This window comes from Fringilla coelebs (genome assembly GCF_963513975.1).
Source record: "Fringilla coelebs genome assembly, chromosome: 1".
In the NCBI taxonomy this organism is placed as follows: Eukaryota; Metazoa; Chordata; class Aves; order Passeriformes; family Fringillidae; genus Fringilla; species Fringilla coelebs.
This window is the reverse complement of record NC_140028.1, coordinates 72,414,034-72,702,391: the sequence shown is the minus strand read 5'-3', so window position 1 is coordinate 72,702,391 and position 288,358 is coordinate 72,414,034. Positions and strand designations below refer to the sequence as shown.

Below are 288,358 nucleotides of genomic sequence, written 5' to 3'. Positions count from 1 at the left end.
TGGGATCTAATGAATTTGATATACTTGCAGAGGTTATATATGACCTTGAGTCTCTGCTAATTTTTGTACCTTTATAGCCACAGTATTTCTAGTGAGAGCAAGGAATTCTAATTAATCTCTAAATTTGTAAAATTGGGATATATCCTTTAAAAGCCAGCACTGTTTGCCACACCGTTTGCCAAAACTGATGGCTTAACACAGAAACCTGAAATGATCCTCTTGTTTGATAATTTGATGCTGCACCTGTGTGTCTGCCTTTGAGTATGTGTGGATGATGACCCACCAGGGTGAACAGCAACACTGGACTTTGGTGTAGTGTTTTCAGCATTGCTTTCAGCTTGTCTAGGGGCATTTACCACAGCTGTGTGGTGGGTTGACCATGACTGGCTGCCAGCTGCCCATCCAGCTGCTCCTGTGGTCTGTAGAAACAGAGAAGAACAGGAGCAGAAATGGGCTAGTTTTCTGTTTAGTACCTGGTCTCCCTGATTTCATGGCTTTGTCAGTGATGGTGCCTGCCCTGCCCTGGCTGGTGGTAGCTCAGGACCAGAGGGTTCCTGCCAGTTTCAAGGGCTTCTTTTGGCAAGTCTTGCCCAGGGCAGAAGGTGGCTCATCTCCCAGAGGCACTGGGCCCTCCATCTAAGGTGTCCCTTCTCCAGTTAGAACATTTTACATCTCAAGGACCTCAGTGGATAAGTTTTGCATTTTGTTCTACTTGCTTTGCTTGATTTTTGTACAGTGTTTATCTTGCATGGTGGTACTGGCCAGCTTCTAAAGGTGATGCATGCAAAAGTAGAATGTTTCCCCACTAAATCCTGATTTTGAATTTCTAAGTACGCATTCTGGAAGACAGAAGAATTCACAAATGTTAAAAGAGTTCAAAGAGATGATCCTGTTTTTCTTGCAGAGATAATTCTGGGTTAGGACTTCAAAGAATGCTTGTCACTATCAGGTTGTTCTTGGGTAGATACCATCTTTTGTTTGCGTGTGTTTGGCCTGAAAGTGTATCCCAGAGTCCGCTTTCACTACGGTGTGTTACTCTGTTACAACCACATAATTATTTTAGAACTAAGTACAAAGTTCTCATTGCATTTTAGTCAAAGGGATCTGCGAGTATTTGCTCATGGCTGCAGTGTGAAATATTCTCAGCACCCAGCTTTTCTTCTTTCTACATCCATGCATCCAGATTGCCAGTAACATGAACAGAAGCTCAGCTGAGATCTGCTTTGGAGTGGGCTCACTTTTGGAAGGAGAGCACAAAGTTGCAGTGCTTTTCTTTCTTTTCCCACTGGCCAGGTTGTTCTTATCTTTCCTCACTGGATCATGGTGTCAGGGACATAAAAATTGCCTGGAGTAAGAGTTACTGTTCTTATTTCATATAAAATGGGATACAGGTATTGAAATTGTGGAGTGGTAGTTCTGGCAATACAGACCTCTGAAAATGATTTGGTTTTAATGTATTCAAAGAATGCTGTATGTTTAAATGGTTAGACTCTAGTTTAAGAAAAATAACAGGAAAAAAAATAGTACTTACTTTTTAAAAAACAGTATTTGCAGTCTGATGGTGTTTTTTTATGTCAACACTTTTGAGACCAAGATTGTGATTTGTTTGAAGTTTATTGGTCAGTGTGAAAATTTACTGTGAAAACTGTCTGTGTTTGTCAAGTTAATTTTTCAGGGGTATGAAATTCAAACTTTGCAAGTTTAAATATTTAGCCTAGAGACTGGAAGCTATGCACTTCCTATCAAAAATGTTGTAACTCAAATTGTAAGCATAGTGAATTATCCCTGCATTCATATGGATAATTTTTATTCTGTTTATGTGATTAATTAATGCTTGTTATTATCCAGTGAACTGCAGGATGCTAAAATAAAGAAAAAATATAATATGTATTGATTTAAGCTGATTATTTAAATGTATTCCATTAATTGAATTAAGAAATTACTTGGATGTCTTGAAAGCAATACAGTTTAGTCCACCACATTTTTTATCTATTAGCTTTCAGAATATGTTTGCATGTTTGTTAAATTGTTGATGACTTGTTCAGATGTTCCCATGCTTTGACATTCTTTGGAATACTGAAATTGCTGCATGTTAAAATGGGATAACAAAGCTCTCCAGAGCTTGTCAAACATGAAAGAAGAGTTGTAAATTGGAACTGCTTAATGATTTATGCGCACACAACTCACCAAAAGTTTTGTGAAAAATTTTAAAATTTATGGACTCTTGTGAATGATTACTTAAAAGTTAATTTGAAAATACTTCTGCAGCTGAGAAATCTGACTCTGACTGGAACTGCAAGGTGCTACAGTCACAGGAAGTGGTAATATGGTAACTTGGCTTCATTTCTCTAATTTGTGGTCAACAAGATCCTGGTACTGTAAAAGTGGAAAAATCAGTTTCAGAGTGCCTGTTGATTCGTGTAAAGTTTTTTATTTGTTTGTTATACTATCTTTGTTATACATATCTTTGTGTTTTGGTTAGCTTTTGTATTCAAATAGCTCTTTTGAAATTAAATATGTTCTTTGTTCCCTTAGGCAGCCTGTCTTTTCATAGGTGAAATAATTTTCATTAAATAGTTTATAGTTGTAGTTCAGGGTATCAGTTTTGCTTCTGGGAGTATCTGGATGAATATATAGATCAGTATAATTGTGAGGACAAAAATCATAATGCAACTAAGATGGCTTAGAGTTAATTGATCTGGGGGTGGGTTGACAGAACTCTAAGCACAGCCAGCTGTGTGCCCTGACAATGTTCTTGGTTACATCAATGGGAGTAGAGCCAGTAGGTGAAGTGATTATTCCCCGTTATTTGACACCTATTAGACCGTGTGTGGAGTCCTGTGTCAGGTTTTGGCTCTCCTGGTACAGGAATGCTGATAAGCTTGGGTGAATCCATAGACAGGCAGTGAGGCTATCAGAGGACTGGAGCATGGAATGGGGGGAAGAGACTGGGTCAGTTCTGCTTGAGCTGTGCAGACTGCAGAGGAGGTGGTGTGAGGAGACCTAGTACATGCAGACATATGTGCAGAAAAAGTGAGAGCTAAGTCCTAAACTGAAGCATGGAGCTTCCAGTCCTGAGTGGAGAGCAAAATCACTGCGGAGATATTTAAGGACTGGAACCTGTTGCTGAGAGACAGTGTGAGCTCTCCACTCTTGGATGCTGTCAGGACCATGCTGGATGAAGCCCTGAGCAGCCTGGACTAAACTCACTGTTGTCCCTGCTTTGAGCAGAACACTGAACTAGGTCATCCTGCATTTCCAAGCTGGAAGGTATTGTGATTTTATGGGATGCAAAGTGATGAGTGCAGGGCAGGACACGCTGTAGCTACTGTGCAAGTGCTGTAAACTGCTGAGAAGAGTTTGCTGCAGAGCTGCAAAAACTTGTTAGAGCAAATCTGCAGGCAGAATTCCTGTTGAGAGGCTTCACAGTATACAACTGTAGGAATCTGAAGGAAAAGTTCATATTCTTGAGAATAGATTTTGCATCTAAGAGATAAAGCTATGTGATTACTGAAAGGTTTTATAGAAATTACCTGCAAATTCTACTCCATACTAAAGAGTTTCCTGCCTTCTTTTCTCTATGGCAAGGAATGAATTTTTCTTTAAATATCATACACATGCACATTTGAATGGTTTTGGTTTATTTGCATTTGTGTCCTTTCTAGGTTTCTATTCCACTTCTGGTTCTTAACCATCTTCTATCTCGAAAGAAAGTAGCTCCCTGGATGCCTGACTGCTTCTGATTTTGGGATACTTCACTTTTTTCGCTCCTGCCTGGCTTGAGATAGATGGTATTTTTTTGTTTCTCACTCACCATTTTTTTCCACTTAAGTATTTGTGTTTGTCTTGATAGATTGGTTGTTAAAACTCCTTGCTGTCACACCAGTGACTTCACAGGCCAATTCTGTCAAAATTCTGGGGTGCAAGCTACCATATTTCTTCAGCTAAAACTAATTTTGTTGTTAAAGGTTTGTTTCCTGCATGGACAGTTACTGCTTCCTTGAAGTAATTTTCTTTTTTTCTGATAATAAGAAAAAGAAACATCTCCAAATCACTTCCAGATTAATCAGTGTTACTACAAGTAATCATTTTTTTTTATTATATATTTCATGTTTCCCTTCTATTGATGGCTAAAGGAGAGAAGGAAGAAAACCCTGTTTGTCTGTTCCACTTATGACATGTAATAGGATCCCTGCAGAATAGGAAGTATTGGGTGGTGAGGAGAAACAGGAGAAAAACAGGAATGGGAAGGGAGGTATTTTGGATGTGGCAAAGGGGAAAACCTGCTGGTTGACACGTGGTGTTGGTGGCTTTAAAGCTTCAATATTTGTTCACAGGAGGTATGCACACTTAGTTTGGGCATCACTGAGAAACAGGACAGAATGAATCATCATCACTTAGCAGAACAGATGCAGAAGATCAATTCTGGAATCAGCATTACACTGACTTCATCATGAGAGTTGAAGAGAACAATTTTACAAGCCGAAGGTGTGTCCTAAAACACCTGTGTACTTTGGTGGCTTGAAAGGCTATACAAGTGTCACCATGGAGCTATTTATTCAGCTCTTTGCTTTTTGTATTTTGCTTTTTGTCTTAGTTCAAGCTTTTGTCTTCTGTTGTGGTCCTGGGTTTTGTATGGGAGCCATATAACATGCTTTCTAGATGCCTGAACACTAAGTAACAATAGGAATATTATTTCTGTGACCTGTTAAATGTTTGCTACATTTCAGGCCTCTGCTGACATGTCAGGGTTGTGGAATTGCAGGTGTGTTGTGCTCCTGCTCTGGGTTTACTGATATGAATCTGTTCATTTTTTTCATACTCCTTGCTCAGAACTCACACTTACACTCTCTATCTATTCTGAAATCCTTATTAGAGAAATTTTGAGTGCAGAATATGTATGGGTCTCTTGTTCTGAGATGCAGTTTCAAAAAGTACCAAGCCCTTCTTTTATACATTTGAGATTTGAAGCATTCCCTGCCTCTTCTTGCACAGGGGATTAATTAAAAAACCCAAAAAGCCAACCAAAACTCACAACTGTTAGTTGTGTGAAGTAATACCAAATTTTTGACTGTGGGCTGATTGAATAGTAATGAGAAAAGCAGATTAATTTTAAATAGGATTACAATTTTTAAAAAAATGAGATGTTCATTAATTTGGGGATGCATTTCATTTCCTAAAGCTGTTTCCCTCTGCATATAGAAGTAAATGTCTAGAAGTTTGGATGCTTTCAGTTGCAGAGACCACAAAGTCCCCTGTTCATGCTAGTTGCTCAGATGTTTCCCCTCAGAAAACTGGGATCTGTGGGTAGCTGATTAGATATGGATGTGATGTAAGCATTCTTTATTGAAAGTGCTGATTTAGAAGGCAACATTGTTGAAATACTTAATGTTTACTTAAAAAGAACAAAAAAATCTGGCCTAAACCTGTTAAGGCCCCAAAATGCTAGAGAAATGAGATACTGACAGTTTAAATTAACTTAATGCCCCATCTCTTGAACCAGAATTAGGAATCTTACTGGATTAAAATAACACAAAATAGTTTTGTGGTCTAATTTTAGTTTACTCTGAAAAAAAATGTGGGAAAACAATGTAGATATCTTCTGTGCTTTTTGTTGTGGGTGTCTTCTTTCTTTTAGTTTACTCTTGTTTTTCAGGTCTATATAAAAGATCTACATTGAGTTAGCATTCATTGATTTCTCTCAAAAGAAAGTTTGACACATCTTAGTCTGCTTAATGAAATGGTAAAATTTTCTTTTGAAAATAATCATTATAAAGATTGGTTTTCAACTTGGGAAGCATTATGTCTGGGATGACTAATATTAAAAGTAAATAAACATCACCTGTATTTTTGTATGAAATCCCAGTTTAAATGTCAGAAGACAATTATAAGAACACAACTTCACTAAGAGTTGTGGAAGTGATGGCCATCTTTTATATTTTTCTTTCATCCATTTGCTAAAGCCACTTTAGTTATCAGATAGAAACAGATTGTTAGATTTGTAATGGCTGATTTTGGTTTTTTGTCTGAAAAAGGTGAGCCAATCTGAATCTCAAGATATATCTGATATTATATCTGGAAGATATATAATTGAGCATTTGGCTTGTAACTCCAGTTAAGCGTGCACTCTGGAGAATTTGGCTTGGTGAAAAAGAGATCCAAAACAGGAATTTTGAATTGGACAGTATTTTAAGGAATTTAGAATTTATAGTAGAAAATTAAGAGTTTATATGGACTGTGAAAAATGCACTGATTCCCTGTAGAAACACCAAAACTGAAGCATTCAAAACACTGAACCCCCTGGCCCTTGCCTTTAGACTGCCAGGGTGGTAATGGTTTGTCACAGTGAGGTTTCTGAATAAAATAAAGCTGTTAATAAATGACATGCATGGTAATTCAGTGTAGTGTTCTAGTTAAACATTTGCATCTTTCTGCCACTCTCATAGATTAGAGGGGACTGTTGAACATTAGTGGTAACAAGATGCACCTCATATGCATGCTAATGGATTATAACTTTTTATAGGTGCAATTTGTACCTGTCTCTCTGTGGACTGGGAAAGTGGTGCATGAGGAACAGATCGTTAAGCATCAGTAGCCAAGCTTTGCTAATTAGCACATCTTCCAGTGCCAACTCTCTTTGTCCACAGAGAATGTGAATTATTCTTATTTTCTCCCTCAGTCTTTTGGGCTTCTTAGGCAATGTGTCTCTTCGACTGGGAGATAGAGACTGCAGATTTGTAGTTTTCAATTCTCATGATTAATTGAAGAACGTGCATGATTTATTCAAAAGCAGGGATGCTGCCAAAAATGATCTAATTGGTTAAATAAATAACCCTAAGCTTTTATTACTCAATGTGTTTTTTATTGAATTATTAATGCTATATCACCCTCCAAATCAGTAAGAGTTAATGACTGATTTGCCTGAGGCTATTAATATTTTTCCAATCAGTGGTAAACTGCCATGATGACTTCTTTTGCTGACTTGTATCTCACTGTATTTGTTCATTTGGTAAAATGGTGTTGATCATAAGCAGGAGGACTGAAAAACAACATCCAAATTTCAGCTTGTTTTAGTTGTTTTTTTTTTGTGCCTGATGAAATACGTAAGTAATTCTGTTCATAAAATAGATTGTGAAGTATGTTTTGGGATAGGGGAAACAAAAACGAGGAAATATTTTTTGAGAATCATTTGTTGTGAGTGGGATTCAAAGAAAGAGAAGCATAATGCATTTATTTAGCACCTTTGCTGTGAAAAAGAAGGAGGAGTTTGAGCATGATATGATTTTGTAGTAGTAAATAATATTCCCATATATGAACAGAGGTGTGCACAAAGAGGTGCTTCAATGTAGTATGGAATGGTCCTGTGCAAGTGCCCAGAAAAAAAAGATGAAATAGATGAAATAGGCTCTGACCTTAGCAAGGCACTAAAGATCTTGAAAATTAAGCTTGAATCCTGTTTCTTTGTATCTGTTTAGTTCTGAAACAGAAAACCATCACTAACTGTTTCTAACTACAGAAATAAGATAGGTAATCATCTAGTTAACTGTATCAGATGGCCATTATGAATGTGTATGAAAATGTGCGTGTATCTCTGAAAACTAATTAAATAAAAATTATTTTAAAACCAGAAAAATGTTTCATGTTATTGACTGCTAGTGGATGTGTATCCAAGCTAGTGTTGCTTAGACTTTTTTGTTTCAAATGTTAGCTCATGTCCAACACGTTAGGTGTAATTCAAGTGGCTGAGAAATGCACTTTTTTCATATCAGATGTTCGAATGTTTTTTCCTTTTGAAACTTTTCCAAGTGGGTTACATTGCAGCAAATGACTGAGCCTTTTCCCTTTTCTCAAACCTTTATTTGAGAGTGGGGATGGATGAGTAGTCACTAGGAGACGGATAAATAGAGTATGAGGAAGGAATAAAGCCATGAAGTCTTCATGATGGAGGGGAACAGACTGTGTGTGGGGAAGACAGCTGAGTTTTGGGAAATCACAATATGGCATTTGGGAACTGTCATTTGTTAATTCCTGCAATACAAGAAGAGAGAGAAACTTGAAACACAATGATGTCCAGGCAGCAGCGAGCTCCTGGCACTTGCTGAGGCATGAGGTAGTGAAGGCTAATGGTGACAGATCAGATCAGAATGGGAGTCTGTCTAATTCACAGGCAACAGCTGAGTAAGGAGGCATCAGAAATATTGCCATCCAGCATCTCTGGTTCAAGAGCTACAGAAATTGGCAAACCTGTGGTATTCCTGAGATTCATCTCTAACTGCTCTTGGAGATGCAGCACTGCACTAGACACACCTTGCCAGCTACTTAGGGACAGTAGCATTGATGTGTGGAACCCATTCATGCAAAGAGAATTTGGAATTCCCTCAGCTGCTGGCCATTTAAATTTTGGATGCCACTATAGCTTCTAACCTGAATTTGGGATTGTCTTTGAGAGGAAGGAGTGTAATAGTGCTTCAGCACTCTGGTAGTCTGTTAGCTTCCAATGCAGCTTCTTGGGGTCATTGAAAAAGTGAATATACCAAAGAGTAACTTTGAGGATGCAGACTCAGAAAATACTGGAAGGCTGGGAGGGGGAAAATCACTTGGTCACATTTGTCCTTTTCCATTCTTGTCTTTTATATGTTTATAGGAAAATACTGTTGCCATGAGAGGGTATTGGAGTCTGAATAAATACTTAGAGACTAAAGTAGAAACAGTGAATTAGATTGGAGTTCCTGTGGCAGATTTGTGCATTTGCATTTTTCATGCAGTCCCTATAAACTATTATTTTTTTTTTATATTTCTTGTTGCTAAGTGAACAAGCCAGGGGGAAGAAAAAGATGGTGCCTGCCCTCTCAAATTGTTATGCTCAAGAAACAGTAGTTTGGTGTGTGAAGGGAAAATTGGGACAGGTCTAATATTTTTTTTTAACCAATGGCCTGGGTTTATTTATAATAATAACAACAAAGTAGTATTTTTAGAAATAAATAAATAAATTACTTGCCATATTAAACTGTTTCAGTAATAAGCTGGTATAAGTCTATTGTTTACATTAAGAATCAGGCTTGGTTTTGTCCTGGATATCTAGTCAGGTTAAAAAATAAACAGTATTTTATTCAGTGCAATAAAGGGAGTTGTTTTCTTGGCTTTTATGAGGATAGTTAGCTTTTGCACAGACTTTTATGAAGTTCTCATGCATAAGCCAATCTAATCAGAAATGTTCCACATTAGAAAAATATTGCAGTGGCTCTCAGAGAATCCAGAGGTGAGGTTTAATGACTTGATACATCTTTTGCATTTTCAGTTTAATATTTATGGTTTTGTGAGGTAGTTTGGCTACTGGAAGAAATTGAAAAGTGTGTGTACAGAGAAAGAGACAAAGGTAGGGCATGCTGTATTCTTTTTAAAATACTAGTAGTTCTTTGCTAAATGCATTCTTTCGCTTGCTACCTGGCCTTTGGGGTTTTTTTTTTGATAGTGCAAAGGTAAGTGGTTTTTTGCATCTTTAGTTTCTTGTATAATGGGGTCTTAAAGCCTTTTCATCTTATAAAGAAACTTTGTGAATGAAACTTATGTTTCTTTAAAATAAAGGGTTGGATTTTGAGTTAGAAGACCACTGTCATCATAGCAGTTGATTTACTGGGCGATCTGCCTGTGCCTTTGGGATGGAGCCACTTAGAATGCAGCATTCTACAAGTGTTTTAAACTCTTGCAATGGATATTATTGCAATGGTTTTAATTTTAAGATTTTGGCTATTACAAGAATACATCTACCTGAAAAAGTAATTTCTAGATTGTCATAATCAGGAATTTGAGTTTTTCGCAGTTCTGCTCAAAGATGTTCTAATCTGAAAAGGTAAGAAGAAAACTTCAAACAAAAATGCACTGATATGGTCATGTCTGTGAAGTTTTTTTTTTCAAGTCACATCCTGGTTGTCCATGTGTAGAAACTCTTTCGAACTCCCCATGGAACAGGCTTTATCATCGTGAGGAATTGGATTGTGGATCAAACCTGTAGAGAGAGAGGAATGTGTACTAATATTTACCTTGCTGTGCTTTTACATCAAGGTTATTGTCTGAAGGGACATACTTCTCCTGAGGAACAACAAAATATTCAGTGTCTGGGCTGAGCTGGCACCTAGAATAGAAAAAAAAACCCCAAGAATAAAACAAAACAAAAAAAACCCCAAACAAACAAACAAACAAAAAAGAAAAGCAAAAAACAAAATCCATCAACCAAAAAAAGCAAGCCCCAAATTTTGTTGCAACTTGCTTCTATTAAAGAAGATAGTGGGAACTTTCTTGAAAAAAATAATGACAATGAACTAGTTGATGACACAATGGATTAGTCATAGCAGCAATACCACTGAGACTTCTGAATCTGAAAGCCTTGAATTCAAACAATGGAAAATGGCATGCTGCTTGTCCGTATTTGCCCTGTAAACATCATGATCTGTCATCTTTGTATAGGGCTTTGCAGCTGATAAGGATTTAGATTTCCATTTTTGTTCTGTTTGGCTTTACATTTTGGGGAATAATCCTAATAAACATATTTATTATCAGACAAAAATTTGACTAGGTATTTTATTATATTATCTGTATTTTTATTTCATGGTGTTTATTTGCCCACCATAAACACATAGTATAATTTTTTTTTCCCCGTATAATAATACAACCAGAAGGTTCTTATGTTTTTAGCCATGTTTGTGCAGAAAGAGAAGGTTCATAAAGCCAATAAGTTATTTTGCACTGAATTTTGTTCAGTACTTTAAAATGAGTTTTTTATAGCTATATCAAAATTCTAGTAATAGCTGGTCTGGCCACTTCCCCTATTTCTTTGTAGCCCTTTGACAAGTCAGAGTCAGAACTTTAAGTGAGGATTTCCTTTCTGTGACCAGTGACTTGCCACAGAACCATTGGTCCATCACACAGCTGATTTTTCAACTGTTCTTGATCAGCTGGCGCTTGGCTATGCGCTCCTGGCTGCTCCTGTGAGACAGTCCAAGTGGAACACCTTAGTGTATGTTTTGCTATGGGATTTTTTTTTTTTTCCTGACAAAATGGGGAAAAAGGCTTTTCTATCCCTTGCTCACCTCCCTCCTCTCATTATCTGACAAATCACATTAATGCTATTGACCGACACTTTAAAGAGTAGTTTTCCAGTGCTTGGAGGCTGATTGTTTTCATGCATATGAAATGGAGGTAATGCAAAAATCTGCCTCATGTGCCTCGTTTGAATGAGTTCATGTGAGTGTAGGCACTTTTCCACTCACTGTTTTACTGACTATAACAAAGGCTATGCCACAGAAAGCTTTAAATATTTCCTTCTCAGTTAGTAAGAAATAATGAAGGAAATTTGTGCCAGGCTGTAGTTGCTGTCTAAATCAATGGCCTCTCTGCTTACCCGGAAGGTTTTCTTTTCTTCCTTTTCTCCCCAGGAGTCCTCGTAGCTTGTGCTGCTGAGGACCCCACAAGAGAGAGATGTATCTGGTTTATACAGACATGACAGTGTCACTGAAATGGACTTGTTTTTTTCTCTTGCATTTTAACAAAAGCAAGCCATATCTCACTTTTGATCTTTCCCTCTGATTTCTTCTTGTTAGTTTTGGACTTCTTTGTTTTTTCTGTGCATGTATGTGCCCCCTTCTGATTAGAGTACTGCTGACTAAGGGTACTGAATGCAAAACAAATCTATTAACTTAGTTCAGTGATGTGCAAATGCTTTTGCTCTTATGCTGCTGGACACAAGCTATCTGTAAGTATAACTATTTGGAGTGTATTTTCTAGTGCTCTGGACTTTGGAGAAATTGATTGGATCAACTCCGATGCCAAGCCAGCATAGGTGGTTTTTTTTTTTTTTTTGCAAGGGTTTGGATTTTTGCTGGAAATATCAAAACCTCTAAAATCTTTTGTTTTTAAGAACACTGAGAAATGTGAAAATAGAAACCTGGAGATCAGAGATACCTGCCAGTTAAGAGCCAAAATCTGATTTGAAACTTCAAATACTAACTTGGATTAAGTGATTTTAAAATACTACTTTTTGTTTGGGGTTTTTTTTGGGTTTTTTTTGTTTTTTTAAAGCAAGTGATGATGTTTGCTTCAACTTCCAAAACCAGTGTGGTTGCTGAGTTCTACTCTGGTCAAAACTGGATGAGGTATTTAGTCAGAACTTCTATTTCAGTATACTGGCAGTAGTTCAGGAGTTGGCATGTGTTCTACTATCCCTGCTTGAACTGTGACCCTACCAGGAACTGCATCTCAGCATCGACTGCATCAAACTTCGTGCCTTCCTGTGAGTTACTGGTCTGGCTATTCTAAATATAAAAGTGAAACCTGTATTTGTACCTTTCCTAATTAATTTTAGGTAGGTGAAAGCTGTTTTGAGTAAATGCATTTTGTGGTATTTTTTTCTCTTTGTAAATTTTTTTCCCTATAAAACCACCTATGATACATTTGCATATGTGGTTTTTTTTTTTTAATGAGTAACTGCTTCCTAAATGCAAAAAGTGAAAAGATGAACATCTATATTTATTAATTGGCTGATTAACTTATTTTTTTAGATTCTCATCAGGGTTTTAAGTATTGACACATAGTAACTATTACATAATTTTTTTTTAAAGTACAAAAATGAGCTTGGGAATGGTGACTTTTAAGCTTGTTATTTTACAAAGAAACAACTCGTTCCATTGTTAGAGATGTATTTTGGATACTCTGACACCAGCTTTAATCAGGAGCAAATATGCAGCCGAATGTGTTTAGGCCTAATACAGGGTATGTCAGTACATCCTGAATGCTTTGGCACTTTCCCAAATTTTTCAGCTGGAAATCATGAGACAAACGAAAGTGGTTCATTACTACTCTGTGGTAATTTCTTCGTCCATCCCTCCTTCTTGATTTCCAGCTTCAATAGAATGCAGTTGATGGTCTGTACATGCATTTTTTGGGTTGCACTTGCTTCTTCATCAATCACATGCATTGGTTATATAGCTTATATCTATGTTTTACTGAAATATCTGCATGAAAGAGAGATGTTTGCTCTGATGTAGAGAGGATAAGATAGTAGAGTCCAATTACAGGGACTTGTGGCTTGTACATTTTAGGCTAATTACGCAGTGGTTTCATGGCAGTAAACCGGTTGACTCAAGAGGAATAATGCTGTAAAGCTGATTATCATAAAAAGATGGAGTTTAATACAGAAGTTTGGAAGATAAGAAAAAAAGGAACCTGTGTAATCTCTTGTCCTTTGATTTTTATCCTTGCTTTTCAATGCAAAGTCAGAAAGGGTAAGTGTTATGTTTACAGTGAATTTTTGAACAGCTTGAACTGACTGGATTTTATTTTGTTCTGTGTGAGAGCTTGCTCCCATCTAGACCAAAAGGAGGCAGAAAGCACTGTGTGTGTCCTCAGAAGGGCATCAGCCTGTCCTTTGTGTGCATGTGTGTGTAGGCTTGGTATGTAAAATGGTTGCACTGCAGGATGTCAGGAGATGTGAATACAAGGTGAACCACCTTTGTCTAGAGTCTGCTGTGATGTTTTAGGAGATCAAGATGTTGGAGGTGCAGGGGAGGCAAGATGACAGAAATCTTATGACTGAGGAATTAGAACTCAGCAAAAAGGTGAGGCCTTTTTGATTCCTAAAGTATCTGTGATCTGTTCAATATATGAAACTGGAGAAAAATTAAGCAAGGAATGGTTTTATGAGCTTCAGTCTCAATAAAAATAATTAAAAAAAAAAAGAAAATTAAAAAAGAAAAAAAGGGAAACAGGATGCGGGAAAAAGCTATGAGATAACCAAGGTAGTCAAGTTGGAATAATTTGTGTGTGAGTCTAGAATAAGTCTAGATAATATTGGTGCAGAACCCCATAAGATCATTGCACATGCATCACAGATAAATTTAAATTGTAAATAAATGTTAGTTTCCAAGGCACTCTTGAGAAGTTTTAGTCTGAAGCTAAATTTGTGTTGTCCGAGATGAAATTCCTGTGGTCATAATAAATGCCAAATCCTTCGTGATTTGTTAATGTAAAGAATCAGAACACACACCTTCCTGCCGCCCCCCTTCCCCCCAACCCCTAAAAAGGCAAATGTACTTAGGTTGTTATTATTTGGGAAGTGAAGATATAAATGTCAGTGAGCTGCTATATCAATATTGCTGGAAATGGAAATGATAGGGTGTGATTTGCTATATGAGGAATAACTGATCTTGTCTTTCCCACAAACAGATTGTGGGCTTTGGAAGTTGCCTTTTTGCAGGGCTAGTTCTTTCCCTGGTTTTACTCATACCACAGGAGCACATTTTTCTAGAATCTGGTGTTGTGTTGATGTGGTGTGGTATTGCAGATTTAAATGTGTTTTCTGAAGATGGTTGTATTATTTCACAGCTCTTTGCATTTCTCAAGTCTCCTCTCACTATTAGAAGAACTGGAATTGCTGTTTGTTTTGACTGGCAGGTAGTTGTATTAACAGGCTGATACTGTTACAGATATTTAATAAGGAATATATTAATGGTTGATAACACTAAAGTCAATGCTTTGAATTTTATAAGCATTAAGTAAATATTCACTGTTCAGTGCTAAATGTTAAGGGGGAAATAGTGAAGCCTTGTGTTTTAAAAGAACTTCTCAATGAGGAGAAAACTTCTGTAGGTACTCTTTGGATTGCATGGTGATAATAAATGCTAAACAACATTTGCTTCTTTTTACTCCCAGTATCAGTTGCTTTATGCATATTTAAAAAAAAAAACAAACCTGCATATAGATAATGAAGAGTACATTGTACTTGCCCTGAGTTAGCCATGGAATGCTCTATTAAAAACTATTAGATGCTGAGCTAGTTTCATAAAATCAAATACTGTAGGTATGTAGTTACTTATGGTGAGACAGATTTTTAAAAATGGAAATAGAAGTAAGTTTAGTTTTCATATTACATGCATCTCAGCAAATTTGTGTTTTCTGTAATTATATAAATTGTAGGTATTACTCATTTTTGGCTGTATGCCTCATAGAAGCGTGCCTGTTCCTGTTTTTCATACTGCAAGCCAAGATGGGCAGTTTAACAGGCAATCTCTAAGCTGACAGAATGCCAGCTTTATAAAGAAAAACACTTCAAATGCATAAGTGATGAGCAGAACACTTTTTTATTGAAGCTGGGTGAGTTCAATGCATAGAAAATGCAAGTTAGAGATAACTGAGTAATATCTTCTTTGTAACCTTTAAAGCAGCCATCGCACTGAAAACTCTGTTACTGTGCAGAGAAGCAGCCCTGATGTGGCATTTGTTTTCACCTGCTGTACACTTAAGAGCAGCAAGCCATCTGTGGCTTTTCATGGTAGGTGATTGCACTGTCTTAGAAGGTACAGAGGAAATATGTGCAGCTCTATCTCAGCTTAAAAGCACAAACATGGTAAGACATGAGGTTGCTGTCTTTTTAAATAGAAAAATCCCATTGAAACTGGAAATGTTGTGAGCTGTCTTCTCCTACATGCACTTCTAATAAATAGGTAACATTTATATTTCTCCGAGTTGCCTAATGGCAGAGAAGAACATTTATTTTGATAAATTAAAATGGTTTATTTTAATGGTTTTAGTTGGGGTTTTCTTTGTGTAGCTGTCAATGTTTTGTATATACATGTTTTTAATATATAACACATATACAGTAAGTGAGTAGACATTTTTTAGGTAGGAAAAAAGTACTACAGAAACAGAGTTATAAGATAAATTCTAGTGAAGATAAGTGGTGAGCTGGTTAGACTTTTGCATTGCTTACTTGGTTCTTGAGGAGAAAGATAAAGAGGAAGGAAATATGCAAGTCCTTTGTTTCTGCTTTAGCCAAATAAAAAAAAAAGAATTATAGTGTTTTACAGAGATATCAGATCATATTTTTATGTAAAAATTATTTCCTGGAGACAGTCTTATAAATCTCAAAGCCTTGTAGTATTGTTTTGTTTCTTTGCTCTAAGGTACACGAGAAGTTGTGTTGTGTTTCCTGTGGCTTTCCTGGCGTGTCCTTTTGGATGTGCCTGGCCTGGCGGCATTGGGAGCAGCTGCCATCCATCCAATCTTGCTTGATGCCTTTCCTTCCACAGCAGCCAGGTCTCAGCCTCTCTGTCTTTTCTTTTTAACTTCTCTTGGGAGTGATCCTCTGTGACCCACCCAGACACATAATTTATTAGTTTATGAACTGTAAAAGTTAAATATCTGTGGTTTATAGGAGGTCATCCTCTCTGAAGTATTGCTCATCTCTGAATTACAGCTGGTCATTTCTAATTGCACAGGCCTGTTGTACTGATCAGTGTGACTCCAGTTTCACAGGATGACCATGTCTTTTCCTAATATAAATCAGCTACATTAAATAGAATATTTTACTGAGCTTCTTGAAATCAGTAAAATGACTGAAATGCTTAGCGCTGAATACAGAGTTGCTTTTCTTTCTGATGTTCTTGTGATGTTGTAGAATGCTTTTTGTTGAGATAGGGATGAAGTTGTCTCTCTCTAATGAGTACTTAATTAATATGAAGCCACTTCATCTTCATTGTTGTTGAGACTTTCTTTAATCATTGTGGTATAACAGTAGAATAAATAGGAAATAATAAGTCTCATTTCTTGCTTAAAGGGATTTTGGATTTAAATTGAAAAAAGAATTATAGTCTTTATATGAAGAATCTTTTGCTTGTTGCTGTTTTTCCTCTTTTAAGGATTTGGACTTATTTACTAGGAATTTTAATGTAGGAAGGCAGGGTCTGGCAAGTGTGTAAAGCATGATACTTCTTTTTATTCTGATGATTTTATTGTTGTGTTTTCTTGCTATGTGCAGCTTAAGTTTTATTTACATGATGCATCTTTTCATCCACAATCCAACCATGTATGGCTTTCATAAAAAGTGAACCTTTTCATCTTATACAACTGTATCTCTTTAAAGATCTTATCTTTTAACATAAACAAATAAAATAGATTGCCAGTATTTCCTGGGTTCCACACTTCTGATGGTAACTGAAGTCAGTCTGCTGTTTTCCTGTGATTTCCCTTCTGACATACATTACATTGGGTTACTTGCACTTACTGGATTTCTCACCTCACACCCAATTGCATTGACATATAGCCATGGAAATGATTTATTTTCTCCATGGGCATGCTCACTATAAATATTTTATGCAGATTTTTATGAAGAATATTTTATTATTTAATATTTTATTTTGTGGTAATTATCATAAGAATTGGTCTCTGTCACGTTTGTGCCCTCAAGCAGGGGAAGAAAGGGAGATGTTTAATAATGAAGAGCTGTGAAGAGAACTGCTCTGTTAACCATAGAGGAAGCCTGGAACAAGGCAAAATGTTTCTACCTTAAAACAGAATGATGGATGGTGAATTGAAGGGAGTACCCAGGAACAGTGAAACGAGTCTGTCTTCTGTTGTAAACAACTGTGCTCTTGCAAATTTGTTTTAAGGCATCAGCAAATTAGGGTAGGAAGGGACAGGAGAATGGGAAATGGATGTGCAGATGTTGATGTGCAGCTTCTCTGACGAGAGATGGAGTGGGAGGAAGGCCTGGTGATAAATTAGCAGCAGGGACTGGATGAAAAGGCAGGTTGGAGGTAAAACTGGCAGTAGGTTTGGGAAAAAGATGTGCTAGGAAAATGCTTGTTTACAGTCATGTACCTGAATATGTAAGAACAGGCCACAACAGCATTTCCCAGCTGTGAAAGATGTTGCAATAATTTCACTTTGCATTTCACCTCCCAAGCCTATTTGGCATGGCTATCAAGGATCAGGCTTTAGAAGATGTGTGTACATTAGATAAAAGGCCTTCAATGCTTTGAGTATTTCAGCATGAGAGAATTGCCTGCATGCAGTGTTGCTGACCCTGATGTCTGTCATGATTGTACTCTGCAAAAGTCTCCAGCACATCAAAATATCAAGTGGCTTTGGCAACTGCCCTATTTGTGAAAAGCACATGTTGCACTTTTTGCTCACCTGCTGTGTAAAGGCAGTGGAGATGAGAGGGGAGAGGGCGCTTTAGAAAAGGGCTGCTGAGGTAAGAAGTTACTCACAGCTGCATTCTGTAAGAGGAATATCTTTGCCCCTTGGAAAAACCCCCAAACTTACAAAATATTTTGAAAGTTTAAAGAATTCTAGTGCGTTTAGACAATTATGCCTTCAGCACTTACAGTCCTCTGGGAAATTTTTTTATTTCTTTGGGAATTTTCCTACAAGGTAATAAGGTAATTGTTTCACAAAACATGCTTAGATAAACTTTTCAATATTTTCAGTGTGGATTCAGCATAGGCTTTTGTGATTTAAGAGTATTCACATTTATGCACCTTTTTCACTATGTTTTTAAAAGCCTTTTTTACTGTTGTATGCAAGAAACAAACATAAAAATGTGTAAGCCAGAAATTCTGTATATATAATCTGTATGAAGAAAATGATAAAGCTTTTTAAACCAGTAGGTTTTTTTTAGAGTAAAAAATTATTGAGTTGTAAGCCTCAAGTGTGCTTTTGTTATTACAGCTGGGTTAGTTTAAGCTTGTTTTTGACCTTAGGTTCTCTTGTTCCCTCTAACCTTTTTGAGGCCTCAGAGCTCTCTCAGTTCATGGGAAGTCTGGCAGAGAGGAGGAGGACACTGGCAGTGTTTGGACAAGCACTCTGAATATTTCTAGATACCCAACTGTCACAAATTGTTCTTCTTCATATACTAAGGAGGAGAAAAGTTCCAGTAATTTTTGCTAAATGTTTTATTTCCCCTCCCTTTTTTTCACTTTTTACCTTTTTAACAGGAACTAAGTTGTGAAGTTGTGCTTTGCTTCAAGTACCCTTCTGCTGGTCCTGCTTCATCTGGTGAAGTGCTGGACTATTGATGAATGTGACCAGTGCTTAGAAAACGTTTTAAACCATTAAGCAGTTGCTCTTTCCAGCCATTTTGCTGGAGAGTTTAACTTTTTCAAAATCCATCTTGAAAAGCTTGTGTTCATGTCAGGAAAAGAGCAGCTTCTTCTACAGCCTCTGTATAGTATGCCAAGAGCTGCAACTGATTTAAAGCAAAGGTTCATAAAGACCAACAAGGTCTATTAGAAATAGGCTCTGAGTGTGAGAAAAGCATTTCAGGCACATGAGAGGTGAAGATTCTGTCCCACCATCATGTATCTAGAAGTTGAGGGAGTGATCAGACCTTCTGCAAAAGAGAGTGCAAGGCAGTCGTTGCTGGTGTTTTTCCTTATGTTCAGGATGGCATTTTTGCATTGAATTTACAGTCTGAGGACTGCTAGCTGGGAAAATAACAGATCAAACACAGAGCATGCAGTGGTCCTTGTCCTTAGGTCATTGTTTTTTCATGGGTTTGGTGGCACCAGTGTTTTTGTACTCAGACCTCTGTCAATTGTGATTTGTGACTGCTACTTTGCAAGTGAAGTATTTTAAACATCTTGATGATGATGTGATTAATTGTTTATCATTCTTACAGGCTTAATTTTGCGGGTTTTTTTTGGAGGAGGGTTTTTTGTTTGTTTTGGGGTTTTTTTTTTTAGTCTTTGCACAGAGATTGTGGTCCCTTCTGTGGCCTCTTTTTTGCAGTATTTGCCTCTTGCAATTAAAAGAAACTGTTCTCTGTTCTGGTCAACACCTTGAACACGGTCCCATTTTGTTTGCTATTGTTGTTTCTGTTCTCCCTCCATTCTTATCTTCAGTTTCCAGATTGTTCTGGATCATGGCTGTGACTTTCATATTTTTCCAATTTCCCCGAACGTGTGCTCTTTATTGACAGCAGTTTTAATTGTAGTGTCCATAGTGTTCAGTTCTTCACAAGGAAGGGACTTTAATTTGCCCAGTACGGGAACAGAAGGCAATTGTCCTGTGGAGTGACTTTGTTCCTTGACTCCAAATCCATCTCAGATTCTGAACTTCAGTATCCTGGTAGCATCCTAGACAAGGATGAAGTAGTGTCTCTGGAGATGCCTTCTATTTTAGAAGCCAAAAAGGAACTACAGTGTGTGTATGCCTGGATATTAGAAAAAGGAGGCTCTCTAAAATATTGCCTTGGGACTTCTGCTGTTGCCGTTCTTTTATGTGTATGCTGCAGCATTTTATTTTTAAATGAAAAATGTTTCTTGGTGAGAGTTCTCAACTAAACTGTATGTGATGCTCATGACTAGGGATAAAAGTTAAGGCAATTTTCTAGCAGTTGATTTCCCCCCCCTGCTTTATAATAAAATATTTAAAGATTTGTAATGGTTTGGATGACCATGATAAGTGATTCTGTTATTGCTCTGTATTTTATATATGTTCATGTGTGTGTTATGAATACTTTAAGGGTGATGGGAGATGAAGTTGGAAATAGTACCTACAAATTTCTTCTTTTGTTTAAGTGTAGATAACCTGTTCAAGCATGCACAAGAAAGTGCAATTAAATGGTTGTCTGTTGTGTTTAGGATTGCTGGTGATGGTTTTACTTGTGCTTTCTTTTACTTATCTACTCCTTAGTATTAATGTTGATGTTCTAGGAAAGGAACATGCTTCATTGTAACAAAAAGAGAATCTGGCATCCACAGAAAAAATTGTAAATATTGTCTCCTTTTGTAGCTGGACATGACCAGGTTTTCTTAGGACTTAAGTGAGAGTTTATTAGAAATAAATGGTTTAATTAAAATAAATGCTGGATTGGATTAAGGGATGGTTTTTATCAAGTTTCATATTTATGTTGTATTTTAAACATATTTCTCCTTTTGGTTCAATTTAATAATCCATGATGTAGAATTTCTTAGAGCTGTTTTGCAGGACTAAGTTATGGGGTTTCTTTTAATGAAAAACCATGAGGGCACTCAAAGCTTGTCATCTGCAGAGTGAGGTGCTAGCATTTTAAATTATGTTTTAATTTGAGTGTGTGCTGGAGAAAACTCTTTCAAAATATGGCCGATGATGTATTTAAAAAGAATTTCAGAGGAGTTGCAGTGCTGTTTGAAGTCTAATTTGACCAGCCTTGCTATTCAGAAAAGTGTTTGAGAATTCCATGAGACTACTTTGTTTTTGTTGCTCTTTGAAATGAGAAGCTAACGGGATAACAAGATAAGTAATGAAGAATTACATTGTAAAATTAGATAATTAAAAGAAGGCAAAAAACTTTGAAGTGTGGGCCATTTGCTACTTTTTCCATATGTCTGAAATTCTAGACCAAGGCCTACAGTTAATATCAAAACAGAGTCAATGCTGCAGTGTGTCTTTCAGCAGAAGTATTAGTGCTGTGGAGATGGAAGGACATCCTGAATTTAGTAAATATAAAGAATTTTGCGTATTGGTCAGTTTTCTTGAGAATCAGTTATAGCTATTGCCTTGCAAACAAGAGTTTAACCATATCTTCATATAAGTCTGTCTTGTGTAAGTCTGGAAGGTGTTCTGAGCGGTGGAGAAGCAATTGAAATGATGTAACTTGTCTGAACTGAGCAAGCTGTCAAATCCATCCAGAGGTGTCGTGTGATTGTTCTCCCTTCTTCATGTCTCAAGTCAAACTTGTTTCAGAGGAGCTTATTGCATTTTGTAATATATATGTGTATATAAATAGAACCATTCTGTGATGCAGTTGATTTAAAATAGGACTGTCCAGGAAGAAAGGCAGAGCAGATGAATGCTCTTCTGCTGTAGGATGAAATTATTGGAAATGTTGGACCCATTAAAAATTTAGTTCCCTTGCTAGCTCTCTCAGTATTTTAAGGGTGAGCTTCATCCTGCACTGTCAGTATTTCTTATGAGATGGACTACTCCTCATTAGTCCCTTGGGAATATTTATAGGTATTCAAAGGCTGAAATTGGGATTGAATCACTTCCAGTCCTGTTTATTTGGTGTTTTGTGGATATCAGAGGGAATGCTTACAGTAATCTGAATGAAATTTTTACCATGGTTGCTACTCTCCAACTCTCCATGTTCATTTGCCATCAAGGAGACATCTCTGGCATCCTTATGGAATCTTTTTTCCTTAAAGAAGAGGATCACACATCACAAGTAATATGTCTGTAAAAACAAATTGAAAGAAAGTAAAAGCTGCTCCCCTTGGTTATGCTGTTGCAAATGAAGGTGATTCTTCTGAGGCAATTTTTTTAGAGTACATCCTAAAGAAGGGGTGATAAAGTTACATTATTTTTCTGAATTTTTCCTTTTTTTTTTTCCTTTGACTCTTTTACACAGAGGCAAGTAAGAGAGCAAAATATGCTTGACAGTAAACTAATACAGAAGGGGAGAAAATACCTGAAGAAATTGTGTTCCTGTGCAGTATATAGCACGCCCAGTTAGCAGGACTAGGTGGGCAACTAACGGGGTTTTAGACAGGTCTCCTCACAAGATTTCCACTCTGCAGTTTGGGAAGTGAGAGCTTAAGTGCTCTTGAGCAGCTTTTATTGACATTGCATCCCATTGTACTGATGAGATGCCTTGAAAATGAGCTTTGCTAATTTTGCCACATTGCTGTCAAAAGACTTTGACATTTCTAAAGGTGTCACTGAATGGTATATTGGGAAGTTATTATGATAATTGTAATTTTCTGCTTGAGCTTCTCCTTATTAATTTTAGCTTTTATTTAGAAAACTGATTTTAACTTGCAAACCGCAAGCCAAGTTTGGAACCTGAAAAAAACGCAACAGAAATCTTCAATTCTGGTGATATATCTTCTGTAAAAATTGAAGGAAATTATACTGTATCTAAAAAATAAAATAAAATTAAAAAAAAAAGGAAACCATACTAAACATAGGCTATCTATCTAGTACTACTTTCTGTAGTGACTTTTCTGACTTGGAGATATTTCAAGACATGCAGAAATGGGGCATGAATTGGGACATTGTAAGGAAACGTCACATAGCACTGCCTCCTGTCGTGGCTTTAAGCATGTAAGAATGTCTGAACAAGAATGAGATTCTTGGTGCTGAGTTTATTAACCTCCCAGTTGATGACTTGTCTTGTCCTTTCCATTTCAGTATTAGTTTTGATTTCCTTCAGTTACTGAATCCTGATTTCCCCCTCTTCTCTCCCTTAATTCTTGCCTCTCAAGTGGGCTCTGCTTTTGTGTTTACAGACTATGCATTTCTTTCCTACTAATGCTCTATAAATGAAAATGAGGTGTTTTCTTGACTACCTGATGAAAAAGTAGGTGATCTTAAAACTTTGTGAAATAGGAAGGCAGCCTGTAACCTAAAACCAGTTTATCAAGAAATGTTTATTGGAGTCTTCCATTCTTAGTATTTTCTGTGCTGCCCTAGGAGGACGAGGAATTACTGAGCTGCAGGAAGGTACTGGTGTGTGATTGGTGCCTATCAGCTGCATTCTAACAGCTGCATATCACCAGCCTGCCACAGCAAGATGTGTAAAATAAAGTAAAAGCAGGGTGCTCATCTTTTATTTTTCCCCTGATGTTTGGTCTCTGCCTTGAGAGCTGCCCTGTGCTGCATCCCCAGCCACTTTGACTGTCTGATTTGCTTTACAAACTTTGAGACTTTAGCCATGAAGTACAAGGCCGATAGATATTCTGGGGAACAGCATGTTCCAACAAGGAAATAGAAAATCCTTTCCCATTTTTTCCCCAGTATTTCCCAGTAGTAGCACACAAAGCATTGTGAAAGATCTGTTTCTGGGTAGAGAAAATTTTCTTCAAATGCTGCATCTGAACTGTGACCTTAAGAGGATTTTTTGGGTAATGAGAAGGGACTGTAATGTAGGTTAAAACTGTATAAAGAATAATGTTTTTCTGAATTTGGAGCCTAATTTTGGGCAGCTGGGGAGGTGTATTTGATCTCTCAAAGACCAAGTTCTCCAGGTGTAACACAGTTAAGACTATGACTTGAATCTTAATAGTGGAAATATCTGAAGAAAACTCTTTGCATAGAAATGTGTGAACACAAACAAAAGCAAAATGCATCTTTTAGCTTTATTTTTGACTGGCAGTGGAGGGTAACAATAAACTGGTTTTTAGTTTCTTTTCCACCACCAAGAAAGGAGAAGGGATATGAGAAATTAACAGAACTGAAGGTAGGGTTATTGCTTTTTTTTTTTTTTTCCTAACAGATTGATTTTGGTGAAGAAAAGATTCTTCTATTAACAGTAAAATGTAGTCCTCAGACCAGTTCAAACAGTTGCATAATTTTAAGTTGATTAAGACAGAGCAGAGCAAAGAAGCTTCTATCAGGGTTTCTGCTGAGTACCCTGCTAGGATGTTCATGTTTTCAGTAAGTCAAGGTTGCATATTTGAAAAGAAATCTTCCATTTGCATTAAGTCCTTTTTCCTGTGGCTAAAAGGAAGAAGTTTAAGTTAGAATTAAGTTGAACTGGGGCCTTTGCTATTGCTCAGAGTTTCTGAGTGAGAGAACCAGAGGGGGCTCCTGATTTGTAAAATGATGTGCATTACTGGGCCAGCACTGACTGTGTGGTGTAATGATGGCAGAATGTCTCCACCATGCTTACACATTTTTGTTCAATTTTGTCTCATCCGTGGTGATGGTAAGATAATACTTTTTTTTCAAAATGTTATGTGTTTTAAAATCCTATTACTTTAATGTTATGCTGTTTAAATCCCATTTTAACATTGTGTTTATATGGGAAAATGTTATATACCCTTCTGTGTGGTCTAATTTTCATTTGTGATCTTTGTGTATCAATACTGCCTCCAGCGCAGTGTAATGTGAGAGCCAAATTAATTTGTTTTGGAGAAATTCAGACCTTGGGGTATAAAGTGAGAAAATAAGTTGTGGGTAAAAGCCCTGACAATTGCAGCCTGGGCACCAGCTATATGTATTTAGTCTGTGGTAGAGTTTGAAGGTTATCTTAGACAAAGTGTGATTATCTCACAAATTTATCTGTGGTGCAGCTTCTCTTTGCTTTGTTGCATTGTTTCAAGTTATCTTACCTTTGAAAGGTGATGAGAACTTTGGAATATGGCAGCTTTTCCAGCAGTATTGTTTGCATTTCTGGAGGGAGTACCAGTCTTAAAATCAGGATTTCCATATGAAGTTTGGGTGTGTCTTTGATGTTTCTTCTGCTTGCTTGTACTATTTATTTCCTGCAGTCGTTCTAGGAAAATTTTAGCGGCTTGCTCTGATGCAGGTGTTCTAAACCAAATATCTCTTTCTTCATATATAATGACAAGAGAACAGAAACAACAGAATCATGCAAATCCTTGCAGATAAATTTAAACAGGACATGCATCCTACTATTCTGTACTAGTAAGCAAAATCTTTGTTTCACAATTCAAATTCTTGGACATTCCTAATGGTGTTTCTAATAGGAGTTAATTGGTGAGTTAACTGCAGTTAGTTGTGTGTGTATTACTGATTCATACAATTATGTTGTGAATTAACATCAGAATTGTAAGTGTTGCTTGGTGAATTGTCAAAGATAATGGCAGCCAATACCTGATGCTGAAGTTAACACTGCATTTTAATAAATGCACCTCAGGACAATGTGCCTGTGCCTCTGTTTACTTCCTGCATAAGTTCTCCCAAAGCTTGAGTACCAAAACTCCAGATGAACCCCAGCTCCAGCTACCAAAATCTCCTGCTGTCTTTTGTGCTATGTTTTTGTATGAAAATGGAATCTCAAACAAACTTGAAATGCAGTAACCAAAATCAGATCCAGGTGTTCTTTCTCAGCTGCCTAAGGTGAAAGCAGAATTCTGTGAATCACTTCATGCTCTACTTAGTGTGGATGTAATAAGTTAATTGAAAATAGGTATAGATTCTGTGGATTGGATATACAGGAGGAAGGAGAGCTATGAAAGGAAGTTTGCTGTGGGCACAGTGCTGGTCACTTCTAGGATCTGTTGCCTGCTATTTTAATCCTAGAGCACAGCAAAGCATGGAAGGTGTTTGTTTCCAGCAATGGCTTATGACGAACTAGGCATTGTAATCAAAGTCTTGACAGGGATCCTACTTGTATATTAAAACTCTTCTTAATCTTGTTAGTACCAAACACAAGAAAAAAATCTGCTGAGGAGCTTGGAAATTATTGTGTGTGTCCTCCCTGGGATGGTGCCCAGGACTGAAGTGTTTACCTCTTTCTATTTGCTTAGCCTGAGGCATTTGTGATTGCTTCAGCCCGGTGAGCAGCCAGGAAGATGGGAGCTTGCATGCATGTTGTGTGGCAAAGGGAGGGATAGGCTGCTACAAGAATGCCAAAGCATTGCATGCTTTCATTGTTGATGGGGAAAACATTTGGCCCTGGGTAAGAGTATTTCAGACAAGGCTTGGAATATGTCCGCATCACAACAACCATACTTTTGCTATCTCTACAGTCACCTAAAAAAATGAACCTTAAACTCCACAGCATTCAACTTCATGAAGAGAGAGAGGAAGAGCTGAGAATCTTGCTGTGGGAAGCAGGGAGCATCTCTCACTTTGGGATTTATGGTACCAGATGGAGTGTGCTGTGTGTTCTGGCTCCAGTGATGGATATGTTAAGTTTTGTCTTTCTCTCATGCATGCTGAGATGGAAGAAGGGAACACATCCATCACTGAAGGAGAACAATCAAAGCCAGAAAAAAAAAAATTGCACAGAATATGAAAGTACTGTAGACAAAGAAACTGTTGTTACTTCTCTCTCTCGTATCATAAATTATTTCTGTACATTTGGGTTGGGAACCTAAATGGTATAAACCTTGTTGAGTTGTACCAACCAATGTACACACACAGTCCCCTCCCCAGCCCCCTTCCCATAAGGTTTAAGAAGTCTCCCCCCATTTGGAAAAGCAGATTACAAGTAAATTTTTTCCCTGATACATAACTAATAAAATTTATAGACTTACCTAGGATTTAATATGATCTACTGTACTTAAAATGGAATGGATATGATTTCTTTAAATAATTTTGGAACACTTAGACTGACAAAGTGGATAAGCCAGCTTTTGGAATAAACTGGATGTAAAAACTGGCAGAGTTTTTAAACACTGTACATTGTAATTGCATTTTGTTGGGATATTATTACTTCAGCTGCGCAATTAAGGGAGTCTGCTGCATATTAGCAGACACTTTTTCCAATAACCTCAGGCTATATGCGCTGAGTTGGATTTTCCTCTTCAGACTATCATCTTGGATTCTCCCAGACTACATACCACTGCTTTCTTTTTTCTTTTTGTGTAGCAATGCCTGCTGTAAGCAATGGTGAGTGTAATACTTTCTGCATTGTTAGGCAGTGAACATTATCAGCAGCTGCAATATTCAGGATTAGCCTTTTTGTTATCATTTGGCATCTGCAGTACCTACATGAATCTGTTCAGTCCTGTTTCTCCAGAAGGCAGCTGGGCTCTCTGACTGAGAGAACACAACCATAAAGGTTTCCTGTAATTGTCACTATCCTCAGGAGTTCAGTCTTAATTGGAACTGCGGTGTTTCCAGTGCAGTTCACTGAGATGTATAAAAACTTGCATTTTGTTTAAAGAACATGGGTTATATAAAAAGATATCTTCACATTTTATAATGGTGAAATGGGGTCAGATCAAGGTTCTCAAAGATACACCACAAATCAGTTCCTGAGTGAGAACTCATAACCCCAACTTCATCCTTGGTCTGCTACCAAGCAGATGTCTCTGAATTAATTATGCCACAGAAAACATATCAGCTGGTATCCTGCAGTACAGCAAATGTATTTCAGAGTAGTAAATAAAATCTAGGACTTCCCTGGGGCTTGTGAACTTTTTTTTTTCTCTAGGAGGTGTCTGTCATCTAAGCTTCATTTGAATTTTTTAAAACAAATGAGAAGCCTCACTGGCTTTAGCCAAAGGTCAGAGAAAACATTATTTCTATGGTTATGTATTTAAAGATGCATTTGCTAAGGACTGATCTTTCATGATACCCACAGTTTTGGTTTTACCTTTCTTAGCTTACTTGCTGTCTTTGGAAAATAAAGGAGCCATGTACTGGTTGATGAAAGAAAGAAGCAGCTGTTTCATGCAGACTAAATTACATGGAATTCAGATTTGATTTTTTTTCACAAATTTTCATAGGTTTTGGAAAACATGATCAATGAAATTTAAGATTTACATGCCAGCATCAGCTACCAGCATGTCACTTAAATCAGAGAATCGGTTAAGGCATGAAATTACTTGGAAGAATTCCAGAAAAGGAATGACATTTTATTTCAAGAGTAGTTGTGCTCCTGTCAGGGTGGGTGGAGTGATGCTGAGACTATTTATCTTACAGGTGAAAATGGTAGAAGAGGTAGAAGCCGTACAGTGTTGCATACTGGGGAAGAAAGGAGATTTCTTAAGAAGACCATTGCATGGTCTCCTTCTGCAATTTTAAAATGCATATGCATGCAAACACACAAAACCAAACCATAATGAACAAAAAAACCTCCAAACCAAGCACAATACATCTATTGAGTTTCATCTTAAGGGTACCCAAAAATGCTAGAAACATTTACTTTTATCTAAGTCTGTAGAGATACACAAAGAAACAAATTTTGTATACATATACTACAGTGTTCAGTAATTTTTTTTTTTTTGACTTGCATTATGGAGTTGATTTCTCTGATCATGACACTCTTGGCCTCTGTTGAGGCAGAGTAGAAATTTTCCAGGGTAGAAATCTATTTTGATTTAGGTGAAATGTACATCTTTGAGTTAAGTCTGTAGCTTGCTGTTTAGTCTGACTGCCTGTTCTCTTGAAGGGCCTGTGCTTGGAGAGACTGCTTCAGCCGAAGGACAGGAGATAAGGGGGGAAGAGAGAGGCAGACAGGGCAAGACAACCTGACCCGAGAGTTCCTTCTGAAGAATTAGTGGCAAGTGTCACATGAAATCAGTGGAATGAATATGCATGAGCCTATTGTGAAATTGTATGCATGTGTATTTGAGAGAGAGATAAAAAGAGACCTGAAGTTCCCAGAAGTAGGCATGTCATTTTAGGAGAACGATTCCCACATGTGTCCAGTGCTGTAAAAACATACTGGCTTTACAACTTTCACAAAAGTTGTAGAGTTTTGATTTTCTCCGCAAAACAGTGTTCTCAGTACTAAGACTGTTTGGCTCAAAGATACTAAAAAGCATTATTCTTGTCAGTATCCTGGAACTGGCAAAGCCTGCCTGGATCATCAAACCAGCGAAATTCAGGTTCAGAAAAATCATGTAAAAGTTTGGAGACATGTAGGCAACAAATACCAGTGGCAAGAGAGCACTATAGACTTCAGTAAAAGACCAGAGAAGCACAAGGATGAATGACATCACACTCAAGAATAAAGATTTTCAGAAGTTTTACTGTCAAACTCAAGGAGATCAGAGTTGTATCAGAAGTGATTTATTTTAAATAAAATTACTCAGTTGTGTAACTTGCAGAAAGTTGGATAAAGGCCATGTTTTCCCTGCTCTTTGAAGTCTTCATGAAAAACATTGCTTCAGTGGGAGCAAGACCACAATAATTTCTCTTTTATTACTGTTTTTCTCCATCTCTACCATTTTAAACAAGGTAATACTGTTTGTTCTGTCAGAACTCTTAATAATGCATTATACTTTTCAAATGACTATTTTGGGATCATGGTGGGGTTTTTGGAAGAACTAAGTGCTGCTGCTCTTGGATGCTACATCTGTGGTGGTTAGTTAAAAGGCTAAATGAACATTAACAAGCCCAGTCACTTTGACCTCAATGGAGTTAAAACAAGTATCAGGGCAAGTTCAGTGGCATTAAATGAGTTATTATTAGTCAAATCCCTGCTAAACCAGATAAATGTTATGTCATTCTGTTTTGTAATTTTCATCCAGAGAACTCTGGCTGACTGGTGACTTCACGTATTCTGGTCTGTGCTTTCCTGCTAGCAATATATTTCCTGTCCTGGCACTCCAGTCTCTGCATTTCTTCTATTTTGGCCTAAAGGAGTCTGTTCTGGTTATTTTTACTTTACCATGCCTATGGAGTCAGCCTGACAAAGTCAGGGTTAGTCGCATATACTGCTCATGTGGTTTGCATGCGCCCATGTGTGTGTGCACATGTCCACAGTTGTTCATGCCTGGGAGCTTGTGCTCAGCAATGTGGGAACAAAGCTGGAATTTAAGAGAGTCCAGGTACTGCTCCTGTTTTGACTGGATGTAATTTCTGAGTTGAACCAGAAGACACGTGTCAGGACCTGGAAGTTTCCCAGCCCTGCATGTGAAGCAGGAGCAGGCATAGCACTCTGTACGCGGAGCTTCTGCTCTGCAGTCTTTGTTTGCAGGTGTCTGTCTGCTTGGGATACATTTGTATGGGCTGGTTCTGTGGTCTCAAGCAGTGGTGACTAGGACATGTTCAAGGATGTTTTTGACTTTTCATTTGTTCTGCTTTTCCCCCCTAAAAATCCCTACGTTTATTTTAGTTTGGTTTTATTTTGCCCAGTATTGTGATTTGGAAAGTATATAAACAAAATGCAGATTTATAAGAAGGCTATTCCTATTTCTTTCATGTTTCTAGATTCTGCTCAATAATTCCATCTTTCTATGTGCATTCTTTAGTCAAGCAAATAAGCTGGATTTAATGAGATCTTTTTTCCTTATGCAAGGACCTCTTCAGCATGAAGAGAGAAAGATAAGTAGTAATATTTGCTAGCATATATCATAAGGACAAGTGTTATTATTTGTAGAAGGAACACACGGTAGTGGATTGCAACCATTCATCCTTCACTGATTCCTGAAAGTAAGATATATTTGCATAATGCAGGCATGTTTTGAAGGAGGGGAAGAGGAAGGAGGATATTTTTATCTTTTTATTCTTACTCTTGTTTTCCTTTCCCTTTCTCAGCTTTGATACTTTTTCAGTTTTGACAAGATTTTCTTCCTTGCCAAATATCAACAAAAGCAAAGAATGTATTCAGTAGCATTTTAATTAGTAAGTGAAGTTTACTTATATTTGTTTAGTTCTCCTGTGCATAGGTGGTGAGAACACTGAAGTCTGGAAAAGCCCCATCTACCTGATGTCCCTGACACTTCTACTTTAGCTTCACTGACATCATCCACAGTCACTTGGAGCAGCTTCCTTAACTCAGGTTGTCAACTTAGTGGAGTAAAATCCAAGGCTGGCTGGTGAAATGATGTGGAGCTGGCATGTTCTTATCCCACTTGGTGTCCTTTTTTGTCTTGTGAGGTGAGCAGGGGTTGTCATTAGGCATTGTGTGAAGATCCTGAGTGCCTGGGCGAACTCCCAGGTGTCTGGGTGAGGCGAGGTTCTGCTGTGGCACCCTGCCTGAGCAGTGCCGTGCAGCTGCAGCAGAGGTGGGAAGCCTTGGCGTGCAGATGAGCCACGTTGTCTAGACATGCTGTGATTGTTTCTTTGCTCGGTTCCTTGTGGAGCCAAATATCTTTCCAGGTGTAGCAGACACTGGTGAGGTGAGCACAGTGCTTGCGCCCGTGTAGCAGCAAAGGCGGTAACTGCGTGTGTGCTCTCCGTGGTGCCCCTGCCAGATTTGATCACACTGCTGCTCATAACACTGACTTTTGTACAGTATCCTATCAGCAGCTGGAGCCAGCACTCCCACGTGTTTTGCTTTAAATCTTGTCATGGTGTCTTGAAACCTTCCACTGGCATACACCTATGTCTATTTTTATCTGTTTGCAGAAGTCCCCTCGCTGCCCCATTCTTTTACATTGGTGGGCTTCTGGGAAATAAAATGTGCCATAGCTGAATTCCCCTCTTGTGTACCTGTCATTGAGAGTAGGTGCAACAGCTTTTTGGGAAGTGAGTTTGTCTGTTGCTTTTCCTGACCATTTTCATAGAAGTTTTTGTGTTAGACTGAAATTGATCATCCGTTCCAGATGTCATTTTGAAAGGAAAGAGTGGGAGACAGAGGCATGAAGCAAAGCCACTCTAGCCTTTTTACTTTAGCAACTGATGCTAAACCAAAGCAAAAGTAAACTAAAACATGACTGCATACCTTCCAGTGAAGTAATTGATGGGGTTTTTTTTGCAGTTAGACTTCTAATTTTGGTGGCTTTGTTTACAGTTTCTGTAAGACTGGTTTGGTGTGGGCTGTGTAGTCTGCGTTAGCGTAATTTTAGCTCAAATAAGTGAATACTCATGGTGGTTTCTGGTGTTATCCTACCTACAGCACTCACTATATTGTGCTTAATGAGAGTGCTTGCCCAGTAACAGGAGCAGCAGAGTTGCCATATGAAGAAGTCTAAGGGAAGCAAGACATGAATCTGTAGAAATCTAGCTTTTACGTATTTGTTTTTGTGTGTGCGCATGTTTTCCCTTAATCAATCAGATTAATTCATACCCCGCTTTCCAGTTTTGTTTAGGTAATTAAGATTAGAATAAAAGTAACCTTGTTCAAATTTTTAATTTGATCAAATAAAATCTGATACGTTTATGTAGAAATAAGAATCATGAAGTGAGCAGGTTCAGGTGCTTATAGAACGCACTTTTAGTGTTAGGCTTGTTTAGAAAAATTGAAGTATGCAGCCTTCTTTGTAATGTTTCAAAGTCTAATAATTCAGCTGCTCATTCTGGTGTAGTGAGTGGATGCATAAATCACTAGCACACTGCATCTTGGAGACGGGTTGCTTGTAGTTGTCTGTAGAACTTACTGCACAGTAACAGTTATAATTAATTACTTGACAGACTGAATGTCTCAGAGTAGTTTGTCATCAACATGCACTGGTGACGGGTAGTTTGAGTGCTGAGGTGTTTGAGTATTCTCTGGTACATAGTCGTATAAAAAGCAGAATTTGGTCCTCTTCCAAGTTTTAAATTTGTCCTTGCCTTTCTGAAAAGTGGGAGGCAAAGAAAAGGTGATGCAATGTCTTGTTGAAAATATAAGCTTCTCCTACCACCTTGGACTATGAAATTGAAAGTGACTTTCTGTACTTCAGCTTTGCTTGATCCCTGTGCCTTGGAGAACGCCATCTAAATCTGCTTTTGGCAACTTCTACAGCAGAGTTTGACATTGCTGAAGGGGTTCCCATTTCACAGAGGGGTGTGTATATGTGCACATATGATATAAACAATATGATATCAATTCATAATTTAGGATAAAATATGTAAATTGAAATCTGAAGTACTTGAGGATAGGGAGAATGGGATTCTTGGGAAATTTTGATGTGGTAAACATAAATCTGTATCTTTGTTGGCCAGTCTGGAGAGTTCTTCTTGTTCATATGATGTTTCCAAACATTTCTATGGCTATGCATTTGGCAGACTTCCTGAGACTTTCATAGGTCAGGAAAGCATTGGCAAAAAATCACAAACACTTCCAGTCATCTAGTACAGTCATTTCATATAAGTGAGTAAACAGAGTGGAACAATGACTCCTTTTTTGCCTCACGTCTCTGTTTAGGTTCAAGGGTGAGCTGTTGATTGCTGGTGTATTTGTTCTGTTCCGCAGACGTTCTCAATCTAGGAAATGAATGCTTTAATTGGACAGAGTACTACTGTGTTTTCTTGTGAAATGCCTTTTTCTTGAAGTGCTGAGAGCAGGAAACTGCTATGTGATTCCTGTCTTGCTGTTTCAAGTAGAGATAGCACTTGATTGATTAGCAGTACTTTCTTTGGTTCAATAAATAAAAAAAGCAAGATAATTTTTTGAATATTTATCTTGTATTTGTCATTCCTACAAGATGGGTTAATGTCTTGAAATGTTCTTAAGGATGTGTCACTCTCTCGAAAATGCCTTTTATATTGTTTTGAGATATTAGAGAGTAAATATGTTTTTCTTTTGAACTTTATGTTTTATGGAAAGGTGGAAGAATACTGAAGTTATACCCATCTGAATTTTATTGTGGATTTTACTCAGGGACAAATTTAAGTCCGTGTATTAGACATGGTTGGTTTTAGTGGTATTAAGGCAAAACTTTATAGTAAGGATTTTTCTAAAATTCATGTCTCATGTATTTTGAGAATTCTGCAGCAAGTATTCCCTTCTGATTCTCGTCCCAAGCTGCCAGGTATTTTAAAAAATGATTTTTTTTCCTTTCCATTTGGTTCTTGTTCACACTGTGTAGTTAAGGTGCCTTACATTTCTAATTTATTGTCTTGAGAGACATGTTTTATGTCTGCAGTAAATGTCTGAGAATTGCTGAAGAGCTGCCTCCTCAATACCTATTATCTCTCTTCTGTGTTTCCTTAACATCTAGGAGCCTCCAAGATAGACCCAGGACCCCACTTTGACTCTGCACAAACGCTGAACAGAGGCAGTACATGATTACAGAGGGATGGTGACTAAAAGGTGGGTAAGAGACTGGATTTTGTTCACTCAGTAGATGATAATGTCATGGAGAGATGATGTCTGGAAAAAGACTTGTGATGTGACTTTATAACCATAGCAGTTCTGCCTTTGTCTTTTCCCTAAGCTAAGGAAATCCATTAAATGGAAATGGGAGGAATGAAAGAAAAAGAACCTGCAATTCTCCTTTCTTCTTACCTCTCTTGAATTATGCTCAACCTCAAAAAGGGAAACTCTGTAAAAATGGGGATGTTTGTTTACAGTGACACTGGAAGAGTAATGTGTTTGAAGGTCACTATTTCAAGATGCTGTTTTGGAGGCTCCACACAAACACTTACCATCAGTCTAAAAATGTCTTAGGAAAAGGAAGCCTGTATAGCTAAATGACCAGGTAGAAGAGACTATTAAAAGCAAGGGAACATCTTAAAAAAAGCCGTGTCTGTGTTCAAAGAAGGAAATAAAACCAAAACATTCCCCTATCAGGCTAAACAGAAAGTTAATGAATGCTTTTTTCAACCACACCAAGAGCAGGAGGCCAGCTGGAGAGTCTGTGTGGCCTGTGTGTAATGACTCTATGACAGGAACAACCCAAGATAAAGCCATGGCAGAAAACTGAGTAATTCTTGTGTGTATGTGCTCACCACTGAAAAGTGTGGGGTGGTTCCTGTTTTGGAAACCTTCTTAGGTTAGAAGAAACCTTCTTAGATTTAGGAGATTGTCTTTCTGGAACTAATTTAATGTTCTCAATTTAGCAGGTCCAGATGTAGTTTACCCTGTTTTTTTAGGAATGGTAGAGTGAAATAGACCAGCTACTTACTGTGGCATGCAGCCCATTGCTTTTTAGTGTCACCAGTTGAATACTTGAAGATGTCTAATTTCATACCACATTGCAGAAAGCATTCATGTGGACTCAGGGAGTCTAAAAACCAGTGGGTCACCTGTTTAAACTGAGTGGATTAATTAAAAAGTTAGATTAGTATCTCTGTTTTAGAAAGAACATTGAGTACTACAGTGGAGATACTGAGAAAGGATTGATTTCTGTGAATAAAAGCCCGATTAAGAGGATGTTTAAGATCTGGTGAACTAGTTAATATTAGCCTTCAACTACTTGAAGGATGTTTACAAGGCTGATGGAGCCAGTGTTCCCAGTTGTGGCAAACCAATAGCTGGAGGTTAACGTACACAGATTGCAAATTGAAATATTCGGGTTGGACATTGTAGGTGAACCTTTTTCCGTAGGAGTGGAGTGCAGCCCTGAATAGAACATGGGTTTGTGGTGGGGGTGGCTGACCTGATCTTCTGTGGCTCTTAGTGGCTAGCCAGACTGTCTGACTGGAGAAGTCCCAGAGATCTTCTGTAGCTGGTGTTTTTGTGATGTCAAATCACAGAAATGGCCTGTGGTCTTTGGAGAAGACAACTGGCATGCAGGTGAAAGACAGCATTGCACGTATTGTTCTACTTAAATTATGAAAATTTATTTCACATTGAAAGGTCTCTTGAAATTTTTTTTTTAAGGAACTAAACAGGCACAAGTTAAGGAGTTAACTTATTACCTGTTTTAATAATTATTTAAATAGTAAGGGAAAAAGCGTGTTGGAAATCACCAGTGGATTCCCATAGATAGCTCTGTGGGTGCCCAGGGGTATTTTCATTATTACAAGTGACTTGGGACAAAAGTGTGGTGACAAAGTTTACTTCTGAAACTAAGTTTTACAGGATAAAAGAGGTAAAGAAAAAGGGAGCAGACTGAAACAAACACAAAAGAACCCAATAAAAACCAAATGGCCATTAAAATGGTGGAAGAAATTCAGGATCAGTAAAGTATTTTGAGTTAGCTCAGGTCTTGGGACTATAAGCAATTTATTGAAAAAAATCAGCTCTATATTTTAGTAGCAATCAGGAAGCAAATTTATATCAGGAATTGCTCTGAAAGGAGAGAAACTGAAATATTAGACCACTTTCTAAATCTTTGAAGTGTTTGTGTCTTAAAGATGGTGTGGTGTCCTGATGTCCTCATCTCAGAACAAGAGGAGTAGAACAGGAAAAGTTTCAGAGAAAGGCAACAAAAATGAAGAAAGGCAGCAGAATGCAGAAGACATCCATGGAGCAGCATCCATACAAGAACAACTAATTAGATAAGAGTTTTCAGACTGGAAAAGAGAGAATGGCCAGGTGCTAGTGCTAGGTGTTTATAAAATTATAGGAGCTGTGATGTGTGTGGATGGGAAATGAATACTCAGTGCCACCTAATTTTGTATTAGAAGAGAGATGAGGTGAAACAGGCAGGGAACAGTTTTAAAGCTAAGAAAAGAAGTGTTTTGTTTTGGGATTTTTTTTTCATAGTGTGTAAGTTCAGAAATTCCTTGCCGCAACATGTTCTGTGTGCTGCGTGTGTATAAAGAGCTTCTGGACAAATATGGAAAAAGAGGTGGAAGAAAGCAAAGGTACTATCCCTAGGTAAGAAAGTTACTGAGCTGCAAATTATGGAAAGTACGAAGTGTTTTGGGGAGAGTGGAAGAGAATTTTTGTATGTGGCTGCTCTAAACATCTGCTCTTAGCTGGTTCTTAAGACAGAGTAGAAGGTCAGGCTGGATGTTTTGTCTGAGTTGGTTTTGTCATTTCTGTTGGGCTAAGCAGCCATCCTGACCCACTGTGGTGGTTCTTCAATGCTGTTTTATAAACAATAAGGTTGCAGGGTGCAGTCCCAGAAGAGAACTCTGTTACTAACACTATTTTAAAAATGCTAAGCTGTTATGTAATTTGAGGTCTCCCACAGCGTTTGGAGCCTTTTCCCTCATTTTAAGATAAATGCTTTTAATCTTGTTTTGACACGTGAAAAATTACAATTAAATTAGTTTTAATGTTTTAATATGTTCAAGCTGTTTCTTTGAGAGTTCAGTTCTTAGTCCAAAAATCTAGGTTTTCTGTTTACCCCATTCTCTGTACAGTCTGTAGTGCCTGTCAGGGAGCGAGGAATTACCAGAAGACCTTTTCTCAATCTGTGAGTTCTAGTGACGCCCATTTTGGTGTAGAGACAGTAAACTCCAAGGGGAGAGATAAGCAAGATGAAATGGCAAAGCCTGAAGGAAGTACAAAGAGAATGAGAAAACACTGATAAATTTGGAGATAGTTTTGTGTTTGTGAGTTAGCTTGAGAAGCAAAGTGTTGGAGTTATATTATCATGTTCAAAGGGGAAAGGCTAAAAGTGGCAGCATTTCATAATGATAGCAGTTTAAATGGCTGGAACTGATAAGGTTACTGGAAGGAAGGTGGTCATGGGAGAAAATTAGAGGAAAGTAGGTAAATTGATCTTAAGGAATTGAATGAAAAGATGTAAACAAAGTTGAGGAACTACTGAATAAAGTTCTAAAGAGTTAACAGAATTTTAGAAGCTTAGAGTGGAGAAGATACTGGGAATGAAAGCAACAGTGTGCTTGGTTTTTCCATCAGTGGTTTATGCATGTGAGATGGATGGATCTATGCAAATATTGAAGAGTATTCCAACTTCCTTTACCAGTATGTGTACTTCCTCTGGGAAGTTTTCCAAGGGGACTTGAAATCAAAAAAATTCTAAAGGGGAAGATATTTTTTTTTCATTAGGTCAGAGAGGTTAGTTGCTCTTGGCAAAAATGAATTTTGTTAAAACAGTAGCAAAAATGAATATAAAGAAGCTGAAATGGTGACTGAAAATTTCTGAGTAACATGGCCAAGACTTGCAAGGACAGAAATGATACAAAAATTTCAAATAGTAATGTACAGTTCTGAGGAAAGAGTATTTTTCTTGCAGGAAGAGGGGATACAAAGGTGTGGGTTTAGATATGGATGGATGAGAATTGCAGAATAAGAGCGGTTAAAAGGGAAAGAAGAAGAATTATATAACATAAGTCATTACCAATTTAAAGTAAGGATTAGGTCAGCCATTTCTCCACCCACCTAATTCTTTGACCTCATCCATTTATGAAGAAAAGTTCTTCTTGGGCTTCTGGCTCTTCTGGTGTCTTCCTTGTGGCACTGTGTGTGTAGTGATGGGGGTTTCCCTTTGTGCAGGACCTGTGGAATTTTAACAAATGAAGCATTAACAATGAAAGGTTCATTAGTAGTAGTTGTTCTTTGTTACAAGAAACCTGCATTGCTTCAAAGCAGCAATAGCAATTTCAGAGTCGAAGGAGCTTCATTCTATTTCAGAAACTTTGTGCCTGGTGTGTAACATAACTGCAGATCACTGAGCTGCAAACAGCTTTGTACTGAAGTGATGAATTGTGCTGTGCTTGAATTTGCATATGAGGTGGAGAAGGATCAGGGAGGGATGGATGAGGTCATTGTGCCTAATGGAAAACTCTTTGTTTCTGCTGCAGAGGATGAGACTCTTCCCATTAAAGCCAGTTAAATCTCTGAGATTAATGGCATCTAGAAGCAGGGTTTTAACACCTGGTGTGAAACTAAATGGTCTTTGATTTATAATTTTAATCTCTTTTCTTATGCTTAAAATTCTAGTTAGGGGTAAGGTTCAGCTTCCCCCCCACTGGCACAACTGCCCTCCTTCAGGTCACACTCCTTGCAATAGAGATGCTACCTTTAATAATTCCAGATATCTCTCATTTGTCTAAAGTCTCATGGGATGCTTTCTCTTGTGATGATTGAAAATGTCATAAGAATTTGTAGAAAAGGGCACTGTTTTGAGACCTTTTGAGCTCTGTTGATCCAAGTTTGGTGAATTTTTTTTTTTTCACATGACAGATTTTTATACTCACAGTGTGTGCATTAAAATATGTATAATCTGTTTGCTCTGGAAGCCCTTTTGGCAACACTGCTGAAGCAGTTTGAATTATTTTTCACTCGGATTCAGATTGTATCTTTATAAAATGTGGTGAAATCCAGTGCTGGAAAACATGCAAGATTGACAGCCCTGGAAATTGAAATCCCTGTTAATCCATGTACTAGCTAGCATAGCCTAGCTGGAGCAGACTCTCTATCTTGGCAGCACAGCTCATGGTTAACCTGATGAGATGACCTCTGTTGCAGTTATTTATTGTTTACAGAGCACTGAAGGTTTGCAAAGATTTTTCACAGTAAAAGCAATGTGTTTCAATTTCTGTTTTCAACATCATTCTACATGATGTGTTTATTACAGTATAAATACAGGTTTGTGTCTTTTAAAAAAGCAGAGTTATATGAACTCTGCCCCGAATTCCTTCTGTAAAAGAGGTGTTTGTGTATGGCTGTATTATTGGTTGTAGAAATTGGTAGGGCTGTAGTGAAAGAAACAGAATGCATCATGGTGACATTAGCAATTTAGGATTTCTGCGAGATCGCTCTGCAACTGTCTCATCAGCATCATGGAGAAAGTGGCATGTAACAGGAGAAAGAGCTGGCCACATATGAAAGGATGGGCAGAACTTGTTCCTGTATCCAAAGTGTGCACCTCAGAGAGAGTCCCATTCTCTCACTGAGGGGAAGCATGCAGGGGTAGAGCATAGCAACCACATCGTGCTAGGAAGTTTGGTATTACTCTCTGGTGAGTTGAGTATCATTCTCATTTAAATGTCTGTCTTCTCAAGTTACACATTACAGTTACACATTCAAGTCACACATTAGCACTGCCAGAAATTGCCATTTTTTACTTGGCCAGATGTATGCAATATATGCAAGTTTCCTTGTTTGGTGTGGTGGGGTTTTTTGTGTGTCCAGTTCCTTTTCTTTCTGAAGCTCTCTAGATCAAATCCTGCATTTTATTATTGCATGAAGTACCCAGTGGAAAGACATTGCGTCCTCAGCATTTTCCCTCTGGGCTCTTTATTTTGAATTCCAACAACAGATTCCGTAGACCATTCTCATACCTGTGATACTTGTAGCTATTTGCACCACTGCTGCATAAAATGACACTTTTCTGCTCTGACTTTTCAACACCACATCCGCAGACAAAGGGAAGATTTTACTTGTAAAATATTTTATTGTACTTGTGTTTTGCCTTGTGTCATTAGTAGGCACCATTTCCAAGGATTCCTTTTCATTTGTTTGTTTAGTTTTTTTTTTTGTTTTGGTATTCCTTCTAAGGCTTTGATTTTGGACTGCTGTCCTGGAAGTAGAGTTAACAAGGTGTCTTTCTGTAGCAATATGCAATTGACATCAATGCAGAGACTTAGTAAATAAAGGAGAAAGACTGTAACTGCAAAAGGCTTACAGTAGAAGAGAAGAGATGGAGACGGTGAGATTTTAATATTGTGAGAGTATTTTTAGTACCACTGTCAGGTGAAGAAAAGAAATAAAAGCAAATGCAGGAAAGGAAAGGTAGTGTTTTAGCATTTTATTGGTGTTTACACGAATACCCTCTTCTGCTGATGACAGCATGTTTTTGTTACCTTAAAAAGGAGAGGAACTGAGGTCTACAGAGACTAGGAGGATGAGGGTGGATGAACGTAGGGGAGCACAAAAATGGGTACAGGACCTTCTGTATATGTTTTGGGGGTGGGTATATATAATATATATTTTTGGTAGTCTTGGGCAGCACTAAGGATCTTGGAGAGTGCGCATCATCCAGCTTTGGCATAACATGAAGGAATGGTCAGGAAATTTCCTTGAAGCAGCTGTGGGGGTTCTAGAAAAATTAGACACAAAGTAACCAGCCCAAGAAAGCTGAATCTGTGCCTTTACTGTGAGTAAAATCTAAGCAAAGATGCAATCATCCTATGTGTTTCTGTTTAGGGGCTGAAGGTGACCTCAACACATTTGGTCTCTGAAGTGTAGATTCCTCAAAAGGAGCAGTCAGAGCTATGTTTCAGTGTATGCAATCTGTGCATACGTGCTGTGTGCTTATAAGATTCCAAAGTGATAAATGAAAAATGATGTCTACAAAGCTACCAAAGTGATTTTGTATATGATGGAGACATCAGTGACACTTCATGTAATTTAGTCTTTGACTGATGAAAGCTGTCAGCCACTGAGAAACCTTTGGGATAGATGTCACTAAAGAAATTGAATTTTCACAACATTGTTAGTTTTTGGGGTTTTTTTTGGGTTTTTTTGGTTTTTTTTTTATGGAATAGATTTTATTTCCTGAAGGTTTGTAAATGGAAATCATTAAAAAGAGCATCATTATTAAGAATTAGATAAATCATGGAAATCAAAGTAATCTAAGTAAAATAAGAGGATTTTTCAGGCTGGGAAAAAATAGAGTGTATTTATTTTATTATTTTTGAGACAAAAATACACAGAGCAGGACAGTGCTCTGAAGAAAACCCACATGAGGATTTCCTTTATTGAAACAAGTAAGTCAAGAGCCATTCATTCCTCATTTAACTTTAGGCTATTTGACATTTCCTTATTTATTCTTTCACATTGAGAGCATTGCATCAGATAGTATATGATTTCTGTTGTGTTAGTTTTACTACTTTTAAACAGACTTAAAAATAGAACTTAAATTTTTAACCATTGTGTTGGAGGAAGAAAATAAAGTTATGATTTATTCTCTTTAGATCTTTTTCTTTCTCTCCCTGTTTTTTTAATTCTTTTTTTTTTTTTTTTTTTTTTTTTTTTGTGTTGTGATATATTTTAGGATCTAGTAAAAAATAAGCAAGTTTTTTAACAAGGTTCAGGTGTGTGCAGGGATGTTCATCATCTGTGTAAAACCTCTGGATGTGACTACATGGGGTCTTGAGTATAAGCATTGTAGTAATAAAGAATTTGCCCTTTTGTATTTGCAAACTCTGATGGTTTGGATATTTTAGCTTTAGAATGGTCTTTGAAAATCTTTGTGCCTTCCATTGCTCTTAATTTTATGTGGTTTATTTCAGGGAAAGGTTTATTGATATTTCACAGAAACTTTAAAACACCTGTATCTCACTTCAGGATTTAGTGACTAACTAAAAATGTGGATGAACTTTCAGAAAGATTTAACAGAAACAATTTTTTTTTCCTTCTGGCTTCTTATTCCAGGATTCTGATAGTTTTGTCAGGGCTCCCTGTGTTTCTAATTAGCATCTTCAGAAGTCAGAACTGATGCAGAGGGGAGCTGGATGATTTTTCTGTGGCAGTTCTAACTGAATCAGAGATCTATATACAAGATCTGATATGGAAGAGTGTCATTTGGATTGGTGGAATGCCCTTTGCTTATAGTCATGGGAGTTACTCATGGGATTAGAGGAAACATTAAACAGTGCTTTCATATGTGTGTTAAATCTTTGTAAGTGTGTGGTAAAAATCTTGTTGGTGTATAAATTATATAAATCATCATCTTTGCATGATAGTGATGAAGGGTAACAAAATGAAGTAGCAGCCTACTTGTCCCTTGTGCAATCTGCTTTGGTGGGAGGTGTCTCTGCCTATGGGATGCCATGACCAGGGTTGGACCTAGATGGTCTTTAAGGTCACTTTTAACCAAAACCATTCTGTCTGATACTAATTGTATATTATCTGTATTAATTTGCGTAATCAGGGCAGACTGAACCCTTGGACGGTTCAGGCCACCTTTCCCATTGGATACTCTGTTGCTTATCCAAGAACTGGTGAAAGAATCCAGAAGCTTGGTGAGATACCTGTGTGCCTTGAATGCTTACCTTGGTAGAAAAGCTACACACAAATGAATAGGTGGGGAACAGGAGTGTTCTGTAGCAGAGATGTGGGATGGGAGCTCCGAGCTGCCTTACCTCTCCTTGTCTTTCTATCAGTTTGTTAACCTTGCTGTCACTTAGGCTGTGGCTGTGAAGGCAGAATATATTGGTTATTGATGGAAAGAAAGAAATGAAAAGCTGGTAATTAGATGGGAGTTGAGAGGAGTTGGGAGTCTGGAGTGCATTTGCGGATGGGGCCATGGGGCTGAGTGGATTTGCCATAAAAGTTGCGCTCTCCTCCACTGAATTTTGGTTGTCTTAGTTATGAGCACCCTGCATTTGCTGAGAAGTGTTTATTTAAAACCCAGTGCCCTTTAAATCTGTACCAAAGAACTTCAGGACTGAACCCACTGCAAGAAGATGAAGTTGCCTTTATTGTCTAACTGAAGCAGGCTGCCACAATAGTAATTTTGTGACACTTTGGAGCTCATCCAGCAGTTCTTTAAGGTAGTAACTGCTTTAATATAATCTTTATTTTGGAAGTTTGCCTAGTATTAATGTGCAGAATACCCACTAATAGTTTTGTTTTAACAGTAAAATTTTGTCCTTTAGATTGCTGATTCACATTTAAAATGTATTATATTAAGTTTCTATGAAAGTTAAATACCAGGTACTGTCAAGTACTTTTATACAGTGATACACTAAATGACAGAGAACTGTTTAAGTTGAATTCAATTTTTTAAAAAAACCCAGCCATTTAAAATTGCTATATCACTGTCTTCCTTCTGGTTTCTCTTTACATCCATGTACAAATTTTGGCATGATTTTTAGTAGAGTTTACAAATATAAAAAAGTATGTCCAGATGGCTCCAGCAATAATCTGTGATGTGATGATCTTCTTTTTTAATTATTCAACACACGTGACTCCAATCTCTGTGTTGCCTTTTCCCAATTTATATGGAATGCAACAGCAAAGCTTGCATTACTTTCTTATTGCCTCTTTTTTACCTGCTTCAATTAACTTTGCCTTTGCTTGAAACTACTTCTGTACATCTTCCAGATTTGACCTTCTCCCAGTCCTGAACTTGTGCTTTTAGTTCAATCAAGCCATGTTTCTAAGCAGGTTTTTTTAGTGTTTTTTAATTTTTTTTGACAGCTTTCAGAAGACAAGCTTTTGTAATTTAGGAGTATTTTATATATAATGAAGTTTCAGCCCATTGTTTATGAAAATTAAGTCACAGCTTTACTTGTAGTTGTGACCCTGGTCCCACATCGATTCTTAATTCTCATTGGTGAAATTTCAAAATTCACTTTCTCTGTGACTGAAAAGCTTGCAGCATGAGACTCAGACCTTAGGATAAAATGGAAACATCACTGTTCTTGGTCAGAAGGGCATCCAGCCCAGCATCTGGTCTTAGTCAGGAGCAGACAGCACATGGCTCAGGGAAGAGGGTAAAACCACAGCAAGCAGCTAGTGGGATTTTTCCAGAACATTGTTTCAGTTTCAGCCTCTGTAAGTCCCTGAATTTCACAGTGCAAAGTGGCAGTTTCTAGATATTTTATAGCTAGCAATGGGTCCATTTGCTGAAGGTCTTCCTGACCCCATTTTGAAACACTGTACTTTTTAAAAATGAACAGACCCTCTTGTATGGACTCTGTTCTGAACTCCTATTACTCTCAGCACTTGAACTGTATTTCTCCTACAGAACAGCTTGTGTTCTATGTCGCTGATGGTGTTGACAGTCTGTTGGGCCCTAAGAAAATGTGTTTGGTTTGCCAATAATAGTACCAACTGGAAAAGGAGCAGGCAAGTGTTGTGTAGAGAAAAAAGAGAAAACTAAATGCAAGGCTATATGCATTGATCCCTAATTTGCTAGACTTTTTCCTTCTCCATTTCCTTTTCCTGCCCTAGCTGACACTTCTGTCCTTTCCTGGATCATTTTCTTTCCATTTTCTTCATGCCTTTCCCCTGTTAAACCTCTCCTGTTTCTTCTTTCGCTTTTCAGACTCATTTACAAACTGTCATTACCATTTCCTTTTTCCATTAAAGTAATTTTGTAAAAGAAAAACTTTGTTGTCTTAGTAGTCTGAGGTGGAGAATCTTTCCTTTTATTGCCTCATTTCTGATGGCCAGTCTAAGGATCAGAGTTCAGTGGATGTTCCAAGCATGGCATGGGGAAAGGCTCTCTCAATGACTGGAACAGGGCACTAGATAGGAGTGGAAGGAAACTTTAAGTAGGAATCTGTGTCTTGGGAGGATATAAAAAAGGCTGAGGAGCTAATGGTTAGCTAAATTAAAAAAGGGATTTCAAAAGAAGTGCTGAGATTTTGTTGGAACTTGGGTGTAGTCTGTGCTGATTTGACTTTATTCCTACCCCTAAATTGCCTGTGGTTCTCGCCTGGGTTGACCTGTGCTTGCTCAGGGAGCTGAGGTTCACTGGCTCTACACCCACTGATGAGGCAGAGAAGCCCACAATGTGATAACTGAGTTTCAAGGTGCTGTTACAAACTCCTAGCTTCATTCAGGCCAGTGCTCTTGAAGCAGCGCTTCCTTTGCTGAAATCACAGCTATCAGCTCTGTGAAAGTGCTGGAGAAATAGCTTTGATGACAGATTCTTGTTTTATGACTTGTCACCCCTAGCTACAGATATTAGCTGTCTTTTGGCAGAATGTCGCTATGAATTCAAGGACTGATTTTTGACTCTGCTAGTCAATGACAGCTGATGGCTGTCTGCCTCTTGCAGAACTTAAAATTCATGCCACTGTAGAAGAGAATGACACTATTAAAAAAACGTTGAAGGAACTCAGTAATCATTTTTTTAATTGAAGCTGACTCTCACTTTATGCAAATACAAATTAGAATATGGTACTCTGCTGCATAGTAAACAGTCTGCACTGCTGGGTCCAGTGATGACACTTGATAGTGTATGGCTGGGTTATTTCGCTGAAGAAGATCTGTAGCTTCCAGTCTCATCTCAGTGTTTAGTGAGGTGATCTATTGCTCCAATCTCATTGTGTATCTGACTGATATGCAAACTGTTTTTCTAAAGGTGTACTGAGTAAGGAATGTATTTCAAAGTAATTATACTATAAAGAGGTATAGGTTTGGGGTTTTTGTGCATTTGACAGGAAATAGTATGTGCTACAGTAAAAACAACTGCTTGAGGGATTTTTTTGGCTTTTTGTTTCTTTTTTTTTTTGAAAGAGCCCTCTTGGTGCCTGCTTCTGGCCTCCCTTCCTTTTTTCTTCTGAGCTCCAGGGCTTGTCACTACTGGTGAATTGAAAGCATACACATTGCCTTAGAATTTAGCTAAATTTTTTGGTAGGTGTGGTGACAGAGTCTTTTTTATGTATTCTTTTCTCTAACAGTCCTCCTCTCAAATGTTTTGCATTAGTTTGAGGAGTTTGGCTTTAACAAATCAAGAAGAATTACAGAGAGAGGCACTGAGCTAAATTGCAGGGGTATTCATGATGCCTTCTTTCCTGATTTGTCTGCATGCTTACGAGTGATACACAACAGTGTGGCCTTTTTTCTTTTTTTGGTGAAGAGGAAACAACATTCTCCCCATTTTCTTGTCACTTGCAGCAGCAGGCAAGCATTCTCTTCTTTTATAAATGGGAAAAAAGGTACTGCTAGCAATACAGTAGACAAGCTGGGTATTTTTCATAAAATTGTGATGACCAAAGATGAAATAATTGCTACTATTTTAAAGTGTGTGCAGTAGCAATATAGAACATCTTTCTTTGTATTCATAATTCTGTCCTAATGAACCCATAGAATGTGCAGTTTGTTTCATTAGTTAAATACTTTTTCCCCCAGGCTTGTGCTAGTGCAAAAAGGTCATTTGGAGTCATTACTTCACATGAGCAATTTTTTTTCCAAATCTTCCCTGTTTTGCAAAGATGTGGAGCAAAGTGCCCAGGGAAAGTGCAACAAATTACATGAGCAGCATCTGCAAGAGGAAACCCTCAAAGAAACCCCAGACTGGCTCGTGAATGGCTGAACCCAGAACTAGTCCTGAAACTGGCATCTTTTAAACATGCCAAACCCTGCTGTTTGTACACTTATATAGACGTAGGCTCACTTCATCTTTTACTAAAAGTGTAGTTTAAAGCTGCCACTTACAGAATCAGCAAAGATAATGATTTGAAAGCATCTTTGCTCTGGAACAGCTGCAGCTAGTGTGGCAGCTTTTGCATACAGTGGCTTATTTTGATTGAACAAAGGAAAATGTAGTTTATAATTCAGAGGTAAATTGTACTTTCAACACAGTGTACTTTAAGTGATCTAGAAATATTGACATCCTGATTATCAGACTTTATATATATGACTTCAGCGCCTGGAGGGAATAGTCTCTAAATGAATCTGCTTGGACTGAGCAGTAGCAGTTACCTACCTTGCATCCTTAGCTGTACATGCTTTTTGTCTTTAGCAAGAGGTGTCTTTTTTTGATTCAGCTGAAACAGAAAATCTTGAATTGCTGGGTTTTTTCTTCATCAATTCCTGTTGTTGGAGAAACCAAAGGCTGCATTTGTAAAATATAATACCTTTGCCTAATGAGCCTCATTCATCTTTATATTTCTTCTAGGCAAGCTGGATCAAAAGAAAGGGAATTAGGGATAGAGTAAGTGCACAGGACCCTTTACATACAGGAATAAAATAATATATTGAAATAAATTGCATCGTATAGCACTGCTTATTCTGCTTTCTTTTTCATTTTGCATCTTCAGATTGTTTTACAAACTTGTAAAATGCAATTTGTTGAAAGTCTGAATAAAGGTATCTGATAGAAAAGTTATGCAAATAACAGGTCAATGTGCAAATATTTGGCAATGGTTAAAAAGCTGGTCACTGTCACTATTTGGATATATGTTTTGAAGAGTTTTGACCTGACCATTATTGTCATTCTTGAGAGAGATTTACATATGGAAATTATACAGGAATCAAGGAAACCAGCCGAATCTTTTCATGTTTAGGGTTTTCTTGGCTTTGTCTTGTCTTGTCATATTGCTTCAGGCTAGCTATCCCTTCTTGGCATGAAAGCTGCACTTTCAGTAAGGAGAGGGGGTGGTTTCAGGGAAGATTACTTTGTCTGCTTCAAGCCTCCTGACTTGTTGCAGTGTCTCAGGTCTGAGCAGGATGCTTCCACAGGCTCACTCCTACAGCTGCTGTCTTGGGCAGCGATGCAGCTGCTGCAGTGGTCCTTGCTCAAGGATGTACAGAAGGGAGCAGTCTAGCCTGTACAAGTTTGTGGATTAAATTTTGAAGTCTTTTCTAAGGTGTCCATCACTTTATGCTGTGGGTATATGTTGAAGGTGTATTTCTTTGGAGGAGGTTTATTTGTATTTTTTGTGGGGGTTGGGGTTGTATGGGTTTTTTGCTTCTTGGAGGAAGAGTTTTGTTTGATTGGTTTTCCTTGCTTTGTTTGTGGATCTTTAAAAAAATAAAATTTTTATTTTTTACTCAAGCAGTGTATTAGGTACAGTCTCCAGACTCCTTTCTCCTTCCCTGTATACACTAGTGCAGTGAAATGGATAGAAACTTAAAGGACTTGTGATAAGGTTTCTATCTTCTGCCTTGATTTGCTGTTCTTCTGTCAGTTAGGGCCTCTGAAGATTTTCCTCTGAGTTGTTGCAAGTAAGCTTCTCCTCACAGTTCCCTACAATAATATGTTTAAATTAATATATCCAAAATCATTCATAGACTTTAATAAAATAGTGAAATACACATAAATAGCTAGAGGCTGAGGTAGAGAGTAGGTTAGGCTGTTACTCTTTTTTTCTGAGATGTATGGTCAGAAGTATATTCACACCTTTCTTTTTTCCTCCTCCTTTCTTCTTGTTTTTGGATATTCTAAATGAGCGCGTGTTTCCTGTCTCAGTTTTTGCCGTGTGAGATACATGCACTGAAGATACATATTCAGTTCAGCCAGTAAGGAAAAAACTCCTTGGCCTCAAAATTCTTCCACAGCATGACTATAACATGTGTCAGAGATCACCTGTGGCATGTGAGTAGTCTGTTGTGAAAGTGAATGCTGCTTGGATTAAGAGGCCAAGGAAAGGTGGTGTTGTGAAGGAATCTTTGCTTCTGCTACTGAGTTTTGTTCACAGGGGACAGGTGGGAGGAGTCCTCTTGATACCTGCAGGGTGCAAGATATCAGACCTGCAGGGTGCAAGATATCAGACCAGTTAACATTTACATCTCAGTCCTTACTAATACCACTATTAGTCCTATGGAATGAATTATCCTTCTTGTAATGGAAACCAAGCCATCCATACCGATGTGTGCATTTAATATTTGGGTGCTCCTTTTCTTTCTTTCTGGAGAAACAACAGGATTATCTTTTTGCTGTGTTTGCTGAGTAGAGCTGGTTTTTTTTGAAATTTGGCTGGGATATGGAAGCTTGGTTACATAAAGACCATGAGCTTCATTTACAGCCACAGAGACAAAGAAGGCTGTGATTTCAGTACAAATGTTTCATTTCATTCTTGTTTAATTATTTTCCATTATATTCATGCATCTATGAGTATTTATGAGACTTTTAAAATGGAAAGATATAAAGTTTTGGGTTTTTTTGTTTGTTTGTTTGTTTTTTAACATGGAATTACCATATTCCTAGGTCTTGGGATACTTGCTGATGTACTGTGTGCAAGAAAAACATTTTTTGAGACCTTATGAAGGTATCAGGCCTTCATTTTTCTTCCTAAATGCACAAACACAATCTTACAGAAAAATGAATTAGAAGTAGCTGTTAGTAGTGTATTTGTATGACCTTTAAGTTAGGAATAGGAACACTACAATCACATAAACTACTTGAATTTGTGTAAGAATAGTGCATCATACATATAAATATCAGTCTTACAGAAAACGGACTATAAAACATTGGAACAAGTGTTTTATGTGCTACATACATTAGTATCCGGAAGTTCTATGACCAGATACTGCCTCTTGTGAGCCACAAGCAATTTGTAGGGCCAGATTCTTGTTGGTAAATGACATCATAAGACACTGCTTAGGAAGGTGAGGATGTGAATCTAACTGCCTCAAAGCTTCTCCTTTTTTTTTGCAGTAACTTAAGAAAATATAGCAAAGAAGCTAAAATTGACTATTAAATTTACTGCTCAGATGTATTATGCCTTTGATCTATTTATTTTAGTTTAAATGAATGAGGATTAGAAGTGTCCACATCTAGTCTGGGAGACTGCCAAAGGCAGCAAATAAGGTGGTAAGAGAAGAGCAGTTAGTCTTATGAAATCTGGAGCTAGTAATGTTAGGGAGCAGAGTTTACTATCCATTCTGCCTTCTGAATGTAGCTTTTGGAACACACTGCTGTTATTGTGGAGTGTCTTTTCATTAACAGCCCTTTGTTTTGTGCATTTAGGATGTTTATTTTACGCAAATAGAAAGTTTCCACCTTATTAAACAGCACACTAGAATTCAGTGAGATCAAGCATATTAGAACTCAAAATTGCTGATTTTCTTTTCCTGAATGTCTCCATTAATTAGCAGAGTGACATTTCTGCCTTTATGGAGCTGTCTTAAGTCTCTGGTCTTCCCCCATGAAAGGCAGTAATGTCTCATTTCTGCATGTCATCAGCACGCAAGCATGTGAGTCACTAAAGCTGCTAGTGGCGAAGGTTTCTTTTGGGTTGTATGGTTAGGTTGTTACTGCTTGGCACATTTTTAGCGAGGAAACTAAAGGAACTCTGTTGGATCTAAAATTATAATGACACTGTACATATTCTATTACTTATATAAGGGTCTGGTTATTGGATGTTTCAAAAAATCAGGGAGTTGAACTTCAACTTTTTTCTGATTCAGAATGAAAACCATTGCAATGTTCATTGGTATCTAAATTTTACTAGAAAGGGGTCTTCATCATTTGAGTCTGCAATTCACAGCCTTGTCATCAGTCAGGAAATGGATGGGGACTAAGCCAGTGTCAGAGCCAGTGACCCTCACTGCTGTTAAGCAAAAGTGTGTGTCAGAGCATTGAGGTGAATTTTGTCCTACCCCTTTCTGTGCTGTTCCATACAAACTTTTGCAAAAAATACATGCCCTAGGGCTGCTTTTCTCTCAAGGTAGTCATTCACACGAGGGAGCAACTCCTCTTCTACCTTGTACTTGCAAGAAGTCAAAGCACTCCTTCGTTTCTGAGGAAAGCAAGGCAGTGGATCAAAGTGAACAGGGAAGATAGACTTAAATGTTTGCTCTATTTAAGAGGATAAAATAAAAAATGTTGGAGAACATTCTTTTCTCCTCATGGTACAAAATAAAATAGAGGGGGTGATGAATATCAGTTTTTAATCCTGCTGGGTGATCAATTTTCCTAAATTGGGTAACTGATGATAGGTTTGTGAAGTAATTAGAGGAGCAGCTGACAGCATAATTTTGAGTAGTCAGATGCTAAACAAAAAGGAAGCAATGTTGTTCTGTTTTAAACTTCAAGAATTGTCAATTTTTTTCTATGGTTTGCTGTCATTCTTAAATAAATTTCCTTGAATTCTCCAGGTGCTTTTCCCACATGAGTGCAAGAAGAGTAGACAGTTAAAAGAAGTGACTGCTGTGGAGGACAGCATGACCACCATGAAAGGAAGCTGCTTCCTCACGCTGCTCTTGGCAGGACTTGGAGTGTTAGGAATGCTGGACTCAACAACCACAGAAGATACCCACTGCCACAGAGCTGAGCACCCAATTATTGCATACAAAGGTAGGATGTAAATGCCAAAAGTATTTTCCAGTAGTAGGCTAAGTATTGTGTAATCACTTCATGGAAACCTCTGCTTTTAATGTAGAATGACATGGGGGAAAAAGGTGCATTCAGTGCTGTTATATAAAATCTGGGCTGTATTCTATACAAATTAGATACAATTAGGCTTTTAAATTTTGTTCAGCATTTGTAACTGAATGTATCACTTAAAGGTAGGTGACTCATTTTCCTGTGTGATTAAGACCAGCCTGTACTGTTGCATGAAGTTATTCCTTTCCAAGTGCACAATTTTCTGTGTTTGCACTTAATTTCCTAAAGTTGCTCTTGTCCCCTTCCTTTGCTCCAAGCAGGTGTCTCTGGGTGGCAGCCCTGCCCTCAAGCTTATCAGCTGGTTGTCTGGATTTGGTGTTATCTACAAACTTCACAGTCTGTGTTCTATTGCCTCCCTTTCTTTATTAAGGCGTTAAACAGGATGGGTCCCAGGATCAACCCTTGTGTTATTCCACTTGTTGGTGGCTCAGATGGAGTAAGGGGTGTTAAACATTTACTCTCCAAATGATAGTTCTTGAATACCTTCTGCTAAACAGCAGATGCCTTCTTTGATGCCTTAGTGGTGGTATTGAATCCCTCAGTGTCATTCATTTCTGCTGCCAGTAGGTCAGATCTGCCCAAGCTGGATGCTTTCCCTGTTCAACCTTTCATCCCTGTTCAAACTTCCATTACTATTGGAGTAGTAGAAGCTGTTCCTGGACATTCCATGCAAAGAGTAACTCCCACTGAACTTTGTTTAACCTGACGTGATCCCTGCATGCCCATATGGTCTTTCTAAATTCCTCCTTGTCCCTGCTTGTGCCTGATACAGCCGTTTTTGGGTTGGAGCTGCACGAGTTCCTTCTTTCACCAGGACAGTCTCTTCATACATGTGGTTGTCATCTTGAGTACAGGGGTGGAATGCTGAGGAACAGTTGGAACAAAGCAAAGAATACTTGGAGGATGTTTTCTGTAAAAACCTGAGGCAGTTAATAACTTATCTGCCTTTTTTTTTTGTTTTTGAATTGAGAATTTTCCATTACTGTCACAACTTAGAGGGAGTTCCAAATAGTTTCTAGTTATGAGGATGTAGGGATTAAGATGTATTATATTACACACTGCATTCCTCCTGTTTTTCTAAGAAAGCACATGTGTAAGTTTTTTATTTCAATGAATTAGAATTTATTGAATTTTAATTGGAAAAAGATTTGTTTCCATTCTTTTCATAAACTTTGAGAAAATAATGTTGTGTTTTTTCCAGAAACTATTTTGTTCTGGCACTTTAATGGTCTAATAATAGTAATGGTACCAGCTGTCCTGTTCTTCAGTACACTGGAGAATGAGCTGTGTGCCTCAGAACAGCAAACCACCAGTGCATTGTGAAGGAGGGACCTTTATCACTCCCTTATTGATGGGCTAAATAGTGTGAGTTATTCTGATGAAATACCTGGTTTCCTTAGTGTTCGTATTGTGGTTTAATTTAGTGTAAAATGCTATTTTATCAGAACACGCATACACAATACTCTAAATTAAAGTAATTAAAGTAGAACGGTTAAAATTCTGGTACTTAGCTTCTTAATTTCACAAATCAAGAGATCACTGCATGTACTTTTTGGTTTTGTATATGCAACTGTAAAAGAAAATAATTGAGACTCATTAGCAGTGTTATGTTCTAGGAGTTGATTAAAAATGTGTTGTTTTCTGAATCTAATTCAGCCAATATTTAGGAGGGTTTCGTGAATTTAGACTGATCCTGCCTTCTAGACCTCTCTTGTTCTGTGTCATATTTAATTTCTTGTGATGTCCTTCCAGTTCTGAGTCACTATGCTAAGGTTTTTTGGGAATCGAGGCCATATTGCTCCAGTTGCATTTTTTGATATAGGCAAAGATAGTGTCACAGTTCAAGTTCACTGAAAAAACCCAATTTATTTTTTACTGTAAATATATTTGGGAAACATAGTTATATAGAAACATTAATGCTGAGATCTTTAGTATGAGATCTAGTAAGATTTTGAATACCAGAGTCCCTCTTGACCTTTATGGTAAAAATAGCATTAATTAGTACATATCCATGACATATCTTAGACTTTATGAACCGACATCTCTTGAAAAATATTCTGACGAGCTGTAGTTCATACTTCACACAATGATCCTTCATAGTCCTTAATAGCTCCTGAAAAGTACAGGTAGAAACACATTTGCAGTGCAGTATACAGCATGTGATAGCTGGGTAACCTACTTGGTGTGGGCAAGCAGCATTTAACTTGTAGCTGCAGGACTGCCAGTTAATGGAAAACAGAAGTTTTGATATCCCAGGATAAAGTGCCTGAGAGGTTTATCTTTGAATCTGTAGGTTAGGAACGGACTCATTGGGGTATCAGAATAGAAGAAGAGAGATGTGTGTGAGAAGCCACTCTCTGAATGAGTCATGCAATAGGAGTTGGCAGGTTTCAGCCAGCCACTTTATTGATACCTGTATTCTTCCTGAGACATTTGCTGATTTCATGAATGCCTATAGGAAAATGCTCTCTGTATCTATTGATGCCTTTAGTACTGCTAGAACAGTGTTGAGTTGAGAAATCAATTTGTAAAGTTAAAATCCCTTTGAGTGCTACATTAATGCCCTGGTCTGTAAAGTCATCTTGTAGCAATGTTACATCCACCAGAGCTAAATACTCTGCTAAACATCAACCAAGGCTGAGTGCTATTGAGTGGTAGGTGCTTTAGAGCTTGTAAACTCAGTACTAACTTTACAGAGATATCAACACTTTTATTTTACTTATAACTGATCAAAGCCCCTTTTTTTGTAGTTTCTGGTATGCCAAAGTAGCAATGTACTTATTTGATTTGTCTTCCTTTGAGAGGTAAGGTAGATGAAGTATAAACTATTAAATAAAACTAATGGAGTGAGAGTCTGGTGTAGTGTATGGGTGAACAGCTGCAAAAAAAAAAAAACTAATAAAAAGACAAAATAGTCCCCAGGAGTTGTCACAGTGAAATATGAAATGGGAGTATATCTCCTGAAAGAGCTTGCTTTCTTTCCCACTGCTCATCAAAAATTGCTCACTTAGGTGATGATTCTGTCAGGGTACCTTGTGTAGAGATGCATATACTATTTCTAGCACTGATTTTTCCAGCTAAATAGTTTTAGTTGAAGACTGTGATTTATTTTCTGATAGGAAATGCCAAGAATTTCACCCACAAGTTGAGAACTTTTGCTCAAATACTTTGTTAGCTGGTGGAAGAGGAAAAAGAAGATGCAGTAGTAGGAAATGCACACACTTTGAAAGGATATTTGACATGATCTCAAAGATTTCATTTAATGTCTCTCATACACAGTGCTAATAACCATGTTGTAACAACCATGTTGTTTATCTGCATAATTAATATTAGGACTGCAAAATGCACCTTTTTGCTCTCCTAGAATCTGTGATTAAGAAAATCTGCTATAGATCAGAAAAAGTTGGCAGCTTTAAAATTTCTCATCATAGAGCTTCCTTAAACTAGAATAAGGGGCTTTGTGTCTTCCTTGGAAGCTGAAAATTTCCTTTTCTCATTATTTAAAGTTGTTAGGAATTATCACAGAAAACAGATTTATATAAAATAGACCTGTAAGTATTGGAGTGACAGGATGAGCCCAGGAGTGAGCAGTTCAGTGTTTCATGTGGTGAAACTGAGCGATGGTGCATGGTCCCTCTTTGAAATTCCTTTCTCTCTCTCCCTCTCTCTAAGGAGGAGTCTGCATGTAGAAGTGCAAAAAATGTGCTAATCTGTTGAAATGCAGGCTTAAAGAAAAAGTAAATTAAAAAAAAAGTTTAAAAATCTGTCATCATATGCTAGGAATTCATCAGCTGTACAAACTAATTCCAATAGTTGGAGTCAAGAGCTTATAAATCAAAGGTAACTTAGAACTGGGTGAAAGGAAAGAGGGTGCAGATCATGGAATGGATACACAGAGACTCACTGTGAAAATCCTTTATCTTTACACACCTTTCCAAATGCTTATAATGTAATAAAAAGGAAATTATGAGGTAGCTTAAGAGTTAGGACAGAAAAAAGGCTTAAATAAGCTACCCGTTAAAGATTTTATTTCTACAAATTTTATTTTTATTAAATTTTACATTAAAAAATTAAAATTTTATTTTTATTACATTTTACAATTATTTTATTTTATTTTATTTGGATATATTTTTCATTTGCATGCAGATATGAAATAGCTCTGTAAGTGTATTAGGGTTTACTGATGGTCAGCTACTTGGGAAAAACCATTCTCCTAGTACAGCGAAGGAATTATAGTATGGTGTTTAACTTGTACAGTTAGAAAAGGCTGTAAAAACCACATTTGCTCTATGGGAAACAATGACACTTTATAAAGGTTGAACTATTCTTAAGCAAAAAAACCCAAAGCAAAGCAGTTTAATGGTGTTCTGTTTGTCTAAATATTTCCAGCATTTCATAGTCCACCTGCTCTACAGAACCTTTGTGGTAGCTCTCTGTGGACCTGACCTTTTATTAGATCATAAAAAAACCCAACCAAACAAAACCAAAAATGAAAACAATCAACAAAAAGGATAGAAATAGTTGCAGTAGCAGCTTGTTTCCCCAGACAGACACTTTTGCTGAACTTTGAAACACCAGACTTTTCAAAACTCAGCTGAAGACTTGTTCTATAGGTATCCATGAGGTAGAAGGGAAGGGGCCATCACAACTGCTTAGCAGCATGTGAGTGAGCTGGAAAAAAAATTGACACAAATACAGTTTCAGGTGTGAAATTTTAGGTCTGTCCTGCAGTTTACCTGCATAAAGTTAATTTCTTAGGCTTTTCTATAAGAAATAAAGTGCAGTTGTGAACTTGACTTAATTGATACTGGGAAAACAGCAGAGCTCATTTGCCTCGGGGCAAGTATCATTCTTCTAGGCTCCCATGAAATAATCAGAATTTAAAGTTGTGCTGTCTCAACAAAAAAGCATCAATTTACATAATTTTAGAAGCTATATTTAGGAATAATTTAAATACATACTCTGCTGTAACAAAGTTATCTGTTGAATAAACATGCTCAAAAATAGCATGTCTCAATCCATAGAAGAAATGAACTTAAACCCTTCATTTCAACTTGAGGTTAACCAGAAAAGAAAAATAGCATAGTTATTTTTAATTTCTTGGTTAGAGAATCCTAAGAAATATATTTTCTTAACCTTATTGTCTGACCACCACAGAACTCCCTTAGTTGATGTTTGTCTAAGTAATATAGACTCAGTACATTGCTCTGCTCATTTTGTCCTGTGGTTTGTGTGTGGAGTGCATGCACTTAACATGTGCCAAGAGGAAATGATATGAGGGCTGAATGAGGGAGGATAAATGGCATATGAACTTGGTTTTGTTTGTACTCTTCTCTTTCTCCTAATCTTGTTGGAAGTTTTCTTTTAAACTAATAGTAGTCTCCTAAGCTGCTTAGTTTTTTTTTTTTTTTTTCCCCAATTTTTCATAAATACATTTCAGACATGATCTGCCAGAATCTGCAATGCGATTAAGGTGTGTTTCTTTCCATTCTGTATCGTCTTTTGGGTTTTTCTTTAAATGAAGATGATTCATCAGTGAAGAAACATTGATTGCTAGATGTTGCAGCTTTGGTTTGTTTAGATGATAGGACTACAAGATTATTTGCACTACTTTGCCAAGAACCAGCCCATCTTAAGGAGGAAAATAATTCCTTTACCAGTTCTATACTTTTTTTGTATTGAATCAGGTTTGCTTTTACTTTTGTATAGGTGATTAAACTTCTGGTAGGGAACAGCAACCTTCAACTCTTTACTGTTAATTTTAAAAATACCTTTGGAGACTGAAGGTTGCTATCCTCCTATAATTCCCTGAATCACCATGTCATTGGTGCCCATTCCCATACAAATGAAGGAATGTCAGGGGATGAATTCTCTAAGCAAAGGACTTGCATACAGGTACTTTTTATTCCCCTCTGAAAGTGATAATTTTTTAAAGCAAGCATCAATTCACAATTATTTTGGCATCCCAGTCAAGTGTTGGACCTCCATGGAATGCTAATAATTTTCATAAATTTTGGTAATACAAAATTATCAGTGGCTGCAATGGCTAGTGAGCTATGCAGACATGTCCTATGAGCCTTTCCACAGCTGATTTGTTCCTTATTGCCCTAATGTGGCTCTTTAGGGCATGTGCAGTTCTCTGGTTGTTAACAAAGAGCAAAATGAGTGAGAGGCTCCTGCTGCATTCTGCTATCTGTACAAAGTGGTCAGATGGACTTAAAATCTGGAATTTTTGTACTTTTTCTTTTTTTCTTCTTCTTCAAAAGAGCTGTGTTTTTGCTAAAATGTTGTAAATCATCCAGACTGGGATATGTTAAATAAACAGATCAGCAATCAAGAAATAGAGCTCATATGCAGATGAAGTTCTGTCAATTTTTTTGTATGTGTGCTTAGAGGCAGAGGGAGCACAATATTGCTCTGATTTTTTTTTTTTTTCTGTTTCATGTTTTTCCCCACCAGATAGAATTTCAATTCTCTTCATAAGAAAAGACTGGAGAAAAGGGGGCTCAGGGGTGACCTTATCATGCTCTGCAATTGCCTGACAGGAGGCTGTATCAAGGTGATGAGCTGGTCTCTTCTCCAAAGACACAAGTGGTGGGACAGGAGGAAGCAGCCTCAAGTTGTGTCAGGGAAAACTTATATTGGATATTAGGAAAAGCTTTTTCATTGAAAGCATTGTTGTGCATTGAGGGAGGCTGCCCAAGGAGGTGGTGGAGTCACCATATCTGGATGTATTCAGTGCAGAAGTGGTGCCTGGGGAATTGGTTTAGGGGTGAACTTGGCAGTGCTGGGTTAACAGTTGGACTTGATGAGCTTAGTGATATTTTCCAACCCAAACTATTCTATAATTCTAAGTAACTCAGACTGCTAGGTCAGAAAAGATGTCAACAATGGCAGTCACTGGCCATCTGATCCTGGGCAGCTTTGTTTTCATACTTTGAAATGGCACAGTTACTGGAAAGACTCATTCCAGTGGTCTTCCCTTCCAGATCCTGTGCAGTGTTTATGGGGCCTATATTGCTGTCACTTGATGGCACCTGCTGCCCTTACTGCCTGTCACTAAATGTCACCTTCTGCTGCCTATCACTTTGCATGAGGGACTGGGAAAACCCTGGCCCATCCTTTGACCTTGCTTCAAGCTCTAAAATTTGAAGAATTTTAAGAGGTTGGGAGGAAAAACATTACTTTAAGTTTTGGTTTTCTTCCTAATTTCTTAAATAACCAGAGCCTTACCAATAACCTTACCAAGACACATTCTGTTTATTAGATAGCTTTGGTGGAAAGAGAGAACCACAGTCAGTGTTTCTTCAAAGTGTTGTTTGTTTTTTTTTCACATGCTTTCTTCCCTGTCTTCCTTCTGTGGCAGTGCTTGTCTGCTTTTGACAAGACTTCAGAACACTGGGTAGCTGCTGATTTTGTGTGGCTGAATGTGGTAGATACTCGTTACGTGACAATTTGTCATTTTCAGGTTGGACCAAACTTTGACTTGTCATTAGCTTGTCTTTCCATTTCCAGTGCTCACTTCAGATTTTGTTTTGATGGATTTATAGCTATTTTCTACCATTTCTGAGAATTAGGACCTGACTGTTTTACAGCCAGCCCTACAAGACATCTACAAAATTAGTTGTTAATAGTGACAAACCCCTGGAGTTTAGCAGTGTCTTTTAGAACAAAAGTAAGTTCTATAAAGAGAAGTGTTGTGGTTCATTCTTTTTTTACTTGCATGTTGCTTTTTTTTTTTTGGCTTTGGGGCATCCTTTTATTTTTGTGGTGGGGGAGTGGAGGAGGTGGGGAGTATATTCCTCTTTGAAGTCCTGGCTCCAAACTCTTAAAAAGATCAGTGTCAGGCTTTGTTCTCTATACCCTTTTTCTTTACAATATGTCTTATTTTGTTGGGTTTTGTATTTCTTCATGAAATATTATCTGACCTTTATATTGTGAGCTACAGTCTTGGGCAGAATTGATAGATCAAGAAATTTTATTTTGCTGAAACAATGTAAATAAAAAGGTTTATTATGTTCAAATACCAACATAAGTGAGAATGCATCATTGCAGGATGGTCAGTTCTAGCAAAAAAAGCAAAAACTGAAGCATAGATATTTCCAACAAAAGTAGCAGTGCATAACTGTCTATGGACAGTCTGTATTCTCTTTCTACTCCCAACAGTACATGTATTAAAATTGAGCAGATTTCTTTAGAAAACTCTGTCTTGAGACTAAATAATGATTTCCCATAACTATACAACATGATTTCCTTCGAAATGAATTCTTTGGCTGGCTGCCAAAGTCAGCATGTAAGTGTTAAAATGCAAAAGATTTTTATAAAATATTTTAGCTAAACCCATCTGAAGAGAGTGCATGATCGAGGATGGCAAATGTTTTTCATGGTCAGTCTGTCCCTCCATCGCATTCAGGAAGATTGGCAGCAGCAGCACAGGCACCAGAGGTGGTAACTGCAAGGAGTAGCTTCTCTCCCTGGGAAGAGCATTAGTGCTCTGTGCTGGATGAGGTGTGAACTTAGTGTTTTCTGACTGTGCTGGAAGCACTGAAACCACTTTCATCTAGGTGGGGGTTCGGTCTTTTTTGCCTTATGCTTTCTTGTATTTGTATGCAATATGTGTGTTTGAGCAATGAAGCATAAACAATTCCAAACCCTTGTTCAGAAAAATAAGAAATAAGTAGGCATTGCAGCAGATGTTCCTGTCTCTTCCCTCAGGGCACAGACAGTCAGAACCCAAATTCCCTTTAATTATCCCAGTAATAGACATATGCACACACATAAGAATGCAGCAATATGTACTTCTAGCTGGAGAGCTCTGGCAGGGCAGAGAAAACAGGAACGCAGGCTAGATTTTAGATCTTGAAGGTTAGAGTGCATTGTTCAAGCAGGTGAGGGAGCTGGGGCAGGGCAACTCCTGTGACTGCATCTGCCCTGCCTGGAGAGCAGCAGACAGGCGGCCAGGGCAGCCAGTTTGCGCCTTCTGAAAGAATCAATGAAAGATGAGAGTAGTTGGGTAAAAAAGGAAGCAAGTTCACCCTACGCTTAAGAAAGAAGTTCAAGTTTTCATGCATTCAAAGTCAAGAAACATACTGTATCAAGTATGTTAATTTTCTCTTTTCCCCATTAATAATAAATAAATTACAGCCCTGCCTCATTACCTCCAAAATTGTTCTGAAGCTGTAATAGCTGTTCATAAAATGAATGCGCAATAAACAGGTGGTGAACTTTCTGGAGAATATCAAGAGGTTTATGGTCTTGGGATTTGTTTTATTACAAATGATTTAAAGTGGAGAGGAGCATGAGAAGCTAGCAGAGCTTCTAGATAAGGCTAGATATAGATATTTATTTCTCGGCTTCTGCGGTTCTCTTTGTACGGAAAAGCAAGCTTCAGGACTGTATTAGGTTTTATTGCTTAGTAGAAGGAAGGCAGCTGGTTTGTTTATGGGATCTAGAGACCTCCAGAATACTGCATCTTGAAAGGGAGCTGTAGTTTTGAGGTTGCTTTGTCTTTTTGTTGGTTCTTTTTTTTCTTTCATTTTTTTCTTCCCCCCCTCCTTATAAGCAAAGATGAGCTCTGAACTTCAGATGAAGATCTGACATGTTTTCATGTTTCCAAAGGAGAACCAAATGTAGTGTGGTTAGACTTAAAAGAGGAATCGTTTAGTTTGTGGTTGCTGATTTAATCATTTTGGGCAACTTTGTAACTTCATCTTTTCCTTTATAGGGGACTGGATTGCATTAAATTACCCTGCCTAGACAATATTTTTATTTTTTTTACTTGGAAGGAAGGAGTGATGTTATGTTTTGTTTACTTATATCTTCCTGGACACCATTTTTGGAAACTGTAGAGTTCCTACTGTCTAATTGCTAATTACCAGAATGCCTATGTTTTTCAATGTATTACTCAGATTAAAACATATTCATCATTTCTATAGGAAACATTTAGAATTTTCAATTTTGTTGAAAATAAGGGCTTGACTAAACATATAAACATATATTCTCTCATGTCCCAGTTATGACGTCCATCCACGTACTCTTAATTCTGTACACAGCCCTGGTATAAATAAGTTCTGTATTGCAAATGAAATGTCTTTTTCATTAAAATGCAATACTGAGTACGGTAACAGATCCATCTGTCCTAATCCTTCCATTTTACAGAGAAGCATTAAATGGTGTTGGACAATGCTGTCGTTTTGTCGTTGAACTGCTGCTCTTCTCCTCATATGTTGTGTCCAGCCTGCTTCTGGTGTACTCCATTTAGAATGTTAGAGCCTTCTTAGCACAGACTATTAGATTTACTTACATCTGTGGCTCTCCTTGGTCCTGACATAGGAATATTTGTACCTTATCTATGAAAAAGTGGGCATGCCAACTACATTCTAGTAACAGGTGGACCAGGAATTTTGCTGGAGCAAAATTGAGATGGGATTGTCTTTTCAATTTGTATTTTTTCTTCCAGAAAACATTTGTCTCTTTCTGTGAGATTTAAATGTTAGAGACTTGCTTACTCCTTGTTATTTATTTGACTAAGGTCCTCAATGCAGTAGTTTTTCCTTCTTGTGTATGAAAAATTACAGAAAAAGCACCTTTTTGATGCCTTCTAATTCATCCTGGTGGTGTACATAAGTTCCTAGTACTTAATGTTGTGTTACTTGGGCATTTTCTTTCTCCTACTTAACTTCAACTCTGGAACCAAAAATGAAGTGTTGGTCCTACCTTTAAGCTCTGCTATTGTAGGATGCATTAATGGTTATTTTGTCTGCCCCTGCAATGCATGCTAAAGGAGGAGCATGTAGGAAGGGTTGATGGATGCTCAGACTGTTGAGCCAGGGCTGTAATTGTATTTGCTTTGCATCCCATAGCACCTCTGGATGTACAACCTAGGCAAGGGGCACTCTGCAGTCTCCCTGTGGGATTTTCTCCAGACCTGTGGAATAAGACTCCATAGCATGGGCAAGGCACTCACCTTGGGGTACAATTCTGTGTATGGTCCTGGAAGCAGGTCTACCAACATAACACTGCATATAGAAAGCAAATGTCTGGAATGAAAGGAAAAGCAGCCTGTAATGGGCAGGCCTTCTCTGCTTTGCAGTGAGCTGCTGTCTTCCAAGGGCTTGGCTTCTACCATGGGCTTTATGGAAGAAGAGCAGGGCAGATGTTTGTGCTTAGATTTTGTAATGAATATAGTTGAGCATATTGTCTTTGCTGGAGTACTGTAACCCATAGAATGAATCTTTTCTGTAAGAGAAATCAAAAAACATTTGCTGTGTTAATTATAGTTGTTTGATGAGGGTTTGTTTTTGGTTTATGATTATTTTATCATACTTTTGATTTTCTTTCTCAAAAGAAATGGCACTTTTAATGATTTCATGCATCCAGCAGAAATTAGCTAATTGGGAAAAGTCTGTTCTGGCCTGTTTTGCAACAGAGCTAAGCTAAGGTTAGAGTAGGAATTTGCTTCAAAGTAAAAATAAAGCATGACTTTACAAGTATATAAAAAGTAAGTTCCATTTGTATGGGTTTAAGCACTTTGTACCAGAAATAGAACCACCACAGTTATGGTGGAGCTTCCTGGTCCTGCAGCCTGAGGAGTGCACAAAGTAGTTTGTTCAGGTGCAGCAATGGGTTTCTTTCCTTTGCAATGACAACCAGACAAGCCCTGATGCCTAATCCAGAAGTTTGTTTGCAGCTGTATTTTCAGAAGGTCACCTGAGAAAAAAACACCTGCATGTGATATCTTATATTGTCAGTTGCATGTTTGTAACTAAAGCTGCTTTCTACCCAGTATTTACTTTCTTTTTTAAACTTATTGATGAAAATTATTGGAAACATTGGAGTCATTGCACGCAAATGCTGAGAAACACATGCCTTGAACAAGTTCTAAAAAATGAGTTATATTTTTGACAAACTAGGCCTCAGCTCCTTTCTGGTAAGCAGGGGTGTGAATTGTGATTGGTTTCAGAAATAATAAGTTCTTTTGCTGAACTTTCTTGATGGAGTCCCCTTTTTAGTTCAAACCTGTGGAATAGTGTTGGCATGCATTTCCTTTCTTCACTTGAGCGGTGGTGCCTTTTTTCCTTTCATCTGCAGTGAGTCAATGACTCAAGCAAGGGTGCGTTTAATACATCTCTGTGAGGAGAGAATACAGTGTGAAAGAGGTAGGAAAACTGGTCATTGAAAGTATAAGAAAAAATACAGGCAAAAGTGAATTGTAAAATATTCTGCAACAGTCTCCATCTATGCCATTCTTCTTGCCTGTTTTCCCAACACGGAGCAATGCTTGTTAACCTGAAGTAGTTCTGACTGAATTTTTTATTCACAGATATATTTATAATCTAACATTATTTTAAGATGAGAACTTAACAGTCACACTGAATTGATACCAACGGTGCACAGAATTTGCTGAAGAAAATCTTGTTTTTCTCAGTTCTAGTTTCAAGACAGAGACTGTGGGGTCCCGAAGCGCCACAGCAGAGTGTTTACAAGTGCTCCTAGCTGTGTCCTTCAAGCACCACTGTTGTAAAGAAACCCCCAGGCAGGACATGCTGAATGAATGAACAGGTGCATTTCCTCTTGCCAGCCCTGACACCTTGCCTAATAGATTCTCCTGGGGTTAATGGGGCTGTCACCAGGGCACCGGGGGTGATGCGATGGAGTCAGCGTGGCACATCCCTGGGGAGACTTCTGACATGTCCCGCTGCCTTTGAAGGGGATCGTGGTGTAACTTGAGTGTCACAGGAGGAGATCTAAGGCTAAAATTATTACACAGCTTCAGGAACATGGAGTTATTGTATCATCCTTAGATTAGATACATTTAATTGTAAAAGAGCTTTAGCATGCAGAAGCATATTTTAATTTTCTTCTGATAAGATTAGTGAGTTTGTTGTACTGATGCCACCCAGAGACTTCTGTTAATATTGCAAATCTGCTAGTTTTCAACTATGGTGTTATTGTTGCTGCTGTTATTGTGGTGGTATTATTATTATTGTTGTTATTTTGCTAACACAGTTTCCTCAAGAAGGTGCTGCTGTGCATATGTTTAACTTTGTGCTCACTATTTTCAAAAAAGACACCGTGGCTCAAGGTGTCACATACACCATAAACACTACTGAAACTTTTAATCTCTATGTTAATTTTTAAATGAAATCAGAGGTCCTTATTGTCTTTTGACTTTGTTATTTGCCAAGTTGAATTGGGTTCTAAACATACCATTCTATTCCTTGTAAGTAATATCTCAATTTATTTTCCTGTTTACTGTAGCTCTACTTTGAAGTACTGAAGAATGAAACTTAGGTTAGAGGGAACTTTACAATTTCATTTGCAAAGAACTGTAGAGCTCAACCCTTGGGGAGTCCTTGGAACAATGTAAATCAGACAAGTCATGGCCTGTTGGGCGGATACTAAATTTAAAGTAAAACAAAGACAGGTTCCTGGTCTTGCATTTTTTATAATATGAGTATCTAATGTCCTTCTGCACAGCTTTGATTGTTAACCTCCTTTGTCTTTAAACCTCTTTAAGAGAATTCCTTGACCTTTCCTTTGAGCTGGGTGGAATCTGGTGTGTTTGCTTTGCTGTTGATTTATGGACCATGACAAACTTTGTTTTATATTAAATTGAAGCTATTTACCCTCCCTCCTAAAACCTGAACCCCCCAGGAAAACCCATAACATCCGATTCCCAGTGCTTCCCAGCTGTAGCCTTCTCAAAAAGAGTTTTTTTCAACATTTACCTTTTAGTTCCATGAGGAAGTATTTTTCTTGGGAATATTTTTGAGTTATAAGGCCTGCAGATTTCAGCCCTTTAACAGCAATGATTTTTTTTTTTTTATTGTGGTTGCTAAGGGTAAGTATGTCTTGAATGTACCAAAAGGACACAGTGAGTATGGGCAATCACCTGCTACCATGACTGTGTGTGTACCATGATAGTTTTCCCTGGACAGCTTTGAGTCCTAGACAGATGTCTGCAGAATGGCAAACATGCCTACTTAGTTTTAAAGGAAAAACAAATCCAGGCTGAAGGTGTGTTTCAGTAAGTGTCCTCAGTATCAGGAGTAAGAAGAGAGAAGTCAGTAAAGGGCTTGGTGTTTCACTGTAATTCACAAGAAATGAGGGCAGAGGAGAGGGAGGGGAATGTCAGGAAGGGGAGGGCTGGGATTGGAAAGTGTAGGGATGTTGCTCTTTGTCACCTGTGACCAGCAAGCAGTACTATTAGGTTATGTGTTGGCAGGGCAGCTTAATTGCCTCACACATTGATTTGTGCTACTGTTGTAGTACACAAAATGTACTGCTATGTTATTGCGTAAAGCTTGTCATGTTGCATCTGCATGAAAATTATTAATAAATTTAAATTATTACTTTTTACTACTTTACTATTATAGTTTTAATTGGAAGAAAAGTAATTTATAGGCCTTTAGTAGCTAATGATGAATTTTTGACTCTACGGAGAGAATTCAAAGCAAAACGAAAACGTTTTGTTTCATCTATGGGTTTTCAGCTAGATTTCACTGTTTTGGTGAAAAGAAACTTAATTATTCTGTTAATTAGTTATATAAGCTTTTATTTTTGCAGTGTGCATGGGGTTGTGTTGTCTTTTAAAATTTTTTTTTGCAGGCACTGTTTTGTTCATTTTGCCTTACAAAAGTGTCAGGAAGTTGTGGCTTTATCTCATAAATACTCATTTCTGTGTGACACATGCTGCCACAGTGCCACACAAGAGATACAGTTTCAGAGTGTTTTCTGAAAAAGAAGAGCTCTGGCAGCCATTTGCTCTTCCTGACCTTATTCCCTCAAGCAAGAACGCTGCTGAATGCAACAAAGACAGGATAAAATAACTTGTATTTTGAAGGGGATTCAGATTTCAGAGAGATTTCTTAGCAAGTCCTCATTCTTGTTCTCTAGCCTGGGCTTGCCTTGCCCTGCCTGGCCCCTGCTCCCTCGCTCCAAATCGGGAAGTGGTCACAATCACCTGCCTGCTGTACCTGGAAGCTCTATTGTGTCTTGCTGAGACAGCAGGACAAGTGGGAGAGAATTGAGTCTTTGAATTTCAGTCTTCCCTGTAGCCTCCTGGCCCTGCAGTACTTCTGTGCACTGAGCTGTCCCTGGCCTCTCATGCTGTGGGGAGCCACTCCTCTCCTCTTCTTTCAGAAGACCAAGGGTCTCACTTGTCCTGCCAATACAGAGCTGGGATAATTCCATTCTCAGCTGCTTATCTTGTCGCTCTTTCAGAGACTGATGTTTCCACAGTGGGTCTGGCTGGTTTTTTTTGTTTTGTTCTCTTTTTGGTTTTTTTTTTTCCCTTCTTTTGCCAGTAAGTGAGATTCTTTGTGATTTACTTCTGGATTTCCTCATCTTCATGTCCCACCTAATTTTTTAATGTATTAGGACTTTGTAATTGATTGTTTCATATGAAATGCATGATTGAAAAGTTAAGGCTCCAAAATCAACTGCAAAATATTTAGAAAACACCTCTTTTATGCTTGCCTGCTTAGCCATATAAATACATATTTAAATGAAAATAGATAAGTAAGTATGTATAAGGCTATATATACAGGCCTGTAATGTATATGAGTGTTTTTCCTCCCTCAGAAGCCTGCTGGTTCTCTGCACAGCATCTGAAGTAATGGCTGATGGCAGCTGTAATCACAGTTATCTAATATGTGGCCATATCTCCTTTCCACCCCAGTGTTTGAATCCGGGTTTGAGCACCCACCCAGTGCAGATGGAAATCAACAGTGAATTTAGTACAAGTACTGCAGAACATGAACAAACTGGCATTGTGAGCCTGAAATTGCCCAGATGCATACGGGCTGACATTAAAAATGCAGAAGTTACTTTTCTGACACCCAAGTGATTCTATTTCACAGTTCCATCTGTTTTTCCAAAGTATATGATGATACAGCTCCTGCACACTGCATTTAATGGTTGTCTGCAATGGCTGAACACGTTTTGACACAGAATAACATTTTTCTCCTGGGCCCATTCCTTAGGAATGGATAGCCCACTTGTGCTAAAACTTTAAATTAGGAACAAATCATCCTGAAACAGGCACCAGACATGGATTATTTCAACTGAGACATCTGCAAAAGCAAAAATATGCTTGTGAGTAAAGAAGAGAGTTTAGAATGAGTGTTTTTAACCTGAGCTGCAACTAATGATACCATTGTCAAAAATTGCACTTCTGCAGCACCCTCAGGGGGTTGGGTTGGTTTCGAATCTATGTTCTAAATGGTCATGACCATGGGCTTGGCTTTGGTCTCTCAAGTGGCTGTTTCACACCTGTAATCTTCAAACCAGCCCACGGCCCGTTGTGCCGTACATACTCAGCCCTCTTCACCTCTCCTGGAAGTTCCAGCCCACTGCTTTACATTAAAAAAAACCAAAAAACAACCAAACAAAAAAGCTTCAATCGATGTCCTGACAGTTGCAGAATTCTAGACAATGAGGTTTTTGTACAACTGGATTTTTTTTTTTGGCGAGCCATTTCTACCATTTCTATTTTTACAGAAATTTTATATATTCTATATGTCTATTTTAAAAAAGTAAAAATAAAAGATAATTATGCTGTGTTCCCGCAATATTTGTGGGTTTGTTCAGCCAAACTGTTTAGCGTTCAGTTAATGATATGAATGAAAAAATTATCTACTAGTAATGAAAATGTTTAAGGATTTGATTTGCAACTATTTATGTGTGCTTAAGTTTGAAAGTAGGAACAAGTTTGTATTCTGAATACAAGTAATGCCCCTTGCTGATTTTCAGTAATTCACATGCTTGTCTGCCCTGCTTAATGTAGCACTAAATTGGTCTGAGAAAGTGAAAAAAAAATTCAAGGAATGTCAAATGTTTTCCCTTTTTCATCCCTCATTTCTCAACCTTTTTATTGTGAAAAATGATGAAAAGTCAAACCTGCTAGTTTTCCTCATTGCTTTTCACTTAATCAGATCCTTTTGTAAAGAAAATAAATAACTAAATAGCAAACTAAAAAAAAACAAACCTCTAGTCCTCATGTTTTTGATGCATGGAAATTTAATCTAACTTTACTTGAGTATGTCCCAGTGAATTGCAGCTGTACTGTGGTGTTTTTTGCTTTTCCCAAGGAGGAAAAAAATTCAGAAAAAAAAATGGAAACTTGATTCAAGTGTGTATCAGGTGGCTGCCCTATATATTTTACAGGTCTGTATTATAAATTAAATGGCATGGTGGTGAAAATCTCCTATGTTTCCTTAGAGGACCATAAGGAGAAAACTTGCAGACCCACACAAAATATCTGCAGATTTAATGGTGGCTACCTGATGTACTGCACCTATAACATTTGTAGTAAAAGTTGTATTTCTTGATTGTTTTTAGAAATTGCCCCTTGGCTACACGTGTTCAAAGCAGAAGATGCTGTGGACTTCTCACAGTTAACATTTGACCCAGGACAAAAAGAGCTTATTGCTGGAGCAAGGTGAGAAATCTATTTTCTTTTTTATGTTGCACCAGTCTGGATTTTGTTCTTTATTGATGAGCAATATTTAGCCAAATTCCAATATCAGTGTGCTCTTGTGTGGCTCCCCTGCTTTCTAGACCCGCTAAAGTGAATGTTATGTATGTTTATTACTCTAGTCCCTGAGAACCAGAGTTACAAGATGGGCTGCCTGCCTGGTGTCAAGGTTTATAATACGCTGTCCTAATTTTTAGGAGGACTGTCCTGGAGTACACAATCTTTGTGTGCATATGGTAGAACAAACAGGTGCTGTATGGCAATGTGACAAAAGTTGCCATTGCATGAGGCTTAGAATGATACCAAATTTGGCTACACAATGTGGCTTTTTGTGCTGGGATGTTTCTAATAATTATTCACTACATGCCAGGAGTGATCTGTTAAAGACTGCAGAATTAGTGGTAAAGTTGGTGATAGTCACTGTTTGCACAGTAGGAGAGCACTCTGCAAGCTGTGATCAACAGGGACACTGTCTTAGATGTCAACACTGAAGCAGTGACAGTCCTTGAAAACTATTTTTTTCCCTCTTAGCATATGAGGTGTAGTAAAACATTTTGGTTGGCCAAAAAAATGTAACCATCTAAGCTTATTATTCACACCCACCTTCTGAATATATTTTTTTTTTTAACTAACAAAGTTCTAGTTACTTCACTTATCTGTTAGGTTTAGTATTGGAATATATTTCTGTTTCCCAGTTTGCTTCTTAGATGAAAATGAAGTTCAAAATGCAGAGTCATAAAAGGCACTGCAAAAAACCTTTTTCCATAGACCAGTGGAAGTTGCTTATCTACAGGGGAAAACTTTCTGAGTGTGGAAATAGGCGTGTGTGTGTGTATATATATTCATATATCTTTGGTCCACATGAAGTGGGGTCTTCTGTGCCTTGATGATGTTTTTTCAATTCTGTAAGCTACCCAAGGAAACAAGGTGTGAGGTTGTCAACTGCTGCTACTCTCTAAGTTGTCTGAGCCTCTCCCCAGGCCCCAGACCCATGGAAATGTGTGTTGGATTAGTGCACTCTGTACAGATATTCCAATAACTGTTTAAAAAAAAAGAAAAAAGAAAAAAAGAATACTTTTCCCTCCTTCCTCTCTTATTTTATTCTCTATACTGTTTATCTGGAGTCCAAATCTGAGCAAAAAATAAGCTCATTTGAACCAGTGCTTTTGATGAAGCTTTTTAAATCACTAATGGATAAACAAGGGATGATTTTGTTGAATAAGCAGTGACTACAAAAAAATCAGCTGTTAATTCTTTTTGCTAAAGATCCCATATATCAAAAGATGTATTTTTCCTAAAAGTTAATGATGCTCCAGACCTTTATATCTCTTGTTCTGACTAAAATTTAAAAAAAAATAAATGCAAGGTTAATAAAACTATGACAGCAAAAATTTTGTTTCATGCTGTTCAGTATAGTTAAAGTTCCCATATATCAAAAGATGTATTTTTCCTAAAAGTTAATGATGCTTCAGAGCTTTATATCTCTTGTTCTGACTAAAATTTAAAAAAAAATAAATGCAAGGTTATTAAAATTATAACAGCAAAAATTTTCTTTCATGCTGTTCAGTATAGTTGGCTGTTAGTTGTTGCTACAAGGCATTGATTTTCCCTTTCCTTATTCTGCATTTCCATTCTAAATTTTAACCTTTCTGGTGTTAACCTTTGTTGTGTTTGGCCATGGAGATCTTCCTTTAGAATACCTAAACTTGCCTGCAGTTTTCTCTAATTACATGTATTATTGATACCAGTACATCTTTTTCTCTACACACCTTTTTGTTCTTTAGGCATTGTGCCCCACGTGTCATTATACATCCTGGGGTCTGAGATTCAGAGACTAGCAGCCAATTGTCAGGGTTCTGTAGTCCCAACACTGCAAGTGTTGCTCACACTGATAATCTTACTGATTACACATCTTCTGCATGTAGTCTCCACTGCAGGTAGACCAAATCCATTCATTGTGAATCACAGAATTCACAGAACATCTAGGTTGGAGGAGACCTTCAAGATCATGAAGTCCAACCTAGCCCTAACACCTTAACGAGTGCCAGTCTTTTGTTAAACACATCCAGGGATGGTGACTCCATGACCTCCCCAGGCAGACAGTTGTAGTACTTTATCACCCTTTCTGTGAAAAAACTTTTTCCTAATACCCAACCTATATTTCCCTTGGGGCAGCTTGAGACTGTGCCCTCTGGTTCTATCAACTGCTGCCTGGAGAAGAGACCACCCCCACCTGACTACAATCACCTTTCAGGGAGTTGTAGAGTGATAAGGTCACCTCTGAGTCTCCTTTTCTCCAGGCTGAACACCCCCTGCTCCCTCAGCCGTTCCTCACAGGGTTTGTGTTCCCAGCCCCTCACCAGCCTCGTTGCCTCCTCTGGATGTGCTCAAGTGTCTCAATGTCCTTCCCAAACTGAGGGGCCAGAACTGGACACAGCACTCAAGGTGCAGCACCACCAGTGCCGAGTACAGGGGAGGGATGACCTCCCTGCTCCTGCTGGCCACACTATTCCTGACACAGGGCAGGATGCCCTTGGCCTTCTTGGCTTCCAGGGCACACTGCTGGCTCACTTTCAGCCAGCTGTCACCAGTGCCCTGAAGTCCCTTTCTGCCTGGGCACTGTCCAGCCACACTGCCCCCAGCCTATAATCAGATCTACTCTGGTCTTGATTGGTAATAATTTAGTTAACTTCTTTAAGTTGTTTCTATTTGCCCATGAAGATAACCAGTGAGTTATGTCTCCCTGTCCTTATCTCAACTCATGCACCTTTTGTTTTATTTTCTTTTCCTGCTCAGTTGAGGAGGGGAGGGATAGAGCAGTTTTTGATGAGAACCTGATCTTCAGCCAGAGTCAGCCCACTCCATCCTTGCACCTTCACAATTCTGCTTTAGTAATTTGGTGGTATTTTAAACTAGAAGAATGATTTTTCACAGCCAGAAGCTGTGTTTTGGCTCATCATATGTTCATAATTAACTTTTTCCACCTTAACGGATTTAACAATCGCAAATTCCTCTGCCTTAGAAATCAAAAGAAATACTATTGTGAAAGTTTGATACTATTGGAAATTTTTAAATCCTTTTTCCATTATTGATATTTATGGCAGGTGACTCTTTTGTTTATGAAGTTCTACAGGCTTTATTTATGATATAGATATTTATGATTTGTCTTCTTGAGAATGGTAGCAAAGATCCCAACTGGGATCCAGACTGCATTCCTGTTGGGAGTTGCCAGTGTCATGCAGCTGTGTGGAAAGACAGATATGATCCTATGATACCCCAAAAGGTGTCTCCCAGAGTGATTGAGAACTTTTGATCTCTTTGCACAAGGTTCTTTGGAGACTTTAAATTGTCCATGTGCGTACTATTCTTTTTATATATGCTTGAACAAGGTTTAATGAAATGAGTTACAAATGTAAGGAAGGACTGCTAAAAGGCAGATGAGAAGAGGGTTGGCAACGTGGTGCAGGATAACAAGGGCTGAGCGTGTGCCCAGCACCTGCCCATAAATCCATCAGCAGGTGAAAAGGATGTAGTAGCATAAATGGAACAGCAGTGTTGACAGAAAACCAGATTGTTTAAGTTGGCCATGAGTAATTTAGTCAAGAAGCAATGAGTTTTGTCACATTTTGCTGAGGCAAACAGAATTAGAACAGAAATAATTTTGATGTAGACGTCTTCAAAAATATAGAAGGGACTTTATTCTATAGCATTCACCATAGCAGGCTGTAAGTGGGAACTTCATCCTGTGTTTCTGAGATTAGTCTTGCTCGTCCTCTTTGGGAGATGAAGGTGGTCTTCTGATAACTGTGAGCATTCTGTTGCTGTGCAAAATAGATGGTTTGCAGTTGCATCTTTCTGCCTATCCCCACCCTGAGCTTTTGCAGGTTGTCTTCCACTCCTTGTAAGAACGTTATAACTGGTTGATAATTTTTTTTTTGTTCTGCAAAACATCCAGTTCTCCTATAGATATTGAGTTGATTAGGCTGGAATCTTGCAGCCTTGTTTCAGTTTCCTTACACCGTCAGCAGCAATCAGTGAATGGTACCACTGCAATGCCAGTATGTGCCTTCACATTAATCATGCAATCCATGCTCCCATGAAACTGTATCTTTAAAATGTGCCCCAGGCATTGTTCTTAATATTGTATGTGACCTGGCAGATAAAAATAAATGAGTTCTATTGCAATCTGAAACCTTCTTGGGAGTTCATTTGTTTTCTTAGAAAAAAGCCAACCCATATGGCAGGGCAGAATTTACTTTTATAATTAAGTGGCACCAGCAAAGGATTACTCTCAGGGCATTAGCTCCTCAGTAAGCTCAAGGAAATGAGAAACTACTTGTTTATCTTATTCTGATAAATTCCAATAAAATGTTCAGATGAAGTATTTCTCTGTGTGTTACTTGGTGGACTGATTTAGCATGTAATAAAATATTATTGTGATTTCTGTATTTTGAAATAGCAGTAGGCTTAAAGATTCATGGATTTCTCCAAGAACACCCTTGTCTTCTTTGCTGTGTGAAAGTGCTTTGCCATATGTTTCTTTGGGAAGGTCAGTTGAAGGGGGAGAAGACCAGATTAGGGGAAGGATACAACAATCTGTGAATTGCCCAGGCAAATTGTGCGTAGCGTTTTTTTCCTCCTCATCTCCTGGCAATGCTCATAGCACATAGCAGCTCTAGTTTTGATAAACCAAAAAATTGCTAAAAGTGTTTAATCCATTTGGCTAAATGAGAGTCGACAAAAAGCATGTCTAAAATCCAGTAGTTAAGGGCATTTTTTTTTTTCTTCTTTTTTGGTGACTTTTTATTTTGTTTTCTCATATGGTTTTATTCAAACCATATGAGAAGAATCATGTCTATTTTTAAAGAGAAAATGTAGTTATCGTCTTTTCCCAAGCCTCCTATGCTTGAAATTTTGAACTGGTAGCAGCATGGGTTGAGTTCATTCCTAAAATGTGGATTTTTTTTTTTTTTAATTCAAGTTGGGCTAGCTCAGCTATACTTTTAAATGATATAGTTAATATCAGAAATAGGCCTCAAAGCTATCCAACTTTATTTTTAATTGGCTAATGCATACTTAGATATACCTTACTTTTTTTTTTTTACATAGAGTATCCTAATAGTGGTGGCTTTCTCCTGTATGTTCTCCTTCAAGTTAATTAAACTTAGTTTTTAGGATTATGTCTTGCTTTGAGGTGGCTTATTGCCTCAGTCACTCCTTATCTCACTGATGAAGGACTGCAGCAGTATGGCATCTCCCTTAATTAGATGTGTGTTTGGGAACATTAATTTGAACCATTACCACTACTTGCCATAATAACAGAAAGCCAAATTAAAGGATTCATTAACAGTGGCTTAAGGATCTCTAATAAAGGAATAAATAACTTCACAGGTTTACTTTTTACTGTTGTCTGCTCCCAGCTGGAGAATCTGAGACCTTCTTGTTACTAAGGTGCTCTGAGAGCTACATGTACAGGGAGAATATACAGGCAGAGGGAATTGGTGCTCTATTCTTTCAACATCCATCTGGGTATCACTGCTCATTTAACACTTGGCTCAGGGTAATCAGTGTCTGTCCTTCCACTGACTGAACTGGGCTAATCCAACCCCATCTAATCTGATGTATGGTTTAATGCTAAATCTGTGAGAAATTATCATCTAACTGCTGCAAAAAGAAGGAGGTCTTTTCCTCCCTACTGCTTTTCTTTCCTACCTTGCTAACAGGGTCCTGACTGCAGAGTGACACTAGGCAATCTACCAACTCCACAAAAGTCCTTCCTGTTCTTTTTCTGATTTAATATCTTGGCATTTTTACTAGAATAGCTGAAATGACCCCTTTATTAGGGGTCATTTCAAAAGAGAAATGACCCCTTTATTTGGGGTAAATGGAAATTTTGTCATTGTCATTTCAGTTTATTAAAAAAAAAATGAAGGAAATATCAAAACTTGTTGCATCCCACCTCCAACAACTCAAGCAAACTTTATATGCCCAAGTTGATTACTGTAGTAGGAGACCACAGAAAGTTCAAACTGTCTAAAATTTCTGGTTTTAAGCCCATTGCCATTGTTGGGGGTCATTTGGATGAGATGTAACAGCAACATTTAAATATAATTTAAAATTAATCTTGAAAAGGAACAGAAGATTAATATATTAACAATGAAATGGTAACAAGACCACATAGCATTTGCATGGCTCTTAATGTGAGTGAATGCTGTATACTATATGTAATATCTGCCAAAATATGAAAACTGGGGGCATGTACTTTGACATACCTTTTGCAGCAATAAAAAAAGTATTAAATATTTGGCTACCCACAGTTATGAAATACAGGATTAATATTTTGGTTGAGCTGGTATTTCAGGATAAATTTGCATCCAACAACAGCTTACTAAATAAATAGCTCAATAACCTCACAAACTCACCTGGACTAAGACATAATGCTCAGAAACACCCTTGACCTGCATGCATTGGAGGCAGACAGGTCTCAAATGTTGTGAGGCCATTGCCAGCTGGGGGGAACTTGAGTGCTGTGTGTGAGAAGTCAAGGCCAACAGAGACAGATGTTAATGGAAGTTCGAGATGACATGGCATGACTTCAGGAGGAGGGTGACCTGCAGAGCTGCAAGGGCACCTAGTACTTTTCTGCTTTTTCTGGAGAAGCCCAGGGCAAGAAATATGTGGAAGTGACATCTGGCTGTTGTTGAACATCTGTGCAGGAGTGCTGTGTTCTAGGATCTCCAGCATTGCTGGGACTCTATGAGGAACCACAGGGATCCAAAGTAAGATTTACTAATCCAGAGGAGAAAGCATCAGAGAAGAAAATCATGTTTCACAGGACTTTTGAGTGGATTAATTCAATTTTTATTAGGACTCTATAATAATTGACTCCCATAGTGATTTTCCTATTCTGTTTGACAAGCTCATTGTTTCACTGGTCAGCTTATTATTGTGTGAGTCTTCCTTTTGCCACTTTGAATATTAATAAAATGTGGTTCTTCTTAATTCCTCAAGAAAACCTGTAGTTTTAGAAGTTATTTAAAAAGAGCAATAAGAGCAACAAAAATCACTTCTCCATAATTTTAGAATGGCTCAAAAAGACCTACAAGTCAGAAGATATTTATCTCTGTGCATATGCTGTTTTCATATCTTTAGCATTTATCAGTAAGCCTCTCATTTCATTATTCTCATTTGCTGTGGCTTCCATTTCATGCAAAATGAAGATAATATGTAACTTTTTGGCCATTCTGCTTTTTGTTATTGTAACTTGACCATTTTCATAAATGGTTCAACTAGAACACTTGTATTAGGTTTCTTTTATCGTCCTTGGCTTTTTGAGATATTTTTCCTGTAGACTTAAATAATTTACCAAATACCTTTTGTACATTATAGTTTTATTTATATTATCTCCTTTTGCCCTTAACAGCTTTTTTTTTTTTTTTTTTTTTTTAAATTTTCTTTCCACTTGCTGACTTTACTGCACTGCAAAACTAGAATTGCCTTTCACCCAGAACTTTACCATCTCAATTGTGGAATTGTGAAATTTTGCTTAATAGTTGACTCCTGCGGAGTTTACATTTTCAGTCTTACTATTTTTTTTCTCCCAGTGAATTGAATAAAATTTTCTTCTTTCATGTGAGTTACTTTCTTGAAAGAAGTGAAGAGGAAGTAATCTTTTGTTAGTTTATTTGCAGGAGATTTGGCAGCATGTCTGGTCATACCTCAAGTGTCTGACTTTGCTGAAACCCCTATTTCTTGATTCAGGCTTTCAGTTGCAAATGTATGTGGGCACTTAGGATGGGTTATGGAGATTTTTTGCAGTATTATTCTATTTTGCCATCTTTTTTTAAAAAGCCTAATCCTGAATCCGTGTCTCCCTGAACTGTGTGTGCCATCTTAATGTTCTTCCAATTCATGTCTGTGTCTATTGCAAAAGTACTGATTGTTGTCCCATTCAGCTTTTATAGCTTGCAGTTTCACAAAGAAAAGGGTAAAATGCTGGATTTAGCAACCATTAATAACATGATATACTTTTGAATCTTTATGAATTTTTAATTGTTTTTCACTTGGATTGTTCAGGAACATACAGAAAATTAGTTTTATACTTTTAGCTGTAGTCATACTGAATGTATTCACAGCAATAGATTGAAATCTATTGTTGTGAAGGAGGTGACTGGAGCATGCTTTTTGTGTGCTTTCATTCAGTTCCTACTGATACCAGTGGAAATGTTTACCCTTGGGTTTGAGCAGGCTCTTGACTAATGGGTTTTAATTATAACAGCTGAGCTAGAAGAGTTGTTCAGTGCTGTGAATATAAAGCAAAATGCTTACTGCCTGCTGGATCTCCAAAGGAGTAAAGGATGTTGCTTTATCTCAGTGTTAGTTGTGTTTTCTTCTCATTAAGTGTCCTTCTGTTTGCAGATTTATGTAACATATTTGCTTTCCTCATTCATTAAGCACCAAATGGAAACAAATTTGCCAATTACCGCCAGTGTCAAATCAGTTTAGTTCCAGCGTGCAAAATTCGTCTTGCTTGTTGCCACCATATTTGGAAAAGAAGCAGGGCTGTGTGCTAAGAGGTAGTATCTGTACTTCAGAAATGTAATCTCGTTTTTCCTTCTCATTCTTTGTTGCCTTCAAAGCATAAATGCACTGGAATAAAGCTGAACCGAGGTTGAAAAATGGCAGTCTAGGGCATAATCTCAATAACAATTTGAAAAATTGTTGTTACCTGTCTCATGAGGAGCATAATGGCTCTGCACATGTCATGAAAATTGGCAATGACTTTTTCTTTGGACTGCCAGATTTATTAGTACTACATTTCCTATGTGTTTTTTTGACTGTCATGCTCATTTCTTTAATTTTATCCTAGCTATTTTCTCGTATACGTGCTTTCTGAACGAGTTCTCGCATGCTAGTGATGCAGGTTTAAAATGTTAAACTGTTGGATTTGTAAAGCTAAATGTAATCCTGCAAGTTTTACTGAAATGGGCACATCTAGGTAGGAATAGCTCTGATTGCTCTCTGAGTGCTAGTTTGACGCTCAGCCCAGAATTATTTATGTAGTCACAGTCAATCTGTGCTGTCCATTTGCCCAGTTTATGTTGCTAAGGTGTTTTTGCTGTCTTTTGCACATTGTTTTTCATGTTCAGTTTTCCTTCTGCTGGCTTTATAAAGCTAAAAATATTTTAATTGGTTATTGGCAGCCACAGGAAATTGAAAAATGTACACTTATTAGATCTGCCTCTTGATCATTCACATGAATGTAGAGATTTTAGTCTCCCTAACACTTCTAGGGTCAATTTTTCTAATTTCACACTGAATATATTATGTGTAGAAGTGTTGTGCTCTACTCAATAAGATAAAAATCTCATTTTCTAGGAAAAAAAAACCAAGAAAAATGTTGAGTGTCTGTTTTTCTTCAGGCTGGCACTGTGTTTGTGCATGTATTTCTTTAGAATCTTTAAGTTTGGGACAATAGCTTACTTTTTAACAGGCTGAAATGATGTCAGAATAGAAGATGATAAAAAGACATTATTAATTTGATCATCTGTCCTAAAAAGGCCTCATCAGGCATAAATTTTCAGCAGATATCTGAAGATGAAGGACACGTAGCAATTGTAATCTATATGCTGTATGGTCCCGAAAACTAAACCCGTGAGACCAGACTGCTCACATATTCTGCAACAGAGCCTGCATTTGTTTGTAGAGTGAGATGGGACATTTATGTGCCATTCCTGTGAGCCTGATACTACTGAGTTAAGACAGCAATTTATACCTGCTGAGGATTCAGTTCAGTTTCATTGGAAGAAAGAAAAAGTTGTTTTGCACCAGCAGTGAAGTTGGTTCCTTTGATATTGGATTGAAAAAAAGTACAGCGATGGGTGATGGAATGCACCAAGATGAGGAGCAGGCCAGGTATTTGTGCTTCCTGCTGAATACTTCTGGGGAAGATATTCTGCGAAAGTGAAGGTATTTTTTGTCCTTACAGAGGGAGTGTAGAAGTGTTAGACTATAATGCATTAGTTCCTGGTGTTTTGGTGAAAGTCTCTCAAGTCCACTTGCATGTAACTTGTTGGTGAAGCTTTGTGTGTACACATTGTTCTGCAAAGTACTATCCCCTTCAGGTCTCTTCATAATGCAAACTCAATTATTATAGCTATTTCTTTGTGCTGATTTAACAGTATAATAATAAATATTCTCTTTATTTTACTTTCACATGGATGGTTGCTCTTAATAACCCGCCTCCTGCATTTTGAATAATTCTCTTTAGCAATACTCGTAGGAAAGACTAGTGACATGGTTCCTGTACAGCCACAATTTAAGTAGACCATACATGTACCAGAGTCAATAAATAAATACTCATAGCTGTTTCTGAGAGTCCATAAATAAAGATAGCCATGATGGCCACGGTGGTTGTCTTTCTGAATTAGACGCAATTTGGTTTTTCTCCTCTTCCCTACCCTGCTGTCTCATTAAAAAAAAATAAAAAAATTAAGATGTAAACTACAGGTTCTGACCATCTGTGCCTGTTAACAATACCTCATACCTCTTTGGAAAGAATTAGAATTATTATCTTAAAAAATTTGGCCTAATTTTAATTTTGATTACATGCCTATAAATTACATGGATTTAATATTGCAGATAATTCATGAGTTTTGCAAATATTTAAAGTTCAAGTTTTAATTCACTCATCTCTGTATGATCTGGGGTTTTGTTTTAAGGGAATTTTTAAAAATCCTATCAATTGGTGTTACATATTTTGTTATGAATAAATTAGGATGGAAGTAATTTATATTATTATTTAAAAATACTTTTTATTTTCATCTCTAAAACATTATCACTCTGTAGTAGCATTGGAAAATTATAATTATTTTAAATAAGGTAACAGGCAAAAGAGGGGTATCACTTCTGTGAAGATGCAATGGAAAAAATGAATAATGAAAAGAAGAAGAAGAAGAGGTGTGATAAGAACTAAGAAAGAAAGAAAATAATGTCAGAGGAGGAATAGTTCTTGCTTGTGGTTTGCCTGGACCCCTCCCAAGGTCTGTAGGTGCAGTGATGCTGCTGTAGAGAAAAGGCAGAGTGAGAAATATTTTTGCAATAGATGTGCAGGCTTTTGAAATCTGTGCTTGGTTGGTTTGTGTGCAGCTCCTGCTGTCTGTGGGAAAGCATTCCAAGGCTTTGGAGAAATTAGGCCACATAGGGCAAGACTTTGCTCCAAATTGTGAAAACTCAGGGACATATACAGATTTGCCATCATACAGGGACACTGTGCTTCAAACTTTATATACATGTGGCTGAGCTAATTGCATGAGGTTCCCATCTTTGTGAGCTTTAATCTGCCTGTCCATGCATTCTGATGGAGCCATCCAGCAGTGGTGACATGGATCTGCCAAACCTCTGAGTATTTCTTCCCATTGATTCTAAAGGAAGCAATGAATCAGATGTACATGCATGCAGTATAAATATCTACATCATTCATGTTCAGCCAGACCTTCAGACTAAAAATCTGTTTTAGAAATTAACTTAGTCCTTATCCCAAAGGGCTGCATATTAAGATAGCCTCTGAAAGAACCTAAAGCCCTGAATACCTGTAACTTCTAAATTTTTTCTGCCTTTATAGTAATTAATTATGTTTTTTATTTAAACAGTGGGAATATTTGGGTTTTTTGCTGAAACGTTAGTAACAATTCATTTTTATCTGCTATTTTTTTTAACCCCAGAAACTACCTCTTCAGATTGAAGCTTGAGGATCTCTCTCTAATACAGGTATGTTTTGTTTCTGTTTCCTTAATTCCTCTGCAAGATGAAGGTAACCAGATGTTTTAAAGCAGATAATCAAGATATTCATAAGCTTCATAGCTACACATAAATATGCATCTGTTTTTGTCCTTTTTCTGGCCCCTTATTATATAAGTCCTATTATCCCTTTTAATTCCAGATTAGCCTTTGTCCCAGGCCATACAGATCTGATGTTGCCTTACTCTGATGTGGTTTTGTTAGAATGGATTTTCATAGTATTAATTAATGCAATTTAAAATTAACTACCTTTAGGTTCAGTACTGTCCCTATTAATTCATGAAGTAATACTATACAGCTGAGTACAGAAAAGTAAAATGCTTTCAGGGAAGGCTGTCCTTGTGATTTGTAAAACAACTTGTGTATGTTTTAATTAGATTTTCCTATTTTATTTGCCTTTATAGAAACAAGATCTGATGTTAGCTTATATTTAATCAAAATTGCAATATTAATAAATATTCAGTTTTGTTGTTGGTGTTTAAAGCTGTGACACACCAAGCACTTATAATATTCAGAATCTGGGCTGTCTACTTTCATCTTCTGTGCCATGTTCAATATCCTGACAAATAATTTAAGTCCTAAAGATTCTTGTTGAGAGGCTGCACTAAGAGGTGCTGTTGTAGTTTATGCTGCAAATTCATAGATTGAAGTTCATGGCTTTCCCTTGTTAGGACATATATCAGTAGGCTGAATTCATTAATGAGGGAGAAATCTGTAAATTACAGAGATTTAAAATTGTGCTGATTCAACCAGACCCCTTCTCACTCCAATCAGAAAAAATTACAAACTGAGCATGGAAATCATACTGCTGATGTTATGGCAGGTTGCTGGGTTTCAGTCTTATGCCTTTAAACAGGCTTCTCAAGTTGACTTTTGGTAAAGTTTCTTATTTTATCTTCAATATTGTAGCACCACTTGTTTGCCTCACTGTCTTCTGACATTCTTCAACAAATCTTTAGAAAACTTGTGTTTCTAAATCAAAAGGGTTCTCTTTTTTTTTTAATCTTTCACCAGCATATCTTTACTATCTCTACCCTACACCTAGTATTCAATTTCTCCCCCTTATTTTCAGGCCTACCGTTATTACTCCATATTTTTTCTTCCCAGATCTTAACTTCCTTTTCTTTCCTTCTACTTCACTTCTAATTCTGTTAGAGTGCCTCAGGACAGCCATTATCCAAATCAGCTGTGAGGTGACTGAAGCCTTTGTTTTAATTTGCAGGGTGAATTATTTAGGATTTCGATTTCCAAACTAGCTAAACAACAGGTCCTGTCTTTTAATCTGGTATTATGGTTAAAATAGACAGGAACAAAAGTGGGAAGCAATGCAAAAGCTGTATGAAATCCTAGCAGAACAGAATGATGGAATTTCAGGGGAAAAATACATCTTGTTGTGGTTTAACTTGTTGATACTTTATGTGCTAGTTAGCATTTGTTTGGCAAGGCACTGAGCACTTTGACATTTCATGTATGAACATAAGAAATTTTCTTTTAATATTTATTTTTCTTCACGCAGTTTTTGTCATAGTAATAATCTAAAAGAGTCTCATTTAATCCTACTTATGTTGCTTGCTTTGATTTTTTTTTTTTTTTTTTTTTTAATCATGAGCCAGCTCATTTAAAAACATGCAGACATTTCACAAGCTAATAAGCCATGTTTCCACATCTGGAAAAAGGGCACACAGTGTACTGCTAGCTATGAGAGGCTTTCAGCATAGCTCAATAACAAGACAAAAAAAAGCTAGAAATAAGGCAATCCATATACCTGTTTAATTATCTTAGAAAGTTGCTCAAGCTGTAGTTTTGCTATTGTGTTTGGGAATCAGGAGAAAAATTACTGACTTTTTCTCTTGCACAGCAAGTACTTCCAACATGGAAGCAAATTGGAACAATTTGCATCCTACTTATCTGCAGTTTTCAATTAGACCTTTATAACTTTATTTCCTTACCATTGTCACTTTGCTTTGGTTTTTTTTTTTTTTTTTTATAATAGCTATATCATCAGTTGAATCTTTCTTATTGTACTTTTCTCTCTGGAAAACAAAGGGAATGCCTCAAACTAAATTTTGATTATTGACGCACATCAGTTATTTTTGTCCAAGTTCATTTCCTCATCTGTCATGCCTAGCTGTCTGTTGGAATGTATTAGTTTGTGCACACGCCGCCACTGGGAAGACAATAGGCTTTATGTTACATGTAATAAACTGCAACAGTAATAATTTCATATTTATAGCAAAAGCATATTTGAAATTTTTTTTTTACAAATTTCTCTGCGTTTTTTGAAAGATAGACATTTTATAAACAAAGTGTTCTTTTGGAGCATCTTCAGACTTTGCAAGATTACCAGATATTGTTTTCTAATAGTAAAGCTTTCTAAAAGGGAATACATTAAATAATAACTTTGCAAACTTTTTCAAAAATTTCTTTGGGCCAAAAGATGTGTATGTCCTGTCTTTACAAGTGTATTCCTGGGAAATAGTTTGTAAACACAAGATAATCTTCCTTGGAAAAAACAAAAACCCAAACCCAAAACCAGACATCCATTTGAAATTCAAGTTGTCACTAAAAAAAGGCAGAACATCTATTAAAAGGGTCCTGTTTCCACCAGTTTAGTGGAAGTTAATCCCTTGTAAAAGTGGGGTTAGTGTGCATCCAGAGTACATCAGACAGGATGTGCATTTAAACATGAGCTGGCACTGTGCGCTGAGACATCGCCGCCCATTGTGGGTGCATCAAAGTTGTCATCCCACATGTCATGGTTCTCTGCTCTGTGCTTTATAGGAAGAGCATGTTGTTTGAATAAGCAAGTTTCATATGATAATATCTTTAGCAAACCAGTATTTGATGTATCTCAGCAATTTTCTTTGTGCAGAAGAATAAAGAAAAATAGAGCAAGTGAAAGCCTTTTAAGCTCTTGACGGAGAAGCCTAAGAGTCAAATTGTTCAAAGCTGCCTGTTGGAACAATGCATGTATAATGATTATGGATTAGGGAAGAAGCACTCTGTGGGGTTGTAGAAGGGCAAATATTTTATCTCTCTGCAGCAACAGCAGGCTCACAGAGAGAGAAGGCCTGACTCTGCATGGATTTGTTTTGTGAGCTTTGCTTTGTTATTGCTCACCTCAAGTAACAGTGGAATGATCCATAAAAACATTGGCCAAGATGAAAGCTAGATTCCTGAAAACTCTGTTATATTTATTAAAATATAAAAGCAGAAATCTAAGTAGTAGTTTTTAAATGGGTAAATTTGTTTCGAAAATGTACTTTAAAAACCATGACATCTAGGAAAGGTCAGCATTAATAGTGGGGCTTTGACATTATGTGGTGGGTGGCTGTCTCAAGTGTCTGTTCTCAGCTTTTCTTTTTTTTTCAATTTTTTGAAAATGAGAGCTTCAAAATTCAAACCTTTATTTGTGTCTACCTACATGACAATTTTTTTGATGTGTCTGTAAAGAATAAAAAGCTAATACATGCTGGTTTAAAAAAGTCTTTATGCTATAGTTGCCATAAACAATATAAGCCAGCCAGCATAATCTTTTCACAAACATACAAAGTGTGCATCTTTTCTTCTACCATAAGGTGAACTTCTTTAGAAACTCAGGTCATTAAGGCATTTATAGGGCACATGCTTGAGTTTGCCTTTCTCATTTAAATGTTCCATCTATGAAGTCTGTTTGCTATTTGAGATGCCCAGAAGGTTGAATATGAGCCTGTTCCACCTGCTTCTGTATTTACATAGCTCACCACAGGTCTTATTCTCATTCAAAACCTTCACAACTTTCAGTTAGAGCAAAACACACCTCAGACTCCACTTTTAAACGCAATTTTAGCCCATTTTGGCTGCAAGATTTAAATTAAATCTTTATACAGGCTAAGAAGATCATAGTTTTGTTTTTATGTGTGTTATGCAAGTTTACATTCTGGAATCTTGAGGATTTTGGTTTATAGATGAGTTGTATATATGTATTTATACATGCACATGTATTAGCAAGGCATTCAAGGAATTAAAGGCAAGATTGGAACTATAAATTTTATGGAAAAGGAGCTACTTTGGAGAAAAAATTTTACCTAAGGGAATTCTTGCTCTAGTTTGCATGTGTAAAGAGTGTCTGAAATACATGTTACATGTGATAGTTCACTTTGATGAGAGACATTAATGGTCAGATGGTAGGCTAAATAATGAGTTAAGTAAATTATACTATTTTTTGAGTATATATTTTGTGTGTACCTCTGAAAAATAAAGAGGGAATTTGATTCTATGATTGAGGTTTTTTAAAAATTCATATGTATAACCTGAAAAGCTTTTTCAGACTTTCCCTGAATTTTAATACAGAGTATCATTTTTAAAAAAAATTAATTCAAAATATTTTTTAAATAAATCAAATCCTCAGCAGGGTTGTAATTTCATTTTGAAAATAACAATTGTTTGCTATTGTTATAAACAGGGGTTACTATAGCTTTTGTGAGAAGCCTTCATAACCATAGTTTGTCTTTGGTTAAGGTGGTGCTAGCCAAGTCTATAAAAAAATGGAGGCACAAATCACTCAAACTCTCCCTACAGTTAATTTTTGGGTCAGTGCTCTTGAGTTCCCTTTGCTATGAACAAAATGAAAAGTTGTAAGTAGTTATGTAGGATCAAATCTTTACTTTATGCTCATGATAAACACTCGTAGTGATAATCAACAATGTCAGAGATAAAGGGAATGAAGCTTTAATATTTTAACCTCAAGTTTTTCAGGTCAGTAAACAAACAGAATCCTTAAAACGCTGCTTAATTATTTTTCTAAAAATTTTGTTTAATGTTTTTCAATCCATGTATTGTATGTTGTATTTTGCTTACAGTCACTATTTGTGTAACAGATGCCTGATTTGTGAAATACATAAAGGAAACCTGATGAATCATAATTTTATTTTGGGGTGAAGCAACTGTGCTGAAAGGGAAATGCGAAATATTTTCTCTGATATCACACTTTAAGGCATAAGGGACCTCAAGTAAGGATGTTCTAAACTGATGACAGTCATAGTTTGGCAATATTGAAATGCCAAGAAGACTGAGATTTAACATTCTGTTTGAGTGTCTAACCAGGAGAAAAACAGACAAAACAAATGAAAAAGACTCTCTTGGGTTCTTCTGTGCCTGGTATCTATTTAGGGGTGAGAGGAATAGAGAGCATTCCTCCCTATTACAGGTACAATTTCTCTCTTTTTTATGTGAAGGTAGCATCAGTCACCAAAATACTGTTTCTTCTTAGGCCCTTTACATTTGTGTTTGGACACACAATGGATAAGCAGAGTGTATAAGTTAGTGTTATTTGGCTGCTGTTCCATGTTCCTCAAAAGGCTGGAAGTGAATGGAGCAACTTGTGCTTATAAACGTTTCCAAAGAAGACTGAAGTGATCAAATCACAGAGAGTGACCAAAAAATAATAGAGCTGGTGCAAATGTCTTTTTTGGTGCTAGGGATGAGCAGTATGTGCAGAGCTATTTGGACTGTTGCCTTTTGTCTAAATTGGCACTGAGAGCAGAGTTTATAAAAGAAAAAATTTGAGAAAAGGCAAAGGGTGGTACATCTACATATCACAATGCCACTGCTGTCAAGTACCTTTTCCTCTTGTTGGTACCTTTCTGGTGGCAGAGTGTTGGATTTGATTGTACAATAAGTGCACAGATAATTAAATTAGAGTATTGGAAATTAAAAGAAGCTTTATAAGTTTTTGTGAAGCCAGAGCTAGTCCTTTGTAGCAGCTATAGATGGACTTGGTGGCTAGTGTATTCCAGTTCTTTTTCTGTGATCCCAATAGCATTGTCATTATCTTGTTTTCTGCTTGCATAACAATAGTTACTGACCAAATGTAAAACTTCATCGAAACCAGAAAAGGATGAATTCAGCTAGCAGTGGGTAATTTCACATATCTAATCTTTACCCAAATGACCTCTTTTATATGCAGCTGAAAGCTAGATAAAGCATGTTAGATCCTAAACCTAGATAAAACCTGTTAGATCACACAAATCCTGATATTCCCTTTACAACATATTTCTGCAGAAATCAGTTACCAGCAGGCAGTGCTTAATTTCTGATAAAAATTTTTTTCTGGAAACAGTTATTGAAACAGCTGGTGCTCTTAGCTTCACCTCTATATTAGTCAGAGGATGGCTACTGTTCCAAAAGCATTTCGGTTGTATTTGGCCAAGTACTGATTCACTCTGCATTCTGAATTTTCTATCCATGTGTGGGATTTTTCATCTGCAGAGGTGTGGTTACGTATATGAGCTAATTGTTTAAGGCTTTTTTCCTCTGTGTGATGTTTTAAGTTCATATGCAGACCCACACTAAAAAACTATAGAGAGGGCATGCAGGGCAGCCAACTGGATGTGTTACTCTTCTGCTCATTTCTGCTTGTTATTCATTTACACTTGGCTTCTACAAAATTGGAGGGGTTTACTCTCCAGAATTTGTGATTTCCTACCCTTCAGTAGAGTAGAAATTTGTCATGTAAATTTAAAAAGCGTCGAACTGAAGAAAAAGAGTGCTGGCAAATTGGCAGGGCTTTGCTGCTGCTTTGGCTTATCTGCATGTGTTAGTATTTTCAGAGATGGAAGAAAAGAGTAGGGAAAGAAAACCAGGCAGAGATGTAATTCTTCTTTTATTGCTATATCTGTCATTGTTTTGTGCCAGTACTAAAATACGTGTGCAAGTGTATTCCTAGACAAATGAGTCCATTTAGCCAAGACGCTCAGGTTTTTTTATTCTTTTTTTTTTTCCTTACCTCTGGTTGTTAGGCTGCATTTCTTGTATGTTTACAGTAATCTTCTGTTCTGGTTTTGTGGTAAAGAAGCAAAATAGGTACTAAAGATTTTTCCCTTGCACTGGAGTTGAGCTCCTGTTTTCTTTAGGTATTAAAAAATTGTGGGTTTGTTTTTGCGTATTTTTTCTTTCCTTTGTTTGGTTTTTTAAAAGAGAAAGGGGAAGCCTGGATCTCCTGATGATATAATATGAGGACATTTGTGCTCTTGACAAACAGAGGTGATATCAAAAAGTATGTGTGTACATTTTAAAGCTTATACTCCTGAAACAGCTGATTTGGATTTTATAGAGGAATAATTTCATCCTTCCTGATACTTTTCCCTGATATTATCTATGGTGGTCAGCCACACTGCATTACATGCACGAAAGGTAATTGTGGAAATGTCTTTTTCTCAGAAGGTGACACTTGTTCATGTTTTCACTTAAACTATAAATCATTACAATCACACAAGAGTAATCACCAAGTAGAATCTGTTTGAAAATAAATCAGGCTGCTGCTTTCCAAATCTTTGGACTGTATACAACCCTGGCATGCTTCAGCTAATTCTGGGCTCAAACAGCATCCTGTGTCAACAGGGTGATATTTATGGAGGGACACAAGCTCTCTTTGACTATCAGCCTCTTTCAGTGTCACCTCTATACTGAGAAAGTTCAGAAATTTTAGGAAACTGTATAAAATGAGAGCAGAAAAACAAATATAGAGACTAAAGGCAGATTGCCTCAATTCTTATGTTGTCTGGTCAGGTGGAGAATTTGCCACAAGCAGTTGCTGATGGAGACTTCCAGGTCTTTGGCAACTGGATGCTGCAGTGCTGAGCAATTTAGAAAAGAAATGGCATATGCAATATGCTCTGAAAGACAGGATATCTGTAACAGAGTGTCTGCAAACATGTTTATTGATTTTTGCTTACAGACCATGATAGCTCCTGATTCGGAGCTTCATTGTGTGTTCTGGCCTGTAACAATTAATCAGAGTTCCAACCACAGTTTGTATGCCGCGCATATTCAAAGAGCAGGCTTAAAGACACAATTTTTCAGCCACAGGGGGAATTGTCTTTTGCAGTACTGCAGAGATCCACTCAACAGTTCTGCAAGGTTAGGTGGGATAGGGCATAGATGCTTTTGGGTAATGCTACAGAGAGGAGATGAGTTCATCTTACCCCTGCGTGTTAGTGGTCATCAGTACTTGGCATAAAGGCATTGTTTGGTCTCTAGTGTCTCCTGCAATTGGTTGTTGAAATAAAAAAGAAAAAGATAAAATTTAGAAGACTAACATTTAAACCTTGAGTAATAGAAAAATGGTGGAGCAGCCTCATGTTCCCTTGCCACAGGGCAGAAAAATTTCATATACACATCTTGATCCTCATCTCTAAGGAGCCTTTGACTTTAAAGGATGCATCCAACTGCTGAACTATGGGAAGAACTGGCAGTTTCCATAAGGGAAAAGCTTCTGTTCCCTTCATTCCTCATGAAGAGGTGCAAATATTTGCAAAGTTAGGAGACAAGTTTTTTGCTGCTACAGTTAAGGAGAACTCAGGATTTTTAAACTTTTAAGGAAAGAAAGCAGCCCTACCGAGGCTGAGAGACATGGACACTTGTTGCTATAGCTTAGGTAGAAGGACGGATTTGAGGAGCTTGCAACCAGAATGTTGGCTGGTGAGGATTCCATGCAGGAATGTGTGGGAGGGAGGGGTCTACTCTCCTGGATGGTTCAGGGCACAAAGAGAAAGTTGCTTCCAGTGTGTTGCTAGCCTGGTCAACACTACTCAGCCCAATTTATGAGGTGGGTTGTTGCTCCTAAATGTTTGAGAGACACTGCTTAGTTGTAGCATAGGAAGCTAGACCTGTTCTGAATTGAGATCGAAAGTTGTTTTACTCTGATAGGCTTATCCAATATTTTGAGGCATCTTTTGCCCTCATTTTCCTTATCCTTATTCTTCTGCTGGCTTTTCCTTACCCCTATTTTAGTTCTCTTCTGCTTTGATGTGTATTGTTTTACCCATCCCAGATGGTACCTCACTATGATGCTTCTGCTGTCCAGTCTGGGAGTGATAGATCATGTCAAACTATGGAAATCAATCAATTGATTAAAATTGAAAGCTAAATGTCCTTTAAATATCTGGGTTTAGACACATATATGAGATTTTTGTATTAAATTTTTTTGTTTAGTTGTAATTTTGAATTTATTTGAAGGCAGGCAAATCTAGACCCCCACAGACCACAAGCAATTCCCAAATGCTCAGTGGAACAAATTGCCCTCTAAAGGTGATAATCTTACCCATAAAGCTATTAAGAGAAATAATGTCATTGTTTATGATGTCAGTATTTTACTTAAAGTTTGCCTGCCTTCAAATCATGGTGCTTTTAGGTGTTTGTCCTCAAATGGAGCTAGGAATCTGAGCTTAGATGTTTAGACTCTCTGTCTGGTGGATGGGGATAGCTCTACACCCAAGCACAGGATCCACTGATATCTGAGTTCTGAACTTTCTGGTGCTCTTGAGGAAGAATGTTGAGTGCACAGGGAAGAGTAAATGAATAAATGCCACCTTTTTGAATAAATGCCACCTTTTTTTTTTTTTTGGTTAAGCATATCTATTGAATTTGACAATAAGACATTTTTTCTATATCACACATATGCAACAGGCTTCCATTGTGAGTAAATAGTATGCAAAAAATGTGTGTCAAGCTCTTTCTGTCATGGTTTCTGAACTCTGCAAACAATGTGAACTTGAAGACTGTGTGACCACTATTGTACATTCTTAAGCAAGGGTGAATCGAATATGGGCTGATCTATTGCAGAGTTAAGTTAGTTGTAGGTTTATGTCCTGTATATTTGGGTTTTTTCTCTTTTTTATTTTTCCTCCCTGATTTTCATACTATCTTCTTCAGTCAGTACTTCTGAATTTTGTATGTTTGCTCTAGTGCCTGGGAAAACTTTATTTGCTTCTCCAAATCAGGCATGTAATGGTGGTTGGTATACTGCTTTTCCAAACAAATAATCAAAATACTGAAAGAAAAGAACAGACCATTACAAAGTTATGGAAAATTGAGAAATTACAGGGCTTGTACTTCAGCCTTTTCATATATATTTAGATATTTACAACAATTCAGATTTATAGAAGTAATGAAAACTAAATAGGTCAAAGGAAAAAAATAAAAATTGAGTTTTACTAGAGGTTAATATTTATACCTTCAGTTATGTCTATATTCAATTTTGAAAATTACCTCCTTGATGAAAACCTAGGGTTTTTTTCCCAGGGTATAGCTACCATTTTAGAAGTCAGAAATAGTCAGCCACAAAACTGTTCATGTTTTGGTTTAGGTTTTAAACTGTCTGATTCAGTTAGGTTTATTAAAAATCAAATGAAAGACCTGAGAAAATCTCAGAATTTCATATATATGTGGGTACCCAGGAAAAAGTAACCTTATGGAAATCACTTCTAGGAGAAACCAGTGACTGCCTCAGAAGCAAAACAAATTTCTGTTAATTATTAGTTAAAGAACAGCTTCATTGTGGCATTGGCCATTTTTATGTGCTATGTGATTCAGTTTCTTAATACTTTAGTTTCTCAATGAAAACTAAGGTGGGCATGAGTTTTCAGAATTTTGAAATCACCTTGGAGACAATTTGATTAATTAATAAATATTTCTAGAGGTAGGATGGAGATTAAGTTAAACGTTTTGCATTGTTTTGGAAAGAAAACCCACCAGATTTATACGTTTATATTTTTATTACTTTCTGAGCCTTTGAATTGAGCATTTTAAATTAAATATAGTGTCTGGTACATCTGTGTCACATTGGTTTCTGTTAATTGCATTTAAATATGAATGACAGAATGAATTGTTCTGAAGCCACATTGAGTGGAAAATGCAGTAGCTGCCCAGTATTTGTACACAGCATTGCTTCTAGGGTATGTGTCTGTGGGAGTCCTGCTCGTAAGGGTAATAGCTCAAAAGCTCCAAGCTTTGCCTAGCTATTTGGGCAATTCTGAGAGTGATTCTGTGCCTCCTCCCACTTATCTCAGGGACCTGAAATGATGAGAGATCAAACTCTTCTTACTTTTCCCCCACTTTGTTACTACGAGAACTATGAAATCAAGAGGAGAAACTTTGAGGGATGTGGAACTGTGCAAGCTCATCTGCTTGAATGCTCAGGCTTTTGCACACATTTTCCTTTCCATTGTTGAGATGAAACCTTTCTCAGGGAAACTCTGCGGCAGCAGCTCTCTGCCCACAGAGAGCAGGCAAAGACTTTCCCAGAAAAATCCTGGGAAGCTGTATAGAAGCTGTGGGAAACTTAGAGGAAAAGAATTCAAACAATTATTATCTCTCTTTCAGTAGCCATTTTTTATAGATATGGTTCTCTGGAGTGTGCTATTGATAGCCACCGATAGTGTGGGAGAGGTTTTCACTTTGAGACCAATCAGGTCCACCATTGTTTCTAAAAGAACTGTAGATTTCTAATAATAAAGTGTCTTTCATCCCTTCTGGATCATGGAGTCAATGCTAATTATTACCTGGCTGGGGGCCTCCTACCACAAAACTCTTGCTGACTCCTAGGTGCACGGTTATTTTTGTTACTCGGTAGAATTATGCATACTCTTTTTTTCCGAATACCTCGGCAATAAAAATGTCGGAATTAAAGTTTTATACTGTCAAATTCACACAAAACCTTTCACAGTGGCATTTTTTCTTACTTTAATTAGGCTAGGATTTATTAATGAAGCGTTTACAATATGTCAGGACAGGTCTGAAGAAAGAACAATTCTGTGTGTTCGTAGAAGATCAAAAATATGCCATCATATATTTATGAAGACTGCTCTAGGCATGATTCCATGGTCTTTTCTCACACATCTGACAGTGGTGTTACGTATAGAATATTGTGCTATTCAGCATGAGAAAATAAAGCTGAATGAGTTGTACTCGACAAAACTCTGCATATGCATTGACAAATTAAAGCTGAGTGGAGAATTTCACATGCTAATATATATGTAGACAAAATCCTTTGTAAACTGATGTGTTGTTTTGGTTTTTTTTGGCATAATATGGTCCATACTGAAAACAGCTAGGGTGTCAGGAGACCAGCATGGATGCACAATGAGTTTCCGACTAAGCTTAAGCAAAATAAAGAAATATTCTAGTGGTGGAAGGGACAGGTGACTAGGGAGGAATACAGAAATCCCAGTCCAAGCAGCCTTGGGTGGGATGAGGAAATCCAAAGCACATGTGCAGTTGAATCCCATGAGGGACGGGAAAAGCAACAAGAACTTTATTTTAAAAGAAATAAATCAGATAAGAGTCAGCTGCTTTTGTGTTTCCTCTTGGAGTTGTATTTAGATTATTATACTCTAGCTATCCCATAAAGAAGGCTGAGGAATAAATCTGAAACTTGGGAACTGATGCATGGAAAATCGTGTGCAAAAAAAATCTACAAAAGCAGGCTTACTGTGTAAACCAAGTATATTTTTCCACTAAAATTTGTAGTTTCATTGATTTTTCTGCTATATGCCCAGCCACAACACACAAAAGGAAGAATTGCTTTCTTTTTCAATTGTAGAGGAAAAAAAAAAATTCAGTCATTTTTATTTCTATAAAATTACATAGAAAATGTAAGAAGGCATTATTCATTGTACAATTGCTCTTTAATTAGTTGACCTTAAAGAATGATAAACCTCCCCAGGCGAATGTTGAAGAAATAATTTTATTTCCCTCACCAAAATTGCTGAAATTTCTGTGATGAAATAACTGGTAGCATGATGAAATGCTGGTTTGTAGTAGTTACATTCTCACTGGGACTTGCAAGTTCCAGAGAAGAGTAGCTGACAGGCTGGAACACAGGTAAAAATACATTCATTGGAAATTAATCCAATCAGACTAAAGCTCTATACATGCATTTTAGAGTTGGTGTAACATAGAAAGCTTACTCATAATGCTATGGAAGACCTGTCTCTGCTAATCACCTGCATGAACTGGGAAAGAAAATATATCCTGTAGCCTGAGAAATCATGCTAGGACAAACACATCTTGCAGATGGAGTTAGGGAGTTTCCAAGAGGGAAAGTTCAATGTTTACTGCAAGAAGTAAGCAAAAATGTGTTATGTTTTTATCTGTGAAGAATAAATAATATTTGCCAGACTTTTTTCAGAGCAGCAGGTATATGGGTGATGCAGAACATAACAGAAAGGATCATGATGTCCTTGCTGGGAGAACCAGCCATGCATAAACTCCCTGCTGATTCTAAACAGCCAGTTGAAGAAAAAGTGCCAGGAAACTGGAGATTACCTCTTCAGAAGAAAGAAAAAAACAAAACAAAAAACCCCCCAAAAAACTACAGCACAGATTGAATCTGGTTTGTGTAGAAAATCAGAGCCAAACAGATGAAAGAGCTTTAGTCAGTGTAGCACAGAAAATGGAGTCCTGAAAGATAAAATCTGAGGAGAAAAGAGGATTAAAACTAGTAATTTCTTCAAGAAGAACATCTGGTCTGGCTAAATACACTGCACGAAAAGCAGCCCTTTAAAATGGCCACAAAATGGTCACAAATCTAGAGTATCTCTGGAAGCCAGCCAACAAGAGAAAATCTTCCGCAAAAAACACGCGTGATCACCATGGCAGAAAAGACTCACTGAGCTCTGGAGCAAGGTGGAGGCAGTGCAAATGTGTGATTAACAGATTGGAGGAGGAAGGCCAATGCTGTTTACCAGGCTGTTACATGTAGTTTTCAGCCAGCATTTTTACAGAACAGGTGATTGAGCCTCTCCAGATGCACATCTCTGTGAAGATGTGCAAATGGCTTTGTGGATCCTGGGTGTAGTCATTCAAGTTTCTTGGCTGAAATGTAATCTGTGAAGACTTGAATAAGGCTCAGGGAGTATCTGAAGTCGTTCAAGCTCCTTAATCTTCAGTCAGGGCAGCGTGTTGGTGCTGTGCCTCTGGGATCACACAGCCCAGCACAGCCCCTCTGCTGCCTGTATCTGGCCTCTGAAATGATACTGATGCAGGCAATGAAATGGAGTGGCTAAATAAAAATATTTTTTGTCTCAAAAGTAGGAAAGGGAAAAATGAAACAAAGAGCATCTAAATCAAGTGGTTCTCAAATTGCTCCTCCTGTAGGGAAAACCTAATTTTCTTATGTATAATGGACTTAGTACAACTGATAAGCTGGTGTGCTCCTCTTATGCAGGGCAGGGTAGAGCATGTAAATATCAAACTCCATTTTTAGAAGTGTTAGATCTATCTAAATTGAAACCTATTTTGTGGCCACCGCAGCCCCAAACCATAATGTAACTAGAATAAAATTAAGATAATTTAATTGGAAAACTGAATTTATCAGTCAACCCCATTCCCAAAAATTCCCTCGATTTTGAGATAAAACACGGTGGAGGTCTTCCAGGGAGATAATAAAAACTGGCTTGGATGTGATCCTACACACCCTGCTTTAGGAGAATCTGCTTTAACTGGGGAGGTGGACTAGATGACCTCCGGAGTCTCTTTCAGCCATTCTTAAGAGATGGACACTGTAAACATATAATTGATTGGAATAGTAGAAGAGATGGACTACTTTTCTGTCTCGTTCAGAATAGAGCTTTTCATATTCCTAATAAATATTTTGTATTTTCTGTGTGAAGTAGGAAATCTCAGGCAGTGAGAGCTGGAAAGTGAAATAGAATTAACAGTCCAACAGCTAGCGTACTGCTTTTGAGTGTAAGACTTGTCTTTATTTCTCATCTGATTCACAGCATGGATTTGGATCTGTCTCTTTTGTAGCTTGAGTTTCCTAAACAGTAGGACTCAGAAGGCTCTTTGTTTTTTCTCATTTTGCAGATTTTTAAATCAAGCTCTGATAAGATTTATTTGTAAATTTGTAATGGAACTTGGAAAAGCTTTTGGGAGTGATTCAACACTTTCCATAGTCATCATTGTTACTACTGTTGGAAAAGCCCTGTCCAGATTTGATGCCTTTGTGTAATACAGGTTTATAGTTTTGAGAGAAAGGAAGCCCACAGGACTTCTCAAATGTGACTGTGGCATGGGTCTGGGGTGACAGGGCGATGTGCTGTTAGAGCCAGCTAGTGTTGCTTTTGCTGACATTCATGTGGTGTAGCTGAATTTTTGAAACTCTTCAGGTCTGTCATTTTGAATCACTGCTATATGAATGAGTGTGTGGGTTTGGATAGTGCTGCTCTGCTACCCTGGCAGCCAATGTAGATCTTGCTGGAAGTGCTGTAGTGGCTGTGCATATGTGTGGTGTACCAGAGGTGCATTAATCTCCCTAGCATGAGGATTTATGGCAACCTCAGCTGTAGGAGCATGGACTTCTATGCAGACTGCACCAGACTTCTTAATATCATGGCACTGGAGCAGCAGATGTTTGTGTTAATTGGAGAGTGTTGAGATATCCTTTACTTGTCTGTGGTATAGACAGTGCTTTAAAATGCCTGTTGAACAGACAGTGTACTTGCTGTGGGGAAGTTTATAAATACTGGTGTTACTGATTCTGATGTTAATGCACTATTTTAACAGCCACAGGAATATTGGTTGAGGCTCTTTTCCTACTGGAGTTTTTATTTTTTTTCCTCCTATTTTGTTTTCAGAAGAGGGATACAAAAGCAAATTCTGCAAGTCTTCAGACCAGTCAGAGCATATTTGGTATAAGTCACATCTAAAAAGGGTTATCTGAATCTATGGGTTTTTGTCTTGAAATCTTGAAAATAAATTGGCTATAATGAGTACCTACAGCAATTTTAAGAGAAGTGGAATAACTTTTGTATTTGCCACCTGCTTGATTAGTAAAGACGTCCATAACGTGCTTGAGATCATGAAGTGTTTAATTCTTCTGGACAGTGGAAAGCAAAGTTCTCACAGGGTGAATGTTTTGTTTCTTATATAAGATCTGCTGTTGTTGCTGTCATGAATGCTAGGATAGCTGGACTGCTAAAGTAGGCTTCTTCTTGAAGAAATGACTCAGAGAGCAGAAATGTGTCCCTTTTGTCATCTGAGTATGCATTATGCAGTGCAACCTCTCTGCAAAGCTCTTGTAAAGGAAAGCAAACAAAAATGCCACCCTTACAGACTTTATCTGGCATATATTCTTCCCTTCTCATGCCTTATTGCTATACCAACAATCTATCAGATTGAATTATGTCCTTGGTAATACTCAGAGAATCCTGAAAATAGCCTATAAAAATGAGCTGACTGATTGGAAATCTGATGAATAATCCTGTTGGTAGACACAGCATATCTGAGGTTGCTCTTTCATTGAAGAACAGATGGGGATCTTATTACACAGAAGTAATTGATTTATAAACTGATTAATGCTCAGAGTAGGTTTCTGCTATTAATAGGCATAGCTATTTATGTCTTGATATGTATCAGTATCTACCTAATGAGAGAAAATTTTCAGCACTTTTTCTTTCAAGAAGCTCTTAGCATTATTTCGTAGGAGTTGAGGATCAATACTTCTTTGAACAGAAGCTTTTCAGCAGTCTCAAGGGATAGAGATTACATTTTAGGAAAAAAGTCATATAGCATTGCATGTTCATATGGATGCATCCTCCTCACATAAATCAGTGGCAAGCCTAAATGCTTACTGTCTCTAGAAATTTTGTCCATTGTAAGTTCTTATTTTTCCAGGTGTAAAGTCCGAATCCTCTAATGCCATTTCTGGAATGCTTGTCACTCTTGCCAGCACAGGCCTTTTTGATATCACAGTCAATTTTAGTATAGTCTTATACAAGGAATGTTAACAATATTGCTTTCTCAGCTTTGTAAACTTGATAAATATAACGATAGTGATGATGATGATAATAATTACTGTTGCTTAAAGGTTAAAATATGCAACAACCTTTTTATTTTTAATTTCTCTGCAGAATGATTCTTGGCTTCCATGTGTTCTTGTGTTATAAGACTGAACTATTCATCTAGGTCTACTTTTGCCATTTTAAATTCTAAAACCATAGTCAGGGCTTAGTCAAGCACAGAGGACATTTTTTTCTGGGTTTAGGAAACAAACAGAGGTCTCAGAAGCTTAACTCTTAAATAGATGAAGGAAAATGTAATACTGAGAAGATGATAATGTTCCTTGCTGTACTGGTTCTAGATGAGACTCTGTAATAAGATTTATTTTTTGATAAACTGAGAGCCATGTCATTGTGAACAGATGCCATAAAATGGAGCAAAGAGCAGCAAGTGTATTTTAAACAGAAAAGAGACAAGTTTTAAAAATATTAAAGAAGAGGAGAGCAGACAGTTTGCACTAAAAGTAGGTGGCCAGAAGCTACTATGAAAGTACAGTGTCTAGACTCTAGTTTTTACCAAATTAGTTATGTTAAAAACAAGTTCTGAAAATAAAATGTTGCTTTGCCTACAGAGCTTCCTGACATGCACATTTAGAAACCTTTATTGGCATTATTTAATGAGAAGCTGTGTAGTGTCCTTAAGATTTGTGTTTGTGTGGAGGGAAGTGCAAGCACAATGAGCAGGAGAAGAGAGCTGATCAGAGTAATGATTGCACCAACAAGGTGATAATGTCAGAAGTCAATTCAGCACAGACCAGAAACTGCATTAAAGCTGTGACCCTTTGCTACTTTTGCTTGTAGGGGAAACAGAGAATTAGAGGGGAAATATACAACATTTTCTATACAATACGTATGCCTCGATTTAGATTCAAATTTATTAATTCAAAATGCAAACTTGACATTTAAAACCTGTTTTTTAAAAAAAAAAGTGACATCAGATGCTGAAAGTAATCTTGCAGGGTTTCTTAATGCAGATTTACATGTAAACTTAATAATGAAGCAACATAGGTGATATTTATCTATTTCTAACATTCTTCTTTGTATGTTTCAAGGCTTATTATTTCTGTTCAAATAGCAGACATTTCTAATGTCTAAAATTAGAAAAGAAAATTTCATTAGAGAAACCCTCTTTCACTGATTTAATGATGTCTAGTGTCTACCTGTGCCTGGGCTGAGTGTTTCTCCTCTTACACTGCAGTAACAACTTTCCAGTGTTTGAAAGTGTGACAAGGTTGAAACCATTAATGAGAAGGAGATTTTACAGATCACTGAGTCCAAACCTTAAGAAAAATTGTGAAATTAGTGTGAGTGCCCTGCAGTGTATACTAATAGGAGCAAGCTTTCCATAGAAATCTGTAGATTTATTTGTTAGTGTTTTTGCTGTAGATCTGTCTTTCTCACTTTTTCAACTTCCCTTGTGTGCAAGAAGGCTGTAGAGGGGCACCCATTATTGCTTCAAGGTTGCTAATGAAATCTCCCTGCTCGGGTTCTAGCCATTTATTTAATGGAATGATGGCATACAGGTACATCAAGCTGAATTATCAGCTGCACCTCTTTCAACAAGGTCTTTATGATACAGTGTTCAGGCAGCTTGGTTTCAAGTTTAAATTCTGAAGGTTTGAATCAAAAAATGTGATGTCCCATATACCTTTTTAACTTCAATAAATGGGGAATTTATTGCTCCCTAGATATTGTAGCCCAGAGACAATTTCTCTGTTCTCCTATCTGAAAACTATAATACCCTGACAGTGTGCATGGCAAAGATTAGAGGAATGGTGATGATAGTGCTCAAATGTTAGACTTTTTATTCAACAGCTGGATAGCCTTTCAGGAGCTGCCACATGCCACTGCCTTCTCTCCTTTCCACTGTTCACTCAAAAATCTTGCAACATATGAAAGGTTAACTTGAGGATAAAAGAGTCTACTGATCTTTTTCACAAACTTCAGTCTTTCATGATATCCTGAAGGTTTGAGCATGTAATCCTGACTTGGGCAAAATTCACATTTGTATCAAAAGAGGCTTTATAGCTGCAGGATCAAGAAGTCTGGATATTCTGCTGCCAGAGTGGCATACAAAGAACAGCCTTATGTTGGATTCCTTTGACTTATCATTTGGCATTTTTAGATTCATAGACAAAATCCTAAATCTGTTGTTAGATAGTGAACAAGTAGTACTCCAAATGCTGAGTCCTTTTCTGTTTTGTTGAGGCTGCATCCATCCAAACATGATTTTCCTAATTTTGAGTGCCTGAGCCTCATATTTTCCTCAGGCCAAGGAACCTTCTTTAAAAGATCACCAAATATTTTCCAATTAATTAGGAAATAAAACTCCTCATGGGATTGAGGGTGATGGTAATGTTACTCTGACAGATCCCCAATGGGCCAAGATGTTCATATTGGCGACATGATCTGGTTTAATTGTCAGCATTCCTACATATATTCACGTTCCATTTGTGGCTGAACATTGCCTTCCTCTCCCACTCCCAGCTCTTACCTTTCTGGTCTATAAGGAAAAAGTGAATGTTTTTAGGCCATTTTAAGTGGTGTAAGCAGGTACCATGCAGGTGTGATGGCATAGAGAAGGAGCTAGGAATTTGTGGGTAAAGCAAGAATATTTGGGGCTTAAGGGGAGCACTGAAAATAGAGAGGGGAATCCACCTTTCAACTTACACCTTATTGCTAGACATAAGCTCAGCCTCATAAGCCAGAACAAATAAAACCTCCTGTTTTGACTAATCTTCCTAAAAGGTAAAAAAGTAAAGGTGAAAAAGGTAAAGAAAGTAAAGGTAAAAAAGAAAAGTCTGTTTGTTTCTATTTATTGAAAAAAGAAAGGGGAAAGATTTATGTGATTTATTTATGAGTAGTAGGTAAAATGCACATGCTGGTAAAGAAAACAAATCAAACAAAAACCTCAGAAGAATCTAAAGCCTCTCAAGAACACTTACCCTTTGAAAATTAAATCTAGGAAGAAAATCTGAATTTCTGAGCTGCAACTAGTAGCCATGGGGCCATCTTGGAAAGTAGTAGTTCTGTAGAACTCCCGTGCCTTTCAGCTGCTCTTTACAGTGCTGTTGCTGGAGATCACAGCACAGCCTGAAAGCCCAAAGGCTTTGACAGTTTAGAGCTCTGGGAGAATAAGCAGCATTGTTTTTTCCTATACTGTAAGACTCCAAACTCATACTATCACTTTTCCTCTTGAATCTCCTTGAAGGCATTTTTGCCTCTGCCATTTTGTCTAGTCTATGTCACTGACGCAGCTGGAGTGAAAAATGTTATTAAAATAGCTAGTTTCTTTTCAAATAGAGTTACTTCAGTTGAAAATCTATGCTCCCAGTTTATAAATCTGTTTTCTCTACATCTTTGTTCAAAGTGAAGTTGGTAAACTACCCTTGGAAATTTCAGCATTAAAACTTAGAAATTTACATTCTCAAGAATGTAGAAGAGGGGTAAGGAAATATAAAAAAATAATTAAAAATTAAACCCAATTCCAAATAAAGCTTCTGGGCCAAACAGAGGAAAAGATTCTCTGAACAGAGAGATTTACAATCCTGGGTAGTTTTGCAGTGGAGTGCTGATATTGACACAGGGCTGTTATTCGACTTTCCCAAATCTCACTGTTAAATTAAGAAATGTTCTATGCAGGACACTTTTCATCATGTGAGTTTTATTCTATGGAGTTGTGTGAACTTGGAGATTCTCAAAATACCATGTACCTATTATGCTAATGAACTATTATGCTATTGATAGTGAGAGGTTTTAGAAATACACAGCTGTGGGAAGATCAAATCATGGTTTTGAATGTGATAAAGAAAAATAAATGAGGAAAGTCACTTCATTTACACTTATTTACATTTATTTTACACTGTATCACACTTATTTTCAAAATAGGCCTGTAATTTCCAGCAATTTTGGATTGATTCCCATCTGCTCCCCATGCTGCAATATTTAAGCAGTGTCCTTCAGGCTGTTCAAATTGTATTTTCATACATTAGCCATCAGATAAGGTGCTGTTTTATGTCTGAAGTTACACCATGCCTCAATATTTTATGTTGAATACCTAGCAGAGAGGCTGGATAGACCCCCAGGAAAATAGTTTTATACTTAAAAAGAATAGTTGCAGCTGGTACTCTCTTATTTTTATTGGCAGAACTTGAAACTGTGTTTGTCCTCTTCCTGTGCCTAGAAGTTTGAGTGGAGCTCTGACTGCCACTAGCCTCATTTAAGCCCTGCTACTTTCATTTCAAAGATCTATCTGGCAGATTTTTGTCCAATAATAAATTAGTCTGGAGTGATCTTGTGCGAAGCACTAGCTTGATCATAGCAGCATATTTCTCTCTTTAAATCTGCATCCTGGCTTTCAGAATTACAAGATCTCAATTGGAAAGCAAGTAGTAACTTGGCTGATACCAAAAGCCAGCATTAAAAAAAAAAATTAAAATTATAAATAAATAAAAATTCAAAACTGAAATGCCATGTTACATAGTTTGTGACTAAATTTTAATACCCTGGCTATATTTCAGAATTGCCAGTGCTTCTTGAGCATCTCAGCTGGAAGCTTGAAACTATTGCAGTATAAAACAGTACTCATATGAGACTCAGAGCATTTCAATAATGCATCACGGTATCAGATGTGCAGAGATACTGATGAGCAGATAAGAAAGATAGGATTTTTTTATTTGCATATGTTTATTCATATGGGAAAAACTCATTAAGTGTAGTTTTTCCAGCTGAGATATTTAGCCATGCAGTGGGGTTTTTTGATATTTACTTCAGCAAGTAGTTATTTGTCCAATTTTAGATATATTTTGTTGTCCTGTTTTGCACGGACATTATTAACAACGCCACACAATGTGATTTGGGGTAATGTTGTTAAAGGAAGAAAAGGGGAAAGACCTGCTTGAGTAAGCTTGTTCCAACCAGTCTAATAAGCTGAGGAAAAAATTGTGATCAAAATCTTTTAGTCTCCTTCAGAGTCTCTCTCCCTCAGCTTTCCCTCAGTGACAGTTGCAGCATTTCTTCCTGGCATCCTGGTGACCAAACACTGCTGTTTGCTCTTTGGGCCAGTGAGAAATCTTACCTCTGTCTGGTATTATGTAATCTTTATTTATTGTAACAAGATGGGTGAATCTATTCAGAAACAGCAAAATGAAATGCTTATTTAACCCTATTCCTAAACAAGGCAGAGTAAAGGCTTCAAACAGTCAAAAGGGATTTATTCATTAGTCAATTCTAATTGTAACCTCAGTTTTTCTAGGTAATTATTTGTTTGTTTCTTTTTCTCCAGCTAATTTCCAGTTGTGAATTATCTGGATTCCTATGGGATCTCTTAATCTATATGTCTCCTCTCTTGCCTGATAGTACTTGCTGACTCTGAGCTCTCTGCAGTTTCCCAATTGTCTGTCTGCCTTTAGAGTAGCAGATCTTCAATATTTTCAGAAGGGTTTCCGTTCTGGGGCTTAGCCATGAAAAGGATAAATCATTCCCTGCTTTACTGGAGATTGATAAGGGACACTTTCCAGTAATCATCCCCTTTATTTTTAGTCTGGAATAGGTCTATGACTTCTCTTACTTGCTTTTTAGTTTTTCACTTCTTTTGTCATGGGCAAACACTTGGGCATACTTTCTGTATTGATAAAAAGAAACCTTTGAAAATTGTGGAGTTCATCTTAAACATGATGGTCACAGGACCTTCAGGGTAGGGAGGAGACTATTAGAAGACTGGGAGGAATTGTTGAAAGACAATTATAGAAGGTTTAAAACTAGCTGGAGACTGCAGCCTGATAATTGTTTAGGCTAGATGAGAATTTTGATGATGAAAAAAAGGTGATTTCTACATCAAAGTAAGCTGTAGTAAGCAATGTAAGGGAATCTGGGATTATTTCATAAAATCTCAGCATATTTTAAAATTTCTTGACTAAAGTATTGATTTTTTCCCTCTAGAATAACTTGCATTTTGGTTTTCAAAGTGTACCTCAGAAACAAATCCTTTTCTTTTTTATTTGGAGGGTGCTTCAAAATATAGGATGTTAATTTCATTATTCCTTGTGATAAATTGAAAGTTCTGACTTTGGGATCAATTTTATACAAATAAAGTCCCTGCTACAGGTAGAATGATGTTTCAGTTTGACAGGTCCATAGCTAGTTCCCTGAGTCAGTGAACCTGTTTGTTGCCTGGGATGAGGACAAGGCACAGCAAAGGCTTAAACAGAACCAACAGAGCAATGTGATTCCTGGACTGGTGCTGTGGAAGTGGAGGCAGGTGGATGGCACTTCAGTGCAATCATTGGAGTGCTAAGGTACTTGAGCACCAGAAAGTGAATACTGAAACCCAAAGCCCTCAGTACTAATTTGAAATAGCTTTTTTATTCTTCCCTGCCGATGTCATGGTTTAGGAATGGTACTTCCCAATTCAGTGCCCTCACTGAGACTCCCCAAACCATGTGCCGCTCTTGCTTCCTGGTTTTCTCCTCCCCTTCCCATTGTGGCAGGATGAAGTTGAGAATTGGAGGTACAAAAGCAAAGATCACAGGTTGAAATAACATTTTACTGGAAACAGCAATGAGATAAGAAACCAAACTGTAACAGCAACAATAGTAATTACAGAGGGTGTAAGAATAGAACTGACTCACACAAATAAACCCCCCAAAACTGGACAATACCAGATGGCTTCCTTCACCACATTTTCTTGACCATGAGGATTCCCTTCTCCATGGAAGAGAGTCTCTGTCCCCTGTCCCTGATTATGACTGTTGTGGTATAAAATAACCTCCATGTCCCTTCCCAGCTATAGTGAAAATTATCCCTCTCCTGGTTTAATCCCCAAGGGTAGTTTGCCTGGATTATTACAATAAATAAACTGAAAATGGCAAGTAAAAATGCATGTACATGGAAGACCAGAAAGAAGCAAGCTGCTCCTAACTGAACTCAAAAGACATAAAAATGAATTCTAAAAAAGATGAAAGATGGAGCCGGTGACCCAGAAGTGTGGAGTAGTTGGCTGGTCTTTCAGGGATCGCCTTAGGAGAGCCAAAATTGACCTTGAATTACATCTGGGAAGGGATGTTAAGAGCAATAAAGGATTCTACAAGCACCTCAACAGCAAAATGGAGACAGGGGCAAATGTGGTAAAAATGACATGGAAATGACATTGTGGTAAAAATGACTGGTAAAAAATGACATGGAAAAGGCCAAAGCATTCAGTGTTGCCTTTACCTAGGGTTTTGCTAGTAAGACCAAACTTCATGAATCTCTGGCCCCAAGACCCATGGGAAAGTCTAATCTCTTCTTTCACTCCTATCTTTTCTCTTGTCCTTAGGGGCAGCATCCAGCATATCTCTCCCTTGGCCTTTCTTCCTCCCTGGGTTGCAAACAGAAGTCTGTTCCAACCAGATCTAAATGTCAGCAGTGGATGTGTATTACATTTCCCTGACTTTTCCTAGCAGGAGTGGCAAACTAAAAAAGGCCAATGTTGATAGCAAGAATGTGTTTGTTGCACTGGCACCATCGTGGACGCAGAGCGTAGCCAGGCAACAGGAAAACAGGGCTTTCATTTATCAGGCAGGACACAGAACAATCTCTAGATGTTCTTCCCTCTGCTTTGAATCAGGAAAAGCAATTTGCAAAAGAATATGTGCAGAATGTGCAAAATCTTGCACAAGGGAAATTTCTGTAGCAAGAAATATTCAGAAGTGGGGGTAATGTAGGTAGAAACACATACTCAGATTCAGGTAACAAGATTATGAATGCTGACTTGCAACCTGCCCAGAACAGAACAGATCATAAGTCACTGGAAAAGTGCTTTCAGTGTAAAATAAATAGCATATGGGTGAAGAAAAGGCAGTGTGTGCTGCTTGAACCTGGATGTTATCATAAAAACAGAGTGCATTTTGGGTGGAGTCTAGGCTTAAGACAGGATTTTGATTCTTGATTTTATTATTTTGCTTTGAAAAAAACCCAAAACCTAGTCCATATTTTATAATCATTTAATATAATTTCCCTTGCTATGAAGAATAACTTTAATGCTATTAATTATAAACGATGCTAGATTTTCTTTCATTTTTGCATAAATTCTTTTTAAAGAGCATAAAAATATATAATTTTGATGAAAGTTTATTGCTAATTTTTTTAGAAGGCTGTATCAGTACTGGGTTAGACCATACCTGCTGTACTGTCTTGTCTCCAGCCTGCAGCAGGTGCCTGTGGAAAGCCTAAACTTGTAATGATAATTCCTTCAAAAATTTTCTCAGCCATTGGAATCCAGGAGCTTCCTGAGGTGAAGGTAGGGTCCTAGGTAGGTTTTTATCCAGTCAGCTCTTAAAGCTGTCACAGAGGATTTGCAAAGTGGGTTAACCACCGGAACAAAATCACACCATTCAGTGACAGAAATTTTAATAATAATTAAACAATTTCCTCTGTTTGAATAGGTTTTATAGCACAAAATAGAATAATGTGTTGCCAGCAGGGCAGATTTAATCAAGACCTCACTTCCCTGAGGGATATTTTCATATCAATTTCACCCTGTGACATTTAACTAATTTTTTGTGTCTTTGTTGTTTTATGGAAGAGAGTTCTGCAGCTCATCATGGGAATGAAGAACTTCTGGGGCTTAAATCCTTAAATATTCTTTATAATTCAAAGAAAAGTGAATATACTTTAAATTCACTGTTCAAAATCAGTGAACAGTATTCGCTGTGCACCTTTTATAATTGTATAACTGTCTATTATCTCTCTCCTCAGATGCCTTTTTTCCTAGCCTAAGGAATCAGTCTATTTAATCCTACTATGTAAAGAAAACACAAAAAGCTGGAAGTCTTTTGTCCCCTTTCTATGCATCTTTCCTAGTTTCACTTTCAAATTTGAAATTACAGGTTGGGACTAAAATTCAAAAAAATGGTCAAAACAAGGGGGTAAATGGATTTTGGTTCATGATACAAGGATGTTTTCTAGTGTTCTGTACTTCTTATAATTTATTCTTTTTTTTTTTTAATTATTGTAAGTCAAGATCTTATTTTTGAATAGCAATGTTCAGTTCAGAGCTCATCAATGAATATACATGAAAATAAATAATGTATCTATTTAAGATTTTGTTCCTGGTGTTTTATTAAAACTGCAAATCAAATTCAATATAGAAAACTAGCCATTCAGATTTATAACGGTTTCCTAGAACTCTGTGCAGTCAGTTCTTTGCTAATCTCAATAATTTGGTGACTTTAGCCAGTATTGTCACATAACTGTTCATTCCCTTTTCTGCATCACCTAAGGATATATTCAGCATTTATGAGTTCTTCTGTAGATTACTGTGTATCTCAACTACTCACATCCTCCCACCTGAAAATCAACATATACCTACCCACTTACTTTTTAACCTCTTTATTCACTGAAGAACCTTCCCTTGTGCCCTGATTTTCTTGAAGAAGTTCTTAAAGGTCCTTTGGTAAGAGAACTTTTCCAATACATATTGCAAATCCAAACAGAATGTATCTTCTGGATATCCTTTGGTAACACTTTGTCCATATCCATATCTGTTTTTCTAGTAATTTTCTTAGGATTTTATTTAATTCCAGCTGGAAGACTTGGCCTTTATTGTTCTTAATGTGGCTCTTGTCAGCATATTTCCCTGGTCTGTTGAGGTGCCTCTGAAAAAAACAGAGCATTTTGGGCTCGCCAGCATTTTGCTCTCTCATTTTCTCTGACTATTCTGTAATTTATGTAGTTGCTGAAAGTGCACTGTGTCCCATTGCCTGGGTTATTAATAAAGCCATTAAATGGTATTGGCCCAAATATCAGTCTTCAGCTGACTGATCACTGGTGACCAGTTGGACTCTGTGTCACTGAATGCAACCCTTTAAGTCTTGTGATTCAGACAGCTTTGCATTTTTATTATCAACTGTTAATCCAGTCAGTATCTCAATGGCTGGGCTCTGAGGATGCTACAGGAAACACTGGCAAAGGTATTGCTAATGGTGAGGTAAAACAGTGAGCACTGTTCTTGTCAAAAAAGGGAATCATGTTGGTACGAGGTGATTTTTCCTTGTCTGATCCACGCTGGTTATTCCCTTGCAAATTTGCTAGAGAATGGTTTTGCAGTGTCTTCACTTCACTTCTTCAGTGCACTAAGGTGCTGCTCTGGTCCCATGGACTTGTGCAGTTAGTTTAGTTATACTCAGTTTAGGTGTCTCCTAACTCTGATCTTCCTCTACATTTAGTAATGCTTTGCTTACCCAGGCTTTGCTCTGTATTTTGCCAGTATTTTGCCAGTATTGCTCTGGACAGTTTACACCCAGCAGTCAGGGTGGTTGAATTCACACACCAGACCTTACATCTTTGTTCCCTCTTTATTATTTATGATACAATTTTTGATAATTTACTTGATAGAGACATCAGCACTGGTGGCTTCTTGGATCTTCCTGGAGCCCATATTAGAAACAATTTTAATAATTTTAGTATTAATTTGCTGTTCTCCAGACCTCAAGTACCAAAGCATTTGTAAGTGGAAGGTCATACACTGTTTAATACTTCAGCACTTTCCTCTCTGAATTAGTTTTAATATTCTTGAACAACTAATCATGCTGAAAATGTGTTGCTTTTCATTTTGTCTGTATTCTATAAACTCTTGTAACAACACTACAGTTTAAGATGAGAGTTTTTCATCAGCAGCCTGCATATTCTGGGATGAGAACTTCCTTGAGCTCTGCCATGCTGAACTTGGGCAGGGGGAGAAATATGGGGGTTTTTTTGGTGTGGCTTTATCTTAATCACTTCTTTGATCTTTCATTGCTTCTTTGAACTGTCAAGATTCCTGCTTTTAATGTGTTTGAAGGACCTACTCGTAATATTTATAACTTTTTAAAATTATTCTTCAGTGCTTTGTTTTCTTTGTTTTGACACTGCTTTAGTTTTTAGAAAGATGCTTACTTCCTTTTGTTAACTACTTCTGTCCTGTTGTTAATCTGTCCCAAGTTGCCCTTTGCCTCAGGTTTGTTTTTTTGTGCTTGCCTTTTTTTTTTTTTTTTAATTTTTGCAAGGTAGTGTTTATGTGTCTCCAGCTAGGTCCCTTAAATGCTGCCAGCAAAAAAATTTAACTCTCAGCTGCCTGACCTAACTCTTTCTTATCATACTGCTTCCTCCTGAAGTTCCCTTTCATGAAGCAAACATGCTGTAGTACCCAGCATGTCACAGTACTATTCCTGCATGCTACTCAGAACAAAGTTAAGAGCAGCTTTTTCACTCTCCAGCCTTGTGTTAAGTTGCTTCATAAAAACCTTGATTTGTGTTTAAAAATTTACTCTTGTTGCCAGGCTATAGTGTTAGGGCTGTCCAGATTTATGAGGGTAGCTGAAGTCTGCCATTCCTACTGTTCTCTCTGGCCTCACAGCATTCCTTACAATATGTCTTTGGGGAAACTACCTTTTGCTCTGGAGAGGATGCCCCTCTATGTACCCAAGTCTCTTCCTAGCAGACCATTGGAGAAGAGAGGTTTTCCATTTTATCTTTCTGCTTCTATCTTCATTTTCTTTCAATAATTAACTTTGAAGATGATGTATAGCATGGATCCCTCTAAACGTGTCTCAGCTTCTTTTGTGAAACACATGACGATCAAATTTCTACCTGACTTTATTTTGTTGCCATATTTGCTCCCATACACATTAGTGTAAGTAGAGAGAACCCAGCATTAGATAATTTTCCTCTCCTTCTGCTCACTCACCTGCTGTGATATCACTGGATGATCTTTCTTGGGCATAGCGCTGTACTGGACTGTTCCTGGAGGTCATCTCAACACATTCCTATATAACTTTATTTAATTCTTAACAGTTTAGTGCTCTCCCTGTCCCTCTGTAGGTGTTTAGAGTGAACCCAAGTGCCGCATGTAATTTTCTCAGGAAAGACCAAAGGATGCACATTCTGTCTGCTCTCTAGGGCACATACTCATGTGTGGTAATGAGATACTTTGCCCAAATATAGCATATTTACTCTGAGTTCCACTAATATTACCTAGTGCCCTCTCTTCATCCACTCTTCTTCCACTTGTGGTGTTTGGATTGAGGACCCTGCATGAAACCTGAAATGTGAGAAAAGAAATTTAAAATTGTGTTAACTTCTTTTGCTAAGATGCAAAAGAAATTCCCTCTGTGCTCCCTGTGCAGCAAAATACATTTGCCCTTTGTGTGCAGAAAGAAGTCAACTGGTTGAGATTTTGGTTTGTTCTGTGTTGTTTTGATTTATACAAGTGCATGTTGCAGTCTGGAATTGAATCAGATTAGCTTTTGTGGAGAACTGACCTCCTAAAATAGACAAAACTTTGATAAAAGATGGTATTGTGGTGGCAACAGTGGGAGGGATTTCCAAGCATGCATTTTAAGTATGTTCAGGCTGTTACCAAATCAGAATTGTTATCTGTTCTCTGCCTTGCATCACATCTGCATTAACCACCCTCCCCCCCACCCAGGATTCTTAAATACCAATCTCTCTTCATTAAACCAAGAACAAGAGCCAAATGATTGAGATTCCTGCTTGCCTTATCACATTTGGAAAATTGGCATCCTTTTGACAGTAAGACATGACAAGCTATATCTATACTAGAAAAATGATGTGTGTTAGAAAATAACTTTCAGCTAGCATAACAACAAGCATTATTTTGTGTTTGGACTGAGATTAAAAACATTTACTGCAAGTGCATCACTCCATTTATTGAGACAAGTTTGTGGCTTTTTATGCTAGGATTACTGTATACTAGAAGTTGCTCCTGTGAATATTAGGAAGCCTTTGTGGAGTTATGGAATGGCTAGGTAAAATGTGCTAATTTAATAAAAAATTTGTGAGTTAGTTCCACTATAGCGAACTTCACGGGTGTGTGTAGAAGGCAGGAATTTAGTGTATGAGTAAAACATTAATTCCCAACTGCCATTAATCCAAGGCAGCACTTTGTTGCCAGTGGGTTTGTGACAGTGGAGTAAGAGAAGATGAAAACAAGCAAAGGAATCCATTTGTCTTCCTCTTGCTCTTCCTTTTTTTCCATACTGGTATGATAGCTTTTATTTTGCATTACTTTTAATTTAGCTGCTTCCATATTCTGTAATGGAGCTGTGTTTAGTTTCAACTATGAGGGGAGCAGTTGCTGCTCTACAATGAGGCATACAGCCATCTCATTTTGTGGTACACTTTTTCTCTTGTATCATTGACTCCTGTGCTTCAATATTGCTATTACTGGTTTTACTGTTTCTGCTGTTACTAGTTCTAGCAGTTTATCTTTTAGGGAATGCTTAATATTCTTGCCAAAGGCATTTTTTTTTTAATGTGCAGAAGGATTTATTTTGAACAATTGAGTTTTCTTGCCTGAGGACATCAGCCATCCCTACAAAATTATTGAGATGTCATTTAATTATCCCAGAAAAATGAGCAAAAAAAAATACAAGATCCAGCTCAGGTACATTCAAAATTTTTATCCTGTTGTACTACTCTATCTAATAACTTTGTAAAATCAGAAGTTTTTAACAGTTGCTGCCGACTATGTTATCTTATTTTCACCCCAATCACTTTATCATTGTATGTGTGGAATTTAGGAAGAGAAATTTTTTGCAAATAAAACAATTGAAAAATTTTATTTTTCAGTACTCTCATTTCTACAAAAAAAAAATTGCTCGTATTTCCCTCTCTAGCAGAGGAAGATTTCAGTCTGAATGGAGGAGGTTTCAGAAAGTTGTAGAGTATCAAGAAGAGTAAAAAGCAGATTATTTTACTGAAGATGCATTGATTAGTTATAAAAATATGAAGTGTTTTAATGGATATTCTCCATTTTCACTCTGCTTCAGTCTGTTGTGTAAGAATAGGAACAGGTATAGTTTTTGGAAAAGTGATTAAAACCGAAAGAAGGGATAAAGTGTCCATCAGAATCAATACTTTTAGGAGCTAAATTGTCTGTGAGAACATTTTTTCCCCTCAAACTGATTTCTGACAAATGGAGACATTGTGAATGAAGATATTCACAGTGGGTTTTTGGTGATTTGAAGACAGCAAGAAAATTATTACCAAAAAAGTGCAAAATGGAAGAAAAAATGGGAAAACATATATATAATATTTACATTGTAAAATTATATAATTTTTATATATGCATGTATGTAAGGTATTTCTGTAATGTACACAGCCATATAATAATTTCAGTTTGGAATGATATGACATTCAAATTTTTAGGGTGTTTTGTTTCTTCTGTTTCTCAGTGAAGTGGCTGGTCCTTGCTGGCACGTAACTCACATTGAAATTTATTTGCCACACCTCACTGTAGCATAGATTTTGTGGGATTATTGGGAAGTGTTTTCTAACAGAACTGCAACTTTTGAAACCATTTTGGCGTAAAAGAAAAATAGTCTTTAGTCATGAATATCATATGGAGTAGGAAAAATTATGGGGAGGGCAGAGTTATGGCTCCCCATTCCCTAAATCCCTGTACTGCTGGTGTGGAGGAGGCAGAGTCCAGATTGAAGGGATGAATTTGTTCCTGTGAAAACCTGGTCATGGTTGTGGTGGGAAAGTGTTTTAGCTGCGTCTGTGTCTGACCATCAGACTCTATTCTTAATTGTCAATAAAATGAATTCATGAGAAAGAAGCTGGGTGGGCATCTGGCAGCCAGCCAGGCTGCCTACATTCTGGCCTGCTTGCTAAATGTACACACATTCCAGTTTCTGTCCTGTCTTCCCTCTGCTTTTTCCAGAAACTGACAGATTAATACTGAACATATCCACATTCAAAGCAGCACATTTAACACAGAATACTGGTAGTCTGGATTAATGTAGCCAAAAATTGTGCTATTTCTAGGAACATGGGTAGGAAGGAATGCATTGTTTTTTATCCAGTCTTAATCTTAGTCTTATGTTGCTGATGTGAAGTTTCTATTGCACTTGGGGAAAGGGCTGTGTAGGTTCTCAAGTCACAGTTAACATGCAGGTCAAAAGGGTGTCTCTGCTCAGGCTTTACTTGCCTTACAGAGTAAGCAAAGTTTTTGTTGTTTTGGTGTTGTTTGGATTTTTTGTAGGTTTTTGTTGTGTTGGGGCTTTTTTTGTTGTTGTTTGGGAGGGGCATTTGTTTGTTTGGTTTTTTTTAATAATTTTTGTTTTATTTTTACTTTCATTATTTTTTGGTTTTGCTTGGCTTTTTTAGCAGAAATAAAAATTGTCTTTTATTCCCCCCCCCCCCCCCCCCCAAGAATACTGAGATATATTCATTTTTATATACCTTGAACTTAAAATAGAAAATTAGTTTTGGTTATTTGAATTTTTTTGACTTTGCAGTTTTTTAGAGGTGCTCTCAGAACAGCCTGGTCTGAGTTTCAAACTCATTTCACAATTCACAGTAAAAGCTAAAATGAGTGGACTAATTCTTAAGTTCTTCAGTGTTTCAGACATATGCTAAGGGGATTTCCTATTCTAAACTACTGAGTGGCTGCCCCTTTTCTGTAGTGGATATTAAGAATGTTTACAATTTCTTGCCTTTCTTCTGTTCTTCTTAGACAAAACTTGCTTTGATTTTGGAGTGCTTTGCTCTAGTAAAAGCTCTGGGATTTGTTGCTCTGACTTCAAAAGATTTTCAGCAGAAAAAACACAGGAGAATTTTTAAGAAATAATTCCTAGTAATAGATTTTGTAACTTTCTGTTTATAATTATAAACTAGCTTCCAATATAAACCACTGTTAAAGAGATAAGAGCTATAACATACCCATCAGGGGACCAGTTGTTAATAAGGTGTAATTTGAAAGGGGAAAGCTGATGATATCTGCAAAAGGAAATAAGAGCCCCAAGGCTACACAGAAGTGCCTCATTACCAGTTGCACTGGGCATTCTGTTGAATGAGTTTTATTTATCATGTTTTTATAGTTACTTGTGCTGAGCTTTAAGCGACATAGGAAGAAAAATACCAAAGTACAAAATTGTTCTTCTAATGCAGCAATCAAAGAGTTTCTAAATCAAGAAATATGGAAAAGAGGCTACAGGAATAGAAGAATATTACACAGCTGTTTCAGAAATAAATTTTTCAGTCGGCCTCCCTGTGTGAGATATTACTAAAATTTCTGTGTGTCACTGAAATTTAGGAGATACTTTTCTCAGCACTTGAAAGGATCTGAATCTAAAAGTTGTGTAGTTTCCTACAAGCCTACAAAATCAGCAGGGATGGAAATAGAAGGGGAAAGTTGCAGATGAATTATTAATAAATGATTGTTTTAGTGACTGCTTTCCTAAGATTCCTGGTCAATGCTGAATGAGATAAACACCTTTATATGTAACAGGGGTATGTTTTCCCTTTAAGCAGCTGTTCCACTGTCCCTGCAAAAGTGGCCAATTTGGATCTGAATATTTGTCTTTTAAAAATTTGATAGAAATCAGCCATCCATTTAATGTTACTGCTACGAGGTTGCTAGATGTCACTGACCTCCGCTAATTAGTAACTTGAATGGTGTTCAACACATAACCTGGAGGTGCAAAGTTCTGTGTGCTACTGACATTGCTCCAGACCCTTCACTTGTCCCAAAACAAGAGAGAAGGACCCTTAGATTCAGGCTTTTTCATAGCCTCACTGTTGTCTTGCATCTTCATGATGAAGCTGTGATTTAGAGTTGGATTCCGTGCCACCTTGGTTCCCACTGCTCCTTCCATTGCAGTTGGAGTACACGATGTTCCCGTAAAGACATTTTCATATTCTGAGCAGATATCCTCCTTAGTCCTGAGGCTACTGTTTGTCTCTCTCACCCTTGATTTCTGTATAATTTAGCAGTGCAGTTACCCTCCAATGATTTTCCTATTAGCTATATGTTCAAGATTTCTTATTTTAATAAGCATCTTTTGCATTTTATGTCTAATGAGAATTTTTCTCAGCTGGCTGGGGTTCTTTTGTCCAACTCCACAGTTCATGATATTATCTATGTCTTGCTGACACTCACTTATGTGCCTCTACTTTTTATTCTTTTCCATATTCTTGCTATTTTCTTTCTCATGTTATTTTAGCATTTTTCAAATTAAAGCAAATTATTTTAAAGTAAGCATAACAAAAATTGAAATTTCCTTATTCCATCTTTCCCTTGGTGAACTATCAAGTGTGCTATCATCAACTGTGTTGCCAAATCTTTGGAAATTGTTATTATTTTTTTCCTTACTGTGTTCAATTATGCTCAGTCCACTTTCTAGATGTCTTATATATTTATGTGTTATCCTTGAATGGGAAAAATAAAACTTAATCTTCATTTTCACAATCACATTTCTGGGAAATTAACTTAACCAGAAGGATGTAGAATTTGTGTCTCTTTGGTGTTGAAACATGTGTCTTTTTTTCACTGGCTTTTCACTGGACAAGCTGCAGGACTTGGTGGCTCTTACATTTCTTCTGTCGATAGAATTCTACTTTCTCTGTACTTTTATCTATCTAAAATCTTATCTTTTTCTTTGCATATTTAATGGAAAAAATGTGTATTTTGCAGTTCCTTCAACAGATTTTGTCTCTTTGCTGTTTTGTGAGATACCATTTTTAAGTTAACTTTAAAAAATATTTTTATTATTGCAGATAACAGTTGTAGTACAGCATAGTATTTTCTCTAGAACTGTCCATGGGTATTACTGTTGACAGAATCAAGCCTGTCATCTGTAGAGCCTAATGACAAGGCTATTTAAATAAACTAGTGAAAACAACAAGTGGAAATTGTGATGAAGTTGTTCTTCTCTTCCTTATGTACATTTATGTACAAAATTACATGCAAACATGCAGAAATACATTTTTTTTTGTAGTCTCATTTATTCAGTATCACTTAAAAGGTGTTAATAAATTTCATCCTCTAGTGTATCTCTCAGGTTCATCTGAGATTTTTTCAGCTCATGCCTGGAAGCCGTAATGCAGCTATCTCTGACATCCCAGGGGAAAGATACAGTGTGTTGGCCATGTCTTTCAGAAATTATTTCAGGAGGGTTTTTCATCTGCAGGAAGCACTCTGAAATGCTATGGCTTCCTTGGCTGCCTGTGACTGAAAGTTGAGGGGTGGTGATTGCTGGGCACCCTGCATCAGCATTGCTGTCTTGATCAGCAAGTGAGCATCGGGCAGGATTGCCCACATTCCAATGCTGTCTCTTCCTTTAAATTTCCACGCCACTTATTAGCAATGAGCATGTGTACAGGAAAACAAACAAACAAACAAACAAACTTCTGCTTGCCTGTGCTCAAGGTCCAAACCAACATTTTATGGCAGTCCTGTACCAGAGGATTCTTCTCACCACTTACTTTGCTAACCTTAGGGGCTTGAGAAGTATGAAATTATATTGAAATTCCTTTCATTTCATTGGAATAAAGAGAATCCTGACATATCAAAACCTAAAAGTTTAAAACACTATCAGTGAAAAAATTAACATAACTAAAAATGTGGCTTTCAAAAGGTCTTGGAGCCTACTAAAATCAATCTTATTTGGAAAAAAAAACAAACCAGGAAGCACGTCAAAACTCAGTGTGGTAACACAGATGTTACTTCTTAAAGGATTCATATGTAATTTATTCAAAACATTAAATTTACTATATGTAGTATAATTTCAGAATGTGCATTAAAGATGTGTTGTGAAATCTCATTCCTACCTGCTGAATGGCTGCCAAGTTTGGTAGTGCAAGAACATTTTGTTGTTTTACCCCTTCAGCACAATCCTGCATTCAATTTTTAAATGTCCATAAAAACTGTAAAAGCCTCAAAATGCCAGATTGGAACAATAAAACTTTGAAAGTCACAGTGCAACAGTTTTGGGTTTTTTAATAACTCTCTGGGAGCAGGATTGAAAATCCTAGTTCCAAACATACTCAAGTTTTGAGTTTCTAGCTTCTAGGTTTGGAATTTCATTTTCCTCTCTAAAACTGTGTCTGTTAAGTGTAAAGCAAGTGGATATTTTGTGACATTTAGAAATCCTTGTGGAAGACTAAGAGGGTGGGTAGGTAGCTGGTGTTTGTGATAGCTCAGTCTTGGGCAGAGTCCTGTGACATTCTAATCAATGGAGTGGCCCAACACTGAGGGTTTGTGGAAGTCTTTGTACGTCTGAATTCTTCTCTAGTATGGTTAAATTTTCTTTTATCATTTTAGCTCTGAAATTTTTCAACCACTGTTTATTTGCATAATCAGTAAATCAGATGATTAAAATTTTGGCTGCTTCATGAATTGGCAGGGTATGTACTTCTCATTTTTTTAATATACTTCAGGCTAGTATATTTGGAATGAAATTAAGTTGACATCAGCCCCTTGAAGCCATATAAAGCTTTAGATATTACTTGGTTTAAGTACAGAATTATATATCTATCAGGGGATCTCAGTTCCAACTGAATTCCTAAGCCTGGAAAATTCAAACATGATTTTATGTTTATTTCCATACATTTCACAGTGCTTACTTTATAAGAAACTGTAATTTTTTTAACTGTGGATGAACAGTAAAAGCTGATTCTGAACAAATGAAAACACACATGATGTTATTCCCAGGAAAATTGGCTGTTACATGTGGCAAAAAAAAACTTGGAGGCAAAATAATGCAGTGACTGTAGCCAATTAGTAAAGTTGTCCATATGGTGCTGGACTTCTTGTATGAGCTGCTGGCCTATCACTTGATAAGCCTAACCAGGATTCCTTAAATCCTCAGAAACCAGCTTTTCCTCTTTTCTTGTGAGCCAGAAGGGGAAGCTATATTAAAAGGAAGCCCCTTTTTAATAATTTGCTCTTGTTTTTAATTTAGAGAATGATATTTTCAAAGATATTTGTCAGAAGCCTGTTGGCAAGATAGGCGGCTCCAGCAGTAATGGCTGCAAGGATGAGGGGTCGTGACTCTGTGGAAAGCAAGGAAAATGGTTCCTGTGTAGTAGAGACAGGTATAAATCTTCCCTAAATGGCTTTGCATATTTGCTGGAAGCAAGGATGTCATTATACCAAAGCATGCCTTTAAACTTCTGGTAACCATCAAAACCACCACTAACTCTGCAGCTGCTAATTTGCTGCTAATGTCTTGCTGGTGTACTGCTCCGTGGCTGCATTCTTTCTTTGGCTTTATGATCCTGACACTTTCTTTATGGCCTCTTTAAATTCAGCTTTTGGAATCTAGCATCCAGAGCTAATAAGGCAGGCTGTAAGACACCCTCGCCAAACAAGTCAAAACATTTTGAAGCCATTCCATGGCTGGACTTGATGTGAACAGTAAGGAGATATTGCTCACGTTTGTTGACATATATTATTATGGTTATTGCCATTATACCCCATGTCCCCAGAGTATTGTTTAAATACATGATACAAGAGATGAAAGCAAGCAGATAGTGAAAAAAGAAAAAAAAAAGGAAATATCATGTACTTGTTAGTTTTTGGCATTGTGTAATTAAACCATCTCCTTTAATGTTATTTTTGCCAGTATCTAATTAGCAGAGCCATCTGCCTAAGAAGTGCTGGACCATCTGTCTGGAATACTATTCTGTTCATTTCTTGGTTCTCAACTAATTAACTTCTTTCTCTATGAAATGTAATAGTACATTCTGTTTCTACATTTCCAAATTCCTGCATAAAGATATATATGAATGCATACTTTCTACCTGTATATGTTTTGAGTGTCTGTGTAGCTACAAGAGCACAATTCTCCCAGGGGGTCTGATTGTACTCAGTTATGTGTGCAGATTTCACTGTAGGTAAAAGCCACACTTTTTTTGTTGCCCTGCTGGTAAAACTAATACATCTCTCACTTAAATAATTCTAATTGGCCAGTCCTTTATTCACTATGTTCAAAACTCAAATTTCCTGTCTATGTTTATTAATTAAAGTTAGAATTATAGAAAGGGGCCATGATACAGTTTAGTATGTAGGGCTCTGATTTTTTTTTTTCCTGTTAAATTTTGTATTTTTCTGTAAAATTATGTGATAATTTGGATCGGCAGGGACCTCCAGATGTCTTGCCTGGGAACTTCCTTTGTTGCTGCATGTTGGGCAACAGAGAATCCCTTGTAAGAGAATCCCTTGACAGTTACCTCTGTGAACTCTATTTACTGTTTCTACACTTTCCATATTCCTCTTTTAATATTCTTCAAAGGTATTTGGATAAATCAGTTTAAATTAAAGATTATCTTTCAGTTTTTGTTGGAGTTAATGTCTTTGCAATTATTTAGTTTAATTTGCTGAAGATAAAATAGTTTAACTTCTAAGAGAGACTCTTACTGTTCATCCAGAGAGGTTACTAAAATATATCTGTTATTCCAAAGAATATTATTAATTTCAAGAATGTAACTTTTAACTTAAGATATATATGGCTGTGGAATGCACATTTTTCTTTGTTTTGTAGATAATAATTTCATTACATATTCTCAGGTTGGAATTTTCTTTCTTCACTGGCTGGAATTTCTCTCCTCCTACTACCCCTTGAAAATGCCGGGAGAGATTTAATGTGAAGTTTTGAAGTTCTTTACAAACATCAATGTTTAAAACACTTATACAGTTATTTACAACTGATTTTTTTTTAGAAAGCTGCTTGCCATCAGTTTAAAACCTGAGTTCAAGCTTGCAGTGTGCACCAAAGCCTTGGTTTTGTTCAGTCTGATTTTATGTCAAATTTGTATGGACCTTTGTGGTTCATGCATTCTTTTTTAACCTGAGAAAACAATATGTGTTCAAAAGTGAGCTGTGACAACCTCATCAGAGTACACTGGGTTAAGTTCAAGTTGTATCTTTCAAGTGCAATCTTTAGAATTTCTCACTTTGACTTTCACAGCGTTACAAATTTCACTACATTACATAATTAAGGTTTATTTATGTATAAGAGAATGCATTTATGAAGAAGACTGGGAAATTAGGAGCACGCTAAGTAAGGACATTACTTTTATAGAGGTGCTTGAAAGACCACATTGATCATAGGATTTAGAAAAGCCATGAAATTGTAAATATTGTCAGCTTGCTATCAGAAACAGACTGGTTTGCCACCTTAACCCTCCTCCTTAACCTGTGCAACTGTCTTCTTTGTAGAGATGTGCAGTAGTAGCTGTGTATGACCTGTCCTTATTTTCTCTGACTGACTTTCAAATCCCTGTTCACTCTTTCCCCAGAGAGAGCAAACCTGAGTGTCTTTAATTTGGTTGAATGAACTTTGTTGCCAGCTTAAGTAGAATTATAACATTAATTAAAACCAGCACACTGAATGCTGCAGGTTGTAATTTGAATGTAAAAATTGAAGGTTCTCGTTAACAAAAGTAGAAAAAAAAAGTATGCTAATAGGATAAACCTTAGCTGTATAGATCTTCATAGTGAATCAGATATCCAGCATGGTTTGCATGTCGTATTGGCATGCCTCCTCTGAACTTCATGGAAATGTCATCAATCAGCATCAAGCAGGAGAGTATGTCAATTTAAGGGAAGCAGTGGATACCAGTAATATCTTTAAACAGAGTTTTGCACTTGCTTTCTAGAATAATGCAATCCTTATGTGTCCATCTTCAAGTCATAATCTTCTAATGGCAAAACCCACATTGTTATTATTCTTTTGGGATGTTTTGTTTTGTCTTTGTGTGCTGAAGATTCACACATTTTTCCTGGGTTATTTTCCCACACTGAAATGACATTTATCTTAAAGAGTTTTCTACCTGTCTTCCTCCTGTATAGAAGCATTTCTCTGTGTTGAATATCTAAATTTCCATTTTGTGGGAAACTCCCCAGAATTTCCTAAAGATTAGAAGGTAAAAAGAAAGCAAGGTCTATGAATAAATGTTTGCCTGCATTACTGAACTACGTGGGAGCCTTAGGGACCAAAGTACAACAGATTGAACTACTCAGTTCTCTCTAGATGCCTATTGCAAATATTTTATGTGCAGACTCCTCTGTTATTATCTCTTCTAGCAGTGGAACCAAGGGCTATAGGATTATGAGTACACTTGGTTTCAAAGAGGGGACTTTGCTTTGTCACCAGCGTGTCTGCATTTATTTTTTTGTGCACATGGTATTACTCCTTTTAAGCAGATGTTTTCATGAATAGGGCTTTCCCAGAGAGTTGGCCATTTGGTTAACTTGCAAGCAAATATATTTATATCTAATTGTAGCAGTTTCTTCTGTTTGGCTTCTTGTACGTGCTGTTAACTATGATATCCAGAAATGTTATATAATGTTTTAATATTTCACATCCTTCTCCTTCAAATTACTTTTACTGTGGACTTAGAGCCAATTGAAAGCTGGGTATTTTGTCACTGAAAATTGATTTGTGATAAACATGTATTTAATGCAATCTTTTTCCTTCTGTTCATGCCTGACATGTTTTTCTCAGTTCGGTTTTGGCAAGAATTTTCCTTCAAACCTTCCTTTTAAGTACCCATATTTCACTCTCTTTCTACTCTGACCTCCTCCTGGTAACTAACTCTTGTTTTTCTCCAGGCATTTGAAATTTTTTGTGTTGTTCAGAGATAACATATTCAGCACTTGTGCCTTATAACATGGAGGTTCAGCGTGTCCTAATGGATTGATTAGGAATTCAGTTGGTCATCCTACGATCTCTGTTACAGCTGTGAATTGCTTTTTGCATTACCGAGTCAAAGAAGTTAGGTCATTGCTGCTTCTTTATCTAACTCAGTATGAGATTTCTTTCATGCTGCTAGATATGGTTTATGGTTATAAATTCTAGGGTCATTCACAAGTGGATTCTTCCAGAAGTTTTCAATATATTCCCCTGTACACCATACTCATTTAGCATTGCAAAAGCAAATACTGTAGGAAGGTTTATGATGGAGGAAGAGAAATAATTACATTAGTTTTCCCAAGTGGGGTTGTTTTGCCATGAAGTGAAAAACACTCATTCTTGGACTTTTTGAAACACAACTACTCTGAAGGCATTTTCCCCCTTAATTTAAACAGGCTTTCACCCTATTATTAAATAGAGAGTCTGCTTGTTATTAATACAGTCTCCATCAAAAGACAGGTAAAAAATATTTTCTATATTAAATCTGGATAAATGGTCTTTCATTATTTCCTTGTAAATAAAAATGAAAAGGCTGTGGTTTCAGTAATTAGGCAGCAGTGGTTGCTTCAGAAATCTCAATTCTTCCTGATAAAATGTGCTTTGTGGCATTTTTATCTGAGGAACATATGGATGTGCACCATTGAGGTGAAAGAATGCAGCCTGATTTAAAATGCACTTTGACTACACAGGCACATACAGGCATTCAAATATGTACATGTATTGGCACATTAACACCAAGCATGCAACCTGCTCCACTGAACAGCAAGTTTGTAAGTCACAGCTGCTGAATGTTAGATATGGAAATAACTGGAATTAACTCATACAGTGAAACTGTAGTAATGCAGACTAGGCTTTACAGTCCTGGCATAAATCTGTTGAAGCAGTGAGACAGCTCAAAAAAATGAGGATAAATCGCTTCTGCTCTGCAGTGCACTGTTTCACTGTTGTCTTGTATGTCTCTGCCCATGGCTTATTTCCTGAATGGATTTTTTAGTGCTTCTGATTAGTGCTGCAGTCATACCTTTAGAGACTAAAATCTCCATTTGATGCTTGAGATAAATACTTCAAAAAGTGCAGTAGGGCACACTTTCCCATCGAGCAAGGTTTCTCAGCCGAGCTGACCTCAGATGCTGCGGTGATGCAGCCCAACCCTGTTGGAGAAAGAGCTTCAGCCTTTCTGTGTGTTTCTCTGTCTACTTACCCTCATAAAACCCACAATAACAATGGAAAAAGGCTAAATAGGTAACTATGATTGTTTCTGCTGTTGTGATTAGTACAGTGAATCATGATGTTGGCCAGCTTCCTTTTGGATTAAAATAATGAAAAAGCTTCAACAGCAAAGCTACATTTCTAGGGAGAAAACTCTTAAGAGGCATTTATGGATAGGATCATCCACAGCTAATCATCAGTATCTCTGAAGCACATAACACAAACATGGGCTTAGAGAGTTCAGAGGCTTACATTTCTGGGTTTCCTGCATTTCTAACAAATTCTTTTTGGTTGCAGGCAGTGGAGTGGCAATGTGATGAAGCTACTAAAAGAGCCTGTTACAGTAAAGGCAAATCAAAGGTAAGCACGAGACAGGTGTTCTGCTTTCATAAAAATACTGTGTTAATAGCAGATGTAATTCAGTGTGTAAATCCCTACCTTATGCATTTTTGCTGTCTCCCTTTCTGAAGAGAGATGTAGGAGAAGAGTCTGCCACTGATGTGTAAGCAAAGAAATAAAGAAGAATATAGGGAGCATGGGGTGAGAGATAGTCACGTGATTCCTGTCTGAAATGGCCATGAACTTTAGCTTCCAACAATTTACTGTTTTGACGCCAAGGTTAAACATATGCATGTCATATGTAGTGAACTCTATTCTCACTTAATTTTCTGTGCTGTAAATCCTGAATAACTGTGTAATTACTTTGTAAAGTTCTCAGTTTATATCCCTGTTTTTAAGATGCAATTTTATTAACTTTTTTATTTCCTATCTACTGGTACTATGAAGAAAATAATATTAAATGCACTAACTTCTCAGACATTGAACTTGATATATTTTTGTACTTAAAACCAATTCTTTATCTGGCCAACCACAATTTCTATTATTCAGTACAGGAAAATATAGTGCTAAGATGGAACCTTTGGCTGGGCCAACCTGAAGCTGGAATTAATTGTAAAAGCAATTAGAATTGCATGCAATCTATGTTTTAAATTTTTATACTGTTTAGTGATTAAAGTTAAATCAACTATAACATAAAGGAGAACACACCAAAAGTGATAAGTGCAAAAGAGCACACTTTTACTCAGTAGAATGTGTTGCATACGTTATTGTTTTGCAAAACTCAAAAAATCCGAAGCTTTAAAAACATATTCCAACAGCTCTGTCATCTAGTAGAGGAGGAATCTCTTCTGCATAGTTAACTAATCACTGACTTTTACATTTCTCTCATTCAACAATGAATTTCCAGCTCCTTTTTTGCTGGAAAATAAAATTGCAGTATATGATTGTACTTCTGAGATAAACTTCTGAGGAAGAATGGCCTCACTGCTGAAGCAGGGCCATGTTACACTGTGAGGTATAGAAAAGAAAGGACTTTTGGAACTTTGCATTTTAAGGAAATGTTTAATTTTCTAGGTTGTTATTTTTCCCTTGAAATTTATGCTTCAATATATCCCTCAAGCATTTATCCTTAGCTTTCATATGACAACACTTGAAAGTAAGGGAATATGGTCAAGTGTCCACAGAGAATGTCACAGTGCATTGATCAAGGGGCATATACAGTAGAAACTATTCTGGTAGGAATGCTATGTGTAACTAAGCATTTATATATGGCTTCATTTCACAGTGATTTTCCAAGTTTAAGGCTGTGAGCATAGCATTCAGCTTGTCTGAGAGTCATAGTGCAGTGACTGTGATCTAACATGATGGATGGAACTAATTATAAATGTGAGGCTATAGCAGTGTACTTTGGAATAATATGTTGACAACACTGTTACCACACATTTGATTCAACAGTGTAAAGCATCTGTTGCTACTAAATAATTTTGTTAGGAGAAATGCACGGCACTGGTGTTAGTGTAGTTTTTCATTCATGCAGAGTTTCATTTATGCTCATCATACCCTTTTGAAGAGATGATGATTGGAAGTTAAGCTGTTGCTGTAAAATGATATATGTGAGATTCAAATAACCTCTGCTGTTGTTTCTTGGTATTGTTATTATTTGTCTAAAGATTTCATTTGTACCCATAGCCATGTTTCTCATTCACAATCTAGAAGAGGGGTTTAGTCCTAATGCTTCATTACATTCAAAAGATATCCTGGAAGTAAATACTTCTTATTGTTACCATTTAGGTCGGGTCTTTTTTGTGGTTGTGTTGTTTTGTTTTGTTTTGTTTTTGGTGTGCAAACTTTGTGGCCTGAAAGCTTCATAGCTTCATATGGGAGTTGCTGGAGAATGCAGAGATACTGCCTGAGAAAACCTACCCAGCTGGAGCTACAACGGTCTTTTTGAACTTTTCATGCCTCTTCTGATTTCACTGATGTGGTCAAGGTTAAAATCAAAGATAAATTTATGACCAGAGAAAGAATAGCAAAATTATGTTTGTCTTTTATTGCCTTATTTCCAAGACTAAAGCAAGGTCACTCTGCAGAAGGAGATGCATACAGAGCCTTCCCTTGGAAAAACTGGGAATTATCAGATCAGGAGGAATTCATTCCAGTCCTGCATTGTGCCTCTTTATAGGAAATCTCTGCAAACACAATTCCAGTTACTGTTATCAGAAAAACTTGATTGCTTACCTGTTGTATAGATAAGTGCAGCCCAAATTGATGAGTTGCTGGGGGTTGCATTTCTGTAACATTTTTGAGGTGAATTCAGATTTCAGGGCAGACACTTCCTGTAAGAAGACACAGGAAAGACTGGAGTCAAAATGTTAAGGCCAGCCTAGACTGTGTCAAAGGAGAGATGAGGATTGCAGGGATAGCTGTGGGTAGGTTATTCATTCAGATCCCAAATTCTGTAAGAGCTCTGCTGACCACAGAGCAGCATGAGGGCAATAAGTTCAGGTGGCAAAACCTGAACTCATTGCTTGAAAGTCACTTTAACTGATGGAGTGAATGCCCTGAAACCAGAAGGTGGCTTTGAACCCTGAAGGAACTCAAGTAGTTTTGAGATAATGGTCAGTGAAACGGGACTCTTTTTTTGTTCTTGAGAAAGAAGCTGCACGGAATTTTTGCCTGTGGCTGTTATCAGTTGCTCTGAGGTTTATGCTTTAGAAGCCAAGGAGGGAAAAGAGCTGAAGGGGAAAATATACAGGGACATCTGTCACATTTGACAGTGTAATGTGCACTTGACTTTTTGAAGGCTGATGTTTGTTACTCAGACTTCAGACATTCATCTACCAATTGAGACTTTTGCCTAAAATAGCTTGTGGCTCCAAGAGTGAGCCATGCAAAATGATGTCCTTGTGGCCAGCATGCATTAGCATGTAGAAATCTAAGACACCAGAAAAAATTAAGAGACTAAATTTTCCTATTCACACTGACACTCGTGGTAGGGATTGTTAGAAATAAAAAATATAAATGCACTTGTTGAGAATGCCAAACCAATGAGAGGTTAAAAATAATAATGGTAATTGAAATTAAGTCCCTTCTCTTGTTTTTTTAAGGTTCCAATGGCTGTGTGTGTTAGTATCTGAACTTTCAATAAAAGTATTTAAAAATTAAATGCAGGTATGTTTAAAATGTTAACCTGTACAAGAAATGTTGCTGCAAGAGGATAATTATCTTGCAGTCAGATTGACCTTGGGTTGTTAAGGTAGTCTTAAGTAACTCCCCAGACTGATGGGCTGCTGAATTGTTTCTAACAGTCATATTTTGTTTCAGATAAGCTGATACAAAAGTAGAAAGTACTTTCTAAGTATATTTATTTCAGATATGTTTTTATAGGCAAATAGGAAAGTATATGACATAGAAGTTGAGATTAACTGAAGAATAAGACTAATTAAAAGATGGCTACCAAACTTAACATCACCCCCAACCTAAAATATCCTTTGGTTTGAAGTCCTCTGCCACTTCTGCAACATGCACCTCATTTTTGCACGTTTCAGAAGTAAACCAGTACTGCCAAATTTGACTTCAGAGCTAGAAAAGTACCTCTGAACAATTCAAATGCCTAGATAGTGAAGTCCTTTTTCAGTATGTTTTGGGTGGTGATAATTTTATTCACGACCAATTTTTTTAAATTTGCTTTTGCATCATTGTGGATCTTTTTTTTTTTCAAATTACCAAAGTAGGCAATTAAAAAAAGTTATTATTTCATTTTCCATTTTTTGCACTGTGATCCCAACAAGAATTCCATATGAGATGCCTTATTTGCCCAGTTGCAATATGGATTGTTTTCTAGTTGGCACAGGACTTGGGAACATTAAAGAAAGAATCTTGTGATTCCCAAGAATGTCAGAGTTTAAGAAATTAGCATTATTTTTGAACAAAATGAGTGGGTGATCAGTGTGCAAGTAATTTGGAAATGACGCTATTTCAGGGAGATCTGGAACGTGAAGAGGAGAGGTTGGATGGGTTGTAATGTCAGAACCCACTTATTTTTCCTACACGTACATTCCATGCCTTGTTGCAAAGGGCAGAATGGAAATAGACCAGTGAATAAATTATTGTTTTACATTCTGGGAACTTCCTTGAGCAACCTTCCAGTAAAAAAACCAAAAAAAAAAAAACCCAAAAATTACTTTCTAGTGTTTTTGATTTTTTTTTTTCCCCAGTGATGGAGTTAAAGCAGTCTGATAAGGAAACTGCCAAAACTACCAAAACAACAGCCAAGTTGTGAAATAACTACTTTTTTAATGGCTTGTTGCATTGCCCAACTCAGTTATATGGTTGTGTATTAGCTTCATTGTGGCTCAAAGAATATTAAGATGACAATTTTATAATGTTCAATGTAAAAGCTTTGTATTTTTTACCCAATAGGAATCAAATCTTACTTCTAAGCTATTTGTACCTTGCCCTTAAAGACTAAAAGAAAAGCATTTAAAAGCTACTTTTTCAGAAGAAACTAATGCAAATGTGGGTTTGAGAGATATTTTTTCCAAGAGGCAGTTTTTCTTTCCTGAGATTTTACATTATTTTTTTGAATTTATTTTTAACTTGACTTTTATGAGGAAAGGTATAGAAGATAAAATGTAAAAGTTTTCTCAGAAACCTTTAAAGTATTTTCCCCATCTTCTTTTGCAGTCTGTTTTGTGCCTGTTCAATTTATTTAGGATTATATTTGTTGTCTTCCAGGATGAGAGTCTATTTTCAAGATAAACAAACAATCCATTTAATAAAACTGTAGGCCAGATAATGGGACTTCTATGCTATTACTCTTGTATGGATTTACTTACATGATTTCACTTAATATCAGCTAGAATTGCATAGCTGTATTTTTACAAGGTCTTTTTCAGTCTTTTTATGAGACTATCTTATGGTGAATGCTAGAGAGCATTCAAATGTAAGTTTCCAGGAGCTTTTGTTTTCTCCAAACATACTGTTGATCATTTTATTGGATACGGACATTGATTTTTTCAAGAGAAGTGTCTGAATTTTTTCTCATACACTTCTGGGAGATTTTTAGTATTGCAGAACAAAGCTTTCTGTTTAAATTAACAGTAGAAATTGCTGTTGATTTCTAGCTCCTGAAATGAGAGATATGAACATCACATAACCTTCACCCATCCTAATGGGTAAAAAACATGTCAAATTATTCCTCAGGGTGAGCATCTTTGTGTTGTGATAATGAAATTTTTTGACAAACTGAATTTACAGGAGATGCTTCTAATAAAACAGGGTAAATTATGAAATAAGTGGTAACAAATCCACATCAGAACGTCTCAAGAATTGTATTTTTATTAGTCTTACTATAGTTTTGTTACTGACAACCTGTTCTTTCCCGTTTTTCTCACAACTTCCTTTCTTGGCCTAATCTGTCTTTGAAGTCAACATCTGATCTCCTGAGACAGTACTGTATTATTTAAGTCAGCATTTATCAGATCATCTATCTGAACTATCAGTTAAAAATTTAGCTAAGTCTTTGAAATACACCCTGAGAGGAAATCTTCAGTACTAGAGAGGTTTTTTTTTATCCTATTAAGGACTTTTCAGAAAGGTTGATGGATGTATGTGTGTGAATAAGAAATCTGTGCATATTGTAATTGCTAACTCAGGTGTGCTTAAGCCTTGTTTACCTAAAACTTTTTTTTTGATAAATTACCACGGAAAGCAAAGTGTTATTTGTCTCCTCTGTACTCTGCAGTATCCCTGAATATATTCTTTCTTTTCTGTGTGGCAGGAGGAATGCCAGAACTATATTCGAGTGCTTCTTGTTGGAGGCAACCATCTCTTTACCTGTGGAACCAACGCATTCACTCCAATCTGCACCAATCGCACAGTAAGAGTTAAACTATTTTACCCCACAAGCTGGAGTCCCTGCTCTGAGCCAGCAGATTAAAAGGCAGAGCATGTTGTGGCTGAGAGCTGGCTGTTTGGGTACTGATGGGTGATGTGTAAAAGGCTGATTTAGCTGGTGGCGAGCCAAATAGGAGAGCTAACCAATCTCTTTTTTGCAGTCTTTTCTTCAGCTGTGGGAGGAAAAGTAGTTCCTCCTACATGCCAATTTTTATGAACTTTATGTGTTTATAAGACTTCTGCCTCTGTCAGGTTTGGTTGGCATCAATAGGTTTAGTTATCAAACATGGCTGGGAAGCTGCATACTGTGTGTGTGTAGTTCTGGAGAAATGAGAGTTCCTATATTAGTGATTTATGACTGGTGAGAATGAGAAATATTGACTGAGAACTGTCATTCTGTGTTCAAAAAAAGCCTAATTGTCACATCAGTAATAGTCTTAATGAGTATAAAAATGTCACTGTTTGGACCAGGCTGCCTATTTGTTTCATGAGGGCAGAATCACTTAAATACAAAAAACAGCTGTATTACTAAAAAACTCATTGGCAGATTTATTATATTTAAACCCATTGCACCTTTATTTTCAAATAGCATATTAACATCATGCTGTGGTTTATGGCCGAAAGTATTTGGGCAAGTAAATCAGAGTTGGTTCTGCTGAGTTGGGAAGCTCCTTTTCTTACTCTCATTTTTCATTTGAGATTTTTTTTCCTAAAACACACCAACAAAACAGATAATAGATTTTTGTCATTGTTGTCTGCTGTAGTGAATGCTGAACTGATTCTGGCTATCAGGTTTGGTTTTATTTTTCTTAATAACAGTCTTTGCAGAGGTAACTAATTTTTGAGCCCCTTCCAATAGAAAACATTTAGGCATGGTGGATAATGACTGACATGTATGCTTTACATAGCAAAATGGCAAAAGTGAGATCTGACGACACTGCAACAAGATTTTGTATAAAAGATAATTTCAGACTGATGTAGAGGTTGACTACACAGAAAAATAGATAAAAATGGGTGTTTGTCATAGGACTTTGCTTGGATGGATGCAGCTTGGCTGTAATGATAATTTTCAGGTAATTTTAATCCCTTTTTCTAATTCTTTTACAGTTAAGCAACTTGACAGAGATACATGACCAAATCAGTGGCATGGCTCGTTGTCCCTACAGTCCCCAGCACAATTCCACTGCTCTTCTCACTTCCAGTGGAGAATTATATGCTGCTACAGCCATGGATTTTCCAGGAAGGGATCCTGCTATTTATCGAAGTCTGGGGGCCCTTCCTCCTCTCCGAACTGCCCAGTACAATTCCAAGTGGCTGAATGGTGAGTGAGACTCATCTTTTTAACTCATGTTCGTCATACTCGTGGTATTGAAATTCCATTCTGAGAATCTGAATGTTTTTGGAGTATTGCTTATTTAACTTTAAAGTTATTTTGCTTTTTTTATGTATTATTTTACAAATATAAGTACTATGGAATTTAGTTAAATACATGTCATTTTTGCAGGCACAGGGATGAGATGCACATACAGTGCTCTTACATGGCAAAGCTGAGTCAACTTTGAGCAGTAGCTTGCATGAGCATTCTTTTCTGAGTCCCTCAAAAACCTAAGGCAGAAAATAAACAGCTTAGAATGAACTGAATTCTCTTGGCTTTCCCTGCAGGTCCCAGCCTTCACAAGTGGAAAAAGTTTGGCTTTCAGACTGCTTAGGTGGAAGACTGACATTTTTGACACTTATTATAGCTAAAGGATAGGGAATAGTCTACAAAACATATCATAAAATTGTGTTTAGCAGTCAGTTTTGTTTCATGGATGTTATTCACATGATGAGGGTTTCCAGCTGGGAGAAGCTGCAAACAGGCAGGGATTCCGAAGATGTGACAGACTGAGTTGCCATTTTGTTTATTACAAAAAAAAAGAAAGGAAGCAGATTCTTCTAAAATGAAAAATATTATTAAACATAAAGTGTGAAATTATGTATATTATAGTTTGCCCATGCCTGTTCCAGGAGAAAAAAAATTAAAACTCATAATGCATGTTATGTGGCACAACAGTCACTATTCTTACAGTACATTTGATGTTATGATGAGATTAGTCTCATGTTGGAAATTAAATATAAACATAAATCCTTCTAGCTTCAGAACATTTGGTCAACTGCAAGTAACAGATTTTATTTTAAAAATACTCACTCTCATATAATGTGAATGCTGAATTGTGGTTACATGACTGGTATATTTTATTTGAACAACGAACCCATCAGAGGTAGCTCACAGAAATTTGTGACCTTTTCTAAAGGCTGGATGATTTTAGAATGTTAATTATCAACAACAAAAAAAGTCCTAAATTATGGGCAACGTAACAATTATAGCAGTGCAAAAGAAGTGAGGGGAAAAGTGAAGTCACTGTATGTATATCCCGGGTTAGGCACCCTTTGTCCACTCAGCTTGGTATTGGAACTAATTGCTGTGCCCCACCTGTGTGCTTTTGTCAAAGGTAAAAAAGTCTTCGCACAGAATTTCCAGCTTAACTGGATATTTTTTTATGCCAAAGGCATGCTAAAATTCCCTCTAGCTTTCTCTAATTAATCATATTCACTGTATTCACATTTTGTCTATTAAAAGCTTCAGATGTACTTATACATTCTCCGTTAGAGTTCATTCTTCTGACTCAAAACTCTTTATAATTAAGTTACCGGGAAACTGTAGCTTTTATCTTTGGGGAGGAAGAACAAGATGAGTTTTGTAATTGGAGCCAGATGAAGTAAGTCCAATAAAAGACTGAAAGGAGCCTAGTCAACTATATTAAAGGGAGGGGTTTTTATTTTCTGGGGTAGCTAGAAGTGAGGGATTCATCTGCCTGACTTGGGGATTCATCTGCTTTTATGTCAATTTGCGTGCTTTTATGATTCAGTGCCAAGAAGCTGCATTAGTTTTTCAGTGCTTGGGTTGAAGGGAAGATTTTGCTGCTTTCACTGAGAAAGTAACACAGATCAATAATCCTGCAAGAAAAGTAAGGCATCAACTGGAATGGAAGCTCCCTAGTCAATATCTGTTATGCATCAGTAGCTCGCAGTTACTGTAATTCAGCCTCGTTTGAGGTGCTCATGTGCACGCATCTGTCAGTGTTTCCAATTCTTAAGTTTTCCTTGGAAGCACCTTGTTTTTTCTCTCTTAGATTTTCTGCTCTGTGAATCATGTTGCACCAAATCAAATCATCTCTGGGGGTGATGGTTGTACTCTGAAATAGCTGATTATCTTGTTCTGTGCTTTATTGATATGCAGTAAAGACATTGTTGATTTTAGTGGCTAGCACAGCAAATTTGGAGATCTTCAATCCCATCAGTCAGGCAAAAAGGACATGCCTATATGCTGAGGCAGTCTGCTCTTGTTCACTGTACCTTTTGGTGCCGGATCTTGGCTTGAAAATCTCTGAATCTTCATCACAGGAGAAAACTTGTTCCTAATCTTACTTGATTAGGAACTTACAGACCTTACAGAAGGTCTGTAATCACAGGAACAATGATATACAGTGTTGGAGGGGAAAATGGAGCTGATGTCTCAGGTGGCTTGGGTGAGATCCCATATCACCATGATGTGATTTCACCAATGAAATACATTTACATTGCTGACCCGAGTTCCCCGTTTGTTCTGGTTCACCCAGATCCTGCCTTCTGCTGAGGGCTTGATAGACCTGGAAGCAATCCACATCAGCCAAGTATATAAGTCAGCAGCTATTTACTGACCATCATTATGATCAATTGCTTAATATTAGAAGGTTATGGAGAAATCAGGTAACTTTCATTTCTGAATTATCATTTTCTTGATGCACTCAAGACTCAGTTATCTGGGGGACAAAGAGTTGGTTAGTTCAGTTAGAAGTATTAATTACTCAGTGTATGTGTTAAATTAAGCTACAGAAGTATGCTGAGAGAAGACAACTGAAGGGGAAAAGGTAAATTAATGTGAAGCACACAGATTTTGAAAAGGCACAAATCCAAAAAGTTAGATGGACAGCAAAGCAACACTGCCAACACAGAAACCCAGATTTTGACTGAAGCTAGTTATTGTGGAGCCATCTTTGAGGCTCTCTGATCATACTGTTTGTTCACCTGCTAGGTAACATGCTTCAAGATTTAACTCCCTGAATTTTGTCTGGTTTGAAAATTTTTATTTGCAGAAATGACTGTTCACCAAATGTTACAGATATCTGCACGCTAAAGTTTTTCCTCTTTTGGAAAATTTTAGAGTGTGCATGGTCATGTTGTCTTCATTGATGGAGGAAAGAAGCATCTGGTGGTACTTATTGAACTTAGTCTCTTTTAAGATTTACAGTAGTAATTATTCAGCTCTTGAATATCTCTGAATAAGATCATCCATTCCTTTTCTTTTTTTTTTTTTTTTTTTTACTTCAGAACCTCCCTCTGCTTCTCAGAAAAGAAATTGGTGTTCTGTTCATCAATGCTATTTCTGTTTTCCTGGTGCTTCTATAGAGAACACCAAATGCAGCTGGCCCAAAGGCAATGAGCAGTTTTTTGACCACAGTTGTAACCATGCAGAAATTCAGCTTGTCTCTGTGATGAGATGCCACCGAAGCACCAGGCTGCTGTGGTAGCACTCACCTTAGTTCAGCAGGGGTTGGGCTGCTCACAAGGAATTTATCAAGTGGATGCAGGGAGAGACGGCCTCTGTGTTATCCTCTTGCCAACCCTGTCAGCACTTTGCACCTGCATCACTGTTCTCAAAGGGAACAGGATCACACAGAGGAGCTGCAAACCAGCTCTCTCCCATCCAACAGCTCTCCTGGCTGCAGGACAGTAAGCCTGCAAATGTGAAATAGAGAGACAAATTCTCCTTCCCATGATGTCATATTTTGGCCATGTCTTTTCCCATGTAAGGGAAAATGTAATGCCTGAAGTTACTCCCATGAAAATGTATATATGCACAAACAGATGAAGAAAGTGGAAAGTGCTTACCAGTAATTTATTCTGTAAGGTGTCCTGTTCTGCTGCCTACCCTCTCTTTCTCTCTGAGTCCATGTTCAAGTGTTTCTGTGCTTGAGAGAAACAATTTGACGTGATAGAGTGCACACTGAGGGTTATGTCTAAAGCAGACATCTCTCCCACTGACTTCTTCTCCTGACCAAAGCAGTCAGCAAGACCCTGAGCTTCAACCAGCTGCTCCGGTCAGTAAAGGGCAATATGTTGCTGGAATGTTTTAAAATTTCCTTTGTAGTGTTTCATAAGAAGAATAGCCTGCCTTACCAGTCTGCTTTGGACATTGCTAAATGATAAAAAATAAATTATTCTTTTATTAAGCTGGCATGCTGTGTTTCAGTGTCTTTAAGCTGTCAGTGTAACAATGTTAGATCATATCTGGAGTTGATATAGCTTGCTTCTAATTAGACTTGACTGTAGAGTTGATCTGCAAAGTGCAGCAGGGCAGAATTTGTCAGTTTTCTCTAGAGAACAGAAGTAAATGTAATAGTTATATTTGCAGTCCACAGTTGCAGTGCATCCAGATTGGCGATGAAAAGCCTTCAATGTTTAAACTTAGAAACCTTCCTGTAGTCCAACATTTACAGTTAGTAAAGGTATTTCTCCTTTCAGTACACCTCTTTAAATCACTAAATGTTTTCTGATACCCCAGTGTGAAAGTTGGCCTTAGTCTGTTTGCTTCCCTCAGCCAATAAAAGGGCAAAACATTAAAAAAAAAAAAAAAAAGAAAACCACAAAAAGAAAAGCAAATCCCTGTCTGTTTGTCTGTTTCATCTCACAAAAAAACACTAAAACATTTGGTTTCATAGTTTGTCAAATGCCTTTCCTTACAATTGCATGGGTCTCCAACTATCCTGAAATTATTTCAGCTATTTTCTTTACCCTAGACATGCAAGGGTAGATGCTATTGGAACATATTAAATAAAAAAATCTGTGTTCTAAATGTCACAACATTTCATCAGTGGGCAGATGATAGATGATTAAAATTTAATCTTGGATCAGATAGCAATAAAATAAAATAAAAAATAATAGAAATAGAAAAAATAAAAAATAAAATAAAATCTCTTCCAAATGAGAAGCCTTTCCACCTGAGGAGATGAATGTTTGACTTGTTCTGCTTTACTGGTAGACATAATATTACTATTTTTCCTTTTTCTGTCCTAAGCATTTGGTTATTAGAGACTCTTACTAAGTTGGTTCTTCTGAGATCACTTTCTTAAAAACACTAATAAAAAGATTATTAATCCAGAGCAGATACTTTTAGTCTTCACAAGTAATAGTAAGATTAAAATTCTTACAAAGGTGGTTTGGCTAGTGGGGTTTAATATAGCTCTGAATCAATGCCTATTATTGTTTGTTAGCAGATTTTTATTACAACTTTTGCTACTAGTAGGATGTATAGAGAGAATTTATGATCTAAGAATAAAAATTAATTCTTTCAATTTTGTTTTTAAGGATTAATGGAAATGGCTATAATAATTCAGCGTTATCCTTTCATTTTTCTGGGTTTTAATGAAAAGCCTTGTAATTACCTAGTGCAAGCTTTTCTTTATTATGTAATATTTCATGTAACTCAAAACCAGTGTGTGCTTGAATGTGCAATGTACTCTTTCAGATAAGAGTCCTGACTGAAAATATGCAAAGCATATTCTGCCAGTTTTGCTTATTTTGCAAGAAGATAAATAATTACATTTCTTTGGTTCTGCTGCCCGTAAGGTTTGCTCTTTTCTTTTGTGTATAACATGATTTTTCCCAGTATCCTAAAATAGGAGAGAAAATGCCTGCTGGTTTTGAAACCTGTCCTTAGGCTTCTTCACTGGAGCAGTTACCAGAGGAAAAATTTGAGCAGTTAAGCTGTGTTTTTCCTTTCAAATTTGTACATCTTCTCCCTGATGGCAGTGACAGTGTAGGAGAGCAGTAAGTTGGTGTGATGTGCAGGTGCCTCCCCTAAAATTTCCATTTTCCTGTGCCAGACTAAGTTATTACAAAACACCTTCATAGCACTTCCTTACCTGTTTGAAAGGGTAGACAACAAGCACTACCCATGGAGTTAGGATATTTTTAGTTCTTTCCTACCCTAGATAAAACAGCAAGGTCCGCCTACCATTTATTAAAAACGTGAGGAGGCTGCTGAGGATAGAGCTTGTTCTTTTGTATCTCATCTAGCCTGCTTATGTCAGGTGCCAATCAGAGAGGCTGAATGAGGCAGGAGGACACTGCTGCAAGCAGATCATCTGTTCCCAGCTGCAGAGAGGCACAACAGGAGTGTGATCCTCATTAATGCACACAGCTGTGATACACAGTGACCCACAGAAAATGAAAGAACTTAGGACTGACATGCATCTCAGTCAGGGGAAGGTGGAAAATTTCAAATTTCAGGGAAGATGAACACATGAAAAACAGCATTTATCAAAGAAAGGAGGGGACTGAAAGGTTACCTGAATATGAGGAATAATGTCTTTCCTGTGCGAGTAACTGTGCACTGGAACACACGACCCAGAGAGGTTGTGGAGTTTCATTCACTGGGGATATTCAAGAACAGACTGGACAGAATCCTGACTAATGTACTTTAGGATGACCTGACTTGAGCAGGGAGGCTGAGTGAGATGACCCTTCTAACCTGACTCATTCTCTGATTCTGTGTGATTCTGTCACAGAATCTCTCTATTGGAGATAGAGATGGAATTTCAACAGCAGACATACCAAGCCTTAAGGTGAAGGGGGAAAAGGATGATTAATAAATTGATTTCCTTTTTCTTATGAGAAAAAAAAAAAAGGAGAAAAAGTAAAAGAGGAGCATGTTAGAATGGGTTGATGCTGTCTGTATTCCAGGCACTCACCAACAAAGCCTCTCTGTCACTCCCTTCCACAGCTGGATGGGGGAGAGAAAATATAACCAAGGGTTCATGAGTTAAGGATGGGGAGGGACCACTCAGCAAATACCATCATGAGCTAAACAGACTCAAATTAGACACATGAATTGAATTTATTGTTAGCAAAATCAGAGCAGGATAATGGAAAGTAAAATAAAACCTTAAAACCCTCCACCTTCCCCTTCATGCCTCCCTCCTTGCCAGCTCTACCTCCTATCCCAGTGGCACAGGAGACAGGGAATGGGGGTTACAGCCAGTCCATCACCCATGGCTCTCCTGAGGGAGAGGGGTCATTTCCCTGCTGCATCCTTCCCATGGGAGACAGCTCTCCATGAACTTCTCCAATGGGAGTCCACCCTGCAAGCAGCAGTCCTCCCCAAACTGCTGCAGTGAGGGTCACTCCTCCAGAAGGTGCAGTCCTTCAAGGACAGGCTGCTCCAGCATGGGCTCCTCTTTCCATGGGCCTTCCATGGGGTCACAGCCTCCTCTCAGTCATCCACCCGCTCCCGCATGGGGCTCTTCCACAGCCTGCAGCTGGATTTCTGCATCCCCATGGAACTCCATGGGCTGCAGGGGCACAGCTGCTGCACCAGGGTCTTCACCTCCAGCTGGAGGGGAATCTTGGCTCCGGCACCTGGAGCGCCTCCTGCCCCTCCTTCTCCGCTGACCTTGGTGTCCACAGGGCTGCTGCTCTCACCTTCTTTGACTCCTCTCTCTGTGGCCACAGCTAAACTGCCCAATAACTCTTCTCTCTTCTCATATCTGTCATCACAGAGGCATTGCCATCGTTTCCACTTGGCCCAGAGGCCCATTGGCCAGTGGCGTGTCCATCTGTTGGAGCTGCCAGGGACTGGCAGAGCTGGACACGGGGAAAGCTTCTGCCAGCTTCTCATGGAAGCCACCCCTTTAGCCCCCCCGCCAAAGCTTGGCCATGCAAACCAAATGAACAAGTCTGCAGGGAAACTAATTTATTTGTCTCCTTCCTTCCCTGCAAAACTATAACAGAGAAAAGAAAAATATTTTCAGTGAAAATATTTGGGGAGAAATGGGTAAGTCATCATAATTGAGTTTTCTTTCCATACCATAACAGCGTGTTGGCAAAATCTCCTTAAAGTACACTAGATTCCTCTGTGTCTAGAATTTTGGATTCAATTTTAAGTAGCCATCCAAAGTTCTGGATCTTTTGATAGATCCAGATACTCCAAATTTCTACAAGTTTAGAGTGAATTAATGAAATCCCTATGTATTTTTCGCACTTACCCCCCTGCCCTTGCGTATACAGCTTTGCAAGGTGTCTATCCACTGAATATAGGTGACAAAATCCACTGAACTCCAGGTGTGACTTTGAAGGGCTTCACTAAGTATAAGTTATAGAGTATAAGTTATAGAATGGCTGCTGTGACTAAGTTTGCCACTGGCAAATTTGCAATAGCAAAATGATATAATAAATTGCCAAGTATTATGCTCTGTAAGAACACTTTACCTTGAAAATGAAGGAGATTTATTTAAAATAAACAACAGGAAATAAACCAAGGAATTTTGTAATACCATATTTGAAAACAATTTTTCAGAAAAGAAATAATTGCATCTCAGAATTTATTAGAGTACATCAGTAAAAAAGTAATGAGTGAGCATCCACTTTTATGATTATGCTGAATTGTATTATAAAATCTATCAGCAATATAAGAGAAGATTGGAAAAAAAATGTCTGGGATGCACAGTTTTAGTGTATTTTGCTGTCCTTGCTCTTCCATACCTATAAAATTTTCAATTTAGCAAAAGGAAAAGAATGTAAAGGAAATCATGGAGAGCTAAGGCACTGCAAAGGAAATAGTCAAAATAGATTGGTAGCCAGCTACTCAATGGCAGATTGGCATTTTTAGCAGGCATCATAGGTAATTGTGAAACAGAGGAAAAATAGCTATTAATAAACCATTTCCAGCAGTTTCATACAGGACTTAACATTTTACAGTTCAGCTCCTGATGATGGATATAGCTGTGATGATGCTATAACTTGTGATGACCACAAGTTATGTATTACTTTTGAGACATAGAATGCTGTAGGAAAATTTTACTCTGTGAATAAAATTTGTCCCTAAACCTTCAGGAGCAGTGATGCCTTGATCAGCCTAATGCAAGGTCTGTACTTTTTTTTTCCAACAGCTGCAAAGGGCCACAACTAAATTAATATACTTAATGAATATTCAGAGATGGCAGAATGCAACTGCTACTGGACTTTTTTGATTGTGTTAATAAGATGAAAGGAAATAATAAAGACTGGTATACCTGAAGCTTAAATTCTTTTCATTGCTTTAAGAGTCCCTTTTGAAGAGCATTTCTAGCTGAAATGTGAAGTTTATTCAAAAACCCTCAAATGCATCTTTCTAGAATATAATGCTACTAAGCATTTGGCTGGATACAATTATTTGGAAGAAATGGGTCTTTAGAGATCAACAGTGTGGTGTGAGTCATTGATCTAGTGAGGTCAGTAAACAAGTGAACAAGTTCCAGAGAGATGTCATTCAACATAAGAGCAGTATCTAGACTCCTAAGATCATGAATATACTGTGTATTCATATATCTTTGTGTCTGTGTCTTGTGTTGTGTGCATATATACATATATAATCTGATCTGTGTCTAAATCAGAAAAAAAAATATTCTAGCTTTCTTTTAACATTTCTGGGCTTAATTTCACTTTTGATTTGGTCTTCAAATACCTTGCGCTTCAGATGTGAGTGGCACAGGGACAGTCAGTGGAAGTCACAGCACTAACTTGCTTAGAGTAGGCTTTGGACCTTTAAATCCTTAAGGTTAATTGCTGTTACCTACTTTAGGAAAGTTAGATAATTTCCTGTAATTTGGTTAACTCTTGAAGCAGTAGCATCCACTAACTATGTAAATTAAGCCATGTTAGATTGCTTCAGAAGTGAAGTTATATGGATTGAAGAGCACAAGTACTTTCTTGCTCCTAAGTTCAGACTGCAAGAAGAGGCCAAGACTATCTCAGATGCTCTCAGGGAGCTCTTCTATGTTCCTGTTTCCCATTTCTATCCACAGAAAAAATCCTGTACAGTTCCTCTCACCCTTTTGCCCTTCAGCACATATCCACACCACTAAATAAAAAAGGCCCAGGAAATAAGTTTATGCATGACACCTTTGGTGGGTAGAAAGGGAGAATAATCTAAACAATCATTGTGTCTTCCTGTTAAGTACTTTCACATTAAGAGCAGAGACTGTGCTGCCCAGAAAATGGAGGTTTGTCTCCAGCCTTCAGAAAAGCAATCATATTATTTCTGGTTGAAGCATTATCTTGGCTTCACATGGTTGAGCTGTCATGTTTGCAGTAACTTAGAAGAGTCTGTGGGAGTACATCCTTGTTGGGCAGTGCTCACACGACTTTAATAAGAAAATTGTAGGAATTCCCAGGATTTGTGCTGAGTAAGCACACTTCAGACATAGCAGAGTAGTGTGCTTGCCCAGGAGCAGCACTAACTAGCCACCCAGTGCTCTCAGTGCTTGGGCTTGCGCTCTGTGTAGCACTGCTCTGTGATGTACACTGTAGATACATTTTGGGTCACACTGACAGTCATTTTCTTGCCTTCCTGATTACACCAGTTCCATTTAATTTGGGAAAGTCTAGTCAGCCTGACACATCCATAAATTGAGTATATAAAAAACCCTATAGAGGTCGTATACAATATTTGTGACATTATTACAGGTTGACATTCTTGTACTAGGTGTGTCGTGCCTCATACCAGAATCCTTGCACTTGTTGTGGTGGTCTGATAAATCAGAAATGAGATGTGTGTGCCCTTCCAAGAGCTATTTGCAAAGTCAGCTTGAAACAAGAGATTCACTTGATTTGCTGCATTAAAAACTTACGTGGTAAAGCTTCCACGTCAACAAAAAGCAGTTCACAGCACAATAATTGGACACATAAGCACTGATTTTTCCTAGTTGAGATGATACTTTTTCCTTTGAGGTTTTGAAGTGACCCTGTTCATTTTTTCTCAAAGAGAGGATGAAATAAAGTCTGACATGATAATCTTTCTATATCCACTGAATTCCCTAAGGTAACACTGAGATTATTACATTTAATGTAAACGAAAGCAGTTTTCACAAGTTTCAACAGCAGGTCACAATTTCATTGGTTCATAATCAATAAAGGACAGGTCTTTGCAGTTGTATATATTGTTTCTCAGTTTTGAAACCATGAAATATGAGTACTAGGTATTTTTTATACATCTATTATGATTATCAATGCAAGTTAAAAATACTTTCTTTTGAAAGGTTGACATGGATTTTCAAGAGCCCTGAATGCATTGTGAATGCATTTCATACTATTTTTACTCCTATAGTTTGTGAAGTTTGTTTTACTTTTGTAATTCGTCATTCCTTATGCTGAGTGATTCCAACAGTGGTTTTTTAACACTGCAGTGAAATTCTGTGGTGCCAATTTAGATACCTTTTTATATCAGTGGGCCTCCAGTGAGAAGTATCTTCAGGCCTGATGGCAAGGCAGGGCCTCCTTTTTTAATGTTTGTATAAAATATTTTTTGTGGGTGATCAAAATGATTTTGAGTATTTGCCCAGTAGGTTTTTGAAGCTTTTGAAGCATTTGAAGCAAAATCCCTATTGTAATGCAAGTTTTACACAGATGTGGAATGAAGATTTAAGGTTCTAGTAGGGTTAGCATTACTAATAGTTTAGTTCTTTGTATATTGTCAGTGTAATTTTATTTCTTTTTATATAAGTCCTGCCCAACTATTTTGCCTTTTTTATTCCATTTTTTTTTAAAGATACAAATGCACTAATAATATGCAACTTATAAAGGCTCAAGACACCAACATATTTTTAAAATTGTTGGGTTGTGATCTGCCAGCAAAATACCTGTGCAGCTCTGATTGTGGAAAAAATGTGGTGTGTTCCAGACTGCTCTCAAGGAAGCACTTCATAAAATAGAGGGTGAAAGTTACAGGGAGGAGTGAGAGCACTACTGGGTCTGCTCAGCTTCATACATCTGAGGCAGCTCATAATCACTGCTGCCAAAAACCTGCCCTGGGAACTCTCAGCACAGCAGATAGAGATGGAAGCAGCACAAGAGGCCACATTAGCTGGGATCTGGTCTGTCTTTGAAAAAGAGTTTTCTGACAGTTTGGACTGCTGTGAGACAGTGCCAGCTTGCTTGCCTCTATAGTGCCCCTCCAAAGTTCTGATAGGTTTGAGATATTCCTGTAAAATGCTTACATCAAATTACATCAGCCTTTTCCTATACAATAGTGCTGTCAAAAAATGTTCATCTATTAATTTTATTTGAAGTGCTTCCTCACAACAGATGTTTTTAAAACAGTTTTTAAATTTGTTTTTCCACTTCAGAATAAAATTCGGAAATTAGAAACAAAAGTTTTCTTGTTTTTCAGGGGTATCAGTGTTCTAAAATGGTTCCTTGCACAAGTGGGACTCTTTGTCAGAATTCTGTGTATCTAATTTATCTTTCCGTTAAGAACTTGTCAAGTTGTCAGCCTCTTCTAAGGTCATGGACTTTCCTCAGTTCTAGTAATCCTTAGAGGAAATGGACCACATGTTTATTGTCTTTGGTATCCACTGTTCCTTTTTTTCCTTCCCTTTCAAGAAGTATTGCCATCTGTTGCCTTACAGATTTTTTTTTACATATTCTCTAATTTCTGCTTCATCACCATCGGGTTTTTGATCAGTTTTTTGATGAGTTTTTTGATTAGTTTTCAATAATTTTTTTAAATCAGAAAAAAGAAATCTGTAATGCTCTCAAAAGCATTAAGCAAGATAGGGTTGAAATGCAGTTATCTTACCATCAAATATTCTAGTGTAGTTCTCTTTTCTTTTAATTACAGCCTCTGAGCACATTTTTACTCAGCATCAATTACCACCCGTTATCCTGCTCATCTGGAGTAATGGCATGGTGGCTAAGCAGAAACAGAGTTAAAAGATAAAGCCATTACACTGTAAGAATTCACTGTGCCCTTATGTGAAGAATGAAAACTCCAGGACACTTTTGATGGTGGAATACAGTGAGCTGAGCCAAGGTTGCCCAGCACAGTCTTGTTCTATAGACACCTAGAGCAAAACCTGTTTGACCCCAGATGGCAGCCCAGCTGGCTTTTGTGCTGGTTGGGTGGTGTGAGAAGGAAAAGGACTTGGCTCTGTGCAAGTGCTGCTCAACAGTGACAAAAACATCCCTGAATTACCAGCGCTGTTTCCAGCATAAATCCAAAACACAGTGCCATGCTAGCTACCATGAAAATAAAAAATTAACCCAGCCAACCCCAGCACATCATGATCATGTACCTCATAATCCCAGCTGGACACGAGCTGGCCTTTTCAGATGTCATGATGCCATATCCCTAAAGGATATTAAAAAGTGTGTTTATCTAAATATAATGCTTGAAGATAAATCCAAACTCCACGTTACTATAAGTGCATGTAACACAGGAAGGCAATAAATGATCTTTCCTTCTGTTATTTTCAGAACCCAATTTTGTGTCATCTTATGATATTGGGAACTTTACCTACTTCTTCTTCCGGGAAAACGCAGTGGAACATGACTGTGGGAAAACAGTTTTCTCTCGTGCTGCTCGGGTGTGCAAAAATGATATTGGGGGCAAGTTTGTGCTGGAGGATACCTGGACTACCTTCATGAAAGCTCGTCTGAACTGCTCTCGCCCTGGAGAAATTCCATTTTACTACAATGAACTTCAGAGTACTTTCTTCCTGCCAGAACTGGACTTGATCTATGGCATTTTTACCACTAATGTGTAAGTAGACTGAATGATATGTTTTATTTTCTTGCTGTTTGTGATAGAAAAACCTAGAACTTCTGAGCTACTCTTTTCTGCATATGCCATGTAAACATCATAAATTTAAACTGCTGTTTTGCCCAATCCACTGTTTTTTGTGAACAAGTATCAGTTCCAAATGTTTCCCACATGAATTGTTGAAAATATGAGAGAAGGAATAAATTCTTATTATTTCCTTACTGCAGGGAGCCAGTTGTGTTTAAGACTATTCTGTCATATTCTTCACTCATTGTTAGGAAGTAATTAACTTTTATTTTTACTATTGTAATACAGAAATGCATTATGTATTTTTGAAATAATTTATAATTGCAATGTGAGACAATCATCAGTTTGACATGATGGAATTTGACCATGTCATAAAGAACTCATCTTACCCAAAACAGCACAAGAGGTGCTCTTAGGTATTTTAATGTAGTTCTAACATGTCCTTATGTGAATTTGAAGGTCAAACTAAGAATTTAACCTAATTTTAAGTGAAACTGTTTTATCAATAAGATAAAATTAAAGAAAAAACTAAAAGTACAATTTGGTCTTAAAAATTCAAGTTTGTTAACTATTAAAAAGTTGGATGGACATACAAAAAAGAGACATTTATCTCAGAAATTTCCTTTTTAAATTTAAACATCATGACTGGTGTTCAAAGATGGTGTTCAAAGCGAGAGCAGCCTCTGTCCTATGGCTGTGCAGCCCAATGTTCAGACCACTGGAATAATTTCTGGTTTAGAGTTCTGATTCTCCAACCTTCTTGTACTGTCTTGCTGTGTAAATCACTTTTGTACAAGTTTTAAAAGATCCTTGGGCACCTAAAACATAGATAAGGCACCCTTGAACGCAGGGATGCCTACCTTTTATAAATATTCATTGACCAGGTGGAAGCATTCAGAAGTTAATGCCAACAAAGTATAATCTCTATGCTTTCTAGACAGTGAGCATGAATTTGAGCTCATTTAGGCATCTTCCAGACTTGAGGCTCACCCCTAGCCTGGCAGCTCAGATTGTGAGCAAGACTGGTGATGAGATGCTTGCACCAGGCTGTGGCAATTCCTAAGTCATGGTGTTGGGTGATGAGCTTAGCCTCTTTCTGCAATGGAATAATGTAGGGAATCTAAACACTGTTGTGTAAAGAGAAGAGCAGAGACTTTGAGATTACTGGGGATAAGAAAATTTGCTACTGTTTCAATCAGTACTTTTAATCTTGTTGTTCTGTTTCCTAGTTAGTTCATATACGAAAAGACAGGTATTTGTCAGGTGGCATCCACATACACTCTTCAACCAGATCTTTCTTGAGAAGTTGAAGTAGCCTGGACATGTTCCTGCCATGAAAAGCCTGAGCAGAGGAATTCTGCTCTAGAAAATCCACGGGGCTTTTGCCATGGAAGGGGAATAATGTTCCTGATTCCTTACTGTCTCTCCTGAAAATGGACTTGCTATTGTTAAGACTACCTTTGCCACATGAAAGTAGACAGTATTTTAAACCTTGCCCTTACTTTCCTCTTTCCCTGTGGCCCAATGTTCTGACTGTCCAAGAGAGATGAACTGCTTAAAGAGGAACCAATTAATTTAAACCATTATAACTGTTTGAGGGTAGGGTTTTTCAGTTGCTCCGTTTGAATGCCTGCCATCTAATGTTGTAACTAAATATTTTAGATATTTTTCAAATATTTTAGAGCTAGGATTACTTCCCCATGCTGACTCCTGTTCATAGATAGTTTGTAGAACTCATATTATCCACCTTTCTGGCCTGCAAGTGACGGTGGAGAAACACAAGGGTTTCCTATGACAGGGAACAACATATTCCTTTCTGTTCATGAAACAACATCAGATATAACTTAATGGCATTCCTAATTCTTCAATGTCAGTATCTTCATAATTAAAATTACTTTATTGTACCTTAATGCTCTTTTAGTATACTTTAATATACTTGTGGAGGGAAAAATGGAAATGTTTCTCTGACAGCCAAACATGCACCTTTTATACGTCATTGACTATCAAGCCCACTATAGGCACTGCTTCATGAAAAAGCTGATTTTCTTTCTTTCAGACTATCCAAAAAAATCTATAAACATGAGTCTCATGTCCTCATAGAACTTTATGAAATTCAAGAAAACATTGGTACAGTTAATAATATTAGTGAGTTAATAATAGTGAGTTAATAATATTAGTGATATAAGCAGAGATTTATCAGCTCCAATGATGATTGATTCTGCAGAAGTTGTAAGCATGGAACTTCAAGTTTTGGGCTTCCTTTTGGCTTTCTTTGAAATAAGAGAGACAAGCATCAGAAAGCAAATTGCTCTTTTGTCCTGGTATTTAATCCATTTATCATAACTCTTTTTTCAGTTGTTGGGGTTTTTTCCCATCATTATGGAGTTTCTATAGTAGGTTTTCTTAAGCCTTGTGTAAATTCCAGACTAAGCTTAAAAAAATAGTGGGGAAAAAAAAAACCCAGAGAAGAATGCAGTGTGGATCAGTTGCCAGCAGTTTTAGCTGCAACAGAAAATCTGTGCAATTGACACCTTCATTATCTATTGCATTATCTCAAAATGATGAAAAGAACAATGCAGCTTTCCATATTAGGAACTTTCATAGCTTTTAGATTATATTCTTTACACTATGCAGAATTACTGTATTGCCTTGTACATCACATTTTCAAGGCAAACCCAGGAAATTGTGTGTTTTGTCCAGCTGCCATTTATTGATGTTTATTTTTTTAAAGTGATATCTTGTAAGCAGTCCAAGTTGTTTTCTCTTGATGGGTTTCTGCAACTTGTATTCCTGTTGCTGAACAACATCTCTTGGAGGACAGGATTTTTGTGGCTGTGTCTTGTCCAGGGATTCCTTAGGATCTACAGACATATTACCCATTGAAAAATCTTGCTTATTTCATGTAGTCATTTGTTGTGTGGAAGAAACCTCATTGAACCCTGAGAATAATATCATTCTGAACTTTGTACCTAGAAAAGAGGTGTCGGTATTAGAAGTGTAGTATGGTACTAGAGCAGCAGCACAAAGTAGGAAGTTCTGAGTTTTCCCCACACCAGCTTCTTGGTAAGGCTGACAAACATTTTAAATGAAATTAATATGCTAAATCAGTTCATCATTTATCATTATCTTGCGATATCATCTCCTGGCTGATCATATCTGCTTCATTAATTACTTGAAAGATTGTTATTGACTTTTTATTTATTTTTCAGCAATTTTATTTCTTAGTGTTATTACATAGGTTAATTTATTTATTTATTTCTTTTTCAGGAACAGCATAGCAGCCTCAGCAGTTTGTGTTTTCAATCTGAGTGCCATAACTCAGGCCTTTAATGGACCCTTCAAATACCAGGAGAACTCTCGCTCTGCTTGGCTTCCATATCCCAATCCTAACCCTAATTTTCAGGTATGGATATGGGGGAGAAGGACAATATTTTATGTGAGCTTTCCTCAAAGTACTGCATGGTTCATAAATTATAAATCCAGTTTTTCACTATATTGTAGCCTAAGACCTTAAAAAAAGCCTATATTTTAAAAAATGCTTAGGAGAACCCTTTATTTCAACATGTTTAATTTTAATTTTACCTTCCACAAAAATATTTGGATTGAAAAACAGATGTACTTTGAAGGGTAGGAGAAAAAAGGCTTAACTTCAATCTTCTGTCAAAATAAAACACTATGGTTGTCTGTCAAGGTGACATTAACTCCTCTCTGAAGTATGATCAAACTACTATTCTCTTTTACATTGTATTTGTGCTATTAGGACTTAAAAACTGAACAGTGTCTGGTAGAAAAAATAGTGAGAGGGAGATGGTAAAGGAGGAGTGGTCAGAATTTTATATATTTTTATGTGCAAGGTGGTTCACACTCCCTGAAAAGTCTGATTAAAAGAATTTGTGACATGTTCTTCCCCTCATTTGAACTTGTTGGCTTCAGAGAGTGTAATAATCTGCAGCTGTCTGACAGTGTAAAACCAGTTAGTCCAAGGTGGGTCATTTAGAGGAACTCTGCAAAAAGAAAGGGGTGTTTCAGTAAGCACATATGCATTGTTTTCATCTTCTTCATAGTCACCACTCCTACCAGGACAATTTTAATGAGTGTGCTTCTTGCAAGGGATATGTAAGGAAAAGCAGCATTAATGTTGTGATTAACAGTAATAGCTTTTCATGAAGGTATTTAAGTGTAGTCACCTCTATCCACCTTTCACCCTCACTTAATCTCAATGCAATTTCACAAGTTCACTTCTGCTCCTGGAACAGCCTTCCCTAGATTGTAAGAGTCATAAGATCATTGCTAGCTTGAAAAAGAATCACCTACTGGGCATTGTAGGTGTAGTTTTAATTACTACCTGATCTATCCAAATGAAAGAAAATGAGGTACAGGTTAGAGGCTAGAGCTATGTTACCCTTCCTAAGTAATGTTTGTCATCAGCCAAGTGACAAGACTCTAAGTATGCCAGAAGCCTGCACAAGCAGGCTGTATTTGTATGCAGCTTTTCACCTGTTGTAGAAATACTTATATTGTCAAAACAGTGATAGGAAGAGGGTCTAAGAGAGGCTAAATTTTTGAAGGAGAAAGCCTGAAGAAATGCTTGTATGTAAAAATCCTATCGCCTTTCTGATTAGGTAAGCACATCCAATAAAACTTATTAAACTCTCCCCACAACCTTTGCATTATTGTGATGTTAATTATTGTGAGAGCAGCCCATACTGAATGGTACTTACAAAGAAAGATGACACCTGATGGCTGTGTAAAAACAGTTTAGGTCTCTGCTGTACTGTTAGCGCCTGTCTCCAAGTCCCAGTCAAGACAGGTGTTGAAATTTATTTCTTAGATGGCCTGGCTGATTTTAATGCAGTTGGTGCTTCATCCAATTTACAAGAACAGTGACAACAGTTGTATCATATCTCACTGAGCCACAAACAGCTTTGAAGGCAGAGCTGGTGTTCAAAGCTGTAATGTGGCCTTTTACAGCACAATATTGAAGGCAATTTATGTCAACTGATCTCTAGGTATCTCTAATGTCCAACTTCTCTTCTTTTGCTGATGCTGCTTTTTATTCCCTTGAATAACTTCCTGCTACATTTCTGGCTCCATAACTGCAGCAGTGATGCATACTAGAAGTTGGTCTAATGCTTAGAGATTTAACCATTTTTTGTGACTTGGTGACTTTAGAGTACACACGTCACATGGATGAGATATATTCATTGACTGAGTCATTGATTTCCTTCCGAGAAAGGACTTTTCTTTGGTAGAGCAGTTCTGATAAAGGATCCGGAGTTCTGTTTGTGTAGTCCCAGAAGTAGATTTATCCTCTTTCACCTACTCAGTAGCAACAGAGAGAAGTCTGCCATTTGAAGGAAGACTACTGCTATGTAGGTATAGTAAAATCGGGCATTGTATTTCCGAGGCTGGTTTATATTAATGAACTATTTTACATTTTAGAATACTGTTGGAGTCCCAGTTTTGAGGAACATTGTTTTCTTCAGAGATCACTGCTTTTCTCTTTAGACAGGGCAATGCCTTATCATAAGACCAAGGACCTTTTGCATTTCAGAGTACTATGGCTATTCAGTTGGAGTTTTTCCTGCTTGATGGATCCAGAGAACTTCTTTGGTGTGGTTTATGTTTTTCACTGGTCTGACATACAGAGCAAGTAACTGTTTCCTGCCAGTTGCTAATTTATCATTCTTTGTTGTCTGATCTCCCATTATGAAATAATTTGTTTGACTTTTTTAAAGATTTGTGGATTTGGAGCAATCACTCAATTTTGGATTGAAAGTATGGAAATAGTAATAAAAAACCCTGGTATGGTTTGGCACAGTTTTATTTTCTTCATGCTGTAATTCATGGCATGCTTTATGACATAGTAAAGCAGAATAAAAGTGGTGACTTAGTTATGCCTTTCACGTCACCCAAATATCTGATAAATATTGTGAAGTAGTGCTTTACTTCTGTGATGCATTTATGCCTGAGTAAACATGTAAATGTTTATATATTCCCATGCATTAAGAAGCTTTCTTTTTGTGTCCTTTGTTGAACACAAATATGTTATAATTAACTCCCAGTTATTTTGCTTTGTTTATTTGTGTTTGAAACTTGTCCATGCAGCTAGTCGATGTTTTCCTTTAAGACAAGAGCACAGTTTTCATGTTTAAAATATGGTCAGTTTTAATGCAAAAAAAGTCTTTGCTGTGGATAATATTTAATTGAGCTCTGTACTGTCCATTTTTGCTACTTAGGACAGAGTCCTAAGAATCTTCTAGAACTACATGTTGTACTTTCACCTGGGATTCCTGTCAGGCTCTGGCTGTGGTAGGGCATGGGGTTTCCTTTGAAAAATTTGTTATGTCTTTAGTGCTGAGGTCTGTGAAAATTGTAATGAAAAAAAGACAGAAAATAATTTGGTTTTTTGAATGGTAGTTTTTCTTCTTCCTGCCCTATGAATATAGGATATAGCAAAATATCTCCATAATCCACTTTTGTTGGATAGTCTGGTGCTCTTTCATATTGTTTAGAATTAGGGAGCCTCCATAGTACTGCCTCGGAAAACTGAGCTCCCTGAGTCATTGGCAGTCTGGTTAGCACCAAAATGGGACCTGAAAGTCGAATTCCACATTGTCATTACAAGATATGCTCTTGCTTTTATTTTCTTGTGAGAGTAAATCTATTGTTATTGTTGACACATACAGTCATGCTACTTTTCTGTCTTTACAGTGTGGCACCATGGACCAGGGTTTGTATGTAAATCTGACTGAGAGAAATCTTCAAGATGCACAAAAATTCTTCTTAATGCATGAGGTTGTTCAACCAGTCATTCCAATTCCTTACTTCATGGAAGACAACAGCCGATTTTCCCATGTGGTTGTGGATGTTGTGCAGGGCAAGGACATGCTTTTCCATATCATCTATCTTGCCACAGGTATGAATCTTCCTTGCTGGAATAACTGCAAAAGTTCACAAGGTCTTTGGGTTTTAATGTTCTGTTAATTACTTATGCAATACGTGTACAGCACCTTGAACATCAGCTTTTCTTCTTTGACACAATTACCTATCTTCTACCTTTTCTAAATAGATCAATTTAGCCACTACGATGTCTTTTATATTGTTTTGTGAGCGCCAATTTTGGTGTCTGTTTCCTATTCTCTTTGAAGTTGTGAAGCTTGTAAATCAAATCAAACACTGGAAATTCTATAAACAGGACTTCCAAAGTTTCACCGTCTTTTGTTCCATTTACTTAGTTAAAGGAACAAAATTAAGGGCCCAAGACAAGATGGTTTAGGACTCCCTAGTGAAGAAGTTCTTTTGTAAATATCAAACACAACTACTTTCTATTTCTGATTATTTTGCTCAAAATATATTTTATTAACTTTCCTTTTAATCTCATTTTTAACATATTAATTATGCAGTTTTATACCTTGCCTTATTGTTTGCCCATTTATATGTACGGTTAGCATGAAAAGAAAAACAACCCTCCACCTTGTACTCCCTTTGTTAGAGCTATTGCCTTCTTGGTTCAAAATTTCAATCTTCTTAAAAATAACAAGGGTGTTGGAGAACTGTGTTGCAAAACAAAGGCATCAGCAGCTAAGACTGAAATACTAAATTGGACTAATATGTTTAAAGCCTCAAGGCATAAAACTTAGGGTAGTTTTTAAGTACTTGGGCTTTATGCACATTAGTAGGGAACAGTTCATCAAAGCAATGGTTTGTTAATGTTCAGTTTGTCTCATTGTGCTCTTTGAAAGCTGGGCAGTAGCAGAAAAGCTTTTGATAGCTTAAAATATGCTTGGGTTTGACCAGTTCTAGTCAAAACGGCCTGCTGGTTGGTAAATCAGAGCATTTTAAGTGAAATCATGCCAATGCTAAGTGGTCTTTTTATTGTAGAGGCCTCCTTAAAAAACCTGAGTTACAGATACATGCACTAAATTGATTTTATATGAAGAGACTATCACTACATTGTAGGATATTTACCTTATTTACAGTCTTGGAAGCACCAAAAATAATTATTTTGTCATAATTCTGATTGTCTTTAGGTTTCAGTTTCCCTTGGCATGTAACCATTTACATTTGAGTCAGCAAGTGAGGATCTAAAATTTTACATTTCATGGTTCATTGATAAATTGTGTTCAGGAGTGTTTCTGTGTTCTTTTTGTGCTGCTAAAAAAAAATATACTGCTCCTATGCTCCTTGTGATGTATGATGGCCTTTCACTTTCATTCTTCTCTGTATGTCTGGTTTTGATCATTCATGGAAGCAGGCTAGTTATCTTAGCTGGATCTTTAGTCTGAACTCTGCACATGCTCTCCTGTAAGTGGACAGTGTATGTTTTAAAAGTGTGAGAAAGCATATGATAAAACCCCCATTCTATTCTTGCAGTTTTCTTGATGTAGCCAATTCTATTTCACACGTATTTCACTGAATCACAGTGGATTTTGTTAACATTGCTTTTACCCTAATGGAGTGTAAGTGTTCAGACTTATTTTCTAAGAAATATTAATACTCAATTTTGGTAAAATTTGAAATTACCACACGTTTATATACAAATACCACAGGTACAGTGCCTAAGTGTGGTTTAAAAATCCCAAGATGTACCAAATTACACAGTATCATTTATTTATATGTTAAGATTGTAAAAGAAAGGCGGTACTTTGCCTACTTCTGGGGTACAGATTATAATTTTAATTTCATTATATTGTTAATTTTGAAGCATCTTATTTCTCCTGAGCTCTGCCTTTGCTTATGTGGAAACTGTGGGGTAGTTAGCATTGAGTTTTCATCATAAACTGGATATGGTAAAAGATTACTGAAAAATTACCACTACTTCTGTAAGCAAGAGAAAGTAAAAGGCAGTGGCCTTAGCTTTGAAAATGAACAATAATTTTGGAAATAACCCAAGTTTAAGGCTTTTGAATTTCCCCAGTGTCCAGCTTTACTCCCACGTAAAATGTCCTCTACCCCAAGCTCCTAACACCATAGAGCATGTGTATATTTGGGAGAGATGAAAGACTGGGGTGACAGTTACTACCAGTCTGAGAATTTTTGTCATTATAACTTTCCTGATTTAATTTATTTGCATTATTAAAAGTGTTGGTAAATTAAACTTGGAATTAAATTTTTACCACAAGTCTGCATCTTCAAAAAGAGACAAAGTAATAAAAGCTGACAAGCAGAAGAGTCACTGGGGGTGCTGATCAACAGCAATGAAGCATGATCCAGGTGTGCCCAGGTGTCCAAGAAGGCCAAGGGCATCCTGGCCTGTATCAGCAATAGTGTGGTGAGCAGGACCAGGCTGTGACCTTCATCCTGTACTCAACCATTGGTGTGGCTGCACCTTGAAACCTGTGTTCAGGCCCTCCACTACAAGAAGGACATTGAGGTGCTGGAGGGTGTCCAGCAAAGGGCGGCAGAGCTGGTGAAGAGTCTGGAGCACAAGTGTTGTGAGGAGTGCCTGAGGGAGCTGGGGGTGTTTAGCCTGAAGGAGGCTCAGGGGGAACATTATCCTCTGTACAGCGACCTGAACAGAGGTTGTAACCTGGTTGGGGTCAGTCTCTTCCCACAAGTAACAAGCAATAGGACCAGAGGAAACCTCCTCCGTTTTGCCAGAGGAGATTTAGATTGGTTATTAAAAAAATTTCTTCATTGAAACAGTATTCAGGCATTAGAACAGGCTGCTCAGGAAAGTGGTGGACTCACCATCCCTGGAGGTGCTTGAAAGACATGTAGATGAGGGGCTTAGGAACATAGTTTAGTAGTGGATTAATCAGTGCTGGGTTAACAATCAGACTTGATGATCTTAAAGGTCTTTTCCAAGCTCTACAGTTCTATGATTCCATGACCTGGGGAGCAAGAGTCAATGCAGTGGGCATTCTGTCCCTGGTAAAGTTAGGGAGCACACCTCCTTGGAGCACATTTCTCTGGGCAAATGATGGAGAAAAAGGTGATTTGGAACATTCAGCATGGATTACACAAGGGTTAAGCTGATCTGAAAATCTGATTACCTTCTGTGGTAAAATGTCTGGGTTTGTGCATAAGGAGAAAGTAGTACCTCAAATTTAGCAAGACTTTTGACACTGTCTCCCACAATATTCATATATCCAAATCAGGATATAGGGTCCATATGGTGGGAAGCTGGAGCTATAAAACCTGCTAGGATGTCAGGCTCAGATCAGAGGGTAGTTTTAATGTGATGTGTAGAAGTAATAAGGAGCCAAGTACTGTCCTATTTGACATTTTTTAATCAATGACCTGGAAGAGGACAAGGAGTACACTCTGTCATGTGTGCAGGGCACCCCACTAGGGTACCAGTAGTTGTACTGGAGGATGTGCCATCCAAGGACTTAGAGATGCTGAAGGGATGCCCTCACTGCAAAGACAGCCAATAGCATCTTGGGCTGTATTATCAGGATCGCAGCCAGGAGATCAAAGGAGGAGGTTGTTCCCCAGTTTTGGCCTTCCCCAGTTCAAGAAGGGCATGGATAAAATGGAGCAAATTCACTGGAGAGCTGCCTTCTGTTGGAGGCTGGAGCACCATGCCCCAGGAGGGAAAGTTGAGGGAGCTGGCCTTGTTCATCCTTGAGGAGAAAAGTCATTGTTCTCCTTGAAGAGAAAAGGGGAGCCTTCAGGGAGTTTACATGGAGAATGGTGACATGGTCTTCACACTGGGGCATGGTGAGAAGACAAGAGACAACAGGCAGAGAATTTCAGACTGTATATAAAGAAAAACTTTCTCATTTCTAGGAAAGTCGAGCAACAGGTAGTGCAGTCTCCATTCTTGGAGGTTTTTTGAGACCAGACAGCAACACAGTCTCTTATACTTAGCTGTCTTTTGAGCAGAAGGTTGGACTTGAGACCTTCTGATCTCCTTTCCAACCTAAATTATCCTGTTCTTATACTATGCCAGTATCATGTCAAATTGGTTGGGCTAAATTTCATTTTTATTCAAGGCTGTAATAATAGATGCCATTGTACTTTCTGCTGCCTCTAAGGAAGTGCATGCAACTCTGATGTAAGTTCTGCGTTTATGTAATTTGCACTTAGCAGTGTAAAGCAGGATGGATCCAAACCAGGCTGTGAGAGATGTACACCACATAACTTTTCTAGTTATAATTCATTCCAATGTTCTCCAAAAATTGTCTTTTAAAATGAACAAAGTTTCAGTGGAAATGTAGGCATACAGATTTGATTTAATAAAAATTAATGTTCTGCTGTCTTTGTTGTTCAAAACAAAAGTCCTATTTTTTTAAACAGATGGCCAAGAGTTAAGACAATGTTCTTTTTCTCACCTACCCACCCTGTTTTTAGAATACAAATATTACAGGGAAGAATGACGCTGGGAATATAAAAGTATAATCTAATTTGATTAAACCTTAAATAGACATAGTATTACTGATGTAGTATTACTTTAGGAGAGACTGGGAGTAAGCAAACAAATGCATTAATCTGCTGAGTCAACAGTCTTCATTTCCTAAACCTTTGCCAAATCATCATTCTGCTAGGAGATTCTGGTGTGCTAGGGCTTAGCAGCTATTGCTTATATTAAAAATATGCTTTGGTACTTTGGAGAAACATCTTAATCTTTCACTGTACTGACTTCTAACACAGAATGAAGGGATATATCAATTCCTGTGCATTTTGTGCTGCTGGCTTTAGGCAAGAAGAAATCCCTGGAACAATTTTCCATGATTTAAAAAGGAAGATGAAGGAAAGCATGCATGGATGAACTAAAGCATTCGTGATGTTCTCAGCTAAAAATCATCTATAACAATGCTGAAATGTAGACCAAGCTATAAAAACACTAAATATCCTTAAAACTCTCTAAGTTTGAAAGGCCTGTTTCTTCATTAAAAAAAATAATCCAATCAATATATCATAGTTTCCCCTCCCTCTTTTCCCTTCTCCCCTATCTTCATATGTCTTTCCTCCATTTTATTTCTTCCCTACTCTATAAGTGCCTAGGTGTACCATGGTTAAAAACGTTGCTGTTTTCAAAATAGGATGCTGCAGCAAGAGCAGGTAGCCCTTATTCAGAGATCTTTTTCAAAATTTATTTATTTACTCAAATGAATAACAAAATTATTAGATATAGTGTCTAGTTTGATGGCATTATGAATATATAATAAACTTGGGTGTTCAGAAAAGGTAATACGTGCACTGTCTGGTGAAAAACTTTAAAGGCCATCCTTTAAACTCCTGGTGAAAAACTCCCATGTTTATTTCTGTTCTTCAATCCCACTGCACAGAGAATGTCCCCTCTGTATCCTGAGTAGAAGTGGTTTACGCCCAGTGGAATATCTCAGTTATTGGGATTTATAGTACAGTATTGATGAAATTGGGGTAGGACTGACCTAGAAGGAGAGTATAAAACCTGAAGCAAGATTTATTGTTGGCTACATTGCATGTATCTAAAGAGTGAATTGTTCACTGAAGTGAGCCACAATTTCTTTGCCAGAAATCCAGGTTTTATCTGAGGCTTAAAGGTCACTGGAAGACTTTGAAACAGGTTTCCAAGAAGTTCTAAAAATTGCAGGTAGCAATGCTGAGAATAATGACAAAATAATTTTGATGAAACACATACAGCAATTATAATGAAGTGGAGAGGTTTCATAAAGAAATTTCAAAAGATATTTTTGGAAAATGCAGAGAGAATTTTCATACATTTGCCTTTAGAAGCATTGAAACAGGTAGTACGTATCCACAAATGTAACATTTTTTTCTTATGAAGCCCTGAAACTATAGATTATACAAAAACTAGTCCCAATCTAATAAAGAGATTTGGAAGTTTGCTTGAAACTCAGTTTGGGAATGCCATCATAACAGTTTGTATTTCTTCTGTTTGTCTTGTTATTTGGGAATAAACTGATGCAAAGTACTCCCTGATATGATTCCTCTGTGATTTTTGTTACAGTTCCATCTTGTAAATTTTCATTTGTAATCAGTACACTTCATTTTTTTCTAGGAAACAACCCAAGGTCTTAGCAAGAAAAAAAGTTCTTACTTAAAAGTCTCTGATGAAATATTACCATTTGATGAAATATTGTCATTTTCCTGGCAGACTACAGCTTCTGATTAAAGGGTACAGCTTTCACAGTTCAATACACATGGTTTCAGAATATGTGTAATATCTGTGCAGTTGCCATCCTGAAAGTTAGGAGCAAAAATATGTGCTTATATATGTTTCATACATGGTGAAGAGAGCAACAAATCTTATGTTGGCTGCATTTTTTCCAATTTGGTGCCATTCCTGACTGCATTATCTTAAGTGCATTGAGGTTCTTGGAAGTAATCTAGGTAATTTCTGTAGAAAGGAGATACAGACTCAGTTCATTTCAGTTAAGAACCACTTTCTTCATCTAGAAATTACAATATGAATGCCATAACAATAAGGACCAAAGTAGTTGTAATTTGAGTCAGAGGTCAACTGTGAAAGTAATATATAGTCTATTTGTATGGATTTATCCTTTGTTGCTCAAAACCAGAAACAGTGAAATCAGAGTACAAGATGGATAATGGGGCATATACACTGTGGCACACAGTTGTCACTTTTTAAAAACCATTTTTCTTTTGTTGTTACAGAAAACAGTTGTTTTGGTTTTTTGTGCCTTTGCTTAACAAAGGTATAGTGCGCTTTTACAGAGTTGTAAAGCACCCTTGCAGTGGCTTTAAAACTATTTCCCTGTAAGTTGTTGCCTTCTGGCCTTTTGCAATGCCATTTCAAGTACCTTGAAGGAAGGATACTCATCAGTTACTTTGATTGGGAAAGGTGGTGCGTGTTGGAAGACACCAGTGCTGACAGCAATGTGATGATCTTGAACATTTGTTTCAAAAAGTCAAACAGGGAGCCATAAAATTAATAACCTGACTCTCTTCAGCTTTTGCAGTGACACCTATTTCTGATAAAGGAAAACCCTATCTGAATTCACAGTTTGTTTCTAGTGTTAATCTTTTCAGGAAAAAAATCTCTGCAAAGTTTAAAAAAAAAGGTGTAAAAGATTGTGTTGTTTTGTCTTGAAGAGTCTAATAATCACTCTGGGATCTATCCTGCTTTTCTAAGAAGGCTTGCTGTATATTTCTGCTAGCATATTTATGCTATTTTCCATGTAGAATATCTCTAAAGGCAAAGAAGGATCATGCAAAACTTTGGGTTTATTCTATGTAATTTTACAAAAGAAATACTGATTTTTCCCTGTCTTATGTATTGTGTCATCCATACTGGGCTAAGTGGTTTTAAAATGGTACTAAATGAGAGTGGCTACATCTAAAATCAGGGCTACAGAGTTATATATTATACTGTGTGGCTCCAGAGGATTAAACTGGGCATTTAAAATGTCCAGCAGTACTGATTTCCCTTGGCTTTATCACTGTGTATAGAGATGAATCATTCTGCCAGATCCAGTTGGTGAGCTTTCTTAATAAATAGATGGCTCTAACTAGAACTGGTTAAATTATTCATTGACAGCAATTTATATGTGAGAATTGCAGCCCTTTATTTGGTTCACAAATTACCCAGCACTTATTTGTAGTCATTTTTTTGTTATTATAATCAACCCATAAATAGGTCATGATTTTGATTAGTTTGTTGCTGCTATTTGCTCATAGAGTTTGTTCATATTTTAGTTATCAGGTTCATGAATTGTCTGCTGCAAGTAGATGGCGTTCTGTTTTCTCAAGGGACAAATTTAAGTAGGAGTAGCCCTTTTTTTCTGCTCACAAATTATCATTATGTCTTTATAATTGCCCAGCTCTGTCAGATAAAGACTATAAATAAATGTCCGAAGAACATACGGTGTGTGCACTTCTGTGCTGCCACTGGAAATCAGAATTGCTACAAGAAGAAGCTGCTGGCTGAAGAACAGCTGGCTCTCCTTGCATGGGAGTGAGATTAATGTGTGGGTCAGGGAGGGAAACAGATTGTAAAGAGCTGGAGACAAAGTCTAAACCCTCCATTAAAAAAGAACAGCTCCTCTTTGTCATAGTGATGCTGAGCTTTCAAATCCTGTTTGACTACTTTATAAACTTAGAATGGCCAAGTGGTGGCCTTTCCTTCTTCCTTTTTTTTTTTGAAATATCACTTCTTCTTCCTGAAGAAGTAACTCGACAACCCCTATGTTCATTTATTATTAAGTAATTCTAATGCAGAAAATATGAAGCTGTAAGCAAGAGAGGTATTTAACATGGTGCTCAGTGTCCCTGTCTTCAAAGCTAAGATCTATTATGAACTATGCCTACCTTCAAAACTCTCCTTTTGCCCCAATAGGTGCACTGCCAGTCAACAGGCTTGGTCTTAATTTTGGAAGCAGTATTGGAATTAGCCTTATTTTGGGGTGAAATTTGATCTTTGTACCAACTGTGTAGTCCTTCTGTGAGTACACAGTACTCAGGACTCTTCCTGAGAGACATGGGGAAGAAGCTTTCCCTTTGAAGGGATTTGACTTTGTCTCGTGTTGCTGAATCTTCTTTAGAATATTCCACAGGGCCTTTTACTTTTAAAAAAACCCATTTCTTTTAAGGTGGACATGCATGGGAGTGATTCAATAAACCCATGCCAACCAAAGAAGAAAGTGAAATAGATCATGGGGAGAAATAAAAGTTTGAACCTTACATGAAACTCAACTTCGACCCTAAAAATCCCAAAGTTGGATCACAAATATTTGTTCATGATGATACACAAAAGATTTAGTGCGAGCTGTCAGGAAAACAGTCATTAAATGGGATAGTCTACTGAGCTCCTGGTCTTGTTGATGCTTACAGGCTTCTTCATTCTGCATAATTTTTCCTGGTAAACCTCAATAAATCCAGAGATTTACAACTAAGCATTTACAAGCAGTGGCACTAATAATCATTGGCATTTTTTTCCTCTTGCTCTGGTCATAGGACATGGCAAATCTTAACAGGCTAAAGAATTTCTCAATAAAGATATGCCTTACTTACTTTGTTATGTGTGTTGTAAGCCATCAAAATGTGAAGAGGCTTAATTGTATTATTTTGTGGTATTTGTGTAAGAATCCTGTGACCTGCAGGTTATATCACAAAAGATGCATTATGTTCCATGCATTTTACTTTAATCAAGTCACCATGTACGAGTCATAGTATTTGGAGCAAAGAGTTACTTGTTTACAGATTAATTCTTCTAATTTTTAGGGTTTTTTGGTTTTTTTATTTCTTATCCCATAAACCTTGGAAATTTGGTCTCATGGCTCCACACCTTTAGGAGGAGTAGTGATGACTGTAACCAGAATAGTGGTTACATCACTTGCCCAGGAAATAGACAACAATTTTCAACTAACAAGTTCTCTGAGACTTTCTGGTTATTGCCAGATATCCTGGCTCCTAGACCATTATATAAAGAATATAGTGTAATATGATTGTATGTGTTGTATACATGTATACCATGTATTGTGGCTGTGGCTACTTTATTGTAGTAGGGAGAGTAATGAGATGAACTTCTGGTGAGATTCTTTTCTCTAATTCCAGCTTTGTTTCTGTTTCTTGTCCATTTAATTTATTTATTAGTATTAGAAAACAAAATCAGCATCATTCTTTCTTCCTCTATTTCTCAGCAAAAGCTGAGTTTTATGCTGAAATTGCTGCTGAGGTTCTATTTGGATGTATGTACTGGATTTGACTCATCTAGGGACTGAGGCACAGGAGCATGCGTTATGCAAACTACAAATGAGTTTGAGGACAGGTCCTGAAACTTTCTCTTCAGTCAAGTTGGTGATGCTTCTGGGTCCACACAGTGGTCAGTTGTCTTTCTGACACTTCCAATAAAAATAACCATCTATGACTTGGTTAAGAAATGAGACAGGATTTGTTGTGGGTTATTATCTGACAAATAGTTTTCTCTACTTGTGCATCTAAATGCTTCTTTGATCTGGGCACTGAAAAATTTATTCAGTAGGAAGGCACTACCATATTCATAGCATGTGTTGGGTCCTACAAGGTATTTATTGTTTTGGTGGTACAAAGTAAGGCAATAAAAAATAATAGGAGTGGTAAGCACTCCCTGTACAGTCAGATCCAATCAGAGTTTATATATCTCAACTTTGGAAGACTGGCAAGGGTCCAGTGCTTCTATTGAATAGTAATTTTTTCCTTTGAGCACAGTGTGACATTCTTCACTGCTGCTCTGTGTCAGATATCAAGTCTTAAATCCCACAAACCACTTCATCTTGCCATTAATATCTATATTTATTACCTACTCTACTACTTTAGCTAGAGGTTATACAACTCTTGAGACATGCTCATCTCCATTATCTGAGAAGCCCAGTCTAGACATTGATTAAACATTTTAGATGATCTCTTCAAAATTTGAATGTTTTCTCTTCATGAGAATTTTATGGGAAGTTAATATAGACTTCTTTGTTTTGCAGTCAATTTCAGCAACCAGTAACAACCTTATAGTTTTACTTCTTTGTCTTTTTAGAATCCAGGATATTGAAACTGCACATCTCTTGACAAATGTAATGTTTCCCATTTAGAACCATAAGAACTCTTGTGTCTTTGCCTTGGGGCTTCATGTTTTGTGTGTGCATGTGTCATTTTTAGTGCAGCAAAAGCTAGATTTTGCCAAAACAAAAAAAAGGAACTGTAATTTCAGTTTATTGCCAAATGGGCATTCTCTGGCATAGGTGTTATTCACATCTAGCTCTTGATATTGAATCTGTTTAGTTATCATCTAACTGTATGTAGGGAGTAAAATTTTGGAAATAAAAGCGTGTTGTGAGCCACAGTCTTCTCAGCTAGCTGTATCTGAACTGCTGCCTAGCTTGTCCTAGTTTGTCTGGAGGTACTAACTAGGTAACTCACTGTCTAATAGGTACAACCTTAAGTACAGCCCTAAGAAGCCCTTTCATAATCATTTCTTCTGATAGCGTTGTTTTGAAAGAAGGATTTATGTCCAACAGACCAAAACATTTGAGACTTCTGAAGACATCTGATGGGAATCTTGGTACTGATAGTCTCATAGCACATGCTCACAGGGCAGTGTGCATATTGGCAGCATCTGTTTGATTCAGATGTAGTAATAAATGTACAAGCAACACCAAGGAATCTTTACATTTTGTTCTGTCTGTAGGTTTGGTGCCCCAAAATGGTCTTGGTATTCTGTGTAACGTTGAACCTGACATTCTTGAAATCCATTCCTTTTCTAAGCTGGAAGAATGTATCTTTTTATATGCCAAGTTATTTTAGTGTGATCCAGGACAAAAAAAAAAGTTTTACTTGCCTTCTTTGAGGATGCTTACATCATTTTTCATGATCCTTTTATTTATTTTTATTACTGAGTACTTTTGTAGGCAGAACTTGAGTAATTTAAATAAGAATTCAAAATGAGAATATTGTTTGGTAAAATCAAGAAATGTTTGCTTGATGTTGTTACAAATTCCGTCTTGATCTATATATCCTTCTTGATATTTCCTGACACCTCCCCAAGGAAAAAAAAGAAAGAGTATAACGTACTAGAGCCAAGCTTGAAATTCTTGTCCATCATCTCTTTGCCAAGTCCTGAGAAACAGCTTTTTTTCCTCCAACTCATTAAAGCCTCATCTGAAGATTCTATGCTGTAGTTTTAACCATATCCTCTCTGCTTAAATTGCATTTCTTAAACTGGTGGCAATAATTAAAGTATTGTTATCCACATTTTAATATAGCTTCCTGAAGGGGTTAGAAATGGTGATACCCTGTAAAGGGACATGATCAAGTAGCTATGTATTGAGAAAACTGGACACATTTCTCAGGGATTATTCTCCGTAATAAACACATCACCACAAGAGAGGAGGGTCAGTCTGCTGCTGACACAATTTGGATGGCAGCAACATTTGTGGGGCGTATGTAGAGCTGAGGTTTAATTCCTTATAATGTTCAGAGTTCAAAGCCATTCCTTGCACCTCCTTGTTGAATGGCTGATCCAGGAGAAGAGGGGCTGCTGTAGATGGGAAGGAGCTTTCCTAAATCCACTCACTGGCACTTTTTTAATGTGCCTGCAGAGCACACAGCTCCTGTGGCCACGCAGCTATCAGACCAAAGAGGTAGAGAAATCAGCAAGAGACATTATGCCTTGTACCCTGCTCCAAGGACTATTAAAATATTTTTCCCAATGTCTTTTTTAATTAAGCAGTAACTTCACAAAAAATCCCCAAGGACATGGAAGACACCTATTCCTTGCAGGGCATAAAAAAAAAAAATTGTGATTTTTCTTGGCTGCAACTGGGACTTCTGTCTTTGGTTCAACTGTCTCCTAAATACTGAGGGAGAATAAAGTAACTACCTGTCACTGGTTTTGAATTTGTCATGGAATCAAATCAGTGGCCAAGCAAACAGCATTACAAAAGAAGTTTCAGTGGGGAAATGTACCAGTTAAAATATTTGTGATTAGGTATTGTTATAGTTAAGTGCAACAGGAAGTGAAGTTTCAAGTTTTAATTTTTAGGTGGTGTTATTGTTCAGAATACTGTTCTTTCATAGTTTCACACATGAAATCTATAGAAAAAAAGTTGACAATTGAATCCAGATTTCACAAGCCCCCAAATTGTTTAATAAAAAAGTTCCTTTATTATATATTATGCTTTACTTATTCTTTACTAAACTTTTATAATTGAAAAATAATTAGATGAGATTGCAAATAAAATATACACCTTCATAAAGTCTTAAAAATGGATTATGATTTGCCTCAGCAAGTAAAAGGAATGTATCAGAGAATGAAACATTAATAAATGTTTTCTTATCAATTATAGTCTGCTAAGAAACTGTAGCTGCCATAGCATTCTCTTATAGGTATTCTACAGACCCATGTTACTTCTGAGTGGAGTGCACGAACTGTTATGGGTACATCAATCTTCAACACAGACAAAATGTTATGAATTTCTGTCTCAGCTCTAAGGCACATCTTTAGCAAGCTGAAAAATCTCTATAAGATTGGAAATAGAAGTAGTAGATAAAGATGGGTCAATGATCGTGATTCATTAAAAATATATATATTTTGAGATGGTTGAAATTACTTTTTTTTCGTTAGGCAAGAAAAAACATCTGGTCCAAATCTAGGAAGGGTAAAACTTTGCCACTAGAGTATATGAGAATCCATCTAACAATCTGAGACAGTTTCATTTTCTTTGTGAAAGAAACAGACATAATTGATGTGGTGGCTGAGACTTGTAATTCAGCACGTACTTGTTATTTAGTATAGGTTCTTGATTGGTCTTTTCCAGAAGATTGAGGAGTTAGAATCTCCAGTTTGAGGACGTAGAAGCTTCAACTTTGTAGAAATAGTCTTCCAAAACAAGGCATACTGCTTGCTTTAGCTGCCAGTTGCTTTGCATCTTATTTTCAAGTAGATCTGAATTTCTGTTAAGAGCTAGAATTCTTTATTTGAAAGATTTTTGAATGAATCTGACTGGAGCTGGATTTAAATTCCAATTTGAGGTGTGAAATGGCTGCCAAGAAATGGTACACAAATTAACCTATTTCCTAAACTTTTTGATTCATTGGAAATCCTACTAGTTGAAAGGTTATTTGTACCAATTTATAAAGTCTTACTTAATGGAGCTGTGGATACTGTCTCTGCTAAAAGCAGGTATTTAACTCTTTGCATGGTAGCTACTGGAAGAAAATTTTGCTAGTTCTACTGAATACTGACTATATCCTTGATGCTTTTGAGATACTATAACACATGGGAATTTAATCTACAAGGGACAGAAGTATTCTAAAAATTGTTGAATGTTTGAGAACTTTTCCTCTGGAGAACAGTTTCCTAAAGAGAGGATTGAGATGGTGATTCTCTGGATTTCCATTGATAGATACATCCCAAAAATTGTTCTATCTTCAAATGGAAACAATTTTTTTAGAATTTTGTTTTGCTCTTTTTTAGGGAGGGAATTTGTCTGCAATCATTGGACAGCGTATGTTATTAATTTGTATGCTCTTTCTGTCCTCTCAGACAAATGGCTTTGAAGAAAGGCCTTTATTTTTTAATAACTAGTGCCTAGATCAACACTTTTTTATTGAAAAGGTTCTTAAATTCAACAGTTCAAATTTCTGTGTAGAAAGAATAGCCCATAAATATGCCCTTCATAAAATAAATATATTTTGACATACAACCATGAGAAAGTCCTCTAGTTGAAGAGGTACAACTGAATTTTTCTTAGAACAGCCACTGGGGCATTAAGAAGCCTGCTAATAATTTTAGAAGGTATGCAAATAGTTTTTGGTTAAAATTGCTCCTTTCAGATTCTTAGTAATGGACAAATTAGTTAAATTCTCTCCCCCATGTGGAAGTCTGGGGATGTGTAATAGACCATCAGACCTCCTTCGCTGACAAGCATTATCAAAAATGTATCTCATTTCAGTGTTGATTTAAAATAATTTCCAATACTATAAGGAAGAACATTAATATTTACTTGAAATATAATAGGAAAGAGGGAACACGAAGGAGTCAGAGCCAAATATAAAGCACATAAATCTAAAATATTATGTGCGTTTGCTTTTTATAGACTATCGTTAAAAACTGCTGTCGTTGCATCCAAGAATTGAAAAACAAAACTGCACCAGATTGCAGAAGTACTTGGGGTCTTACCCAGATAAGAATAATTTAATATAGAGTTTTTCTGGGTTTTTCTTCTACTGCTTTCAAAGCTCTCTTCTTAGAAAGAGTCAAACCTTTCCCATTACCTAAGTTAAGCAGCTATTTGGTGTTTGAAATTGCTGATACACTAAGCACTGTGTGGTATAGCTTTTTGCAAATAATTTAAAATTAGCTTTTAGTAAATAAATTATGCATATACCTTTTTAACACTTCTTTTTTTTTCTCCTTTCTAATTGCCAAGACAGTGGACAACTGAATGTCCCCTTTTAACATTGCTATATATTGCTTATGGTTTGACACAAAGCAGGAAATTTTATTTCTTAAGTAGTTGCTTTTCTTAAATATAAAGTCTTAGCTTCCCTGCTAATTTTTGTTAACCTCTCTGTCTAATAAATTACCAGCAGAGCAGCAATGACCATGAAATTTCCTAAAAGCTTTTAAGCTGTAAAATTCAATGCTGTTATATGGCTGAAGATCCTTAGATTTTTGTTGTTCTCTAGCAACAGCAGTACTACGTAAACAACCTCTGAAATGCAAAGCCTTTTGATACTGAGCATGAAGAAAGAATTATTTGGTTTGAATTCTGGAATGATAAAAAAATGACACACCCTGTTTTTCTTCCTGTAACACACCTAGAACAGAGATGTTTTTATGCTTGTATTTTACTTCACAGGGGAACAAAAACTCCAAGACCAAAAATATTCATGATTTTGACCTAAGGTCTCACATGAACAAACTGCAAGATTTTTCCATCCCTAGAATGTAGCATTTTAATTTTTTTTTAATTGCATCAGTTAATTTAATTTACTGAAATTTAATTAGATGTCAATGAGCAATGATTTATGAGTTTTCCAGGTCACTTGCATACTTTTTTTCCTTCAAGTATCCTGTAACGGAATAAGAAAAACTAAGAGACCTGAATAATGGAAAGCTTAAGCTTTTCTGTTTCCTGCAAGTGATGGCACAGAGGGTAACCAACATTTTATTTAGCCATTTTGGTGTTTAAAAATAAATCTTGATATCAACCAGGCAGAACAATTTGCAATATTTCTCAGGGAAATGCAACAAAAGGATTTTTTCTATTTCCAGTTACAGTATTTCATAGAAGGTTTTGTTATACAGTTATGTAATTGCTTTTTTGATCTAATAAATGCCCTTTATATCTCAATTTCTCTTAATATCTACCCTTGCCTTGTTGTCATCGCAATGATATGTAATAGTAAGAATGACTTGTAATGACATATTACAATGACTTGTAATAGTAAGAAAAGCTCAATGGTTTATTGTTTAAATGATTCATAAGCTTATCACATTTCATTCTCTGTTAAGCTCACAAAACAGAACATTCAGATTTTTAACCTCCATTTTTGTCTGATAGTTGCAGAAAAATCACATCTATATATTTTATTACACCATCAAAATATATTAAAAGTAGAATAAAGAATAAATTAACTATCACATTAATCAGATGTTTGAAACAGGTTCCAGATGGAGAGACAAACGTAAAGCAGCTCTGAAAATAAAGAGAATTTAGAAAAAAAAAATTAAAATCTGCATCTTGATGAAGCATCAAAACTACATATTCATTTTGGCATTCACTCTTTTCCCTAAAGAATTAATAAATATACATATAAAAATATTTTTTTTAAATTAAATTAAAGTTTTAAATTAAGATTGGAATTTTAAAATTAAACTATATCATTTTTATTTTCTGAATCATTGTAGAAGTACTATGCTTACCCATAGCATATATTTCATTTTTAAAAATAGTTGAAACTCTATCACTTATCCTTTAGACTGGAGCATGATTAAAAAATGTATTTTTGTATTTCAAGTATAAGTTTGTATCCCAGAAATCTGCAGGTAAAAAAAAAATGAAGTTACAGAGCATGGTTATATTATCTTGTCTTCTAAACACACCCTTGCTTTAAACCTAATTGTACCCCACCCCCATGTGTGAAAACAGATAATAGGCAAAGCTTTAGTTATTCATATTCTACTGATGATTTAACTAATTTTAAAGTTATTTTCAGAAAGGGTGGAGAAGAGTAGGATTTAAACCCCGTCACATTCTCTGTACCATATGCATATTTTTTGATGTTACACAGATTGCTAAATCCTAAGTCCTGGGCTTCCCCTTTTTAGGCTGAACCAGCTGCTGCATTTGCTGTTCCTGCATCTTTTTTTCTGTGTCGAGCACACTAAAGCCCTTATGCAACCTAATACTTTCTGTTCATTGGAATTATTTTCTGCTGTTAGCCAAATGCACATTCTACTTCACAGTAGGGCTTTTTCCAGTTTCTCTGGTGGAAGAAAGCAAATATTGATGATGCATTTTTTCATGATGGCTGAATAGTTATCAATCACCTTGCACATTCTTTGATTTTTTTACTATTACACATTCAGTTAATCAGTTTTATATTTGGTATTTCAATTTATTATTCTGAAAGATTTCTGCCTTGAAGATTACCCTGATGTCCTATTATTTTTTCTTGTTTCTGTGGTGTTTAATACAAATGTTATATGATTATTATGACCACTGTTTATATGTACATATGGATATTATTTACAAGATATTTAGCATTAGCAGATTTTTTTCCTTTAATTTTAACAGTCTTAATACTGTCTTAATGCTTTTATTTTCCAATGGGAAAAATTATTTGTATACAACTAATAATATGCAAAACCAGTGTGTAACGGATAAAATTAAAGTACTTAGTGAGTATTATTTTCCAAAGTCTATTTCAAATTAGACTTCTTGAAAATATAAATAATTCATTTTTGTTTCAGGTACACTTTAAAATGCATTCTCTCAAGTCTCCATCAATTAAACTCCCTGGTCATTGTGCTGCCAGATTGTTAAGTTTATCAATGAGTCTGTTTTCACATGCTATGACATACAGAGAAGAGCATTTTTTGCACAGGTGGTATATTATTCAAGTTTACTTACAAGCATCTCCTGAAATTGCAAGTGTTTCTTTAGTGTCTGTATGTTGTGTTGACTGCCCCTTTCCATCACACTGACCCCATCCTTTCCATCTGATTAAGATTTATTATTATTCTGAAAAATGTTTTGTGGGAATTTTGGAAAACAGACCCATAGTTACATTGACAGTTTATACTGTAAGGTAGATTTTGCTGTTTCTTTAGATTTTTCTTTGTATATGCAAGGAGATTTTCAGATTTGTAAAGGCACCTTGTTGCGCTCAGAAACTGCAGGAATGTTTCTTAAGTCTTAAATATAGGCATAGAGCTGTCCTGAAGAGATATTTGAGACTATTATTAGTTTATTTTGCTCACAACTCATATAGTTTAGAAGACAGCAGTGATTTTATCTACATCAATGAAAGGCGATACTGTAGGCTTCTCTTCTGAGATCCTTTGGTTTGGATTCTGTCTCCTGGTGCTGGTTCAGTTGCTTTCTGGAGACCAACCCACCCTCCAAGGTACTATGGCAAGAGTTAAGGTTGAAAGTGCTCCCCTCTCAAAATGGAAAGAGGGGAGATTTTTTCTCTTCTTTTGAAGAAGTGAAATGCCCTTAATTCTATATTGCATCATGCTGATTTGTTGGCTTGAAGAAAGCAGCAATATTTTGTAAACATAACAGCTCATGTAAATATTTATTCTTCTCTATAGCAAGAGTTTTCTAAAGCTTCCTTGAGTGGTTTTATTTGGGAAACTCAGGGAATTACGAGTGTATTAGTTTGTTGCATCTGCTGTTTGTTTTGTATGTTCATTTTCTGTTTCATTGCCGGTACCACCAAAGATGTTATAATGATTCCAGCTGCACTCTTGCAGTGTTTTCCATTTCTGGCTATGATTTACACCTCTTACATCTTAAACTTTATTTTTCACTTTTAGACATCATCCTTTCATTTTGTCCAATTATAATTTTTTTCTTTACAGACTTTGTTGCCTCCAAGCACGTTCTCTAAAACTCTGTCTCAGGTTCTCCATGCAGTTCTTCATAGTCTTCTACACATTACATAGCAATATTTCAACAAGAATTTTTCCCTTCATTCACAGTGATTAGATTTCTAATGTTCAGTTGGTGGTTTTGCAAGTCTCTTTAAAACTACTGCAGTACAAGCTAACAAAGCACATTGTTTACTCCTTCTGGCCAATGGCATTATCTTATACTACTCCTCTGTATAGTTGGCCATCCTTAAATAAAGTCTGTCAGGTATCTGGATCTACCCCAGTATGTCTTGCTAACAGTCAGGATGCAAAGATGCCATTCATTTGAATTCTTAAATGGCTGTTAGGCTCAGGCTTGGCATTTGTGATGAAACTGCAGCTTTCCCTGTGTCTGTGGCAATAAAGTTGCATCCATTAAGTTGCTCTGTTGTTACTAGCCTTCTCAGCTGTTTCTTGGCAGAAGGGGACACTTAGTTTGATTATATAACTAAATATTTACTTGAAAGATTATGACAGGTCTGAAAAACTCCATGTCTAATAGCCATGTTCCAGACTTATTTTTTTCCCTACTTTTTTTTACACCCTATTTTGCTTTGCAACTGTGGTGTGAAAGTGGCCAGACAGACAACATTCTGGAAGATGGGACTTCTACAAGTTCTTTAGGAAATCTGCACTCTTTTTGGAGGCTATGCATAATGTTGCAAACATTGTAGAAGATTTGGAAACACTGGAGCAAAGCACTTGGCTTTTGAAAGCAGTGGAATCACTGGCTATGATTTTCCACTGTAAGGAAATCTGATATAGCCATGTTGCATGCTAGTATATTTTAAGGATGTTGATATCTGCACACCCTTGCTGTGTACCATAGACTGGTGAACAAAACACAAATTAAATCTGTGCCTGTCTGAAAGTTGTGGAGTGAAACAGATCCTCACCTTAGTTTGGCTTCCCAGGTGGCCCTTGCAAAATCAGTCATACACAGTAGGAATTTAAGGCAGAGAAGATAGGTTGCACAAGTCAGAAGCAGAGGAGTTTGTTGAGGCAGATCTCAGGTAACATTCTATTCCTTTTTGTTGAGTTTGCCTATGACCCACATTGCTCCTGAGAAGAGCAGTGTTTCTTCCTGATAATCTGTGGGATCTCAGGCACTGTTTCTTCAATTGAAGCTCAGTCAGTTGTGACTTTCAACATTTCTGAGTGCTGATCCTCTTAGACAACAAACGAAAAAGGAATGGTTTGGGAGATGCTGAAAGAGAGCAAAAGGAAGTATGAGGAATGAAGAAGGTATGCCAAGATAAGAAGGAAGCACAAGAACAATGACAGATGTCTTGAGGAAGGCATTAGTGCTGCAGTTTTCAAAGTGAGAATATTTTATTTCTTTCTGGGGTGGTATGCTGCTGTAACCATGATCTCCAGGTCATACGCTTAAATAAAAAGAACTGTAAGTTTGCTATCTATAATAAATGAGCCACAAGAAACATAAAATATTTGTCTTTGATCATATTCTCCTGTCCAAAGCTGTATTTCTAAATTGAATGTGTATGTAGGCATAGGGGACGGAGGCCTGCAGGCTGTTTTTTCTTCTCTTGGGGAAGGTGACAGAAATTATTCAGTCTGTAGATGCCAGACCCAGCACAGTGGTAGGATGAAATATTAGTCTGTAGAAGAAGCACATGCTGAATGCATGGGGTATCTGATTTTTGTCTCATGCAGGAAAACTGTGACAAACCAAATACAACGTGTCATGAATTACACTGAATCTGTTGTCTGCCAGTTAAGCATGCGATATAGAGTTGCACTGACTGATCTATAAAGCAATACCAATTAATTTACATCTGTAAGATGATCTCACTGCTCCTTCTTCTTAGTATGTTTTTCCAACTTCTATGCTCAAAAAAAAAAAAAAAAAAAAATCATTCCTCTTCCACTCAGTAATTAACAAAGTGTTGGGGTTTAACCCCAGCCAGCCTCCAAGTACCACACAGCCCCTCACTCAGCCCCCCTCCCCTCCCCTCAGCACAAACACAAACACAGCCCCATATCAGCCAATGTGAGGACAGTTAATTCTGCCTCAGCCAAAACAGGCACTGAAATTTTGGGACAAGTTTCAGACCATATTTTGACCATGAAACTTGCTGTAATTGTAGTCAAGATTTTGCATCCAGTAATCATCAGTGGAAACACTGCTTGTTATGCTGTTGAGCTGAGCTGCTTATTGCTTAATTGTGGAGCAAAACTGACTGTTGGCAGCAATTTAATTTGGTTTTGAATATAAGTCTGGCTTAGGTTGTTTGGGAAAAAAGTGATCATCAAATTAGATATTTTAATATAAAAAAGGTTAATAAAAAATAAAATTGTAGTTTACTGGAAGCTTTTTTCCTACAAAGTGGTCAGGCATGTTTATATCAAAAAAGGAGTAAAGTGTAAACAGGTGCATGAAGTGATTATATTAAAACCTGAGAGGCTAGGCAGAAGATTTTAACATGCATACATGATTTGGTATGATCAAAATTTTTCTATGGACTGAGAGGAATCCATTTTATACACTGAGCTAATAATTTATGGTTCATCTAATTCATTTTGACTGCTTAATAGAATTAAATAATATTATGTAATGTTTGTTATGTCTTACACATAAACTTCCTATTAACTTCCCCTGCTATTTGGTGTACACTCTCCTTTCCAGCACTACTCCCAGTCTTAGGATTGAATACTCAGTCTTTCTCAGGAAAATGAGGAGCTTTTAACAGTCATCTTCGTTCTCCCTCTTCTCTTTCATTTTGGAGTCTATTTGAGGCTGCATTTTTGTATTTTCTTACAGCTGCTTACTTGTTGTTCCTCACCCCTTCCCAATCAAAGTTTGGGAATGTTGTGTTGCCCCAGCTCAGCCCAGTTCCCTGGAGGGTGCAGTGACTGTGTAGGGGTGCCAACCCCTGGCCTCAGGTGCTCCCAGGTGGAGCTGGTGTAGGGGACACAGACGTGTGGCCACCAGGTGTTCCCTGCCGTGGATAAAACCAGTACTAGCCAAGCCAGGGCCAGGTACATCCTGAGAGCCTGCACTGCCAACTCTGAGCCAGACCTCTGGTCTTGTGCTAGGGATGGCAAACCCGTGTTCTGGACTGCAGAACAGGCCTTCCCAAACATTATTTTCTGCCATTATTGCTAACTCAAAAGTGAACTGTTTCAAGTCTTCAGGGCTTATCCCTGTGTGTGTTTGCAGTATTGGATCTTTAATACTTCCTATTGCTGGCACATAAAAGATTGCATAATGCTGCAGCTCCCCAAAATATTTATCAGTATGAGAATGTGATCCTTTGTGTTCAGAACAAATGTACTTTGATATTTTTAAATTGTTTTAAAACTTTGCAAGAATGAGTCATAAATGTTATCATATACTCTGACACCGGTTTTCAATGCATTACTGTCTTTCCTGAGAAATCACATCAAGAACAGAACTGGAGAGTGAATGCTAAAAGCTATGATTTTGCAGAGGTTAAAATCAGGATAAGTAAGAAGAAGGGGTTCAGCCTCATTCATTCATATTCACCTAGACCCAAGACCTGCACATACTCATATACATGTGCTTTATTAAATGAATGTGATATATATCTAAATGCCATAATTTTTAACAAAAGAATGCTGAAACAAACTGGTGAAATTATGGAATTTAATGCTTTTTAAACTGCTTTCAATATAGTAAAGTGTAAGACAATCCTATAGACTCAAGTCATTAACCCTTGGCATGAATGTGCATTTATCAAGCCAGACTTTGAAATCTTGTTTTCTTGTGACTGCTGCTGTGAGGGCCGTTCTGCACTAATAACTTTTTAACTTTTTTCCTTTCTTTTCTTTTTTTAATGTATTGCATCACATGAAAACAGGCTTTAAAGTTTTCTAAGTTCTTTTAACTGTACTATAAGGAAACTTTAGTCAAAGTAATCCTGCATTCTGAGGCTTCATTGAAAACATCCAACAGAAAGAGTTTTTCACTGAATGACACCAAGCAGCTAGTGTGATTTTTAGTAACTCATTTTCCTCTTGCCTTTTCAGACTATGGCACTATTAAGAAGGTACTTGCCCCAGTGAACCAGACTTCAAGCAGCTGCCTGCTTGAGGAAATTGAACTCCTGCCGAAAAGTCAGCGAGAGCCCATCAGGAGCCTTCAGATCCTGCACAGCCAGAGTGTCCTTTTTGTGGGTCTTCAGGAACATGTGATTAAGGTCCCCCTGAAGAGATGTCTCTTTTACAAAACATACAGGTATGGAGAATCAGCTAGTTTTATTTGACTGGAAAAAAAAAATACTTGCAGGGGATTGGAGAAAAATGGAAGGGTAGATGGCTGCATGTAGGAATACAAATTAATTGTCTCTCTCAACAATGACTTCCTGTGTACCCTGTGTATCAAAAGTGGCTCTGACTACTTTTACTAACTTGTTAGGACTAGATAAGGCTCTTGAGGAATTGAAGTGTCATTATGTAGATTTTAAATTGTTAAGTGAAACAGTAAGAAATGTTTTATATAGAAAAGAGTTATCTGGTAAAGTGCCATTTAGCTGCTGATTTAATATATTTAAAGTTTGGGACATGAACAAATTTAGGGATTTTTTGGGGTTTTTTTAAAGGTGTTTTATAACTGAATAAACAATATCTCTGTGAACTCAGAAAGAAATTGGGTTGCATGAACTGAGAATCAAGAGTACTCAATCAAAAGTGACTACTTAAAGGTAGTATTGGTCAGCAAACTGTAATGTAAAAATGTGAATATTCTACTAGGTAAAAGGGCTATGCAGCCAGTAGTTGTTCAATCAAAGAAAGGGGATAACTTAAAAATAATCGCTTGGTTGTAGACTGTATAATGATAGTCAAGGGACTTAAAGTTCAGCACACAATTTTTTCAAAAGGCTATCTGAAAATACATCTGGGTTGCATGACATGCTATTAGAGATTGTTAATTTCACCTAGTTAGTTTTACCTTTCCTGTGGTATGTGTGGTCCTGGTAATTCAGTGAGATTGTTTTGTGTTACGTCAGACACTCATGAACCAGTCATGAGGTTTTGAGAACTGTGACAGAGGCGTGTGGTTGTTTTTTTACTTGTTTTAGCTTCACGTTGTTTAACATACAGGCTCGCAGAGACATTATTTGCTCAGCAGAGGTAATACACCTCTGCTAAAAGGCAGCGTGGCCATTTGCAGGTAGAGACATTTCTGGCAGTCACAGGGACCACACAGTTGGTCACAGCAGGGAAGTGACCACGGGACGCAGGTGTAGTAAAGCTGTGGCTTGGTGACAGAGGAAGGACATTTCCAAGGGGACCTGGCTCACCACGGGGATTTGTACCATGCAGGAAGCCAGTGAAAGGCTGCTGGATTGAAAACAAGACTAGAGGTAGAGGTGTGCCCTAGAAAACAAGTAGACTAGGGAAGTGAAGAATTCTACCTTTCACAGTTTTTTACCAGCCCCTTTTTGTTTATGCTGTCTTATGTAGCATATTTTTGGCATTTTCTATTGAAATAGAAGAACACTTGAAGCCCCACTGGAAGTCCTGCAAAGTTTACTTTAGGGAAAAGTTTTATATGGGCAAGTTTCTGCTTCAAGCATTTTGTTGGTTTAGTGGCCTACATAGGATCAAGTTTCAGTTTCCATGGAAATTTCATCTTTCCTTGCTTCAGAGAGTTGTAAAAGGATGTGTGGTGGTGAGTATTTACACCAAGCCTGTAGTCCACTTTGGACATTTCAAGGCTGGTGCCTCACTTTGTTTTTAATGAGGAGTGAATGCCCAAGGTCCCTGGTACCCCTGCTTCTCTCAGGACAATTCCCAAGGCGTGTCAATTGTATTCCAGCTGCAAAGCCCAAACATGCTTCTGCCCTTGCAGGGTGTAGGGCTGCTGTTTCAAATCCCAGCCCCCATGCCTGGCTGCAGGCTATTCATTCCTCTCCCTGTTTGAGCACTGGGCTCTAATTGTCTGATTTTTAAAATTTCTTTTGGAACAAAAATAAAAACAAAAAGAAGTGGTGCCTTTCCCATTTTACTGAGAACAGTAGTTAAATGCTTCAAATACTGCTCAAATGATAATCTATTCCTCTGCCCAGAGGTATATGCAATCTCATCTTCCAGTGGAATGACTTATTTAAAAGGAGATAAAATGATTCCTTGTGGGGTTTTTCAATCATGTCTTTTGTAGTTGTATGACTTCTCTTGTAGTAATTAAATATTCATTACACCAAAAGACTTGCCATCCTTGCTTTCTTCTTGGTTAAAGAGTTCACCATCAATTCTAGCTCTGTTTTGTGAAAAAGGAGAGGATTTACAGATGTGATCCAGACCAAAAAAAAGGAATTTTTCATCCAGCATTAGGGACTCAGGTTATTTGAAGAATGCAGATGTAATCTTTCTCTCTCCTATAATTTACTTTTGGTTTGACTAGTTTTTTTCCTGGCTTATGCTGGATTTCTTTTTTTTTTTTTCTTTTTGCATGTGGACAGAGTACAAGTATGTTACTTGGGGCTATACATTTCTCCAGGCATTGAAACATCTAAAACTTGCTCATTGCATTTCTGGGTGCTTTAATACTCACATTCTCCTATTATGTTGCTAGCTATTACTTCTATACTGTAGCAATGGGTAAGCAGAATTATGGGTAAACTTTACCTGAGGTAATACCTTGGAGCATAGTGTTTTTTGGGGTTTTTTTGTATTATTTTATGTATTCAAATGTATCATACTTACGGCTGTATAACTGTGCCAAAGCTACATTTTGAAATTCCATCAATGATAACTAGAGTCTCTTCCCCAGATCAAGAACATGTACTCAGTGTCCACTTCACATAATTACTGAGGAATAGGGCATGCTTGTGTATGACTAACAGCCTTAAAAAGTCAAAATGTTGAAGACGTGCTACCTCACCTGCTCCCTTTCTGTAAATGGCAGAGTGATCAGTGCCTAATCTTATCTAATCTCTTTGTTTACATTTCTTGCTGAGCTTTCAGACAATACAACTTCAGTCCCTCTGTTGGGCAGACTCTTTCATGAGCTAATATCTCAATGTCAAGATAATTTTCTTGAGATTGTCCATTGGAATTTTTTCATTATTCCTTGCTTCATCTTCCCACAGTAGCCTCTAAAACATATGGTTATTGCTTTTATTTGTAATTTATTATGCCTCCTTAATAATCACTCTAATATGCTCTGCACATCATAAGTCTGTTCCTCCAGCACTTTTCAGTGGTGGAGGAACCCTGTGACCTGCTGCTGCTCTGACAGATATTCCATCTGCTTCAGCACACTCCAGTCATGATTCTACTCCTTTAAACACTGTTCACAAAGGCTCTTGAAAATGTATTTGGAGGTGAATGTTTTGGCATTTTTGTTTTGGTTTGGTTTGGTTTGGTTTTTTTGGGGTTTTTTGGGGTTTTTTTTGGTTTGTTTGGGTTTTTTTGGTGTGTTTTAAGTGCAGTTTGCTGCACTTTATTACTGTGACAGCAGACCTTACCATGGGCAAAACCTGTTGTCACACCCACTGTTTAGGTTGCTCAGCACTTTCCATTATGCCCTGATGTTTCTATCATTCATGAGTTTCCCATGCCAGATATTGGGATTGCCAGTTTCCATGGAGGGCAGGGAGAGGGTATCTCATGCCGACTTCTGCCAATGCCTGAATAGTTTTGAACCTCCTGTCATAGTTGTGCTGGTTTTGAGAGTCAGCTAGAGAAAAGTAATTTGGCATGTGCCAGTACTTTGGAGAATCAGTTCTCAAAGAAACCCTGCCATCTTCAAGGTGCAGGAAGCAGCAGAGCAGTTACCTAAATTCAGTTCTCCTTAGGGAAAATCCCTAAGGTTTGACCAGGTTATTATCACCTGGGTATTGCAATTCACATGTTTATCAAACTTTTACAAAAGTTCATCAATGATATTCACTGGAGCTATTTTCACAGATGGATTCACCATCTCTCTCTCCTTCTTCAGAAGAAGAAGAGATGGAGCCAAGCATGAAGCATGTGCTTGAGTAGGCCAAGCATGAAGCACGACTGACCTTTTAATATCTGCTAATTAACTATAATGTGAGATAAACAGAATAATTATCATGAGAAGATAACTTAAGCTCTCTAAAATTTCAGTTTCTGTGCTTCACTTTGAAGGTTCTATGCATCCATAATAAGGAATAGGATCTGTAGTATGGGGGTAGAGACTCTGTACCCTGAAACAAAGAAACAGTCAGCTTTCGTTTGTTGGCAGCTGTAGCCTTCAAAAGCAACCCCGGATAGCAGTGATTTTTTCTGAGGCAAATTTGTCAAAGTTATTCTTTGTACTGGCATTTTCAGTGCATTAGTTCTGAAAGGACAACAAAAGTCTGTATCAGTCCAATGTCTTTTAAAAACTTACCCAGTAAGGGTCAAGGATTGGTATTTCTGATGGGAGATAGGTTTCACTCACTTGAAAGGCTTGAAAACTAATCTTACTATGGTATGTTAGGTGATGTTATGTCTAAGTAAACAAATAGTGCCATCTGCTAAAAGCTGTACAAATAGTGACTTCTCTGACATAAAAAAACTTGCCAATTTCTGGAAATTTTTGAGGTTTTTTTTTTTACAGTATATGCCTAAGATATTACTGGGTCACAAGCTTGTCTTGCTAAGTAATGTTATCATAGCTATAACTAACCTTTTGCTCTTTGAACTTTATTCTTATTTTGGTGTCTTTGTGAGCCTTCAGTTAAGCAATCTGTACATACACAAGAAAACTCTATCAGCAAAATGCTAAAAAGGGTACTGAATAAACTAACAGATGAAAACAATATACTTTATTTCATTTCTAGAAGTCCAGTAAGCTCTTTCATGAGCTTACTGATTTAAGTATTTCAGCCACTTTTGCATTCCTTTATTTTGCTCGAGCTGTAGATTTGTCATCCTCAGAAGTACCCTCAGACTCAGTAGGAACCTGTTTTCCTGGTAATAAACACTCTATTACATTAAGTAGTAAAATCATTATTCTTATGTACTGATACTATACAAACTAATAACAAGTATATGGTCTAAACCATTACTAGGTTGTGTCCAGAAGAGCTTGCCAACAAATGGAATTGAAATTGCTGTTTGGAAATAATCATTCCAAAGTATTTATTTTTGGATATTCAGGTGGATTTCCTGATTTCAAAATATGCAGGCCTTATTCCAGTTTAAATATGAGAAATCTGCTGCTGCTTTATAATGTCAGAAACACATGAGGACTGATCTGAATTATTGATTCCAGAGTAATATTCCAGAATCAGAGTCCTAATAAATTTCCCAGACTGGGATAAACCATACTTCTATCTGCAAGGCTAGATTATAAGCACATATTAAAAATGGTAATTCTTTCTTCGGGTATTAGATACACTGAAAAGTTATCTTCAGTAGATGTGTACTTACAGACACTATTAAAGTCAGCAGAATTATGAAATAAGCACAGTTTTAAGTTTTTTTCACTCAAAAGTAGTAGAATATTAGTCCCAAACTGAAGAGGAAATAGCTTGACCCTTTCTGCCTCTGAGAAGATGAAAGCTTTTGCAGAAAGTGTCTGTCTATCTGTCCTGAAAAATGCATCAGAGACAAATGGTTCATTTACATTTTGCTGCAATAACAATATTTAGTGACAACCCTCCAAAGTGTGATCTATGTGTGTATGTATGTATGTATGTATGTATGTATGTATGTATGTATTGTGTTGTGAGCAGATATTTTTGTCAAACGAGAATTTTACAGCCTGCTCCAAATTTATTTCTTGAAGAAGCCTTATGAGGGTAAGGAAAATGTCTTTTGCATTTATTTTGCAAAGATGTAAGTAAACCAGAAAGACTTGACTACATATTTGCAATTTGGATTTTATTAGTAGGATATTGTTTTAAACAAAAAAGTGACCTGAGAAAAATTTAAAACAGTCCTGTGGTTTTCATATATCCTGATGTAATTAATTTTGTTGCTTTAAAATATCACAAGATTCAGGAATTCTAAGTTCAGTCTGTTTACTCTTAGTAGCTGTAGGTGCTTACGGGCAAGTTCAGGAAGTGGGGGTTGGACAAGGGGACAGTGAGGTGGATTGGGAAATGGCTGGATGCCAGCTCTCAGAGGACTGTGATCAGTGTCACAGTCTAGTTGGAGGCCTTCTGGTGTCACCTAAGGGTGGGTACTGGGCCCAGCATTGTTTAACTTCTCATCAGGGACTTGGCTGAAGGGGCAGATCTCTCCCCAGCAAGTTCTCTGGTGACACCAAGCTGGAGGAGTGGCGACACTCCAGAAGTCTGTGCAGCCCCTCAGAGGGACCTTGACAGGCTGGAGAGATGGGTGGAGGGAGAGGAACCCTCTGAAATTCAACAGAGGCAAGGGCAGGATTCTGCAGATGGGGGAGAATAATCCCAGGCACCAGCACAGACTGCAGGTGACCTGCTGGGAAGCAGCTCTGTGGAGAAGGACCTGTGGGTTCTGGATAGACAGGTTATCCATGAGCCAGCTGTGTGCCCTGGGGGCCAGGAAGGCCAATGGAATCCTGGGGTGCACTGGGAAGAGCACTGCCAGCAGGTCGAGGAGGTGATCCTGCCCCTGTAGTCGGGTGAGGCCACATCTGGAGTGCTGTGAGCAGTTCTGGACTCCTCGGGACAAGAAAGACATGGACCTCCTGGAGCATGTGCAGTGCAGGGAAGCAAAGATGAGTAGGGTCTGAAGCATCTCTTCTATGAGGTGAGACTGAGGGAGCTGGACCCATTCAGCCTTGAGAGGAGATCAATGGATATAAATATCTGAAGGGAGAGTGTCGAGAGGACGCTCTGAAAATTGTCTTTCACATTTGATCCATATATAGTCACTTGGAAGCATCAACATTTAGTGAATTGTTTAATATAAATAGCTTTTATACATAGATTTCTGATTCTGGATTTGATGGAAGGACCTTGTGGGTTTAAGGCCGGCATTTGCAAGATTAAATTGTATCTAAATGTATTTGGAGTATGCTACAAAAATTAAAATAAGAGGAGACAATGGTAGTCTTCTCAGTGTCTGAGATGATTAAAGGATTTGATTTTCCTACCAGTTCAGGTGAGAGTTAAGCAGTATTCTGAATATTTGACATGCATCTTAGCTTGAGCTACTTAGGATTTTTTAAGTTATGTCCCTACCATTTATCTTCTCCTGGATCATTCATCTGTGTGTTTCGATGCCTGCTCTCCATTGCACACACGTATATATGTATATAGCTGCAAAACCAGTAGCAATGAAAGCACTGATAGGAACCTTTGTCTGGTATCACATTAATGTATTCATTCAGACATGGATAGAACTGTGCATCTGGAACAGGAGACAGGCTTATAGCTTCAGTTTTCTGTTTGAATTTGCAGTGATGAACCTGTCTTCTGCAAAACAAGGTGGTGACCCTGGTTCAGTTCTAGATATACAAAGTGTCAGGTCACATTTGGTGGTAATTGGGACTATGTAGGTGTGGATATTTCAGTAGAAATTATTGAAAGGGTCAGGAGACTCAGTGCTTTGAAATGCTGTGTATAGGTAAGGACAGAAAAATGTTTCTGTAACAGTCTTAGAAGATGCAGCTCTTGCATTTATATATATTGTATGAATAAAATGTTACAGCTCTAGAAGATACCTGATTGGCACTTTCATATTCATATGGGAATATATTCTTGCCCTCAAAGGAAATTTAAAATCTCTTTGAAATTAATGATATTATGATATAGCCTTTAAACTAAGGAGGGTTTCTTTTCTTCTTTGGAACACTCATAAATTCTTTTAAGTCTGAAAGTCTATGGGATTTTTAACATATTTTGCTCTGAATTTTATTCAATTCTGCCTTATTTTCTGACTCAATAAATCATCTCAAATATAACTGAAGTAGGACAATTTTTCTGGCCTGCTTGATGATAATTATAAAATAGCTGAAGAAATTACCTGGCTTTTACTGACTTGCTTTAGAGTGAGGTGGCTTATGGTTTTGTTAGTAGTCAGTCAAAATCCATTGCCAAAGTGTAGCACCACTGCCAAATGTGTGCCTTGCAGGAGACACACTCTGCTACCTATCATGTACATTTGGTAAAGAAATGTGAAGTGACAACGCAGAGCACAATTGGAATCAGTCAGGAGAAGCCAGGGGCTGTTGAATGTTTTTGCAGATAGAGCTGACTCGGTAGGGTAAGTGGCATCAAGGGTCTTCAAATGAACCAGTTTAATTAATTAATGTCCTGAATTTCCTGCCTGGACAGAAGTGCCAGGTGTAGCAGTGCTGGGACAAATCATGTGAAGTCTTAGAGGTGTGAGCTGGTGCCTACTGGGATTAACAGTCAAAACATTCATTCTGTGCTGAAATTGAGATGTAAGGTATACTTCTAGAGACAAGATGACAAAATATATTATCTAGCTCTGCTATTTGCCATGTGACAGTCTGAAAGAGCCCTGTCAAATGAAATACCTAATACCTACTTTAAAATTTATGTAATTTTTCAATAGTGGCATCTAAAATGACTTTAATTTAGACAGAGATTTGGGAGGAAAAGGAGATAAAGATGTGCAGTGGTATCTGATTTTTGACATTCCCTAGTTACATTAAATTGACATAAATTTGACAGCCACATTGTATAGTTTTTTTTTGTTATTTCATGTACACATTGAAGCTGTTCCTCTTACTGCTGTCTCCTACGAGAGAGGTTCATGAAAAAAGACTTAAAACAGTATGAAATTTTCTTAAGGACACATAACTGCTCATTAAGTCTCTAAATTTCTTGTTTCAGAGAGAAATTCTGATATTTTTATACTTACAAGCTTTATTCTATCTGATTTTTTATATGTTAGCTTATTTTGTAATATGTTTCTCTGTTTTATCTAGGCATAGTAGATAAAAATAATTAGCTGCTGTTTCTCACACATTAAATCAAAGGAATCATCCCTCAAAGGAAAGAAAATGGTTTTAAAAGGTGACATAATTAGGCAGTAAGGATAAAAATTTACCCTCATATTGCCTCCCTCTTTTAAATTTTAAAGAAACTATTTCCACTTTTCAGAGATATAGGTGATCTGAAAAAAAAGAAATAAGGAGACCCTCTGAGATGTGAGGCAGGGTGGAGAACAGAAAAGAATTGTTGTGCCAATACCTGAGAACAGGGCAGTTATTTAAGTCAGGTCCTGCCACATCTGAATATGTCTGACACAGTGAGGTTGATGATACTGAATTACAGTTTTGTAGGGTTTTTTTTTTTCTGTCTGGATATAAGATTTTAAAAAATCAAGCTTTTTACAATATGAGGCTTAAATATAATAAAAATATAATAATGTCTGGGACAAATAGCACATTAGAGAAAAAATCTCAGCAAAACTAGAGTTTCTCATGTGAGGAATATTTCTCTGAAAAAATTTCTTGTTGCTCTGTTTCAAATAGTTCATATATTTAGAGGATTAATTTCTGTATTGTAGTGTAAAGAAAACCACTACTGAAGAATGGTAATGCCTCTAATTTGTGGAGGAAGTTATCCTCTTGTCATCTGCATGAGGTTCGCTGAGTTATTAACTTCTTAAAATGATAATTTTCATGTGCTCAGTGGATCTTTTAAACTAAATTCTGAAAAGATTTACCTCATTTTACCTTGCTGCAGAGCACTCCAAACCTTGTCATTTACTGAAAAAACCCACTCAGTGCTCACAGAGTGATCAAACATTCTTTGTCATAGCAGTACAAGAACATTCTTTTCTTTCACGGAACTAGGATCTGTTCTGATACCAGAAAATTGTAAGGACATTCAAAATATGTTTCTAGCACCTTTCTTAAAACTTCTGAGTGACTTATAATGAAAGGTGCAAGTCTTTTTGATTTGCTGGAATCGAAGTAAAGTGAAAACAAAAGCAAAAGAGGAAATGGTGTCTAAGACCAGAGTGGGAGAAGGATCAGCTGGCTCCCACTAAAAAGGGAGTATGGTTCTAAGGGAAAGTACATTTCAAAAGACTTTGAAATATTTTTGTTTTTAATAAAAAGTTTCTAAAGCATAATAACTGAGTTTATAAATATGAACTTTGAAGTTAGAAAATTGAGCACTTTGACTTTGAGGCACACACTGGCATGTCAGTGTTACCATTGCTAACACTACCAGTTGTGCCTTGTCAGCCTTTAGTTTGTTTTTGTATTCTTTTCTCATCAAACACATGCTTTATCAGAGATACTCAGAAGGAGAACACTGGACATCACATCTTGCAAACTCTGGAGGACCAAGATACTTTAAATTTTCCATAATTTGCATTAATGTTCATTCTCACTTTCTGAATAGTTAAATGGAAATGTGTTGCCTGAGTTACAAAAATGCCAAGCATTCACAGCTGCAGGAGCCAACAGTGGGAACTCTCTTCTGAACAGCAAATTCCCTAAACAAGAAGCTTTATCTTTGGGCTAGAATCCTGACTAGGGGTACCCACAACCATTTTGACTGTTATGCCTCTTACAGTGTGCCCTTTTTGCAGATGAGAACTATGCTCCCACATGGTACTGCTAATCCACATTGCCAAGTGGAATGTGGAAGTGAATTATTTGAAATTTGTAATTATGGTATTCTGGAATAACACTCCAGGGAATTAGTAAGTCTGCGTTTGGTCAAGTGTTAACATGGAAGTACATAAGGAGTGCCAGAGATAAATAGAAATATCACATATAAATTAGTTAGGACAGAATCACAGAACACTTGAGGTTGTCAAGGGTCTCTGATGGTCATCTGGTCCAGTTCTTGCTGGGCCTCCTAGAACCAGTTGTCCAGGGAAGTGTCTAGATGGCTTTTTAATGTCTCCAAGGAAGGAGATTGCAGAAGTTCGGGGGGCTCTCTGTGCCAGTGCTCAGTCACTCTTTTTGCAACAGTGCCTCCTGATGTTGAATCCTCCTGTGTTTCAGTTGGTGCCCATGGTCTCTGGTCCTGTCACTGGGTACCACTGAAGACCCTGGATCCTCTTCTTTGCATACTCCCTGTAGGGTTTTGTACATATTTATGAGATCTGTTCTCCCCTCCCCTCCCTCCCCTTTTGAAATTTTTACTTGGAGCAGACAATATACCCTCTTTATGAACTTCTGTAATTCTCTAGTAATTAAGTACAACAGTCAGTCGAGACAGCATACCATGCATGCCGACAGAAATTCAGCTATGCACTAAAAAGAAATCCTAGCTTTCTATGGGCATTCAAATTAATTTTTCCTCTGGTTTTGGTCATTTTGTCTGTGCTGTACCCCAACAGGGATCAATTCCACTATGTGCCTATGAAAAACCAAGAGATGCTCCACAGTTATTTAGAAATCTTTGGTCAGTACAAATGAAGATAAATGTCCCAGTTATCTGATTGGTTTTCATCCGCAGTGCATGCATTGGATCCCAAGACCCTTATTGTGGCTGGGACATGGTGATGAAGAAATGCACAACGCTGGAAGAAAGTCTGAGCATGAGTCAGTGGGAGCAAAGCATCACCGTGTGTCCAGTAAGTCCAAATGCATTCATTTGTCTCTTGAAACCTTTGATTCCATGTGAATTTCATGAAAATGAGCTGGCATTGATTTTTCAAGCTCAGAAAACTGCATTTAATGTCATTTTCCTTAGGTTTTCCCATCAGATTTTAGCAGAATACCTAATTTCTTTTCTATTTCTTATTAAACTACTTCTATGATAAAGTTATTTAGAGTAATTTCAAAGGGTGGTTGTCTGACATCTGTAATGTCTATTTTCCCACCTTGAAAACAAATCCTTTCTAAGATTAGTGATATTGACATTTTTCCCTGCAGAATTTTTCTCCATTATGTGCTTTGAAAATATTTAATCACTAATGGTATAATCTTTTCTTTTAGGACTATTATTGGTAATATAAAAACCAAATAACATCTTCTAAAGTCCATGAATTGGAAGGCTGAATTCCATGAGTTAAGGCTCACACACATTAACAACAGAGGTGATAATTACTATAAATGCTAGGTTTATATTTACAATGGCTTAACACTTCTCTTTAAAATGATTTTGAATAAATTCAATATAATATAAAAAAGCACCAACAAACTTGATATGTATATATCATTTTTAATTTTAATCTGGTTGTTTTAATATTCATTCTTTTCCCTCACTCAAGACCATGCAAAAAGAGGGTTAAGAAGGATCTTTCTTGTGCTATTGAGGGTTTTTTTTTGGTTTTTTTTTTTTTGTTTTTTGTTTTTTTTTTTGAGATCCTTGCTGCTTTGTCTTTCTGCCCAGGAGGAGGGAGCCATTCCAATCAAGTCTACTTTCATTCCTAATAAGGATGTTTTGATCTTGTCCCCACTCACCAGTGAAACACATGCATCTATAAACTTATGCTCACATTTGTGTTCTTATCTCCATGTGTTTACAAGCTCCCTTTAACATCTTGATGACACTTCTCTGTCCTAAGCTGGGCTTTGTCAGTGAACTAAAGATGTGCAAAATCAATACAAATTTATTCCAGCTCTGACTTGTGCTCTCTACATGTGCTGCAGCAGCCTCATAGATAAAAAACACTACGCTGATTCTGAGGGCCTTGAGAATGTGCACCTGTGTTCTGACTATGTTTGATGTTAAATAGCAATTTTTAAGACATTTTTTCCAATTTTTAAAACTTAAAAAAAATGTTTATGTTGTGTCCTGTCCTTTGCTTCACCTTCTCACATAGAGGACTAATAAAATAGTCCTGTGTTGGATTCATCTGCGTTAGCATTTGAGCTGAAATCAGGAGCAACTTCGGGGAAAATGCTGTGATTACTGGAATGCCTTATTTGGTTGGTATTTGCATGGGCAGTCAGCCTGCTCATGTGCTCAGTCTTTGAATTGTGGCATTAGCCCTTATTTTCTTTTGTAGATACAGAACAGAAGGCCAAGATGGGGTGGAGGGAAGAATAATTTAGAAAGCATACTTCCATTCTGTTCCATTCAACTGGAAAAACAATTATTTAGTATCTATTATATGACATGTGCACAGGATATGGCAGTCTAGTCAAAGCAGGGGAGCACCTAAGTCTTGCTAAGAAATTTATCCATAGCTGTGGGACATACCCTGCTGATCTGAGCTTCAAAGACATGGTGAAACTCCAAAGACATTTTGTCATTGAGCAGCTTGAACTTGCATAATATAAGGAAGATTTTAGAATTATCTAAATTGAAAAGTGTGGGTTGACGCCTTTACTGTTTTAAAGCCTTATACACTAAGTAACAGATTACTGAACAGATTGGAAAACTTCACAGAAACTTTCCTCTGAAGTAACACAGTATTCTGGCAAACTGCAATCAATTACAATTTTGCTTAGTGAGGCTTTCAAATATTTGTTTTTATAGCATTTTTTTGTGCTGTGCTCACAGGATATATAAGCCAAGATGTAATTAATTTAATTTTGTAGGCAACTGACCAATGTGCATCCTTAACATGTGCTAGATATATTCAAGACACTGTTGCAAGCAGAACATAACAGAATATTCAAAACCTACTCTCCCTTTTTTGGTCCCAACTGCTTCCAACATCTTAATTGTTAGTAAAATTACTCAGATCTTTTTAACATTGTAGAATTTTTTTAGATTAATGAATGACCAGTTTCTTCTAAAATTTGACGAGAGAGAGGCCTGTTTATACAATAGTTTAGTCCAGAATAAAAAGTGTGACCAGTTTCCTCTGAGAAATTAATTCTTACAGAATTATTCATATGGTTGAGTACTTACAGGCAGGTCATGGTAGAGGAGAGAGGTGAAGGGGAGAGATAGAGAAGAACAGTTTTGAAAAATGTGGTTATTTTGGTTATCTTGCTGTGATTTAATTCTTAATTTGATTTTTAGGTTGTTCTTTTAGTTGTCATGAGTACAACAATTGTGCATAAATATGGACACTAATTAATGCTATGGCACGTTTGATCTTTTTCCAGTTGGTCATGTCTCCCTATTATTCATCCAATAGTTTTAATGGCAATGAATGTTCATTATTTTTTGGAAATATTTTTCAGTGGGACAACTTGCAATCCATCACTTAAAAATATCTAGGAGCTTTTATAAGGAGAGTAAAAAAGAAAAAATTAAAAATTATTTTCAGGATTTTGGTTTTGGTTGTGCTTTTGGTTTTGTTTGTTTGTTTGTTTGTTTGTTTGTTTGTTTAACAGAAGTATGCAACATGAAATAGCTTTATTTTTGCAGTTATTCCTAGAGAAAGTTTAGTATGAGATCTGAATTCATTAGGAGCTTCAGGAAACTCTACAGACTCACTAAATTCTACCAAAAGTAATCTCAAACTAAAGATCTCTTGACAGAGTTAAAAATTGTGACCTTTACTCAGAGCGCAGAGGCACAAAGCAGGAAGATGAGGTGTGTGCAGAGAGACTTGAGACACAGGTGGATTATTTGGAGGACATCAAGAAGGAAGAAAGGTCTAAAGGTATCTGCAGAAGAGAAAGGGTGACAAAACCAAGGTGGTAGAGAGGGAAAGCAGAGTGCAGCCATGCCAAGATGTGATTGTCATTGACTATGATTTTGCCCTTGAGGTGTCAGATGGTGAAAGGTTAATGGGCATGGATTCTGGTGAGGGCTGCAAAGGCCCCTCATTGGTATATTTTGCTTTCCTGCAGTCTTATGATGAGATTATTTGATCTCACTTCTGAAAGGGAGATATTCACAGAGAGACAGAGCAGGTGAGTCATGGGGAACAGCAGAGACCCCACTGGGATGATCTTTGCACGAGCAAGGAAAAATAATGAAGAAAGAGAAGATGTCATCAGTTTTTCCTTCTGAGTTCAAGCTTTCAGCTATGTTTTATGTATACTTCTCTAACACTTAATATGTATTATGGTAAACATAGGCAGCTGTTAGCTTGTGTAACCATAGACAAGCTTTAGTTTAAAACTGTAGGTGCAACAATAAAGATGTTTTGATGCAGCACAGAACCAGAAAGTAGCAAAGGCATTTTCACATCTCTGACATAATTGGATTGGGGGTATAGAATTGTTAGTTTATGGGCTATAAATATTTGTTAGACCAGCAGTGTAAGAGAGAACGAATCTGCTTGTCACTTAAAAGGAAATATTATTTCTTGTTGTCTTACAAAACCCATCAATGTAAACTCCACATGAGCAAAGGTTGGTGAATTATTTTCAATAAATAGGTGTCAACAGATTTTGAAATTATTAATGATGTTTATGTTGGTTGTAGCTGACAGAATATACACATAGATGTTCTTGCACGGGTGACTATTGTGAAAAATAAACTGTGGGAATTGCAATTAGTAGTGAAATTATGGTATCTTTGCCACAGTGGAAAGAATCAGCCAACATCCAGAGTGTCAGTGGAAACATGCCTTACGTTGTAATTTAATATCTTGTGTCTTCAAAGTATTTGTGCAATGTACACTTCTCTCACCACTGCTAAAATACTAAGAATAGTAAAGGAAGATACCATTTCAGATCAGTTATGACAATCTACAACTGTAATTCCTGTTTCAATATGTGAGCAAATATTAAAGTGTTATCTTCTCACACATTGGATGAAAAATGCATGACTACAAGTGATTCATATTTATTCTAAGAGTGAATTTAAATGCTACTTGCACTTGTTGGTGCTGTTGTCTTGACTCAAAGTTAACATGAAGCAAACAAAAGGCAAATTCCTTAACATTAAAGTTAAAAAGTGGCCATAATTTCTATTCAGAATCACAGATTTGTCAAGATTAACACCTTGCTAAAAGAATAGTATGGAAATTTGCCTTGTCTGGGAGCTGAATTTACCATGTCCTGCCCCATTTTCTTTAGAAAAAACTCATTTTCTAGCTATTTTTTTTTCATCTGGGAAATGAAGATTTCATATTAAATGTGTTACAGCTGCTTGTTGGAAGCATTCCAGTCAAGATGAAAATGGTCTGAACCTTCCAGCCAAAGGGTTTGAGAATTGAATTATGTGGGAGCAAAGTGTTTCATCATGTAGGGTTAGGTTCTGCTTTTTGGAAATGTTTCTAGGATTCATACATAGAATTTCATTTAATATTTAGAGACTGTCATGTTTAAAACCACATTTCATCCTAATGAAAAGGATGAAAAAAAAAATCTGTTTTCAAAAAAAAGACACTCATCATGGGGATTTGAGTTTGATCAGCCTAGTTTTGTTACCCTTCAGCATCTGTGTTTAGAATTGTTTCACTGGAAGGAAGCTGAAAGATCATTTAGTTTGAATTCCCCCTGCCAAGGGCAGGAACACCTTCCACTAGACCATGTTGCTCTAAGCCCCATCCAACCTGGCCTTGAACAATACCATGGATTGGGCATCCACAGTTTTTCATGGGAAACCTGTTCCAGTGTCTCATCATCCTCATGGAGAATTTATTCTTCATTTCTCCTTATCCTCTGCTGGCTCTTCCTTTTGATCTTGGTTTTTTCAGTCAGTCTCCAGGTTCCATTTTCACTGGAAAACTTCAGGAAGTAGGGAAGGCAATCAAGAGGTATGCAAGCATGGTTGTGAAAGGTAACAGTTTGTGGTGATTTCTGTTATTGCTATGGTGGTGGCATCCAGTGCCTCAAATTGGTCAGAAGTTGTGGAAGTTATGCAGCTACAGGAATTGTAAGGAGAGATTGCTGTTTGGAAGGTGCATCTCTCCAGTGGACACTGCTATTGTGTGTGGCTGAAGTCTAAACATGCCTGCACAGCAGAATAAAGAGGTTGTGTGAAGGAACTGCCAAGCCTCGGGTAAGCTTTTCTGTTGTGTTTGTTTCTAGATGAGGAATCTGACAGTGGATGGACATTTTGGAACATGGTCACAGTGGAAACCTTGCACCCACACTGACGGGGCCAGTGTTGGCTCCTGCCTCTGCAGGACGCGCGTGTGTGACAGCCCTGCCCCTCAGTGTGGAGGATGGCTGTGTGAAGGGCCAACCATGGAGATTGCCAACTGTTCCAGGTAGGCAAGACAATTTCAGGTTCTATCATTTGTGGTTTAAAAATTTTCAACTTGATCAGAGTAAAGCCCACCCTTTGAAATATCCCCTTAAATCTACTGATCCTGCTCTGCGCATGAAAGGGCAAATGGGACATTTGAAAGTTTCTCTCAGACTTTGTAGGAGAGAGAACGAGTCAGAGAGCACAGAGCCTTTTCAAATGCTGTGTACCAAATAACGTTGTCCTCAGGTAATTTTAACAAAAGCTCTGAAAGAAAAAAAGAAGTCATTATTAGATAATATCCAAAGTATGATACTTTTTCTCAGTTCTGTTATTCATACAGCTTTGTTTTCTGGAAGTTAGAATCGCCTTACTTTTCTGGAGTTCCCATATTACCATTGTAGTCCTCCATGCTGCCCTGGAAAAATGTTTTCATTCTATCTTTCAGTTGCATTATGATAGCAAGTTCTATTTTCAATATGTATAGAGCTCTTTAGCCACTCTTTTGTCTTCTTCAGGAACTTGACCACTCCCAGAGCAAATCAGTGAGAGCAGATCATTTCAAAGAGACTCAGAACATGACGTATTTGGAACTGCATCAGAAGTTCATGTTTAAAAAATTTTACACATATATTATACATACTTTAATTGCACGATGAAACATATACATTCTGCTTATTTTCAGTGATACTTTCTTTTTTTTTGTTTTCAACATCATAATCACTTAATGATAGTGAATAAAACTGATTACATTTCTGCACAAGGTAACAGCAAGCTGTGTAAGTGAAAATAGTCTATTTTAGGAGAATTACTAAAAATCTAATAATATATATCATCAGGTCAGGAGAATGTTAGAAAAGATAAACATGCTGTGAGATACTGAGCAATTGAACAACAGCTGTCAGGTTTAGAAGGGAATTTGGAATGTGATTTGGGACTGGATTTGCATTCTACCTTTGGCATTATTACAGTACTGTTTTAATGTCTTACTTCTGTTAGCATTGCTATATTAGTAAGGCAATGTTTGAACTTTTGCTTTTATGATGAAACATCAAAAGATCAATATAATTTAGTTTTATTTTTCTTAATTTCTGTTTGTGTTCTACCAGTACAAAACCTGCAAACTAGCCATTAAAAGATTTGGATAAGAGCTGAAGTGAATTTTTTTTTTTTTTTTAATTTTTTTTGCCTAGTAGAGGAGATGGAATTCCTTTTCAGATTTTTGGTCTGTAATATTTTTTCTAAGGTGTTTTTTTATGGGGGGGGAGGGGAGGGAGGCACGTGGGAGTCCTTCAGTCCTTTCCAAAATTTCTCATATGCAAGGTACATACAAGTGTGTGAACTCTCTTAGTTTTTTTGTTAAATTGCTGGCAAGGTATTGACATCTTATCAGAATAACCTGAAATTGAAATTGAGAACAAACTGAAAATTAGAACTAATTGGAATTGAGAACTAATGCATTTTAATGCTTTTTTGCATTTTAATGTTATTGAGTCATTTAGGCTGCAAGAGACACTTCATATCGAGTCTAACCATTAATAAGCACTGCCTAGTCCACCACTAAACCATATCCCCCAGTACAACATTTGCAAGTCTTTTAATACCTCCAGGGAGTGTGCTCCAATGCTTGATAGCCCTATTGGTGAAGGAATTTTTCCTAATATCCAATCTAAATCTCTCCTGACACAACATGATGTCATTTCCTCTCATTCTGTCCCTTGTTAAAATCAAGAAATCAATGCCTAGGAGAAGAAACAACCCCCACCTCATTACAGTCTCCTTTCAGGTAGCTATAGAGAGCAATATGGTGTCCTTTGAGCCTCCTTTTCCTCCAGGCTTTAATCACTTTCCTTTCAGGCAAGGTGGCAAAATTTGACATTTTAATCTCCCTGAAAGTGATATGTAATTTAAAGTTAGTTTCAGAACATTGATCCAGGAGTTTGCATATGTAGTTTACCCAGAACAAAGTGACCAAAAGCAACTAAATATCTTCATGTCTTTGTAATTCTTGTGTAAGGAGGTAATTTTAGCAGTTGCTAAAAGCAAAAGCAAATTCATTGCAAAGCATGGAATATGGAATACCATAGCACCTTTATTTTGGTTCAGTATTCTTGAAGAAATGGAACACGATGCGGTATTAATGACTTCTACAGAAATATTAGTAGGCCAGATTCTGCTGTCAGTCGCACCTAATCAGCCATTCGCTATGTATAACAGATGACAGAGCCTGAGCTTTTTATTCTACCAGAAATGGAGGCTGGACACCATGGACTTCTTGGTCACCTTGTAGCACTACTTGTGGAATAGGCTTTCAAGTTCGCCAGCGCTCCTGCAGCAATCCAACCCCTCGCCATGGAGGACGCGTCTGTGTGGGACAGAATCGTGAGGAGAGGTGAGTTATCTTTTTTCTATTGTCTGTTTTAATTTCTTCTGTGCAGTCGTTATCCACAGGACATTTTTTCCTTTATTTGCCTTGGTTTTCCCTTCCCTTCCCTTTCACTCTCTTTTTAACTTCGCTGCTGTACAGTACAATATTCCCATTAACGAGGCTTTGGGTCTGCAGCAGATCTTTCATCTTTTGCTTCGCTTCATTCCTCCTGAGCCACCTGAGAGCTCCTGGTAGTGCCAGACAATTGGGCTGAAGCAACGTGCTGCTGTCCCTTGAGACCCTGAAAATTGATTCTTCTTGAAAATTGATTGCACTGTGTTTGAATTGTAACTTATCCAGACTCAAGATCTGGAATTCAGAACAAAACATAATAAGGTCACAGCACTATGTTACTGATGCTGTGAGTTCATTTTTTACTGTTGTAAATAAATTAAGCATTTCTATAACATAGAAGGAGGTTTCAAGGGCTTTGTTTTCTGTTCAATAAATATAATACACCCTGAACTCTAATATCTTTAGTAAGGTTTCAAGCTTGGTGGCTTTTTTTTTAATTGTTTGTATATATTCTTTAACCCCTGAGTAGACCAAGTTAGCTCAGATTTTGATTTCACCATGTATTGTTTTGGCACCTAAGTATTTAGTCACTAGCTCAGAATGTCAAGTTCGGGCCTCTCATTCTATTTTACATGCACCCTAATTACATTTATAATTTATGTGGACCCTACATGCATCTCTAATTTTTATGTTTGCAGTTTTTAACAGGAATTAAATATTTCTTTAAATCGAGCCAGAATACATTCAGAAAAACTTCAACTCTTGCATGCATTATGTTGTTTCCAGAGGCATACAAGAAAGCTAGATAGCTGAAGACTAGCATTGGTGTGAAAATCTGGAGTCCTGTAGCCATCCATTCCAAGAGATGTATGTGGTTATGTTTCCTTCCAATATGCACTTGCAGCTTACTTCAGTGTTTCTTTATGGATGATGAAGTATCCTATATTGCTGTTGGATGTAATCTAAAGTCAGTAACCTTTATGAAGAGTTTCAGTGAGGCATTTAATTAAACACCAACTCTAGCATTTCTTCAGATTAAGAGATTCATTGAAGCAAAGTTGCATCACACATTTACCTATTAATGGATCACCAGGGACCTGGTCTTTCTAAGTCCTAGATGTAAAGGATCAGTATCACAGAATGTGTGAATGTTTCTTGCTGTTTCATGCCATGAATATTTACCATTTCATTCTGAAGAAGAGGATTTTGTTCTTTTGTAAATTGCTTTCTGAAAATAGGTTGCCCAACCAGAAAGCCATTGCCATCAAACATAGATTGTATCTGCTGTTATTTAGCTCTGTCCCAGCATGAATAACAGTTATTGATTTTCCTGAACTGAGAGGTCAGTCCAGGGCAGGACACAAGAAGACAAAACAGAAAAAAAATAGTTCAGTTTGGAGAGACTTTGGGGTGATGCACTATAGAAGGTAATAGTAATTGTTTATTTTAGTTTACCATGGAAAAAAAGTTTGATAAGAAGTTTCACAGAAATCAAGGAAACCATGAGAAATACTTTCTTAATTATGCGAGCAATAAGACAATGGGTTTACTGTAAAAACAGTTACAAACTGGGAAGTTACTTATGATGAGTTGAAATAATAACAATCCAGAAGGACTGAATTTTGGTATGCAACAGTTCTTAAGGAACAGTAAGCTTATGTTGCTTTGCTTTTGTAGCCTGCAGCTTATTTGTCCTTTCTGTCTCTGTCCAGTTCCGCAGCATCCTGGGATGAATGTGCCTGTGAGTTTACTGCAGGATGCCTTTTTCTCTCAGAGTTCTTCTGTCACTGTTTCCTGTTCTTTGAAAGACCCTTCACTCCCAACAGCCCTTCACCTTTCTCACTCATAGCTTGCTTACATTTGACCTTCTTGCCTCTCCCCTTGTTTTGTTTGTTATCCGTGTTATGCCCTGTTACTTTTAATGATTTTTTTAAGTGCCTTTAATTTTTTTTCCAGAGGGTGTGGTAAGTTAGGAAATTTTGTCAAATAATTTGCAAAGTAGCTAGAGGAATGAGGCGTCAGTTGTTTGCCAGGATTTTTTGTCAGTGTTAAGCCAAGTACTTGGATAAATCTTTTCTTCAGAGCTGTAAAAAGCAGAAGGTCCTGGGATATTTGCCAGCCAGGGCCCATCCCATCATCCACGGGAGGGGAGCAGGGCAAGCCTGGAGATTGTGACCAGACCCAACCAAGAGTCTAGATCCTAGTGACAATGAGAGAAGTCTGAAGTCCAGGTAGGAAGCTAAACCATAGGCCAGGGTTAGGATCAGGTTAAATAGAGCTTCTTTGGCCCCTTGGTGTGGTTGAAGGACCCAGGGGAGGCTGGTTGGGGCTGTTAGAGGAGTTTTATGAGTGTCCTCATGCTCTGCCAGCTTGTGGAGAGTTTTGAGCTGTGAGGGCAGTGGAGAACCAGCATTTACAGTAGTGTTATTTCACTGTTTCACTCTCATTGAGTTACATCAGCACCAAATGGAAGCAGTTCCTTTGAGCCCATAACATTTAGGGAGGCTGAACAAACATTACATGTGCAGTAACTCCTGAGAAACATTTGCTATTTTTGTATCCAAAGTGCCAAGAAGCAACTTCTCAGATTTTCTTACTTACATCAACCACTGTTTATAAATAGTCTAACAGTTTACTTTTTTGATGACCCAGCTCATATGTGAAATGAAAATATATTTTGTATTAGTAAAAATTTGAATTAGTTGTTTTACACATTGAGTGCGTTTGACTTTGTAAACGTGCGTACTCTAATCACCTTCACATGTTCAGGGGTATAAATATAGGATTCAGTTTCCACAGCCATCTATGTGCCAAACTTTGAAACAGCTTTTTAACAAACAGTGATTTCAGTAGAAATCCAGTACATAACTCCATAGAAAGCAAACACAAAAAAGGCAGCATATATCTGAGGTAAATTTACTTTCAGATGTGGATCCATATTCAGCTTGAGAATATTTGTTCATGTGTTAAGAGCTAAATGTTTGTCTAGGATATATTTGTTTTACCTCATGAAAGCCATGATCCCATCATGGCTAATGTATCAGGCAGCTCTGTGCTCGCTGGCCATTCCCTTGAAATCAATGGCAATATTTGCCAATTTAAAGCATTGAAGATAGGTTAAACTGTTTCATGCTCTGCTGCTTAAGGGGTGCTAAAGGGAAGGGGGGGAAAGCAGTTGAGAGATAACAGCAAATACTTGTATTGCAAAGCAAATTCCCCTCGTAGAAGTAGGTCAAATGTGCAGCTGATGTGCGTGTAGAATATGGAGAGGGAGTAAAAATAACATTGTAACAAAATTTGCTAATAAAAGAATAATTTTGTAGTTAGGACTCCAGATGGAAGACATCTTGATCAGTTCCTTAGGGGCTTAATTTTTCTGATTTTCCTGTATAAGAGATATTCACTGAGGCTGCTGGAAATTCTCTAGACCTTCGTTTATAGAGTCTGTAGTATCCTGTCTTGACTTTATCATGGGGTGAGAATGTTTGTCCTTTCTGTGGAAGATGCTGGAGATATGGCATGATTAAGTCCACTGGTCCCCCTCCTCTCTGTGCAGAAATGAGGGACATTAAAATGCGAATTCCTTGCTTTCAGTGGATGCACTTATCTTTTATTACACAGGAAAGAATAGGAAAAAACCATGGCAATTAGAAAAGTAGATTGGCTGCAGACAAGGAGTAAATGTTTGAAAGCCCTGGATATTTTGGCGTGTATAAAATGATTAGAAGCAGGACATATTGTTGCATTATTTTGTACATGGTTCTCAGCAAACAGTTTTTGGGCTTCTTTCCATGAGAAAGAGGAGCTGCTGGGAGTCAAGTGCCTGCTCTGTGTAGCACTGCTTGTTTCTGGGCAGTGTGAACAAGCCCAGTCCACTTCAGCAGAGCAGCTTAAACACCACAAGGCTTTAGGGTTGCTTGCACTCCCATGGATGTCTCGTCTTCTGGGAAGCGTCTGTTCCCACCCTCTTAGCTTTCGCTCTCCCTCTCTTCCACAGAAGCCCCTGGGACCACGTGCCACCTTCCACAGTCTCTTGGATGGGTATTTCTGTCAGTCTCAGTCTCAGTCCAGTGGGGCATGTGCATGTCATGTGCCTGCCTTCATTTAAAGGAATCTGGCATTCCCATCAGCCTTAGTATAGCCTGTGCATCCCAGTAAATCACCAGCTGGAAATCACAACTACCCACCACAGAACAGGGCATTGCACAGGAAGGGGCACACAGGGATGAAGCTTAGTTTGTTTTTCATAAACATATGGTAGTAGTATAACATAGTTCAAAATTGCAAAATGTTTGTTTAAATAACATCTCTCTGTGGAATAAAAAGGGCATACTTGTAACTGTCATGCAGTTAGCCCATAATACTCAGTCCTGGATAGCAGCATTGAAATAATTGAATAAATTGATGTCTTACTACAGGTTGAGATTTTTATAGAAACAAGAATAGTAATGCTAGTTGCAATGAAATTGTAGTTGCAAAATTTGCTGTAGGCACTAATAGCTGTGGACACAACCGGACAGAGGATGTTCACCCTTCCCCCAGTATGACAATTCCTTTATTAGGGCATTTGAACTTGGGCTCACTTCAAGGGAAATGTGAGGGGTCACTGTAGAAAACCCACATTTCTCTAGGCTGTTTTCCATTCTGACCTCCCTGCAGTTAGGTTAGGGGAGAGGGCAGTGGTTTCACAGATTCAAGTTTCTTGCATTGCATGTTTTTTTGAATTACTCTAAAACGTTAGCCCTGTGGGTCCTGAGAACAAAATTAAGAGGGGAAGAAAGAGCAAAAGGGAAAAAGGGTTGCTGAGTGACTTGAAATGCAGCCAAGAACAGATATAATGAAACTTGGCTCAAAGCCCCATGCTGTAGCACAGTTCTCAAAGATCAATTGCAGGGATGTCTCTCGCTGTGAAAACATACCTGATATTTCCAGAGGCTGGCTGGCTGAAATGAAAATAAGATTCTACTTGTATGATGTGTTAGTTTTTGGTTTGTTCTCTTTTTTTTTTTTTTTCCCCTGAAAAAAAAGGAAAAATTGATGGTGTTGACTATTAAAAGAAAGCAAAACAACAAAACTGTTTCCCAAATTCAAGTAGTTTGCATAGAGATTTTAGGGCTTTTTTTCAGCTGCATCTTTAATTAGTGTTGGATAACAGAATTGCCAGCCCTTTGAAGTGCTTACTGTGAAGGGTCACTGTTATTAGGTTTCTTTTCTGTCTCTTGCTGGAGTGAGAGAGTGGGAGGTCAGGCACATAGACACTAAAAGAGCCACTGCAGAGTGGCATGACTGTCCTCAAAGTGAGATCTGTCATACCTAACTTCAGGGGTTCATGAGAATGAATGTTTATGTGCGAGTCAGGTGTCTGAACTTCCACTGAGCTATGTAGAAATTTAGTCAATAAAGGTTGTGGAGATCAGTAATTTGCGTCCTTCTGCTCTATATTCCTTAACTTCTCCAAATCAATCATTCTAGTCTCCCTAGTTTGTATTGACAAGATTTCCATTGCCTTTAATGGCCGCTTAGATGTCTGTCTCCCATGTAGCATTTATAGCCCAAGAAAATCAATCTGTACATTGAGGGCTGTATTTAAATCACCTTTGCTTTAGGGTGACATAAATAATGCTTTTAACTGGGCTGTTTCTTTCCATGAGCTGTTGCTCAAGTTAGATGACTACATTTCTAGATAGCTAAACTGTAGATGCCTTTATTTTAAGGCAAGACAAGTTCCTTAATTTTACTTCTGCATGGCTGAATATAGGTAATTTTCCACTTCATGGCAGATTTGCTTCAGCCTCAGTGTGTCTCCCAAATTAACTTAACACATCTTCATTAAGAACTGAAATTATGCAAAGTTTGTACTAATTTGACTAAATAAATGCTGATGTTACGTCTATATTTTATTGACCGTACATTCTCCACAAATTATCTAGAAGAAGCTATCGCACACATTCCCATAAATGACTGCATGTGACAAAGAAAGTGTGCAGCTGGCATTCTTGGAGAAGAATATTCAGGCACAGAACATTCCTATGTATCTTTAATATAATGTGAACTGTAATATCTTTATCCAAATCATGCAGTGAAGAATTCTGACACCAGATTCATAAATATTGAGTGTTTGGGCATTTTTTCTTCTGTTTCCAGAGGAAAGGTCAATACAAGCTGTGAATAATTTTCTTAACTCTACAGAAGCAGAAAACTAAATGTCACTCCCCTATTAACCTCACTCCCAATCTTTAGATTTTTTTGGAGTTGTCCAGACCTAGGGACAAAGTTTGAATTTTAGACTCCAGCATATGCAATAAATCTATTTTTGTATGTTACACCACCGACATTATTTTTTTGCCCTCCACACAGTTCCAAATGTTCAAATTCCTTATAATGAGGGATAATGGAGAATTAGAGCTTGCAGATATTGGGGCTTTCTGAATACAAGCACAAAACTTGTTGTGGTTATTCTTGTTGAAAATGTCAACTGTTCATACTGTCATTTCTCTTTTTGTAGAAAATAAATAACTGGAGTATTAGAGTCAGTTTTCACTGTAGAAGAGTGCTAAGAGATGAAAACTTGTTAGAAGAGCAAGAAGACATTGGATTTTGGATAAATAGTGTAAAAACTGAGGAAATACTGTATCAGATTGATTTGTTCATTCAGGACAGTCAGCATTGTAGCAAGAGCTACCCAGATGCACCCATAAAATATCAGAGAATTCTTTAGAGTTGTCTGCTTCCTGACTGTGCTGTGTGTCTGTGTGTTTGCTTTATCTAAGTCAGAGCTTGGTATCTTAGAGAGCCCGAGTCGCACCAGCTGATGGCCCAAATCCTTTGGACCTGTGTAGAGCTTCCTTTAAAAGCAGCAGATGCTATGGCTAGAATTACTGGATGGTACACTCAAAAAATCAGAAATCTAAGGGTGCTACAAAAATTGAAAAAACTCAGCTGAAGGTGGGACCTTCCCACATTCCTTCTGAATGTATTGTTACAAAGATGACAACTCAGTAGTGCTTCCCTCAAGAACCTACTAGGCCTCTGAATTAGTTTACAGCCTACTGGAAAATCTTTCAAAGATTATAATAGCTAAAAACACCCTTTAAAAGATAAAGTAGTAACATTATAAACAAGTGCAGTTCTTTATGCTTAGAATCAATGCTTTAGCTTTTATATTGTCCATAGAAGCAGAAATGCTATGAAAAGCAAGTGTAGCTATCTGAAGATGAGAGAGATAGATCCTAATCAATTCTTAGCTGGAGACTGATAAAAGACTGCCTGCATGAATGTTTGCCTTCTGTTTGGTTGACTGCCACAGAGGCATAGCCGCAACTGGTTTTGATAAAGGAGTTTGCAATCTTGCTTACGTGACCGCAGTACAATCCCGTGGCTGCATTGCATGGAATGTTTAAAGTCACTGAATAAAGCAAACAAATGCTCCACCCACACAACTGCAACCTAAAACAACCCACTCGAATGTTTAGACACTCTGTGCAGTGTTACAACTGCAAGTGAGGTGCTTAATGAGTAGGGAGAAGCCCTTTGTATAAAATATTTCCCTGTACAAATAGCTATCTGAATTATGCAAATGAGGGAGGTTTTGGGGGAGGTCTTGTCTTGATAATAAATGGATTCTTTGCCTCCTTATTTCTCTTCTCACAGGTACTGCAATGAGCATTTGTTGTGCCCCCCTCATGTGTTTTGGACAGGCTGGGGGCCATGGGAGCGCTGCACGGCTCAGTGTGGAGGAGGGATCCAGGCACGGCGCAGGACATGTGAAAATGGCCCTGACTGTCCTGGCTGCAGCGTGGTAAGCAATTCTCAGCTTTTTCTTCATCAAATGTCTATGGCCATCTCCCACAGATGTCTCTATGTCATAGAATCATAAATTCATTTAAGTTTGAAAGGACCTCTAAGGTTATCAGGTCCAACCATTAACCCAGCTCTGACAACTCCTCCATTGAACCATATTCCCCAATACCTCATCTATGTGTGTTTTAAATGCCTGCAGGGATGGTGACTCTGACACTTCTGTGGGCAGTCTGTTCCTGTGCCTGATAACCCTTTCAGTGCAGACATTTTTCCTAATATCCAATCTAAACCTCCTCTGACAAACCTTAAAACCATTTCTACCCGTTCTAACACTAATGCTCTACGCCCATAAAGCATCTGTGTATGTCTATAAGCTCTACCCCTAACATGAGTAGTCACCAGACAGTTTTTGTCTCTGGGTTGCTTGTGTGTGCTGAAATCCACACAATTTATCAATCAGAAATATATATAATTCTGCTTTTTCACAGTATCATCTAGAATTTAAGCTTCTTGAGGCTAGGTTGGTGAAAATGTATATGTGTCATTGCAGGTTTATAGTGGGTTTTTTATTTTTATCATCAGAGTGCATAGGAACTGTAGCTATGAGCCCAGGACTCCAGTATATGGTGTTCTGTACAGCAGAGAAAAAGCTAAGTTTCACATCTAAATACATGAGGAGCCAATCAGTGAATGCATGGAAGCACCAGGCAAGTGCTGAGGTGAGATTGGATAGCAGTGGCCTTGGCACAGCAGCAGCCTAGCAGCTGGCAGGCTTTGAATTTACAGTGAGATGATTTGAATGAGTAGAAGTGTTTTATTGATACCCAGTTTATTAAAAGAAACACATGGAAAAACATGTAGGGGATTTTTCTTATATTTCATCAAGTAGGGGTGGGTAGGTAAAGAAGTAGAAGAATTTTTTTTTTCTTTTTACTATTAAACCAATTTTTACACGTCTTAATTTCAGAGAGGCATAATTCTGAGGTTTGTTGTAATCTGTGGTCTGTTTGTTAGGCTGGCAGTAATTCAATACTAAAGTAAGGATAGTTTATTACCTTTTTCTAATTTGAAGGTTTTGTGCATTTTCCCAGGATTTGTTCTCTTTTTAAATTTATTCTGATGATAGAATTGCATTTTGAGTAGATTAAAAACATCCAAGAGGCTTGTTCTTTTATTTCAGTTAAACTTTAGGAATTAACCCAATAAATTAGAATTCGATCAAGTTTTCCAAAATATTTGTCTCTTCTGATGGTACACCAAAAAAGCAGACATATGGTCTAGATCTAGTGTTAAACCTTTCTGACTGACACTGAAAAGAGCACAATATGATGGTTTTCTCCCTCACTTGTTCCTATTTATCCTATAATAATGTTTGTGAAATATAGGGGCATTTTATTTTGCAGAGAATCTTCCCATGGTCTTAAATCAAAAATATGTGGCTTTAATTTGCTTGGAAAGCTCTATGAGGGAAGTAGGAAAATGTTTCATGTAAAAATTTCTTATTATAACTAATTTGAGATTAATGGTACTGGGGTTTGTAATTTATTAACAGTCTTAGCACATACTCTGCTGCACCATGGAATAGTTACCAGTTCAGCTGTGGAAATGTGGAAATGTTCTGGAGATTTTTTTATTAATTAGAAAAGTATTGCGCTGATAGTTTCAAGCTTTGGAGTACATAGTTGTCTTGCTAAAACTTGCCACCAATGGAAACCCATCTAGTGTAGAAATCCTCTATGAACCCTGGTGCTCTTGCAAGACAAAGGACTGTGGTATAAAGTCTGTGTTCTGTTTGAGTTTCATTGAATTTGAACCTTTGAGTTACTTGTTTTGACTCAGAGGCTTTGCAGCCAGAGCAGGGCATAGTCACTAAGTGAAGCTGGAGAAAAAGTACTTTATTTCTTATCAGAGTTTGTTTCATTAATCTAAGAAAGTGAAATCAGAAATATTTTTATGCCTTCTTTTAATTGTTGAATGGTTTAAGTATTTATATTAATTAAGTCATATGAATGAGGAGCGCAAATATGAAAATTGTTGGTTGTTCTTCTGCTTCAACCAAATTTTTTGTTTTATTGTAGTAGGTAAGTATTTTTCCAAACAGTTAGAATTATGAATTTTTATCATTGTGAATAAAGGAGAAGTTAATGTGGCTTCTTACTACTTTTCCATTCTTCACTGGTTGTAGTGATTCTTAGCTTAAGTTGTGCAAGATATTTAGTGAATTTAGTTTCAAAAAACTTTTATCCTGAATATCTCTGAGTACTTGAGAATCTAAAAAATCTTGGGAAGTGTTAAAGTGAAAGTGGTAGTAATCTATATTATCTACTGTTTGTTTTGTCTGGAGTAAAAGATCTTATGAGCCAAACATTTACCATGTGAATTAAAGGCATAGCTGGGGGTAGACTCAGGGACTTAAAGTGCCTGGTTCTCTCGACCATTAAATGATAGCTTTAAACTATACAGAGACTCTCCAGGTTTCTTCAGTGAGGACGAACTCTGTGAAACCTTCACACCATTTGAGCAGCATGAGTTGCAGCTGAATAGTTCAGTGTCCGTGGCCTGTGGAGAGGAGAAGAAAAAAGGGTAGAGGACTCTAGAACTTATTATTTAAGAAGAGATAGTAACTATCTTAGGCGTTGTTTCATCTTGAAATGAAAATAAATTTTTGATGCATCAGATGTGTAGGATGGGTGAAATGCTGTCTTGGGATCCCTTTCAACTCTGCTAGTTCTTTGCTTTTAGAACTTCATTTTTAGGGAATCATGGGAAAAAAACAAAAACAGCAACTCTTTTTATGACACTTAAGAGAGTCTTACAGTATGCTTGCCATCAGTATCAGGGGACCAGATTTAATTTCTTAGGAGAACCTGCCTCTTCTATTTTCCAATCTGCAACCTGGCTGTGACACTGCAGTATAGCCAGTCCCAATCTATTTTCCTGTCCTTATTTTGCAGCTTTTACCGTATTAATGGCTATTGTCTGTTTCCACCTAATGATTTATACCACACAATTTTTAATGAATAGTGTTTCTTCCTTTTAGTTTGATTGGATTTCTCCAAGGCTGCAATATCACAGCAGGCAGCTGTTGCCTTTTTTTGTCTTTTTGAAAGTTTCTCATCAGTTGGTTCCTTGACTTTATCTGCCTTATAGCAGATAACAGCCAAGCCACTTGAATATTTTTTATCAGAACTCAGTAGAGTTGCCTACTGTTATTTCCAAATTATTTTATAAAATAATAATGATAAATCTTTTGATGCATATAAATATTCCACAGAGAGAAAATCATGATGGTATCTTAAAGATGCATCTGTTGCTTAAATGCACTCAATACACGAAAATGGATGGCCAGTGACTTAAGACTGAAGGTGTTTCCACTGAATATAGAAAACCATAAATCAATATGATACAGCAGAATTAGACCACAGAGACTCATAAAGGTCAAAAAGATGAAGTCTGAAATCAAAATCTGGAGTCATAAGGACCTATCAAAGTCTCTAAGTTAATCAAAGCTTCAAGAGTGCTTAAAATTGCCTAATAAGAGACAGAACCATCACAACCAAATTTAAGAGCAGCTAAAATCTGGTAATAGAAAGCTTAAGCATATCACAAAACTGGTATTGATCTCGTGTATGCAGGTCATACAGGCACTGGAGAAGGAACTGTGGAATTCTCTGGACTGTGCTAAAGTGACTCAGAGGACAAACATCTTCAGATTTTACAGCACTCTCAGATAAGCTGTATGTTTCCTTCAGAAAATGCTTCTTTTCCCTTGAGAAGCATAATCTCCCTTGAATTTGTCTCAGGCCAGTAATAAAAGAGTAACTTTTTAAAAGAATTATTAATCGAATGAGGAATTTAGTTTAAGGCTCAAGTTGGGTGACGTGATTTATGTGTATATTTGTCTGTGTTCTTGTTTCAGTCGTACTAACATATACATTAATCTTAGTTTTTGTACTGGGTGACTGGTAAATGGTATGTACTTTCCACATACCAGAGCAAAACGGGTTATTTTGCTGTGAAATAAAAACAAAAAACAAGCAATAAAAAAAACCAAAACCAAAACAACAAAAAAAGGAGAAATTGTATCTGTTTCTTAGAAAATAATAGCTATTTTTGTTTTGTTTCTTTTTTTTTTTTTTGTCTTGTGGATTTGTTGGTTTTTGTTGATTTTTTTTTTTTTTTGCTTTTTTTTAATTTTTAGTATTATTGTTTCAATGTTCTGGAATTGTTCTGAACACAAAACTTTTTTCAGAAAGCGTGTTTGTATTCTAGCACTTTTGTAATGAAAGAGGATGAAAAAAAGAAAAAAAAGTCAGAATTTTTATTCTTTCATCAATTTTTTAAGGAGAATTTGAAGATGGAAGGTTTTCAGAACTACTTTGTCCATTGGACAGAACAGTCTGCCTTTTTTTACTTGCCATCTCACAAAAAAAGTTTGAAATTTATAGTCCAGAAAAGTGACCATAAAATAAAATTGTTCTTATGGTTTTTTTAATAGTTCTTTTTTAAGTTTCCATTTGACTTAAGAAAAATAATCTACTGCATAACCAGAAAACAATCTCACAAGCATGATGTAGAAGAAATTGTGCTATTTATATGATGTTTGCCTACTTTATGCTCATTCCCTTTTTCAATCCTTTTTTCTTCTGTAAGGCAAAGTTTACTGGGTATTAACTGTTTGTATGTTTTAAAAGTTTAGCAAAGTAGAACCTCTCTTCTTTTGATGCTGCACATTCTACTGCAATTTTAAGCAATAACAAGTTACTTAAAGAGGGTAAAACAAAAAAAAAAAAACAAACACCCAAAATCATAAGAAATGGTTTCAGAAAATACTTAAACATCTTGATAAATGGTGCATATCTGGTTACCTTGGTCAGTAAAGTGAGTTACCAACTTGGCATTTTTGGTCACAGTAAATGTGAAATATAAACTGGTTGACCTGGTGTGGATATATATACAAATGTGAGCTGTTTAAGGTCATATTTGGGCATGCACCCGGAATATTTTGCTGTTTCATTTATTTAATTTTGAAAAAGAGGCTAAACTGTAAGGTATTGGAATAATATTCCAATATTACTGGATGGAACGTGTCTGGGCTCGTCTGGTCCTCGCTGCTCGACCAGAGGCAGCAGCTGTGGTATTTCACCACAGAGATCCCTCTGGCTGGCTGGATGCTGCAGCTAGACACTGAGAACAAGTCCAGGCTGGTAAGAACTCAGGTTTACCTCTGGTGAAGGGCCTTAGGCTAGGTGAAGAGAAAAGGAGTGGATCCTACCGCAGGGTTTAATCCAGAGCTTTACTCCAGGGTCTCAGATCTATGAATATGGTAACAGCCGCAGGAGAATCCCGGCCACATGGTCCCAGGTCCTTTTAAGCCCAGGGGGAGGGGGAAGGGAGAGGATAGGTGAGCTACCAACCAGGTTGGAGAGGGTGAGTCTCAGGGGACAATGACACTTAGACCAATGGCCCAGGGCTGAGAAGCATCTTTTGAACTTCTGCCAATCACACAAAACCCTTGCTGGAATGTTAAGCTTGATGGACATCACTTAGGAAGAGGCAAGGGGAGGGGAACAGAGAAGGTATTACTACCTGGGAAGGGACTAGGAAGTCTAAAACAGGAAATTGCAACACACTACAACAGTAAGGTGTTTGCTTTCTTGCTTAGCATCTCTCTTTTTGAGAAGTGTAATTTTTAAAGTAACTTTAAGCTGTGAAATACATTTTTAGCTGCTAAGAAACTGTCTCTGTCCTACTTCAAACTATTCCGTTCAACCTGTGACAACTGACACTGACTGCAGTCCTGTTCTGAGATTCCTGTAGCAGGCTCTTTTAGGGACTTCCAGGTCATGTAGAATAACTTCTTTCATGGACCAATGCCATCTGATTTGTGATCTCTTTCAAATCTAATTATAAGGGTTTGCAAAAGTGAACGCATTCAAGAACTTTGTGTTGGTTGTATGTGTGTCTGCCATACAGATGATGAGTGCTTGATTTAGAAGTCCAAGTCTTATTTTAAAAAAAACATAGTAAATAAATGTTAGTGTAACAAGGATCAAGTGACAGCCACGTGACTCCAGTGGGAGTTAGGGAATTGTACTGATCAGAGACAGGTGACCAGATTTCCTTCAGCCAGAATTTGCCCCACTGTTTCCTAAAACACCAGGCACACTGGAGTGTGTCCTGTCTCAGGTCTCACCATTTGTTGGCAGTTTTCAGTGGTTCTTGTGCTGTAGATGTAGCTTTCATTATTGTTATTTAGATGTAATACTGTCCCCCCAGCTCTCTGAGGCCCTGTGTTTGAGTTGTGCTCGTTGCTGCCTCTGATAGCCACAGAAAAAGTCCCTGAAACCCCCTTCAGTCTGCACCCAGCAGTGCTGGGCTCAAGGACTCACTGTTAAGAGATGTGAACTTCTACTTTTCTTTGACTGGATTGGTTTTGGATGGGAATGAGAAAGGAGAAAAATAGGAAGAAAGAAGCTTGGGTACCAAAGTTTTGTGCTACACTAGTTTTAAATTGAATTAATGAGTGAAACTGAAACTTGAGGATATTTCCTAAGGACTTGTTTCCTTAGGAAACATAGAGCCTAAATTTTTTCATTGCTGTGGACCTAGAGCATTCAGGTATCTCTGGAAAGTAATCTGTAACTGTCACTGAAGACTAAAAACCAGAACAAAAAGTAGAGAGCATAGTTCTAGCTGAGTTTTATCAAGTAGAGCTTACGGGATGATGATGTGGTCTGTCAGGTATTCTTACTCTTGAGCTCATAAGTAAGGCACCCACTCCCCCATTACAAATATGTTTGATGGGAGAGTGGTCTTAGATGACAACAAGGAACTGTGACAAGTTGCACGAAAAACAGGGGCCCAGTGGAGGGAACAAACTCTAAATTCGTTTCTACATTGAGAGACAGATTTGCAGCTGAGTCCATTGCTTGGTGCAGGTGGTGTCAGGCACTGGTCAATGAGTGTGCATATCAGCAGACGTGTTTGGGACTAGACACACATCTCTTAATTTTTAGCAGTTGGACTGCTAAATCCTACAGGCAGGAGTATAGGAAAGGGAAATGTGAGAGGATTAAATTGATCAACTTAAAACACTTGAAATATAAACTTATAGGAAATCAGGCTTCATTATTTCCAGTGCTTGTGGATCTAGGTTTTTTTGTATGGGTTGTGTAGCTTTATTTGGTACACAAGTAGTATTTCCATGAAATCAGAATTGACATAAACAGGGAGAGCTGTCAAAAAGCAAAAACCAAAAAACAAACAAACAAACAAAAAAAAAAAAAAAGAAAAAGTCTTTCATGGAGTATCCTGGACTTCTTGGAACAACCAAAATTGCATTTAGTATAGGTTGTTTTGTTTTTAAAAAGAAAAAAAAAAGACAGTAAACCTCTAATCCAAATTTATGGAAAACAAAAAATCAGTGGAGGTTACGGCAGGCTGCTTCACCTGATCTCTGATTTTCAAATTGCTGAACAACTCCAGGGTAAAACATAATTCTGATGTAAATGGAAAGTGCAGTGCAGTCTCTTAGGATGTTACTAATGTAGACCACTTCATATCTTTCTGACATTGTTCTTAAAGAAGATAAAAGGACTTTCTGACAATCAAAATGGAGCAACTTCAAAGTAAATGATAATAAGTTCATGATAGAGGGCTTAATTAGAGTTATTATTAGTTATACCTGTCTATATATCTCTGTTACATGGATGTTAGCTTTATCCATTTTTGTCCACTGGACATACTAGTGGCATGTCCTTGAAGGAGAAACATCAGGTTATTGGAATGCTACTCTAGATCTCCTAAAGGAATGTGTTTAGGCAGATTTTACTTATAAGTGTTTTTAGTCATTTTGGAGGAAAAATTTGGATTATATTTTCTGGTGACCTGAAATTTTGGGGCATCATTGGTACAAAAGTTGATTTGCATGTCATATATGAGGCACTAGATGTCTCTGAGGGCTGAAGTAATAGAAATGAAGAGTATTGTATCATAATTGCAGTCATGAACTCAACAGACGCTCCTGCGTTCACCTTGAGGCACGGCGAAGAACAAGACAGGAGAATGACCCTGGTGTGTGAATTGTTTATGATTCTGGCTATAAGAATGTTTGTGCAGGGGTGAAAAAAAGTTATATTCAGTTATAGCATTTAGGAAGTTTCAGCAAGATATTCTCAAGGAAGACAAAAAAGGTACTCTAGGGATTCATATATAAACTAATCTCAGAAGGGATGATTGTAGCAGTCTGGACTGAAGCTGGATAAAATCACAGTTTTTGTTTCGCGTATTGCAATAATGTGATTTCTCCAACACTGCTGTTATCTTCAAAGCTGAGCTTATTTTGAAGCTGAATTTATCTGACAGCTTTGTGTCAATGACTGAAGTCATGAAAGCTCATTATGATTTCATCTACAAATTTCAAAGTCTCTTCCATTGCAAAGATAAGTCTTTTTCAAGTATGGAGAAACCTTAATTTTACTGTAGTCACCTCAGTAGCAACCTTCATTGTACAACTGTAATCAAAATGGGAAAAAAGGGTGCATGAAGCATAACATTGAAAATTACCTCAGAATCCTGAGAGAGCAGTTACATAAATTTCTTCTGTAGCCATGCTTACTGATCTTAAAGGAAGGATATGGCTTATGGTGGAAGTGGGCTGAGCTCAGGAAAGTGTTCCAAAGGAAGGGAAAAGGTTGAGATTCTCGTAAATCAGAGTACGTGGGGTTCTAGTGTAGGGAGGACAAATACATAAATTAATGACAGGTTTAGAGAGGGAACACTGGGGTTTCTGTGTACTCTGTACTGCAGTATACTGAGTTTTAAGGAAATATGAAGCTAGTGAAGGGAATTAATTTCTATCCAAAGCATTGTTAAATGATGTAATTTGTTGCAAGAAATTGTTGCTTAAATCTTAAGAACCAATAAAATGCCACACCACTAAAATTGTGCAGCATATCAGGATGAAGTATTATTATAATAGACAAAAAATTAGATTTTTGTTAGCATAGTAAATAAAATTTTATTGTTTTAAATATTTTTCCTAAATATTAGCAATCAGATTTACAGCTGTGCTTTTTGCATTCTGCTTATTTCTGTGCTGCCATTTGACAATAACCAGGGAAGGCATGCCTGATCTAGAATGACATTTCCAATGTTCCTCTTTTTAATGGGGTGTTGAGTCAGTTTGCTACAAATTGTCCCTCTGATTTATTTTGTTCTTTTTAGGTTTGGTCACCTGCACTTAAAATGGCACAGTGCAAATACAGTAATTGTGTTTACACGTTTTATACAGAAAAGTCTGCTCACATGTAGACCTTAACACAAAGCAGAGTTTTGTTTCAGTAGTCTTCAATTTGACCTCAGTAAATTGAGGGATGGATGAAGCCTGAATAAGTGATATGCACTGTTGCCATTTATAGCTTCCCTAATGCAGCAACTCTTGAAGAGTGTTAGAGTGATTTGTTAGCTGAGCTGACTGACAGCAGTCCTTAGCCATCTGAGTGCAATTAAATGGAACTCCAACCAAATTATATTTATGTGCCAGCTTTTATTTTTACTTAGTTTCAGGACGTCATAGTAATTTTTAATTTAATTGGCTGAGGTAGGATTTCAATTTTCATTGAAAATAGTGTCAGGCAACTCTGTTCTTAAGTTATAGGAGGTCAAGAAATAATTTTAAAAACCTTTCAATATTTATTGATGAAGTTATCAAAACTTCCTTTTATTTTTCCTCCTTGGTTCATCCCAGTCTCCCTTTCACACTAAGTTGTTGACTGAGAACAATTCTGCACTAATATTGCAGCCACCAAATAGAAGGCATTTAGTTATTCAAAGCCTCTGAACTTCATCTTGAACAAATATGTTCACAAGGCTTAAAAAAGACAAACATTGTGTTTATTTATAACTTTTTTTGTGTCTTCAGGGTGATGTGACTCAGTCTATTGCAGCATTCTGAAATAATAATGTTTAGATCTGAATACTCCAGTAGATGGGATTCTATTCTTCTTGCCTGAGAATATAAACTCATGCAAACACTGAGCTCATTTACCAGAATATACAGTGATTTGTCCTTGCAGGTTGAAGGGCAGGAGGAAGTGTCACAGTCACCCTATCAAGACTCCTTTTCTTCCTTGAAAGCAGAATCATGCTGCATATTTCATCTGCATAATGCATGATGAAAATAAAAGTATTAATCTTCCCATAACAGAGTTTTACTAATTCAACAATACTTGTTATTTCATCTGAAACATCAGAAAGCTGGTTATAAAAGCAGGCCTTTCAGTTTATGTTATCAAAATCTCCAACCTTGTTACTTTTAACAATTTCTAGTAGGAGAGATAGTTAAACAAGTTACTACCTTGTAAAAATACAGTTGTTCATTTATCTGTTGTTTGAAATTTGTGATGGTCCTATATAGACTGGGACTGGTCCAGAAATAGGTCAGCCCCAAAATGCAGGTTTTTGCTTTGCCTTGTCAGAGAGGGACCAGATGTAGAGAAGCAGCTGCAGACTATACCTGTATTTTTTCAGCTATCAGATTCAGAGGAAGGACCGATTCCCTTCAATCTCTTTGTAATTTAATTTGATCTTCAGAAGGAAAAGTGGAAAAGCCCCCCACCCACAATAGCAGAGCTGACCTATGGTGCTGCAGATGCTTTGCCAGTGACACAGCTGGACTGCCAGGTACCGGGTCAGGTACCAGACTGTGACTCAGCCAACATCTGTGCCATGCTCAGCACAACACTCTTCTGGGTTACTGCTCTGTTCCTCAAAAGCAGCCCCATCTTTGCTGCATGAAGATTATTTCTGAAGGTAGTGGCAGATTCCAGGGTGCTTTGTAGAAGACCTTTTACATGTTGGTGCTTATGAGGACACTGTATGTGGCTTTGTCAATTTACTCCTCTGGTAAGGTCATACTACTGTGGATATACCACTTATTAGAATTTTTTTTTTTTCTACAGCTGAGTTTATTCTGCCCCCATGCCCTCAGTATAAATTCTATGAAAAACATGAGAGTTAGTCAATAGACACACATCTCTTGGCATTGCCTGACTTAGCTAAGTATTTTCACAGCCTTGGATGACATTAGCAAGCAGAAATCCAGAGAGTATATCTGGCTGTTACTCTACCTAGAAAACTTATAATTCTGCTTTAAGCTGAAATGAAATATGTTCACTGTATTTAAAGCACGAGAAGTTTCTGGAATTTTCAGGCAGTTGTTCACAAAACTAGAAATATAGTGTATGTTTTCACATAGGAACACATAACACATAACACATAAACCTCCTTGGAAAGGAACTAAGCTTCCTATTAAAAATAGTTATTGTATGTATCCTATCCCTTACTGAAAAGCTGATCCAGAATCCCAATGCACATATTGAGGCCTTTGTGTGAGATAGCTTGGCAAAATGAATATTTTGTTAAAGAGTTTTAAAGTACTTAGAAAAAGAAGTAATAGCAGTGAGTATTATCTTCTTCTGAAATGTAGGGCTAAAAGGAATATTAGACATATAGTGAAATCTATCATCAGCAATTTTGTATGAAGTATAAAAATGATCCATTACACAGAATGCAAGAAAAAAAAGCAACTGGTGGATTATAGGAATTAATCCATCAAAAATCTTGCTGGGAGTCATATAAATGTAATTTTGAAAAAAAAAAGTAAGAAATGCAGTGGTTTTTTGTTATCTCCAGTTAGGGAAATGTTTTCACTTCTTTCCTTTGTTTTTGGAATGACTGGTGTTTTATTTACTGGTTAGTTTTCTAAGTAAAACTGGAGAAGTATAATGAGATGCTCTATTTGTAAAGAAAACTCTGACTTTCCATTGTAGTCCCAAGAAAACTAACTATAATTGCCATAGGAAGAAAAAATATGCATGAGCAGAATTTCCTGTGTTGTGAGAGGCAGGTAGCGTGAAATGTGGAGAAGAAATGAAAACCTAAATAACAAGAGTGCAAGATTTTACAAAAGTATTTGTCCTTTCTAAAGCTACAGAAGAGCTTTGCTTAATATAGTCAGACAAATAGAGATGAAAATGAACTATTAATCTTTTGCCTTTTGTGAGGTAGGTACTTTTGATTATTTGGGGGAAATTTGTTGATCAGTTTAGTTCTTAGAACTGCATTCTTCCTGCAGTCCCAGCCTGATAAAGAGCATGCGATTTTTTAACTTGTTACTCACCCTTTCCTTATTTCCCTCTGCAGCACACCCTCCAAAACCAAGAGTTTATTTGGGTTTTTTAGGTGCCACCTTAGGTACAGTACTTTCCCTGCTGTTGAATCAGTTTAGCCACTCAGTTTTACAGCACAGACTGTGTTGAACACCATTCATTGTGAAAAACTAACCATTTATTCCTCTCTTCCATTTACCATCTTTTAAGTAGTTAATTGTCTGTGAAAGCAGAATAGATTTTTATTTAGCTTGTGGTTGCAGGTCTCCTAAGAGGGAATAATTCGTTTGAGATACATTGTGAAATGTCTTTCTGAATCCAAAGTAAGCTGTACCAGCTTACCACCTGTATCCCCTGTATCCATAAGTTTGTTGACTCCTTCAGAGGTTCTGATAGGTTTGTAGCTTCCTTTTAAAGAAAAGCAGAGCATATAATTTTGTTCTCCAGCAGATCATGTTATATATTCCACTAATTTCATGCTTTATTATGATTTCCCTGATTTGCCCAATTCAGTTGTCATGCTCATTTTTTCAGTTTCCTGAACTTCCTGAAGTGTCTTTTAAAAGTGATACCACATTTAGCATCTTCCAGGCTTCAGATAGGAAGGTAAATTTAGGCAAGAATCTGTGTGTCACTAGTCTTAGTTTTCTTATTTCTGCTTCTGTAGTTGCATTCTTTGGTGAATTTTGTTTCTCTTTATATCTATTTGTGCCATCATGTCTTCCACTAGCACAGCCTGCTGTGGTCTCGCCATTTCTAAATACCCCTTTTATGCCTTCACAGTACACTGGGCAATTGCTACTTTGCAGCAATCTTTCTGTCCCTAATGTCCTTGTAGAAGGACTGAATCTCAGCCTTCAGACCTCACACAGTACCTCCTTGAATTCTTTCCTGGCCTCTCTCACTACGTTTTTACATTTATTATGCTAGATTCATTATTATTTCCCTTCATTCTTGGTTAGTACCCAACCTCACCTTTTTGCAGGTTAGTGTTATCTCCCCACTGTTTAGTTCTGATTTCTTTTTGCCCTTCCTCAGATTTCCTGATTGGCAGCAAGCCTTTGCTCTCTGCTTCTAAAGCACTGCCCCTGGTGAGCTTCCCTGCTGTAGTCCTCTGCTGGGTCACATCCCTCTACAGGTCCCTCATTAATGGCTGTGCTGAGCCCAGCTCTCTTCTTTGTTCATTTGTACTGTAGAGGAGGGGTCAGGGACTAGCCCCCTAATACTTTTCTCTTGAGTAGAGTCACTTCTCAAAGCAGCAGAATTCAGCAAAGAAAATTCTTTTTAAGCTTTTCTGGAGAAAAAAAAAAAAGAAAAAAAAAACAAACAAAACCAAAACTGTTGGCCAAAATATATGTATTTTTCTCATTTTATTCATATTTCTTAACCTTTCTTAAACCAGTAGCCTAGTTAGCTTAGTCAAGGGTAAAAGCTGAGATCCTGCAGGGGACTTTTTGCAGCTACTAAACAGTTATATTACATTTAAAACCTCCAAAATACCCCTTCTTCCCCACTTACACCCTGATAGCTCCACACTTCCACCCTAAGGGTGGAAAGGCAGTGAAGTAGATTTAGTCTTCCTCTGATTTCAGCAATAACTGAGCCAGCCTCAGACTTTTTGTCATTCTGACTGCTTTTTAAAACAGATAAGTACTTGCTCGTAAATGATTCCCAACAGTTAAAGAATGGCTTAACATTTCCATCAGAGATATTTATTATGAACTGAATGCAAGGGGTTTTTCTTTGTTGGCTGGATAATTGTAATTTTAAGCATCTTTTTCTTCCTACATGGTTCAATGAGTACAAATATATATTTTTTAATCTAGCTAATTTTTTTTAATTGTCACTTATCAAATCCAGTAAAAAAATAAGTCCTTTGAAGCTTCAAATTTGATGTGTTCTCTTGGGGAAATGACTTTAAACGCTGTGGGAGTATGAGAAATCCCTGATGAATTAACTTTCCAACTCTGTAAATGCTCAGAACCAAGTACTTACTCACTGGAATAAGGAACGTGATTAAGAAAGCAAAAAGCTCTAAACCCCACAGCTGGAGCACAGATGCCAACAAACATAACTTTGATGCTTCACAGATGATTTTGAGCACAAAGCTGTTCCAATTGATTCCTTCCCTTCATTTTCCTTGGAGAAACATTAAGTGCTCTGTGGTTTGTTTGTTGGTGTTTTTAAGTGGTGAAGGGATAATACAAGTTCATAAAGAAAGGTTTTTTTTCCTAAATGGATGCGTGCTTGCTCAATTCTATTAATTAAAGTTAACAAACCATATGTCCACAGATTTTTAAGTGTACAGTACAAACAGTGCAATTTTTCAGGGCTTTTCTGGATGTGAGTTTTTTAAAATAAATGAGGATGGGATACACTTATTTTGTGATAGGAAACTTAAAGATTTAATGCTAGAGAGTTTGTACCATCTCAGAAGACCTTTTGTTAACTTCAGAAAAGCAGATAAGCCCTTAAAACCCCCCTCTAACACTTGCCAATTTAAATCCCGCAGTGGAGTCTAACTTGCAGTTAGTGTTGAGGTTACAGAAGGTGTCCATGTACATGCAGGTATATCTGAGGCATATTCTGGGTTGTAAACAGGCAGTTTTGTAGGTGTGTAGGTGCTGAAGTACACGGTAGTTGAGCATATTGTCAAGTTTTAGTAGGGATCAGTAGCACAGCTATATTGGGAGTGTTAAACAGACACCAGACTCCTGCGTGCTAGGGAGCAGCTTCATCCAGGTTTGTCCGAGTGACTGCCTTAGGTAAAGGATACAGAAGGTAAAGGGAACTGATTAAAAATGTCTAAAAGGATTTTTGAGCTCTGACTTGACTGAATCACTGTTGGTCATGCTGGGATCCTGCTCTTCTTTGGAGAGGTCACGCTCATCTAGATTTCCTGAAAGCCATTTTGTTGTGAAATGATCATGGAGGTAAAGAATGACTTTACCTGTTTCAGTTAGTGGTTTTATTTAATTCTCATACTTTGAAGAATACCAATCATTGCATGAAGCTGGGTTTGTTTCATTCATCAAAAGCAGTAAAGCATGAATGGCTTCTCTGAATTACTGCAACTAAAATTTGTACCTCAGACACCATAAGTTCTGCACAGTCCCAACTATAATTAAAGACATGGCAGAACAGGACTTCTGAATCATATTGGCAGTATTCCAGGTTACACAGATTGAACAACAAAAAAAAAAACAACCCACAACACATTAGAAAACATAAAGGTTTATCTTAGAGAGCTTGTTTAATAACACTGCTGCTATTTTCAGATCAGGAAAGAGGGAGCAGTAACTGTAATGCCTGTTGCATGGGAGTATCTTCCTGACTTTCTGAATTATTATGTCTCCATTTTCTTGCACTTACATTGTGTCTAGGACAGATAGTACTCATGTAAGGATTTAAAGTACTGTAATTAATGAAAAAATCTTGCAAATTTTGAGGAAAGAATTCTCTCTTTTTTTTTTTAAATTCAGGTCATCTTTTAAATGGTTTCAAAATTACAAATGAATCTTGAAAATATGTATTGGTGAGGGAGAAATAAGTGAAAAAAGATAGTGTATGATGAATGCTGTTTTACCTATATTAACATCCTACAAATTCACAATTCACCACTTGCTTATGCTACAGTAAAGTTCTGAACTAAAGAAATCAGAACTGAATTGTGCCAGGACCTTTATTACTGTTCTCCTCTTCCCACTACCTAAAATTCTTAAATCTGTGGGCAGTTTTTTTGGTTGGTAAAAACTATTACATGCTAGATCTTGACAATGTAGCAGATGAAGTAAATAATTTCACTCATTTCAGAAGAGCAGAAAAATAAAAAAGAAAGGGGAAACCATTTTTTTACTCACCACTTCCTGAGCCTTTGATGGGATTTGAAATGTTGGTGAAAAACTTTCCCTCCCACCTCTGCTAATCTAAGGGCTGGCTGCCCTGCAGATGAGAGAGTAGCTGTACCTGATTAAGGCTTCACGCTCAGAACTTGATTTTTGATTTACAATATTCTCTATGGCTTGATGCTGATGAGGATTCGTTTCTGTCACTTTTTTCCCACTCCAACATTCAAGTATCATGCTAAGCATGAGAAGTCTGAGTTTGATTCTTTCCTGTAAAGGGTATGAAAACGGAAGTTTGAAGCTCCATGGAAAAAAATTGCAACACATAAACAGAAAATTTGAATGTCAGTCTCTGCCTCAAACAATTCCTGGACTGTTGCAAAAGCATCCACATACTCAGAAACAAGTTTTAAACTTTTTCAGTAGTTGTCATTATTTTCCTAAGGCTCCGTTCTGAAGAGATCTCCATTTTACAGTCCTATTTGCACCCTCTAAATCAGATGAGTATAATTACTGTGTAATCACAATCGGGCCCTGGCATTCATAGATCTTTGCTGATATCACATGATAACAAAGACAGCTTAGATTTAGAGCATCTGGATTTTTGTTTCATGTTTTCTCCTCTCATAGCTCTGAATTCAAAGATACCAGTGGTAAATAAGTTTCATATATGTTGGTTGATATTCGTAAAGACTTCATCACAATTACATCTAAGAAGCATGATTGATTTATTTGTTTGCATTTAAGGAAATTATGAAGTTGCAAACTCAATCATTCCAATACAGATCTAGTAACAAAAACAGAGTTAAAGTTGCACATGAATATTTGAAAATATTCCTAACTGTATTTTATGAGAATTTTGTTGCATTTAAGTTAGAGAACAGATTGCTTGGACTCACCACCCATTTACTAACACTTATAATCATTTTACAGGCAAAAATAAGAATACATAATTTATGTGAAGCCAAGAATTTAATCTTAGTCTGGTTACAGTTTAAATGTTTCTTACATTTATAGCAGCCTTATCAAATAGTTTAAATTACATGCTGGTAACATAAATACACAAACTTTTCAGTCTCTGCCTTTCTGTGGAGTTAGGCTGGCCCTCCTCCTGCCCCTCGATCTGGGGATCGATGGTTTCAGTCCGGGAGTGGATTTACAGCAACTGGATACTATCCTGAGCCCTTGGCCAGAAGTATGACATGGATATTTATGATTTCTTTTTTCTCAATTTAGGATGTGGTTTGGAACCTGTTTTATGTTTGTTAAGAGGTTTCATGGCTTGCTTATTAGTGTTTGATTTGCACGTCCATATTGCAGCTGAATTTACTGTGTAACGTGTGTTTTACACGTGTTGGGTGCTTGCTCTTCTCTCTGCTCCCCCAAGGCTTGAGAAGAATGGCCTGCCTGACTGGTGTTTATGGCCCTTGGGCTTCAGGTATTGCTCTCTGCCAGTTCTTTCAAAGCTTCCTCTGTGCTGTGTTTTATTCAGGGGGTCATTCTGCTCTCAGTACCTCCATGTTACAAATGCCCATCAGTTACAAAATATATATTGGTGTAGACATTACATTACACAATTATAACGGAGCTGATGAAAAATTAAAACAGAAGAGGTAATAGAGATCTGGTAATTAGACAATTGCTGTTGCTTGCAAAAACAAATCTTCAGGCAAACCAGAACAAGCTCAGTTGCAGCCCAGCAGGTCCTTTAGTCTATCTTGTTAGCTTGATGCCAAACTGGTGGCCTGGTACAAACAGCTCTTTGTATTTTCTGAGCTGCAAAGCTAGGAAGCATGTTAGTGCTTTACTTATGCTTAGGTTTCAGGTGGACCATTCATGCTGGAATGCAAGAGGGGCTCCTCAGATGATTTAATGGTACCTCCCATACCTACAGAAAAAACCCAAAACATTGGACTTCAAACCCAAATCCCTTTATATGGACATCAGTGTTTCAGAAATCCCATTTCAGCTAAGGATTGGGATAGCTGTCTCTGGATTTTATGCAGTAGACTTCACATCCACTGGAATAAATCACTTATGTCATCAGCTTATGATTCTTAGTGCTAGGCTAGCAGCCTTATCCTGTGGGCAAATAAAGATGCATCTGGGTTTTTTGGTCCTGCTAACGAACATTGGACATTCTCATTAACTGCTGATTAGTAGGAGACTCCCTTGGTCAAATGCAACTGTTTGATGCTCATCTCTCACTGGTTGTGATGCCACGCAGGCCCACATTTGTTTTCACTTTGCCAGAAAGAAGATGAAAGAGAGTATTGAGAAAACTACACAATCTTAACATTACATGTTGCTGTTTTGATCAAAACTTCCTCTGAGCCAGTTGCTTCTGTTTATTACTCAATTAAAGTAGGTATAAAATACACAGGTCTCCTTCTCATTGCTTTTCTTAATTTCCTGTGCCTAAAGTAATATGTATTTTTTTAAATTAATCATCTTCAGTGTATGAAAGGGGCTCATGGGACCTCATTAAAGGAGTCTCAGGGAAATCTGAAGTTGGCATAATGTGAATCCATGTGACCCTCTGGCAAGGTATTGCTTTGTTTGTTATAAAGGCAAGCAATCTCTGCACCCACTTGTCCTTCCTGATAGAAGAAAGGATCTCTTCAGAAAAAACACAACTTTAGGGTGTAATAATCACATCTAGTACTATTGTAGCAGAAGACGTTGTTTCTGTATCTCGCTCCGTTTCCTCCTGTGCCAAGAATTGTTCTCTGAGGCTAAATTGATAGAAGGAGTGATGGGCATGTAAAGTATTCGAGGATGCTATTCTCATTTGACTTTAAATACTGAATGATTTAAATTTTCTTAGGGCTTAATGTCACTTAATCCTACAAAAAGTAATTTGCATTTTCTGTAATGCAAGAGATGAGGGATGTGAGCAGCCATGTGTTTACAGATCCTGTGTTCAAGTGCTAGCTAAGTGCTCTTTGGAACATTCACACATACAAAATGAAATGTCTTTTTCTTCTGAGCAGGATAAGACCCTGACACATTGGACTGATTGTGGTTTGGCTATATCAGCTAGAATTCAAGGAACAAAAAACTTCAAAGTTGTGACTTCTCACAGACTTGTCTAAACATGGAGAGACAGAGAAACAATCTTAGGTGGTAAAACAGCTACAGTAATATTATTTTGCTTGTATGAAATGTAAAAGAAAGAAAATGGCCAAGTAAAAAAGCTGTTGCAAAACAGCATCTGTTGAAACAATTTGTCCAAGCAATACTTGATGTTAAGAGTAAGAAAGCTGGGTAATGATGCATGATTTTGTATATCTTAAACAAATCCCTAGTAAATTTACATGTATGACTCCTGCCTCCTGAAATCCTTCTAGGCATCTCTCTCATGCTACTTGCTGGAACAAAAGTACCTGGACTGAGTGGCTAGGGTTGCATATAGTACTGGGATCCATTAAGACAGAGAGTTCATGTATCATTCAGTGTCTGTAGAGTGGCTGCTTTTATAAACCAAGCCTTCACTGAACAGCGTGTTCTGTACCTCATCATCACTGCTACTGAAATATTTACTAAAACACCCACACCTTGATAAGAAACCGCTGTTTTAAGATGTACTAGAATCTGTGAGCAAAACTCAAGTCCCACATAAACACATTTATGAATTATAGAACTAAAAGTTAAAAGATATACCATTTCTTGTGCCCTTTTAAAATTGCAACAGTGTAAGTAGGTGAATTAGCATTTAGGAAGCCACATTCAAGCCTCCCCTTTGAGGATTTGTGAGAATTTTATCTGCATGAAGATTATTGAAAATTCTATTCAGTCATCCTCTTGCTTCCCTCTCCCTTGGGATCCCAGGGGCTGCTTGCAGTCCCTCATACTTTCATCCCCAAATTCCTACCAAATACCTGCATTTTCTTATCAATGGAATTTATTTAGCTGTAACTGCTTTTATTTTATGCGGTCACATTAAGAACTTCTTGTGGGTATGCAAATAGCTCAGCATAATTACCTTTACTGCTTTTCTTTTTCTTCTTTTTTTTTTCCCTTTAAGGATCTTTTACTAGGTTTCTTAAGGAAAAATAAGAAACAAAGCAGACTGCCTGTCCTGCCTATTTTGGCCCATTTTCTACTTTTCTGGTCTTACTGGTGTTGCTTTGTCTTTTAGCATCTAGAAGAAAGACTTCTTCTCCTGTGAACTTCTGTATTTTGGTGACAAATTCCTGAGTATCAGAGAAGGCTGTCAGAGAGAAAGAAAGATGCTTTACCACTTGTCCAATTGGGAAAAAAACCCTCAACACAAAAATCTTTAGCTATAATTTTCTCTTTGTGTATGTACAACTGCAGGCTACCTTTGCACCCCTGTCATGTTGTGCATTGAGGCTTGCTGGATGCCAAGGCTGCCCTGTTGTTCCCTTCCTCATCCTGGCAGGCAAGAGAAAATATAATAAGAGGCTCTTGGGTTGAGGTAAGAACAGGGAGAGATCTCTTACTAGGTTGCCTGTCATGGGCAAAACAGACTTGACTAGGAAAATCGGTTTATTTTATTTTATTACCAGTCCAATCAGAGTAAGGTAATGAGATGTAAAACCAAATCATAAAAGAACCTTTCCTCCACTTCTCCCTTGTTTCCAGACTAAACTTCACGAGCATGGAGGCTGAGGTTCATCACACATCATCTCTGCTGCTCCTTCCTCTGCAGTGGTAAAACTCCTCAGTCCTCCCCTGCTCCTTCATGGGGTCCCTCCCACATGAGACAGTTCTTCATTAATTTGGTCAACTTGGGTCCTTCCCACAAGCTGCAGTTCTTCAAGCCCTGCTCCACCATGGGTCCCTTCCAGAGAGTGCAGTCCTTCAGGGATAGACTGCTCCAGCAGCATAGCTCTCATCAAACTAACCTTGAAAGTTTTATTTGGTAGGCCAGAATGTCTATAAATGGCCAGACATTTCAAATTTAAAATCAGATTGTGAATGCAAAATACTTACACAGAGCAAATTGCCTTTTTTAGGAAAATAATAACACTAACACTTTTATTTTCCAGCTGTTAATGTCGTTGTCCTGAAAATGACAAAGAGTTGATGGTATGCTTACAGACCTGTCAAAATGAAGCCTGTATTATAAAGTCTACTGTGTAAATTCAGGGCACCCATCCTGACCTTGAGCTAAAATTCTGTCACATGAGTTTCACTTGTATATTCCAGATACAGACAGTAAGTCCTCTCCACATTGCTAGGAATATTAGAAATGCAACATCCTGTATTACCCATCCCTCTTTTTCAATAAGTTAATGTGGGTTTGTTTGCATATTGCTTTGATAAGCAAGCACAGCATTCCTAACTTCCCAACATCAGTCTGCAGCCTCAGCATCCGGGAGGCATATGCCACAGTTACATTTTCCAATCTCTGGCATGTAACTCAACTCTTGTAGCTTTTAGCTATTTATGTCCTTTTTCTGGTATGTTGAAGAGAAAAATTTTAGTAGATATTTTGTCATATCCACTGACAAACTGGGGTTTTTTTCTGCCCAATTTTATCACTGCAGTGTGAATCAATCCTTTCTCATCTCCTTTTTTTCTTCCTCTTATAAATGAGTTTATGTGCATGCTATGTCAAGAAATGGGGCAGAGCTGGCATGCAGAAATTTGATTTGCAACAAGACTTGGGATGAGCATAGCTGTGTATAAAGAGGAGCTAAGGATCCTGTGTGTACATTAAGTAGCAAAGTCCTTCTTTAAGAGCTCTCATGAGTATTGTGTTAAGGAAATATATATTGTTATATCTCCAACTTGTTGAAACTCATAAAATGCTCCATTTGAACTGTGCTTTGATTTAATTTTATCAGGAAACCAGACTCTGTTCCTGGTCAGTTTATTTTCATTACCACAGTATTTTCTTCCCTACGATTTTTTTACAGTCTATAATCTCCTCCTTTTGTTTTCTTCATTAACTTTCTGGCTTCAATGTCTGTAGCAGTGCCACCTTGCCCCTATACAGTGCTTAGCCTTTCTGCTGAGATGTCAAACAAGGTGTAAAATGAAAGAGCTTTAATCCTAAGGAATTTCCTCAGAGCAGCAGAGCATAGTGTTCAGAAATCCTGAGCTGAAACACACAGGCTATTGTCAATTAAAACTCGATCTGTTCTACCCCAAAGTCATGCCACCTACAGAACAGCTCCTGTTTGAGGAGGTGCAAAGGAAGCCCACAGTTACTTTTGCTGTATCTTCCTCATACTGAAAACAGAGCATAATAAGAAGTTAGCATACCAGTAGTGCTTTTTTTTTTCCCCAGAAACATCTGTCTTACCAGGAATTGGCTGAAGATCAAAAAGCATTTTCTTTGCAGACACAGAGCTTCAAAAATAAAACGTAGACAATTTAAAAGCTTTGTAAATAAACTTTATATAAAACCGAGGGCATTAAAATGTCTAAAAATAAAGAGTGTTGTATGAGAGAAATTGATTTATAGGGAGGTTTTTCGATTGACACAAATTAAATTGAAAATGTGAAACAGGAGGTTCAGTTCTGATGTAATTCTGACAAATGACAGGCACCATTGGTGGATGCAAAGGCAGGATGCAGATTTGCCTGAACAGAGACATGTGTTGCTTCCAGGAAGCTACAGTGGGTGTGAGCTTCAGGATGAAAGTTGTAGTGAAGACACGTCAGAGGCCATGTGAGACACCCATATGCTTTTAGAAAAATTTGGAAGCTAGGGGAGATAAGCCACAGCATTTCAAATGGCAACAGAGCCATAAATTTGGGAAATTGAATCCCCTGTTATAATTTGAGAAATTAATACTCACTCCTGAGAAAATGACAGACAATTGTATATTTATAATTGTCTTTGCAGTTTCACTTACTGAGCATGTTAAGCACAAGTGTGAAAATTTGTAGGTAATTTGAATTTACATTTATTATCACAAATAGATAGTTTTCAAATATCTGTTTCTATGTTTCTGCTTTTCAAGCAGCAGCTTGTAAGATTTTATACTATTATTTTGATTGTCCTTTTACTTTTTGTGGTATTTTTTTTCCCTGCATATCCAGGGGCTCTAACACATGAGTTAAACTGATGCTAGCTACAGCAATTTAACTAGCTCAGGTGTCCCCCCCTTAGTAAAGGTCATGTTTTCCCATAGCAGAGTTGGCAGAAACAAATACATTGGCTTTTTGGTTGCAGTGCTTCCTTGTCCAAGTGATTACAAGCTATAACTGAAGATGATTTTGTGTTTATCTACTTGACTGTAACAGCAGTGACTGAGGTGTGGGCACACAGTCACATCTGTCAGCTCAGCTGTAACTTCTGCCCTGGGGAAAGGCAGATGCTTGTGCTATGATAATGTATTAAATTGTGCTTAAGTGCATTTTTTTGTTCAGTTTGCTTCCACAGGCCTTGGTCAAGACCTGAAAAAGATATTTATAGCATAATGGATTTTTTAACCTACTTTCTGTACCTATTTGCCCTAGGTGGTGTCCAGTCTCTCAACATTGCTTTAAAAGAATGTGGGGAATGGGAGATGTGTTTGTTTCTCTCCTTCCACTCATACACACAGAGGAGTGCCCTTAAAGCTGTGAAGATATGGATTTTCACATGCACATTAACTTTCCATCTTTTCATTTCCTCTGAGTAGCTGATTGGAACTTTCTGGTATTTGGCATTTTTGAAGATGAGATAAAAACCATCTGGGGCTGGATGGATCTGGCAGCTGTATTCACCAGGCTTCCAAATCCATACTCAGATCCCTTACTAAGTGACTTCATACTCAGAAGTGCAGATCACAGCCTTTCTGCTACCTCATCAGAAAGTGCAGTGATCAAAATCTCTGAACCTGTGTCTTTTGTGTGTCTAAACCAATTTCCAGTGGGTTTAAATACTTTCACAGTTTAACACATTTCAGCAAGCAGTTCTGCTTTTTACTGCAGCTCCTAGGTTTGGAGTGGCACCTCGGAATTAAAGTTCACGGCTCCTCATCTGTTCACTTTCTACCATTTCTGTCACTTACACATTTGTTATTTAGTAACTGCTCTAACATTTTAAGTGTTATCTCAGGAGTGACATTACTGGATTTTTCCCTCCAGTGATTGGTCCGTCATTTAAGTCATCCTTTAAGTGAAAAATACAGTAAGAATATTATGATAATCAGCTTTTCAGAGCAAAACCAGGCTTCAGCTCTTCCGAAAATTAGTTTTCTCAAATTTTGCTTCCAGTTTTTCCTAAAACACAATTTAATAATCTTTATAACTAATGTGGGAAAACCCTAAAAAGCAAGTGAATGAGCTGCAATTGAATGCTTGTTGTCTAAATGATTGCATAAGCAGCTCATACTTTCACACTATCAGGTCAGTCTTGATGAACCAGTGATTTGTAGCTGCTTTTTTTCCCTCAGCTTTTGATCCCAAAATGTGATCGTTCAGCTGAACCGAAAAGATTGTCTCGTTGTAGAAAACAAGATCAATGATGAACTGTAGGCTGATAAAAGCATTACTCTTACTATGAGGCTGCACTGATTATATAATGAGTGATTGAGGATAAATTAGTAAGTATCTGAAAGAGTGATCTCTGGATGGATATAAAATAATAATGACTGTTCTAATTTTCTGCATTACTTGGCAGCAGGCTTTTCACACAGTTGATTTTTCACGTTTAAATATTATGGACGTAAATGTGTCCTCAGTATGTACATTTCTAGAACTACCTTATGGCTGTGCCTGATTTGAAACTGCCTTGTTAAAAAAGGAGCCATTTTGGCACATGGACAAATATTGAAGCTAGAATTGGGGGAATCTAAGCATCAGGTACCTAAGAATCAAACTTTTTCTGGGTCACAAAGTAGCCAAGTAACTCTGGTGTTGCCTGCGGAAACTGAAATTCAAAATTTTCTTCCACTTTTGGTGTTTAAAAATGTGTTGTTAGGGATCTCCTTTTACAACAAGAACATAGTTCTCTTTGTCTTTCTAGAAACCTACATGAAGGAAAGTATGAGATGAAGGTAATTAATTAGTGATAACAGATTTGCAGTGATTATGAAACAGCACTCTCTAAAATTGATGAGTTGATAGACTTTTTATGTCTTTTTGACTATTGGATTAGCTCCTAAAAATCTTACTTTCAGTTAAAAAATACTTGGATAGCCATGATTTCCAGCAGTTTAAAAAATATATTTGTAGTTAATGATAACTGCTTAGCAGTTTAGAAGATTTTTGTCAGGAATTATAGGGACTGCATTAAAAATGTTAAGCTTCTCAGTAAGAGTATTTTGAAACTAATTGCAAACAATTGAGTTATTATAGCAAAAGTAATCACCCATTTTCCTTCTGAATTAATCCCCCTTCCTTTGCATTTGCATTTGTAATGAATGAAGCCACATGCACAGATTGTTAGCATGGCCCAGCTGAGCAGTACTCCTTGAGCTGCAGGAACTCACTTTTTTCCCATGCATTGATCATACCTCCCAAAAAGGAATTTTGAACAGCCTCTTTTTCCCCACTCCTGAAGTACTGAGAGATCAGGGAAGCTATATCTCTTTTCTGGTCTTTTCAAATGGCACATTCCTAGTTTTAAAGATAAAATTGAATTCTCTCTCTTTATAATTAAATTTATAAAGATGTATTTCAAGGCTGCTATTTACATGCTGATTTTAAAAGATGAAAAGATCAATTTTGATTCATTTACAAGTAACACATCATTTACTTTTAATGATATTTATATTTCACCATCTACTTCTCATGGTGTTGCTCAGATTTCAGTCCTGTCTTTCCTACTGCAGTTGAGGCCTTCACTATGTGGCAATATAGAAATCACTTTTGTGTCACTTTTGTAAATCCATGCAGTCATTTTTAGGTGGAAAATCCCTTCAGCCTTACAGCCTTGATTATTTCTGGTCCTGTGTGCTCTCTTTTCATCCAGTCAGTAATATCTTATACTTCTTTTCTTTGCACCAGTCTAAATGACAACACTCAGGGCAAAAATAATTGAATCCTTAGTCCTCTGACAGGCCCTTCTGTCTTTCTGAAATTCTTCTGGGTTCAAGTGGTGACATCCCCAGCTTCTCATCCCCCACTTTTGGTGGTTCCCACCTCACAGTGGGGCTGCTGGAACGAGAGGCATGTTTATTATGTGCCAGATTGTAACACTGCATACAAAACCACAGACAAGGTGAAATTTACAATAAGATTCCTGAACTGCAGAAAATGACCCCTGGACCCCAATCTCCTAAGCAGCAACTTACCTGCAAAACAGTAATTTTCAGTAGTAGCAATTTCCTTCAGAAAAGTTTGATGAGTTTGACATAAAATGTAGCTTTCAAGTGGGGAGTTACACAAATGGCTGGTAGAAAAAGGAAAGTGGTGGCTTTGTTCACTCCAAAAACTGATGGGTTTATGAAGAGGTGATGAAAGTAAGAACTTCCCTTATCGAAGTAAAATTAGTGATATTGAATACAGGAAGGATTTGAGTCCTGAACTCTCCTAATCCTCTGATCTGCCCATGGGGCCTTGAACTCCTCCAGGGAAAAGGGATCCAAATTCAGCCTTTAATTCCTTTCAAATTGCCCTTTACCCCAATGGGGATTTTTCCAATTCTTTTCTTTAAAATACACAAAATTGAAACAAAAAGTTGTGCGCAGTCAGCATTTGCAACCAAAACCCACTTCTTTTTGGTTCAGAAGAAATTTATTTTTCTTCCTCTATCCATCAAAATATTTTTAAAATCCATTCTGGACACAACCTCCTACCCTTACTTCACATTGCTGCAGGATTGCATCTGCAGTGAGCAATAGTCTCTGCAGTCCTGGTTCCATTGGAATCAGTAGAGCTCCTCCTATGGAAGTCAACTGAAGCTAAAACACTGCCTACAAACTAGGATGTCTAGGTGGGGTTAAAATACAGTGGGGATCTCAGAAATTCTTTTAGGGTTTTTTTCCCAAGTATAGCAGTGAAATTTACAGGGTAGAAGACATTTTGTTTAATGGATTGAAATTAATGGAGTTTGAGTGTTCTTTCATGTCATGCTTTTGGAATAGTATTATAGCAGTACAATTACACTCAACTAAGGTATGTCTACTGGTATTTGGTTGAAGAACCTGGCTTTTTAAACTGTGGAATAAGTAGAAATGTGATCAGGGACTTGTCTTTTGTTTGTTTTAGTTTAAAAAATGCCTCTTTAAATAGACAAGACTTTACACTTCTGTAGTAAAAATAAATTAACCGTTTCTTTTTTAAAGTTCAGTTAGTGGTTTTTTGCTGTGTTTTTTAACCATGGAAAGATAAATTTTATCTGTCTTTTGGAGGGTGTGTTAGTTCTTCAGGGAACTTATGCTTTGACGTGTAAACAAGGCCCCCTCTACATGGGCACTGTTCTTCTCTGAAGTTTTATAGCCCTGTTGCATTCAGTTTGGCCTTTGTTTTGCTTGCATGTGAGAGCTAGCCCTTCTTTTTGCTGTGTTGCTGTGGCAAACTCAGGGACTGAGAGATGGCTGAGAGACTGAGGTTCTCAGTCCTGCAACCCTGTCTTGTCTCAGATGATAGACATTCTACACCGTTTGATTTATGGATCTGGAGCACTCTTTTCTACCAGTGTCTTAATACCTGAAGAATTATTTTGGGCTCCTCAAATTGAATTTTAGCATGATGGAACAAAAAGCATAAATTTCTAACTATTTTTAAACCAATGGATTGCTTGGTGATTCAAAAAATATTTCAGAACTAATGCAATATATTGAAAGAAAATCATAAAAGATAACTCTTGGACTGAAAATATTTAAATGCACTGTCAGTGTTGTTTTAGCTGCTTTGTCTTTCATGCTAACAGGTGAGAAACAAAAACAAACATGAGCACTACAGAAGCGCATTCCACATAGACGTACTATATGCATCAAAGAAGTAAGAACTTGTCAGGAGAAATCCCCCCATAATATGAACATATAAATGGGAATAGAACTCTCTATCTGAATTCTGGTTGTAACGAAAAAAAAAATTACTTCAAATGTAGATAATATTTTGGTGTAGTTTTTTTTAAGGAGATAACAGAGTATCATGCTTTTTGTTTAATTAAAATCAAACTTAAAGTAGGAGTAAAAGTCTCCGAGATTTTCAAAATTTTTAGGAATTTGACTGAAGTAGCCATGCAGAGGCATAAAAACTTAGTCAGTTCCATGTCCTCCAGGAAAAAACAGTGAGTTTTGTTGTTTTGTTAAGTGTTATTTAACAATAGTCTTCTCTAGTTTGAAATTACATTTTATTTGTCCTTTTCCAAAATAATATAACCAAATAATTCTAAATAAATCTTGGTAGAAAACATGATATTAATATTCTTTTTCCATCTTGCAAAAATACTAGGGAATGCTATTTAAGGACAGCTGCCTGATAGCATAATCATTATATATGATTCCAAATATATTATGATTTCAAATAATCATTTTAATTTATGATGCCTTTTCTCATATTACCACCAGTATTCTTCATGATAATTTTTTATTTAAATTTATTATTTTCACAGACATGTATTTTGTGAGGTAGGTACTTATTTGTGCATTTCATGTAGAATTTCCAGTGATCTCCAAAAACCTGCAATATTGAGTTGCCCTAAAATTTAGTCTTACAACTCTTATGCATCTTTACCAGGTATAGCCAGGCCTAAATTCAACTGTCTCCACTGGCTAAATCCAGCCTAAACTAAAAGCCACAATATGGTGAATTAGACCACAAGTTTTAGAACAACTTGCAAAGAGAACTTTGAGGATGTGGTTAAGCTTCAACTATTGCAGAGATATTTTTGGAGTCTGTAAATGGTCTCAAGTAATCATTGCTCTGAGTCCACAAGCGGACCGTAAGGACTAATGTGCGTAATCCATCACTTGAGCCCCTGAAGTATTTCTCTGAGTACCTAGAGAATCCCCCAGGAGAGCCTGACCCCATCTCTCCCTTCAGTCCATGTGGAATGTCAGAGGTGGAGTTTAGCAGCTGCTGTCTCAGTTCCTCTCAGCAGCAGTATTGGAGCAGAGTTCCCCACTGCTTTTTTAGCTCTGTCTAACTACTGAGACCTCAGTGTTTCATCTGAGACTCTTATTTATCTGTAGACTTACATGTGGTTACTTGATGAATGTGCCCATATTTCTAGCTGGTAAAATTGCTTTGGAGAGGGCCATATTCTTGAAATCCCTCTTGGGGAAATCGTTCAAGCACTGGACAAGGTGATAGGAGGAGGATAAACCAAGAAGAGGTATCAATTTCCATATACCCTCTCTCTTCCCTCTCAAATCTTTCCTGTTACAATGTCTTCATGCTGGCAGCACTTAATATATCCATATGTAATCTGAACTATGGCTTTTCTTTCCCCCTTTTCCTCACTTCCACATCTGAGGCAATTCAGAGCAAGTTCATTGTTCTGTTTTTGCATCGATGCTCTCAATAAGCACCGTGTGGTTTTTGATTCCTCCGTGGCAGGCGTGGTAGTCAGCAGAGCAGTGCAGCACTTGCTGTTTGTGAGAGAAGCTAGGGGGTTCTGCCACGTCATTATTAGTGCCATAACTCCAAGGAGTCATCCATTCTGGCAATAGTCCTCTGAATTTTCTCTTGGAGAGACTATTTACTACTGTAAATATTCTGCAGTTAAAGTACATGTACTTTGTTTCCCCAGCTTTCTGAGTCTTTTGTGGTTATTATCCAGCGGTTGAATAGATAAGCATGACAGCACTCAAACTTTCATATAAGCTATGCAGCAAGCAAGAGGAAAGGAAAAACTAATAAGTAGTCTTCACAGACACTCTTCAGGAACATCTTTCTGTGCTTGTAACAGCATAGGAGAATGCTCTCTGTCAGGGTGTATGAAGGGACTACACATCCTGAAGCAAGTGAACACTGGCAGTCTGTCTTTCTAGGAGCACGGGAGCTGGTGTGTTAGCAAAACAACATTCAATACATTGCCACTAAATTGACTTCTTCCTCTACTAGCTATATTTATTTTGACAAAGGGCTCATTACATACCTCACATATTCTGCTTTACATGACCCTTACCTTTCTATGCCATGTCTAATAAAGAAAACCCTCATATTTCTAACAGCTTTTGGTTTTGACTGAAAAATATCGGTACAAAAATCAATAGCAAATGAAGAACTGAAACTTTTAGACTATTGTGACTGTATTGAAATAAACAGAGTAGTAGCTAGTATAGTGGTTGATTTTTTTCCTGCTTACTTACTAATAAATAAGAGTTTGGGATTCAAGATGTTTGAAAGTAATACAGCACATTTCCTCTTCCAAGACATTTACCTTTGCAATAGAAATTAATTTGATTCAGAAAACTGAAATACGTGACAAATGTTAAATGGATTAAAAGCTGGTTCATTGACAAATTGAAAAATGTGGTGTCAATGGGCAGATATAAATTACTGTGTCTAGTAGAGTCTGCCTGAAATCAGTTCTTGGGTCAATAGCACTTAACATTTTTATCAACAGTCTAGACAGTGATATAAGACATTTTCAGTAAAGATTGAGCAGGACAGAGATTGGTGAGGTAGTAAATAATATGTTAGATAATTGTAAAAGCTAATAAAACATATTTTAATATTGCCAAATACTACCAGGCTCTTGTGTGGGATAAAAATCTATAGGTAGTTGTTAAGCTGTGATTTAGAAAAGGACAGGTTATCAAAGATAATTTGGTCTACTTAGAGTCTTTGTACAATCTTGTGGAAGGAAAAAGCACTAATGCAATAATGTGCATATTAAAGTCAGACTGTCAGGCGAATGGGGTGATGATTGCTTTTGCATGCTGTATTGATAAGATTGCTTCTAGAATGCCAAGTCCAATTTTGGTGTCCAGTCTTAAGGAAAATGAGCAAATAGGACAAATAGAAGACATTGGGGTGCCCAGGACCGGGAGATCAGGTTTTAAATCCTGTGTAGGTTTAACAAGTTGAGCTTAGTTTATCATTATGTATGGGTACTCAGGCATGAAAATTTTTTTGTAGGTTTGGGACAAGAAACACTCTCAGCATCATTGAGAAAGGCATAGCAATATTCAGTGACTGGAAAATTAAGTTAAGGGGAAAATGCAGCCTTGTATTAACTTGCAATTTGTTAGCTTTGCAGATTACTAAATAGCAGAACAGCTGATCTGGGGAGATGATAGACTCATCACTGCTAGACATCTTAAAAAAGAAAAAGGAAAAAAAAGTAGAGGGAAAGGCAGATTTTATTATTTCTTTATTTACAGTTCATGTGCTGCAAGGGGGACAGTCATACATGTTCTGTCCTAAGTCTAAAACATACCTGATTTAAAGAGTTGACTCCTGAGGAGGCATGGAGAAATTACTTCCCCTCTTGTACCTGGGAGCAGATAATTTGCTTCTTCTTTGCTGTCTTCTGAACAGAAACCAGACCAGCCTGACACTCAGATCCCTGAAAGGTGCCTGAGGTGCCTTCCCTAAATGGTGCCAGAGTATGACTTGTGGTCACCATGGAATTGATCAAAAGGTTTTAAGGTAGGAAGGGAGTTTGCACAGCCCTCAGGAGGGAGCAAGAGTAGTCCAGCTGAAGCCTTTGGTCTTAGAGCTCTTTGTACATGAAGTAAGACAAAACTGTGGAAGCACAAGGTTGTCACAAATCCCTGTGGCCTCAGAACTTGAGAATCCTGAACATAATGGTGGATTCTCCGGTGTATCCCTGTGTTAGTGGGACAGGGATTTCTGGGGATTTTTTTTTTCCCAACTCTAACAGAAGGAAAAATTAGGAAGGCTTTCAGACAATAGGCTTCTTCTAGATTTGAAATAGCAACACAGGCTTTAAATTAAAATATGGGTTGAAAGTGATTGGTCTAAACCTAATTGGGTATGTTCATGAGTTATGGAAGAAGGAGGTTGTACTATATGATGAACCCATTATTTCTATTGTTTCCTTATTTTTTAGTATTTAGTGAAATTATAAATTTTAATAGTCTCCTTTTCAGAAGGAGCTCGGTTTCCGTCTCTCTAACAGGAAAGAGGTAGAAAGAAAATTAAAAGCTTTCACACTGATGCCTATTTTTTTTTCTTCTTAAATAATTTGTCAGTGTGGATTTATTCTGGTATTCAGTGGTTGTTTAATTTTATCCATATATTTTACAGAGAATTTGCATCAGATGAAGTATATTTTGCTCTGGAAAATGAATAGGCAGGACCTACAGACCTTGATGATACTCATCAGAAGACATAGTTTGTAGGGCTTGAGAATATTGACAAGTCTGAATTTGTGAGAATACTGGCAGTTCTGCATTGGTTTCTAAAATGTCATCTGTTCCATTTAGTGCATATCACTCCACAGGGAATTTGCTTCTGAAGAGAGGTTTAGCAATTCTGGAGCTATGAGTAACATGCACCTCAGTGAGCCAGAATCTGTAATATAAAACATATTTTATCTGTTGCCCTTTTGAAGTATGTAAGCAATATACAAAATGGGCAGTGGTTTGCTTCTTCATATGCCACTAGATGTTACCAAGGAATTATTTGCTGGTTTGTGACATGTACTTGCAGTTTATTAGAATTCTTCTTAATTAAAAGCTTTAGCATATTTGGCTTCACCTTACTTGGGGCTATTAATTTATAAAGGATATGCTTGATTATGGTACTTTGAGTGTTTGATTTACTGTTTTTATGGATGTGATATATCTAATTTGTACTGGCATATTGCTGCTTTTAGCAGAGTGGTACTGTGCTTGCATACAAGCTGAAAAAACACTTTCAGCTTGAGACTGGTATTAAAAGCTCATTGATGATCAATGCTATTAGAAATGTTGAAGAAGTAACTGAAGATGTTTTTAAAAGGGTTGTCTTTTTGTCTAAGTGTTTCTTGGGTGTTTTTAAGGTCGTATTTGATGATTGTGTTTATGATGACCTTTTTCTTTCAGGAATATCAGCCTTGTAACACCAACGCTTGCCCAGAGTTAAAAAAGACAACTCCTTGGACGCCCTGGACCCCGGTGAACATCTCAGACAACGGCGGTCACTACGAGCAGCGCTTCCGATACACCTGCAAGGCGCGGCTGCCCGACCCCAACCTGCTGGAGGTGGGACGGCAGCGCATCGAGATGCGCTACTGCTCCAGCGACGGCACCAGCGGGTGCTCCACGGACGGTGAGCAAAGCCAGGCGGGCTCACCCTGCCCCCTGCTAGGGACACACCTGCAGGTCCATTTTCAGCACAGAGTGGAGGTTTCTGCTTGCTGGTGTTGTGTGTAACGGAACTGATAATGAAAAGGAGGGCGGAGTGATCCCAGTAGGGAGCCTAGCCTGCATTCCTTCTGGATGTGGCATCATCATTCAGACTGAGCAAGTGTCTTTCATCACCAGTTATGAGATTGGCCAGGTTAATTTCATTCTCTTCATGGTAATCCTGATCTTGTAAGATTCTGTTACCCCTTATACTCCCCTGAGCTTTTACTAGGAGTGAATTTGTGCAACATTAGCATATTTCCAGAATATGGAATATTCTAAGATGAACTTCTGCTCAGTAGTTTGAAAGTGGCAACTGTAACATTCATACAGGTGTTTAAAAAAATAAGGAGTTTATGAACTGGATAATTTCTCTTATAAAAGTTTATGTTGTGCTTTTGCTGGTAATTAAAAGTTCTGTTTATTTCTGAGATTGAAAATCAAACTCCTTCAAAATCTTTTCAAATTTAGATGACTTTAAATTGGAATTACTTTGTTTCAGAATTTTCTTATTTTCCTATCAGTAATACATAGTTTTGTATAAGTATAAAAAAATAAAACTAGGAGAAATTGTGACAGTCATTCTAATGTTAATGATGCATTTCATTGATTATCTAGTTTTAATTTTATATCAGTGTATCTTTTAAAGTATTATATTTTAGTCATAATTTTTAAATTATTAGGTTCTTATTATTATATTTGAATATTTATAGGCCTGTTTTCCACTTACATAGTCTTTTGTATCTTCACAAGACCCAGGTTAGCTAAAAAAAAATCATAACTGAAGGCATTTGGCTTATCTAAGACCTCAAAGAGAGAAGAGTTTCTAAGTCTGAGTCCCTGGACTTTCTAATTCTCAGTATTCTTCAGACAGAGCAACTATTGTGAAAGTCAGTTTTGAGCTCCTGCCTGTATTAAGTTTGCATGTCAAGGTTTTGGTAGCAGGGGAGGTTGCAGAGTTGGCTTCTGTGATAATATGCTAGAAACTTCCATTCTCTCCTCCCATCACCCCTCCCCACCCTCCCCCCCCTGCCCTTCATCCCATACAAAACCTTTATTTTTTCGTTTGGCATCTGCATCTCTTTGGAGAGGGCAGGATGTTAGCAACTTTTTGAAGAAATATGCAGTAGTGAAGTGTGTGAAATCATAAAACAAAACCAATGGTATTTCAGATCAGACTTAGTTCTGTGCTCTATGTCATTCCCATTTCAGATAATCTACAGTGTCAAATGTTGGCGTTTCACTTAGGTCTGGATAGCAAGGCAGATTTTGGCATGGAGCAACTCCTGTCACAAGTGTTTCTTGTATTATGTTTTCATCCAAACTAAATTTCAAACTTGAGCAAAGATTTATTGAGCAAAGATTTTGCTGTGCTAGGATTGGTGTATGACCTGTCTCTTGTCTTTAATGAGACTTCAAGGTGCTGCTGCTGCTTTTTGCTGTCTTGTAGCACTTAGACATGGATGATACATGTTTAAAATTTCATGAGATTAAATGAGAAAGAGAATATTTTTCTCACCAGGTAGTGCAGACTCGGGAAAGTTATCACAAGTAGAAGTAAAGCTACAGGAGAATCTAGGTATAATCTGGTCTGACAGCTGAAATGGCAGCATGTAAGAAAGGAGTATACAAAAGCCAAGGCATGACAAGAGGGGAGGTCAGTAGGGCAAACCAGAGAAGAGCCAGTTTGTTATAGATCACATTGCTGCAAGAAATTCAAACTTGGCATGACAAACTTGGAGACAGCTCTCTCAGCTCTGCAGTCATAATCATAAGAACTCCCCTGGAACTGGATGCATAATCTGACTCCTGCAGAATATAGGCAGAAGTAACAAACCCTACAATTTGTTAAATAAAAGCATTTTTTTAGTATGCAAGTGATGGGGGTGGGGATGGTGGTTCAGGTGCATTTTTTGCCTGATTAGCATGAAGATTTCTTTTTTTTTTCCCTTTCCTTCTGAACATAATACTCCTGAATTTCCTGGCATTGTATTTTTTTGTTGCATCTTGCTGAAGCTGCTGCTTTGATTCATTTGGAAATAATTCATCACTGGGGAAATGTATGTGCATGACCCCAACCCTGTTGCATAGTAATAGAAATGTTCATCTGGGGGAAGCATTTTTGCTGACTAATCCCAAAACTACTGAATATTTAAGTACTTTTTATTGAGTACTTGACGGGGCAGAAACTATTATACATCTGTCTGTTCTTTCTAGTGAGGGCCCTTATGGCTTTGTCATTAATTTGCACTCATTCTTTGGTTCATTTTGGCCAGTAAGTCTTTAATTATTCTGAAATGAAAGGTGAAACTCGATCGGTGTTCCAAGTGGCTGCATTAACCAGTACGCTTCTGGTGAAAATAGCACATTTTAATTTGAGACTGTTTGCTTAGTCATTTTCTGATTATGGATGTCAGAACAGTATGGAGTGGAACATTTATTGAGGGAGAGGTGAGGGGGCACCATTTTGATTTGCTTATGAGATGAAACTTGCTGACTGCATCTAACTGCATCATTCAGGAGCTGAAAGCATTGAGGAGCACTTCCCTGCTCCCAGGTTTAGATGTGGGCCAAAACAACACCGTTCTACTGCTCCTTGATTTCACTAAAAGAAAATACATGACTAAGAGTCATGTAGAGTAGCTGTAGCTTTTGGGACAGAGGGGAGTAATGAGAATGGGAAACCATGAATTGTGGCAGACACCTTCACCATTCACCTCGATTGCAAGAAAACATCATAACTTACTTCCACCTGACCAGAGCCTGGATGCTGTGAAACATTATTTTCACTATCTCCATGTTGAATTGTAGCAATTTTCTGGCTTTTACAGAAAGATTAATTCTGGTACAGAGTGCCTGGCATACCTCATTACCAAAGATGTGTTCTGCAGAGATCAGTTCTCTGTTCCTTGCAGATAGGAGCCATTTGTTAGAAATTTTCTCATTGCCTATGATCTCCCACTGTGCAACTATAGTCACGCCATGTTAAACAGAATCATGTTTCACTGTCAGATGCTAACAAAGCAAACTTTCTTTGCAGTCTGAGCTTAGAGATAGAACTTCTTGCCAGAAACCCACTAGACTCCTCCTGAGTGTGGTAAGATTTCTATCTCAATCAAGTAAGCAGTAGCATTTGCAGACTGTATTCATGCTTTTCTGATTTAAAGTTTGACTAGGAGGAAAGAAAAATAAATCTTGTTCTCTGCCTCTGGGTTTTCATGTAGTGCTCAGATAGGAAAGAGACAGCTATTTCAAATAAACTGAAAGAGATTGTGTACGTTGTTGTACGTCTTAATGCACTGTCTGTACAATCTAGCATTCAGAGCATAGAAATTACATTACCCTAGGCTTTAATGTGTGCTTATAAAACATATTAAATATCTACATTAAACATGCTGGCTCTCTGTAAGATTATCTGATATATAAACAGTAATAATTTTATTGAAAACATAATCTTTTAACCCAGGGATAAAGATTTCACAAGGTATGATGCTGCCTGATACTTCTAGGTTGAATTTATCCTACCAAAGTCTTGACTCAATAGTAGTCTACAGAGAGAACTTCAGCTCCCTTAGGAATGAGGGATCCATTGAAGATAAGCATCTGCTATAATGGGGGGTGCAGTTCACCTTCTGGAGATAGATACTGCATTCTTTCCATGGTGTCCAACGCAGACAGCAATGGTGGGCTTAGACAAGAGACTTGACTTTGGCATGGCCAGAGTGAAATCAGGTTAACTTCCAAAATACCTTCTGAAGGCAATAACAAAGGCAATACTTCTATTTTCACTCATTTTGGTCTTAAAGAGTCTTTCGGAAATCTGCACCTAGATTCCTAGTTGTTGCTGCTTCCTCTGTCTCAAATCTCATAACAATAGTTATTTGTGAAGGCAGAATGTGATTTTGTCTGAATTACTCTCCTAGTGGCTATGATCTCTTGTGAAAAGTTTGATTAAATCTTTCCTTGTGTTACCCACAGGAAATCTATAGTGCATTCAGAATTTTTTACAGAACAGAACATGTGCTGATAATCAGGAATGTCCTGTAGTCAGGAGGAGTACGTTTTGAGATCTTATCTCTTATATTGTCATACTGAAGCTAAGCTGTGGTATTCTGAGTAAGAACAAAATGAATTCTGGAAGTTAGAACTGAATTTGATGACAAATTCAAGTTTGATTGACAAAGAACAACTCAGTGGAACTTTGGGGTTAAGTAATTAAAAACAGAAAAGCTATGTACAAGAAATAAAGTTATGCTAACGTGACACCCTCCATCTGCATACTCTTTGGGTTTTTAAAATGCATTGCATTAATGTTTGCCATAACATTTTACTATTTCAATTTTACTATGTTTTGAAGGTTTATAAAGTTTTTTATAAATTATAGGTATTTAGGCCTGAAGTTATATAAGTTTTATGCTTCAATAATATTGTCAAATAACTTGCAGACTATCTTCAGAAAGTGACAACATTGAAACAATCTTTGCTTATCCTTGTTACCTCTGCACTTCAAGCAGTGTTTCATGCTGTCACTTAGAAATTATTCAGGATACCTGAATTTTGGCTTCAAATCCTCTTTTCCAAAAGTCATGAACCTAAACTGCTTGGATAATTGAATTTTCTTTGTTAGGTCGGAACTGGAGGACATAAGTCATAAATCAGTCAAGTAACATAATTTATCAGGTGTCACAGCTACTTCTCTTTTACTTAGGGCTGTATTACTTAGCTACAGGCTAGACTAGGGAATTATTATTAAACTATGTGCTTTAATAGAGCCTCACTTTTAAGACAAATTAATTGAACTTGGCTGAGAGTGTTGCAGTTTTCAAGCAGAATCAGGCAACCAAAGTCTCATTACACACTTTTGCAAAGGCTGATTTTTTCTCCTGTGCTAGTCAGGGCAGGTGACTTTCATGTTAACATGTCTTCAGACAGAATTAATTTCTTGTGTATTTATGAAGCTATTTCAATTCAACCAAAAAGTTTTAAAAATGTGCTTATAAATCATCTAATCATATTGGTTTATATCAGAATTATGTAAATTAGGCAATATTTTTCAGTTATATTTGCATTATGGAATAAGTAAATCATCAGCAGGGCAGTACTAATTTCTCTATAATTTTACTGATATTGAAAAAAGAAGTGCTTAAAATGAGAGAAAAGTCTTTTGTTTAGATGTCAGTTGATATATTTTGTCTTCCATGATCTTAGAAGTTAATGGTTATTTTGTGCACAAAATCATTGTCATGGCTTTTACTGAAGTTTTTGCAGTACTTGCTGTTACTTCTGGAACTTTTCACCTTAGAGAAGCACAACTGCTTTTTAAAATTATACTGGGATCAAGTAGTTAAATGCCCTTTTCTAGCATAGTGTGCAGCAGTTTGTTACAGCAGTATGACTTCTGAATAACTGAAAATGAGTTTCTTGGTAAGCTGTTAGCAGAATTTTTGCTTCTAGCTGTTCATAAGGCTCTAAGTCAGTCTCAGGCTTTCTGAGAACAATTTAGTTTAAAACATTTGAATGATGAACCTGTCATAAAGGTTGGATTGGAATTTGACTCGCAGGTGTTCTGTCTGTCTTGGGAAAGCTATTCATTAGTTTATTGATGATGCTATGACTGATCATTCTCTTTGCAGATTTTACAAGTATTTCTGTAGATGGGCTTTAATTAAGGGGAGGCTAAGATTTTGTTTTGGCAGCTAGACTTTTGCCGCTACCACGCCAAGGGCATTGGCTGTTGCATCCTGGTTTGACTATACATATTTATCTTGGGAGCAGTAAGCTGAGAAAAGCAGTTTAATGTTGGATTTGGTTGAGTAGCACAATCTGGTTTCTGTCTCTGGAGTTGGATGTAGAGCAATCTGAAAGTGGCCCAAACTGCAAACAGAAGCAGCAAGCAAGAAAACCACAGTTTTAATGAGACAATTTGGAGTTTACAGTTTTGTGCCACTTGCTCTGAAATATTATAATGCTTTTCTATTTATGCCTTCTCATGTCAAATTTGATGTAAACTGTGATAAGGCTAGGACTTGGTGCTGTATATATACTTACTTTCTGAAGAATTTTTGCTTGAACAAATTCTAAAATGTAATCTTTTGATTAATTTTATGTTGCCCCCCATCCCCTCTACCACCTCAGTTAATAAACAGGACTTCTCAGCTGAAGGATGCAGGAACTGGGTCCAGAGTCCCCGATGGACTCTCTACCAGTGCTGAGTGGAAGGGAAGGATCCTTCCTTCACCTACTGGAAAAACTCTTCCCAATGTAACCCAAGCTCCTTCTTTTCCCCAAGAGCACATTGCTGGCTCACATTCATCTTTCTGTCCTCCAGAACCCCAAGATCCTTCTCTGCAGAGCTGCTTTCTAGGTGGTTGTCCTCAAAGTTGCATGGGGTGGTTCCTGTGCAGACCCAAGACCTTGCATTTTCCCCAGGTGAACTCCATGAGGTTTCTCTCTGCCTTGTCAAAGTGTGACACGACCCTTTGGTGTATCAGCCAGTCTTCACAGTCAAGGCAAACTTGTCCAGGTCATTAATGATGTCAAGCAGGATTAAAAGTCATGACTTTTCTGGCCTCTTAATGGCTAATCACTGTCCTCTGGGCCTGGCTGCTCAGCCAGTTTTCAACACATTGCACTGTCCACTTCTCTAGCTCATACTTTGTTGACTTGTTTGGCAGGAAGTTATGGGAGCCAGTGTTAAAACCAATATTAAAGTTGAGATAAGTAATATCCACTGTTCTCTCCTCATCTGTGCACCTTGTCCCCTCATTGTAAAAGGCTGTAATGTTAAGGAATATTTAGAACAGTATTTCCAGAATGCAAACTGATCTTGTCACTTTTCGTGCTGTTAATGGCATAATGTTTTTTATTGTGTAATTTCTGTCTGAAGAGAAAATTCTAAAAACCCCCTTATGAACACTTTATTAACTACTGTAAAACTGTGTAAAGACTGGTCCTTATAATAAATTTTTAATGCTTTGAAAAGAAGAAAACTCAGGGGAACACTTGGGGCAGACAGAACTCTGCACGAAAAGATTCTTTGGATTATTTTTGTGTTTCAGAGCTAAACTACCTTAGAGCTTTCCCTTAGAAGGTTCCATTCCCCAGTCCCCAATTTAAATCCCAAGAAATCAAATGCCATAATCTCAGATAAGGTCTCACGTTTTTCTTAGGACTTAAAAAGCTATACATATCCTGCAAAAAAATCTTCAAAATATCCTAGAATTCTTAGGAAGCGTGTGATGGGTTGACCAGCACAAAGTGATACACCCTGCAGTGATTTATGAATGGAATGACTGGCAGTCTGGTCTGATTAACACTTTTTCCTTTGTTTGCACTGCTCTTAATTTATTAACTTAAAAACCTCCTTGATTTAGAATTCTGGTACTAAATATATTGTTATTTTGTTCTCAGAGCTCACTGTGTACATGAGCCGAGAATTTCCATGACCAGAGTGATAAAAAATTGCATAAAAAGGGTCTCACAGAGCAGTAAAGTGGACCTGTATTCATAATTCACATTCTGTTTCTCTGTACTTGCTCCTTTTTTTGCATTTGAATCTGTCATGTTTCTGGAAATGCTGCTTTTAATATCTGTGTAATAGAATCTGGCTCAGCAGGAGAGAAATAGTTACCCTCCATAATTCCTGAAAGGTTTTATCCATTTTTAGTCATTTTTATACTGCAGTTCTGCTGTTTTCTTATTAATTTCAGCAGTTTCTTATTACCAGTATTTCTATGTCACTGCATCATCATTCCAATATTGCACTTTATCAAGCGTTGAATAAAAACATGCAAATCCTCATCTACTTTGGGATGATTGTGAAGGTATTTCTTGGGGAAGAAGTTAAGCAGTGTTGCTAATGCCATAAGCATGGGTAGAATTAGGGTGGACACTGCAAACAAGAGGCTCCTCCATCACAGTTATGCAGAAAGCTGATCCTGTTCAGTGCAGGACTGCTGTTGGGCAGATTCCTCACAGTGTTATTTCAGTCTGTTTTCATGGCATCATTCAGTAAATCTTTATCTTCATTTCATACTTCCACAGTGCCTATGCCTGTGGGTAGGGCACAAAACAATTTCTTAAGAACAGACATTTGTGCTGCAGTTAGAGCTGCCAACAGTCCCCCTGCATTTCTCCACTGTGCATGCAATTCATCCGTACTTATGTTGTCAATACTGAAGCTCCAGCATAGAGAGCCAGCCACATCCTCTGCTGGCTGAAGTGCCATTCACAGGACCTTCTCCCATCACAGCTACTTAAATAAGTACTTGTAATAAAAGCTGCAGTTATTGGTCCATCAATCTTAGAGTTTCCACTGGGAAAGGTGAACTGCTTTGGTAACAGTAGTGCTGGTGGAGATGCTTAGTAATGATGCTTCGAGGTAAAGCTGCAACTCAAGAGTGATTTCAGTGTTGTGCTTAGTACAGTTGAGGGAGTCTTTTCACCTGCAGGATCATGTCCCAAAGTGACAGAGATACTCAAATGAACTGCAGATTATTAGAACTTCACCCAGGGCTATATCCAGGTCTATTGGTTGGATGCTGTGTGTCCTTTCTCACCCATAAATAGCAGACTTCATCCACTGCTGTTTAATCTAATGCCTTTTCTCTGTACTAAACTTAGAAAATATGTCTTCCACTTGCCAGATTTTTTTTTTTTAAGGAAATTTCTATAGGTGTGTGTGTCTGCAAAAGGCTGATTTCCATAGTTTATATGGAAATAATGGCTTAGAACACTTTAATTCAGTGGAAAATAAACTATATTTTAATTTGGCCAAACATTGCTTTTCACAAAAGGGTAGTTCTGCTAGATTTTGTGGAGTTATTAGTGGACACTATCTAAAGTCTGAATATGGCTAGGATAAGCACAGTGCATGAGCCTCTGTGCACAGCCAGCAGCAGTGAAGGCTGGGTGGATTAAGTAAGCAGAGCCCTGCAGGAGGACCAGGGGAGCTGGCTCGATGAGTGGCCACAGGAAGCTCAATCCCGTCTCCTTTGTCACCTTCTTCCTGTAAAACAGAGGCAATTATATTTATGTAATATATCTGGAGATTTTCTGATGGTAATTCCTGTACAAGAGTGAAATAATTTTTATCATTCTTAGGTGGAGTAAATTGTCTAGGTCAGTCATTGTGGCCATAAAGCTTTAATTGAAGTGTTGGATCCAACTCTTCACTGTAGTTCTGTGTAAGTAATTGTGAAATTTCTGTTGAAGAAGAGATTCTTGAGATGAAATTGGGGTTTGGATTGTGAGGCTAAAGGACAGGACCCTTCTGTTCATATTATTTACTATTAGAAGCCTAGGAGTAAATCTGAAGAGGAGAGGGTTGTTTTGGGCTGAGACACCATTTTAATTCAGTATTACTTTTTCTCTCAGGATTGTCAGGGGAGTTCCTGCGTTCTGGAAGATACTCTGCTCATACCATCAACGGTGCCTGGTCACCGTGGTCTCCGTGGTCTCAGTGCAGTCGTGACTGCAGCAGAGGTATCCGGAATCGCAAACGGGTCTGCAGCAATCCTGAGCCCAAGTATGGGGGGCTTCCTTGCCTTGGCCCATCTCTAGAGTACCAGGAGTGCAACATTTTGCCTTGCCCGGGTAAGTTTTAAATGAAATGAAACAAGTTAAAACAAAATAGCTCATCCTCAAATTTGTGTCTTTCATATTTTGGTTGGGGTTTTTTTTTTTTTCCTATTTTATTTGATGAGTTTTGGGTTTGTTTTGGTTCTTGTATCAATTACAGCTCAAACGTGCCTTTCTAATGTGAGTGGTTTTGGGTAATATTCCCATGTGATGTCAATAAATTTATCGTCAAGAGTATTAATAGCTATATCTTTTTTCACTTGTGTGACTGACTCTAAAAATATAATTTTAGTATGTAAATTTATAGGAAAAAAAAAAGACATAAGAATTCTGGCAAGACATGAAATCTGCCCTAGTCTTTATTTAAACTCAAAATATTATTTTCATCGCAGTGGTTGCTGGCATTAAATCTGTGTTAGCTTTTAAGTGTAGAGTTGCCAGCAAATAAGGTTCACAACTGATCACCAAATTAGATGGTTATTCAAGCAGTCCATAAAGATTGTTCTTGGAATCTTGAGTTTCTCCTTAATTTAAAGTTGTTTTATAATTCTATGAAATGGATTACAAGTAGAATATATGTTTACAAGAAACTACTTTGGATTAAAAATCACTGTTGTATCTCTGACCTGGGGAGGAAAAAAATCTTGGTTTCAGTCACATCTCACCCTTCATAAAACAAACATTCAAACTGAAAGGCTTTTGAGCTCTGCAGAGGCTTTGTGGGAAAAGAAAGGGGAAGGACATAGGAGAACACATGAAGGAAAGAAGGTGCTATTGGTTTAGGAAGAGAGAGTACAAGGTAAGAAACAATAGAGAGGAAGAAGGAAGAAGACTGAATGACTCAGTTCTTTCCAGCAGCAACAAACAAATTTAGAAATAAGTTTTCATACATCTTTAGTTGTATTAATTATGCATAGAAGTGCTTCATAATATTTTCTTGTTGAATACTTGAAGATTTTGTCATTTATTCAAGTGCAGATCTGAAGAAATTCTATGGCAATATACATACTACGTATGTGTACCACTATTTTAAAGCATATTAACATATACATATATGGTTTCAAATTAAAACTGTATTCCTGAAATCATGTAAACATTGGTTGCTTTTTTTTTCCATAAAATGAGCATTTTTTCCAATCTTTTTGCCGTGCTTTCCCTGCTTTTAAAGCCCTATAACAGTCACTATCCATTCCTTTCACCAAAATTTAAGCAGATCTGTGCAGAAAACACTTCCCTCTCGGGAGGACACAGTTGCTTGAAAAACATGTTTCCATCTTGAATTGAACCTGAGCAATAAGCTTTGGCACACAGCCTAAAACCCAGCAGCTCTGTGAATATTCTGGCTGTTCACTGAAAGCAAATTTCTCTGCAGCGTTATTGCTAACAGGAACAGTAGGATTGTTGGAAAACTTGAATGCCCTGAGGCACTCAAGACCCTAGCTCTCCTTCTGGTGGGGCAGATCCATGGGGAATTTCTATTAAGGATCCCTGTTTTGATTTGGGGAAGCACCACTGAGCCACTGAAGTTCTAAAAGAGGCACTTGGGCCCAACCAGCCAGTGCTTTCTGCTGAAATTCTCTTGCTGTATCCAAGGAGGAATGTAGCTTCTGTTGCTCATTTTGTAGTTTCCCTGTCTGGGAGTGTAAAGAGATCAAGGGAAGAGGTGAAGCTTCTTTCTGAGCATAGAGGCATGGCCAGTGAAGGGTGTCCATGTTTTCTACACTAAGCGCTATTGGAGAGAAGTGGAAGGGAACCAACAGAGAGCCAACATTTTTCAGAGAATTAGGAAAGTGTGGTCCAAGTCTTCTCCATGTGGGCACAGCCCTAGTGCATGATCTGATTCATTAGTTCCCAGACTGGAATCATAATGCCAAGCTTTTCTGGGATAATAAAATGATAAATGATTCTGTTTCATGTAACTACACTGTTCAAGTAGTTTGGCAGTAATTAATTAAATCAAAGATTTAGAAGACTATTGTACCAATGTGTGCAAACCTCCCCAGGGATGTATGCAGTAGGTGAAGCAACATAAAATACAGCAATTCCTCACTGGCTCCTGCTTCCCTTGCAAAGGGAATCTCTCCCTAGGACACTGCCCTCAGCCTCCTTTGAAGCCTGTGAGTGGTGTGGTGTAAGGCACCAGCTCTGCTCACAAGCTCTGAGATACCTGATGGCATCACCATACTGTAGTGACTGGAATACATTCATTAAATGGACACAGATTGCCTATAATACTGGGATAGATTTGTTGTTCAGCCCTTGCTGTTGATTTTCAAATTAAATGCTGTCTCAAATTTTTTGGGAGTTTAAAGTTTAAATTAGTCAAAAGTTTTCAGAAGTGGTATTTTTATTAGGCTCTGCAGCTTACTGTTACATTTTTTAAAATAAATTGTTTCAGCCAGTAAAACACACCTATAAGTTTGTTGTAGAGGCCCTAGTTGTTTATGAGATAGACAATACCCCAGACTAAAAAACATAATTTTAAAGCAGAAGTTAAAACTGGGCTTTGAATTTTAAAATATTTTAAAAGATCAGTTGATATAGAGTGTGGTGGGCCTTTCTGAAGGGAGAAGGGGTGCCCTAATCTATCTAATAATTTTGTTTAGAAACAAGTTTTATTTTTCTTTTCAGTGCAAAGCAAATTTGAATAAAGTTGTGGAGAATGAATGAATGAAGTATTTAGATGTATCAAAGCCTGCAACAAGGAATCACAGAGTTCCTCAGCTACAGAATTATTGTTTGCCAGTAATTAAGAAAAAAAACATAGGAGACTAAATCAGATCTCAGATAAATCTGAAGGGAAAACTTTTCAAGCACTAGATGTAATTGATTTTTTGAGACATGGGAGAGTAAAATATGATTGCAGAATAAGGCTTACCCATAAATTAGACATTGTAGGAAGGAAATAAATTCTTACTGGAGAAGCACACCAATAAATTTGAATTCTCTTAATTTTTAATGAAAGAGACAGAAAGGCTAAGGAATGTGAGGACATTTTGTTCTGACCTTGACCTGAAAGTGTTTTCCATAGTTCTAGAATTAAAAATGCAATAAAGAATTTGATGCTAAGATTTTCCTGAGCTCTTCCAGGGTAAGGACAGCTTCACCTGCTCCCTTCTGACACAGAACCCTCTAGTAACAGTCCAGCCCAGTCATTACACTTCCAGAAATATTCTGGTTGGCTGCCAGAGGTGTGATGGAAGCCATAGAGGACCCTTCCTGCCACTGCAAGCTCAATTCTGCTTTGCTTCCTCTTCTGCATATTGCAGGCATTATCAACTTCTCATGATGTAAACTGCTGACAAAGAGTGATAAAGAAATATACTGAGCAGTGTTTAAGTCATGCTGAAAGTCAATAGGAGTTAATGCTTCTCAATGGATTAATCTGGGCTCAGATCAGTGTCATCCTGGAAGATACTAAGTGCTCTGAAGGACTAACACAATGAAAAAGCCCATGGAGCAATCAAAGTGTACCAGTCTTGTCTGGTTAACTGTCTTGCAACCCTTGCAGTATCTTAAATATACTTATTAATATATTAATAAACAGAAATTGATAGTTAAATACAGGATGACAGAACTTCAAAAAATTACTGAAGTCATCTAGACTCTGCCTTCAGCAAGGTCTATTAAACCTTTTTTAAGCCTGCAGGGGAGAAACTGAATTTTTTCTGCAGTAGTAAATGGTCCACTGATGGGCAGATTGGTAGCAGTCACTGGGCCTTTTGCTCATAGTATTTGAAGGCTGAATATATAATAGTAAATTGAACAGTGCCAGAAAATTGCCAGAAATTGTACCCAAGTCCTCAAAGATGATTTGTCCATATTGTTCAAGGTTTAGAATGATCCCTCATATAGTTTTGCCTTCAACTAACTATCACTCTTCCAAATCAGCTGCAGAAATGGTTTATGTGCCAGAGTAGTGTAAAGGCATGTTCATGAAGTACTGTTTCCATGTGGGTAAGCCACTTTGAGGGGCAGGAGAATTTAAACTATTGTTTTGCACTAGCGAATTATACTTTGAACCTGTGCCTCAGCTCTTTTTTATGTCTCAGGGATGTGAATAGCATTAAGCTGGCAAGAACTGAACTGAACAGCCTCAATAACTGTGAATGCTCACTGACATTTCTGTTTTCTTTGAGTTACTAATCTGCAGTCAATAATGAATCTGATATCAGTCATATCAGGGTTTTGTTATCCTTGGGGGATTTGGAAGATATTTACATTAGGAAGAGAAATAGATGATGAAGAAAAGTGTTGTTTTAATGATAAATTCTGCTAATCTACAAAAATTACAGGAATTTGCTGACTACAAGATCTCTTTGCCTGACAATAATACAACCTAATGAACACTGTCCTAGTTCACAGTATTGCACATCTCTTCAGTTATCTCTGTAGAAAAAAACAACTTTCCTTCATTTGTGTTATGTTTTGTTTCTTGTTTCCTTCTCTTATGTTCCTTTGCATAGGGACATGGGGATGTGCCTTAATGGGACATTAAAAGCAGAGCTGTGTGGGCACCACTGAGTAGCATGAGCTGCAGGAGTTCCTGTTCTCTCTTCTCCTCAGGGCATGGTGGAGGATCAGAAAGAAAGGACAGTTGCCATCTCTTAGATTTGAAATTCTGATACTTCATAAAAATGTTTTGGGATTTTACTAATTTCAAATTTTTATTATAGTAGTTCTAGTTTAGTTTAGCTTTATTATAGTAGTTCTAGTTTAGTTTAGCTTTATTATAGTAGTTCTAGTTTAGTTTAGACATTTTAGCTGAGAAGATCTGAATAAATTCATATGTCACTAAACTTGCTAATAGCAATAATGAGTTTCAGATATACAAAAATCCCTGAAAGACTATTTAAGTTATTCATGCATCCCCTAAAGCCAGTTGCTTTTTATTGGTTTTATTTTTTTTTCTTTTTTATTGTTTTCATTTCCTCCTATTATTTTTTCTTTGAACTCATACTTGGCCACAAGAAAACAAGAATGTATTTAAAAGAATAAAATTTATCCTGCAGTAGCTTCATAAACCAGAAGGAAAAAAAAATTACTCCAGTAAAGGAAGCTGAAGCCCCTCTCATTATGTGCACTGATCTCTCTAGGCTGCTTCTGTAGCCAGCAAGAAGAGGATGAACTGCTCTTTGAAGCAGCTGTTGGTTTTCTGGCTTAAAAGCCTCAGTTACAGGTTTAAATCCAAGTGGACCCTTAGATTTTGTTATTGTTCTTTTCTTAGAACCATTTGTTTGCCTTGTGTTTGTGCATTGCACTATTTTGTCTGTTTCATCCAGCATTGTTTTTATGAAGAAAAGGTATCACAGAAAAAAAGAGTTTGCCTTTGTAAACTATGATGTAGAAATTGCTCCTTTCCCACCCTGAAGCATGCAGCAGTATCCCACAGGATTGGGAAAAAGCAGTAGACTAAGTGATGTGGAATGGGATGATCCCCAGGTGTCTGGAAGGGAGCAGTAGGCTGCCCAACATGCAGACAGCTTATAAAGGGGCCTGCAGTTCTATTTGTGTTCTCATGAAAGCAGGTGAGGTCAGTGTGTCTGCCCACACTTCCTTGTAAAACCCAAAGTTTTACAAGTTTATCCAGTTTACTTTATTGTCTCTTGGAAATTCTCCAGTTGTGTGGATGTTTTGTCGTGTCCTCAGGAGATCCCATTTCTGTACACTGTTTCTTCCTGGCAAATCCTCTTCCCTATGGTGTGGTTTTTTTTCATTACAGTGAAGAAATACTTATTAACCTCAGCAACAGCCAGCAGGCAAAAAGTTGTTTGCTTTACTCTAAAAGAAAGAGCACTGTTTGATAGCACACTCCTAGCTAAAAAGTACCTTCTTCCTAAAGGGACCAACCTCAGCAATTGTCAGAAAATGTAAAGACTCTTTAAATCTTTCATTGTGGAACTACTTTAATGACTTTCTTTTGTCCAACATCTCTACAAAATTGTTATGTAAAGAAACTGTAGTGACTGGAACTTTCCTTGCTGTTGTGTATTTTTCCTCCTATAAGAGGCAGAAATAACATTAAGGGCTCCATGACAAAAGGAAAAAAAGAAAAAAACAACCCAGATGGTGCTGTGTTGCTAAGCAACTTAAAGAAAGATGAAAGAAACCACAGAGCTCTATTTAGGTCTTGTAAAAACTCAAGCAGTAAATACCCACTCCTTTGATCTTATTTAACCATGATGATGCCTTATTATCCTCTGTTGCTGAAAAGAAAAAGTTCTGGGGACAGATAAAAGAGGTTGTTACAATAGTCCTTGAAAGGTTAGAGGCAGCCTGTCAGTAAATAGTTACTAAAAAAACCAAACCAGTTATAATTGCACTGTCCAGCTCAACTAGGATCAAATCTGACATTGTCTATGTTATTTGTCCTATCCCACCTTCCCCAGACCCACTTCTCCCTTCACATCTGGAGCCACATAGCACAGCCATGATCACTGCAGTTGTGGAACATTGTGACATTCCTGGGTGTCACACTGGTCTCTGTGTTCTCGGCCACCAGTGGCAATTTCACTGATGGCAATTGCCACCAATGGCAATTTCACATGCAGGTGCATTTGTGATTCTCACTCTGGTCCACTGAAAAAGAGGAAGGGAAGTGTTGAGGGTCACTGTCTCCACTATAATGAACAAGGCACTGGCAATGTTTGCTGACATTTTATGTTCTGTGTAGGTAATCTCAGGCAGAATCAATTCTGTTTCATGAAGGTCTGTCTATATGCTGCAGCAGACATGCCTCTGATCATTCATTTGAGCTAGTCAAAAAAAATCACATTAAAAAAAAAAGAATAAAAAAGGGAGTATCTAGAAAGGTAAAGCCTTAATATCATATGAAATAAATAGCTTGGGTAACAGCTTCTGCTTTTATTTGGTGTAATTTAAAAAAAACAAAAAAGAGGCAAGTTCTGAATAAAAGATGCTGTGTCTTGAAATTATAAAATTGCACAGAATATTTCATCTGCACTGAAAACAAATAACCTATGGCTTTCTTTCATATGAGTTTGAATAATACTGCATTAATAGAGTTATCTCAGGCAAAAAAGCATATTTGTTTTTCAGTGAAAAGTATGAATAAGAAAAATATGAGTAAGAGAACAAGTCAGATATTCTACCAAGATACAGTATTTATTTATGATAGGTGGTGTAAAACTCTCGCATGCATGATGATTTGTTTTATGATGTAGCAATCATTGAATTCCTTAATAATGGAAATAATTTATTTAAATTGCATACTTGGAATATAGTACAAGATAATGGAAATCCTGTCTGTCAAATCAGGCTTCAGAGTCCAGATAAACTACTTGCAAAAGTTTTCACAACTACATTTCTTAGCAAGGAAGTGCCAAGTCCATCTCTTCTTGATGTTTAGGATGGTGTTGCAAATAAACAATGCAGGGATCAAAATGCAGTATATTCAACAACTTCAGTTACAGGATTAGTAAATATTCTTTGGTATGCAATAAGGAATTATCTGTTTGATTAGCAGTTGAGAACCTGAAGCTATACTGTATCTGAAATGACATTAAAAATGCATGTATAGCTTTTAATATCAAAATTATCCTAACTCATTTTCTCATTTTCTCACTATTGAAGACTACATACAAATCATTCGACTCAACTCACCAAGTACATTTGTGATATGCAATCCTGCAAAGCCAAGAGGAGTATTTTTTTTAGTGCTCTATATCTCCATCTAAGAGAGAATTAAATGAAAATACCACATAGATATTTTCATTGTCAGCCAGTTTTTTCGGATTTGTAACCCTTTTTTTTTATGGCAAGAGATAATGATGGAATAGCATTTCAGTAGAAACTATCCCTTGAATGGCTGTTTCATTAATTGAACAGAGAAGACTAGAAAGACATGGTAAGTCATGTATTTCTGTAAGAGTTCAAGTGATAATCCTTTAAGGTTTGAAAATAATTTTTTTTTTGTAGAATATGAAAATTCTGAAAGTTTAGGGTTTTGTCTCTTTTCTTAAAGAAAAGAAAAAAAAATCAAAAAAGAAGATGAATTAAGAAAATACTACTTCCCTGGAGAGGTACATATGACTTTGTCATGTGGCTACACGTACAAAGTCTTTGGCAGATGGGCTGCAATGTGTCTCTAAATACCAGAAACACATCCTGAAACAGTAGCTTTAAGAACAGGGGCTCAAAGGAGCCAGACTGGTGCAGGCAATGGAGTGAACTTTCATTTCAATCTTGTCTTGTGCCCATGTGTTAAACCCCGTATGACAAATGGGTTTCCCGTGAAATACAGCCTAAATTTCAGAAGCATGTTGTAAAAACTCTGACTGGAAAATATTTTGACACACTTGGATTAGTAAATGCAAAAGAAGGTAGGGAGGGGAAGGTAAATAATAACATTTATTCTTCAAAAATTTTGTTTTAGAAACTTAAAGTGGCAACTCCTTTTTGTCAATGTGTGTTGCTTTCTTAAACTTCTGCCATTGTTCTACTTCTGACATCTCGGTAGAGCTGCGTTAAGACTGTAACGTTTATATTGGCCCATCAAATCCTACAACTGTGTTAGATCATTTGAAATGGGTTGTAGGGTTAAGACAATCCACCTGGCCTGAGAAACAAATTCTGGATTCCTCCATCCTTCTGTTGCTATTATTTGCCTAGGTTTTATTTATATCCATAAAAAACTACTCTGAGCTTAGGATATTCCTGCTAAACAAGCTTCGGTATCTTGTTTCCTCAAAACTGAGAAAAGAAAATGTCTCACATCATGTCTCACATCAGCTTGGAAAAACACAGTATTCTTTGTCTTTTCAGTGGATGGGGGCTGGTCCTGTTGGTCATCCTGGTCAAAGTGCTCCGCAACGTGTGGAGGAGGGCATTACATGAGAACGCGCTCCTGCACAAACCCAGCCCCAGCCTACGGAGGGGATATCTGCCTTGGCCTGCACACGGAGGAAGCACTCTGCAACACACAGCCATGCCCAGGTACCCATCCATCTTTGGTCTCCATGTGCCACAGCATAAGGCATTCCCACTGAGGCAACACGATGCCCTTGATCTATTATTCAGGAGCAAATAATTTCTCTCCCTTATTAAGTGCACAATCAGCCCTTGCATGCTACAATGCTACAGTAAATCTAGTGCTGGCAGAATGTGTTCTACAGGAGACTACCTCCTTCCTCCCTCTTTAAAAATTAAAATCTAACTTGCTATATCTGAATCTGGATTATGTAAAGTCGTGTAATATTTGAAGTGGACCATGCAAATGGTGTATGAGACTTTTAATAAAAATATCACAAAGAAGTGCTTTTGTTACAACGCAAACATTCGCAGCAAGCAAATTGCTGAGGTTAATATTCAACATGTGTTATCACATCAGGTGATATCAAGTCCTTCAAGTAGATAATATTTGCCCTGTTTTCATATAAAACACAAAGAAAACTTTCATGGTCTTTGTAAAACTCCTTCTTCAACTTTGAATGTTAAAGAACAAGGACCTGATCTTTCAAAATGACTGTGGAGTGCTAAGTAGATGAAATGTCTCAGCACTCCTGCTAGTTGTATGATATTATGGGTGACGTCTATTTCTGCAACTTTGACTCTGTCTTTTGACTCATATTAAATGAAAGTAATTTTTTTAAATGAACTTTAAGTGAGAAATTGAGATTAAAGCCACAAACTTTCATTTATTGCTGATTAGTGGATTACAGGCAACAGCAAAATGAAAGAAGGAGCTCTGGTGCCACATTGTATTACTTGTTTCACTTAGAGCTCCTAGACTTCATAGCAAAAGTTTTCTGCTCATATGATGAGGCTATACATGCAAGGGCAAGAGCTCCTGTATGACAGACTTTGAATGGATCATATTACTTGTAATGATTCTTTCCTTCTCTAGGCACTACATATCTTCTAGCAGAATAAAAGTACCTACTTTGTCAAAATTAAAGCAGATTGGGTTTTACAAAAACTCCAATTGGATAAAAAAAAAAGTGAAGCATAGAAATCAGTTGATTATTTGATTTTTTTGAGAAAAATATTGTACATTTGTGTGCAGAAGTCGCATAGCTGCCTTGAAATCCTTTAAGGCATCTTTGAAAGGTCAGAGCTGGAGTGTTCATTTTGCTAGTATTGTAGCTATTTCTCTTGCTGTGCATTTATTTTCTACCACCATTTTCCTATAATAACAGTTTGCAAACATTCATAAATAATGTCTTCATCTTATTTTGACCTGCTTGGGACCCAAATTTTGGAGCAGATGCAGATTGGAGGAGGAGGTTGGTTTCATTCATCTTGGTTCAAGAAAGTGGAAACCCTTATAAAACAATAACATTTCAGAAGCTTAAAATGTATTTTTCACATTCTGTAATATTTTATTGATATTTCAATCTCACTGAAAATTTGCCATAGGTTTTTGAAACAGCAATCATCCACTAGCTGTGAGAATGGCCCTTGCCTCATGTTTACAATATAGATTTCAAAAGTGCTTTGCAGTGCTCTTATTTCACATGGGTATGGGTCAAAAATAACCTCAGTGCTTCATAGATCAAGTTGGACAGGTGCCTGAACACCTGCAGAGCCATTTTCTTGGGGTAAGGACCAGGGAAAGAGGATTCCTCCTTGTGCAGACCTGAAAGCACCATTGCTGACATTCAGTGCTTGAGTGACAGGCTCAGTGTAAGAGAATAGGAATGACACTTGGAATCTAAGAACAAACATCCTGCACAGAAATGAATATGCAAAAAATGGAAATGATTTGTAACATTTCCTATGTTGTGACAAGAGTGAAGATTTTTTGGCATTTGAAATACTCCTTGTTTTTTTTTCCCAAACAAAACTAGCAGCAAACGAAACTTTCTGGAATCCTGATACTAAGGATTTGTTGAGGATATAGAGATTTAATGAAAAATCCAACTGAAAGTACTCAAGTATGCACTTAAAAGAAAGTCACAGGCTTGTGTCTGCAAAACACATCAATTTTTCATCTTTCCTTTTAAAAGCTCTGTCATTGAGTTTGTAGTTTTTATTTAAATTTACTCAAATACAGTCACAGCAACATGACAGGAAGCACTGCAGTATTGATCAGTAGTGACTGATTATCAGTAAGTGTAACCAGTTGCAGTATGTCTGCAATATGTTGCAAAAAATGTAAGTATTTTATACCTTAAGTATTTACTGCTTTACTAAGAGGTGAAAATACATTGTCCTTGGATTGGTAACTTACACATACAAATAATGGACAAAGCAACTGAGCATTTAGAAATGGTGGTGTAATATGGCATGAAAGAGATTTAAATGTTACATTGATCAATCTGATCTTTCTGCAGTGCTGCCTTCACCAAGGGATCTTTTAGGAACTGCTTTCTCTTAACCTGGCACAAAGGCCCCCCAGGAGTCTGTAGGAAGAAGATGTGATATGTCATGATTAGGCCCTGCCATGTTAGAGGTGAAAAGCAGTTCAGCAGGTTAAACACCTCTCCAGTGGACCCTCTCTTTTACATTCTCATGACTTGTGCACAGAACTGAGGAGCAAGTTCAGGAGCCTGACTGAGGAGCAAGAGAGCCTCAGACACTTTGAAGATACAGAAATCAAAAGAATGAGGCAAGATAGCTGAGTCAGTACAAAAACATGCAAAAGCTGTGGGATCACCTTTCCAGGGATGGCACATCTGACAATTTGAAGTCATGCATCTGTTAATCTTAGGTGCCTTGCTTCTCTGCAGCTCTCTGAGCTCCCAGCTAACTCCTCAAATCACAGGTTTGGTGTGAGGACCCATCCTTGCAGGGGTGACCCCTTGTTTCAACCCATCCTTGCAGGGGTGACCCCTTGTTTCATGCTTGCAGTGATGTGTCCCCTCTCCTCCTCTGTGATTCTGTGTGCCAGATGAAGCTGATCAGCTCAGCACCAGACCCAGACTACCTGTCCTGTACTGTCTGGTGCACTGCAGGACTCACACAGTTTCTTTATGGGTCCCCTAAGGAGCAGGACAAGACAGTAACCTTGCCCAGTCACTCATATATGACTTAGCAGGATCCCTGTGTACTCTGAAGTTCCTTTTCATCATGGGATGCAGCTCCTTCAGCAAAGGGTCTGGCAGGTCAAAAGCATGTTGGACAAGATGAGGCTGTAGGATCCACCAGCAACAAGATGCATTTAGGATGCCCACAAGTATTTTGGCACCTGCTGCATATGTCCCAATTATACCAGGACTGGACAAGAATCTTGGCTCTGGTTTAAGCATGCTCTCTGCCACCAGTGAGAACTGGGCCAAGATTTGTAATGGGCAACGTTTCTTTAAGCTTGAATGAGCAGGGCTTTATTGTTACCAAATATTTAGGGTAAAGATCCATATGCTTATACTGGAGGTGATAAGAGCAGCTCCTGGATGTGCCACACTAAGCAGGAAAGCAGGAAGAAGCCTGTCCATTTGCTTGACTCCCACCTCAGCTCTCCTACCCCCCTGAATTAGGACTGAAATACATTTTGGCATCTGCCTCTGTTCCTAGTACCCACTCTGCAAATGAGCCCCTCCCAGAATCTTTCACAGGAAACAGAAAAGCCAAAGGACAGAGCTGAGTATTTCTGCTACTCACAATAGCAAGATCTTACAAGCTGATCAAATCAAGGTATTTTTCCTGTTGTTCAAAGAAGGCTTCATCAAGACAGTTACCAATTGTTAATTAAATATCAACATCCTAGTTCTTATCTTACCTGCTAGGTAAATCTGTTTAAGAAACAGCACCTATTGCTTGGCATTTTTCAAGACTGCAGTCTCAATTATTTCTGCTGCATTCTGTTATATTTTAGATGACTGAGAGTTTTAACTTCTCTCCCATGTGAACAAGGGGAAAGTAATGAGTAAATGTGAACCTGGTATTCTGTAATTATAAAAAGATATTGGAAGGGGCCCCAAAGACTGTAAAACTTCCTTGGCTTTCCACCTGACTAACAGTGTAGAAAACCTTCACTAATTCACTAATTGTAATGTTCTTCAATCTAACTTGAATCAAAATTAGAAAATACACAGTTTTTCATTTGAGCCAAAATGAGATTTTGTAAATTTGCTTCATATTGGCATAAAATCACTTAAAATTTTGAGGAAGAAATAAGTTTGGTTTGGAATAGGAGGACACTATTTATTCCATGTCAAAACCATAAAGCTTATCTCTGTGGGAAAGCTGACAGAGGAAAGGAAGTTTACCTGAGCTCTCTCTTTCCTATATTTGCCAAACTCGGAGAAGTCCTATGAAGGCAAGGATTGGCCTTGAGTTGTAAGAATGCTGAGTGCAGTGAACTCACACCACCTCATGGGAATGAGATCAATTCACTTCATTTAAGGAAAGTATCTGAGGTCACACAGGCATGAAATAAAAATATCTTAATCAAAGCTACATAAGGAGAGGAAGAAATATAGAAAAGAAATAGAAGGTGACAAACTGAATGGGGAAGGGAAGATGAGAATCTACAGCCAAGAAATGAACCTGAAATAGGAAAAGCTCTTCAAGATTCTTCTGTTTTGGGGTTAAATACACATCCTGTTTGAGAATGGAATACTCTTAGAGTTCTCATTGCAACTGGTCAGGTGCATAAAAAAAATGCAGTGCGCTTGTCCACCCTAATGACCTAGACTGGAATTAATTCCACAGCTATCACTCTTTCAGTCACCCCCACAGAATCCTCCAGCTTCTCATGCCCACACACAAAGGCCATGGCAGAAGCCAAAACCATGAGATGTCTGTGGCAAATTTACCATCATGCTCACATTTCAGAGACCCCTGCCAAAGCCAAACTGCCTTTGTTTAATCGGAATGTAGGGGCTGCCCTTTGCTAGATGGTGGGAGCTGGGGAGGAGTCTTCCTGTCCTAACTCAGAAATACAAGCTATTTCTCACTCAGTGCACATGAACTCCTAAATCACAGTGTCTGCCTGTGTGTCCCTCTCTGCCTGTTGCAGACAGCTGGTCCGAGTGGTCCGAGTGGTCTGACTGCGACTCGTCTGGCTTCCAGACCCGTGCTCGGCAGTGCATCCTTCTGTTTCCTGTGGGCAGCCAGTGCACGGGCAACACCACAGAGAGCCGAGCCTGTGCTGCAGACTCCAACTTCATACCAGGTGAGATCAGATCAGCCAGCTCCTTGAAGGATTAGTGAAACCTCTCAAGGTTTCAGGACTGAGGCATGGCGCTGTTACTGTTCCAGACTGCACTGTGCAGATCCACGAGCTGAAGCAGAGCTTGCCTTTAGTCAGCACAAGGATGTTGGTCTACTGTGTAGAGACAGTGTGTCTGTGTAGATCTGGTGTCTACATAAAAATCTGTCCCATGGCACCCAGAGTCACCGCCTTGGTTCGTCACTGTCACAGCATACTGCAGGTCTCTCCCATTCTACTTGGTAGCAGGGGATGAGTACACACAGCAAACAGAAATAGTTTGCTTTATATTTTAAGTGGTTTTGGGACTAGAATTATTAAAGAAACGTTTCTGTAGGTTTTGTGGTTTGCAGGTACAAAATGGGTGCTGTGGTTGTAAATCTGGAAATCATTTCAGACAGTTCCTTACCTTGATAATTGCTCATAAAAGTAAATACTATTAGCCTTGCCTCCAGTCCTTATCTCCCATGACTGCTAAGTACCTGATGAATAGTCACATTTTGTATTATTCTATAGTATTAGTTGAAACTCATGACTGTACTTTTGTTTTTAAATCACAGGAGTAATTTAAATCCACCCAACAGTATGGATGGTCACAATGCACTGCTGTTAACAGTCTTTCTCCCTATGTACATTAAAAATAGCTAGGGGTCTTTTCACAGAAGAAAAATTTACATTTTAACGCATCATTTGAAATGTAGCTGTATTTATTCAGTGCTGCAACCTTTTCTTTGAGTGACTAAGCTGTAAACTACAGTACAATGTAACAAAGACATCAGCAAAGTAAAACTCTGTTCTTATGGATGATGCATAATGCTTTAACTCCCAAACTGTATTTTCCTCTAAAACCAATGTGAAAAATGTCAGTATGAAAGCAAAAACGCCCACATTGTATTTTCCCTTTTCTAAGGCTTTTGAAGGTCTATTAATATCCATCTTCTGTGAGTCTGCAGCTTAATCCAATATAAGCTCTACATCTTGTTTTGGAAGGTAGGCATTTTCAGAATCTGAAACAAGGCACCATGTCTCTTGCCCTTCTGGTTTGCAGCTCCTTCTCACATTGCCAGTAAACAGCAGATAAAGTCATGCCATTACTCCCACCTTAGTGAATCAAGCTCGCTTTCTCTGGTTCACTTGGCTCGCTTTTCTCATCCAGGTCCTCTAACTGAGGGGTTTCCTCCCTAGCTCTTGGCTGAAATGACCAATCCCTGCAGGAGTGGCAACCTTCCTCTGTCGTAAGAACTGGGCACATAGTACTGGCCCATTTCTGTATCTTTTCCCTCACTTCATTTTTTTCTTGGAAAAACATTATCAAAAACCCTAAAATTCTGCTTTTTTGAAATCCAGGTATACTGTGTCAGCTACCCCACTTGTATACAAATTATCCTTGACCCTTTCAGAGAGGTTCAAGAGTCTGATTTGTAAGGCAGAACTTCCCTTCATAGAAGCCATGGTCTGGAAGTAAGGAGTGGAAAAGCTTGTTTGCCTGCAGATTTTATTCTGTATTTTCAAAGTAACAATGACAAGGATACAGGCTGGAATTGCATTTTATTAGTTTACTACTGAGACCTACTTAAATTAGTGGTTGTCTTTTTTGAAGATGTATAAATTCCCACTTTTCACATTAGTGCTAGATGCGACTTCTACAAGTAATGAGCCCATTTGAATGCAAGGTAATTAAAATGTAGTTAATTTTACTTCAGTAAATCAACTCTTTCTCCACAAGCCTAAACTCCACAAAGAATGTTTCCATGTACATTTCATCCTTTTTATTCCAGAGATGTTTTGAGGAAAGAATTAAAAGTAAGTTGTTGCTTTTGCTTGGGAAACTAAGGAGCCTGAAGATGTCATAGGTCCTTTCTATTAATTCTACCACATAGTAAAAATATTTTTTACTTTGAATTGAAGTGGATGTAATAGAATGAATTTTTAAATCCTTTCTGTGTTAATCTAACTAGAAGTTCTCTGTTGTATGTTTTCTCCTTGGCCTGAGTGGTTAATTTATTTTTCTAGAAATATCTGTGGCACGATCCAGCAGCATAGAAGAGAAACGATGTGGCGGTAAGCTTTTCAGCTTGAGATGTCTGTTAAATGCTGAAATGTTGATTCTCCATTTTTTGCTTTTGTTTCACCTTTTGAACTCCCTTATTAGTATTATTCTACCTTCTAAATGCTGCATTCTCATTATTTACACTTGTACAGGAAAAAGTAGTTATTTGTACAGAAAAATGTAGTTACTACAGGATTTCTCATTAAATATCCATCTGTCATTGGTGACCTTTAACGGTAGAACATGCATTATTAGATGTCTTTATTTTCTTCTTTGTCAGTATGGCAGTCACCCTTGTACTCAAAAAGAAATATCTATAATAATCTAGTTATCAGAAGGTCAAAATTTGTAAATTTGTTGCTCAGCCTTTTTCAGGATAACAAGTGCACAAACCTCTTTTAGACTCCAAAAAAAACCAGCAGAAAACCAGACAGCTAACAAATTTAATAGCCCAGACTCTATCTGGGACTCATTTTCAGCTTCGTTGCCAGACACAAAACTGAAAAGTAAATCAAAGGTTCCATTCTGGAGAGTCGTGATGCTAGAAAAATAGATATTGAAAGGAAAAACTTTTAAAACCACTAAACAAGAAGAAGAAGGAGAAAGAAGGAAAATAAACTTTTTTTTTTTCTGTGCTGAGCTATCACACTTAGTCTGTGTCGTCATGGTAATAGCTCTGGCCAGTCCTAGTATTCTTCCATGCACAGATAAGCTGCATTTTTAACCTAATAAAGGGCAATGAAAACAACAGAGGTTATGAAAGGGTACTTGTGCATATGGTAGCTTGTTATGGAAGCCAAGATTATGTCATTTGACTTTTTTTCTAATGAGCAGTGGTACTCTGAAAACATTTTGCCAAGTTCTACAACAATAAGAAACCCTCATAAAGGTGTAGAAGGATAATTTAGTGATAGATTGATATATTGACACAGTCAACTGAGTCATCTAAATATTAGTTTGTGTTTTTAAGTACTCAGTAGGCATGTAAATGTTTTGTAAACCTTAGGTTTTACAAAAATGAGGCCCATGTACTGGCCCATTTTTCTCTATCACAGTGAAAAAGATGTAAGAGATGTTTTAAAGACTAGCACCAGTATATGAGTCTAAAATTCTTCATTTTTAAATGCTAAGATGATATTTACAACATGAGCTTCTCAGTGATACTTCTCCCCTAAGGTAAATCAAAAAGCACAGCTCCAGTTTGAAATAACAATGGAAAGCCGTCCAGTTTGTTTATTTTGAGCTAATCCTACTGGTTCCATAGCTGATCTGGTACCTCTGTTCAGTAACATCAGGGGATGATTGTGCTTTAAGTTCCCTCCTACAGTTTCATGCAGCAATGGGCTTCCCCTCAGTTTTAATCCTTGTGTAGGTGGAGAGGGTTTCCCATGGTCTGATGCCATTGTGCCTGCGAAGAGCAGAGCAGATAGGAGGGTGCTGGGCTCTGAGATGTTAACTTTGCATTCTCTGACTGCCCTGCTTAAAGGTGTATTGAGATTCAAAGAGTCTGTCTCTCGCCACTTCCCATTTCCTCCTAGAATGCTACCATTTCTTCCTTACTCCCCCTTAAATAAAGAAAAAGTTCCAAGGGCTGGAGGGGGAAGCACACTGGCCAAGATACAAAAAGAATGATAAACAGCAAGAATTAAAGCAGGGATGGAAAAAACATCTGCTGCTGCTTCTGGGACATGCATCCAGAAAAAGGGATATGGAAAAAATTTATGAAACGCAGGAGTGGGGTTCAATGATATCAGGATTTTTTCAGTTCTGCCACGAGTCCCTATCTATAAAAGAAAAAAGCTGTAATAATAGCAGAGGAGGTGATACTGTAGTTCACTGAAAGAAAAAAGCTATTTATGTATACTATATACATGATTTATACATAACAAGGCTCTGTTATACAGTCTGAAAAAAACCCCGATGAACTATTCAAACATACTGAATGCAATTAATTTTTCTTTTATTTGCGTTCTGAACTTATCTAAGAATCTTTCAATGATCTCTACTTAAAGAGATGTATGGGTATCTGGGATTCTTATAATGGTCCCTGCAGGGAGGTAAAATGAATTTACTTCTGTAGGGATAAACCATCACAATTGAGATGTTTCAGGGAAACACATGAAAATTCCCTTATCCTTATTTGAATCAAACACTTGTCTACATTTTCCCCCGAGCCGAAGCTTTTACTGCTGCTGCCTCAAAATAAAGATTGCCTTCCTCTCTCCGCTCTGCAGAGTTCAACATGTTCCACATGATCGCAGTGGGGCTGAGCAGTTCAATCCTGGGTTGCCTTCTCACCCTGCTCGTGTACACGTACTGCCAGCGGTACCAGCAGCAGTCCCACGATGCCACCGTCATCCACCCGGTGTCACCCGCCCCGCTCAACACCAGCATCACCAACCACATCAACAAACTGGACAAATACGACTCTGTAGAGGCCATCAAGGTGAGCAGAGGGCTGGGAGCTACTCAATGCACCTAGATGGCATTTCTCCCCTATCAAAAGAATTCTCTTTGCTGCTTTTCCACAGTGGCATTTGAGCTCAGCTTATGCTGATTGTTAATGACAAAAGTAGATTTCACTTGAGGTATTGTAATTGCTGATCCTTTCAACTGTCGATCCCTGTTAGGCAGGAAGTTGGATTTTGCATGTGTGTATAATTTATACAGCAGGTTTTGCTGGGAAAAAAAGCAAATCACTCAAGTTGTTTTGTGGGATTTTTTTCCTAATTGTGTTCCCTAGTGGCTTGTTCAAGAAGTAAATAGAGCCATTTACCATGGCATCTACTGAAGAAATTCCTTTGGCTCTGATGATGCAGTTTCAAGGGCACTGTTCATCTTCCTGCACTATGTCTCTGTATGGGAGATGTACCTGTTACCTGATATATTCTGGGTCAGACTCTCAGCTACTGTTAATAGCCAAACTACTCTGTGAAATAGCAGTACAGGTGTACTGAGAGTCTATAATGATATCCATACTATTTCATCATTATTCCCAAATTGCTCTTCTCTTTTTGTGACCTTTTAAAATAACTCTGCTTTTCAGATCCACTAGATGAAGGAAGGATGTGCATTTTGAAAATATCTAGTTCAGTGTCTTCAGATTACAAAGTTTATTCATGCAGCTGCAAAGCTTTTTTGCAAATGAGGATTTTTCTTAAATCCTAACTGGATAATCCATTTCTTAATTTCTGCATTTTTCTTTCTAATTAAAGACATTTTAATGAAAATTATTAAAAACAGCAAGAAAAGTCTGGATCTTCTAGTCAGAAGTGGAATATTAACCTAATTTAAAGCTTTTTGAAATTCCACATCATCTCCCTAGATAGCTACAGAAACAAAAGAACCCAGTCCTTTGAAAATTTGTATTCTGAATACCCATATTAGTTTTTTTAAAAATAGGTTTTATGCTTTTAAGGCCTTCAGACATTTCTGCCACTTGAAAATCAGGAAATTAGGACAGTAAAGAGAAAATAATACTTATTCAGTAAAAAGATAGTGACTCATTCTAATAGCACGGACTGCATATATATGACTAAAAATATTCACAGAATCATAAAATTAGTTTTGTAATATTACAGGGGAAAATGCCCGGCTTTATTAAGTAGAATTACTTTCTGTAGGAATGTTATCACATAAGAAGATACTTCTTGCAAATGCAAGTTTCTGTAAATATACAGGTATTTCTCAATGCATTTTTGACTGGCTTACTATACACAGATATGTGCCACAAAAACTGCCTTGGTGAAAGAGCACTTAGTGGTTACCTTTCTTATGTCCTTTTCATTTTCTGATTTCTCTTTTTCTCTTTTTCTCCCCAGGCATTTAACAAAAACAACCTGATTCTAGAGGAGAGAAACAAATACTTCAATCCACACCTTACTGCAAAGACTTATTCTAATACCTATTTTACAGATTTCAATAATTATGATGAGTACTAATGGGCTCGTGTATTTTCTGGCCTCCTGTAACTCCCCAGTCCCAAGGCCTGTGCTACTCAAGTGCTCATGTGATTGAGGCTTCAGAGATGAAGTTCAGAGACATTTCAAGCACGATCCAAGCCATCAATGTCCCATTGCTGCCAAAAGCCCAAACCGCCTGTTTGTGACATGATGTTTTCTTTGCAGAATGCAAGGTTGGCCTTCAGTGTCAGGGGCAGCTGTAGCCCCTCAGTGTTGCTGGACCACTCATGAGGATTGCATTGCTTCGCTCAGTTCCACAAATTCCCACTCATATTTCTCTAACAAGTGACTAAGTCATTCAGGAGTTTTAAAAAGAAATTATAATGTTGCCCCTTAAATCTGTGCCAGGAGTACAAATCTAATTCTCATTTAGACGTTGTCTTCTATTTCCTTGGGGTTTAAAAAGGGAGCTTTGCTGTTAGCCCTCTGTGCAGTCTCCTGAAGCTCACACTGCCAAAAAGAGCTCACAAGGTGCTGGGGATGACAAGAAGTAACGCGGCGGTTTAGTGATCCTCTGCAGCAGCTCTGGGCTCTGGGCTGATCTTCCTGGGCTGTAAATCACTCTGACTGCAGTTCAGCTGCTCAGAGTGCAGAGAAGCACTAAGGCTGTACCGAGGGATACAATCTTGTAATTAACCCGGACACCTCTGGGGTCAGTGGTTTCCAGTTGCAAGCCGAGCCCAGTCACACAAAGCCTTCACCTTGCTCCGTTTAATTTTTGCGAGGCTGCGGAAGGGCATGTCCCGCAGGGAGGCTGAGGGAGGAGGGCAGATGGGAGAGGCATACTGGGAGGTTTTTCTCGGTGTCTTTAACGAGCCAGCCTTGCTGCAGCACGCGGGTTTGTTGTGGCATTCCACAGGCTTCCCCTCCCTGGTGTGTGCCCATGGCACACGCTTGTCTCTGATGGTTGTGGCCACCAGGCTGGCCACAGGGCAGTACAGCTTCACCCTGTATTGTGCGCCATCTCTGGCTCTTGGGGTATGTAGGCATGATCATAGGTCTGCTTTTTTCTTTCCAACTTTTACTTTATATGCACGTGTCCGACAAACGAAGCTGGCTCAGAGAATATAGATACATTTGCAAAGGGCTGTCTCATCTTGCTGCCACGTCTGACCTGCATCAGTCAGCCCCTAGAGGAACATTCTTATGGTGTTTCAAGTGGTGATCTTGTTGGACTTCATTGATGTACATATTTAAGTTTTAATTTATCAGGTTTAATTCCTTTTGTAGTGGTAGATGAGGAAACACAAAGTTTTATACCGTTTTTCTTTGTCTTGTCTGTCTCACCCACATTCATGACATTTTTATTTTTGTATCTGAAATTCTATATGTATAACTAAAAAGAAAATTGCAGGGATTTGAGTCAGATTTTACAGAGTATATAGTAGCAAGGAAGCATTTTGCTATTCTCAGAAGCTAGTGAGAAGAAATTACTGAATATTAAGGATTAAAGAACTGGGCTTTCATTTTCCTGCTAAAAGCAAAGACCCTCACACTAGAATACTAGGGGGGTATGCAAGGAGAAGCAGAGTGGAAATGCTACCATTCTGTTTAGAGCCCTTGCTAATTAGGTTATGGTATAATAGACAAATATAGAAAAATATGTACATATTATAATGATTCACAATTACGTATGAAAAAAAATCAAAAAGTACCAACACTTCCATAGCAATGGTAAATACTGTATCTACTCATGGCAGTGAGCTACATTTTTGAATGGGGATAGATCTGAGTGTAGCACTATGCTTCCAATCTGTTCTACAGAAAAATGAAAACATTCAAAGTGGTCTTTAAAATGCTATGCAGTAAAATGAACACACATTTACCATCTATGAAAGTAATTAAGATCAGCCACCTATTTTTTTTCCAGCTGAATAGTTGTCCCTGTTACTAACTCACCCAAATGAAAGCACTTGCCTTCACACCAGCTCATCTCCAGAAAGTATAATAATGCTGGATCTCTATAATTTGCAATTTTTTTACTTTTCATTAGATTTGGTTTTCCAGGAATAAGTTAGCTGATTGCCCAGGGTAAGAGAAAATTTTCTTTGCGAGAAATAGAGGGAAGAAAAACTCTCCAGGTCATAAACAGTATGGTATTTGAATTACTGTGTTCATGCCAAAAGATAAATTTTATATTTAAATAAGATAAAATAAAACCTATATTATTGCTACTGCCAAGAAAAAGCAGCACATGTACATACACGCATATGAGCAACATATTTCCTTTCTGCCCCTGTACTAAGAGCACATTAGTCCAACTTCTGGATTTTATATTTAGACTAATAGTTTTGAGACCTTTAAAAGATTTGAACTATGTATTTTTATTTTACCTTTTTTAATTAAAATTACTGAAATTATCTTCCTTTTCCTAACTCTTTAGTAGTTTGAGGCGCACCTATCTTTCTAGTGATCTATTTTTCATTCTTTTCGTGGATAAATACATATGTTAGATATGTGTTATATAGGTGTTAATAATACACTTGGTTAAGTCTGCATGATCATAGGTAGAAGTCCATTTAGCAGATGCTCAGTCTGCTCACACTTCCCTCTCCTAAAGGGGTATTTCAGGTGTTCCATATCTTTGAGCAGCTTCCATGCCAACATGTCAGGAAAGTAATTATTTTAATTATTTTTCTTTATGACTTAGCTTCCTAAATTTAGTTGTTCTATATCACAAATAGAAATATATTCAAAACTCTATCTGAAGCAGCAGGGTAAACATGAAAATTTCACAGCACTTAAATGAGAAAAACTAGATGGCAAGATCTCCTTGTCAAGCTAGGTTGTGAGACAACAGGTTTTATAGCCTTTAGATATTTGTATCTTAGGTAATTTTAAAGGATCCCAGATGCACTGCCTGTATCAGTATTTTCACCTTCTGAATTCTGTGTAGCTACCCAGGTAGTTTAGTAAAGCTTTTTCTAGTACATGGAGCAAAGCAAAGTGCAGTCTCCATTAATTTTCAACTGACTTTATTTAGTATTTTTCCTAAAATAGGCTACAAAGCTGAAAAAGCAGATTTCATAGCATTGTTTAGGTTGGAAGATGTCCAAGATCAAGTCCAACAAGTAACCTAGCACTGCCAAATGCCCTATTAAAAGATGTCCATTTCTTCTTGAAAGCTCTTATTTTTCTGTCAAAAATGAAACAAGTGCGCATTTCCTGCAAACCTTGTTTAAACCAATAGGGCTCTCTGATTTTCTCAAGGATAAAATTTGTTTATGAAAGTATTGTTCTTTTCTTTGAAAGCAAAAATTGAGTCCCTTGCTCATCAAATGCCGTGCTTAAATATCCTCCATCCTTTCGCTTGGATAAAGTGATCTATTTTGGATAAATAATTATATTACCTCTGATGCCATGAGTTAATATTAGTAACCATGCTTACATTGATTGCATAAATTTAAAAATGCTTCTCTATTCTGAATGCAAAAAGTTTGGCAGACAAATGAAAATACTCTAAGTAAAGCTGTTTCCATGTAGCCTTGCTGCATGGAGTGAGGAGGAAGCAAGGCTGCCGGTCCCATCCTGCGCGGTAGAGAATAGGCGCTCATTGGCCAACTCAAATTCCGCTATGAGTACACATTTTGTGCTTATTTTTTATGTCAGAGCCATGGCATTCGTTCCTTGGTTGCTTGGAAAATTGACTCCCATGCTTGCAGATATATCTTGGATATGTTGATTTGAGTTTGATGATCTTTATGGCCTTTTAAGTTACTCTATGTAGAAGCTTTTCCAGCTGTTTGCAGTCACCTGATGTTGGAGCAGTGTGGTTTGGCTAAAACTAATCGAGAGTTTTTTTACTAGGATTAGGAATTTCATAAGAGAATGGAAGAAAGAATGGGGCTTAAATGGCTTTGATTTCCAGGCTATTAAGTAGTACTGATTAAAGTCTCACATTGCTGTAGGGTACTGTGCATTTAGTTAGTTCTACCAGAGATCCACACCAGACTCTGGGAAAATACACTCCAGCACACAAATTAAGAGCTACTGAAGCACTTATGTTAGTGAAGAGATTTCTCAGAGCATCACACCATATGGCTGTTCAAACCAGAAAAGAATGTAAGAGGTCCCAGATGTAAGTAAATTGTTAATAGGATTAAATGCTTCAGTATTTTTTTCCTCAGAATTATAGAATAAATATATTCACTTCTTTAAATGTGGGACCAGTTTTAATAAAATCGGCGCAACATGAGCACATTCCTAATGTTGACTGTATGCATAATGGCTTTGCTGTATGAGATCAATTCTGTAAACAGTTTGGTCCAAGCTTATCTTGCTCTGCTTGCGGTGTCTGGCCAATTTTAACTGTAGCTGCCATCAGCATCGTCTATGTCTCGTCTAGGAAAACATACTTAGATGGGCAGAGTTACATCCTGATGAGGGCTTGTGTTTCTCCACCAACACTGCAGTGAGCCTAGAGAGAGATGCTTCTAATTTTCAGTGTAATTTCCATGCCTAGGTTGGCATTATCTAGGCTTTTGAATATAATTTTACTCATCACGTAAGTAACCACACCATGATCAATGGTATATATGTAACAAGTTACTTATTTTAATGTGTTTACAGAATTGAGCCCAAAATGTATTGCTTCTGCACAAATCCATGCACAGTACGAGATGACTTCAATAGTAAAAAACCAGATTCATTTAAAATTGTTCACAAGCAAATCTGCATCTTGATATCAGGGAATAATATGTGTTCATTGTGTGGGGTATTTGAATTCATTCCTTTCTTTGCTAAATAAATGAATGATAAAACAAGATATTGCTTGACTTCATTTAAAAGCCATTCTTCCAAATAAAGAAGGATTGTGGGATCTGTGGGCATTTTCCCTTTTTTCTGTCTACTTTTCTCCACAAAAATGAACCTGTTTGTGGCTGAAATAGCCTTTAGCTAGACTGTTCTGTGTCACTAAATGAATGCTTTGCATTGTGTTGCCATGTGATGACATTCTCTAACTGGGATGGTACAAAGAGGGAAATACACAAACCTGGGAGGTTTGGCAACAATTTCAGCCCCAGCAGAAGCAAGGGTAGGCAGAAATGAAAACAAAAACATAGAAGAATGTGACTGGAGGTTTGGCAAATTTGTCAATAAACTCAAAGGAACGCAGAGGGTTTTTGGGGGCTGCAAAGGGTAAGGCTGTCCAGACTGTAAGCTCCTAGATAATCAGGCCAACTCGTAGCTCAAGAAAAAGCAGTCTGATTGCAACAGGTATTTGTGCAAAGTTGCTTGGTGACATTGGTGACACTGGTGACACTGTCATCATCAGGTTAACCAGAGCAGGTGGAAATGCCCTCACAAGCAGGGAGCACCACCATACAGGTGGCATTTTGACAATACCAAGTACCCTTGTTAGTGGGAAGGAGAGGGCAAGAGGAGCAGGTCTGTAGACCTGGTGCTGAATTTGTGGATTTTGGACTAGCTCCAGGCTAGTCTCACAGGCTGTGCACCCACAGCCAGCTAGGGTGTGCACCCCTTTAGTCATCTCCATTGATTAAAGAAAAGAAAATGCACTATAGAGATGGCGTGCTCTTAGACTTCTCCATGGTGCAAGTTAAAGCACACTGAGAGGTGCACTGGGAACTGATAAACCTTTTGTTTCCTGTTGGCTTTTTGGATCCAGGTTGGATACTTTCTCACATACTTTTCCCCTTGCCTTCTCTGCTTCTGGGAAATTGATCACAGCTTCTACCTTGCTGAGTGTTTATCAATTTGAAGAAGAGATTCTGTGCCAGTAGTGAGGTCTGCTAAAATTTTTTACCTTTAAACTGACATCAAGGGCTGCGTAAAAACTGCTGTAGTGAAAACAAGTCTATCTGTAATTGGTTTTAAACTGAAGGTACTATAGCAATTCCTCAACTGAAATGATCATCTAAGCAGAGATGGTAATTTTCAAAAAAAGATTCAGTGTAACTTGCAGCATTCGATAATCCAGTTCTAGAGGCTGAGAATGCAGAAGGGAGGTGTTATTTTCACTTGGGTTTTGTTATTTTTTTCACAAGTAGTCATCCACAAACCTCATCCAGCAGTAGATTTGGACTTGAAAAAATCATGGAATGTACTTAACAATAACAAAGTAGTTTTTTCACCTCAATGTAAGATATTAAACTACTAGAGAGCATCCAAAGGAGGGCAAAAAGATGGTGAAGGGCCTTGAGGGGAAGCTGAATGAGGAGTGGCTGAGGGCACTTTGTTCAGCATGGAGAAGAGGAGGCTGAGGGGAGACCTCATTGCAGTCACAACTGCCTCATGAGGGGATGAGGAGGAGCAGACACTGATCTCTTCTCTGATCCTGGCAAGCAGGATCCAAGAAATGGTCTGAAGTTTTGTCAAGGGAGGTTTAGGCTGGATATCAGGGAAAAGTTTTTCACCCAGAGGTTGAGCACTGGAGCAGATTCCCCAGGGAAGGGGTCATAGCACCAAGACTGACAGAGTTGAAGAAGCTTTAGGACAACACTCTCAAGGACATGGTGTGACTCCTGGGTTGTCCTGCACAGGGCCAGGATTTGAACTTTGAGAATATGAATCCCTTCCACCAAAGCATATTCTGTGTTACTGTGTGATTCTCTAATATATTCCAAGATTTGGCAACTATATTTCCTAATGGAAATATAGTTTTGAATGAATTCTCACTTTTGAATGAATTCTCACTTTTGTTAACTACAGCAGTAGACATTGACTGAAAGTGAAAGAAATATAAAATTTCAAATACATAGGAAATTTAAAGTCCCCAACTTTAAAATAAAACTTTGGCGACAGGAAAGATGCAGAAGAAATTGCTTTTATATTCTTTTGGTCAAATTGCTTTCTTTTGTCATGGCCCTGTGAAATAATATGTACAATAGAAAAATTGTTTAATAATAGTGATGCATCCAAGATAAAAAAATTGATATAGAGCTTGGAGATTTTTAGCAATAGTAAACATTTTGGTTTGGTATCATGACAATGCTGTTGCTTGTTGCAATAATGGGAGTAAATGATCCCTATACAAATCGTTATAGGGGATAATTTTTCCTTTCCATTAACTTCTTCAAAAACAGCTTTGTTAGCAAAACTTTTCATCAGAGCTGCCAAAGATACTCACATTTAAGAGGAAGCATTGTTGTGGTGGCTCGAGCTTAGTAACACAGGTGCAAGGGTATAAGCCAGTTAAAACTGCAGCCTTGTTCCTTTGGTGTTGAGCTCAGTTTGGATTTACACCTATTCAGACAGCTAATCAAATTTTTCCCAGCTTGTCAAATTTATTTAGCCTGTTCATTGACTTATTTAATTATCCACAGATAATGTAAGATAATGCTTTACTGATCATCTGGGACACAAAATAGAAGCTCAGATGATGGGTGGTGACTGTTTTTCCATCTTACACCCCATCACATATTATCCTCTCCAGTGATGATTTTCAATATTTTAAATAATTTAGTTTGATGAATTATCTTTTATCAAATTGGATTCTAAGTTGGAGAGAGTAGCGAGTAAATCACTTTTGTGGTCTTCATTACTCAGATTTGTATTATTTGACTGCCTTGTTTTTTCTTGATTTAGTGTCTTTTTTCAAATTTGGTAATAAGGCTTTTTCTGCCCCATTCAGGTATTTAATGTCAGCATGACCTGAACTTCATCTTTTTGTGCTCATCTAACAGTTTTCTCCAAATCAGAACACCTAAAATGTGTACTCAAATCTCAGTCACACATCTGTGCTCTTCTCAGCCATTCTTTTTGTTTGCCTGGTTTTTGTACTAGTGGAAGCAGCACTAACCTGGAAGGGAACACCAAGTTCTGCAGTGATAAATTTGGAGTCTGTTCAGAAGAAAAGAAAAATAAACTTATTTAATGTTTAGTATTCCCTTTGAAGCTTCCTTCATGATATTATTCAGGTGCCGTAGTGTAAAAGTGTATTTCTCTCCCAGAGCTCTTCAGGTCAATGATTACAGTAAACGCCATTTTTATGGAATTTCTTGATCCCATGAAATGTGTCTGGTACTAAAACAGACATAAAACTTGCCATCAACCCATACCACAGAGATGGGTAGAAATGTTTTCAAATCTCATGATTTGCCTCCAAATATGGATTTCCTAGAAATATTCATAACTTTTTAAGAACATTCTTAGCAAATTTTTTGAATCCTTGTCAATTACTTGTCCATGCCCACAATAAGCCCACCTTTGCTTATGTTTTCCCATGAAATCTGAGTTGGGTTTTCTCCTAAGGTAGAGATTAGAGCAGAAGATACTTTCTAGTAGTAAAATGTTGCTCTTAACATACACCATGCTGCAGAAGGGCATAGGTTGAAGAAGGAATTCTACTATTCCTATCATTGACACTTAGGTAAAACATGAAACTACAAGAAAGTTAGCAGCTTGGCTTACTGGAAGTGGTTTTGTAATATGAATTCCTTACTTAAATTACAGCAATTAACATACCATAATTAAAAGCCATCATGTAAGATAACACCAGAAGTGTCTTCAAGCCTCTTTCCTGAGACTAAATGGGTGCATCTATGTCTGTACTTATTTCTTTGTAATGGAATAAAATATTTCCTCTTTTTTTTTTTTTTCCTCACAGGAACTGTCCAAGTTATAATGGGATTACTTTCTACATAGCAATCCTCCTCTCCAGCATAAGTGAAAAAGCTGGTTTCTGGTCAAAAGCTGGTTTCTGGATATGAATTTTAAATCTGATACCTGTGTACTCTCTGGTCATCTGTGACTGGGTTGCTTCAGACTTCACCTGACAAGACTTCTCAGTTCCTCAATAAAATTGTGATTACAGAAGGCTCATGTGACAGACAACATAATTGGAATGTTAGTAGCTTTTCAGATTAAGGTAAACATTTTCCTGAGAAAAAACACAGTAGGTAAGTGAGCACACTCCTCCATGCTAGCAATCATTTATGACAGGAAAATATGTGAATCAGATCTCAAAATCTTACCCAGCCTTTGTGATTAAAATTCATAGGAGAGCTTGATAAAATCAGAAAGCAGCAAACCCCTAAATCTTCACTAAACACATAGAAATTTCAGGAAAGGAAAGTTCATCCACCATATCTCTTCAGCAAATGCACTTTTTCTAGAGTTTAGTATCTATTAAAAATTTGCATTCCATTTTGAAATGCTCACAAATGCAAAGTAAATAACCGAGCAATCAAAAACTGTTCTTAGAGGTGCTGCCCTCTTGTCCCTTTTCAAGAACTCTGTGATGACATCAGCCAGTTATCAACCTGGAAAATTTACAGATAATAACATTTAAATATTATGTGGCTGTTTTAACCAACACCAGGAGCCTTCCTCATAGCTTTCTTGGGAAAGCAGGAAGGCTTGTGCTGCTGAGCAGGTCAGGATTTGATTTGTTTTATCTGCACATTTTCTAACACCAAGAACAGGTGGGATTCAAGGCTGTTGTTTTTTACATAACTCATGTGTGTGTCTGGGAATGAGAAGTCCCTGCTGAAAAGACAAACTGCTGTACCACTGCCTTATGGCTTCTTACCTGCTGTTTGTAGCCTGGTTTTGAACAAAACATATATATTCTTGTGTTTCTGGGCTCACATGTTCTCTCTCCTGTGCACATGTGCACAAGCACATACCTATCCATCACGACAAACAGAGACTGGGACAAGGATTCCTGAAGTCACTGTCAGATCAGTTTTAGCTTTTTGTGTGTGTAATGATGTTTTTATTACCCTGTTCCCTGTGATCATGTTTTTTACTGATGCTTTAGAGCTCACACACCGAGACCTGGTACATAAACACAAAACAGCAAATCAGGTTTCTGCATGGGAGTTCTTAATGTGAGTTACCTCAATATTTGAGCAGTAGCTGCTGACAGCCTTTGGCTTAAATAATGTATTACTATCCACAAAGAAAAGTGTCTAGAGGGTTACTGAGACAGCCAATTCTAATTCAGTTTAATATCCTCTTGATTTCCTCATTAACGAAGACAATACCGGGGTTGCAGGGGCCAAATAGTGATCATTAGCAGGAGTACCACTGTCTTGCTAGCAAGCTGGTCTGCCACCCCTGCTCCAAAACATTGTACTATGAAATCCCAGTGAGGGTCAAAAGGGATGCTACTGAAAACCAAAGCACGATGCACACAAAGTATGCCCGCTCACAGGTGGGTCCTTTTCCTAAGAACCTCAAGTCTCTGCTAGGCATGGAATTTAAGTAAAACTAGTGTTTCATGAGGAAAAAAGATATGCTGACCAGCAGTAATAAAGCACCTCTAGGCCAGGAGACTTGCAAGTTTATGTCTAATGAAATGGGCCCAATGTAGTGAACTCAGAGCTATCATTAAAAGGTGGGCAATTGCCAGCAGGGAAGCATCACGGGTTCCCTCTAATAGCAGACTCGGAAATGTGTATCAGAAATGGCAACTGCTCCTGGAAGTTCTGTTTATTAGAGCCCTGTGTCAAGATGGTAGGTTTCAGTCTGCTTTGTCTGCATGATAATAAACTCCTGTTTTCTTCTCTGAAGCAAATAACATTTCTACAAGAATATTAGTCGCTTTAGCCAGTTAGTAATTTAAATTGACTTCAGCAGTAATCCCATAACCAGCCTATAACGACCTTTTCCTCACCAATGCCTAGATTACTAAAATATAAAGACAAGTATTATTTCAGTCTGGCTTCTGTCTACACTACAAGTATTAAAGTTAAAATGTTCTTTTTCAGTACTTTTGTCATGCTATCTGCTTCAGCCAAATCAACAAATAAAATAGATGACTGCCAAGAATTTTTATCTTTGTGAAGGCATGTGAAATGGCATTTATCTTACCTCTGAGCAAGTGTTAAATTTTGAAAGCCTGTTTGAAGACAATAAATGTAGTTGCAAAATAAGTTCAGTCCAAGAAGACTAAAGGAGAGTTTAAAATATTGATGGTAAATATGATTAGAAATCCTAGGGTGAGAATTAAAAACAAATAAAACAATGAGTAATGTCTACAAAGGTCAAAAGGAAACATGCCATGTAATAGGCAGGAATACTTGTGGCTCTTTCTTAACAGTGCCAGTAGGTGAGATGGGTAAGTGACCTTTTGCTCTTTTATAGTTGGAAGGGTTGAAATTATTTATAAGTCTGAATCTCACCCAGATCATGAACCAAGTCTACAAATTGTTGTGAGGGATAACTTTTGTTCCAGAGAAGCTGTAGGCAGCTGGCAGAAGAAGGAACTCTTCCTTCACAAGAAGAGATTTAAGGTGCCACCTTGGTTTTGCGGCAAACACTGCAGTACTTTGTAGGGCATATTTACCCATGTATGGGGGATGCCCTTACAGCACTTCAACTCTTTCAGCAGCCAGAAACCCACCTGTTCTGGCTGGTTAACTGAGGCTGCCAGCTGCTGAGGGCAGAGGCTGAATAAGGTCTGACAAGTGGGATGAGCTGGTCCCAGAACTTTCTTTCTGTAATTTGTCTTTGCTGGGTTGTGCTGGTTGCCCACACCAAGGCACCAGCAGATGTATTCACCCTCAGGACAGCCCAGCCACAACTGAACCTTCCTCCTGTTGACATGCAGCACCTGGGAACATCAGGACATCTCCCCTACCGGTTGTTTGAGCATCAGCAGCCAGGATGAACAAGAGATGGTACAATCCCTTTTTATTGGTGGCATAGTGGCATGGCAAGATTAAGGAGCAGTTTTATCAAGGCACGGGGCTGAATGGCTCTCACTGAAGGGAGAGTGAGCACTTAATATGTAAATTCTCTGAGACAGAAAACTTGTCTTGTGGCAAAGGCAGGCATCAAACCAGAGCCTCTGACCTAGAGATTTATTCATAGATAATATTTTATCTCACAGAGACAGCTTTGAGTTTAAAATGTCACAAGGGTCTACATCTCACCTATAGTAACTCTAGGAAAGGGTGGGGTCTCATTTTTGCCTGCATAGTCTGTTTTCAGAGAAAGATCTGACACAGGTCCAAGTTTGGATGAAAGCATATCACATTTTAGTGTTCTCTATTTTTTTGCCATGCTCATCAACAGTTTTCACAAAACCCACAGATTTTTCAAGCCTTTTTTCCATAATGTAGTGCAGAAATATGTATTGGCATTATCCACTTCAGCAGTAGGAAATTTGAGAATACTTGAGCAAATATAACAGTCCATCATCTCCCTCAAGCTTTTATAAATTTACCTGCAGAGCTGGGATGCTATAAATCTGCACATGATTAGGAAAATTCTAACATAATCTGAAGTATGCTGTGATCCTTGAGAGAGGAATAACCATTAACCTCTAGGAACTTGGAGACACTCAGTGTGCTGTTCTCACATTCCATGTGCTATCACTTAGCAATTTCACTGCAAAGATAAAACAATACCACTGGAATGGAACACTGGCTAATTGGTAGGTCACTAGAAAAGAATTTTCCTCTGGATGAAGAGAGTTTTTTCTCATGCTTCCAAAGAAACCTATTTACACCCCCATGCTTTGTGCTTTTTGTGTTAGTCAGGATGGAAAAAAACCCAATATTGATGTTGTAGACACAGAAATACAGAATTAATAACTAAAGACAAGGAAAAGCTACAAAACCAGAACATCATGCAGACAAACAGACCATACAAACTGTTTGCAGAGTCTTGTGTAACATTTCTTGGACCCATGCTTTCCTACCTGAAGGTAGAGCTTGATTATTGCACTAGCTGTGAAGTTGGATGTCCTTGGAAAGCTAAGACCAGTTATCATTCTCTTTCTCACATTCAGGGACCACCTGTTGTCTGTGGAGTGGCTGTGTGTCCCACAGAAGGGGATAATAAGCTTCAAATAAGAGAATGGGGAATAAGGAGGAAATTAATATTTTTTAATAGGGTTATTCATGGCTTTAATAGAGCAGAGGCATCTAAAAGCAGATAGACAATGTTTCTCTGATGTTTTATTTATGCTGTCCCTTGCAATTACCCTGTTCCAAGCTGAATGGATGGATCATTTATTCCATAAAGTGTATTTTAACCTTGGAGTTCTTTATAAACTCTGCTTGTGTTCCTCTTGAGTCTTCTTTCTTTTCCTTATTTTTCTTTGTAATAGCAATTACATAACTCACAGATTAATTTGGTTTGTTAGGCAGATAACATTGGATGTTTAAAGATTAAGCTGAGGCATCATTCAGATTTCCAATGGGCAGCCCATTTTGAGAGCTCACAAAGGAGTGATGCTGCCACATAAAATGTAGTCACTAAAATAATGTAATTTTAACTTCAATTTTAGCTTTATTTAATGGATGTTTTCTAATGGCTTACAGAGTGTCCTTAATTTGCCTCTCTGTAAGGTGGGATACTTGAATAAGGAATTCAGAGGCAAGGTTTTTAATTTTTTTTTCCCAGAAGCATTCTTTATTATGGAGGCAATCAGCATTAAAAGCAAGACCGTAAAACACACCAATTTTTTTTTGATATCTGTAGTGGCAAGATGTCAGTTTGAAATGCACGTGCTCTCTAGTGAATGACCCATAAAAAAGATCTACACACAAAATTAATAACTATGTTAAAGACGGGGCAAAGGACAGCCAGAGCTCAGAACTGAGATTTGTAAACTATACAGAAAAGGTGGAAATTAATGTGCTTTTATTGTAAACAGGAAGAAAGGATCACAAATTAAATTCAGGGCAAAGCCAGTGGAACAGTGGTCTTTGCCCCAATCAATACAGTTCCCATCAGGGAGTCCTCCTGAGATGTGCAACCCTCTGGAACAAGCCAATGGAGTGCTCCTATGGAAGCCTGAGGTGCCCACACACGTGTAAATGTAAAGGACGGGCATGGAAATAGTATTGGTGTCCATGATTTCTTTCCTCTGCCAGGAGCCATCCAACAGACCTGCCTAAGCCCCTGAAGGATGTCAGGGGTGGGTTTTCCAAAGGTGGGTGTGAAGTGCTGCTGTAGAATACGATCTGGCAGATTGCAGTCAGTCCATGCAGCTGTAAAAGGCAATGAACAGCAGAACTTACCAGCAGCACTATTTTTTACAGGCAGAAGCAGACTGACGAATGAAAGGCAACACCTGGATCGACTGAAGATTTCGAGCACAGCCATTGGAGGCAGCCTGGTTCTGGGAACATAAGAGAAGGAAGGCTTTGCCCTCAGTTGCCCTGTCCTGGCTCCCCAAACTGAGGAAGTGTTTCTCATTCTGACAAGCAGGTGGGGTTTTCAGACGCAGAGCAAGACTGGCTGCAGTGTAAAACTGGTGGAGGTCGTGTGAGGTAGCTCTTAACAGGGGGCCGATGCTTGTGGATGGGGAAATAGTTTACCAGCCTGTTTCATGTACTCTGGTTTACAGGGCTGCCAGATTTCATGCTGAGAATGTGACAGCTTCCCTCCACCTCCCTACAGCCCAGCCTGACCCTCTGTTCTTCTGGCTGTACAGCACCACTGTGCTGCGCTTGCTTTAGTCAGCTGCCAAGGACCCCTGTGTTTTTGGCTCTGCCGAGTCCCACAGCCTGAGAGCTCCCTCCCTCCTTGATCCTTCAGCTCCCTCTCACAGCTCCACTACAGAATAAATAACAGCAGTCCTGAGGGAAAAAGATGGGAACCGTCAGAAGTTGATGAGAGAGAAGGGATCAAACACAGCAGGGTGGGGAGGAGCACAGGAGCAGTCAGGGATCTCACGGCTGATGCATAGGGAGTGATGTGAGATGTCTCACCACACATAGTTCTTGAGGCTGGTGAAAGAAAGGTGCCTCCAGCACCCAGGCCTCATATGGACTAATCTGTACTTTGGACGTGTCTGGATTGGCCGAGGAGTCTCTGTTTGTTCTCAGCTGGGACAGGCTCAGGGTGTGTGCTGGGCTCAGACCTTCTGAGAAGAGCAAGAGAGCAGTGTAAGGAACAGCCACGCTTTAAAGACTGAAGGTCCAGGTCAGGGTAGTGACTGCACGTGCAGGTTCTCCTCTGAGAGCACGGGATGGCAGAGATCTCCAAACCTCAACCTGCAAAAGTTATGTTGATTGTCAGCTGTCAGCAACTCAGTAAGAAATCATTCTCCTCTTAAAACTAGAAAAGAGTGGAGATGGTATGGGCTGGCTTTCTTCTTCACCCTTCTCTCAAGAATGTGATGTGCAACCAGGCTGTGTGTAAAAGGTGATTTAGTATATTGTAATGATGCTGTACCTGCTTGACATTTTCCACATTACTTTTGTATGTGACAGCTTTTAATGGCAAGAATTGGACTAAATGTGAATTCTGTTTCCAGCAGCTCCCATTTTAATACTTAGATGGACATACATGTGTCAGGTTCACATGGCAATTAATTTTTACTAAAAAAGTATAAAAGCAGTCTGGGATAAAAGCTGTAAGGCTTTTCAGTAATGCCTGGATTGCTGAATAGCAGGGTATGGTGAATACTGGGGTGGCATATCCTTCATAAGGGATTTTTGTCTCAGCCTGCAGCAGTAGGATATATTCTCATTTGCAGAAAATTATTTTTTCTGCACACCTTTGGTCTCAATCATTCTTGCTTTATTCTGAAAAGGAGCTAATCAAAAATCCCCCAAATTAAAATAAACTTAATAGACTCTCCTGCTGTTCTTTCACAAAATTCAATAGACTTTCATCTGGGAAGAGGTTGAATAATTGACCTTTGAAGTCCCCCTCCTCACCCACCTCAAGCACGAGAAACCCTGGAATAATTCTCCTATTTACATCATGGGTGTGAAAGTTAAAAAAATGTTTGTTGCCCATCCCAGTCTTTCTGGTGGAATCTTCTAGTTCCCAGCAATGCTGCCAGAAGAAGACAGTACCATGTAAGCAGCCAGGAGAAATCCCTTCACTTGCAAGCATCTGTAGGGGCCAACGGGGCTGGGAGGGAGGGGTGGAATTGCAAGAGGATATTGCTGCCCTGCTAATTAGAAGATGCTGGTGATCAGTGCTGGTTCACACTGAAAGAAGAAAGGCCAAGGACAGCTGGGGATAAGGTCATCAGGCCACCCAGCTACCCACACTTTGAGGGTAGATGGAAAAGAGAAGTGAGTGAAATATGGGACACCTAGGAGGGAGCCCAATGACTTTGTCAGATGTCCTCATATAGCAGTGTCTGCCAAACCCACCGTAGGGATTTCTGGGCACAGCTGAGCTGCAGCCTCACAGCTGACAAGCCAGAGGAACATGTATCCAAGCAGGGCCATGGGGAAGCTTGTTCCAGACTTGCATCAATAAAGGAAGCAATGGAGCAGTGCACTGCAGTGTTTTCCCTGGGAGCTGCTGCAGCAGCGTGGAGGCAGAACAGTTGCACATTTCTGAAGGAACAGAAAAAATCTAAATATTTTGTAAGAAAATGCTACTTTTAAGAAATTACTTGGCATTGAAAAATCATGGAAGTTTTGAAGTAGAGCAACAATTCTGTGTTGACTTAGGCTGATTTTATTTCACTTTTTGTTTCTCAAACTATTTCAAATTACATTTCTGCATTCTTTCCTCATGTAATTGCTCTTTAGCTAGGCAGTGGCATTTAAGCCTGCATAGAAATAGCTTTGTTTCAGCATGACTGGTTGATCTTTTGGGGTTTACCTGTGTTTTTCTTCCAAGGGACATGTAGTTTTCAGATTTACACATTTTACAAGAGGCCACTGTGGTGGGCTGGCAGCTGTCACTTAGACTAGACTCAGTCTTTGAAATCAGATCTCTGGATCTGAATGTGTGGCAACAGGAGCTGCAATTGCCAATTTCTGTGGTTGACTCTCAGATGTGGATGTGAAACAGTGAGTACTAATTTATTTCATTATATAGATTCTATCTTCTTTTCCTGAAGGGATGTAGAGTGAAATTCAAGTATTAGGAGTTGTCTGATTTCCTAGGCAAATCTTAATCTCGCTTACAATGAGTGCTGCTGAAGTGCTGTATTAATTGGGAAGATGACAACCCAGCTCAAAACCAGTATTGTTCCATGTAAAAGTTTCAGAAAAGAAGAAAATACAGCTGCAGGGTCTTGACCTTTCTCATTATGTGTTTTTTGCTGAGTGCATGTTACAAACCACCTTTGTGGTAATCCACAGATGAGATGAGGTGGCACAGCCCTCACCCTGCAGATAAGTAATATTCATTGAACTGAGCAGATGCAGGGCTAATATATTGCCAATGTGGAAGAGCAACTGTGGAGACTCAGCATTGAAGGAGTGGAGGAGAATCATGCCAGGATTCAGTCAGCATTCCTGGAATAATTTTCTGTGTCATAGCCAATGGCTGATCATAAAAATGAGTAAACAGTAATGTGTTTCCAGTAAGTGTTAGGAACTGGCCAAGACTATCTGTCACAGGTACTTCTAAAATATTTCTCTACCTCTCTTTAGGATAGAACTTAGTGAAAGCTGTTGGTATTTGTCATAATGCAAAGTTAAAAAGAAAAGCCACTTTATGTTTTTGACAGGTGTTAATGAATGAAATGCATATTCTTTCCTTTCTTCACTCTGACATCTGTTTATCTTTAAAAAAAAATTAAAGAATAGAGAGAAAAATGAAAGATATGCAAAAAGTATCATGCAGATGAGTCATACAGTTTAAGATGATAACAAGGCACTTTCTGTTCCCACCCACATTTGGTTTGGGAGAGGTTTCACGGAATAAGGTGCAATAGTTGGAGTAAGACTGGATTCTCAGAGGGACCTTTCTTGTATGATCTGCTTTGACAGGAAAGTTGGACTAGATGAGCTCCAAAGATCCCTTCTAACCCTAACAATCCTGTGATTCTGTGATTTTCTAATACCATAACTTATATAATATACTTTGCAATACAATATTACACATAGAATTTTATATTTTCTCATATACAATTTCACATTATGTATTTATCTGTGATGTAACATATTACAACTTCCTAATGTATGAATATAAAATTACATAGAAAACAATAATTTATTTTTATAAATCACAATTGTTTTCTAGTTTTCCCCACATCAACCTACCCTTGTCCAACACATTTGACACATTTAGTCATGGCATCAACAGATACTGAAATGCCACTGTCTACTCAAATCTCCTTCATGGGAAGGTGTAAGGAGTGCTGCACAGAATAAGCTGGGGAACAGCACAGTGGGCTAGGTGCCTGACTTGGGTGAGTTAAAGGTGTGGTTGCTCTGACTGCAAGGACTAAGGCATATAGATACAGATATATAGATATAACAGGAACCAGAATACCAAACCTCAGCCACTTTCTTCGTGCTAGATATCTTAGTTAATACATTACCCACATTTAACATGACCCCTTCCAAATTCTTCCTAAATGCTTGGATGAGAGCAAATAAATCATAATGCTGATGCCTGCCTTATATCTGACCAATGCCCACAAGCAACCTGTAGCACTGCACTCCTGACATCTGCAGCAAGTGGTCTCTGCAGCCACTTTGTGCTGGCAGCCCACTGACAGCCCTGCTGCCCTCTGCCCATCCTGCTCCCCCATGCTGCCTCCTGTACCAAGCTTCAGCCAGTCAGGGACACCAGCTGATGCTGTCCATCTCTGTGGTGCACTGGCATGGGCCTGCCTCAGCCCTGCTGGCACAACCCTGCTTCTCTGAGATTGTCCTGCAGAAGGGATCCTCGTTGAGGCTACTGAGCCCCCTCGGCAGCGTGCAGGTGTCTTGTCAAAGTATGGCGCCGGGCTCTTGGCTGGGGATAAAAGGGAAGGGCACTGTGGGGGCTATGGAAGGAGGGGGACAAGTAGACATGCTGGCTGGTGTGCAGGACATGCTTCTGTCCTGGCACACTAACCTTTACTCCCTGGCACAGCTCCAGGAAGCAGCCTTTGGGAGCCCACTGTCAGCTTGGGATAGACATGAGTGGTCACAGAGTTCCCTGTCAGCCCTTCTTGACTAAAATCAAGTGTCTGCCTCTCTCAGGGGTGGAAAAAATGCATGAAAGCTAACACAAAACTTTTTTAGGGGATCTTTTCCTTGAAATTAAAGAGCTAGAGTATCTTGATTTCAAATATTGATGATTTGAAAAGAAGTAGTTGGGACATTGCTGGCGCCTTTCAGCAGTCAGTTATCCTTGTTCCTACCAGGTAGCGCAGCTTTTGTCCCTCTCATTCTGGAAAACTACAAATCACTGCCCGTTTGATCACATCCTTGTCATAAAAACAAATGAAATCAATTAATGTTCGCACTTCTACATGCTGTTCATTCATTTTTAATGATAGTTTCATTTGGCACCTACTTTTTTTAGCTCACCAGGAGGAATACATACTCTCTTTTATTGCAATCTCAGTGCATTTCATTCTGCACACTGTCCCTGTTTGATTATGGAAGATGGAGAAATCCTCCAACAATTTTTTTCATGGAATGTGGTCTGAGCTAAGTTGCTTCCCCAGGTGCAATTCTCCAGGTTATTGTTCACTGTAGACCTAAAGAGCAAAAAGACTGCACATTGTATTTTGTACAAGGACAGTAGGGAGCTTGTGTTAATAACCAGCCCTTCCTTAGGGCTGAAGAAGTGAGGTTGTGAGGCTGACACCAACATCCACTGCACAATCAATGTGCCTGGAATTCCCAAAGCAGTATAAAAATGGCTTCAACTTTAATTGATTTCCCACAAATAATGTTTTGTGTAAGTCTCCAGCCAGTTTTTTGTTCTCATTTTTTCTACAAATGTTGAGTGCAGAAAATGGAAAATACTTGCCAAAAAACATGTAAGTATATATTTGCCTCTCATAAAATGTGATATGGTTGGATATGAGTTCAAGCAGAATTTTAAATAATTTTCTAATATCAGGGTCTGTCCAGGCTTGCTCCATATATCAGACCTATTGATTAAGACTGGGACTCCTTAAGAGAAAACATGAACCTGGGTCATGTTTAAGCACAGATTATGCAATGAAAACAACTCTCCCTAGAAATATATAGCCAGCTAGGGATAAAGTGGACTCAGGCAAAACTTACCAGCTCGAAATCAGGTTCATTTTAGAGTTTATTCAATATAGAAATGAGGGAATAGTTAACATGGCTGCTGAAAAGCTGCTCTTAATCTGGAAAAAAAGCTAAAAGGAATTTTCAGTGAAATTTCAGGTATTTCTTTGCCAGCACTCTGCTCTCTGTGATAACTCCTCCCCCCAAGCAAAACCAAACAAAAACCCAAAAATTAAACCACCCCCAAAAAAACCAAACCAAAACAAAACCCTAAACATCAAAACACCAATATGTCAACTATAGAAGTATTTATATTGGAAAACTTTGTCTGGCAAAGTTGGCTACATGTTTATTGAAGTTTTACACCTGGTTCTTTGTGTCTCCTCTGTTGATGTAGTTGCACACCTTTATACCATGAATCCAAGGATATGGCACAGTCTTCCTCTTCCCAAGGAATCATGGTGCTACTGCTAATGGAGACCTGAGGCAGTTAAACTCTAATTCCCAAGAAATACTTTGCAGCAGTTCTGAGAAGACTTTTTTTTCCCCTGAGATATTCAGGTATTCACATTTTCTGACAAAAGAAATATCTAATCCCTTTCTGAAAAGTGGGCTGCTATGACAGTAAACCCCAACTTTCTTCTAAAAGCAGTTCTGGAGGAAAACTTCAAATACCCTGCCAGCCAGAGCTACACAAAACAGGGCCAAAAAAAAAAAGTGTCAAGAGCTGTAATCTGATGCACAACATGTCATAGAGTATAATAATATAAAGTTTGCCATTTAAATCCATTCAGGATTTGTTACAGGCTGAAATCACTCACTGTAGGCTGCTAGCGTAAATAGCAGTCGTTTTTGCCAATGCTATAGTCGTTTGTGTTTTGGCCTAATTTTAAGTGTATCCATACCTAGAAATGCTGGCATTTGTTTCTGTGCTCTCTGTTGTTGAAGATGAGCAATATTTAATTTTAAGCTCCAAAGACAGTTCCCGTGTCAACAGATAAACTCCCAAACCCCCATATCTATTTGAAGCAGAATTCTTAGTGTGGCAGTGCTTAGGGAAATTAGCAGGAAATGTGGCATGCTCTGTACTTTTGGAAACAAGTTTTATTTAGATATTTCAAAATGGATTAAGCTGCCTATTACAAAGTTCCTATCTTTTAAAACCTGATGCTTAGTTCATAAAAGAGAGTTTTGTACTTGGCTCATTCTTTCTCTATAATGTATTCATCCAAAGCATTGAACTTTCTTGGCTCCTTCAAAATAATTTTTTTATGGTGCAGACACTGTTTTGAAAAACATTTTCAACTATTAATACAGGCTAAGGAATAATGGCAACATCATCAACAAGAAAACCCTCCTGTGTCTGTAATTTTACCTGTAAATCAGACACATTTGGTCAGATTTCCTTGTGGATGCTCAACTAAATCCATGCATGTAAAACTTGTGTATTAGTTAGTGGTTTGTAAATATTAGTTAGTGTTTGTAAATTTTAAAAGTTGAATTTCATAGCTGGTTGTATCAGAGTAGGTAATGAGCTTGACTAGATAAGTTCATTTCTCTCCTGGCACCACCGGAGTATAGATTGTCTTTACTTAGTTTTGATGCTGCCTGTCAAAAAACATTTAGAATATTAATTTTACATTGAATTAAAATACAAAAGACTATGAAAACATTAGCTTCTTGAATTCCCTTTCAAAAAATAATTACATATTCCCCTGCTTCACTCCTTTCTGAACATCTGTAGCAATTTTTCCAGGAGTGTATTGAGAGCAATAATATCTTTTACAAGATTCAGAAATGTTGCTAATAAAAGCCAGATCATGTCCCACCCATAAAATTAAAATTTCACATTTTGATGCAACATGAGATTATATCCCTTCTGGTGCAACCTGCAATCTTTTTTACTTAATGGATTATGTATTATTAAAGGCAGAAAGGAAGAAAACAAGGTGGATGAGTGTTCATAACGTGCTTTCAGAAGGGTGTTTTTCTTGGTGTGGCACCTCACAGACCAGCTGGTTGCTTTCCTGCCCCGCTGTGAGGAAGGTAACTTCACTTGCAGGCTTGGACCTCCATATGGATACTGGAGCTCAGGGCAGCCAGCTGGGCTTAAATGGCAGCTGCCAGTGTTGTGGGAGCTGGTGCCCAGACACAGCCAAATGCTCTGTGTTCATTCCCACTGGCTGCCAGCAAGGGCATCCCATTGCTGTCCTGGCTGTTTTGGCTGGCCACTGTCAGCTGGCTCATTGCGGCAGCTCTGCAACCACCACAGAGATGATGTTAAAGACTGACATCACTCTCTTACGTGCAGAACGCTTTTAAGCAGATCCCCTTGCTTCACACCTTTTGGGAGACAAATCTCCTCTCCTTACTTTCCTCCTTTCCCATGTGGAAGCTGCTGCCAGACATCAGTGTGACTGCTCTTCCTGCAACAGCTGGCAGGGCCGGGCCCTGGTGTGCTGCTGCAAATCACAAGCAATTCCCTCCTTGGGGCAGGCTTCCTGTTTTGAAAGAAATGTTTCTCTAGCATAATAAAATTTTGTAAGGCTCAGGCCCAGCCATTCAGCCATTAGTCCCTTTCTGTTCTTTTTTGTTTACCATCATCTGTCATAAAAGCTTCCTTTTTTGGTTTTCTCTTCTGAGAAGTCTTTGGGTAGATGGAAGGAAAAAATCTTTCAGGTCTCCATTACCCTGTTTACAATTAATGTCTTATGCTTAAATAATAGATCAATTCCACCATCTATTACAGAAGTCAAAAGGAACAGTGTTTTTTACTTTCAATCACAGACGTATTACTGGGAAAGACACAAATGGGGAATGACTAGACTTTGCTTCTGTGGATAATGAGGGCAGGGCAGTTCTCCTCTGAGAGGAAATGCAGATTATGAAGAAAAGTAGTTCTTCTCACAGGGAAAATGTTTCTGTATAGAAAATATTTGAAGGCCACATCAATTTTGGCCGCTTACTGTTTCTGTTTTTGGTTTTTTTCCAGCAGTTTACAACTAGCTGAGGCTACTCCTCATGCACTGAGATTGATTTGGTTATGGTAGGAAGTAAAGTGAGAACAAAAGGGAAGCACAAGCTTTTGATCTCTCTTGCCCTCAAAAAAATTTAATCTTTCTTCAAGCAACACGAAGAGTTTCTACAGCTTCTGCGAACCCCAGCACACCTGATGGGAACCTGTCGATACTTTGCTCTTGAAAAAGTGCAGCACTTATGAAGCGATGTGGCAGAATGTGTACTGTAAATTTTTGCCTTTTGAAGGCAGCTGGACATGACATTAGTCTGACTGTGAAAATTTATTCCTTTCTCTACTCCCCTGGATAAAAAGAAATTGTTGGCAGCTACTGGGGGGCAGGATGTGGAAGGAGAAATTGGAGTAGAGGAAAGGAAAGGCAAAGCCTGAGTGCAAAGGCTTTAATTAAGAGACACATCCAGGCTTTTTTGACTGAGTAAGCTCCTGGAAGTTATGAAGATTCTGTATAGGAAAACAGCAACCTACTTTAAGACTGAAGGACGTCCAAAGGGGAGTTTTACCTAGTTGAAACAGTTTTCAGCTTCTCTGAGAGAATGAATTATGAAGAAATCAATGAACAGTACAGAGAGTAAAGCAGCTTTGGCCAGCGTGACATTGACAGCGTACCTTAATAAAAGTAGAAATGTGTTCTCTTTTTATCTGTCAAAATTAGGCACTGCATCTCCATAAAACCACTCTAATATTTCAGCTGTCTGAGACTATACTTGCTGAATGTACCTCTGTGTATGAAGAACTGCAGCTGAGCAATTTTAGGAAGTTTTTCTTTGCCAGCGAAATTTGTAGGCAGGTGGTAGTGATTGGCCTGGAAATTATATTCTTCTTATTTCTCAGTGTTTCAATATGTATAAAAACAAATCTTTTTTCTTTTCTTCATGCTGATCTACAACTAGCCTTTTCACAGCCACGCAAGTAATCATACCATTTTGATACAATTTTATTGTAAAAGTATTGGATAAAGTAGCTAAAAACAGAATCAGCATGTGTTCTAAAAAGCTTTGAGGAAAAAAAATAGCAACAGTTTAAAAAACCAAATTCTCTTATTTCTAGAATGACAAACACCGTCTAAGACAAAAGAAGAGCGAGTGACACCTCCTTTTTACATGCTAACACAGTTTTCTTCAGTCAGGGTGAGACATTATATATCCAATAATGTGGAAAGAAAAAAATGTAATTGAGATTTTTAAAACAAAAATTAAAATTTTAAAATTTTTACACTTTTAATACTTTAATTCTTTAAAAAGAATTGGCTTATCTTGACAAAGTTAGAAAGTATAAAAGCAATGATAAACTAATGGAGATTTAAGGTTGACATATTCCCATGGTGTAATTGGGGTTTATGAAGATAATCAAGAGCATACTCCTTTTTCTTTTCTCTGTCTCTGTCTCCTCCCTTTCTTTGTCCCTCTGATATCTCCCATCTCCAATAATCAACTTTTTTGCTGCTAAGAGCCTATCCCAAATTCCTTGTTTGTATCTCTGGCTTTTTTTTCTCTTTCCGTAAAATCTCCTTCCACTTACTGAGTTTTTGTCTATTCTTTTCAACCAATGTCCTCCTCCTCAGACTGAATTACAACTAAAAAAAAAGCCTACCATGAGAAGAAGAAAAAACATGTACTGTACCCTAAAGATTCTGTAAGCTTCTAAAGCTATGTTTGAAAGAGTTTTGTAGCAGTTGTTCATGTACCATATACCTTTGAACTAGCTTAGCTGCTCAGGATAATCTCTAGCCTTGTCACATTAATCCTTGTTATTCTTTCTCCCCTCAGAGCCTTTCAGTACCTTTTGCATGTTATTACACACCATTTTATCCCTTTGGAATGCTTTTAATTAAGTAGGCCATCATAAGATTTCCTCCTTGAAGCTGATGCCAGGAGGCATGAGTGGGGATGGAACACGTGGGCATGTACCAGTAAGAGATGGTATAATCAGATTATTGCTGCATTTTGTCATCAGATTTCTGACCAATGCAGAGTGCTACACTAAAAACAGAGAGACCTGTGTGAGAGAGCCATGCATGTGGTGAGAGAAGATGATGTTTTTTACAGGCAGCTTTGAATCCTTGTAACTGAGTTTAAGATACGTGCAATTGAAATTGCATCAATACGTGCTGTGTTCATGGCATCTGTATTCCCAGAAAAACTATCTAAGAGTTTATTTAGGAATCTGTTTAGGGGTAATTAGGCTTTTTTGCTCCTGATTAGATATTTAATGTGACCCAATTAGCAGAACAATTACATTGTGTTCAGAGAAAAAAAAAAGCATATATACATATGTGCAATACAAAATTTAAAAAATTGTATTCATTTAGGAATTGTCATTTTAGATGTCTTTGAAGAATTCAATTCTCAACATGAATGAACACTTTTCTTTAAAGAAATCCTGATGATTCTGACTGTGTATCATGCTCATTTTAAAGTTTTATCCTTTTGTTTAAAATGAATTTAGCTAAATTTGTGTTCTGGAGTTGGCCAAGCAATCGCATAAACTCAACTAATGTTTAATGCTTTGCTTTTTCAGTATGGCTAATATCACTGAGCAACTCTGTATTTTTGTTTGCAACAGAGTAAACAGAATTCTTTTGTGAGTTCAGACAACATGGGCAAATAACTTCTATTCTTACAGGTTTTCTGATGTTCAGCAGTTTGTTAAATTCCATCAGCAATATGCACTCTTTAATTGAGAAAGGCAGAATATGCCCCCAAACGTATCTGCAATATCTTTGTCCTTTTTTTGCAGTCTGTTGTCTTGCTAGATTTGTCATATTTCACCCTCATTTGGTTGACTGGATGTCCACATTCCAAGGCTCAGCTTATATTTTATATAACATTGTGGTTATTTGTTGTTTTAATTTTGCATTCCACATACACAACTGTGTTGTGACTTCACAGTGAAGAAAATAATTTTGGTTTGCTTTGCTTCTTTTAGTTTAAAGACCTTTGCAGTTTTTGTCTTCATAGTAAATTTAAAGCATAGAATTTTTAATACATTAAAAAAAAAAAGGAATTGAGGTAAAAAAGTCCAGGGAAACCTAAGTAGTAAGAG

At 37.6% G+C, this 288,358-nt stretch overlaps 1 protein-coding gene across 1 annotated transcript; it reads left to right on the top strand.

Annotated features, from left to right (window-relative positions):
* Positions 1-51,253: 51,253 nt before the first annotated feature.
* On the top strand, positions 51,254-262,438 carry SEMA5A (semaphorin 5A; the record flags this gene model as incomplete). Its single annotated transcript, XM_084217356.1, has 21 exons — positions 51,254-51,389; positions 68,823-68,922; positions 80,682-80,727; positions 122,327-122,389; positions 128,151-128,249; positions 129,374-129,587; positions 142,637-142,922; positions 146,217-146,352; positions 149,664-149,868; positions 172,492-172,699; positions 183,801-183,918; positions 189,176-189,357; positions 191,584-191,727; positions 199,429-199,576; positions 232,453-232,678; positions 242,131-242,349; positions 251,119-251,289; positions 256,256-256,411; positions 258,461-258,508; positions 260,732-260,943; positions 262,319-262,438. The coding sequence occupies exons 1-21, from the start codon at positions 51,257-51,259 to the stop codon at positions 262,436-262,438; spliced, it is 3,234 nt and encodes a 1,077-aa protein (XP_084073482.1). The 5' UTR covers positions 51,254-51,256.
* Positions 262,439-288,358: the final 25,920 nt, after the last annotated feature.